The following is a 288358-nucleotide window of genomic DNA, read 5'->3' on the forward strand; positions in this document are numbered from 1 at the left end:
CTTTAAGATGGATTACATCCGTCTCCAATTCCCTCTTCCCTCTGCCAAGGTGACCATCAATGGTTCAGAGAGCAACTGCTTCATTTTTATGTGTTTCTGGTAAGCATAATGATGAACATGTAACAAGAATGAAAACTATGTTTAATCCTATTATCTATCTTTATCAAAGGAGAAGAAAATGTGTTGCAATATTACTCATTCCATTCATTTATATTCATACTGAAATACATTTTTATACTGAAATAAAACATTCCTACCAATTGTTGTAACAAAGTACTTGTGTCAGGACTTATGATTAAAGTGATATATTTGTACGTTCATGAAACAAAATCTCATTTATATTTATAACATGAAGGATAATAGATGACTTCAGTTACCCAGACCTTATAATTTGATTAAAGCTTAAAATGCACAAAATATTTATTCATTGATTCACTGGTTCAAAGTATCATTAATTTTAAATACACTAATATACGTGAAGTACTTACAACAGGACCTAGTACATATTAAAAACTATGAAAATGTTAGCTGTTATTATTTTTTATTTGACAAATACTTGTTGAGCTCAATTTAATGTCAAATATTATTTTAGGCAACAGAAATATAGCACAGAACAAAAAAATAGAAAAAAATGTTTTCCTTCATACAACTTATATTCCTTGAGAACCAGACAGACAATTCAGACAGAAATGCCTTAGTTAAAATTATTATGAATCAAAATGAAGCAGGTAGGAGGACTGAGGAGTCTATAGTATAAAAGATGGCATTCAGTTTTAAGTAGTATAAAAGAGATGGTTTCACTGACAAAGTAAAATTTGTACAGAATCTTAGAGAGTGGTCAAGTTAAGTAGGTCTCTGAGGAAAGAGCTTTCTAAGCATGTGAGCTCATAAGACTGAAGTCCATTATGTCGGAACATACCCAGTGATGCTGGGACAAACAAGGTGCCCAGCACAACTGGCTTCTAGTGAGCAAGAGAGAAAATAGTGGTACAAGAATTAAAGATGAAACCCGAGGCTACTGTGGGTCAGTGCCTAGAGGGAATCCTAGGTTGTTTTAAAAATTTAGATTTAAATCTCTATGAGACAGGAAGTCTTTAGGGGGTTGGAGCTGGGGAGTGTACCTCCGTGTCTTACATTTTGAAAATATCACTCTAATTGTTTGTGTTGAGTAGAAGAGAATGGGGTAAAGGCCTAAGAGGAAGATGGGATTGAAGATTATTACAGTAGCCTGGACAAGGTGGTAACTATGGAGGTGGTGAGAAGTGGTCAAGTTTTGGTATATTTTGAAGATACATCCAACAGTAATTGCTGATGGGTTAAATGTAGAACGTGAAAAAAAACAAAAGGAATCAAAGATAAAGTATCATTGGCTAAAAAGACTATGAGAGGAAAACATTTGACAGAGAAATATCAGCTTGTCCTAACTGCTCTGTTTGATACCTTAATTATAGATGCGGTTTCACTGCCTGGATGAACAGAGCACGTTGTCTTGGCTAAAATGAACTTAGGCAAGATCAGAAACAGGAAGCTACCGTGAACAATCTTCCTGATATGACACTCCCCTATCTCTCCAAGGTATCACCAGCCACCCGGGACAAGGCCATATCTGCTTGATCTCATTGCTAATCATCCACTTTTTATGTTGATTCATCTCCTGCTGACATTAGATACCACTTCCAAGTAGGAAACTTTCTTGAAGAGTTCTTTTTAAATTCATCTTCCACCTGGTTATTCAACTATAGTCTATTTTCCCCCCTCCTTATAATAAAATAAATCCCAGATACATCAAATATTTAACATAGGTGAATAAAACTACAGTTATTTTGAAAATAAATATAAAAGAATATTTTTATTAGCTCTGAATGTGGAAAGTATAGCAACATATAAAGGAAAAGAGAGGTAACATTGCATACAAAATTTCCTTAAAAAAAAATCTTTGTAACCTAAATGTCTGCTAGCCCAGGAGTCCCTCCAGCATAAGAACAGGTCTCTGCTCACTTCTGTGGTTAGTTATGGGATCTCCAAAGGGTCAAAACTGTACTCTGTGAACTGCAGTTTTATTTCATAGCTATTTATCCCTATCTACTTTCTAAAACACACTGAATGGATTATTTGACTGCCAAAACCCATTATTAGAATGATATTTATGCAATGGTTAGAATTTCTGATTGATCCCAAGTTTCTTTGAATCCTAGAGAAGGTAGTATTTGCCACACTCTCAGCCACACATCTCTAATGCCCCTCTGGACATTTCTTATGCCCAGTTTTACTAAGAATCTTTGGAACTGTTCTGTCATATTTGATTCTAATTCCCCTATCTTTAGATGCTTCACTTCATTTTAAGGGAATTTGTGGGTGAGAAGAGTCATTTAAGACACTTCATTATTATTTTAGGTTGATGTTATTGAATAAAGTTGATTTACAATATTATACTAGTTTCAGGTGTACAGCATAGTGATTCAATATTGTTATAGACTATACATCTCTATCCTAATACATTCCAAAACACTTCCCATCTTCCAATGCTAAATATAAACAGATAAATAAGCTTCCTTGTTTATTAATTGAGGCAAACATATTTGCATGTGCAGTTTGCTTTTATACTGTAAGAGACATCCATAACTACCTGGATATAATGTCTTAGTGATTATTGTTAGTACTCTTATTTTGTACCTATCAATCCTATTGTATTATTATGGAAGTGGCATGTGTTATATTCAAAACTACGTATTAACTAACTGAGCTGGGATTTGAACTGATAACTCTCTAATACCAAAACATATGCACTTCAATTATAGCATGCTGCCAAACACAAACAAAAAGAAACAATGAAATATCAACCTATTAATGAAATTGTAGAAGCAATTCACATACACAAAGGAGAAACTACAGAAGTTCAATAAATATAAACAAAGGGTGTAGTTCTGTAGAATCCAAATGAATAGCTATGAAGATGCTCATAGAGGATATTTGCCCATTATCAAATTAGCTAATATTAACACCAAATTTTAGCAATATTGTGATGGAACAGGAGTTCCAATACAGTGCAGAACAGAATGCAAAATAGTATTGATGTTTTAAGACAACTTAGTAATTTTTATTAAAAGCCTTAAAATATTTTATGTTATTTGATCCAACAGTTCTACAGTTCCTGTTTTAGGAGTTTGATCTGTGGAAATAATTAGAAAGATATCTACATAGGTATGTAAAGACATGCCAATAAACACTTTGCAATAATATAAAAATAGGATTGATCAATGAAATGAAATCTAATTATATATATGATTTTTTTTAATGGGAAGCCAAAAATGCTTAGTCATGCACATGTGATATTATGGTAACTGAGTCCCATAGGTATAACATCTACTTTTGTTTTAAATCTGAGCCACAGCAGCTCTCCAAGTTGCCCGGCTTGCTGTATATTTGAGCAAAATTCTTTTGAGTTAAGGAGATAATACTGCTTTCTTTTTTGGCTGCCAAGAAAATCACCAAACTTCAGTATTTTGGGGACTCATATGTATGTATTACATATTTTAGAAATAAATCCTTACTGGATATTGTCTTGAACAAGAAAATTATTCCACATTCCAAAAGAACTTAGGAAAAATTGACTTGCTCTTCATGAGGAGATCAACTACTTCTTGACTTTTTTTTAAAACTCTGCTCTCTATAATAAATTGTTTCTAAAATAAGACAAAAACCAAGGTTAAGTGCATTCCTTTTTCTCCTGATATGAATTAGAGAAATCTCCTGAAAACTATTTTTAGCAATCTTTAATTGCTTTTGCTCTTCTTTGCTGCCTGCAAGGTATCTAGTGATAACTTTTTACTGAATTAGCAGTTGCATTTTTAGCACTGTCATTGACACTGCTGATTAAAACCACAAAGAATAGCCGTCACTTATTTCTGTAACTCACAGACACTTGCCTCTGATGATTTTAACTTACAATGGACTGGTAGTTTTTTTTTTTTTAATTTATTTTTTTGCGGTATGTGGGCCTCTCATCGTTGTGGCCTCTCCCGTTGCGTAGCACAGGCTCCGGATGTGCAGGCTCAGCAGTCATGGCTCACGGGTCCAGCCGCTCCGTGGCATGTGGGATCTTCCTGGACCGGGGCACGAACTCGTGTCTCCTGCATCGACAGGCGGACTCTCAACCACTGCCCCACCAGGGAAGCCCCCCGGACTGGTAGTTTTAAATTGAAGACATGCTGTTTAAGGAATCCAATATTTGTAAAAAGAATAGCATTTTTTACTGATAATGGTTTCTGAAAATATATTGAATAATCAATGAGCAAAAGATAAACTAGCAAGATAGCGAATATTGTTTCTGAAGAATAAAAATGCATTTAAATAAAAAGATAAACTTTTAAATTAAATATTGCAAAATTCATAGACTACACAGATGTCCGTGTGTTTGTCTATACATCTTAACAATTCCTATGTTAATTTACTTTGTAGATAACATAGGAGAAGTTTTCAGAATACTTGTTCTGGTATCACATTCACCTAGATTTCAGTGTTGGCTTCTCTACTATCTAGCTGATCTTGGATGACTTATTTAAACACTCAAAGCTTCGGTTTTCTGATCTAAAATGTTCATATAATAAGACAACCTACATCAAATAGAGTTTCTCAGGAACAAATTAGATAATTCCTATGTAGAGTATAGCAAACTTCCAAAAAATTTGCAGTGACTCATATGATCCAGCAATCTCACTCCTGGACATATATCAGAACAAAACTATAATTCAAAAAGATACAGGTGCCCCTATGTTCATAGCAGCACTATTCACAATAGCCAAGACATGGAAACAACCTAAATTGCCATTGATAGATGAAAGGATAAAGAAGATAGGTACATACATGCAATGGACTACTCAGCCATAAAAAGAATGAAATAATGCCATTTACAGCAACATGGATTCAACTACAGATTATCATACTAAGTGAAATAAGTCAAAAAGAAAGAAAAATACCATATGATATCACTTATATGTGAAGTCTAAAACATGGCACAAATGAACTTATCTACAAAACAGAAACAGACTCACAGACATAGAGAACAGACTTGTTGTTACCAAGGGGGAGGGGAGTAAGGGAGGGGTGGACAGGGAGTTTGGGGTTAGAAGATGAAAACTATTACATTTAGAATGGATAAACAGCAAGGTCCTACTGTATAGCACAGGGTACTATATCCAATCTCCACTATAGAAAAGAATGTATGCATGTGTATAACTGAGTCACTTTGTTGTACAGAAGAAATTAACACAACACTGTTAAACAACTATACTTCAATAAAAAAAACTTTGCAATGGCTCAACACTTTGGAGCTATGATGATGAAGATCAGTGATGATCATAAAGACTGGGAGGGGAAGAAGAAACATCAGGGGTTTACACAAGTATAAAAATCCTAACCTGCGCTGAATAATACACACAAAGGTCCTAGAAAAAGGCCTTTCATAACAAAGCCTCTGTTAGAGATCTTTTATTCACATGTTTTTAAACACATAATTTGTTGCAAAAATATTATGTAGTAATTGGTGGAATAGGAAAGAAATAAGATAATTTTTTTTCAAGGGAATTTCAAGAGTACACATAAAATTAATTATTAAAAAACAGCTTTATTGAGATATAATTCATATACCATAAAGTCCATCTTTTAAAGTGAGCAATTTAGTGTTTTCTCGTATACTCACAAGGTTATACGTCCATCACCATTGTCTAATTCCAAGATATTTTGCTTACCACAGAAAGACTAGATATGAACCGTTATAATGTCCCACCCATTGTAAGTCACTCCCAATATCTGCCTCCTGTCCCCTCAAGCCCCTCACAAACATTAACCTACTTCTGTCTCTACAGATTTGTCTATTCTGGACACTTCATGTAAATGGTATTATACAATACATGACATCTTGTGTCTGGCTTCTTTTGTTTGACACAATGTTTTCAAGATTCATCCTTATCGTATCAATATCAATACTATATTTTCTATTGTGGCTTAATAATATTCCATTGTTGGGCTTCCCTGGTGGCACAGTTGTTAAGAATCTGCCTGCCAGTGCAGAGGACATGGGTTTGAGCCCTGGTCCAGGAAGATCCCACATGCCACGGAGCAACTAAGCCCATGCACCACAACTACTGAGCCTGCTCTCTAGAGCCCATGAGCCACAACTACTGAGCCTGCGTGCCACAACTACTGAAGCCCGTGCACCTAGAGCCCATGCTCCACAACAAGAGAAGCCACCACAATGAGAAGCCCATGCACTGCAAAGAAGAGTAGCCCCCACTCGCTGCAACTAGAGAAAGCCCATGAACAGTAACGAAGACCCAGCACAGCCAAAAATAAAATAAATAAACTTACAAAACAAATATTCGATTGTATAGTTATACCACCTATTGTTTATCCATTCATTAGTTGATGGACAACTGAATTGTGTCTATTATTTGTCTATTATGAATAATGCTTCTATAAACATTTGTGTACATGTTTTCCTGTGGACATACATTTTCATTTCTCTTGGGTGTATACCTAGCAGTGGAATTGCTTGTTTATAGAGCAAATGTACATTGTAAGACATACTACCAATTCTAATTCAAATATCTAACCCCATATCTACTAATATTTTCTGAATTAATTTACTTAATAAATAAAAAAAATATAGCCTATAATATCAACTACTACAATAACAGGAATCAAAACTACTACTATGAATGGGAAAAGATATGTGTTCTTGAGGAGCTTGAAGTCCTATGTGTTGTAGAAGGACAGATGGTGAGGAGAAAAGTCCTTCAATAAAATAGTTTCTCTTTCCATAAAACAAAAATATTTCCTGTTCTAAAAATACCTTCAGATCTCTAAAAAATGCATATTAATTTAGAGAATTTTTCCTTAGATTACAGAAGAAAAATGGATATATATTCATGATTCATATAAAAGTTACCACCATCACCATTGCTTTACAATTTGAAAAATGTTATTCATCAAAATCAAATAATGCAAAAGAAGTACAGAATTTCATAACACATATTGGAGAAACAAAGTTAAAGATGCTTTGGAATATCAAACCCCTCATATGGGGGTTCCACATGGCCTCAAATTCAAGAATATTCTACATGTAGTCTCTCTATTCTTTTTTTTTTTTCCTCTGAGGTGGTGGTCATCTATTCCCAGATATTTCCTGACTTATCAGTCTTCATCACCCAATTCTGAAGGATACTTAAGGATTTTCTTACTTGCTTGTCACTTAAACCTTTCTTTAACCTTAGATGTGGAGTGCTGATGGACATAATCATAGTTAATAGCTCTGGGCACAGTATTATCTATGGTCCTACAGGACCCTTCTCTGATCTGTCTCTCTGCTTTTTATTTTATTTATCCTCTTTGCCCTCATTTTAAAAAAATATTTATTTATTTATTTATTTATTTTGGCTGTGCCAGGTCTTAGTTGCAGCGTGCAGGATCTTTAGTTGAGGCATGCGGGCTTCTTAGTTGCGGCATGCACGCAGGATCTAATTCCCCAGCCAGAGATCGAACCTGGGCCCCCTGCATTGGGAGCATGGAGTCTTACTCACTGGACCACCAGGGAAGTCCCTTTGTCCTCATTTATTACCTCATTAACTCCTCCCCATGGGCGATTATTTTGATGTGTTTAATGTTCATCTTTTTGACTGTATTTTTCTTGACATTGTTTTTTGCTTTTTTGTGTATGTGTATTCTTAACTTTGCAGAAACGGTTTCTCTTACATATTTTATTCTGTTTCTTACTTTCTTTTCAATAAGCATTACGACTTATAAAGAATTCATGTTGCTATTGTACATTTAGCCCATTGCTTCTAATTACTGCATAGCACTTACATAGATGACATACATCTACCATCTCTTACCTGCTAATTTTCTTCCTTTTTGCAGATACACTAACTCTTTATCAACACAATATACACACACAACAGTATACACACACAACAGTAATGGCAACATACATTTCACCTTCCAGACAAGTGTGACAATTTCTCTGGGATATATAGCTAGTCATGGAATATCCTGATTATGGCTTATACAGATATTTAATTTACCTAAGCAGTGCCAGATTACAAATGAAAATGGCTACACATCAGTCTAGCCTCAACCAGCAATCCATGAAAGATACTAGATAACCCAAACCCCATTCCCCACCAATTGACCTCATTCAGTTTTCTAATTTTTTTTTCAGTCTAAGTGGTGTAAAGGGAAATCTCATTGTTTTTATGTGTATTTTTCTGGTAATTGGTACATATTTGCATTTGTTTATTGCCTTTTGGGTTTTCTGCTACCTAAAATGCCTATTCATATTCTTATCAACAATAGTTTCTATATTCTTAAAAAGAAAAAGTTATACTACAAAGTCAGAACTGTTTATTCTTGTTTGTATTGATATCCAGAGGGATTCCTATACCACACTAGGATTGACCGTATTCCTTAGAAGTATTTAAGCCTGAGTCAGTTTAGTTCTGGCTCTGACTTTTCAAATAAAATTTATATTAACATAATCAGAAGATAGTACCATAATCTATTAAGTGATCACAGCTAGATACCTCAGTTTGGATTAAAATGAGCTTGGAGATTTTTACTGAGGAATTGAATTGAGTCCATTTCCCCCTTATCATTTTATATGGAAACCTTGCTGAAAATAGTTATTACAAACTGATTCTGGAGACTGAAGTATATTAAAAATATTAGTATCAGAAAAAAGAAAAACATACTTCATCTGTTCTCCATTACTATAATTTTAACTTACTCCATGTATAGGACTATATTAATTTTAAAACTGTCTGTAATACAGTCCTGTATGCTATAGCCAATTTTGTTTAAAATGCAGATAAATGTTAAAGGGAATAATGAGCTTCTCTCATCTAATCCAATTCCCTTGCCCTCTATTACCAAAGAAATTTGTATTGTTTTGTAATAATCTTTAAAAAATATAGAAATAAAAAAGTTTATCACTCATACACGTACAATGAGTTATCATAAATGGAAGACATTTTGAAGTCAGAAGTCTGAAATCAAGATGTTCTCAGGGCTGTAATCCCTCAGAAGTCTAGGAGAGATTATTCCTTGCCTCTTCCAGCTTGGTGGCCCCTGGCATTCCTTTACTTGTGGCTGCTAACTCCAATCTCTGCCTTCCTCTTCACATGTCTTTTCCTCTGTGTTTCTTCTCAGTGTGTCGCTTATATGGATGCTTGTCTTTGGATTTAGGACCCATATGGATCATTGAGGATGATCTCATCTTGAGATCTTAATTTAACTATATCTTAAAGATCATTTTTCACATTAAAGTTGCATTCACAGATTGCAAGCATTAGGTAGTGGATATATATATATATATATATATATAGAGAGAGAGAGAGAGAGAGAGAGAGAGAGAGAGAGAGAGACACCATGTCACTCACTACAATCACTATATTAATCTCTAAGACTATGGATTTGTTTTATCTTTTAAAAAATGTTATATAAATGGAATCACACTTTAGGTACTCTTTTGTGAATGACTTTTTTCACTAGATTTTATATGCACAAGTTTTTATCATGTTGCTTCATAGAGAATAAGCGTATTTGTTTTCATTGTTATGCAATGTTCAATTTTATGAAAATATCACAAATAATATATATACTGTTTTCTTAACAGACACTTGAGTTGTGTCCAGATTTAGGGATATTATAAACATTATAGAAATGACCATTATCATTTTCTGAAACATATAATCACAGTTGTTTTTTTCTTCCAAAACCATATACGTCAATTCTTAAATTTTGGAATACTATGAGTTTGTTTATATTATCTACTGTTTCATTTGGCTTTCACTCATTTGTTACTGCTTGATACTATGTTTAGTAGTTTTTGATTGAAAGACAGATATATTATAGGTAAAGTTTTAAACGTAACTTGAGGCTACGTAATCTTTTTCCAGAGTTGGTTACATTTGATTCTTGATGGTAGGTAGGATAAATTATTCCAATGAGATATTGAGCTAATTCAAGTCTAAGAATTTTTTGTTTCTTTTCTTTACTGTAAGTTTTAATATTTAGGTGTACCAGCTTTAAGTTGAGGTGTTTACCAGACCATGTCTCCTTAGTGGACCTCGAAGACTAATATTAATTCTGCAATACACAAAATAACTCTGGGAATCTGCTCAGTTTCTCAATCTCTTGTCTGCTGTATTCTTCACAGCTGCACTGTCTCCCTAGTGCTTCATAGGGAAAGAAATGCATAATGTCCCATTCACTCATATTTCTCACTTCTCTAAAATCTTGTCTCCTCAATTTAGTCCTGCCTTAGTAGGCCTTCAGTGAATTTATATATGTCTGATTTTCAAGTTTTTTGTAAGTGGTTTGGTGGTTGACATTTTCATAACTAGAAGTCAGAAAACTTCCAGCAACTTTAAATCATAAAGCCGTCCCAATTCAGTAATTAGAATGTTCAAACCAAGATATTATTCAAAACTCTGAACTTGATTTATCGTAAACTATTCTCCTTCTGAACAGCTTACACCTGCTTCAGGCTGGAAGCCTGCTATGATTCGATGAGCTTGATCTCTCTGTTCTCCTCTTTCTTCCTGCTCGTGGTATCCCTTGCTTGCTTGCTGCTGTTTAGATTCTGGCCAGAGAAGGGAGAGGTCGTAAAGGTAAATGTACACAGTTTGTTTATTTTCCATCGAGGAGTGGAGATGATGATTGTATTCCTTGACAACAAGAAATAACATAAAAATGAAGAAGAAAATAAGAAATACAAATCCCAAACTACTGGGAAATAAAAATTAGAAAAAAAAAGCCATCTTTAAAAACACAATTTATACTATTAGTGATATTAATATCTTAGCAAACATGATATTTAAGAAAAATTTTACCCAATTCTTTTTTTTCCAGTGTTAGAGAAATAAGCGACATATATCACCATATAAATTTATGGTGTACAGCATGAGGGTTTGATTTACATATATTGTGAAGTGATTACAATAGGTTGAGTTAACATCCATCATCTCATATAGATACAAGAAAAAAAAATTCTCCTTGTGATGAGAACTCTCAGGATCTACTCTCTTAACAACTTTCTTATATATCACAGAGCAGTGTTAATAGTCATCATATTGTACATTACATCCCTCATACTTATTTATCTTATAACTGGAACTTTTTCCCTTTTGACAAAAGCACGCTATTGATGTATCCATATGCAATGCTCAATTCTAAGTGCATACTGCTTTCCTAAGGGACCTTGTAAAATCTGCAACTGTGGCATCCAAAAGAGAGGTTTCCTGGGATCTTGTAGAGATAGATTTACAAATGTAGCCAAAAGACCTTCTATTAGAGGGGAGAGAGAGAGAGAGAGAGAGAGAGAGAGCGAACAAGGAGAAACATTACTTGTCATTGTTATCTCTTTGAGATGGGAAGAAAAATGCTACTTTTCTCATTTTTTTAAACAACCAACAATACACACACAACCACAAAAACAAAGAATATTCTTAAATTTCATAGCTTGTGGAACACAACTTAGATGTGAATTAAAATAGAAAATAGAAAAAATTAAGTAGTTGAATGCATGATTTAACAGAACCTGTGGAAGAGACTTTTTTCTCTCCGCCAAAAATCTGTGCTCACTCTTTCATAATAGAGACATGTTTCTTAAAAGGGGCTGTACAATCACAGGCTGTATTCCCATCCCTCTAGCGTATAGTGTGGTGCTGCAGTTACTTCTCAGCCTTAGAAGACAAGACACATTGATGAGCATGATTTCTAGGAGAAAGCTTTAGGAAAGCAGTGTTCCTACTCCATACACTTCACTCCATTGCACCAGCTGGTAATCAAAAGAACTAAGGGTTGACCAATCCACAGCAAGAAACCTGGACTCCAGAAGCCTAATACGACAGAAAGGTGACTGCTTAGTTACAGCAGCCTTGAAATGTTATGTTGACAGAGATAAAGTTCTTGTTTATAAACTGTTGATACTGAGAAGTTATTTGTTATAGAAGCATGCATTACAGTAGCTAGCACAATATATAAAGTCTATTTGCTATGTAAATGTAATATTTTATTTTTATATATGTACGGAATATCTTACCTGATCCTAACAGACAAATAAATATGTTTTGGGCTTCAGAACTTTTTAGATTTTGGAAGATTGTGTATTCTCTATAATAAGCAGCATTTACAAGGAAATCTGTGGAAGCATACTCAAATCAAAAACAATTGCTCTAGTAAAATATGTGAATATTCACACTAAGTAAAATAAAGATTACAGTTTTATCATGTTCATATCAAATTTTCCTACAAAGTGTGCTTTGGCTTCAAACTTACATAGATGTGGGGTTTTGGAATTTCAGTACAGGGAGTTGACCTTGGGTTCAATATTTTAATGAATGGTAATATCAATATATTGTATCATTTTTTGAGTTTAAATATTATGTTAAAGGTAACTGTGGTAATTTTGGAGGGTAAATTTGTACAATTGACATAACTCGATTTTCCAAAGTGCTTATGCATTAGCAAAATGTCAAGATCTATAAAAACTAAAACCCACAACCCTTTGAAAAATCATTGAATCTATGAGTTATAAGATTTAGGACCTTTTGATGACTTCTTAGAAGCCAACCAGGAATGATTTAGCAAATCACAGTCCAGCAAAAACAAGCTCACCCTCTTACAAACACTGAGATGTTTCTCACCATATGTCACTTACGTTTGGATTTAAAAGTTTGTAAGAATATATTTATTTATGTTTATATTCTTCTGCTACCAACATTATTTTTAATGACATGGTAATAGAGGTTATACAATATAAGGTGCAAAATCCAGAGACTGAAAAACAACAAATGATTTCCCCTTAGTCAGAATTTATGTATGATAGGAAGGAGTAGAAATGATTAAAAAATTACGTTCTAAGTACTTTTGCCTAATGGAAAGATCAAGCTAAGTAACGTGCTTTGTATTATGAGTTTGAGGTATCAAAGCTTGACAATGCTAAAACGTTTACATAACTCAATTGTTGTTGAATATATATTGTTAAACTTGGATAAAATCATTTAAATATCATGTAATTACAGGCAATGCTTGAAATAGTTCGAAAAGCATTTTTTTTTAATCTTCATATAGTTAAATGATTGAACATTGAAAAAGTATGGTAAGGAAAAATCCAACGGCATTAGAAAAAATATCTTTTTATAGTTACACAATTAATCCTTAATTCATTCTATGAATTTGAATATAACAAAGTGTTAACTTTAAGCATTTTGCTAATAGAAAGACTAAGCATTATCAGCAATACATATTAAAAGCCATGAATAAGCATGAGACTATTTCATTACATAACAAACTGGGACTAATATAGCACAGGACAAAAATAAAACAAGTTCTAGTTTATGGCCAGTGAAAGAAGAAAATCCAGAAATAAGCTTTCTAAATTTACTTAAGACCATTTTAAAACAGGAATTACCAATCTATTCCTACATTATATCTCCTATATTTTAAATATCTTTCTGTTCTAACAAGTTTCAACTTATTCTCCACATATTTTTGCTAAATGTCATTGCTTTTGAGAAACTAATTTTGGTCCCTACCATTGCTATTCTGATCCTGTCACCAGATCGAATTCCTTTCAACTTTCCAGATAATAACTAAGTTGGATTATACTTTTATATCATTCCTGGATGCTTGGCAGTTTGAGCATTTGAAATATAATTCAGACAATCACTGCCTAATACTGGATATGGATGGATGGAGTATTAATACCTAGGCCTTTAATTTCTAGTCTTTTAAATATATCTCAAAATGGTATTAGATATTTTCTGCCTGATACTACTCTATATACTCATAGTTAAGACTGCCATAATCTTCAAACAGTCAGAATTTTTAAATAAAATAAAATTTTATGTAACTGCTAGTTGCTAGGTATATCATGATTTTGTAGGCCCTGCAACCTATTAGGAATATTTATATAATTACCAAATTATTAGGAATATTTTTATTGTGGTATACTTATTTCAAAAATTATACTATATCACTGAACATAAGCAACATCATTTGTCTTATTAACAGACACAAGTGGTAGGAGCATATCTGAATACTTGTTTTACTGTAGACAAATTAAGAAATTACATAGAAGTGTACTGATTTTTAAGAAATCATTTATATATGCATATTGATAATAAGTTATAAAATATATTTTTATATTTAACATTTATTTAGATATTCACCAACCAAAAATTAACCTAATCAGAAGCATACTTTCCTTTTTGGTTGGTGTTATCCGTATGGGTTCTACATACTAATATACTGTTGAATATATTATGAGTATTACTTTTCCATCTCAATTTAAAAAAAAATTAATTTCTGACCTCTAATTATAGATATATTTTAGTCTAATTAAAATTTCTCTTTAAAACTGTAGTGATCTCCAACTATATAAGCAGATTTTCAAAACTTACTTGAGTTTTATGAATAGTTAATGTGAGAAACAAAAGGAAGTCCTTAATTTTGATTTAAATACTATATATACATATATGTTTAATTACTAACCTTACCTTACTTATATTGTAATACAAATATGACCAGCCCTTTCAAAGGCTGCTCTTCAGCTGTTTGGACAAGAAAGGTCCTTTTGCTTACATCTGCTACCTATTCTCTTATGTGGACATGCTGTCCTGATTCGTAAACAGATCAACATTCCTATTTTTATCTAAATATCTTAAACTTTTTAACATGCTATTCGGCCCTCACAGTTTTCTTTTCAGTGTAACACTGCAATTTTTATTTCTTTTTCTTTTTACAAAGACTTTATGTTTTAATTATAAACAAAGAAAAAAATGTATCTGTTTGGTATCAGAAGCTAGCTGGCCTACTTCAATGCTTTGAGAACAAAAGTTTCATGAACTCATATACAAATCATTATATTGAAGAAAACCAAGCTGAACATCTGAGAGCTATTTCTAAAAGCTATTGGTTTTGAACTATTAGAGCCCATAATATTAAAGTTTTAGTTAAATGTAAATGATTAAGAAATATTCATTTTAATTTAATCTGCTTTTCAAGTTTAGTAGGGTACATTTATTTTTAAATGAAAATGTTGAATGAACTTGTTCATAGCAACATTACTCATAATCACAATAAAAGCTAGTTCTTATATTATGCATCAAAGCTAACTCTTATATTGTACAGGATCCTTCCTAGGAAGTCAAAGATTATAGAGGTAATACTTTCGATTCTTTCTAGGTTTTTTTTTTTTTTTTTTGCGGTACGCGGGCCTCTCACCGTTGTGGCCTCTCCTGTTGTGCGGAGCACAGGCTCCAGACGCGCAGGCTCAGCGGCCATGGCTCACGGGCCTAGCCGCTCCGCGGCATGTGGCATCTTCCCGGACCGGGGCACGAACCCGTGTCCCCTGCATCAGCAGGCGGACTCTCAACCACTACGCCACCAGGGAAGCCCCTTTCTAGGTTTTTAATTAAGTTAAAACAGGCTACAGATTTAAGCAAAATTAGAAACACAATTTCTGGACTTAATGATGAGAAACACAAAATCTATAACATTTTGACAAAGTCTCTTTAATCTCTTAAATCAGGGGTCCCCCACCCCGGTCCATGGACTGGTACTGCTCCTCAGCTTGTTAGGAACGGGGCCGTACAGCAGGAGGTGAGAGGCAGGCGAGCGAGTGAAGCTTCATCTGCCGCTCCCAATGGCTCCCCATCACTTATATTACCACCTGAACCACTGCCCCCGTCGCTCACATTACCACCTGAACAAACCCCACCCTACCCACCTCGCCCACTCCATCCGTGGAAAAATTGTCTTCCACGAAACTGGTCCCTAGTGCCAAAAATGTTGGGGACCGCTGTCTTAAATAGCTTTTTATTTCATTACCTTTTCTTTTACCTCTTTTGTCTATCACTTGGTTTTCAAAACACAAAGGTAGGAGGAGATAGGTAAAGCTAAAAGTCATTTTTTCCCCTTTCCAAGAGTTTTTATTCCTTCTGACTCCATCATTCCTTATCCTCATTTTAATCACTTTTTGTGGATGTTGTGTGGGATGTTCCCACATTATAAAGACAGATGTTGAGGACTCAGTAGTTGGCTTAAATCATTACAGAATGCAAGTCTGGAGTGTAAAAGTGTTTAGATCTGTAAAATACTTGTCATTTTCTTTCTGTTAATCTATTTTCTCTTCAGTTGACAAAAATACTTCCTAGATAATTTATATATGAAAAATAGATATTTTTTTCTACAACACATAGGATAATATAAGAATTTAGTGAGTCAAGGAACTTAAACAGGCAATATCCCCCAAACAGAGAAATAATTCCTTTTTATTGGCTGGAATCACTTTATTTCTTAAAAATAAGTATGTGAGTATCTATTTAAATAGTTTATAATTTCAGTTTTAGGTATTTAGTGTGAGTCATTCAATATACATATACAGTTTCAATTTCTAAGAACCTAAATCAACTATCTCAAATACAACCAGAAATATTAGTAAATTAATAAAAAGCATTCACCAAGAACCTTCATCTCATTCAATGGTTTCTTAGACTTATGTAAGTGTTGTCTAGTTTTGTTTCCCACCAGTATTTCGGCTAATTAACAGTACTGTTTCCTGACAATCTTGGCATGTATCCTAATGCATCTGATATCTCCTTCTTCATTCTGTAGTGTGGAAGACAACAACTTCTAGAACTTTAGAAAAGTGATAAGATTATAATCCTTATGGTGTTAAAAGGGACAACACACATGCACTATGATATGAGGTTTCCTAAATGCCCCCAGTATCTCCATTTTTTGGCTGTGGAGCTGTAATTTTCAAACATTTAAGTGCTGTGAGCAATCTGTTATACTTTTGTGGAGATGACAAAGTCCCTGATGGAAAGACCATTAATAATTAGGTTTTATTTGTCAGATTGAGGGACAACAGCCGTCAAAGTAGAGGGAAACTAAGATAGAACATCAGAAAATTACACATGAAGGGCTTCCCTGGTGGCGCAGTGGTTGAGAGTCCGCCTGCCGATGCAGGGGACACGGGTTCGTGCCCCAGTCCGGGAAGATCCCACATGCCGCGGAGAGGCTAGGCCCGTGAGCCATGGCCGCTGAGCCTGCACGTCTGGAGCCTGTGCTCCACAACGGGAGAGGCCACAACAGTGAAAGGACCGCGTACCACAAAAAAAAAAAAAAAAAAAGAAAAAAGAAAATTACACATAAAGACACCCAAAGTAAAAAGTGCACTAAGAAGTGAGAGAACATTAATGAGAAAATAGTAAAGATGCAGAAGACTAATGTTATTCATATCACAATTTTTTGTGGTGTGGTCATAAATAAGTCTTATCATCTGTTCCTTCTAAATTACTTCAGTTTGTAGAAAAATTAAACTATGATGTTCTTCATTGTAGTCACTAACTAAAGCAGAGATTCCATACAAAATTGTCCTTTCTAATAATCATAGGCATTAACCAGCAGCAGTGATTACTAATAGATTTTCTGAAACAAAATACAGTGCCTATTTCCCCAATATTCTCTTCATAAATATGTATGAATGAATATGGACATGTATAAAACTGCCAAATTTAGATTAGCTAACTCTACATTTTAGAGAAAGAATAATTTATAATTTTATTATTTTACATACTCACTCATACATTCACTAAAATATTGATTACCTACTCTCCTTCAGGCTATAAACAAGTAAACCAATAAATATATGACATTATTTGATTGTGGTAAGCAATATAAAACTGTCTTTTTTTTTAGATGAAAGAGAGTGAATGGGAAAGGGGAGCAATATTATAAATGAAGACTAGAAGAAACCTCTCTTAAGAAATGACATCTTCTCCTTTAATTTCTTGGGTTTTGGCTATCACCCCTTTACTACCCATACTAACCAACTTCCCAGGCATAGACAATTATGAATCTGTTTTGTGTCTCTAGAGATTTGCTTATTTTGGGCATATGAGATCAGTGCAATGATAGAATACATTGTCTTTTATTATTGGCTCTTTTTTCTTAGCATAAGTTTAAAAGGGTCATGCATGTTGCAGCATGTATTGGTATTTCATTCATTTTTTATTGCCAAATGATACTCTGTATGGTTATACAACATTTTATGTACTCATTCATCAGTTGATGGGCATTTGGATTTTCACTATTATCAATAGTGCTGTTATAAACATTTGCATGCAAGTTTTTATATCCCTTGAATTGGAATTATTTCATATGGTATATTTATATTTAAAATTTAGAGGAACTGACAGACTGTTTTTCAAGGTTACTGCACCATTTTACATTCTCACCATCAGTGTGAGGGCTCCACTTTCTCCACATCCTTATCAACACTTGTTATTTTCAATGTTTCTGCTTATGGACATCCTAATGGGTGTGAAGGGGTATCTCACTGTGGTTTTGATACACATTACCCTAATCACTAGTGATACTGAACGTCTTTTCATGTATTTATTATCCATTTGTATCTTTTTGAGAAATGTATTTTCACTTTCCTGATGGTGTCCTTTTTAGCACAAAAGTTTTTCATTTTGATTAAGTCTAATTAATCTTTTTATTTTATTTTTTGTGTTTTTGGTGTCATGTCTAAGAAACCATTGTATAATTTGAGATCCATGCATATGTTTTTTCCCTAAGAGTTCTTTTATTGGCTCTTACATTTATGCCTTAGGACATATTTGAGTTACTTTTGGTATATGATGGCAGGAGGGGTCCAATTTCATTCATCTGCATATTCAGTACTAATTTTTCCTGATGCTATTTTTTCCCATTTATCTTGGCAATCAAGTCATTATATTGAAATTTTAATTTATTTAAATCTTAGCTGATTTGCAGAACTTGATTATCATTAAAAAGTTAGCATATAAATACTGGATCCATCCATTCTTCTAAAATGGCTTGTTATTTTCTCAGCTAGAGATGTAGAAGGTGACAGTCATAAACTTTATGTTATTGTATTTAGTAAACCATTCTCTAATACAAAAACTCTGACAAGCCAAATCTATATTGAAAAGCTAAAATATTTTAATATCTGGTGAGATGTTTACCAAGAACAGGAGCAGAGAAAAAATCAGCAGAGGCAATAAAAAAATCTAAAAACCAATTGCATGTGACCATTGTTTCTTTCACACCTTGACTATTTTTTGTTGACCAGACATTGATATGGTCCATCTATTAATTTTTTTTATCGTTTAAAGCTAAATTGTTAGATCTAGCTAGATACTATAGTACCATAATGGAAAGGAGGGGCTGTGATAACTAAATATAGAATTCTAAAAATAATTTTATTTTCACATACTTTTTTTCAAAAGTACTTCAAGATAAACTACATTTTTCAGGATTTAATGTGTTATGCAAAATTTAGAAATCTTATAAATCCTTTAAAGAGTACACTAAGTAACAGTGGCTTTTTTTGAGTAAAGACTGTAAGTAGCCTTGAGAAAGTGGGCATTTGAAATATACATCTAGAGTGGCAATCCTTTCTCATTCTTTGAAGTGATATTTTTGTGCTCAAAATCAAATATTAATAATGTCTACAATCTGCCCCATAATAAGTTTCTGTTATAATAAGTTAATGAATAACTTGGTAGTATTTTTCAAGTCTGTCAGATAAGAATCAGGTGGTTGGCTAATTAAATAGTCATACTTCAGACATTGTGAGTCAGGATCTCTAGAGGAAAAGTCTGGAAACATGAAGTTTAAATTAAAAACCAAATTCTTCTAATGATCTCTGCCAACAAAGTCAGAGATATAATACTAAAATTATAAAATAATCTTCACTCTCAAAGCAAATAGGAATTATTATCCAATCCAGCCTATGAAGACTATGTCTTTGTTAAATAAGTGGGAAACTCTTTTTACTAATGAGATTAAAAAATAAAATTAACACATCACTGAGGAAAAGACTTTAGAAAGATCAGTAAAGCCTGTCAGTACACAGGCTTGGAAGATTCTGAAGATTATGTCTGCTACTTCCACAACATGCTAAAAAGTATAATTAGGAACAGTTTGCATAGGGGATACCTCTTTGTTTTTCAGGTAAACCATGATAGAGATACTACACATTTGCAAATTGGCCATGGACAGCCTTTAAATGAGCCAGTGGGCCCAGGAAAAATAATAGAAATAAATATTCAAAGTTCTTAAATTATCAGATAAGTTCCTTCTGAGTGAAAACAAACAGACCTAGAACAAAAATATATTTATTTCTTTAAATTAAAATTAATAAAATTAACATTGTAATTAATCTTTTTCAGCTTAAATTGCTAAAAATACATTCTTTAACAGTTAATTATGTTGCTTCTTGCTTCTTTATGTTGTTTTTGGTTCACTTTAATGATCTTAAAGGCATTATTCAGAACCATTTACTACTATATTCAATTTTATGGCTCACTCTGTAGAAAATGTATGCAAACATTTTAATTAAAGTTAAAACTAATCTAAGTGAATTTTTAAATTACATTGGCTTGAATGAAATAAAAGGATAATAAATGCACCTCCTTATGATTTCATCTGTATTATCAATGTCCTGTAGAAAATACACAGAAAGGTTAATTTCTGTATTTGTTTATGTGATCATTTATATACCCATTACATAAAGTGTTATTTTTAAAAATTATACATCTTATTCATAAATGCCATTTATGTTATCTGTATTCTGTATCTCAGAATAATTACATCAATACTTATACTGCACACATTTTAATAAAGAATTATTTACAAAGGAGGGTTGAAATGGAGCCATAAATCATGGCATGTGTTTGTAACAATTCACAAGAAGCCATACAATAGAAGCAAAGGAATGTGATTCCTTGACTGGACTGAGCTGAATTGTTCTTGCCTGAGGTTTTTCACATGGTTACAGTACAGCTGAACTATAATAATCCTACAGTGCCACTAGGCTGGGCCAAGGTGGTTAAGTCACAAGACGGGCAGCGTTTGACTGTTGCCTGGGACCTCACTTGGGTTGTTTACCAGAGCACCTACTTCTGACTTCTGCATTTAATTTATGTTTGTCAAAGCATAGTAGCTATGTCCTGGGAAGTAGTATCAAAAGACAAAAAGCAACCCTAACAAGAAATTTAGGCAGATGCTGCAAGACTTTTTATGATCTAGCCTCAGATACTACACTGATCGCCTGTATTCCATTCTATTTTTCAAAAGTCATGACCAGGTCAAAGTCAACTGAAATTGATTACATGAAGAAGTAAATGCCTGGATGCTTGACTCATTAGCGGTTCCTGCTTAGAAACTAACTTAGGAGAGGAGAGGAGAGCAGGTCTAGAAAGAGCTTCCCTGAGCCTGGAAAATTCTGAGTGTGGAGGCCATGACAATTTTCGCTCAGTATGTCCATGGTCTTAAGACACTGGTGAAGAATGCCTTATTGAGACTATGAATAATAGAGAAGATGTTTTCTAGATATATTTTTCCAGACTCAGAAGTAGTTTTGTTATTGTTTGTTTTGCTTTGCTTTTAACACATAAAATCACAATGAAGATGACATATTAACATGATTATCCTTAATTATCTGGCACCAAGTTTCTTTTAGGGCCCAAGAGAAAAAGAATGGTTTTCATAAACAAAATCCAATTAAGCTTGACTGTGTGACATCTCTGAGAGGTTGGTAAAGGTATATTTACTTCAATGTAATTCTGAAAACAGGACAATGTGAAACGCTGTACTTTTCTTCACCACAGCCTGTTGTCAGTAGATTGACTTTGCTGCTCATCTGGTGAGCAGACCCAAGTTCGGTTCAGTAAAAAAGTATGCATACTATTAAATTGCTTTAAAGTATTAAATTGATTTAATGTTTTCATAAAAATATAGATAAATCTTGAAAAGACTGAGCAAAAACTAAGATACAAGAATATTAACATGGTTCTACATTTTTTTTTTTTGGCTGCTTTGGGTCTTCATTGCTGTGCGTGGGCTTTTCTCTAGTTGCAGCAATCAAGGGGCTACTCTTCATTGCAGTGCATGGGCTTCTCACTGTGGTGGCTTCTCTTGTTGTGGAGCATGGGCTCTAGGCACACAGACTTCAGTAGTTTTGGTGTCCAGGCCCTAGAGCATGTAGGTTTCAGTAGTTGTGGCACACAGGCTCAGTAGTTGTGGCTCACAGGCTCTAGAGTGCAGGCTCAGTAGTTGTGGCACATGGGCTTAGTTGCTCCGCGGCATGTGGGATCTTCCTGGACCAGGGGTTGAACCCATGTCCCTTGCATTGGCAGGCGGATTCTTAACCACTGAGCCACCAGGGAAGTCCCTGCTACTACTTATGTATGTGGTAAAGTTCACTAATAACTATTTTTTAAATAGGTAAGAGAAGGTAAAATCATCAGCTCATATTTGGAGTGGTGTGGGTAAAAGTTTAAAAAGACCTCAAATAGCTGTTTCAGACAGCAGATAATTAAACTATCTGGGAAATTAGAGAAAAAAGAAAGCTTGGTAATACATACAGAAAAGCAATTTAATATTCAAACTATGAAAAATATAAAACAATAAGCATCACATTTCTATGTAATGACCAGTAAGGAGGCCTAAAGAGAAGCAATCAGACAGAGGCATGAGATTTAGGGGAGGGTGGAGATGTGGGGGCCAGGTGGAAAACAAGTTTTCAAGAGGAGAGGTAAAAGGTATGGGATGCCACAGTTAGACAGCAAAGGTACTTAATGACAATGATGTAGCATTTTGACAGAATGATGAAGTTCAAAGGGCATTTAAAGCAACACAGGAGGAGATATTTTAAGATGGCAAATATCAATTCTGTTTAGGTTTATGAGAAAGGCAAAGAATGGGATATTACAGGAAGGAAAAGGGGTTGAAAACTTGCTTTTCTTTTTATTTTTACTTTTTTAGGATGTGAGATAAAACTTAATGTTTGCATGTTATATAAAGGAGTAACAAGTCACTGAGAAATGTAAAGTAAATGAAATAAATGTCCAAATTTAAATGTATGCCAGAGATTATCAACAGACTAAATTAAAAATACCACACACAATTAGTTTTGAAGAAATTTGAATAATAGCATATTTATTTAAATACATTATTGAATTTAAAATTATATGTATATATACAAATATATACACACATATACATACATTTTTTCAATCAAAATAGTGAAGCTTTTATTTTCAGGAAATATAAGATCAAAAGAGATACCCATATTTTAACCATATATATAAATTAATAAATTACTTATTTAACTGTATTCTCACCTATTACTTAAAGAGATCTTAAGATTATCATGTAGAAATAGCCTTAGGTTTTAAAAAGTTATCTTGGCATATTCCATTGCTTTTTATACTTGTCAGTTTAACCCAGTCAGCTATATTGGTAACTTTAAGATGATTAAAAACTTTCTATTTTTCTTTTTTTCAAAATGCATTTGTATTATTAGGCAGACTTTGAGTATGACCAAGGTCTTCTGCAATTGCGTAAATGAGAACTTGTTTTTGCTTCATATTTTTAGTACATGTTACCACATCTTGTTCATTTTTAATCAAAATAAATGTGATTGAAAATATCTGCAGTGTACCAAGGCCAAAGTTCTTTTGCAATATGGTTTTATTCTTCTATTTTTACCTATTCTGATTCTGAGAAAACTCTATGTATTTGCAATAGAAATGATACAAATTTGTTGTATACATTAATTGAAAGAAGTGCTGGAGATAACTATTAGAAACAATTTGAAGACGACAAGATCTTCTTAAGTGCCAAGTGACTCCTCAATTGTAGGTTGTGAATATACTATTCAATTTTATGCTATTTCATTTCTCAAAGAAGACACTGAATGACTTTTGAAAAAGGTAAAAGTGCTTTACCCTATCAGTCCAACAATTTTCAGAAGCTGTTCCATACTACCGAGTCAACATTCAGTGTATTGGTATAACTAGATGGCTCTTTCCCTCTTCATATCATCATCAGGGAAGTGAGGATGAGGGTTCACTGAAGTATTCTACTAACTAGCGTATAAAAAACAATTGCAGCACATAATGTATTGCTAGAGAACTGTTCTTTACACCAAGCCATTCAACAGGAATGTGTTGGATACTTTTATTTGTATATTATAAATTTGGGAAAGGTGAGCTTTATAAAAATATCTAAATTTAAAAATTATCTTTTCAGAAACGTAATAGTCATTGATGTTTATTCAGAGAGAGTTGCTGACTTACTATACCAATCAATATATTAATTACTGTGAACTAAGAATGCTGCCTGCCATATCAGTAAATAAAGGATCAAGCCACCACATTACAGCCTCCCGGATGGTAAAGGCTGAGGGAACTCAGGAAGGAAATAAAGAATGCCTGCTACCTAGCAGTCACCAGACTGCAGCCACCCCCGACGGTGCAGCCTGAGGAAACACAGGATGAGAAAATACAGGATACTGGCCTCAGATAGCTGAGGTGCATATCAATGGAATGATTTCAGTGACCCCAGACTCTTGCATCTTCCCATACATAGAAAAGCGCTAAATTCCTTAACATGAGATATCTGGTTTTCTTTTATTAACAGTAATCTTTTGATATTCTGACTACCTGGTTTTGTTCAAAAACTCCTATATATCCTGGCTTCCCCCCTTCCTCTTCAGAAGTTTCTCAGAATTATCTGAAATGCTACGTCCCAGGCTTAAGTCCTCAGATTTGTCCACCGAATAAAACATAACTCTCAACTTTCAGGTTTTGCATTTTTTCTTTTTTCAGTAGACATTACTTACAGTTAAGCTATCCACATAAATCCATATCAATACAATTTTTTTTCATAACTTGTTATTGTAATGATGATGGTGAACATTTAAGACCTGGCAAAAGAGGTATAGTGGGAAAGGATGGAGAAGGTACAGCATTCAAGACATTCTAAAACCATTTACAGCCTTTTCTGTCTGTGCTTCCCTTATTCAAAGACTCTTTACCCCAAAGTTCAAATTTTAGAATCAAACAAATAAATTCACAATTTTTTGAATGCTTCATCTTCTCTACACACCTAATCTGTTTCTTTATTTTCATATCTCCCATATTGCCTTGTATGGTGGTGCCACATTGCCTCAATAAATATTTCATTAAATAAGAAGTAATAGAGCAATGCCACTATGGTAATAAATTAACACATTCTTTTAAGTCAGAAAGAAAACATGCATTAATTCCAGGAGAATTTCCTCAAGATAATTAAGTATACATTTGTGGATAGTGCATGCATTTATTTGAAAAGCATATATATATATATATATATATACACATATATATATATATATATATATATACTAACCAATAACTATGGAAAATAGTTTCACTTCACTTCCTTAATACATTAATTTTTCTATTAGTTAAAATATTTTTCAACTTTTCTCCTCTAACATCTGTGACACCTCCTATTTCCTTTTCCCTTTAGCCCACGACCTTGATAAATACTTCACAAAGGAGTACCCTGAGCCCCTTGCCTTCAGGGAAGGAGGAAGGCGGGTTTGAGATTTGTTCTCCTGCTCCCTGTTGGACTGCCTTGTGAGTAAAACCTCTCTTAGCTGCAAACCTCGGTGTCTCAGCGCATAGACTTGACAGGTCTCACATGGATAGAAACACCCATTGCTGGTCAATCGGCAGACTTGAATTTGAGTCAGCTCTGCAGTAAACTACATAACCAGACTGCAGTGTGCTGACAGGGTCTTGGTGCTCCGGCCAGGTGTCAGGCCTGAGCCTCTGAGGTGGGAGTGCAGAGTTCAGGACAGTGGACTACCAGAGACCTCCTGGCGCCATGTAATATCAATCAGCAAGAGCTCTCCCAGAGATCTCCATCTCAATGCTAAGACCCAGCTCCACTCAATGATCAGCAAGCTACAGTGCTGGACATACCATGCCAAACAACTAGCAAGACAGGAACACAACCCCACCCAATAGCAGAGAGGCTGCTTATAAACATAACAGGTTCACAGACACCCCAAAACACACCCCCAGATATGGTCCTGCCCACCAGAAAGACAAGATCCAGCCTCATCCACCAGAACACAGGCACCAGTCCCCTCCACCAGGAAGCCTACAGAACCCACTGAACCAACCTCACCCACTGGGGGCAGACACCAAAAACAATGGGAACTATGAACCTGCAGCCTGCGAAAAGGAGACCCCAAACACAGTAAGTTAGCGAAACAAGAAGACAAAGAAATACGCAGCAGATGAAGGAGCAAAGTAAAAACCCACCAGACCAAACAAATGAAGAGGAAATAGGCAGTTTACCTGAACAAGAATTCAGAAGAATGAGAGTAAAGATCCAAAATCTTGGAAATAGAATGGAGAAAATACAAGAAACAGTTAACAAGGAACTAGAAGAACTAGAGAGCACACAAACAATGATGAACAAAACAATAAATGAAATTAAAAATTCTCTAGAAGGGATCAATAGCAGAATAATGGAGGCAGAAGAACGGATAAGTGACCTGGAAGATAAACTAGTGGAAATAACTACTGCAGAGCAGAATAAAGAAAAAAGAATGAAAAGAATTGAGGACAGTCTCAGAGACATCTGGGACAACATTAAACACACCAATGTTCGAATTACAGGGGTCCCGGAAGAGGAAAAGAAAGGGACTGAGAAAATATTTGAAGAGATTATAGCTGAAAACTTCCCTAATATGGGAAAGGAAATAGTCGAGTCCAGGAAGTGCAGAGTCCCATACAGGATAAATCCAAGGGGAAACACATGAAGACACATAGTAATCAAACTATCAAAAATGAAATACAATGAAAAAATATTAAAAGCAGCAAGGGAAAAGCAACAAACAAAATACAAGGGAATCCCCATGAGGTTAAAAGCTGATCTTTCAGCAGAAGCTCTGCAAGCCAGAAGGGAGTGTTAGGACATATTTAAAGTGATGAAAGGGAAGGACCTACAAGCAAGATTACTCTACCCAGCAAGGATCACATACAGATTCGACAGAGAAATTAAAACCCTTACAAATAAGCAAAAGTTAAGAGAATTCAGCACCACCAAACTAGCTTTACAAAAAATGCTAAAGGAACTTCTCTAGGCAGGAAATACAGAGAAGAAAAAGACCTACAATAACAAACCCAAAACAATCAAGAAAATGGTAATAGGAACATACATATCGATAATTACCTTAAATGTAAATGGATTAAATGCTCCAACCAAAAGACATAGACTGGCTGAATGGATACAAAAAGAAGACCCATATATATATGCTGTCTACAAGAGACCCACTTCAGACCTAGGGACACATAGAGACTGAAAGTGAGGGGATGAAAAAAGATATTCCATGCAAATGGAAATCAAAAGAAAGCTGGAGTAGCAATTCTCATATCGGGCAAAATAGACTTTAAAATAAAGACTATTACAAGAGACAAAGAAGGACACTACATAATGATCAAGGGATCAATCCAAGAAGAAGATATAGCAATTGTAAATATTTATGCACCCAACACAGGAGTACCTCAATATATAAGGCAAATGCTAACAACCATAAAAGGGGAAATCGACTGTAACACAGTAATACTAGGGGACTTTAACACCCCACTTTCACCAATGGACAGATCAACCAAAATGAACATAAAGAAGGAAACACAAGCTTTAAATAATACATTAAACAAGATGGACTTAATTGATATTTATAGGACATTCCATCCAAAAACAACAGAATACACTTTTTTTTCAAGTGCTCATGGAACATTCTCCAGGATAGACCATATTGTGAGTCACAAATCAAGCCTTGGTAAATTTAAGAAAATTGAAATCATATCAAGTATCTTTTCTGACCACAACACTATGAGACTAGATATCAATTACAGGATAAAAAATCTCTAAAAAATGCAAACACATGGAGGCTAAACAATATGCTACTAAATAAACAAGAGATCACTGAAGAAATCAGAGGAAATCAAGAAACACCTAGAAACAAATGACAATGAAAACACGATGGCCCAAAACGGATGGGATGCAGCAAAAGCAGTTCTAAGAGGGAAGTTTATAGCAATACCATCCTACCTCAAGAAACAAGAAAAAATCTCAAATAAACAACCTAAGCTTATACCTAAAGCAAATAGAGAAAGAAGAATGAAAAAAAACTCAAAGTTAGCCGAAGGAAAGAAATCATAAAGATCAGATCAGAAATAAATGGAAAAGAAATGAAGGAAACGATCACCAAGATCAATAAAACTAAAAGCTGGTTCTTTGAGAAGATAAACAAAATTGATAAACCATTAGCCAGACTTATCAAGAAAAAAAGGGAGAAGACTCAAATCAATAGAATTAGAAATGAAAAAGCAGAAGTAACAACTGACACTGAAGAAATACAAAGGATCATGAGAGATTACTACAAGCAACTATATGCCTATAAAATGGACAACTTGGAAGAAATGACAAATTCATACAAAAGCACAACTTTCCAATACTGAACCAGGAAGAAACAGAAAATATAAACAGACCAATCACAAGCACTGATATTGAGACTGTGATTAAAATCTTCCAACAAACAAAACACTGAAGATGTGTCTAGTGAATTCAAGCATAAAAAGAAAAAAAAAAGGATGTTGGTTGACTCACAAAATTGTTGGGATCCCTGGAGGATCATTCTTAGAAGATACACAACCTGAGAGCATGCCCAAAATCCCTCCACAAAACTGGTTTAGCAGAGAAACAGTGGCCACCTTGTCAGAACTCTAGATATTCCAGCCTGAACTACTGTCAGTGTGCTACAAGCACAATTAACCCTTTTATCCTAGAAGCTGCTGCTAACACTACTTCTACTGTTGCAACTTAATACAGCTGCAACTGCGGCCAGAGAGGACAATTTACCATTGCTGTTTATTCTTTTGCATAATTTCTTATGTCAATATCTAGGGCATGTGCCCCTGATTGCAAGAGCATTAGTTTAGTGCCCATGCTATTGGTACAAGTTACCTGAGGAAATTGATTATTTGGCACTTGTATATTTTATAGTAGGAGATGTGCATTGTATTGCCTAAGACCCAAACATGAAAAGATGATTTTGATATCATACAGTCAAAATAATGTCAATATCATCGACATCATATTATTATCAATATACAGACCGCCCTAGAAAAAATACTACTTAACAGTAAATAGATCATAAGCTACCCTTTACTCAGACCAAAAATCTTAGACTTATCTGTGATGCATCTTGCCCTTACATTCTACACCCACTTCACCAGAGAGTCCTCTCAAATCTATTTCCAAAGAGATCTAAACCTCATTACTTATGCCACTATGAACCTTCTTCAAGACACCAATATCCAGATTCCAGATACAATCTCCTGTCAGGGCTCCATGCCTCACTTCTTGGTACCCTGCAAACCATGTACTACACAACAGCCTGAATGATCTCTCACAGGCTCAAATAACGTCAAGCTGTTGCCCTACCTAAAACTCCCCGTCGCAAACAGAAAACCTTTCTAACTTCTTATCATGTCTACCAATTTTTACATGATCTTCTCTCTGCCTTGTTACTTGCCCTCATTTACTACAAACTCTGCTTCCCTACATTACTTTTTGTTTCTGAGGTCCTTTGTATTTCTTCTCTTTTTGAGAAAAAAAAATTTTTTTCTCAAAGACCTCTTTTCCTCTGGGAAATTCACTGCATAGATTTTTACTTGGCTTTCTCTTTGTCATATCAATGAGAGATCAAATATCAGTTGCAGAGGGATATATTTCTCAACTACCTTTGCTAAAAAAAATATCTACAGTTATTTCTATCCCCATTTTACATTCTTGAAAGCCTTAATGAAGAGGCAAGGACTCTCTCTCATTCTCATTGATGTAACCATTATGTCTATTAATAGTGCTTTTATAGAGTAGGTATTCAATAAACACGTTTGACTGGTAAGTCTAAATCCTATGTTTTAACCACAGTATAATCTATTACCCCAAATAAAAGCTGGCAACCATAAACGTTAGTACTGTCACGGAAGCTAATTTTTAGTAGCTCCATAAGGAGTTTTACCTCTTGTTGCTTGTTCTATATTGCTTATATTTTAGGGAAGTAGAGAATATATATATATAGACTTCTTAAAAATATTTTGAGGCATCTCCATATATCAAAGTTGATTAGAAATTCCATATGCTCTTTTAATAATCTGAATTAAATGTACTAATGCCTTGTTTATCAGACAGAGACATGAGAACTAAATAACAAAAGCTATCTACTTATGTTTTTAGCCTGCACTCATTTTCTTAGCATCTTGGGTGATTCTGAGTTGACTTGTAAAAATCTTTCTTTGTCATGTTCTAAACTACTTTCAGTTCTTTGAAATTAGATAAAAAGTATTTAGTTACAAAACTTTTAAATGACAGCTGGTTTAAAATTAAATATAATAAATAATACAAACTAGTTAAATTGGCATCAAGGTGGAAGAAGATTATCTTGACTCTGGCAAGATTAAATTTAGTAGGTGAGGAAAAAAAAAAAAGAAACTTGCTCAATTTGAATCTATACCATTGAGGTAAATATACTTTAAAGGGGAAAAGGAGTCTTTGTGTTAATAAAACTTTTTGTGTAAGCTATTGACAACAGCATTATCAGAAATAACAGTGGCCTGAACACAACTAAGATACATTTTCAAAATGAAAACAATTCATTTTAGAATAAACTTTGACTAAATAAAATATCTAGAAGAGGCCAAAAACACTGGGAGGAATCTTAATGGCACATGAAGAATGGTTGAACTAATAACACACCTGGTTCAGAGAAAATTAAGAGGAGATGTCATATTCTAGGAATAGTTTTAAGGGGGCATCATCAGAAAATCTACAAACAACAAATGCTGGGAGGGTGTGGAGAAAAGGGAACCCTCTTGCACCGTTGGTGGGAGTGTAAATTGATACAGCCACTATGGAGAACAGTATGGAGGTTCCTTAAAAAATTAAAAATAGAATTACCATTAGCAATCCCATTACTGGGCATGTACCTTGAGAAAACCATAATTCAAAAAGACAATGCACCCCAATGTTCATTGCAGCACTATTTACAATAGCCAGGTCATGGAAGCAACCTAAAAGCCCATCAACAAATGAATGGATAAAGAAGATGTGGTACATACATACAATGGAATATTACTCAGCCATAAAAAGGAACAATACTGGGTCATTTGTAGAGATGTGGATGAACCTAGAGACTGTCATACAGAGTGAAGTAAGTCAGAAAGAGAAAAACAAATATCGTATATTAATGCATATATGTGGAATCTAGAAAAATGGTACAGATGAACTGGTTTGCAAGGCAGAAATAGAGACACAGATGTAGAGAACAAACGTATGGACACCAAGAGGGGAAAGTGGGGTTGGGGGGGGGTGGTGGTGGGATGAATTGGGAGACTAGGATTGACATATATACACTAATATGTATAAAATAGATAACTAATAAGAAACTGCTGTACATAAAAAAATAAAATAAAATATAGATAGAGCAGTATGATCCTTGGAGCTTTAGATAAAGATTTGAACTTTGAAATATCAGGTTCCATTCTGAATAGAACCTTTCACTAACTAGATTAGAGCTGGAGAATCTCATTATTTAATTGTGTGTAGGAGGGTGGAGACAGGCTTCTAAGTGGAAATATACATCTGCCCAAGAAGACAGAGCACATAAAAATGTGACAGCTTATGTAGTTTATCACAGTGTGTGGGTGAGGGTTACAATACTGGCATGAAAGCTGAAATGAAATAAATTGATCATTTCCTTCAATTAATAACTGGAATTCTGTGAGGTAATGCTCACTTGAAAGTGAGACATCATTAATTTATAAATAAGGTTAGTAAAAAGTAAGTTTTAATGCTGCATTTTATGTTACTTTAAAAAAGCAGAGCATCAGTTCGAAAGGCAAGAATTTCCTTATCTAAGTTGGGATGTTTGCAAAGAGTTAACATACTCTTCTCACTTCGTATTCCAAATTACTTTTGGAAGTAATATCCATATTGTATCTTGCAGGAAGGCCTACGCAGTAAACTTTAACGGCTGCCTGAGTTGGCAATCATTTCATAGAGACAAGACACTGCACTGGAAATTGCCCTATAAATAAGATCCCTTACAGAAAAATTAAAATGGAATTCATATTATTGATGTTCACTAGCAGCCATAAGAAACGCAAGGGAACCAGCAAGTGGCACTTGTTTCAAATTGCTCTCGGAGGCACCTGAAGGACACCCTCAAAGTCAGTTTTGATGAATGGTGATAAGTAGTTTATCCAGCATTTGGAGTGGGCTGTAATATATTTGGAAACCTTGAGGAATTTGTCTACCGAATAGAAATGATCCAGACATTAGCTGCCCCACAGCAGTTTTTTCTCTGCACTGGCCATTAATTCACTAGTACCCAGATTTCCTGCAGAATCAAGTCTCTTTTCCTTCCTTGCCAGTCCTCTGCCTCCTCACCCCTGCTCCCATTTGCTCATTTTTGCATCTTAGTTCACTTTCAGTCCTTATATTGCCTGAGAGTTTTTTGGGTTTAGGATTGAAGAAAGAGAGACCTACAACTCTGTTGCTACGTCTAGTTATATAACCCTCTTGGCTAGATGTCTATTTTGAAGTGAGATCTGAGACATATAACCACAATCTCTAGATTGTACTGTGTTTCTATAAGTCATGAATGCTTATTGTAATGTCCAGTATTATAGTATATTAAGTTGTCCACACTGAAAAGGAAATATTCATGTAAAAAGTAAAAAGGTAAATGTTTAACCTGTAAGTCCAACCATACAGAGAAAATGAAGGGGAGAGCCAAGAGGTGAGAGCAGGGACATGAAAGTGACAGCAAGAGTTAGACTGAGAGAGATATAAAAAGACCAGAGAATAAATTGGAATGACAAAGCAACTGAAAAAGGTAACAACACTAGAAATGTACCAACCTACAAGAAAATTGTCTTCTGTGCCAGATATCAAATTTATATAGGGATTATGTGCCCTGAATTATAAATAGCAACATAAAGAACAAACATGTTAATAGAAATTGATTTTGATTATTTTAGTAGAACTGAAAAAGTTTTCCCTTTTCTATAGCAAAGAAAAATATAATCACTGGAAAATGAAAATTAATGTGAAATAGAAAAAGACTACAGATACTAGAGTTCAACCCAATTCTACCTTTTTTGAACTGTTGGTCCTCTGAAGAAGGCATTGGTTCCTTTACCTGTGAAAATCTAATTCCAGGGTAAATGTACAAATTGTAGATATTGTGTATAAATTACTCAATACAAGTCTTTATGTGATAACATCTCAAAACAATTGTCATAATTATTAATAATATGGTATTAATTTCAATATGTGATATTTTTGTGACTCAACTCAATTTTAAAAAGTAGGAAATATGAGTTAAGATTATAATAGATTGAGCTTATGGCAGAAATGTAGTCCAATACTGAATCTAGAGTTCTTAGCTCTGTGACTTTTTGACATGATACATAATTTCTCTGGGATTCAGATAGTTTGTATAATAAAAATGATAGTATTGTCAGTGCATGCAGGTATAAATAAATGCCAACAGATCATAGAATATAGAATGATACAACCAGTTGATTTTAAAGCAAAATAGCCCAAGCTTGCCAGGATAATTTATAAATTGCCTTCTTAAAAAATACATAAGGCTTCCCTGGTGGCGCAGTGGTTGAGAGTCCACCTGCCGATGCAGGGGACACAGGTTCGTGCCCCAGTCTGGGAAGATCCCACATGCCGTGGAGCGGCTGGGCCCTTGAGCTATGGCCGCTGAGCCTGAGCATCCAGAGCCTGTGCTCCGCAACGGGAGAGGCCACAACAGTGAGAGGCCTGCGTACCGCAAAAAAAAAAAAAAAAAAAAATATATATATATAAATGAGTCCAATGTTGTAAAAACTAAAGTTTAGTATTAATAATCATAAAGGCACCAAGTAGAGATTGTGAAAGAATGTACATGTGTGAGACAAAATTAGACAAGCAACAATGTTTCATAGCCTAATTCTTTCCAGGTACACTTTCTTCTGTATTTAGATGGATGGAATTGGATAAAAGACTTTTTAACTGATAAGTTCTCAAGTGTGTGTGTGTGTGTGTGTGTGTGTGTGTGTGTTCTGAGCTGTTGACTTACTATGGCAATATGTCTTACAAGTGAATATATGCTCAACATATAAAAAATATTAAGAAAACTCTGGCCAATAGGTGTCAGTTGACTGTACATAAAGAAGGAGTGAAAATGTCTAAATGCCTTTGTTGGAAAACATGAAAAGTACCAGGAAATTTATCACTAATAACTGAACAAGTTAATAATTTTTGACTTCTGTGATATCAAGAAGCATAGAGTGAAAGAGGTAAACCAATGTGTCAATTAAGGTAGGAGGACGAGGAGGATGCTTTTCTTCCCTTTCCCAACAACAAGTAAATTTAAGGTCCTAACAATGCCAATGTTCTGGAGTGTTTCTGAAAGAAGTAACCTCCCATAAACCTACGAGATTCTTATTTTGAAGAAGTCTTTAACATTTATTCTTTTAATTATGAGATTAATCTTATTCCTCGATGGGCATCAGAAAATCTACAAACAACAAATGCTGGAGAGGGTGTGGAGAAAAGGGAACCCTCTTGCACTGTTGGTGGGAGTGTAAATTGATACAGCCAGCATGGAGAACAGTATGGAGGTTCCTTAAAAAACTAAGAATTACCATATGACCCAGCAATCCCACTACTGGGAAACCATATACCCAGAGAAAACCATAATTCGAAAAGACACACGCACCCCAACGTTCATTGCGGCACTATTTACAATAGCCAGGTCATGGAAGCAACCTAAATGCCCACTGAGAGAAGGATGGATAAAGAAGATGTGGTACATATATACAATGGAATATTATTCAGCCATAAAAAGGAAGAAAACTAGGTCATTTGTAGAGACATGGATGGACACAGAGACTGTCATACAGAATGAGGTAAGTCAAAAAGAGAAAAACAAATATTGTATATTAACACATATATGTGGAATCTAGAAAAATTGTACAGATGAACCGGTTTGCAAGGCAGAAATAGAGACACAGATGTAGAGAACAAATGTATGGACACCAAGTGGGGAAAGCAGTGGGGGGAGTGTGGGGGGATGAATTGGGAGTTTGGAACTGACATATATACACTAATATGTATAAAATAGATAACTAAGAAGACCTGCTATATAAAAAAAAATAAAATTCAAAAAAAAATCTTATTCCTTATACTTAATTGTAGTGTAATGTAGTGCTGAAGACTCTAAAATATTTCCCACTTGGTCACTGCATTTCAATAAGCCCCTTAAAGTTTCTCTCATGTGTTTAATTGTATCAGCTCACCTTAAGTTGAAAAATTAAATATGATGTGCGAGTAATTTTTTTCTATGACAAAACCCCCAAAAGGACCATTTTACTACTAAGAAACACTTAATAATCATCTGAAGTCAACATTAGCATAAGGCAGAACTCATCTGCTCTAAGTGGTCTAATGATAACATTGTTCAGACTACTACCAGATAAAGAATGTGGATCTATTTGATTGGGATTGAAAGGATTGAAGGAAAAGTTAAAAACTAAGCTTAACTCTGTGTGTGTGTGTGTGTGTGTGTGTGTGTGTGTGTGTGTGTGTGACACACACACCTTGTTCTCATAGGAGATTTCCAATAGAAGTAACACTATTGGGTATAACTTCAAGTTCCTTGCTTAGTCCTGTGTGGTTTTAGGGATTTTCAATGATCACCAGCATTTGTGTACCTGACGTATTGTCCAGGAAAGGAATCCATTCCTAAGAAAATTCCAAGATTATCTGTAAAGTTAGTCTTGGCTCTCGAGGACAGAATCAATCCTGTGTCATCACCATGCAAGTCAGAGGAGTTTGTATGTAAAGAAGAGCAGTGTTCCTGGTGAAGACAAGTTAAAATATGGGCATTTATATACAGCAGTGACACTGTCCACAAATCCCTGAAGTGAGGAGAAAAAGCATGTTTAAGAGAATGTAAGAATTTCATGTGCTAAGACACAGCATTTCACAGCGCATTCTCTTATAATGCTTATATTGAGTACTGATATAAGGTGTTACTTGAATAACAATTATGTGGTCAAATATATTTAGAAAATATTTAGCTCACAGCATTCAGATTTTTTACTGAAGAACTTCCTATAGACTATCAATATCTATTCTGCATTTCCAGAAGCATATAAAGAAATCAGAATTTTCCATTCTTACTTAAACAAAATAATAATTTAAAAAGAGCATCTTTATTTTATATTGTTATAAAATTTGGAGAATGGATTGGTTAAAATAAAGACAATGCACTGCAGAATGTGAAATCTGAGGGTAGAGATATAAGTAGTGGTGAGCTTATGAAAGCTTTCACTTACCACAGCAAGAAATCTGGGTTATAAACTGACAATTTTATCAAGTAGAAATGGGCTTAGCTACATGTAACAGAAAACCTAACAAAAGGTTAAGCAAAGGGATACATTTTTCTGATGCAACTAAACATTCAGAAATAGATACACATATTTATTGTATGTATATATGTACATTATATATGTTCTACATTATATATGTTCTACATTATATATTATAAATAGTTGACATTTTTAACATTCTGTCTGGTAAATCTTTAGCCAAATCCACTAATTTATTTTTATGTTCTCTTTTTCCACTTTATTATAGGCAACAGTGTTGTCAAATTTCCATTACTATATAACAGCAATTGCAACAATTTTCTCTATATTGTTTTATTGTATTATTCCAGCTCAGATTCATTGGAAAGAGAGCCACATAATGGTATTAATTCCAGGATGTTCAGTTCATTGAGGGACCATATTAGGACAAGAGGAGTTACTTTATGCCTTTTGGAAGCATGCATACTATGCAGGAAAGGCAGGCAGAGTTGAAGCCAATAAAAGCCTTGATTTCCTGGAAGACAATATAAAGAACAAAGTAGATAAATTTGAAGCAGCTAAAAGGAAACCTAAAAAACTCTTTTAACAAACTTTGCTTATTTTAGAATATTACTTCCTTTTAGACTTGGCATTTTAAAACCAAAATATAGTCTCTTCATTGAGTTCTTGCTGCTGCTATAATTTTATCACGATCATCTTTTATAAATATAAACTGGGAATAGCTACATATGTGGCTTCTATTAAAGGTGCAAAAATGCAAAAGGCATATTCTAATGATGCTTATAATGGAAAAATGAAGACATAAAACAATATAATTAGTTTTTTTCCAGAAAGTTTTATACAGGTTATAGAGTCTGAAAAAATATTGTAATATTGAGAATATGTGAGATGAGACAGCTCTTAAAATGTTTTATATATAAAATGCATAGTTAGTTTAAATAAAATTTAGATAAATTTGTTTGACTAAAATTCTATTTCCATGTTCATATATGCTACAATATTGAACATTTAGAAATGCAAATGAATGACTGAAAAGTTATAGATAAATTATTTGAAACTTTCATTTTGAACATTTTCATTAAAATCATTTAAATAGAAATTTATGGCATTTAACCTCCTCCTCATTCTCAGGTTTTATCTATCTCTAAAGTGTAGGCACTTGAAAGAATGAATCTAATGCCTGCATTGTAACTAGGATGGTAATTTTCTGAATAGTCTTGCTACCAGTAAACATAAAGGGGACTATTGATCTAATGCTATCCAGATTTAACTCAGAAAAGGCTTTACTTTTTTTTAATGCTTCTTTCTAGGATTCCTATAGTGCATATTAGATGAGTGATGCTTATTTTCTAGGTTACCCATTTTTTTTTTATCGTATAATTATTCAGTTTTCCTCTGTATAGCATTTTTATCCTGTACTTCACCACTATTATTGTCAGTTAAACAGATATAATTTTCTTCAGAGGTAGGCACAATGCCTGAATTTGCCATGGATTTTTTTCACTGATCCTAAATTTATAATGTAGTATTCTTATATTTTCTTTCACAGATACTTTCAGATGGTAAGTAAGATTGCAAGCAACATCTGTAGAGGGTATCCTGTAAGATTTACTTTATTTTTAGAGCTCATTCTTGTCTTGATAAAGTTCCATTTAGATGAGTGCCCTTGAAAGAAATCAAAGCAAGGATAAGTGACATTGCAAAAGTACACACAGTCAGATATATACTGATACTTCCTAATTTCTTATAAATGGAATTTTTTTCAATATTTCCTAAGGAGTCATTAAGTGAGTCTTCATGGGAGATACGTATGCCAAATCTGTGGTGAAGATGCTTACGTTCTTTTCTAAGTAGGATGTCTTTCTATGATATTTAATAGTATTTGTGATCTACAAAGAAAGGGACTAAAACATTAATTATTCTTGATTAATTATGTGAACTATGAACTATTAGCATTTTCAAAATTGTATTGTTTCCATCCCATGTCTATCTTTATTAAATTTCTGAAATCTAGAATATATGCATCTTTGTGCTATTTGTAACAACAATTCTATGTATCAAGCAGTGTCCAAATCTCATTGTCATACAACAATTAGTATTTCTTTAGGTCATATTTCCATCTGGTCTAGGTTCAGCCCAACCTGCTTCGGGTAGGATGGACTTGTTCATCACCTATCCATTGGTAGGGATTTGGCTGACCTAGATTGGCCTCTGTAATTCAGCTGTACAAGGGTAGCTCACTTTCTATTGGATCAGTGAGTTAGTTTGGAGATGTTCTTTTCATCGTGATAGCAAAGGTGTGAGAGAACAAACAGACAAAATGTACTACCTCTTATGCTTTGCTTCAGAAGTAGCATGTTATCACTTTCACCTTATTCAATTGTTCAAAGCAAGTCACACGGCAAAACCCAAATCCAAGGGGTGCGAAAATATTCACTCCATCCCTCCCCACTCCACACATCTCTTTAGTGGAAGGAACCAAAAAGTCATATAACAATGGGCATGTACCCAGGAGGGATGAGCAATGAGGGCCAATAGTGTGATCAACCTCAGGGTTAGTCTCTGGAAATGTGTATCATAAATATATTAAGACAGTTGTGTTTTTATATAAAGAAAACTATACTTCACATGGAATAAACTAGCTCTCTTAAAATAGAACTGATTCACGAATTCATTAACATTTTGATGGTGATTTAAATTGATAACTTTCAGTTTTCAAGAATTTAATAGGAAGCAGTTTTACTGTTTCATAGTTGAACAATTTTAACCAGGTATAATTTGTATGAATTCCAATTTTAAACCTTATATTTCATAGTAATTTTCAGATATCTATAATGTGCTTAAGCAAGTGCAATGAAGGATTAAATTCTTAAAATAATAGTTACAATATAAATTGACAAATACAGTAATTTCACTCTGGATTGAAATTAAAAATGGAGTAAAACTACTAACAAAGAAAAAGTTTATCTCATTATAAGGTTTTAATAGAACTTAATGTTATATTTACATGATTCATATTAAGACTTTACTAAAGCAAGTAAAGTAGATGCTATCTATACACTTTATATCAAAACTTTTCAGGATTAGGAACTTTAATCATTTTCAATCTGCTTGGATATGATTTTACTTATCAATATGATCAGGGCAACCAATAACTTTGGTCTTTATTTCAGTCAAAGTCTATTGTAAAGTAAGTAATATTAAAATTTCCCAGATTGTTTTATAGATAAAACGATATGGCCTGGGAAAAATGCTACCTCTTACTCACTTTGTATATCATTTTCCTTTATATCTGATACTTTCCATACTTAAGCAATTTCCAATTAGTCATATTCAGGAATAGCACTGTTTTCAAAATTGCAGAGTAAGGTATCTTCTGGAGTTATTTTGTTATTGTTGTCTCAATCATACACCTTGCAAAGCTGTCATTTCATACACATGAAATGGGACAAGCTATCTCAGCAAGGCCTTTGGACAGTATTAAAGAATACTGCCATCCACAGCATTTCTTCAATTTTTTTTTTTATTTGCTCTTCTGAGTCAAGAGTAGAATCACTACCTTAAGACATTCAGAGGTGAACTACTTTTATGCTGTAACTTTGCTCTGAAAATGGCTTAAGGCAGCATTGTTTGAAATACACTTTGATTTGCTTCAGTGAATAAGAGGAAAGGTCAAAGAATTGCTCTACAATTAGTTGGCCACCCAAAAATATGTTTACTTCAGACTCAAGTTTTTAAGGTTGTTCAGCACTCATACAAACTAATCAACATGCACAAAGAAAACAAAGCTCTGAGGACTAGTACATGGTACAGAAAGGCTTAATGACCTCTCAACAGACTCTCAAAAACACAGATGTGTGAGTTGTGATTTAGACTCAAACCCTACGAAGAGCATAAAATAATATCAAAGGGAGATTTAGAACATGTATTTCCCCAAGGTAAGTGATCAGATTACCATTAGAGCTATGTAGAAAGGTACTTTCACTTATCTCTAGACAGTATAATTTAAAATGCCCATTTCAGTTCACTTCATCACATTTATAATATTTCAGAAGCACTGCCTTTTTTATGATCTCTCATGTGACAACATGCAGGATAATATATAAAGGTTGAAAACATAAAAATACAGTATATTCACTAAAGCTGAAAGACAAAACAATGCAACACAGAAAGGCTTATTCTATTAATTTTTCTTTTGCACATACCCTTATTTCTGGCCCATATTTATAGAAGGCAGGCTATTCTAAGTTACACTATGTGGCATATAACACAAATCACCCTCACTCCCTCCACTTTAGTGGATGTTATTACCTCTATAGCTATGTGGAACTGGAAAGGATTTTGGTGTGAAAGGTGACACACAACAAGAACAAACTCTCACAATAAAACTTGGGAACAAAAAAACCCCAAAGCTAGCAGAAGGAAAGAAATCATAAAAATCAGATCAGAAATAAATGAAAAAGAAATGAAGGAAACAATAGCAAAGATCAATAAAACTAAAAGCTGGTTCTTTGAGAAGATAAACAAAATAGATAAACCACTAGCCAGACTCATCAAGAAAAAAAGGGAGAAGACTCAAATCAATAGAATTAGAAATGAAAAAGGAGAGGTAACAACTGACACTGCAGAAATAAAAGAGATCATGAGAGATTACTACAAGCAACTCTATGCCAATAAAATGGACAATCTGGAAGAAATGGACAAATTCTTAGAAATGCACAACCTGCCAAGACTGAATCAGGAAGAAATAGAAAATATGAACAGACCAATCACAAGCACTGAAATTGAAACTGTGATTAAAAATCTTCCAACAAAGAAAAGCCCAGGACCAGATGGCTTCACAGGCGAATTCTATCAAACATTTAGAGAAGAGCTAACACCTATCCTTCTCAAACTCTTCCAAAATATAGCAGAGGGAGGAACACTCCCAAACTCCTTCTACGAGGCCACCATCACCTTGATACCAAAACCAGACAAGGATATCACAAAGAAAGAAAACTACAGGCCAATATCACTGATGAACATAGATGCAAAAATCCTCAACAAAATACTAGCAAACAGAATCCAACAGCACATTAAAAGGATCATACACCATGATCAAGTGGGGTTTATTCCAGGAATGCAAGGATTCTTCAATATACGCAAATCTATCAATGTGATAAACCATATTAACAAACTGAAGGAGAAAAACCATATGATCATCTCAATAGATGCAGAGAAAGCTTTTGACAAAATTCAACACCCATTTATGATAAAAACCCTGCAGAAAGTAGGCATAGAGGGAACTTTCCTCAACATAATAAAGGCCATATATGACAAGCCCACAGCAAACATCATCCTCAATGGTGAAAAACTGAAAGCATTTCCACTAAGATCAGGAACAAGACAAGGGTGCCCACTCTCACCACTCTTATTCAACATAGTTTTGGAAGTTTTAGCCACAGCAATCAGAGAAGAAAAGGAAATAAAAGGAATCCAAATCGGAAAAGAAGAAGTAAAGCTGTCACTGTTTGCAGATGACATGATCCTATACATAGAGAACCCTAAAGATGCTACCAGAAAACTACTAGAGCTAATCAATGAATTTGGTAAAGTGGCAGGATACAAAATTAATGCACAGAAATCTCTGGCATTCCTATATACTAATGATGAAAAATCTGAAAGTGAAATCAAGAAAACACTCCCATTTACCATTGCAACAAAAAGAATAAAATATCTAGGAATAAACCTACCTAAGGAGACAAAAGATCTGTATGCAGAAAATTATAAGACACTGATGAAAGGAATTAAAGATGATACAAATAGATGGAGAGATATACCATGTTCTTGGATTGGAAGAATCAACATTGTGAAAATGACTCTACTACCCAAAGCAATCTATAGATTCAATGCAATCCCTATCAAACTACCACTGGCATTTTTCACAGAACTAGAACAAAAAATTTTGCAATTTGTATGGAAACACAAAAGACCCCGAATAGCCAAAGCAATCTTGAGAACGAAAGAAGGAACTGGAGGAATCAGGCTCCCAGACTTCAGACTATACTACAAAGCTACAGTTATCAAGACGGTATGGTACTGGCACAAAAACAGAAAGATAGATCAATGGAACAGGATAGAAAGCCCAGAGATAAACCCACGCACATATGGTCACCTTATCTATGACAAAGGAGGCAGAAATGTACAGTGGAGAAAGGACAGCCTATTCAATAAGTGGTGCTGGGAAAACTGGACAGCTACATGTAAAAGTATGAAGTTAGATCACTCCCTAACACCATACACAAAAATAAGCTCAAAATGGATTAAAGACCTAAATGTAAGGCCAGAAACTATCAAACTCTTAGAGGAAAACATAGGCAGAACACTCTATGACATAAATCACAGCAAGGTCCTTTTTGATCCACCTCCTAGAGAAATGGAAATAAAAACAAAAGTAAACAAATGGGACCTAATGAAACTTCAAAGCTTTTGCGCAGCAAAGGAAACCATAAAGAAGACCAAAAGCCAACCCTCAGAATGGGAGAAAATATTTGCAAATGAAGCAACTGACAAAGGATTAATCTCCAAAGTTTACAAGCAGCTCATGCATCTCAATATCAAAAAAACAAACAACCCAATCCAAAAATGGGCAGAAGACCAAAATAGACATTTCTCCAAAGAAGATATACAGATTGCCAACAAACACATGAAAGAATGCTCAACATCATTAATCAGTAGAGAAATGCAAATCAAAACTACAATGAGATATCATCTCACACCAGTCAGAATGGCCATCATCAAAAAATCTACAAACAATAAATACTGGAGAGGGTGTGGAGAAAAGGGAACCCTCTTGCACTGTTGGTGGGAATGTAAATTGATACAGCCACTATGGAGAACAGTATGGAGGTTCCTTAAAAAACTAAAAATAGAACTACCATAAGACCCAGAAGTCCCACTACTGGGCATATACCCTGAGAAAACCATAATTCAAAAGGAGTCATGTACCAAAATATCCATTGCAGCTCTATTTACAATAGCCAGGACATGGAAGCAACCTAAGTCTGTGTTTTTAAGTGTATCTTTTTTCTATATTTAAATATAGCATATTGCTCCTGAGTCCGCCATAGTAACCCATCTTATGTGTACATTACACTCATTCATTTTCTTATTGATAAATACCTAGAATGCTACAACTAATATCATATAAATATCCACGTGCCAGTCTCTTTGTGAGCAATTGCATGACAATAAGGACTCAAATAAGTACAAAATAAGTACTCAAATCTATTCTCTAGTCATAGAATATGTGCACATTTAATTAATAAAAATTACCAGAATACTTCCAGAATGGCTGAGCAAGTGTAAAGTCCAATGCTAAATGCAAAAGTCTTCCTGTTTTCACTTATCCTCACCAACACTTGATTGTATTGCATTTTAAAATTTTTACCAACAAAATGTGTAAATTTAAATCTCATTTTAATTAGTTTTAATATTTCTGTATCATTAAAATGGCTTCATAAATCAATGATTGAAGATTGATTTTTTTCAAATTCCATTGATATTCATAGACAAAGCAAGCATATTGGTCACAAACTGAGAGAAGCTATTTGCAATGTCTAATACTGGCAAGAGATTACTACCTAATATATACTAAGACCTTGGAATCAATAAGAAGTAAATTGTGAATCCAACAAAAGTTGAGAATGGGAATTCCCTGGTGGTCCAGTGGTTAGGACTCACTTTTACTGACATGGCCCAGGTTCAATACTTGACCAGGGAACTAAGATCCCACAAGCCATGTGGTGTGGCTAAAAAAATAAAAATAAAAATGTGAGCAAAGAATATGTATAGGGAATTGATGGAAAGAGAAAGCAGAAGAGCTAAACAATATACAAACAGATGCTCAACCTCACTGGTAGATAGCAACATGCAAATTAAACCAAAAATTAAAACCCAATTTGTTTATAGAAAAGGATGGAGAATTCTCTTGCCATAAAATTAAAAACAGAGTTAAGAAATCAATAATATAATAATGCTTTTATATGTTCTTAGATTTTTTTGCAAAATTATTATCTGGGAATAATTACTCCCAAGATTTCTACTCTTGGTATAATATAAAATAATTTTTTAAAGTTTATTATTGTTCAATTCAGAAGTTATACCAAGGTCTCTGCTTTTTTTTTCTTTATTATATATAAAACTTGCCTTGTTTTTACCTTCCAATACATTAAAGACGTTTGAGTATATAGGTTCACTGATAAGTACACAAAGTTACTCTTCAAAGTCACTTTATTTGGAAAGTGTATATAAAAACAGTGATGTACATATTTTTACATTCCTTCTGAGAATATTTTCCTACTTATTGTCATAAAATTACTCTATAATAATTGACCACGGATTCAGCAGCTTTCTCAGTTACTGCTATTAACTACAACCTGCAATCATGGTGGCCAGATTTAGAATTTCTAAAATCTGACAATGAAACCGTGTTGAAACATGCTTCTAGGGTAATATTTTGTTTCATTTAGTCAATTATAAATGTTAGCTTTTTTGGGGTTTGTTGTACTTTAAAAACTAATACTTATTATGGAAAAAGCTCAGACATTATAGAAAAGACATTAACAATTGGTTTTGTATTATCCAAATAATGTTTTATTATATACTGAGGCAGGCACTACTATGTATTACCAAACTCTTTAATTATTGCCATATATGTGGAAGATAGCATCTAACTTAATCAGAATAGGCCGACCCTCAACTTGGAGCACGAGCGCATGTTTTATCCTGCCTAATAACTCTCTGTGCCAGCTTTAAAAATTCAAGCCTCTCAGTCACCCATCCTGGACTCTCAACCCTATGTCCTTCTCCACATCCACTTCATTCGAAAAACTGCCACTACTGTTACCTTTATACACAAATTGCTTTATAAATACTTCTCTATTATCTCAAATCACTCACGACTTCAACTCAGAAAATTTCTTTAACCTCCTTGTGTCACCAGCAAAGACCCCTGGAGTCTCCAGGAAAAATAAGATGGAATTTAGGTGATAAGATGAGGACTAACCTCTTCTTTGGGATTTAGTCTAGTTTCACTTGCCCATAGGGAGCCATGTGAAGAAACCTTGAACCTAACACATTGGATTAGAGTTTGCAGCACAGACCGACACCCTAAGTTGGCGGGCCATGCGCAGAAGCTCTGCGTATGACACCTCAATTCAAGACAGCAATGGTGTACCATGTGCAGAGAGGCCGCGACCAGCACTTCAATCTGAAGTGCCCTGAGCAACACGACTACAAGAACTCTGCATCTCCCTACGCAGATGAGAGGAGGGGTAACGAAGATCAGCCAAAAACATATAAGGGAAAGTTGCGCAAGCAGGGGAAAATGATGGGTGGAGTCTGAAGGGAACGGTGTCTCCCTGTGGTCAGCCAGTGCCCAGGATGAGCTTTCAGCTCTTGCTCAGACTTGGGGAAAGTTAAAATTCAGGAGCTTGCAGAGAGGAGAGAAGCCTGACTAACCTTTGTTCAAGACAAAGCAGAGTGCATGAACGGGCAACTGAGAACATTCCGTCAGTGGGGATGAAAACCTCTACTCCAGGAAACGTGGTTCCTCTGTTCAGAACTGGACCATGATGGACAAGGGCTAATTGGTTTGTGGACCAAACCTAATTCTACTAACACCAGCTCCTCCAGTAATCCCACCCTTTCCCTATGGTGAAACACTCCCTTTGGAACATCGGCACAGGCAAAGCCCATTAACATTTCCCGAGAAATGAAAACAGAATCTGGGTAATAAAATAAAATCTAACCTTATTTTTTTCCTTTGTGCTCACTGCCTCACTCGCTCATAGGATGCTGCGTGCAGAGGCCTTGCACCTGGCACTTCAGACCAGAGTTCCTAGTGCCAAAGGACCACGCCGGACACCGCAGCTCTGGGACACTCAATTCAAGATGGCGGCAGCAGATTGTGTGCAGAGACGCGCCGCCAGGCACTGCGGAAAGGGAGCCTGAGCAGCACAGCTGCTCCTGCCCTGAGAGAGCTCCACCCCTACCCCTCCTTAAGGGAAAGAGACCTATAAAGCAGCCCCGCCCACTGCCTGCTGAGAGAGTCTGGGCTCTAGAGTGCGAGCTTGCATCTCTTCATCCTTTGATCAGAGAATAAAGCTTTCCTAAGCTTCTGAATCAAACTAGGTCACCCTCTATTGGTGTAAGCTACACTGGGCAGGAGGACCCTTCTTCGGGCCTGACTCAAAAGTGCCAGTAACACTTGTTTTGATTAAAAGCTTCGTACCCCCTGAGAAGTTTACTCCCTATACTGGACACCTGAGTGATTTTTTTTTTTTTTTTTTTTTTTTTTGCCAAATACAGCAAATTATCATAGAAAAACCATGATCTTTCAGAAATATCTATTATTGCAGTCATTCAATCTGTAGCTTACTGTGTGACTGATCAAATTTCAAGCATCTAAACTAAAATACAAGGCTCACAGCTTTTTTTAATGAAGTGCAAATATATATTACTAGCCTTTATAACGATGATGTATCCAACTTAATGAGGTACCTATTTTATAGCATGAATGCTCATTAATATAAAATTGTGGTTAATTTTACAGTACTATTTGTACTCATAACCAGTGAATATTTTCACAATTTTTATCTATGTAGATATGTGTGATCTTTATTGAAAATATTGCCATTGCTGATATTATTGATTTCTATTTTAAAATATGTTTCCCTTACCAGAAAAAAATCAAGATAATTTTAAATACTGATAAGTTGAAATTTATTTCAAGGTTATTTGAAAGAAGAAGAAGTGAGGAAGATGGAAGAAAGTGTGATGAAATTTGAAGGAGGCACAAGACAGGAGGGAGGATGTTAGGATAGTACTCCCACATCCAGCAGCTGTGTTGGCCCATCTTTCTGACATTCATTCCCTTTGGACTAATGAATTTTGTGAGGTGTTTTCTGTTTTGTTTTATTTTGCGCAATATTGCCCTATTTTGTTTTGTTTTAAAGAGAGATTTTGTTTTGATATATTGTTGTTTTGCAATATCTGAAAATAAATTTATAGCTCAGAGAGAAAATTTATAACTCTGAGAGGAATATCAAAGGCTTAAAAGGTTACAGACAATATTTGCTATCAGAGGGCAATGGGAATTTTAGAACAAACACTGTAGTCTCTATTTATAAAGCACACACAGGGAATCTGCTCTCAGCCAGGTCCTTCAGTGATGGAGGGGGAGATGCCCTGAGCTAGGATGAGCTGCAGCTGGAGGTTTGGTTGTGGACAGAGCTGGCCTAATGGAAGCAGCAGGTCCTAGGCTTATGTAACAGCATCTGTTTCCTGGATAACAGGTTTCCTCTTGATTCTTGAATTTTAAGCCTGAGGGGCAGGCAGGAGGGGTTACTTCAACTTTTTCCCATTCCAGTCTAACCTAGCCACCTTCTCCATTTCTTTACCTTTATTTCCCATGAAAAACACCTGCTGTCCTCTTTGCAACACACTCAATGATTTCCTGCTTTGGTTAAGGCAGGAAAAATGCTCTACTGTTTTCAAAAGTCAAGAGAAGAAAATTAGGAGAAAAAACAAAGTATATTTTGTTATTCCATCTCCTTTACAAAAGAAAACCAAACAGCTAATTATGTTCTCTGAGAAAGAGACGATGCTATATTAGACAGTGCTATAAAGTTTGTTAAATTCAATCCTAAGTCCCACATACCCTTCATTGTCTGACACGGAAAAGCCAAAAGGGTACCAAAGGACTTTGCCCTAAAAATAGCAACACAGGGGACATCAAGAGAGGGTCAGCAGCGTGGCTTCATTCAGTAATATTTATGTTCTCCAGTGCTGCTTCTGTCAGTAGAATAAGATGCCTCTAGATGTTTGAGATGTTCTCTTAGTTGCTCAGCATTAAACTGAGTCATTACACTCCAGTGCCTGACTCTGCAGATGGCAGCTCTTTTGGTTTTACGGTACAAGTACAGCAACTTTTTCTTTCATTCTCTCTTGAGGATGACCTAGCTTCCTGTATTGCAGCTATACTGGAGAACTTTGGAATGGCTAATTTTTCATAAAAAGCATCTTTAGCCTTCCACTATTCTTTCAAACTAGGTCACTATCAATCATTTTGAAGGTTAAATACCTCTGAATCATGTAGCTGAGAGTGAAAAAATTCAGCTTTTTTTTTTTTTTTCCTTTTTCCTGCATGGAAATGAACTGAAAATGAGACCTAACTGTATAAGCTATGGTAAAACAACTTTTGTGGCTTGACCTAAAGTAATATTTCAAGAGTTCTTATATTGCTATTCCATATACTGAGCTATTCAATAGAACAGAAACCTACCTCTAGGTATATAATTAATATGCAGAGTCCTTGTTTATGACTTTAACCTTCAGATTTCTCTTTCTTCTGCTGCTTTACTTTCCCAAAGTAAAGAGACTCAATCATGATTACCACACACTCTCCACATCTTTCTCCCAGCAGTCTATATATGTTGAATGGTAGCCTAACCTGAGTGAAAAGCATGGTGGGTAAAAGAAAGTCTTAAAAGTGACTCTGAAGAAGACCCTGATAAATATGCAAAGCACCATGCACTCAGTCCCCTGTTGGGATGTTTATTAGAAGTAATGAAAAAGGAAAGGAATGAGCTTACTAATTTAGCACAGATGTATTAGATTCAAAAAATATAAATGTATGTTATTTTACTTTAAAAAAGTATTATTTTCATCATTGTTATTAATATAGGATTTTTTATCAGTAACCAACTAATGCAAATTCACTGATACATTTTTGTACAGCACTATGGAAATGATAAAAATATCACAGATGCTACTAAAGTTGTCCAAAGTGAGAAGGTATAAAAGAGTACAAGTTTCTCTATTATTTACCATTAATTATAAGGCATAGAAGCAGAATCACCACATATGAATGTTCCTAATATTATGATAATAAAACAATTAAAATATTAATAGGAACAAATTTCTAAATGGAGCTGTGGTTTATTTGAATTACTACCATAGTATAAGATTTGGTTTCTTTATTTAGTGTTTAACAGCCTAATAGAAATCCACAAATTGGAACTTTCAATCACCATAACAACTGGAGGAGTTAGATAATGCCCAAGCACATTTCTATAAAAATCATTCAATGAAGAATTTAAAATAGGTTAATGTGTAAAAATTTATAGTAATAATTTCCTCTCCATGTATGTCTCTCCTGTTCCTAGCACTAGACACAAATATATGTAATATATAATTCTAAAAAGCCCTTTTTTAAAAATGGTGGTGACAATGTTTGCCATTTACTTGTGACAGAAGACAGTTTATACATTTAAGTCTATGTTCTACATACACTTTAAACCTATAACTCACAAGATAGTCCTGAAAACATCTTTATTGCGTTTTAAGATATAGAATAACTAGATTGTGTCCATTTCTTTGCTTAACATATTTTAACCTATTGTAACACTTCTTGATGGGGAACAAACTTCCAATTATTTTGCAATTGTTAAGGCTTGTAGAAGGAGACATAATTACTCCCCATCTTCTATCTCTATACTTCAGCCTAAGAAAAAATGTTAGATTTTCCAAATTTTTTTACACTATACTTTTTCCAATTTCTGAGTGCTCTTCTATTTTATAAATGTTTCCCCACATTTAGATGTTGCTTTAGATGGGGAGCTTTTACTATACGTATTTAAAGATGAACACAGTAACTAGGAAATAAATCTGAAATAATGCAATTACAATAAGCTTGACATACAATAAAGAAAATAGGGGAGGAAAGGTGAAGTCTTGTATGCATGTTCATGTGTGTGTGTATGTGCATATTTGATTCTTTGATTTTGAGGCAAAAGGCTATTCCATTGTCTTTCCATGCCAGAACTGCCACATTTCATTGTATCTGTTCTACATGTTTCCATTGGTGGTCTTGTTTAATGTCTGTAGCTCCGTAATGTTATCCTTTTTTAGCTGATTAAGGATAAAGAAGAAGCAGGGCAAATTCTAGCTAAGATTTCAACTTTTATAATTCAGGTGTACCACTCACTAGCAGAAGATTTAAAAGAACACACTAGTGCATCCTAGAACTTCAGAACTAAGTAAATAAAAAAATTGGGTCAGTCTATCTGTAACTTTCCAACATGAGAAATAAATTGTAAACTTACAGCTGTTGTATTTACCAAGATATTTTTGGTTTGTGTAACCAAAATAGAAGTTAAGGTTTATTTTCATATCTAAAACTATGACACCAAGCTTACTTAACATACTGAAGGAAAAGATCTAGAGAAAGTCATGACTGCAATTCTTAAGTAAAAGGGAAGCAGTTAAAAAATGTAGTCAGTGTATCACTTGACCTTTTTTCATAATGTATACTTACTGATATATACCTATAATGTAGTCACTTTACCAAGATCACTTTTTTCTGTTGTATAAGAAGAACAAAGGGCATTGCTCACCACCCATTTCCACAAGGATTAAGTTGTAACCCACTGCAGTTGCTGATGGACAGTGCACTCTGAAAGGAAATTAAGAAGATGACAGAATGAGGCACTCAGCACTTTGGACAGAGAAAATTAAGATAATAGCAGGATGAGATACTCTGTGCTTTAGACAAGCAAGCCCCTTAGATAGTTAGATGTATATCTCAGGAAGAATTTTAATGAACCAAGAGTCTTACGTCTTTTCCCATACATAGAAAACACTAAAATCATTAACTTGAGATATTTGCTCCTTGTGAATGGCAGTAATCTTTTACCAAGATGTGTGTTTGATTGCATGTATTCCCCAGACAAAAATCATTTATAAACTGGTTCCTCCCCTACATCTTTGGAGCAGTTTCCACAGAGCTACTGAGGGGCTGTTTCCTGGGTTATAGTCCTCAGTCAGACCCTGAATAAAACTTAAACTCTCAACTCATGTAATTAGCACTGTAATTAAATTTAAGTTCACTGTCAAAGAAAAATAAAGCTGGACACTAGTTACAGCTATAAGAACAGATTTTATTCAGTAATAACCATTGCAATAGGGGAGAGAGTCCAGTGTGAACTGAACTCAGTTTCACCAAAACAAAAGACAGGAAAGTTTTTAAAGGTTAGGGTTGCTAAGAGAAAGACACCAATGGTGAATAGAGGGGTTTGGTCCATGTGACAGACCATCCAGGTTTGCTAACTGGCACTTATCTGGAGGAGAAACAAACTTGCAGTGGTACAAGTTGGAGCATGACATCCCCCAGTTAGGCCCTTATCCTCTTACAGGGCTATGAGTGAGAATTATCTCCTGAATGTTTCCATTTCAAAGAGACAACTCTTAGGTCATTGAGGAAACAGTTCTCTGTGATAACTTTACATTTCAAAGGTCAAAGGATTGCTATCTAAATAAACTGCTCTAAGGGAGCTCAGGGGCCTGCTTATCACCAGGTTTTGGCTGGAACAAATAGTAAATTCTCCTTGAGGCCTTGAACATTTTCAGGCAGGCAAGTTAGGGAGGGGGTCTGGATTATTTTAGGAATATGGATTTAAGCTTGTAGAAGCCATGCAAGAGTTTGGCTAAGTCCCTTAGTGAAGGGGTTTGGTTGGAACTGTTATCTGCTGAGAGTTCTGCAGTTCTCATAACTATTTTTGGATTTTCATTTAGATTCCAATGTATATTACTGTCGACTTAAGAAAAAGGGCACACAACATAAGAGTTGTGAGTTTAAGTTTTATTCGGGGTCTTACTGAGGACTAAAGCCTGAGAGACAGTCTCTCAGTTACTGCTGAGAAAACTGCTCTGAAGAGGTAGGGGAGAAGCCAGTTTACGTATAATTTTCGGCTAGGAAATACTTGCAGTCAAGGATACATTTTGGTACATAATTTCAAATGCTTGTGACAAAAGAAAAAGATTACTGCTAATCATAAAGAACAGATGTCTCAAGTTAATATTTTTCATGTTTTTCTATATATGGGAAGATGCAAGAATCTGAGGTCATTAAAATTCTTCCTGAGTTACATATCTAACTATCTATGAGGTATGCCTATTCATGTGCATCCAAAGTGTAGAGTGCCTCATTTTATTTTTGCCCTAAATTCCTCTCAGAGTATAACTGTCAGTCAGTAACTGCAGTGGGTTATGACTGAACCCTTGTAGAACTGGGTTGGTGAGTAATGCTCTTGTCTTAGTCATCCTAATTTTTCTGCATCCACATTACCCTGGGAAGATAATGTGCTAGTCAAAAGGTTTAAATATTTGGTTATTTGGGCAGATTGATTTCTAGATTATATTACTCAATTGATTGTCAAAAATTTCTGTTTTAAATGATATTTGATAACAAACCCCTTGTATGGATTGGTTTACATCTTACATGAAAATACTCAGGTAAACTATTAAAAAATTCTACCAGGTGAAATTAAGATGAAATTCCAAGACCTGCCCAAGCTGAGGAAATTAAATTGATAAGCACAATCATAGGCCTATTCTTGATCATCTGCCTAGAGTGAGGAAGATCATTTGTCCTTCAACATGTTTACTTTTCCTAATACAGCAAGAATCTTTACCAGCTAGAAAACTGATGCTATCTGTTGAAGTTTCCAGAAAAACCACTGGGCAAAAATAAAATGTTTTGGTAGTTGAGCTTTCCTCTTGAGATGTAAAATGCCCACAGGCTCTGGAGGCTGAGATGTAACAGTCCTGCTAGCAGAAGGCACTTAGGGGTCCAGTTTTCATGTGCTTCACCTGGAGACTAAGTATAATCTTATCTCAAGTCCCTTCAGGCCCTTCAGATAAAACAGTGTAACACACCAAAAGTGGGCAAAGAGTGATGCAATTACCCTGCACTCCAGCTATAGGTGTTGAGGAAGAGATTGACATAATCCTAAAGACAAAGAATAACCTGAACTTCAATGCCCCTTAAAACCCTGATCCAGACAGAAGTTTCTCATGTCAGCATAAATTAAAGAATTAAAGAAGGGAACAAAGAAAGGTGGAAGGAGGGAAGGGAGGGAGGAATAGAGGGACAAAGTGATGGAGGGATGGAGGGACAGAGAGAAAGAAATAAAACAATATTATGGGTAAACAAAAATAAACAACAAACTTGAAGATTCAGAAGACTCACTTTGAAAATGTGCTTTATAAAAACTAGGGAAAATTTTTTGTAAGGAAGACTTCCAGAAAATACAGAATAGATTGAAAAAAAAAAGACAACAGAACAAGATAAAAATAGAAATGAATAGGATGCAAAAAATATTGCATAAAAAACAAAAAGAGCAAAAGTAAAATAATACTGTAAACAATATAGAAGAGAATTTACAGTGCAAAACAATGTAGCAATGTGGAGGGAAAATCTGAGAAGCCATTCTACTTTTGAGAAAATAAAGAACTAGAGATAGGGTATGTGAAATAGATGTTAGACAATAATGTTTACTTAACATATACATTAGAAAAAATAAACAGGATCTTTAGTCAAATAAATAATGGAGGAAATTTTTGAGCTTGTAAAAAGTTAAGCATGCAAAATTAAGCCTAATTAAAAAAAACGGTAATATGTATTTTAAAGGTCTTTCAGGAAAGGTTAATGAAAATAAATCCATTTTTTCCTGGAATGCCAGGAAAGGAAGTGCAGTCTGTAAGGCCAACTGGCCCGAGGCAGGGAAACACAATCAGATTCACAGGTTGCATCAGACCGAAATTCTCCGGACCACCCAGTTCCAGAAACTGCTCTGGAGACATTCTGGACCACCCAGTTCCAGGAACTGACCTGGGGACTTTGAACCCAGCCCAGCCTTCCCGCCTTTCGAGAGGCGGGACTAACGGTCCCCCAGGATACCCGAAAAGACCACCAAATAAGGAATACCCTGCGCCCTTCCAGATTCACCACACCCCTTTCCCTTCTTCCCCTATAAAATCTTGCCCAACCCTCGCCCGGGTGCGACTTCTCTGGCCCCCTTTCTCTCGGACCAGTGAACCTCACCCGGGAGCACTCCCTAGTAAAGCTCACTTGAAGCTTTCCTCTGTTTCGTGGTGCCGTTTGTTAAGATCCGACCTTACACAGTCTTCCTTTCCTTTCCAATAAATTGTACCCTAAAGTCCTAAGGTCTCCAGAGTCATTTAATTATTTTTTATTTAAAAAATAGCCTTAAAAATTTTTTTCTTTAAGCAGTATAGTAGAAGTTGTGCTTCTTATTCAGTTTGAATAACAATGGAGGAGGTGTTTGAGGGTGGTCATTAGGGACTCTGAGGGGTATAATTGCTGTATATAAGACATTTCATGTAATTCCACTGTTTGGTCTCATTCCATTCCTGCCCAGGATTTTAGAACTTTAGATTGTTGTCATGCTTCTTGCTTTTTCTTCAGTTTCAAATTCCATATATTCTTGGTTGCCGATGACTTGTTTCTATTTGAGCTGTCAACAGGGTTTCATTTACATTTTCTCTTGAAAATAACATTGAACCTTCTTCACTAGTAAGGCATTTAGTTCTATCTTTCTAATGGGGTCTTGCAAGGAAATGGAGACAAGCTAAATGTTTAGTTTATTATCTCAAAATTTTCTTGAATTGTTAAAAATAGCACACAAATATAATTGAGGGATAAAGTGTAAATAACACTTTATTTACATAAATCTTTATAATATGGCAGGAATAAATCTTTATAAATCTTTATAATATGGCAGGAAAAAATAAATCTTTATAAATCTTTATAATATGGCAGGAAAAAATAAGAGCAAGAGAGCACATGAGAAAGAAAAGAGAGAGAGTGGTGGAGAGATGTATAAATGTGCTAGTTGCTTGATCTAACAGTGCTAATCACGAGATGTTTAAAGTCATTTACAAAGAAATAGACTTTTAATTATATGTAAGGAGAAAATTCTTCTTGTGTGTTTTGCATATCTTCTGAAAAAAGGCATTAACAGCATTTTTGCTCTGGATAATCTTTTCAAGGTTGTTTGTATAGTAAGCAACCTTAGAAGATAGAGAATGTCTCCCTCTGAGCAGATTTAACTATCTAGGATAATAAGATAATAACTCTCACAGGAATAAAGATTGGCAGGTTTGCTAGTAGCCCCTTACACAAGATGGGGCTTCCTAATGTCAGGGTTCATCTATAATGCACCTCCACTGCATGTGAAAGCATCATCTGGCCTTCATTGTGTTGCGCTGTAGGAATTGGGGCTCAGGGAATGGACAAGAATAATGTGTCTGGGGCTACTGTTATTACATTGACCAATACATTTTCCTTCGTCTCTGGCAAAGTTACCTATAAATTTGTTGCTAGTGAATTTATGAATTCACAAGTAAACTAAAATCTTAGACCCTTCAAAGTTCCTGACGACATATTATTTAAAAATGCAACAATCATCAATAGAACTTAATCACATATCAAAAAATTTGAATTGTTGACAGGAAGGTGTAGGTAAGAATCTAAATTATTATATCCCTTAAGGGTAGTCAGCAAATAATGCCTCATCAACACCTAGTATTGTAATCATGCTATGTAGAGTTAGGGAGGTAACAACAGTAACAACAACAAAAAAGACTAAAGGAAGTAATTCAAAAATATTTGCCTGTGAGAAGTCTTAGAATGGGAAAGTAAGAGAGAACATTGTCACTTCTCATGAGAAGAATATTTTTACCTTTTTAAAAAATGAATTATATGATAATTAAAGCTGGAAATATAGTCCTTTAAGTATTCTGGTAGAATAATTAAAAAGTTACTTAAAAAAAATAAACATAGTATGATGTAGGTTTTTTCCTCTACTATATTAAGTGCCAGAAGACAATTGGAGTAACTTCCGTAGAGTACAAGGAAAATTATGAAACCCAAGAATACATAATTAGGACATTTTTTTCTTTCATGAATTTAAGCAACAGAAAATCATTCTCAGATATGAGGAATTATGTAGCTATACCACACATAAAGCTTTCTTAAAAGTATTTATTAGATACCTAGTAAAAGTTAATCAAAACAAAAAAGTTCAAAGGTGGGGAATATGTAGTATAAAAAATCTGGTAGATCACCATAAGAGACTATCAACACACATAATTTGTAACATGTTTCAAGACTTTTTTCAGACAGTCGTTTGCACGGAAAACCATTATTAGTCTGCACACACAAATGATCATGTAAAGAAAGGTACATGATAATAGTGTCATTTCATAAAGGCAAATGAATTAAATCTTAACAAGAAAAGGTTCATTACTATTTAATATTCCTTAAATAAATAGGGATAAATAAATAGAGGAGAATGGAAAATCTCTCCTCAAAGAGTTTGAGAACTCTAATTAAATAAGATTGTACTGTTTTAAAGCAAAATTACACTTTATTAAATACTGGAACTCAATATCTCAATGTGTTAAAGTGATTACTAACATTTTAGAGTGTGTGAGTGATTTAGACTTTATAACTAAATGTCATAAATACATTCTTTCAAAATCTCTGTATTTTCAGTGTTTAAAGCATCACACATACATCAATTTAATTAAATATGGTACAACAAATGAGATCTTTCTGGTTTATAAATTCCATTTTCTTATGGATCATCTTAGGTTAAGCCAGATCCTTAGGTCTTAAGCATCCTTTGTATCTGGCAACATCAATTATCTGCAAGTGCAATATGGAAGTCCTTCACATAACCACCACAAATCTTAAAACACTTGATAAGAATTACAGTGTCTTCGTGTTAAAAACAAACTAGTTGTTGTAAAGTTCTCTTCAACTAAAGAGTTTAGCTAGTAAATAAAATTCATGTTGAAATGGAATATAAGTTTCACATAGAAGACATTTCAATTCCAGAAAAAGAGCAGAGAACACTTTCTTCACCTCATTTTACTTTCAAAGATCACCAGAGAGATAATCAAGTTATTCATGTCTCCAATTTCTTCCAGTTTGGTGGGAAAAGAAAATATGATTTATTAAATTTGATTTGTGGAAAAATTTAGAATGATGATTGTGCTCTAGGACATGGTCTTATATTTGTGGAAATTTAAAATTTATAAAAAATTTAAGGGACATTTTGCTTAAGGGGAAAAATAAATCACATACTGTCTTTTATTGAACAGTTCATACTTATAAATTAGGTCACATACATGAGGGAATATTTTCCAAAAATACTTTCGTACCTGGATTCCAGGGCCTATTGCTGTGGCAGGAACCATGAGTGAGAAGGTAAACCCTTTATGTGTCTGTATGCCCTAATAATTTCCTTAGGGTTCTTGCTCTCCATACCAAGGTAGTATGCTAACAGCAGATGTCCTAATTTCTGATGTATACTTCTAAAATTAGTTGATTATTAAAATTTTTAAGTGCATTAAGAAAACACCAAGGTTATATATATATATATATATATATATATATATATACACACACATACACACACACACACACACACACACACACACACACACACACATATATATGATTTCAGACTGTTGGGATAAATATTTTGTATTACAAATGTGATTATACCCATACAGGATTAAATCTTTCACACTTTATATTGTGATGGCTTATAAACACTTTTAAAACTGGCATACTATATAAAAAAACTCATTTTTTGTATAGTGAGTTTTAAAACAAAATGTTACTTTTAATAATTTCTCTTCAAAGTCAGCAATCATAAAGTTAGAATTTGAAAGACTGGTGCTCCACATAGAACTTTTATTATATTCCATTGTCTATTTATAGATACTAATAACACCATATGGTCCATTGATGCAAAAACCTGTCACCCAGCCAAATATTGATTAAATCACTTGGAATTACCTGAGGTACATGGGGAGTTAATGGAGATTTGATTACACATTTATATATCTTTGATTAAAAACTGTCCTTTAATCTAGTAGAACTTAAATGAAGCAAATATTAAAACAGGGAGTTTCTTCTCACAGGAAAAAGTGTTTCTCATGCCTCTGCATTTATTTACTGAATTTCTTAATAATTTAGACATATATGCAAGACATATGACTTCATCTTGTCTATTTGAATACTTTTATATATTCAAATATAATCTTGCTACTCTTCACACTTGGTAATTTTAATTGGCAGCAGGAAGATGCTTTTCCACAGAAGTAAAGACTTCTTGCATATAGCCTTGGAAAAAATGCCAAGATTTATTTAAATTGTCCCAATTTCCAACAACTTCCAAGTAAATATCATTGGTTTATAGATGCCTACAGGTTAGCTTACACAAAATTGTTGTATATTTCATAATTCATTGGTCTACTTACTAAAGTAGTATTTTTATATTTGTCATGTATTTTAATGAAACAAAAATATTCAAGTGCTCTAATGTTCAACTGGAAGTTTGAAAAGTAAAAACGTTAACTTAAAGTTACCAAACTTGATAAGGCTCAAATCTTACCTATAATCTATCTTTATGTAATTCATGAATAATGATGCATATTGTATAATATATGGTATATATTACGTGATTTCTGCTGGCATTAACCTGAAAATAACAAAGAAAAGTAGATTATTATATATTTTTCTGACCACAAATCCAACTATTTACTAATGATCACCAGACATAATCATAAATGCTTGCTATTGCTACTATAATGTGAACCTAAGTACGATAACATAAGTGTAAGAGTTTTTAAAGCAATATACATATTACATTTCTAGTGAACTCATAGCCTGCAGTGACATTCAGCCAATAACATGACTTTAAATAATTTTCAGGATATTATTGGCTCATAATTAATAATAATAGGAAAAAAACCTTTGCATCTAAATATGATTTAAAAGGGAATATAAAACAGTTGTAATTACCAAGTGGTTTTTCAACATTTAACAGTGATACTCTAAAAGACAATTGATTAAGATCTTAGGTATTCTCTTGATGGCAATGTTGAAGATAAATTTATTAGGAAAAAATAGAATACGGTAATATTTTTTGACAGATCGTTACTAGGCATAAGTTTTAGAATTAGGGGAAGAATGTGGTAAATTGTGTTTCTGAGAATAGGAATATGTGTGCACAGTTTTATTATTTTTAATAAATATTGATAAGGTTTTTTGTGCTTACCCTTGCCCCCAAATATCTTATTTCTCATAAGGCTCTAAGTATTTTCTGAATAATACTTTAAAAGAAAATAATTTTATGAACTAGTAATTTTAGAAGACAGTTGTTAAATACTTCAATGTAAAACAGTAGCCTCTAGGAAAAAAAAACCATGTTCCTAACTGCTTCAAATTCTAGTCTCTTTATGTTTATTTAGAGTTGCAATAAATATTATCTTACATAAAAAGAACTTTGTCAGTGAAATATTATACTGTGACACTTCCTGCTTGTCATATATTCACTACTTTATTTTTCTTTAAAATAAATGACCCATCAATTGCAATAAGCATGGTCCTCAGATCTTCATCATCATAATCCAAATCTGCTATATCATATGCTGCCCTTTTAAAAAATCAACATTCACCTGACCTGTGCTCTACTAAACTGTTTAGTTAACTAAACGTATCATGAATATCAGGTTAAAAGAGGTTGGACATAATCAGTACTTTTTGAAAACACATTTGAATAATCTTTGTTAATTTAAACTTAGTCAAGGACATACAATTTAAATATCTCTCACATAAGAAGTACACCATTTGCATTTTCAGATTCAAGTTTAATTTACATTATATGATGACCATCCATGAACCAAACACCATGCTTAAAATACTTAAATTAAAACTTTAAAAAGTTTTAAAGTCAAACAAAGGAACTCTTTTAGTCCATTCAGGCCACTACAATAAAAATGTCATAGACTGGATAACTTAAACTACAAACATATGATCCTCACAGTTTTGGGGATGTGAAGTCTCAAAATCAAGTAACTGGCATATTCGATGTCTGGTGCGAGCATGCTTCCTTGTTTATAGACAGCCATCTTCTGGCTGTGTCCTAACTTGGTAGAAAGGGCCAGGGAGCTCTCTGGGTGCTCTTTTAAAAGGTCACCAATCCCTTTCATACGGGCCACCTTCATGACCTAATCACCTCCCAAAAGCCTCACCTCCTAATGTCATCACACTGAGAGTTAGGATTTCAACATATGAATTTTGGGGAAACACAAACATTTAGTCCATAGCAGGAGTGAAGTTATATTTGACTTTTAAAATATATTTATCTAGGTGTGTAAATTTTTATGTAAATCCCAAATGTAAATCCCAAAACTATTCTTGAATGATAACTCTGATACTGTTAGAAAGTTTTCTGAACCCTAGGACACAAATGTCAATTTATGTTCTTGAGATATTTCTTGCAAACTTCATCTATGTTCAAAAATAACTGACGTTTTGGTTTCAAAAAGAATGAAATAATTCATAGAACCTTACGTGGTTGAAAAATTAGTGTGAAACACAGCCTGTAGGACAGAAGTTTTAAAGATATTTGAGCAAATTCAAAGCATGTTCTTGATTTAGGATCATCTGCAGAAGCTTGTCAACTTCTACACAAGGAGTCACAAGCTGGACTTGGTTCACAATGTCCCATGAAAGCTGCCTGTCAAGAGTCTGACATTATTTTGATGTTTCACTGGTGACAGTTTTCAAGCCTCACCCATAACCCTTCCTCTTCTGCCCCACAGCTGATTAAAATAAAAGTCTGGGTGCACCCTTCTTTGGCACTGAAAAGACATTCAAATAATAAAAGCCCTGGACTGTGTAAGGGAATTGTCATCCTATCCCCAATTCCTAATCACAGAAAAATGAAGCTAATCTTTCCCTAATCTCTGAAGCCAGTTTCATGTCTGCTTGGGAACCTACCCTACTTTTCCCAGAAAGCCTCATTATGTAATAAATAAATGCCTCCATACCCTCTAGGTATGTGTGTGTATGTGTATGTGTCATCAGTATGTAGGTGTATGTGTATGTGTCTTCAGTAGTCTTAATACCTGAACCAAACTTTGGCTGAAAGTCTTCAGAACTTATGTGAGGCAGTTGTAAAATAGAAGCAATATTAAAAATAAAATTATATAAGCTTAAATAAACAATGTTTACAACTAAAATAACAAAGACTCAAATTCATCATTTTCTAATAATGTATTACATTTTGATATTACCTAAGTGATTGAGATTGTATATATCTATTGTACCTACCTGGCAGAAATGACAGAAAATGCTGTGTTACTGAGCATAACTTCCCAACTTCATGGTCAGTGATATCACATTGGTAGCTTGAAATCAGCCAGAATGGGCAAATGCCATGGGGAAAATTAGCAAATGGTACAAATCATGACTTGATTTGTTATTACAGTTGATTTTCTATGCTTAAGTGGTGAAGAAAATGTTAATAATGGAGGCTAAATTTAGATTAGGTTAAGATAAAAATGTCTCATTTATATTTGTTACATTCTAAATAGCACAAAAACAATTGTGGAAATATTCGAGTATTTTAAACTTATTGTCCAATTCAATAATAAGTCATTGATGAATTCATGAGGATCTGACATATACCTTTGTTGTTTTAGTTTTGTCTATTTGTCAAAATAACCAAAACATAAATGAAAATATCAACTAAAATTATGAGAACAAACATTGTAAATATTTGTTTCTCATATTACACCCAACAAAAAGCATCAGTTGAAGACATGAGTCTAATAACAGTGTATCTGTTTTGTAAATGTCAGCCAGTCTCTCTTATGGTCATTCCAATGTTTCCTTCCCCAAAGCTTCCATTAGCAGTGTGACCATGTTAACAGGTGGGCACTGATCACTCTCTCCAAGTCTAATCAAATTGTTACCACTGCTGAACTCTCAAACTTCCAGAGAATAGGTTGATGTTGAACACTCAATATGACATTTCCCAAGAAATCATCTATCTATCTGGCAACCTCCATTATCTCGGAGGCAGCAAGTTCTTTCTCCTTCCAAGAATCAATACATACTCTATGTGTGGTTTGCCTTTCCTCTCGGGTATTAGTTTTCTATTACAGCTTTAGCAAATTATCAACACGCTAGTGGTTGAAAACAGTACAAATTTACCATCTTACAGTTCTGTAGCTCAGAAGTGTGAAGCAGTGCTTTAGTCTGCACCAGGTTAAAATCAAGGTGTAGCAGGGCTCCATTCCTTCTTCAGGCTCTAGAGAAGGGCCGGGTTCCTTGCTCATTCAGGTTGTTGGCAGAATCCTGTCCTTTGTGGTGGTCACACTGAAATCTCTGGTTTTTTTTGCAGGCTGTGACCTTAGGACTATTTCCAGCTTCTAGAGGTCACACACATTTCTGGAGCTCCTCTCTCCATCTTCAAAGCCAGGAACAACAGATTAAGCCCCTGTCAAACTTTGAATCTCTACTCCCTCTTTTATCTCATCTTTTGGACCTAGGCAGGAACAATTGTCCAATTTTAGGATATCAAATAACCTATAATAATAACCCCACCTCAAGTTCCTTAATCTTAATCACATCTGCAAACTTCCATTAGTCTTGCAGGAAAAGATATTTACACGTTCTGGGTAGTAGGGCATGGACATCTTTGGGGAGGAGTATGAATCTTCCTCCCACATACCTCACCAGCATCTCCACACATGTGCTTACAGAATTCATGAACTATCACATAGTAGCACATGGAAAATACCTTAGGACAAAAAACACCACCTCCATGGCAATGCAGACATGCCAATGGCATTAATATCATGAGATTTCCTAGTTTTATAGCATGTCCTATTGTCAATCCATTTAGACTGCTATAATACAAAATCACAGCCTTGGTGCTTTAAACATTAGAAATTTATTTTTCACATTTATGGAGGCTGAAGTCTGAGGATCGGGATGCCAGCATTGTCAGGTGAGGGCCCTCTTCTTGGTTATTGTATCTTCATGGAGTGGAAGGGATGAGCTAGCTCTTTGGGGCCTCTTTTATAAAGGCACTAATCCCATTCATAAAAGCACCACTCTCGTGACCTAATCATCGCCCAAAATCTTTATCTCCTAATACCATCACCTTAAGCATTAGCTTTTCAACATATTAATTTTTTGGTGGGGTGAGGTCACAAGTATTCACCTATATTCTGTAAGCAATGTTTTTATGCTGTCTTCCAGGATAACATTACATACTAAGTTTACACCTTCATATATGGTGATGTGTCTCCCATAACTAGAATATATGAACCTAGGGATATACATATATCCTGTATATTCAGCTTTGCAGACTTCCATATATTTTTTTTTAATTAATTTTTATTGGAGTATAGTTGCTTTACAATGTTGTATTAGTTTCTGCTGTACAGCAAAGTGAATCAGCTATATCCCCTCTTTGGATTTCCCTCCCATTTAGGTCACCACAGCACACTGAGTAGCATTCCCTGTGCTATACAGTAGGTTCTTATTAGTTATCTATTTTACACACAGTAGTGTATATATGTCAATCCCAATCTCTCAATTCATCCCCCCCCCGTATCCATACATCCATTCTCTACCTCTGTGTCTTTATTTCCACTTTACAAATAAGTTCAACTGTATCATTTTTCTAGATTCCACATAAAAACGATATTATACAATACTTGTTTTCCTCTTTCTGACTTACTTCACTCTGTATGACAGACTCTAGGTCCATCCATGTCTCTGCAAATTGCAGAATTTCATTCCTTTTTATGGCTGAGTAATATTCCATTGTATATATGTACCACATCTTCTTTATCCATTCCTCTGTTGATAGACATTTAGGTTTCTTCCATGTCCTGGCTATTGTAAATTGTGCTGCAATGAACATTGGGGTTTATATGTCTTTTTGAATTATGGTTTTCTCAGGGTATATGCCCAGGAGTGGGATTGCAGGGGCATATGGTAGTTCCATTTGTAGTTTTTTAAGGAACCTCCATACTGTTCTCCATAGTGGCTGTATCAGTTTACATTCGAACCAACAGTGCAAGAGGGTTCCCTTTTCTCCACACCCTCTCCAGCATTTATTTTTTGTAGATTTTTTAATGATGGCCATTCTGACAGGTGTGAGGTGATACCTCATTGTAGTTTTGATTTTCATTTCTCTAATAATTAGTGATGTTGAGTATGTCTTCATGTATTTATTGGCCATCTGTATATCTTCTTTGGAGAAATGTCTATTTAGATCTTCTGCCCATTTTTTGATTGAGTTGTTTGTTTGTTTTGATATTGAGCTGCATGAGCTGTTTGTATATTTTGGAGATTACTCCCTTGTCAGTTGCTTCATTTGCAAATATTTTCTCCCATTCTGAGGGTTGTCTTTTCATCTTGTTTATGGTTTCCTTTGATGTGCAACAGCTTTTAAGTTTCATTAGGTCCCATTTGTTTATTTTTGTTTTTATTTTCATTACTCTAAGAGGTGGGTCAAAAAAACTCTTGCTGCGATTTATGTCAGAGAGTGTTCTATGTTTTCCTCTAAGAATTTTATAGTGTCTGGCTTTACATTTATGTCTTTAACCCATTTGGAGTTTATTTTTGTGTATGGTGTTAGGAAGTGTTCTAATTTCATTCTTTTACATGTAGCTGTCCAGTTTTCCCAGCACCACTTATTGAAGAGACTTTCTTTGCTCCACTGTATATTCTTGCCTTCTTTGTCATAGATTAGGTGACCATATATATTACAGACTTCCATATTTTTAAAGTAAGTGATTCAAACTTGACAAATAAGATGACATTTAGTGAGCCTAGAGACAAAAATGTTATAAGATTCCCACCTGTCTCTCTGGATCATGAACCAATGCCAAGAAGAAAACTAAGAAATTACTATTGTAAAAAACTAAAACAAAAATGAACAAACAAGCAAAGACAGGCTTAATTAGATTGTTGGTGGAGAAATCTAGAATGGACTGTATCCTTTAAAGACTTCCTTAAGTGGCTGTCCCAATCATGGAAAGCCTAGATCCAAATCTAATCACATGGGGGAAATGGGCTCCTAATTAATACCACTATTGTTGGATATTTGTTATATGAGTCTCAACACCATTGTAACTGATATAGAACTGTTGAAGATATTAAAATTCAGTGTTCTCCTTTGACTGTTAGACACAATTGAATGCATTATTTTAATGCTTTTTATAACAAAATTACCACTTATGGAATACTTACTCTGGGCTAGACACTGGGTTTGTCATAGATATTTTTTTACATAGGAATTGTGGGTTATAAAAACTAAGTAGTTTAACCAATTAAGATTATACAACTGAAAAGTTTCAAGCAGGAAGTCTGCTAATAGATATTTATCTCAAAAATTCTGTCATTATTTTAATTGCAGACAAGAATTTTTTTAAACAGTAATTGATATGTGATATTTTCATATTAGTGTGATAATAAACTATGTCTTTCAAATCATGAGAGCATAGCAAACATAAATTTACGAAAATCCAAAAATATTATTTTTAAATTAATAACTAATTTTAATTCAAATCTTTTAATTTAATCAATTTTTTTTAACACAGCATTAAAAACCAGACCTGATTTAAAAAATAAAATAAAAGACATACTACTTATGTTTTATGTGTAGTTAATATTCTATCATTATTACTTACATCTGTAAATCAGTGGAGTTAATACTACATTATCAGTTCAGGTAGGAGAAGATATACTTTTGTGATTGTTTAAGAAGTAAAATTCTGATATTTCATTTTATTATTTCTAATCTGCTGAAACTCTTCTTATCTGTGATTAACATGTGACCATGTGTAATTTAAGCATTTCTACTTTAATGATTTAGCTCAAATGGGCATTTACTAAAAGCTTTACAACTGAGAGGAAAGACAACTAATCAGATTTTATAAGCTTAGAAGAATGGGGTATGGTTGAGCTTCACCAAAAAGATAAACAACAGATGTATCAGTGAAGTCTAGATAAAAAAGGTGAGCCAAACTTATAAAATACAAAACAAGTGTTCAAACTTGCTGGCTTTATGAGCCAACAAATATGACCTATTTTATGCAATAGATAATTGCTATTCCCAGTGAAATGAGAACAATCAAATCAGCAGCTCATGTATTTTATTTTATGTGTATGGGTTCCTAAGGGGCTGGCCATATGATTTTATTTGTGTATTGTAAATGTATTTGTTTTATTTTATAAATATAATCTCATTGAATTTATCCCAATAACTGGAGCAATCAGGGTCAATATAAAATATGAAGGTCCAATGTATGTTTAATTTGTTTTCACACTGGACTAGGTGATGGGACTGCCAAGCTTTGATAATAAATGTCATATATAATACATTCATTTTCCAAAATAGTCTAGATTTGCAGAATTCTTTTATGATTATTTTATCCCACTTGTATGTTTTCATTCTAGTGTTGTTTATCCTTGGCTAACTTTTTACATTTTGTTTTGTCTTTTTTTCCATGAATTTTTCAGAATTGCATCTATTTTGTTAGTCCATTTAGGGAATAAGTCTTTGGCTGAGGAAGATCTTATTTATTAACAGATTAAAAGCTTTTATTTATTTTCTGCTTGTATCTTTGTTTCCCCAAATATATGAAATAAATACCTTTGTCCTAAAGAGTATTATCCAGTCAGGAGACAGAATGCAATTATAATGACAAAAAGTGTATACCAAGTGCCAAGTCAGTACTTCAGACATTGTAACTATTGGTGAGATTGTACCTTCAGCATAAATTTTGCTAATACAGGCCTTGCTTGATGCAGCAAAACTGACAGAAAAATCGCTAAAAACAAATTGTAGGAAATGCCATGTTTGAGACAAATTCTTGTTTATGTTTCACAGTAAGGACTCATTTTAGAAAAAAGCAGTCAGAGTAGAAGACCTATAGGAGCTGTGACTAGACAGATGGCCTACTGAGGAGTTTTGTTGTTTTGTAAAAAAAAAAAGAAAGAAAGAAGAAAAAAGACCAGGGTGACAGAAGAGGGCTGTTTGTAAGGAAGAAGAGATGGAAACTAAATTTGGTGATGAAAGAGTCAAGGAGAGAAAGATAGAGATGGAGTTTAAACAGTTGACCAGGGTCAGATGAGATTCTAGAGAGTATCAGATACTGCAACAAACTAGGGGACATATAATTCTTCCAGATGTTAAAGCTGTCACTCAACTTCATGTAAGGCAAGCTATGTGGTAGTGATAGCCTGATACTGCCAATTATTTTAATTTTCAATTGGTTTTTTGATATGTCATATTCCATTAAAATATGGTGGGAGTCTAACTAAACATATCTATAAACATTTTGTGCACCCCAAATTCTCTTATGAAAGTCTTACATATCCAGTGTTCACTTTCATTTGAAATAAAACATTAAAATTTTATTACTGTGTATTTGAATTTGAGATACAGGGTGGTATCTTATATTGTCAATAAAGAAAGATAATGTTAACAAAATGAATATGTTTCCTCTGTTTTTTCACAAAAATATTTTGATTACCTGTCTTTTATCTGAAAGCCAGAGCTTAAACTAAATATATTTTTCCACTTGAATATATTACCAGTTAAACAGAAACTTTATTCCTGTTTATAATACATATTTCATATTTTTTAGATATCTAAAAGATCACAGATACAATTTATTGACTCTAACTGTATTTTAGTTATTTTCAATAAACTCATTGCACATTAGACAGTTTGTTTATTCTTCTCAGGTTGTTTGAATCATTCATTCACAGATATACTCTGAGTTTCTACTGCATGAAAGGAATGGGGATATAATAGTAAACAAAACAGACAATAGCTCACCTCTAATGGAACTTATATTCTAGTAGAATAAACTGTTACTAAACACAACAGATAAAATATAAAGCAGGTTACATTGTGGTGTGTGTGTGTGTGTGTATGTGTGTGTGTATTAGGGAAAGAGGAATTTAATTGTTGGAAGGTAGAAAGTGTGGAGACTTGAGTAAGTTTTGAAACTTGAGCTACAGTGGTCAGGGAAGAGCCCACTGAGGAGGTGATTCTGAATAAAAAGTGAGGTAACATATCTTAAGATCTCTGGTGGAAGAATATTCTAGACTAATGTTTCTCAAAAAATTTTTAATATCATTAGGAGCCTTTGAGACATTCTTTAATTGCCCCTTTATAAGAAATTCAATCCTGAGAACAAGATTTTGACCAGTAGTGTTGAACTTTGGAGGACCAAAACCAATTTTAATATCTAAAGCTATTTTTGTTGCCCAAGAATTCATTTTTGCTCTCTTGGGGGAAAAATTGACCAGGTTAAAAATGTGTTTTCTAGATTTAGAAACAAATGCAAAAAGTAAAAGCCCTTGTATAAGAATATGTGTGTGCATAGGAACATCTAGAAGGTTAGTGCCTGAGACAGAGAGAGCTATATAGAAAGACAACAGTAGAAGAATAAGAGGGATAAGAGGGTAGAAAAATTATATACGAACTTATTAGTCAAAATCTCAACTTTGACACAGAGGACTTTAAGCAAAGGAGCAATATGATCTAACTTAAGTTTTGACAGATCATCTTGGCTGTCCTGCCATGTCTAGTGGGAATAAGAGCAGAAGCAAGGAAGCCATTTAGACAATCTTTGCAATCAGGTCTGGTTACATAATTTGAGAGCCCAGGGCAAAATGAAAATGTTGGGTTACAATTTAAAAAATTATCAAGAATTTCAAGAAACCAAGAGCAGAACATTAAACCAAGAGCAGAGTCCTTCTATTCACAGGGACCTACTGCATAGGTGACTCACATGTGAAGTTGGTCCTGTTTGCAACAATTCTTAGATCTGGGTGGTGACATTGTCGGTGCTGAAAAGTTTAAAAGTTGGATATTGAATGCTTAACAGACAAGGTTTGTTCATAATGTGAAGGGTTGTGATAGAAAGAGAGGAGACAAGCATAAACTTAGGTTTTGTCTTAAGCAATTAAAAGAATAAAGTAGACCTGAACTGAGGTAAAGAGAACAGCAAAGAAATTGGCTCAAGAGCTTTATTTGTATTACTGACCTCATTCTTGCAATTTAATATAAGATGTCATTTCTGAATTATAACTTATTTCACATTCTTTATCTGTATTATCATTATTAATGTATTTTGAGTTACTTTAATTTTAAAAATGATGCCAGAAATAATGCACTTACTTGAATAATAAAACTCTTTTTCTATATTTTGCAAACTACTTCTTTTTGGAGTTTAAGTCAGTTTCAATAGTAATTAAAGAAAATATATTTGTAATAGTCATGTAAATATGTACATGAGATTTCACATGTATGCTTGCATTTGATTCCATTTTGACTGTCTGTAAGATTCACATTTACCTTATCCACTTGAAAAACTTATTGATAAATCAAACTAAATATTGATGCTCAAGTAAAATAATTTGTATCTAAATTTTTAAATATTAGACTTATGATTAAATGACATAGGTCTCCTTTTCACCTTCATTCTTACTTACAAAGTGATTACAAAATGATCAAGTTCTGGATTAAAAAAATAGTTCAGAAACAGCATAACATATTTTGTGACAAAAATGGATAAGACCACCCACATAGTAAGCTTATTATTTTTTAAAGGCCACATCTGTTAGTGTCTATTAAGCTTTAAAGTGTACAATTCTATGAACCAGCAAGTGAATCTCTCCATAGCTACCCCTATTTCTTAATAGCATTCCTTCCTTATGTTGACTTTTTGTTCTCTAATTTAAACTGCTCTAAGGACACAAATGTCAAGTAAATTGCTTATAATTGCATTTATACTTGTTATTAAATTAAATTAATAAGTATACTCTAAATATATATGAAAATGAAAGTATGCATTCAGGCTTTAATTTTCATACTAATCTTTTGCTTATTTTCTAATCAATGATGAAAAAAGCCTTAAGATGCTCTTCAGCTTCGACTCTGGAGGTCAACAAGGGCAGCAAGAGCAGAGAGCTGATAAAATGGAGGCTACAGGCAGAGAGAGCCACTGTGATTATTTCCTCAGTGTCTGTTTTGCAGAAAGATCTTGTTATCTCAAAACTCAAGCAGATTATAAAGGTTATTTTTCAAGGTAGAAGATGTGTCAAAAACACAGCTCAGTTGTGCTGTCAAAGATTTGTGTAGCTGAAATTAGAATTTATATTAGAAAAGGTATTTCTCTTCTATATTGGATAAAACAGAGAATTCAAATTGATAGTTAAATCTGTGTTTCTTAAATTTGATGAAGTCAAACAACTGAGGAATCTAAAACACCGTTTTGACCAAGATGTGTAATTATTTTCTGAAGTAAGAATGGACATACCACATCACAGAAACTGTAATAGAATGGAGAATTAATTTCATGTTTTGTATTCATTTCTAATTAATTATTAATGTTAGGACTCTACCACAGATACATATTTCTAGATATGAAATATACACTTACTACTATGTAGTATGTATTTGGACCTCTCTCTCCAAATAATAAAAGATATTAAAAATATTTGGGGATTTTTACAGTGCAGTAGTGTGTGTGTGTGTGTGTGTGTGTGTGTGTGTGTGTGTGTGTATTTTAAAAAAGAAAAACATAAAAAATGTTGACATATCAGGAGCTTTGTAAGCAACTCTTTGAATTTCAAATAAGGGCTTCTCATATTACATTTTCAAGTAATAATTCAAAATTTATTTGCAGTTTTTTTTTAAGATTCTACTTCATGATTCCAAACTGCTGAGAAAAAAAGACCTTAAGGAGCAATTAATTTATTGATGGATTTTAATAGTGAAAAATATGAAAATAAAAAGCAAAGCACTTAACCTTTATCTTCTATTATTTTTGTAATAAAATAAAACATTTACTGATTGAGCTATCTATAAACAATTCTTCTTTGAAAGAATAACTGTGTACCATATGCAACATTAGAGATGCTGATTGCACATATGGATTAAAATATTTTAAAGGAGCACAAGAAGTGACAACTACCATTTGAAAATATTTGTAATTCATTTTGATTAAAATATACTAAAAGAGTGCAGTTATTAACAATTACCATTTGACAGTATTTGTAATTCATATATGTTCATATTTAACCAATAATTTCAGGCAATAAAAAAATTTTATAATAAAGTGAAACTATACAGATTTCATAATTATGTGCAAACACAAAGTCCATAAAATCAATAAAGATACCCAAAATGGTAATTTGAAAATAAAAGATGTCCCAAGATTATTTGATAAAATAATTACTGATATTAATGTCTTCATTTATCTCTGATATTTCTATATTTTTGCATCCATACTCAATTTAGATTTGTGAGAGTTATATTACATTTATTGTGGATAGGTAGAACTATCTCAGTTCTTCAATTTATATAATTTTCTGTTATTATGTTCTAGAAGTCTAAAATGAGTTTCACTAATGTAAAGATCCAAAAATAGTATATTGGATAATCACTTCTATAATATGGGTACACAAGGAAAGAAACTATTTTTTCTGTAACAATTTTATCTGGATTTTTCTTGTTTTTACACCAAACACTAGCTGGATATTTAGCAATGAATAATTTATTTATCAAATATTTAGCAGAATTACATGCCATATACTGTGCTAGATACTGAATAAGACACATAAGGTTGTTTCTCTTTTGAAGTTTGTATTCTTGCAGGGAATTCAAACTTGGAAAAAAATGTTTACAAGTGTGCTGAATGTTACCTAAGAGAAGAATACCGCAAGTTGAATTAAGAAAACCCTGAGGAATGGATCCTCAATGTGCTTTAAAGACTGTACTTCTCAGTTTGCCTGGAACAGGTCAATTTATGCCCATTAACCAGATGTAATTGTCAGTAATGGCCCATTTTACTCTCAAAATTGTCACTATATAAACAATATATATAAACAATAAACATGATATAGTTTCCCTACTTACAACTATCTTAATTATCACTTTCCCTCAATTGCATTTTGGCTTCTGTTAAATAACAAATATTCAAAAACTGGGCTTTTCAGGAATTCACCACAATGTACCTCCGTTGACTGAAGAGACTAGCATTTTTTTTTTTTCTTATCAGACTGTAATTAGGAGACAAGGCTGAGGTGATCTTATGGAACTTACCATAAACTCACCCGGATGGTCCATCAACTTCCGTTTACATGAAATGTCCTTAGGGAGTATGCAGAAAAAAACTAAATTATCCTGTAAGCTAAATTGTAGATCTTTTTAATAAAATATTTAGATACTTAGTTGTGATTTACAACTGTGCCATGCCAGGAGGAATGAAAATAATATCAATCTGGTAAGTTATTTAGCAACAGGTTATAGTTAAAATTGACTAAAATATAGAATATTTATAAATGTATTTGAGCTTTTGTTTCTATTTTATGGAAATTTCCAATGTCATTAAAGAAATCCAACATCTTAAACTTCGAATTTCCTTCATAGAAGTGGCCTCTTATTCACACAAAGACACTTTTCATGAGAACTACTTTCCAGAGAATTTGTTGAGATGTTTCTCTATTGTATGCCACGTATAGCCAGATATCCATCTCCTGCTTTTCACTCCTTTTAATGCTACAAATTCAGGTGTCCAGTTCCAGGTTTTCCTCATTTTCTTGAAGGTCTATTGCTTCCACTCAGTTCAGATACTGTCACATTGTTACTTATTAGTTGCAAGCATTAGAAACTACGTTTGATTAGGCAAGATAGGTGTATCAAAGAGTTTGTAGAATCAATGGGAAAGCAGAAGCACTAGACCTGGACAATAATTAAGAAAGACAAGGCACAACCGAAATCTTTCCACAGAAACAATCAGCTTAAGCTAGCATTGCTTCTGCCATTGATACTTAACAGCCCCCATGCTCATTGCCTCAGGACTCTGGCTGGCAGGCAGTTCCACTATGCCACTTCCGTTTATTTGCTGTCCTGACTCCCCTGTATCCCACTGAATGCTATTTATTTATGCCTTTGAAAGACTTGGCAAATCAATAAGAACCAACGAAGAGGCTAAGAAAAGGCAGTTAAAATAGTACAGTGAGGACATGGGGAGAGCATGACATTGGAAAAATGAAGTGAAGACATTGAGGTAGAGTTTATGTCAATAGTAGCCGAAGAATTATTTTTTAAAAAATCATCTACCTAGTCGTTCAGATGCCATATATAATAGTCCATGACCCTTTGAAATCTTTATCAAATTGGTTGTATGGTTCTATTTTTTTCATCTCTTACATTTTTCCCTTTAAATGTGTCTTCTTTAATTATATTATATTATGATACTTTTTATTCACCCATAATGGTTATATTAAGGTACATTATGCAGTATAGAATATTATTTTCACATGGGTAAAAGCATATTTCATGTTATAATTTATTTTGTTTGTAAATTATAAATTGATGATGTGGTATGTCCATAATATCACTGTGGGTTGTTTATTGCTCCTTAACAAACCACCTCAAAATATAGTGCTTCAAACAATGCCACCTTAATTGCTCATGCAATTAGGAAGGCTTTTAATTTTATAAACACCCAGAAAATACATCTAGAAAATGTCCAGGATAATAACATGGAAAAAAATTCCAACCTAAAAAACCCCAAACAGTTGTTTGCCTTCCAAGGCCTAAGTCTTTAGCGTTCACAAGCACGTTTGCAAACAACAGGAGCATATAGGGGCCCATGCCCTCTCCCTAAGGGCCCCCCAACCCGAGCATGTGGAGATGCCTACAGCCTCTGCCAGACCAACCTCCAATCAATTCTTCTTCAAAACAAGAGGCGGGGCTTCCCTGGTGACGCAGTGGTTGAGAGTCCGCCTGCCGATGCACGGGACACGGGTTCGTGCCCCGGTCTGGGAAGATCCCACATGCCGCGGAGCGGCTGGGCCCGTGAGCCATGGCCGCTGAGCTTGCGCATCCGGAGCCTGTGCTCCGCAACGGGAGAGGTCACAGCAGTGAGAGGCCCGCGTACCACACAAAAAAAAACCCTACTAAAATCATTCGGTCATCTCTACTATCTTTAGATCTTCTAGACTATCAGAGTGTGTTCAAACCAATCATTATAAATCCACCTATATTTTATTATTGCCTAGAATCCACTACAAAAGTCCGTGGCTTTAAACAACAATAATATATTATTGCTCAGGCATCTGTAGGTCAGCTTGATATAAGCTGTTTCACACTGGGCTACGCTAAGCAGTCTGCTCTTCTTGGGCAGAATTGCTCATGACTCTACCAGTAAGCCAGGGAAAAACTGACATGTTACACTGGATCTCATTTTCCTGAGATCACAGACCTAAGTGGAATATGTTTCACATGGAGATGGAAGAGCTGCAAGAGGGAAACAGAAATTGGTTAGGGGTTTTTTAGGCCTAAACTCAAAATCAGTACACTGTTACTTCCATCACCTTGGACAGTCACCACTTGGCCAAGTCCAAAGTTAAGGTTCAGATATACATGTTGGCTCTTAGCAAGAGGGACTGCAAAATTACACGCTAAGAAGCATGGATATCTGGAAGGGTGAAAAATTATTTAAATATATTTGAAACAATTTGCCTGTGAACCCTACTGGCTAGAACCTTATTTGTTAAGAGAGATAATTCTACATTAATTATATGAACTATATTGATGTTTTCTAAAATTTTTGTATCTTCTAATATAAGGATATTTTGTACTGGTTTTAGATATATATGTATTATACATATAAATATTTATATATACCATACATATATATGTACAAAATCAAAATAAACCATTTATTATCAGTTTTGAAATTTATTTTTAAAGGTGTTTTGCAGTATGCTGTATTATGATTATTTCAAATTCTTGATATAGGAAAAATATTGGTCAAATATCAGGAGATAAACAGTTTTCAGTGCCAGGCTACAGCTAATAGATCTATCAGGTTTTTTTAAATGAATAAAAAGTTCAAACTCTAAATGTAAACATCAGTCAAATGAGTCTGTTTTTTAAATAGTACTTTTATATGTTACAACATATATCAAATGAATATACATAATATCAAAATATTGCTCAGCCTTTTAAACATAAAACATTGTGATAGTTAATTTTGTGTCAACTTGACTGTATCATTGATGTCCAAATACCCGGTTAAACACTATTCTGGGTGTATTTGGGATAATGATTCCAAAAGAGATTAGCATTTGATTTGGTAGACTGAGTTAACTAAATTGCCCTCCACATGTGAATGGGCATCATAAAAACTTTTTAGGGCCTGAATATAACAAAAATTTGGAGAAAGGAATAATTTGTTTGCTCTCTCTCTCTGCATGAGTGGTTGATCTGAACAGTGATTTTTTTTTTTTTTTTTTGCGGTACACGGGCCTCTCACTGTCGTGGCCTCTCCTGTTGCGGAGCATGGGCTCTGGACGCACAGGCTCAGCAGCCATGGCTCAAGGGCCTAGCCGCTCCGCGGCATGTGGGATCTTCCCGGATCGGGTCACAAACCCGTGTCCCCTGCATCAGCAGGCGGACTCTCAACCACTGCACCACCAGGGAAGCCCTGAACAGTGATTTTTCTCTTGCCCTTGGTGCTCCTGGACCTTAGGCTTTCAGACATAGACTTGGAGAAATATGCCATCAGCTCTCTGATTCTTATGCCTTTGAACTAAATCACCAGCATTCCTTGGTTTCCAGCTTACAGAAGGCAGATTGTGGGACTTCTCAACCTCCATAATCATGTCATCCAAACTTATAATAAATCTCTTTCTATATATACATATATATATATATATATCTTCTTAATTGTGTTTCTCTGAGAAACTATGGCTAATATATATCTCTACCTTATATCTTTCAAATATTTGAATGGAAATAGAAATTCTCCAAGTTCTTCCTGCTTGAATGGATGGACAGAGATACTCCAATATTTGAACTCCTTGTATAAGCACCTGGTTACTAATATTCTCTCTGAATGTGTTATGCCTCCCTCTTTTGTACCTATGAAGATATAAAAATAGAAATATCCAATTACAAATTTTATTTTTCTCATTTGTAATCTTAATAATCTAGTTACCGTTATTCTCTAATTTAGGGTTATAGATTAGCAAGCTTGTAACAGTCCTCATAACATAGTCCAATATATAAATAACACTTAGACATTAGTTATGGCTATTTATTTAATATTCATCCATCCTACAAAATCCTTTTTAATTCTTTTTTAAATTAGGAGGATATAAAAGTCCATATGAAATGACCTGGAAAATATGTGTGGGGAAGTAAAAAGGAACATAACTATAGACACCTCTTTTAGGTTACTATTTTTGCAATGAACAGCAGTGAATTAGAAAATTCCTAGAGGGAAATGCTGGGTCAAGGGAATTTTTTCCTACATGGATTTTTAAGGTAAAACTCTATAAATTTTATATATATATATATATATATATATATATATATATATATAAAACTCTTGATGATAAAGGGTGAGAGAGAAAAATTGCACTATTAAAATTCTTGAGTTGATGGAGGGATATGGCAGTCAGATTACAAATGACAGACTGTTTTTGAACCCAAGCTCATGTGCCTGGCACACTGTGAGGACACTCAACCCCAAACACTGGAATTTGGAACAGAGAAAGGTTTATTGCATGAACCATGCAAGGAGAATGGGTGGCTTGTGCTCAAAAACCCAAACTCCCAGATGAGTTTCAGGGAAGCAATTTTAAACGCAAGGTGAGGGAAGACAGTTGCAGGGTATGTGGTTAAGCTTATGCACAGTTCTCTGATTGGTTGATGGTGAGGTAACAGGGCTATGTCACAGGGGTTAACATTAACAATCCTCAGGCTCCAGTAGGTCTGGGGGCTACATGCTAATGGTCATCATGCAGTTAACTTCTTCCATTTGGTGGAGGTTTAGCATATGTAAAACAACTCAGGAAATGTTCATCAGATACTCTTATCCAGGTACTTCAGGGAAGAACTAAAGATTCTGTGACCATCATATAGTTGATTTACTCTTTAAATTCTTACCAGTTCTCCTAGCTCAACTGCTATTTTTGTTACTAAATGTTTACTTGTTTTCAACCATTAATCCGTAAGTCAAGATTTTGTGACTCAGGAGATGCCTCGAAGACCACAGCTTTTCTACAAACAAGAGGCAAGCAGAGGACACGGTTGGGGATGTTTTGTCCCAGGAAGGCCCCATAGGGTCCTGCTAAGTTACAAGACCTTAGATGGAAGTAAGGTATTCCTTAATTTGTAATATGAGTGAAGTCAGAACATATGTGTTCAAAAGAAGGAGCATTGTTAAATCTGGGAATAGAAGTATGACTTTTTATCTTCCAATTGCTTTCATTTTTCAAACAAAACTTTAGGAAAAGTTTTCTGCTGAGTGTGCAGGGGCAAGTAGATGGGATATAAACTAGCTATATCAGAGAATGGGAATGTGCAGTTAATAGTGCCCATAGTGCTCAAATAGTGCCCATTTGAGATTTGTGTACATAAATAAGGTGGGACTATGTAACATTGTTATATTATTTTTGTAGTGTTATTCAGACACTTAAGTGTGAACTCAGAATAGATCAATAACTGGGGTGAGGTTTGTCTACTTGCATAGGTCAGATGGGGAGAATAGCATAAGAATTTAGGGGATGATATTGTTCATAAAGGAAATGAAGAAACAAATTGATTGCTGCATAGTGAAAACTTGTGGCATCAACTGGTTGGAGTTCTCAGGGCAATCAAAAGACTGTTGGAGTATAGCACTTAGTGTAAGAAAACTTGGTGGGAAAAGACATGATATTCGCAAGACAGGATTCCTTTTTTTTTTTTTAATAGTGGCTTTTTTTTCTACTTTTGACTCTGCCACAAGTTGGTTTTTATTTTTATCTTTTATTTATTTATTTATTTTTGGCAGTGCTGCTTGGCTTGTGGGATTTTAGTTCTCCAACTAGGGATCAAACCTGGGCCACCCAGCAGTGGAAGCACAGAGTCCTAACAACTGGACAGCCAGGGAATTCCCAACAGGATTCTTAAAATACGCATTTCAGAGAAAAGGCAGTTACTAGTGCTGGTGGTTAATCTTAAGTGTGACCATGTGTGCAGTTAGCTAAGATAAAGGAAAACAACCACTGTAATTTTGATTTTATATCTGCATGATAGGTTGGCTGGTTTTCCTTCATTGCCCTACAGAAATCATTCTTGAAGACTTTCTGCTGAATACTCCTCAGGAGAGATTTGAAACCATCCTGATTTCACCCCTTTAACTTACTTGAATTTTACCCATCCCTGGGGTGCTTCAAATAGCCATAACATAATATATCAAGTGTTGATTGTACCTTAATCAATTAATTATTGACAAATGATTTTTCTTTCACTTTTCTGCTTCATTTCTTTAATTTCAATAAATTTATACTCTACAATATTTTAAAATATTTTTTCTCTTCCATATTTTGTGCTTTATACTTCAGGTGAATCAATTATCCATTTCTTAATATTCTTGTAATATGTGCTTCATAATTATCTTGCTTCAAGTTGATGTTATTTAATTTCCCCTCTGATTTCTCAGTTATTATCCCAAGTGTATCTTCCAGTCTATTTGTTTAGGTACTGATAAAATGGAATTCTGCTGCTACAATTTTATCTTACTAATGTTTGTTTCTATAATAATTTTACTTTTGTCCCCAGCATTATCTATTTATCTTAACATTGTATTTTAAATATAACTTTTTTCATTGATATTAAAATTTTTTTATTATCTTAAGAGTAAAATGTATGTTTGTCTTTAACTTTGGTAAGTCATACTTCCTTCTTTTCCTCCTTTTTAAAATTTTCTCCATAATTTTTGCCATATTTCTTTCAATCTTACAAATTTATAACATGGACAGCCTTACCTAAATTAGATACTTCCCAGGTAACATATCTAATCATTCTCCCTGGCTTCATATGAACTTTGTCTGAGACTGGTTTTTCTCTCCTTAGAGATTAGACCTGAGGGCGGGGTTTGCAGAATTCTAGTCTCTATGCTTTGCATTTGCCTGTTGGTAGATTTAGTCTTTGATCTTTTAAAATGTGTTTAGGTTAAAAGTCCTCAAATCACTTCAGATTTGAGGCATATTTTATTCTTATCCAGCATATTTTAAGCTTTTGAACAGCTTTTTCCACTTCAGGCTGATCCCAGGAACTTTGCTCTTCAGAGACAGTCAGCTCTAAAGAGTTTCCTCCTCTTTCCAGTCTCCTTAGCAGATCCCTTGTTCCCACAGCATGGAGAAATATATAGTGAAAGTTCCAAGTGTTGTTCAAAGAATTATTAATCTAGAGTAAAGGAGGAAAACTTCAAAGGGGGCATAAAGTTTATATAATTTTTTTCATCCAGGAGCCACTGACCACCTCAGTTTTCTTTTTCTATATTATTTCCTGTTCAATTTCCCCTTTCTAGTAATACCTTTAATATTAAAGAATAAGGTGGTCTCAGCATTAATCAGTCTCTTTCCAACTGTCACACAGGGATAAAAAAAAAGGAAATATGCTTTTTTATTTTTTTTGGTGTTATGAAGATTACATTAGGTATTGCAAGTTGGTTTCTCCCAGGAGGACTCTGAGGTGGAAATTTACATGCAGAAATTTTATGATAAATATTCTCAGAATTAACATATCTAAGGAAGTAAAGAAGCAGGTTTAGGTAATAGTGGAAGTTGAACTGTAACACAGATCCCATCCAAAGGGAGCACTAGAGCTGGAATTGTCCCTCAGAGTTGTACCAAATTGGAGCAAAGGATCTGGGCCTTCATACTGCCAAGTCAACTAGTTATTGCAAGTGGGTTGCCCCAAGGAAGGAGTAATGACATTGGGCAAGCATCTCTCTTCAGCCCCTGACAAGATTTGGAAGTAACTTAGTGGAGAGCTTTTGTATGCCCACATTCCATGCTTCAAGCACTGGAGAATGAATGTTTCAGGCCAGAAGTCAGGGAGACTTTGAGGAATCTAAAGAGTAGGAGAATATTTACTATAGTTTGGAAAGACTTTTGGTCTTAGAGTTATTTGGTGTTTTTCTGTATGATTCCTAAATCCCCTCAGCCTGCTTCTCTTAAATGGATGAAATTTTTCATATTGCTTTTCTACCACCATCCCTATGACTATTGAAAAACATGTGATCTACCTAGTATATATTTTTAATTGTGTTGGTAAAAGAGCAGCATATTGATTCTGATGTATATTTTTGGAATATAAATTTATGGAAAATTTCTGAAGCATAATTTGGCAATATATTTTCAAAGTGCATAAAATATGTATTTTGAGATAATCAACAACTTGAAACTTATTTTTTCTAAGGAAGCAAGTATTACCAGTAATTTCCAAAGTTATATTCAAAAACTGCAATTTAGAAACAGTAAGAGATTAGCCAAGTAAAATATGGGGCTTAATATAATAGAATCATATACCTAGTTCTTAAAATCAAGGGAAACGCAGGTTACCCAAGTATGGCAACTTCATGATTTCACTGAATGTGAATATAAATATAAAATAATCTGGAAGGAAACATAATAACAATATTATTGTCTGGAATTGAATTATAGATTATATTTAGACTTTTCTCCCCTGCCAGTTTTTCCAGCATTACCATGTATTATTTCATAATCAAAATAAATACATTACTTTTGAAAGCCACTATGTAACCTCTTTATATTATATGTGACTATTGATAGTGAAGGTTTTCTCTTCTACATGGTGTATTTAGCCCCGTGATATAACAGGTTAATTAGGGGAAAAAAATTAAAAACAATTAAATAAGGAAGCAAAAAAAATTTTAAAATGTATTAGTAATTTAGATACTAGAAAGTCAGATCCAAGCTTGAAACAATATTATCAACATGTTTATTATTTTTATTACATTTACTGAATTTTCCTATTACATACATAAAATAAAAATGTATGTATAAATATAAATGTATATGTAAACAATATATATATAATCAGCAAAATCATATTTCCTTGTATTATGCACATCAGAAAATGTATAATGACTAAATTTTTACTCATAAAAATTTGATTATGATTAACCAGAATCTCTGTGGTCTGAAGCAGAAAATCTAAAGATTCTAAACAATAATTTATTACATCAAGAAAAATTGCCTACACATTGGGTAGATGTATTAAACATGAACTGTAATTACCTTAGACAGCTAGCAGCACAAAAGACATGTATTTCTTCCATATATTTTAATACCCAATATGTATATTTATATTGTAGGAAAAATATATGAGATTTGAAGGACGAGGGGAAGATGGCGGAAGAGTAAGACGTGGAGATCACCTTCCTCCCCACAGATACACCAGAAATACATCTACACGTGGAACAACGCCTACAGAACACCTACTGAACGCTGGCAGAAGACCTCAGACCTCCCAAAAGGCAAGAAACCCCCCACGTACCTGGGTAGGGCAAAAGAAAAAAGAATAAACAGAGACAAAAGGATAGGGACGGGACCTGCACCAGTGGGAGGGAGGTGTGAAGGAGGAAAAGTGTCCACACACTAGGAAGCCCCTTCGTGGGTGGAGACTGCGGGTGGCGGAGTGGGAAGCTTCGGAGCCACGGAGGAGAGCCCAGCAACAGGGGTGCGGAGGGCAAAGTGGAGAGATTCCCGCACAGAGGATCAGGGCCGACCAGGACTCACCAGCCCGAGAGGGTTGTCTGCTCACCCACCGGGGTGGGCGGGGCTGGGAGCTGAGGCTCGGGCCTGGTCGGAGCGCAGGGAGAGGACAGGCGGTGTGAACACAGCCTGCAGGGGGTTAGTGCACCACGGCTATCCAGGAGGGAGTCCGGGAAAAGTCTGGACCTGCCGAAGAGGCAAGAGACTTTTTCTTCCCTCTTTGTTTCCTGGTGCGCAAGGAGAGGGGATTAAGATTGCTGCTTAAAGGAGCTCCAGAGACGGGCGCGAGCCGCGGCTAAAAGCGCGGACCCCAGAGACAGGCATTAGACGCTAAGGCTGCTGATGCCGCCACCAAGAAGCCTGTGTGCGAGAACAGGTCACTCTCCACACTCCCCTTCCGGGGAGCCTGTGCAGCCCGCCACTGCCAGGGTCCCATGATCCAGGGACAACTTTCCCGGGAGGACGCAGCACGGCGCGCCTCAGGCTGGTGCAATGTCACGCCGGCCTCTGCCGCCGCAGGCTCGCCCCGCACTCCGCACCCCTCCCTCCCCCCAGCCAGAGTGAGGCAGAGGCCCCGAAGCAGCTGCTCCTTTAACCCCGTCCTGTCTGAGCGAAGAACAGACGCCCTCCGGCGACCTACACGGAGAGGTGGGGCCAAATCCAAAGTTGAGCCCCGGGAGCTGTGAAAACAAAGAAAAGAAAGGGAAATCTCTCCCAGCAGCCTCAGAAGCAGTGGATTAAAGCTCCACAATCAACTTGATGTACCCTGCACCTGTGGAATATATGAATAGACAACGAATCATCCCAAATTGAGGAGGTGGACTTTGAGAGCAAGATTTATGATTTTTTCCCCTTTTCCCCTTTTTGCGAGTGTGTATGTGTATGCTTCTCTGTGAGATTTTTGTCTGCATAGCTTTGCTTGCACCATTTTTCCTAGGGTTCTATCCGTCTGTTTTTTTTTGTTGTTGGTTTCTTTAAAAAAATTTCTTTTCTTAATAATTATTTTAATAACTTTATTTTATTTTATCTTCTTTCTTTCTTTCCTTCCTTCCCTCCTTCCTTCCTTTCCTCCCTCCCTCCCTCCTTTCTTTCTCTCTCTTTCTTTCTTTCTTTCTCCTTTCTTTCTTCTTTCCTTCTTTCTTTCTTCCTTCCTTCCTTCCTTCTTTTCTTTCTTTCTTTCTTTCTTTCTTTCTTCTACTTTTTCTCCCTCTTATTCTGAGCCATGTGGATGAAAGGCTCTTGGTGCTCCAGGAGTCAGGGCTCTGCCTCTGAGGTGGGAGAGCCAACTTCAGGACACTGGTCCACAAGAGACCTCCCAGCTCCACATAATATCAAATGGTGAAAATCTCCCAGAGATCTCCATCTCAACACCAGCACCCAGCTTCACTCAACGACGAGCAAGCTACAGTGCTGGACATCCTATGCCAAACAATTAGCAAGACAGAAACACAACCCCACCCATTAGCAGAGAGGCTGCCCCAAATCATAATAAGTCGACAGACACCCCAAAACACACCACCAGACGTGGACCTGCCCACCAGAAAGACAAGATCCAGCCTCATCCAACAGAACACAGGCACTAGTTCCCTCCACCAGGAAGCCTACACAACACACTGAACAAACCTTAGCCACTGGGGACAGAACCAAAAACAACAGGAACTACGAACCTGCAGCCTGCAAAAAGGAGACCCCAAACACAGTAAGATAAGCAAATGAGAAGACAGAAAAACACACAGCAGATGAAGGAGCAAGATAAAAACCCACCAACCCTAACAAATGAAGAGGAAATAGGCAGTCTACCTGAAAAAGAATTCAGAATAATGATAGTAAAGATGATCCAAAATCTTGGAAATAGAATAGACAAAATGCAAGAAACATTTAACAAGGACCTAGAAGAACTAAAGATGAAACAAACAATGATGAACAACACAATAAATGAAATTAAAAATACTCTAGATGGGATCATTAGCAGAATAATGGCGGCAGAAGAATGGATAAGTGACCTGGAAGATAAAATAGTGGAAATAACTACTGCAGAGCAGAATAAAGAAAAAAGAATGAAAAGAACTGAGGACAGTCTCAGAGACCTCTGGGACAACATTAAGTGCACCAACATTCGAATTATAGTGGTTCCAGAAGAAGAAAAGCAAAAGAAAGGGACTGAGAAAATATTTGAAGAGATTATAGTTGAAAACTTCCCTAATATGGGAAAGGAAATAGTTAATCAAGTCCAGGAAGCACAGAGAGTCCCATACAGGATAAATTCAAGGAGAAATACGCCAAGACACATATTAATCAAACTATCAAAAATTAAATACAAAGAAAGCATATTAAAAGCAGCAAGGGAAAAACAACAAATAACACACAAGGGAATCCCCATAAGGTTAACAGCTGATCTTTCAGCAGAAACTCTGCAAGCCAGAAGGGACTGGCAGGACATATTGAAAGTGATGAAGGAGGAAAACTTGCAACCAAGATTACTCTACCCAGAAAGGATCTCATTCAGATTTGATGGAGAAATTAAAACCTTTACAGACAAGCAAAAGCTGAGAGAGTTCAGCACCACCACAGCAGCTCTACAACAACCACTAAAGGAACTTCTCTAGGCAAGAAACACAAGAGAAGGAAAAGACCTACAATAACGAACCCAAAACAATTAAGAAAATGGGAATAGGAACATACATATCAATAATTACCTTAAATGTAACTGGATTAAATGCTCCCACCAAAAGACACAGATTGGCTGAATAGATACAAAAGCAAGACCCAGATATTTGCTGTGTACAAGAGACCCACTTCAGACCTAGAGACACATAGAGACTGAAAGTAAGGGGATGGAAAAAGATATTTCATGCTAATGGAAACCAAAAGAAAGCTGGAGTAGCAATTCTCATATCAGACAAAAGAGACTTTAAAATAAAGACTATTAGAAGAGTCAAAGAAGGACACTACATAATGATCAAGGGATCAATCCAAGAAGAAGATATAACAATTGTAAATATTTATGCACCCAACATAGGATCACCTCAATACAGAAGGCAAATACTAACTGCCATAAAAGGGGAAATTGACAGTAACACATTCATAGTAGGGGACTTTAACACCTCACTTTCACCAATGGACAGATCATCCAAAATGAAAATAAATAAGGAAACACAAGCTTTAAATGATACATTCAACAAGATGGACTTAATTGATATTTATAGGACACTCCATCCAAAAACAACAGAATACACATTTTTCTCTAGTGCTCCTGGAACATTCTCCAGGATAGATCATATCTTGGGTCACAAATCAAGCCTTGGTAAATTTAAGAAAATTGAAATTGTATCAAGTATCTTTTCCGACCACAACGCTATGAGACTAGATATCAAATATAGGAAAAGATCTGTAAAAAATACAAAGCCATGGAGGCTAAACAATACACTATTTAATAATGAAGTGATTACTCTAGAAATCAAAGAGGAAATTAAAAAAATACCTAGAAACAAATCACAGTGGAGACACAATGACCCAAAATCTATGGGATGCAGCAAAAGCAGTTCTAAGAGGGAAGTTTATAGCAATACAATCCTACCTTAAGAAACAGGAAACATCTCGAATAAACAACCTAACTTGCACCTAAAGCAATTAGGGAGAGAAGAAAAAAAAACCCAAAGTTATCAGAAGGAAAGAAATCATAAAAGTCAGATCAGAAATAAATGAAAAAGAAATGATAGCAAAGATCAATAAAACTGAAAGCTGGTTCTTCAAGAAGATAAACAAAATTGATAAACCATTAGCCAGACTCATCAAGAAAAAAAGGAGGAAGACTCAAATCAATAGAATTAGAAATGAAAAAGGAGAAGTAACAACTGACACTGCAGAAATACAAAAGATCATGAGAGATTACTACAAGCAACACTATGCCAGTAAAATGGATAACCTGGAAGAAATGGACAAGTTCTTAGAAATGCATAACCTGCCAAGAGTGAATCAGGAAGTAATAGAACATATGAACAGACCAATCACAAGCACTGAAATTGACACTGTGATTAAAAATCTTCCAACAAAAGAATGCCCAGGACCAGATGGCTTCACAGGCGAATTCTATCAAATATTTAGAGAAGAGCTAACACCTATCCTCTCAAACTCTTCCAAAATATAGCAGAGGGAGGAACACTCCGCAACTCATTCTACAAGGCCACCATCACCCTGATACCAAAACCAGACAAAGATGTCACAAAGAAAGAAAACTACAGGCCAATATCACTGATGAACATAGATGCAAAAATCCTCAACAAAATACTAGCAAACAGAATCCAACAGCACATTAAAAGGATCATACACCATGATCAAGTGGGGTTTATTCCAGGAATGCAAGGATTCTTCAATATACACAAATCAATCAACGTGATACACCATATTAACAAATTGAAGGAGAAAAACCATATGATCATCTCAATAGATTCAGAGAAAGCTTTTGACAAAATTCAACACCTATTTATGATAAAAACCCTGCAGAGAGTAGGCATAGAGGGAACTTTCCTCAACATAATAAAGGCCATACATGACAAGCCCACAGCCAACATTGTTCTCAATCGTGAAAAACTGAAAGCATTTCCACTAAGATCAGGAACAAGACAAGGTTGCCCACTCTCACCACTCTTATTCAACACAGTTTTGGAAGTTTTACCCACAGGAATCAGAGAAGAAAAGGAAATAAAAGGAATCCAAATCGGAAAAGAAGAAGTAAAGCTGTCACTGTTTGCAGATGACATGATACTATACGTAGAGAATCCTAAAGATGCTACCAGAAAACTACTAGAGCTAATCAATGAATTTGGTAAAGTAGCAGGATACAAAAATAATGAACAGAAACCTCTGGCATTCCTACACACCAAGGATGAAAAATCTGAAAGTGAAATCAAGAAAACACTCCCATTTACCATTGCAACAAAAATAATAAAATATCTAGGAATAAACCTACCTAAGGAGACAAAAGACTTGTATGCAGAAAATTGAAAGACACTGATGAAAGAAATTAAAGATGATACAAATAGATGGAGAGATATACCATGTTCTTGGATTGGAAGAATCAACATTGTGAAAATGACTCTACTACCCAAAACAATCTACAGATTCAGTACAATCCATATCAAACTACCACTGGCATTTTTCATAGAACTAGAACAAAAAATTTCACAATTTCTATGGAAACACAAAAGACACTGAATAGCCAAAGCAACCTTGAGAATGGTAAACAGAGCTGGAGGAATCAGGCTTCCTGACTTCAGACTATACTACAAAGCTACAGGAATCAAGACAGTATGGCACTGGCACAGAAACAGAAATATAGATCAATGGAACAGGATAGAAAGCCCAGAGATAAACCCACGCACATATGGTCACCTTATCTTTGATAAATGAGGCAGGAACGTACAGTGGAGAAAGGACAGCCTCTTCAATAAGTGGTGCTGGGAAAACTGGACAGGTATATGTAAAAGTATGAGATTAGATCACTCCCTAACACCATACACAAAAATAAGCTCAAAATGGATTAAAGACCTAAATGTAAGGCCAGACACTATCAAACTCTTAGAGGAAAACATAGTCAGGACACTCTATGACATAAATCACAGCAAGGTCCTTTTAGACCCACCTCCTAGAGAAATGGAAATTAAAAAAAAAATAAAGAAATGGGACCTAATGAAACTTCAAAGCTTTTGCACAGCAAAGGAAACCATAAACAAGACGAAAATACAACCCTCAGAATGGCAGAAAATATTTGCAAATGAAGCAACTGACAAAGGATTAATCTCCAAAATTTATAAGCAGCTCATGCAGCTTAATAACAAAAAATAAACAACCCAATCCAAAAATGGGCAGAAGACCTAAATAGACATTTCTCCAAAGAAGATATACAGACTGCCAACAAACACATGAAATTATGCTCAACATCACTAATCATTAGAGAAATGCAAATTAAAACTACAATGAGATATCATCTCACACCAGTCAGAATGGCCATCATCAAAAAATCTAGAAACAATAAATGCTGGAGAGGGTGTGGAGAAAAGGGAACACTCTTATACTGTTGGTGGGAATGTAAATTGATACAGCCACTATGGAGAACAGTATGAAGGTTCCTTAAAAAACTACAAATAGAACTACCATATGACCCAGCAATCCCACTACTGGGCATATACCCTGAGAAAACCATAGTTCAAAAAGAGTCATGTACCAAACTTTTCATTGCAGCTCTATTTACAATAGCCAGGAGATGGAAACAACGTAAATGTCCATCATCGGATGAATGGATAAAGAAGATGTGGCACATATATACAATGGAATATTACTCAGCCATAAAAAGAAACAAAATTGAGCTATTTGTAATGAGGTGGATAGACCTAGAGTCTGTCATACAGAGTGAAGCAAGTCAGAAAGAGTGAGACAAATACCGTATGCTACACATATATATGGAATTTAAGGAAAAAAAATATCATGAAGAACCTAGGGGTAAAACAGGTATAAAGACACACACTTACTAGAGAATGGACTTGAGGATATGGGGAGGGGGAAGGGTAAACTGTGACAAAGCGAGAGAGAGGCATGGACATATATACACTACCAAACGTAAGGTAGATAGATAGTGGGAAGCAGCCGCATCGCACAGGGAGATCAGCTCGGTGCTTTGTGACCGCCTGGAGGGGTGGGATAGGGAGGGTGGGAGGGAGGGACATGCAAGCAGGAAGAGATATGGGAACATATGTATATAAATAACTGATTCATTTTGTTGTGAATCAGAAACTAGCACACCATTGTAAAGCAATTATACTCCAATAAAGATGTTAAAAAAAAAAAAAAAAAGAGTCGTGTACCAAAATGTTCATTTCAGCTCTATTTACAATAGCCTGGGGATGGAAACAACCTAAGTGTCCATCATCGGATGAATGGAAAAAGAAGATTTGGCACATATATACCATGGAATATTACTCAGCCATAAAAAGAAATGAAATTGAGCTATTTGTAATGAGGTGGATGGACCTAGAGTCTGTCATACTGAGTGAAGTAAGTCAGAAAGAGAAAGACAAATACCGTATGCTAACACATATATATGGAATTTAAGAGAAAAAAATGTCATGAAAATCTAGGGGTAAAACAGGAATAAAGACACAGACCTACTAGAGAATGGACTTGAGGATATGGGGAGGGGGAAGGGTAAGCTGTGACAAAGTGAGACAGTGGCATGGACATAAATACACTACCAAACGTAAAATAGATAGCTGGTGGGAAGCAGCTGCATAGCACAGGGAGATCAGCTTGGTGCTTTGTGACCACCTAGAGGTGTGGGATAGGGAGGGTGGGAGGGAGACGCAAGAGGGAGGATATATGGGCATATATGTATATGTATAGCTGATGCACTTTGTTATAAAGCAGAAACTAACACACCATTGTAAAGCTATTATACTCCAATAAAGATGTAAATATATATATATGAGATTTATAAATATGACAACTTAAATTTATCTCTAGCTGTTCCCTTTTGTAGAATTGTGTAAGTTAGAAAACAAAAGCCTTCTTAAACTTATACTTAACTTTAGCAGTATGCATTAGACTTTCACTTTCACAAAACCAAAGTGAGGTATTGAAATATATTGAAGTAGTGAAATATTGAATGAGAATCAGAATCATTTTGTGTGAAAATATAGTTGAATGTAACCTCACATGGGACAATTAGTCTGAAGGCCATCATGGCATAAGATATGTCTTGAGAGATATTAGAAATATAAATACTGAGAAAAACTTTATTATAAAGGTGTTGGTTGTGATGGGGAATGTTCTTTTCACACATACTCTTTTAACTTTATTTGAAAAGAAGTTAAGTGATACAAATATGTGAAATCATGTAAAAGTGAAAATTATTTTGTTAGAACAGATCTGTTATAGATGGTCTTAGTTTTAAGTATTAAATTATCTTTCAATTTTTTTAAACTTCAAAATTAGAAACTGCTTAAATTTCATGAATGACTCAATCATAGGGTTGCATGAAGTTTAAATCAGGATGGGGAAAGGTATTTTTTCTTGAAATATACCCTGAAGGCATTTTAGAGGGAGCCACGGGAGCAATATCTGTCATTATCATTCACTGTGTTTTAGGAGAAAGGAGGAATGAGCACAAATCTATTCCTTAGGCAAAAGTAGGCTCTGACTTCTCTGGTCCAGAGAAACAAAGGAGCCATGGATCAATTTGCTAACTAACTGTGGTGCAAAGTCCTAGATGTCTCAGGAAAGATTCTCAGACTGCTTTAACTTTGTTTTAAAAAAATAAAGTCTGATACACCCTAAATTATCTGGAGGTTATAACTGTAAAAATCTTGTAATTTTTTATGGGTCATTTTTCTTGTGCCTGTTCTAAAGACTTGATAGTTCTTAGTTCCTTTCCCTATGGACTTAATTCCCAGATTGTATACAGTGTATTGGCTATATACATACATAACCAAAAAAGAAAAAAGAAAAAAAACCCAAGCAAAAAACCCACAAAAGCAAGCAAACAAACAAACAAAAACAGAAACAAAGAAAAGAAAAGAAAACATAAGGGCACATAGGGATTACGTAAAATGAATCAGATAAAGGTGCAGATTGTAAATGGTGTGCTTTTATCTACTTACTTTTCCACATAAACATTAGAAATATTTGGAGGCACCAAGCCAACCAGAAATATTCACATCAAATATGATAAAATTTTTAGACCTAAATAAATATAGAGATTAGAAGATGACATAAGTCAAAAAAGAAGAAGAATATATAAAATTGACTAGTGGAAAATATAATTCACAAAATATAAGCAACATACTTATAAAAAGATGAGCTAGCAATATGGAAGACTCTAGCCATTCATATTTAACCCCATAATAATCTAAATACAGAGTAAAAGATATAAATGCCACAGGGACACTCAGAAAAAAAAAACAAAAACAAAAACATTATCTCTATAAACCAGAAATCAAACAGCAATTCAAAGTAAAAAGTTCAGACTGATCTTGCTAGCATCCTGAACTACTGGTTGTGGAATGGACCATGCGGTGGGAATTTCATTCTGTAGAATAACTGAGGGGGAGTATCACTAGTCTAGCTAAGAACAAAAACTTTAAGATTTTTTAAAATTTAAGGATGAAGAAAATGCATTTGACAAAATTCAACATTCATTTATGATAAAATCCCTCAAGTAAGCAGGTTTAGAGGATATGTACCTTAACATAAGGAAGGCCATATATGACAAGCCTATAGCTAACATCATACTCAACAGTGAAAAGCTTTTTCCCTAAGATCAGGAACGAGACAAGAATGTCAAATCTTGACACTTCTATTCAACATAGTATTGGAAGTCCTAGCCAGAGCAATTAGGCAAGGGAAAAAAATAGAAGGCATCTAAACTGGAAAGAAACATGTAAAACTGTCATTATTTGCAGATGACATGATATTATATCAATATATAAAAACCCTAAAGACTCCATCACAAAACAGAATTGCAGGATATAAAATCAATACACAAAAACTTGTGTTTCTATATATTAATAACAAACTATTAGAGAGATATATTAAGAAAATAACTCCATTTACAATTGCATCAAACAGAATAAAATACCTAGTAGTAAGTTTAACCAAGGAGCTGAAAGACCTGTGTATTGTAAATTTTTAGACTTTTAAAAATTGGGATGTGACAACGCTATCTTACCCATACACTCTATGTGTGACCATAGTTTGTGTTAAGGCTACATAGTCAGGGTTTGAGAAGAAGTACACTCAGCCTCATAGTAAGCATCATATCCAAACAAGGTAGATCATTCAATGTTCAAAAGCCAACATAGTGAAGGAAGACGAAGACTGAGCTCTGACTATCTGAGCTGTGAAGTATTTGGGGGTCTCAGTGTCTGGGTGAAGCAATCACACAACCAAATACAAAGGGGCATGAATGGAGAGGGGGAGGGAGGGAAGAAGGGACAAAGGGAGAGAGAAAGGAGAGAAAGAGAGAGGGAGAGAATGAGAAGAGAGAATTTCTACTCAGAGACTCAGGGTAAACCTAAACTAGAAATCCAAAGTATGTGAAGAAAAATATATATATATATGAGTTTGCAGAAATGGCTAGACCAGTTAACTCTTATGTTTCTGTCCATGGTAGAGACCTGTTACTGTGACTACAAAGCAGTTGCTGGACTAGGTTCTACCTTCCCAGAGTCCCTTGTATCTATGTATGGCCATGTGACTTGTTTTCCCAATTCGAATATGAAGAGAAGAGATCGCTTTCATTTATAAGGTAAGATTCTAAACTTTAGATGTGCTTTTTACACATAATCCCTTTTTTCTTATGTCTTCTGGATGCAAAAAAAATGGTGAGGCTCTTACTGATAGAAGCATAGCAAGATGGAAGGGGCTAGGTTATCTACCAACAAGAACCACCATTTTTTACTGTTATAAGGCAAAAAAAAAAAAAAAAAAAAATCCATGGTGTCTTTGAACTGTCATAAATGAGGGTCTATTTATTAGAATAGCTAGTATTGTTATGAAGATACAATAATAATTTGTAGTAATAATTCCTAACAAACTTGAAAAGCAGAAGATTTATTCTATCCAGACAAAACAAATAAGTACAATAACTATGATTAATTACTTCAGATACAAGGAGAGTAATAGTACTCATATAACTCAGTAGAGTGTATAAAGTAAAAGTGGAAGATTAAATAAGAGGCATGTGTATTAAAAATAAACACACAGAAATTAAAATATGTAATTACTGGAGTAAAATCAAACTACATGTTAAAAATTACAGACTGGACAAATTCTTAGGGCATTTTAGTCAATTAGAATTTAGGACAAAGACCCCTTCACTCTTCACACAGAGAAGAAAACTATGAAAAAGCTATTAAGAAACATGTGTGTTATTTTAAGAGGCATCAATATATTCCTAATGATTATTTCAGATAAAGGTAATTAAGAACATAGTAGAGAAAAAAGAAGATCTAATAAAGTTTAAGGATTTGTTCTAACTCAAAGATATGAACCTTACCTTAAAAGTTGACACAAATGATAGGATAAGTAAAATAAATCCACACCAGATAGAACATAGTGAAACTGAAAATATCAGATATGAAGAGAAAATCTGAAAGGATACTTTAGTAGTGTAAGTTACCTGCAAAAGAATGGCAGTGAGACTGAGAGCCATTTTCTCAGCAATAATAGACAAAAGGTAAGATGGAGTAATCCCTTACAAGACCTAAGGAAAGGAAACTGTTCTGTGAGTCTATAATGGGGTAAACTATCATTTGAGATTTTTAGTGCAATAAGGCTATTCCATCAGTACAAGAACCGATATTTTACTACTCACTGAATTTCTCTTAAAAAATTACCAAACAGAAATTATGGAATAAATCCCAGTTATAAATATTACTAAAATATAGAGTTAACTATTTAAATATTATCTATAAAATTATAACTAATCATTATGATTTAAAAAGTGGAAATAACATTCTAGCCAATGATATTTAGGATGACTGAAACCAGATGCCTAATTAGTAGTTATGACTTACAAATATCTTTTTATTTTTAACAAAGGTATAAAAATATGGATGAATTATAATATACTTAATGAGAAATTTAATTTGTGCCAATTAAATTGTTAAAAATAATTTAAAGTCATTATAAAATTGGATATTGGTACATCATAGTAAACATCTCAAGGAATGCTGACAGTATTATAAATTCAGACTAACTTTAATTTAAAAAATTTTTTCCCTGAAAGATCCTGAAAATCAGCACGCAGATTTGATTCAGTAATCCTATAAAGCAGGAATATGCATTTTCCAGAATTTTAAAAAACTAATACATTGTGAAAAAAACTACTCTATTTTTAGAAAATAACTTTATTATTAAGAGAATATTCTTTTCAAAGAAATTGGGACAATCTGGTCTATATTATAATATTGAAATACTGTTTTAAAGTTAATATGGGGCTTCCCTGGTGGCGCAGTGGTTGAGAGTCCGCCTGCCAATACAGAGGATACGGGCTCCTGCCCCGGCCTGGGAAGATCCCATATGCCGCAGAGCGGCTAGGCCCGTGAGCCATGGCCACTGACCCTGTGCATCTGGAGCCTGTGCTCCGCAACAGTAGAGGCCACAACAGTGAGAGGCCCACGTACAGCAAAAAAAAAAAAAAAAAAAAAAAAAAGTCAATATGATTTCTGGAAGATAAATCATGCAGTGAAAACAGAAAAGTAGCTTAATTTGAACCAATCCCCTTCTCTCTCAATATTCTAACTAGCTGCATATACATATACAGTTTGAATTGTTTAAATTGTTTGGGGAATATAGGTATTGCAGGTTAAATTTTTAAGTATACTATGTCTCTGTAAGTCAATATACCTTTGATTAATGAGGAAAAAAATCAAATACAATTGATTTTTATTGGCCTTTTCTTACCTTTTGCCCTGACAGTGATATAGTACTGCTACTAAATCATTAATAAGGCTCCATCCCTGCTTATAAATCATAGGCCAGTGTTTGGTAAATACACCATACCACTTTTCCTAAAATCACCAGTTTCTTAAATAAATATTCATCACATCTTTGGAAACATATTTAAAGGCTAATGAATTCTATCACAAATACAAGCAAATCACTTGTACCAGAATTTTATAAATCAATAAATATTTCATATGCTGGCTTGAATATTCACCTGCCTTTCAATTTGAAAATATTACTTGTAAAGAGTTATTTCTTTTAAAATTTCCAGAAATGCTTGCTATTATGTTTAAGTGTTTGTCTGTATGTGTTTAGTACATAAATATCTTAACGCATTACTATTTTAGCAAAATATCAACTTCTACCCTATTTTTATTTCTATCTTGATATGTAACATGTATAAAATATCTTACTGTTTCCTTCCTTCACCATTCAGAAATGTACCTTCTTGCTTCTTTGTTTTCTCTCTGTTCAAAAACATAATTATATCAATTTCAAAAAATCTATCGAGTAATTTTTAATACATTCAGCTGATTTTAGGGGGTTTCTTCATCATTAGAGAATACCCAATCAAACTACTAGTCCACATTTACAAAGATGCAGATGTCCTTAAAGAAATACTTGCCTGCTCAATAGTTAGCTCTGTTAAACACTACATAACAGTGTGTTAAACTGCTTCAAAATGTTAGAAATCCACTGTTTCTTTAATAACAAAACATTCTAAGTAATGATTATGTTCACATTTCATATTTAAATATTCAAAATATTTGTTATATGTATATACCAAGGAGATTTCATTCATTCTTTATCAATATCCTAAGGTTTTTTTTTTAACACAATAAAAAAATTAACAGTAATTTAAAATTCATCCCTAATGCTAAATATTGGAATTTATGGGGGTTAATGGATCTGTTCTTTTACTCACTAAATAAAATGTGTCCCCTTAGATGATGGTTACCATCTCTTAATTAAGAGTGCACTAAAATGCCATCTAAATGTACATAATTTATTCCTTTTATATTACTGGACTGGGAATTTTGCCAATGAATAAAATATCTTATTCTGAGGCAAAATGAAAACTAATATTTTAAAGCTTGGTGAAGAAATATCTTTTCTTTGAAAGAAATCATTTCTTTAACCTGTTAAATAATAAATCTATATTATAATGAAGAGCAAATCAGGATAGTACCTAATCTGACTTTCAGTAAGGGCACGAGCTAACCTAAAATGATTGCTTCTAAATGAAAGTATAGAACCCTTAGTGACAGAGGAAAAATATGTATATGTATATATATATATATATATATATATATATGTGTGTGTGTGTGTGTGTGTGTATAGTATGTGTATATATGTATTATTTTTGTTGCTTATTATTCTTTTCTTATATTAAATAACTGTTCTTGCTCCTAGCCATACTTGTCATAACAGACTGTATACACATTAACTTTGGTTTTTTTAAATGACAAAAGATGTCAGGAGCTTTATAAGGGAAGAGTTTTTAAATGAGTCAGTAAGAACCAGATGGCAATACTTTGTAGAGGTTAACATAACAACGACCAAAAAATGGTTCAATGTTTTAAATTTGTGTTTCTTTGTTTGATTCATAAAAGTTTCCTTTGAAAGGAATTAAGAAGTGTTTGGAAAGTCCCCCAGAAGAAACAACACTGAAATTTTCAGTAAATGTGATCGCCAGAACTACTTAGCAGACATATACAGAAATGATGCCTGTCTTAACTTTGCCTAGTTCCTGAGCTATGGTTAGTCTCCAGATCATTTAAGCCACTTCCATACACTATTTTTATACATATTATTGGACTAATGATAATTTTAATGTACCTGGTATGGCATTGTTCTATTAAAATCACATTTAAATCATTGTTATATTTATGAGAAGTTGTTAATTAACTTGAGAGCTTAATTTAGCTCAAAAAATAATCCTTTATTCTGTGGAAGAGTTAAGATTTATGACAAATTTGGTGCACATCCTTTCTTGCCACATGTCCAAAAATAATAACTTAAATATACTATTAACAAATACACTAGAGACATATAGAATATAAAAATAAAGACCATAACATTTTGAAAATTCAATTGAAGATGTGCGATTGGCAACTTTTATTCATATTATAATTTAGATAGAGGTTCTTCGTTGGGAAGGTAATTTTTATTATTACAACATTCAAGACCAATGTAAAGATGAATTTAAATCATCTGGAATAACTTAGTCACTTTGTTTAGATTAATCACCTAACTAAAAATTACTTACTTAGAACTATAGCATCCATGTCATAGTTAAAATATCTATTTATTTGCTCCCACTCTTCACCAATAATCCACAAGTGACTTTTGCATAAATAAATTTGACTTACCAACTTGAGATTTCAGTCATGGCTGTTTTCCATTGTTTGCTGCTGAGTGATCACCAAAGATGGCAGAATATAATTTTTAATTTCTTGTTTCTAAAATTTTAGACATAATTTTCAGAATCTATGAACTCACATGTCTGAAGAATGTTGCCTAAGAACGTTGTTAGATATAGGAGAAATTTATGAGACTTATTTCATCTTGTCTCAGTTTTGTACTTGCAGACTGCAAAAAATTTCAGACATTGCAATACATGCATTCATGTTGAATTATTAATACAGGGATAGAAAAAGCAGTGGGATAAATACAAAAGCACAAGTGGTAAGACTTTTCTACTATTTGCATTTGCCAATGAACAAGTGACCATCATTTTGAATTCCTGCAATAGCAGTCCTATTTTAGCAGTCTCTTAGAAAACCCAACTCATAGCAGTAACATATTTCCTATCCCCTTTTATATTGATTCTACTGTGCTAGATATATGTGTGCAAAGAGAAAAAGTAGGGAATGTAATGCAGAAATATGATTTCTTTGTAGCATCCGAGAAACTATATGAGTAAGTATTACCTGAAATCGAAGGTTAAACTAGAGTCCTAACATCCCAGAAAATAGCATTTTTTGACAACAGACTGATGAGATTAAAAGAACTAATATTGATTTTTCTATTAAAATTTGTTCATTCCCATCTTAAAGTTCATGTTTCAAATGATTTTCATAAAATTAGGGTACAAAAGCATGCTTAAGAAATTAATTAAATTACACCAAACATACTGGCTACAAAAGTAGTAGAATTTTATAACAGAGAAAATGTCACATTTTACATAACAGCAAACTATTTTTAAACAAATTGCCTGTCATTTTAGATTTTTTTCCTAAAATCATTCTTCTAAAAGCACCACATCCAATTTTTAATTAAAAATACCATGTACTTTTCTTTATGAATTAGGCAGGATGTCTTATTACAAATCCTTATTACAAATCCTATCATGAGGAGGGGTACCCATCAGTGTAACACTTCAGGTCTATCTACTCCCTCACTGCTTCCTCCTCTAGGCAGAAGGAATTACTTGCCTTATGAGAGTATTTAGGAGAGAAAGTGGGGAGTGCATTCCCCCCCTCACATCTATCTGGAGTTACGCTATCCTCTGGAGCACACATTCTTTGTTACTCCGTGATGTAACTTACAAAGATAGGCTCTGTCTAGAAGGACATTAAGGTCCAGCACAGCCTCTTACCAAGAGGGTAAGTCTGTCCAGTTCTGGAGTGTGGTATCAAAGCCCTATTGTCAAACACCTAAAGCATATTATCCAATGTCAGCCATATCAACCATATTGTTATTTCTCCATCTGCTTTTGCCTTTTCCTTCATTTGATTCAGAATTTGCATGGCGAAAGATGCTAATTTGGGGGCACCTTAAAATTCTCGAAGTATGTAACCCTAGTTTTATCACAATATTAAAGCATTAGATTACTAGCACTTACTTGTTTGCAAGTGAATTCCAGCTAGCTTAGGCAGAAAAAAGTTGAATTCAGTAACTTTTGTTAAAAGTCAACAGAAAGATCAGAAATGTATATAGCCTAAGAAATGACTAGAATTATAGAGTCGAGCAGCATCTCTCCTCTCTGATCTCTCTCCATTTTCCTTTCCCTTTTCTTTTTGTTTTCACTTCATTCTCTAATACCAGTTCTCTCTACATAGTGAGAGCTATGGTTGCAAACAGATATGTGCTTCTATTTTTAAGAGTGTCATAAAGAGAAAGGAAAAAAATGAGCTCTTTCTTATCTGCATTTGTAGAAAACAAAAACAAGAATAAACATTGGAGAAATATACCTCAAAAAGTTTTCTCATTGGTCTGGCTTAAGATTTATAAGTATTCCTTGAACAATCCTGTTGGCATGGATGGCAAATAGGACTGACTTGGCTGGCATCAACAAACCAACCAACCAAGGTAGAATAGGTGTAGTTCATGAGATTCAATATCCTGTAAAACAAAAACAAAACATGTTGAATGCTTCTATAGAAAATATATATGTTGGGGGCAATGGAATACAAAAATGGATGTGATGTACCTCCTAACACTTAAGAACATATGTGGGAATACATAAGGTACGTATTTATTTCAATATTGGGATATTTAACAAGTACTCTTTCTTCCCTCTCTCAATAAGGTAAAAATAGCATTTGGGCATATGATGTATGCAGATGATAGAAAATGGATAAATGAATAGCATAGCCATGTCAAATCATGTATTCAAATTTCAGGTTTTTCAGGGTAGCACAAGTAAGCTTTTGGACAGATGTGTCTTCTAGGGCAGCTGTCCATGTGACTAAATGTATTAGTTTCTTTATATACAAATGTGCATGATAAATTTGTCTGCCTTAATTATCTGTATTGTAAGAGTAATATGGCTTCAGTAAATTATAAAAAAGTAAATATTTTATATTTCCTATTCTTAATGAAGCAGGGCATGCATGAGATTATGCTTCCTGTGGGGGTGAGGGAGGTGAGGCATTATAAATCTTGGACTCAGAAGATTATAGATTTAGTTGGATCAAGAGAAGCAATGAAAAGTTCTTGGATATGATAATAATACCTGGCACAGTTCACGTTCATACTGAGATGGCTAAGGAACATATTGGATATTAATTTTATTTTTGTATTTTGAAACACTTAAATAAGCAATGTTTAGGGTTACTACAGAAAAAAATATTCATCTAGAAGAGTCTTATTTAAAATAAATGTGATTTGAATAAAATATAAAATCTGGTTTTGCTTTCCGATATGAAAAAAATTAGTAAATTAACATTTTAAACCAGAATTACAAGAAGAATGCTTAACTTACTTAAGAGGAAAAGTTGCATTTAGAAACACCAAATTATATGTAAGTGGCTTATTAATATATGTCATTTACCCATTTTTAAAGCTCTATTTGGCAAGAAATTATTAATTTGTTCATAGCAATGTGCACTTTTAAATTGAACTGCAGAAACTGTTAATATGATACATAAATGATATATTTTTTATGTGTTTAAATAAAAATTTATTCCAGATAGATTGAATTAGTAGAGGTTGGCTGTTGATGTGGGATTATAATTTGCCTTAAAACATTTAACAGTTTATGAAATATAGAAGATACTCTGTTTTCTCTCTGTTGAGGCTAGATTTGGAAAGCGTGTAAACATTTTCCTCAATTATCACAATCATCTGTTTAGAGTTAAATCACCCATATGATTACAGAAATTCTGGTCCTGCCTGCCAAAGAATGGAAGATTTCTGAGGAGGGTTGAAGGAAGAGATGAAAGGAATATCACAAAAAAGGACTGAAAAAAGAGTTTTCCAATTAAATTTTGTGCCAGCTTTTATATAAGAACACTAATTTTTCAAACAACCCAAAAATATATCACCATTTTACAGCTGTAGAAACTGAGGCATAGCCAAATTAAATGATTTTTTCCAGTAAAGTCATAACACAAAACTAGGGTTATTGGTTTCCTATTGTGTGGTATTGTTAGGTCGACTTATGCATTCCAGGAAAAGTTTCCGGGCATGGTTAGCCAGTCCGGTCATTTCAGGCAAGAAATAGAAACATAGAATATGGAAAGACAACAGGTAAGTGTTTGACCCATAATTACTTCTGGAGAGGAAGCAAGACGAAGTGGAGTCAGAGCTCAGGAATAAAACTGATTTGGGGGAACACGGACTGAACTACAGCTCTTAAATCAGTAGTATTTCTAATTAATTATTTTATTTTTAATAAATAATCAATGCATGCTGGAAATGTATGAAATAACATTAAATATTTGTCACACTATTCTGTGTTAAGGCAATAGATCAATGAAAGGCAATTATATGTAAAGATTTACACTGATAGTAAACTAGCAGGGTTACAAATGCTGCAGTTAGAACATTTCTGATCTTTGTGATGATTTATATTCTGCCATTTTTTTGCCAAAATTAATTTTCTTAATTTCATAATTAGCAACTTATTACACAAGTTCAAGACTCATTCCAAAAAACCCCATTTTTGAGAATGTAACATATTGTTACAACTACCAAACTTCAAAACATTAGGTTTATGGGTCAAAGAGGCCACTGGTGGGATTTCATTCTGCTTAGGAATTTGTTGAAGGGACTATCAAGCAAGAAAAATACATTAATGACATAATTTGTCTAGAGAAGCCTGTAGAGGATAAAGTATTATTTGTGTGATTATAGAATACATTTAAGAAAATCTAAAAGTAGCTTAGAATGATCTCAAGAATTTAAAATGTAAACTATATTAAAAGCTATGATAGACAATTTATCCATTGCAAAATATACTCAAAAATAATTATTACTTTTACATCATGTGAAGTAATTTCACATTTAGTTTGAACATAATTTTTATGAGGAAAATATGAAAGGCAAGTCTATAAGCAAATAATACAATTTACACTTTAATGGTAATTGATTGCCTAAAGATCTGTAACAATATCCACATGGACTCAGTAGGCTTGTTTTATTTTAGTTTTTGAAAGTGTATTATGTGCCAGGCAAAATTCCAAGTCCTTTTAGCACTAAGTCAAAGAACAAACTCTCTGTCTTTATAAAAAAAGTAAAGCCCTTGGAATTGTTAATATAGATTAAATGCATCCTATCATAATTTTATTTCTTTATAAAAGAAGAAAAGAACAATGTAATATGCTCTCTTGTACATCTTTTCATTCCAGCAATTAACCATGTGTAGGAGGAAATTAAGAAATCATTAAATTCTGATAGTAGGAGAGAGAGAGGATGCCGAAGAGAGAGAAAGGGAGGGAGGAGGGGAAATCCTAGGTGGTATTTATGCTATTATATGTTTTATACTTAATGCTATTATATTTATGCTATCATTAAAAGATTAAGAAACAGATTTTTGGAAAATGCATAGATAGTAAATTATCTCTGATTATGCAAGTGATTAAAACATTTTAATCTTGACCAAAATATTTTGATAGGTATTATTTTTATATTAATGACACTTTTGTTGCTATACAAAAGAATAAGCAAATAAATTCTGTGACACTAAACTAAACTAAATATGTGACTCTGTAACACCCTTGTGTTTCTGGGTATAAGAACTGTGGATGATGCAAAATTCATTTCTCATTTTGGGTAAAACTGTAACTGTACAGGTTGTTCTCATATGTCACCAGTACAAAAGAAAAACCAAACAAAAACACAAAAAAAACAGAACACTGTTTATGTCTAATTCTAATTTTTTGTAAAGGTAATTTTATGTTTAATTTCTTGTAAAGGTTAATCACTATTAGTCACCCTACAGTAAAAGGGCAACAGGTCAACCCGCTGGAAGGAAAACTTCAAATTTGTACAGCTGTGCACCTATGGAAACCCATGTATATGTGAGGATTCATTTTCTCATTTCTAATATGCATACGGTTACAGATTGCTTTTCATATAAATCTGTGAAATGTTGTGTGGCATGTGAATATTTGCCCATCTGGAGGACTGGTCATAAAACTCATTTTCTATGATTTAATGAAACTAGAAATCCATGAGCAAGAACAGTTTTAGCTTTGTATTCAGACATTGGAAGGTGTTACAATCACTTGTATGTTCCGTAATATGTTCCTGATTTTATAAATGATTAATTTATGTTTCAAAGATAATAAACCTGGTGGTATGACCATTGTATATAAATTCATGGCAACATATATCAAAGAAATATGTGTTTTAATATTTTTCAAACCTCTTCCCCAATGTCTTTCCTGCTCTTCCTCAAATCCCACTTCTCAGAAAAGCTGAATGCCTTAGTAAACACTGTTATGTAGTTTAGTGGAAGCTGTTGCTGGCACTGCATAAAATGAAGCATAGATTATATGATTCAAATGTACCAAAACAAATGATAGTTTTGGAATTAAATTAGAATTTTATTGCTTTCTCTGATGATTTTGGAGACTATTCTGTAATAAAAGATTATTACCATCCATGTATGCGCTGTGGAATCTCTCAAAAGCAGACATCAAATCAGAAATTGCCCACCACCAGCCTCTCAGAAAAAATAAAATATTTTCTGGAAAATATTAATGATAACTTGAGAAAACAAATATCTTTTGTTGTAAATAATCTAAGTCTACTCTACTCCAGTCAATCTTATAAGTGTCCTTGAGATAAAGAAATGAATATAATACGGTCCATGATCCCTAAAATTGTACAGTATTTTCTAGTACTATGTGGTCTAGAAACTTCTTAGCAAAAAAAATCTATGAGAGACTTGATGTAAGCTGCTAATATGTGACTGCAATTTAATTTTCTCTTTACAGCCTGCTTCATTTAATTAAATAAACAATATTAACAGAAAATCTAAACTGCAATACATCTAGATTTATAAATAAAGAGTACTTTGTGAGAACTACCAATATACCCTAATTTTAATAAAGATACGTAATATGGAAGAGAATAAAATGCAAAAGTTTTATACATCTTGACATTAATTAGAATGTTCTTTCTTTTGATTTATGTTTTTCCTTATCAAGTATTTTACAAATATTATCTAGGTTATATTAAAGGAATATACTTAATTTATTGATTACCGTACTCACTTGTTAGTTATAAAGATAATATTAAAATTGAATTAGAACTGTGCTTTCGAATATGATGGCTGTTAGCCACACATAGCTAACGAGAAGGTGAAATGTGGCTAGTCTGAATTGAGATGTTTTGTTAAGTATAATACACATATCATATTTTGAAGACTTAGTGTGAAAAAATATGCAGTGTAACTCATGAATTCTTTTAAGAAGATTCAATCTTCTTTATAAATCATTATTATCATGAGTGGAAAAATAGACAGGTGTTTTGTTTTCTAATCAGTTCTTATGTATAACGATGTGAAATCTGGACAGCTTAGTCTATTTTGCTGTGTTTTGAAGATCAGCTGAAATTACGGGAAAGCAAAGAAAAGAATAAGTCAAACTGTGTACAGGTCTATATGTGTCTGTACTTCTTCGTTTTCTGGGTGTGCTTATTTTTGTTGATGTAAAATATATTTAAAAAGAGATTTGGGGTTTTATTGAAATACATGGCTTCATATATGAGGTGGTGCGACTGAATGAGGAAAAGATAAATACAATTTACTTCTTGCAAATGGCAGATTCATTTATCATAGACCAATAGATTCGGAGGAAATAATTAAAAATAACTAGAAAAGTGGGGCTCAATTAACAACAACAACAAAAACATGTTTGAAGGCATATTAAAGCTACCAAGTAATCCAGGGCTTAAGGGGCCAAAATCCCAGAAAGAAGGAAAATTCAGTGAGGTTAGCTAAAACTCATGTAACAATGCTTCCTGTCTTGAGGTGTTTTGCAGTTTATAAGTGGCTCATGGAGAAAGGCTAATAAACAGAAGCTAAGAAACTAAGAAGCCAAACAGAGTTTGGTTATTGTGGTCTCTGGGATTTGGGAACACAAAAAATGAAGTTCATAGACTGCCAAGGAGGAAAGGTAAAATCTTAAGGTTTCAATATGATCCACGAAGTGCTATGTTCTAGAAAATAACAATAGGCCATTCTTCACAAAAACTTAATCCTAGCCTTGAATATTCTCAGTCTCTGTCTGAATTGAGACGATCTGGCCTTAAACTAACTGCCTAACAGAAGGAATTGTAAGCCTCACTTGGAGAAAAAAAAATTGTTGCTGAGAAGTTGACGTTGTATAAACAATGACCAGCATTCAAATGAATAACAAATAAATTAATAAACACACAAACAATAAGCATGCCAAAAGACAAGACCAAATTCCTACAAACAGAAAACACAATTTTAATATCAGAGTTAGACAACATAGACTTTTCAAAGCCACTGATATACCAATATGATAGCATGACTTTGCACCATGATTAACTGTCACTATCTTAGAAAGACTGACAAAATCCTTTGTTCAGAAAACTATGAGCATTTACCTAATTGAGAATGATTTTAAATGAGTGTTCATGTGAAGATTCAGAAAAATACTCAAAACAAATAACAATTACCACTACTTAGAGACAAGTTGTATATGCAAAAATGGATTATGATTAATATGCACTATAATAGAATTATTGTCACAGGGTTATTCAGTGGTTAAAACAATATAATTATATGTTTGAAGTCAGAAGCAAAAAGTGAACTAGATTTTAATAGAAAAGTCATATTTGTACAATGCATTGAGAATATTCTCAAGGAAAACAGTCACTTTGCTTTTCTCTAATATAATTAATTAATAACTTGTATTTAATTCCATTTCTGTAATAACCATTGCTATCTCCTTTGAAAACTAAAATGACCATAAAACTATTTCTGTGTTTTCACATATTACTCTACAAATTGAAGGAGCATATTGAATGAAAAATTATAAGATTTAAGTATTATTCATGTTATATAGATAGGGAATTTAATTGCCTTAAGACATTTTCTTACATAATTCTATTTTCCAATGAAATAATACACAATTAAGACTCAAAATCAAATACAATGTTTAACATACAATATATTTTGATAAATAAATTCTGAAATTTGTAGACACTGATTGCAAAAGCAGCATGTTGTTTTGATTAGAGCTATTGTTTAGAATATCAAAGGAGTTGTGTTCTTTGGGCACACATCTGCCTAGAGTTATTGCCCTGTGCTCCACCATCTTCACATCCAAGCTCCTCTATAGTTGCCTTCATATAAAGCCACTATTTTGTTACATCCTGGTCCACCTTTAACCTATTCCAGCCTGGCATCTGCATCTCTACTACCACTCAGCCAAAAATCTTCTTGCAGTCACCATTCCATTATACTAAAGCCGAGGGAAACTTTATACTTTTCACTTGACCATACTTTACTAGTCTTATTGCCAGCATTTATTTCTTTCCTTCAGTAACATTATTTTTTCCCTGTATATTGTAAAACCACATCCCCTTTCTCTTTTCTCCTTTATTCAGTTCTTGTCTCTCTCTCCTCTCTCCCTTCCCAATTGTACTAAGATATTTCTTTTTTTCTCAGTGTTCTTTACCACCTTCTCCTCCTTGAAATAGACATCTGATTTTGATGCCACTTGGGACTCAAGCTATTCCCATTCTTTCTCTAGGTAGCACCATGCAGTACTGCAATTATATTTCAAGTGCTTGACACTTACTAAGCACTCTGTGTTTATGAAATAATTTTAAAAACAGGTAATCTTATCCTTTAACCCTGGTTTGAAAGAGTATCACTATGGAAAAAGAATAGCTACTTCATTCCAGAGCTTTATACGTACTTCACCTTTCTTATTGTCTTTTAGACATTTCTTTGATGTCTCACAAGCATCTCTAGTGTACCCTTTCCAAAACTGAAGCTTTGGTTGGTTTCTTCCCTTCCTCTACACACCTTGCGCTTTGTTTGTTTGTTTCCCTTTACAAGCCCTGACATGCAACAGGCTTCAACTGATCATAAAGACTAAATTACCCATGTAATCTCTTTTTGAGCAGAGTTTGGTATTTTTTTCCATCATAGTAATTCCGTCATTTGTAATCATACACACATATGCACACATTTGCAAATACACACATACATGTATGTATATGTGTAGTTTTCAAATGAACCATAACCATCATTAATAAAATAATTGTATCTGCGCTATTCACTCTTTTATTATCACCTCCTTACAAACTATGTGAAGTATATTTGGCAATCAGTATGTACTTGGGAATAACTGAATTAATGAACTTAAGCTCTTTGAGACTAACATTTTCTTTTATTGGTTAATCATAAGTACATTCCATTTTCTTTAAAATTCATAACATCCTAGTTTGTTTTATAATTTTTTCTGTGCATGATTTATCATCTGTAATGAATTTTAAAACTTTAAGTATGGGTACTTCCCCAGCGGTCCAGTGGTTAAGACTTTGCCTTCTAACATAGGGATTGTGGGTTCAATCCCTGGTCGGGGAGCTAGGATTCCACATGTCTTGCAGCCAAAAAACCAAAACATAAAACAAAAGCAATATTGTAACAAATTCAATAAAGACTTTAAAAATTAAAAAAAAAACAAAAAAACAGGGCTTCCCTGGTGGCGCAGTGGTTAAGAGTCCGCCTGCCGATGCAGGGGACATCGGTTCGTGCCCTGGTCTGGGAAGATCCCACATGCCGCGGAGTGGCTAGGCCCGTGAGCCATGGCTGCTAAGCCTGTGCATCCAGAGCCTGTGCTCCACAATGGGAGAGGCCACAACAGTGTGAGGCCCGCATACCGCCAAAAAAAGAAACAAAAACAAAAACAACAACTTTAAATATGGAATATAACAAAATAGTAGATATTAGTACTATTTTTTGAATTAGTGAATAAATGATTAAATATTAAGAAATGAATACATATATCTTTTAATGTCTTAAATGATATCTCATTATTTGCCTATACATTAGGTATGCAATTTGTTCATCTAATGAAAGGCAATTTTCCTAATAAATCATAATTCTCTAACTCGTTCTTGTGTTTGGTTATATAAAATACTTTCAGATAATTTCTTAGACATATAAATAATCTATATATTAAAATGAAGCATTATAATTTAAATTGTTCAAATATTCCTATTAATATTATAAATATGTACATTTTTGAAATCTATTTCTGTCACAAGGACTATATTTTTAATAAAGGATAGAACATTGATTTTGAAAAAGATTTCTTGCCAGTGCCTATCCTGCATCTGAGTCTCTCTATTAAACAGCATAAACTTGCTTAAGAATAAAACTTTTTAATTTTAGAAATAAAAATTCATGCCTGCATGTCACGGACACCAAAACTCAAGAGCTAAGCATGTTTGTATTTTCCCTAAGCTCTGAACACTTGTGAAAGTTTGCTAAATATAGATCCTCTTGCTTATTTGGTTTTCTCACATTTACACTCAATACTACTATTTCATCTTATCCTCCTCTTTCCATGTGCTCCAGAGAGAAAAAGGAGGATGATCCTTAGCCCATGGCACCATTTGGATTCCTATTGTCCAAGCTATATTTTACATCTTTCTCATCATGTGACTAGGAAAGTGAAAAGGGTTTTTGAAACAGTGGAGTGGAAGCTGGTGAACAATGATAAAAGAAATAGTACACAAAAGCAAACTCAATTAAAAATGAGTACATACATCTAGGTATGTACTCTAATTGAAATATATATATACATATATCAAAAACAATTTGACAAAAATAAACTGGCTTGTTATTCATTTTACTGAAATTACCAATTTATGTAAAACATACAGCAAGTATCATTTATTTGCTGAAATATTAGTTATCTTTTAAAAATCTATTTGATGTTTGTATTAATTGATTTTTATTTTGTTTATTTTGTTTACTTTGGTAATATCACTTGACCTATTGAAGGTAACATTTAATTGAGGAAACTTTATATGTCTATATCTATATCTACCTATCTTATCTATCATCTATTTATCCATCTGACAACTTATACTAATTTAATTTTTATTGCATATCAACAATTTTTATAATTTGATTTGTTCATATATATTATATAATTTGATCTTCATCAAACTTCTTTTAGATATACAGCCCTGTTCTTTTTACTGTTGTTTTAAAGAACAAAAGTTTGAATGTCAGAAATCTACATTCATTAGCTAAAAATAATTGCAAATAACATGGGAAGGGACCTACAGTTCCACTTAGGAACTGACTATTAGTGTCCCATGAAGAAAAATGACTGTGATTTAAGAGTTTATTTTCAATATTCAAGTCTTTCTTTTGAGTTGGGTGACATGCAACAATAGCATTATCCTTCTTGGTTATGGCTTTGTTCCCGGGATTATAAGCATTTCTTCTTCTTTGTATTCTGTTATGAGTCAGGTGCTATAAAAACTGAATGGTTTCAAATTTTCTAAAAAAACATTTATTCATGGGGGAGACTTCAATGTCTATCATTCCTTAACTGCCTGTCTTCCTGCCCAACACACAACAAGAGTAGATCAAGACTTTTTATTTCACTCCACGCCAAACTGGAGAATAATCTCGTAAATATCAAGGACACTGTTGGAGCCTTATTTTCTAGGAAAATGCTCTGCTTCTTTCCTAGAATTAGTACTCTTGGGAAACTACCAGCCATGACATTAGAGATATTTTTTAAATTTTATCTCTTCCTTTTGTCAAGGTAAATAGAATGATGTGGCTTCAAAGGAAAAGAATATGCTAACTTTTCCTATAGTTTCCTGTCAAGAAAAGATTAAAATACTTTGCTCTAGGCATGTAGGCACATATTTACTTGATCCATTGTCTCAGACCTTCGATATGATTGAGACCTATCTTAGTCCATTCAGGTTGCTATAACAAAGTACCATAAACTGGGTGGCTTATAAACTATAGAATTTTATTTCTGTTCTGGAGACTAGGAAGTCCAAGAACAGGGTGTCTATGTGATTGGTTCTGGTGAGGTCCTTCGTAAGTGTAGACTGCCAATTTCTGGTTATATCTTCTCGGGGCAGAAAGAGGGCTGGAGAACTCTTTGGGGTCCTATATATAAGGGCACTAATCCCATTCTTGAGGGCTTCCTCCTCGTGAACTAATTATCTCTCCCAAACCCTATCTCTTAATACCATCACACTGGGGACCAGGATTTCAACATATGGATTTGGGGTGGAGGGACACAAACATTCAGTCCATTGTGGGACACCTGAACTGGAATTGCTACAGTGTAGCATAAATGAAAAATAGTGTTTATGTGATCCAGACCAGATTTCCCCATCCTGCAGTAGGACTTTGTGGCAATTGCTTGTTCAGAATACTATGTCCCTTTCTGAGAATTTTCTTCTGTGAAAGATCTTTTCCTCCGATATTTCATGAAGAGTGCTGGATAAAAGAAACACTCAATTATTTTAAAATTTGTCCCTAATGGCCATGATCAAAAAACTTACAAACAATAAATGCTGGAGAGGGTGTGGAGAACAGGGAACCCTCTTGCACTGTAAACTGATACAGCCACTATGGAGAACAGCATGAGGGTTCCTTAAAAAACTAAAAATAGAACTACCATATGACCCAGCAATCCCACTACTGGGCATATAGTCTGAAAAAACCATAATTCAAAAAGAGTCATGTACCACAATGTTCATTGCAGCACTATTTACAATAGCCAGGACATGGAAGCAACCTAAGTGTCCATCAACAGTTGAATGAAAAAGAAGATGTGGCACATATATACAATGGAATATTACTCAGCCATAAAAAGAAACAAAACAGAGTTATTTGTAGTGAGGTGGATGGACCTAGAATCTGTCATACAGAGTGAAGTTAAGTCAGAAAGAGAAAAACAAATACAGTATGCTAACACATATATATGGAATCTAAAAAAAAAATGGTTCCGAAGAACTTAGGGGCAGGACAGGAATAAAGGCACAGACGTAGAGAATGGACTTGAGGACACTAGTAGGGGGAAAGGTAAGCTGGGACGAAGTGAGATAGTGGCATGGACATATATACACTACCAGATGTAAAATAGTTAGCTAGTGGGAAGCAGCCACATAGCACAGGGAGATCAGCTTGGTGCTTTGTGACCACCTAGAAGGGTGGGATGAGGAGGATGGAAGGGAGACACAAGAGGGAGGAGATATGGGGATTTATGTATACATATAGCTGATTCACTTTGTTATACAGCAGCAACTAACACAACAATGTAAAGCAATTATACTCCAATAAAGTTGTTAAAAATTAAATTTGTCCCTTTGTGAGAGGCATGGTAATATCTTCTAGGTTCATGTATTTATAACTCACTACCTAACCCAGACCCCAACAATCATATATATCATCAAAGCCATCAATATTTTGATTCATATCAGTTTCACTGTTCCTTATCTCCTAACGTCCTTGTCAACCTCCTTTACCCATCTTGAATTCCATAGTCAAGTACATACACTTAATTTCTGTGCCCCCACCTCATGCTTCCTCATACTCAATTGGAAAAACCACGCTCTGATTAAATCCAACACTTCAGCTGCTATTTTTCTGCATCCTTAAAGATTAACATGAATGGAGATAAATACACAACTACATTGACTGATCTCACTTTAAATTTATGACTTGAACCTCAAGTGAAATCTTAATGCGATTTGCAATCATACGATGCTTCCCTAGGACATTCATTCTTCCAGCCCATTATTACCCATCCTCTCCTCTCTCCATATCTCCACATCTCTTATTCCTCATCCGCAGCTGAGGAACTTGTGTCTTACATCATTAGAGGCAATTAGACACAAACTTTCCAACTTCCATTACCAATTCTACCCACTTAACAGCATCTGCACCATTTCCTCTAACTGCCTTTTAATCACTGTAGAGCAGGTACTAAACTGGGTGCCAGCATCCCCTAAATTTCCCATGGATGGAAATTAGGGGGCCCATGAATTTGTAGGAAAAAAAGTTATATTCTTATTTTTAATAATTCCTAACTGACATTTTATATTTCTTTAAAAGATGAATATAGGCAAACACTGAATTGCAATATCTGTAACTCATCATTGTTTGAAAGCACAGATAATTTTCATATTGCACTGCAATAGTGTAAGTATCCTTTACACTAATCACAACTTTGAAAACACTGGCAAACATACCACTTGAACTTGTTATTTAAACTGTTAATAGAGAAATACAGTTTACTATAATAAAATTTTATGTTTTTAATATTATAAAAACACATGCATTTACATGTGATTGGTTTTGTTTGAAGTCCTAAAATATTACTTTGACTAGGAATCAGTAGGCTTCTCCAGCATGCCGAAAAGGTTCATGGTATAACAATTTTAAGAACTCCTCTAAAGAATTGACCATACCTTAACTATAGAGATTCCCTTTACATGTATACTAGATTATTTCCCTTTTACGCATTCAACGACATCATCCCAGTAATTTTTCCTGCTTACTTCCATATTAGTCAGGGTTCTCCAGAGAAATGGGACCAATCAGAGTAGGATCGGGAGAGAGAAGGAGAGAGAAAGAGAGAGGGACAGAGAAAGAGAGAGAGAGAGAGAAAGACAGGTCTGAAGGCAAAATTCTTTTCTCCTAGGGAGATTTCAGCATTTTTTCTTTTAAGACCTTCAACTGATTTGATGAGGTCCACCTACGCTTTACTCAAAGTCTACCAATTTAAACAGCATTTGACCAAGTAACTGGGCAAAATAGACTACTCAAGCTAACACCTAAAATTAACCATTATACGAGACTTTTGTCATCAGCATAAAAATTTCTTAAATTTCTCTCATTTAAAAATATGATTTCTTGTGATCTGATCCTATTTTCCTTACCAAATACAAATCCACTCCTCTGCTTCCCTTTTCAGGTCAGCTCCCTGAAATCCATATTGTTTCCCAATTCTCTCCACATATTGTCTTGGAGCCACAATGATCATGCATTATGCCAGTTCTAGCAGAAGTGCTCTTGTTGATATAATCAGTGATCTTTACCTTGCTAAATCCAATATGTGATTCTCATTCTTTATCTAACATGACCCATCAGCAGCATAAAATTCTGCTGCTCTTTATATCTTTCTTGATAAACTTTCCTCATTTTGCCTCCAGGGCACTGTTTTTCTTCTTTGTTCTCCTAATTCTTGTCTTCTTTTTCTTCTTTTTCTCTGACTTCATAATGTTGACTTAGACTTTCAGACCTCTTCTACACTTCTTTATTACAGTGGTTATCTCAAGCAGCCTCATGGTTTGTGTGCCAATGACACCCAAATATAATTTCTAGTCCTTTTCACCTGAAACCCAGATTCATTAGTCCAGCTGCCTACTAAACATTTCAACTAGTGTCTAATAGACATTTAAAATCCTACATATCTAATAGTGTACCCTTCATATTCCCCCTCCAAATCTACTCTGCCTGCAAACTTCTCTGTCTCAGTTGATGACAACTTCATTTTACATATTTTTAGGCATCATTCTTCAAATACTTGTCATTCTTCAGTGTATTTTTCCTTCATACTAGACATTTGGAAACATTTCTGGCTCCCCTTTTAAAATATAAACAGGATCCAACTACCTCCCACTATATCACTAATATCTCACCAATTATCACTCTGATCCAAGCCATCCTCTTTGATAATCTATATTACTGCATTGACTTCCTACCTGTACTATACCTTTGCCCTCATTCAGCCTATTCTTAGCAAAGAAGCCAAAGTGGTTCTTTCATGGTATGTGAAATCATATCACTCCTCTGCTCAAAATCCTGCAACAGGTTCCCATTTAACTGTAAGTAAGCACATAATGTCCTGAAATGGGCTACAAGCACCTCCATGTGATTTGACACCTGTTTCCTCTCTAACTTCATCTTCTGCTCTCCCGAGAGCTCATTCTCTTCAAATCATATGGGGATGGGGGTGGGGGTGGTGGGAGTGATAGTCTTGCTGTTCCTGGAACATGCCAGTCATACCTCTGCTTAGGACATTTGCCCTGGTAGTCCATCTGCCTAGAAAATATGTCCTCAGATTTCCTTATGACTCTTACCTCCAATCACTGGCTCGGATCGGCCCTTCTTTGCGAGGCCCACCACAACCTCCCTTTGGAAATTATAACCCACACTTCAATCCCTATGCAAAACATAACCTTCTGACAAAGCACTTATCACCCTCTAGCATAATAAATGGTACTTATTTAGTGTATCAACAGTGTAGTATAGATTTCCCACTGACATAGTTCAAGCTCCACAAAAGTAAAGAGGAAGTGTCTTGTCTTTCTTTTCTTTATTTCCCTTTTCATTTTCTTCCTCTTCCTCTTTCTCTTCTTTTTCCACTTTCTCCTCCTCCACTACTATTTCTCCTTCTCCCCACCCCTTCTTCTTCTTCTCCTTCTTCATCTTCTTCTTCTTCCCCTTCCTCTCCCCCTCCCCCTCCTCTTCCTCCTCCACCACCTTCTTCTTCTCAAAGTTTTCTTCACTGAAGTATTTCAAGCATTTGGAACACACTCTGGTATAGATAGTCAACAAATATCTGTTGAATAAAGGGAGCCGGTCAACACATTGCATCTTTCTAAGAAATTATTTAGAACAAACTTCCCAGTTTAGTTAAAGAAGAACTTAGTATTACCTGAGACAGAAAAAAAAAAAAAAAGAAAAGAAAAAGAAAACTGGATTTGGCCTTAAACCTTCCATGTTTTATAAGCATTTGTTTCATTATTGTATGATGGTGATTTTAGCCATCCTACTCAATTTTTCAACATTCCTATTCTAAAATCAGATTGGTTTCATCTGACCCAGTGAAAATGATTAAGCTCTAATCAAAATAACTATTAACAAAAATGCTCCCAACACTTTTTTTTTAAAGGAATATTGACTTATGTGTAAGTAATCAAATTTAGTAAGATACAAAACATAGTAAACATTCTTTTATTCTTTATCTCTCAACTGCTTCTTTCCTATTTTTTTTATGTTCTCATCTCAACTCTAAATATTAGGTGCATTTTCTTAACTAGAGGCAAACTCTTTGTTTGATTCATCCATCTTTATGATTTTCTTATTACAAAAAGTTTAGAAGGTACTTTTGGAGACAAATAGCATTGGTTCAGATCTTTGATGTGGCACAAATTTACTGCTTGGGAATTTTACATGATTACTCCATGCTTCAATTTCCTCATTTTCAAATTAAGAAAATAAGAGTATTTTAGAGTTTTTGAAGAAATTAAATTATTTTACACATCCAATGTTTATAAAACTATGTTTTGCACATGCTAAAACTTCAGTTTTAGTCCACTTTACTTCCTCCAGTCATAGTTCTAGAGGATATTAATAGAAGTTCTCAGTACATGGAAAATATATTAAAGTTAGTATTTGGACAATTAAAATACAGTGACAACACAGAAAACTCATTTTCTTCTGTATTTGTTCAGATAAAAAAATCATTATATTAGATAGTTAAGGTCATCTCTTGGGTAAAATGTACTATATTTTACCATGAGTTGTCAGTTCAGAAGTTCATATTGATCCAGTACACACACACAAAAAAAAACCTAACATTTTTTCTGTACATTTCTTTCTAATCTATGTGTTCTGTAAAGAGAATATAAACTTTCTTTTACTGATCTTGGCTTTTACATTTCTTCAGATTCATTTTTCTCCTTTCCGTCACCTTTGGATTACAAAGTTATCCTATGTGACCTTGAAAGTTGAAATTTCTTATTGAGTTTTTCTTTTATTATTATGCTTTTTTTTTTCATTAAAGAACTGTGCTTTGAAAAAGGACATTTTCTTTTTGAAACTAAATTCACTTTGGAAGGTATTTGAAAACATCCATTATTTGTTGAGAGTTCATCAGAGACAACATGTGATGAAGAAATATCTCACCTCCAAGCTCAGAGAACACAATCAGCTTCAACTGCCTCATTTCATCTTCCAATTTGAAGGGGGCTAAATATCAGTTGAAACTACTCATGCATTTGGAAAGACTTTTGAACTACTAAGATTTATTACGTATCAATGACATCTAGCATGTTACAGGGTTCTTTCCCAACTTGCCGGTGTGCTGTCCAGAAGGAAAGAGCATTCACAAATATGTTGGCACCTGCTTTCTAGTTGCAACAAGCAGGGAATTAACATCTGCAAGAAGGCGATTACATTCACATCATATTGAGATTTTTCACACACTTCTGTTATTGCTTCAAAAATACCTCCCTTGTGACATATTCCATGAAGGAGCTAATAAATCTGCAGGCAGAAGACAACCTTGAAACACTGCCACTGCTGTTGAAAAGTAATTAATGATAATTTCTTCTCCTCACCACTATACCTGCCATATTTTTTTTAGCTCTTGACTAGGACACTCATGTATTATTTTTTAAAAATTGGAAGTTTCCATTCATATTTTCCCCCAAACCATCTTATTCTGTGTTATTACTCCAAAACACCTTAGATTGTCAAATTAGAAAGTGTTTGTATATATTAAGAAAAAAGAAACTAAGTATTTTATTGGTGTGTAAATAACATTTATACTTGAGCTTTCCCTTTATTGGTTTCATGTATTTTTTAAACAATTTTTAAATTTCTTTGTGAGTCTTCACCTGATAGTTGTTTATTTTGGGGGATGCTGAGTTTTAGTTGTGTGTGTGTGTGTGTGTGTGTGTGTGTGTGTGTGAAAGTAAATTCATATTAAGATAATCTGGTAATTTCCTGATTCCTTCAATGGATTCTCTATATTATACAGAAACTATATTTTAGAATCATTTGCCTTATGGTGAAAAATAAACAAACATTTTGCTCCCTACAGTATATCAGGAAGGTGATGTATATTTTAATTTTTATAGGTAAACCTCTTTCATAGGGCTCAAAAGTTCAACTCCCTGGATGATCATAGATGGTAGAGTGAACTAGACATGTCTCTGACATTTATGACAGGTCTTGTAGGTATATCTCTATTTACCTAATGTAAATGTGTTAAGTTCATTTTAAATATCAAATACAAAATGGGTTATTAACACCTATTAGCATTATTATGAGATAGCTAACTTTCATTGGGTGTTATTAGGTGTCAGGCACTATGCCACGCATTTTACATATGTAAGCTCATGCGATTTTTACATCAACCTTAGAAGGTGAGTCCCATAATTATTCCTTTTTTATAGTGCAAGGAACTAAAGTTCAGAGAGGTTAAATAAATTGCCCAGAGTCATAAAGAAAAGCAGCAGCAGGGCCTGGATTCAATTCCAGGAAATTTACTGAAATTTCATCACCTATTCTAATTGTCATATTTCTTTTAAGTTCTTTTTTCAAGCAGTAATAATAACCATAAAAATGCACCTAGTAATTTCCCTCATAGATAAAAATGATAGAAATTCTTAATCTTCTTTTCTTGTCTCAGTGTAATCTTTTTAAGTCCCTTAATTATCCTAGCATGTAGATTTGCTAAGAATTTTTTAACTTGTTCAATTCATTGTGTCTTTGTTTTTGTTAATCAGTGTAATTAAAATATACTGTATTTATAAAGGAGGGGAAAGGTCAATACAGATAGCAAAATTATTTATTTTTAGATTCATTTTATATAGAGGTTTATGATTGTACAAATGGTAATTTAATAAGAAATCAACGGTATTTAAATTTAAAGTAACTTACATAAAATATATTATCAGTCTCTATTCCACAGAAGAAAAGCCCTACACTGTGAACAAGAATTACTGATATATTTAGTCTTCCTGAGTTTTCGAATTCAAGGACACTTAGAGAAAACAAAATTTAAAAGTAAAATGAGTAAAAAAAAATGATACAAATGAACTTACTTACAAAACAGAAATAGAGTCACAGACATAGAAAACAAATTTATGGTTACCAAAGGGGGAAAGTGGTGGTGGGAGGGATAAATTAGGAGTTTGGGATTAACAGATACACACCAATGTGTATATAAAATAAATAAACAAGGACTAACTATACAGCACGGGGAACTATATTCAATATCTTGTAATAATCTATGATGGAAAGGAATGTGAAAAGGAATATATATATATATTATTTTTTTCAAAGTGAATCACTTTGCTGTACATTTGAAACTAACACAACTTTGTAAATCAACTATGTTTCAATTTAAAAAAGTAAAAAGATTTTGACTCTGGAAATTAATTTTACATTGTTTCCTCCTGATACTGATTCTAAATACAAGCATGAATTATTCAGACTCAGTAATTTTACCCCATGATCTGACAATCTGCTAAACTTATTGCATAAATGTAATGCAAGTTCCCTTATGTTGTAACTGCTATAAACTCAATCTTTGTGTATTTTACTTTCTCATAAAAAAGCAGGTCTCTGATGAATTTTATTAGCACAATCTATACTATTCAACAGGTTAAATTAAATGAACAATTGATCCACAAATTGTATTGGTTTGCTCAGGCTGCCATAAAAATATAATGCAGACTGAATGGCTTAAACAAGAGAAATTTGTTTTCTGCAAAATTTGGAGGCTGGAAGTCCAATATCAGGATGTCAACAGTGTTAGCGCTGGTGAGGATTCTCTTCCTGACTTGGAGATGGCACCTTCTGTTTGTGTCACATAGCCTTGCAGAGAGAAAGAGAGCACAGGCGAGTTCTGGGGTCTTTTCTTCTTATAAGGACACCAATCCTATTGGACTGAATGTTCTGTAAGGCTCTAGGCCCTGAAGATTCAGAGGGAAACAAGATTTACTGCCTCCAAGATGCTCACATTCTAGTATGAGAAACAGAGCGTAAATAAGTGACTTGTTTCTATAATAAAATTATGGCAAATTAGAATGCTAACTAAGTAGGAAGGACGGTTATAACCTTTATGGAGAAAATGATTTAAAAAATCACAAATGTCACAGTAATGGGTCATACAGGTGAGCTAGAATTCAAAGGCAGATGAATGATTAGAGTTCATGTCCAGTATTACAATTTGCACAAATTTGCATATAAATGCAAATAGTTCAGTATGGCTAGAACAATGAAGGGGATAGGTGAGACAAGGGAATAGTAAATGCCACATTTAGGTGCTTGTACTTAATACTAGGAATCAATGAAAGGGTTTTCAACAGAGTGACATTTTAAGCCTTTTATACATTTAAAATAACACACATGGTATTATTTAAAGAGATGTTAAGGAATAAAGATACTGGAGGTTTGGAGCCCAGAGGATCTTGCAGTAGTTTGTGTCAGCAATTAAGAACCTAAATTAATATAATTATATCTCTAACAGGGAACAGAGGAGAGAATCAAATAATATCTTAAGTTCCATTAAGTGGGTCATGTAAAGACCTGGATTCTAACTTTTACTTAATAATTCACGTGAGCTGAGTCTATTGTCTGTGCGTGGTAGTAGTTACTGTTGTGTGTGTACATGTTTGGAGTCAGAGGATGGTTGTTTGTTAGCAGTTATCCAAAATGGTGTACACTGAGTTATCTGATACATCTAATACATACACTATTTAAAGGAAGAAGTCTGGTTGGTAGTATATGTGCATATGGGTATGGAACTCAGAGGTGAGGTATGGGTATGGTTTTGGGAAGAGGTAACATGAGGTGGGTGATTATGTAAGAGATTGCTTAAGGAGTGATTGTTGTATTATTCAATACATGAGATCTGCTGAACAAAACTTAGAGCCAAATAATGTTTCAGAAGGAAACAGAGAAATAGTTGGCTAACTCAATGCCCATTCCCAAATGACTTCTTCCTTGCCAACTTCACAGTCTTCACTGTCTCCATTGGCAGGTAAAACAATTTTTACCATAGAAAACAAAACAAAACTCCTGGGAAGCTTCTGGGGAAGCTTTTATTTTCCTGATGCAAGGAAGTGATTTTGCTGGTGCCATCTCTTTCTCCCTTCCTCCTGTGTTGAATATAAATAGGATGACTGAAGTTGCAGGATAGACATTGTGAATAAAATCACTCTGAATCACTTAGTTATGCAAGATGAATAAATTCTGAAGATCTGCTGTACAACACAGTGTCTATGTTATAGTTAATATTGTAGGTGCATTTTAAAAATTGTAAAGAATGTAGGTCTCATGTTAAGTGTTCTTTCCCGTCCCAACCCTCTCAAAAAAGGTGGGGGGGTGGGTGCATTAGGAATCTTTTGGAGAAGATGGATAGGCTTATTGCCTTGGTAGTGGTGATGTTTCATGGATGTATGCATACATCTAAGTCATGAATTTTTTTACAGTAAATAAGTATAGTTTTTGAATCTCAATTATATCTCAGTAAAGTTATTTTTTAACTATACACCTCAAATATTTTGTTTTACTGAGAAAATATAACACTTCTTTTCAAGCCACTTAGTAAAGCTCTCAATCTCTTGAAGAAGGATGTATCCTATCTACTACCAAGAAGTAGTAAGGCAAAGAAGGAAAACTCAGAAACAGTCAAAAAGTTAATATCCATTGTCAACTTTATACCAAGAAGAAATTAAGACACAGAAACTCCAAATTATTAATGTAAATAAGAAGCAAAACATAATTTAATTTGTAAAAAATTGACTTTATCTTAAAATTTAAAAAATATCCACACATGGATCTAAATTTATGATAGACACCTCATATTATTACATGATGCTTTCCAACCACTTTAAAAAGTAGTACTAAGATCAATTTTGAACAGATCAATAATTCAATAAACATTATTTTCAAAACTAAAAGATGTTCACTTTATTTTTCTTCCAAATTGGAAATAGACTTGTTAAGTTATAAAACTAATGTATGCTCATCAGAAAAAAGAAAAAAAAAAAAAACCAAACAGATCATACAGTTAAGTGTAAACAAAATGGTAAAATATACCTAGAATTCCCACTACCAATTAAAAAAACCCTGTTCATGTTTTGATACCTAAACTTCCAGATTTTTTCCTTTGGTTAACACACAATTTAATATGTGTGACAAAGATATGGTATGCAGAAGTTAATGTAATACATGTATAATAAAATTTTATAGAGATATTTTTGTTATATAGGCAGCTCAGAGGAGTAATATCTTAGCTTTATTTTTTTCCTTTCATCTCTTCCTTTTAAAATATATCTTATTTCCATTAATATATTTTGGAAATAAGAGTCCTTATATTTTTAGTTCATATTATTAAAGAAGGTAGGTATATTCAAGCATATTTAGTGAGGATTAGATAACATTAAGTTAAATAATCAAACAAACAAAAAATCCTGGCAGCTATGGATAGATTGACTTTGTTTTGTAGAAGAAATACTGCAATCTCAAAGCTAAAAAAAGTGTGATTTTTGTTCCTTTCTTCCTTTTGCTTGCCATTGACTTGACTTAATACGTATTTATCTTAGAAATTGGGTTATTTAAATTGTTTTTTCACTTCACTATGGTTCAAAAGGAATTATGGTTTTATTAATATGATAAATAATTTTGAAATCTAAAAATTACATAAGGAGTATACTAAAGAATTTGAAATATAATGGGGTTTGATCTTTTATTTCATAATTTTTCTCTGGTCTTGTTTTTTTTCCCCATAAATTTGGAACCATATAATGTTTATATGCACTTAATATGTTTGCATCTCTGTATTTCCCACTTTACTGTGGTCATGGAACAATAAACTTGGATCCAAGTTGTCAGCTCTTATGACTATTTAATGTTGCATTTTATAGACATATCAATTTAAATAAGTAAAGTTTACTGCTCAATTAACACGAAACTTTATACACCTTGTAAAGAGATGAGATATGCATTTTAGTTTCTTTAATTTTTTGAAGATTACTGGTATAGTTTATTTTACAAATGATATATTTTGTTAACATACCCTTTTATTACATTGCTTTTTAATGTTAGAGGCATATCTTTTTTCTTCAATAAAATAAGTAAATAAGAATGATCATTTTGTAATTTCACTCAGTTTAAGAATTCCAGTATCAACTTCTCCATTTTTTCTTCATGTATTTTTGCTTATAGTTTGATTTAGAAAATTACTGACAGAAAGTTCTACTTTATGAAGTTCTGTGAGTAAAGAGAAAGATTTGTCTATAAAGACCTACATGGTTTTAAATTTTGGACTTGCTCTATTAAGTACTATTAGAAATTAGACACAACGTATTAATTTTTTAGAACCATCTCATTTACCAAAAAAAAAAAGAACCTACTTTAATTTCATGGAGACTACTAGACAAATCGCAGGTGGAAAATAAAAATTCAGACTAGAATATAGTAAGTAATAATATTTCATTAAAATATGTATTTTCATATACACAGCAGTTAGCAGGTTAATAAAAATAGAGTAGACAAACATTTAGAAACAATCAAATTACGAGGGTATTTAACTAAATAAATTAGTCAAAGTAGAGCATCTGGTTACTTTTGCTTAGAAACATTATGCAGAGTTAATGCCTTTCCATTTCTAATACACATATTTAAGTTGCAAGTCTATTTATTATCAAAAGAAGTCCTCTTGCCCTAGCTGTGGTGCTGGATGTCTTGTCTCTGCTATCTCTACTGCTGTATTTACAGACAATATATTGACACATACACCAAGGCCAGATCTTAAAGCAGGCAATAGGACTTTAGTAAGTCTAGGTGAGAGCACTTGGATTTTATCATTATAAGAAATGGATTTCTTTTACTGGCTTAGGAAAAAACTGCACTGATTGTAGTCCAGATCTTGGAGACACTAAACGGCAAAAAACACCAGAAAGGATAGATGCCAAAAGAAAAAGTAGGTATTTTAACAACATCTGTCTAGATTCTTCTGGCCATTCATTTACATGTTGCAGTTAAGGCAGCTGACAACATGTGAGTGTCCATCAGGTTTCAGAGAGCCAAGAAAGATTTGGTTGCTGATTTAAGGCAAAACATCCCCCTGTGGCTTGACATTTATTTCTGGGCTCTAAAGGCCATTTTAAAATATTCAAACAGCTAAATTACAGAAATTAGGGCATTATATTTAAACTCTAAAAGACTTTGCTCAAATTTCAGGCTATGAAAGGGCTACACATTAAAGAAATCAAACAAATATGATGGAAATGAGGAGACAGGCTCTGCCACTAACTATTTGAATATAAACTTGAAAAATCCACTAATATTCTCCGTGCCTTAGTTTCTGTACCTAAAAGATGAAATTGTGAAACCAGACAACTTATAATGCCCCTTCCAGTACCAGTATATATTCCTGTATGATTTATTTGTATTTCCACTGGAATTATTATTCCTATTGGTTTAGATGACTTGTTGAAAATAAAAACAATTAATTTTTTGAATTAACATTTCTCAGCTATCCTCCATTTTTTTTTTTTTTTTTTTTTTTTTTGCGATACGCGGGCCTCTCACTGTTGTGGCCTCTCCCGTTGCGGAGCACAGGCTCCAGACGCACAGGCTCAGCGGCCATGGCTCACGGGCCTAGCCGCTCCGCGGCATCTTCCCGGACCGGGTCATGAACCTGTGTCCCCTGCATTGGCAGCCGGACTCTCAACCACTGCACCACCAGGGGAGCCCTATCTTCCATTTTTATGACTGTCAAAATAAAGTTTCTCTAAGCTTTGAACAAGACTATATTTTTAACCAAAATATAGTTTTTCTATTTGTGTAACATATATAAATCTTGGTATATTGTAAATGCATAATGTAATCAAAGAGGTATACAAAATAAAGCAGTCATGAATATAATTATTATTAAAACAATTTAATTTTTACCTGGGAGGGATGAAGCTGTACTTTGTTGAAAGTTTTACTGTTCACTATTTGATCTATCCTCTGAACTATCTTTTGAAGACAAAGATATATGAGCTGTCCTATTGGTGTTGATACCTACATTGTACCTGCAATGCACTTATTATTATTAGATTTTATACTCATTTTTTTAGCCAATTATATTGTGTGTTTCTTCTTTCTCCCAAAATGTTTGTAAAGATTTGTAAAATAGCTGAATTTTTATACAGCTTTCTAGCTTAATTTCTTGGTTATTTCATCAGCTAATGAATAATGATGTTATATTGAGAGATCCAATTTAGTAAATAATAGAGGATTCAGAGTGTATAAATCAAAGCAACCAAAGCTCAAGAAAGCATTTGTGTATAGGTAGGAGGTTTAAATTATATTTAGATTATTTTTCCAAATGTTGTTTTTCTACACATCTATTTTAGTTTTTTCTTTTTTCAATATATCACACTAGCATTGAACAGTTTCATAAATTCCTAAATTGCTGCCTCTACCGAGTGGAAACCTCAGGAAATTAAAATGTCTGTTTCACTATAGTTACTAAGCAAAAGTTTTCTGAATTATCCAGGAGACACTGCCAATAGCACTAATGGAAGTTAAAGAGGTTAACTAGCATTTTTGCTCACAGGCCCTTTCCATATCACAGTGAAGAGGAAGTTGGAAAAAAAAGCAAATACTTTGTGTAATTAGCATCTAGTTAGTCTGCTTTTCCTAGAGTCTTGACCTCTCTATACAATTATAGCTTAGGTTTCCTTTTGTTCAGACTCTATGACTGTCATATACATATATATGTATATATATATATATATAAATTAATATATATATTTAATTATGTATTTTTTAAAAATTTAAACTAATATAACAAATTGTGTTTGAAAAATTCCTGTTGAGCTTTTTGGGAAAAATATAGTTAAAAAACAGAGGGATGGTTTGTACAGCCAAAGTAGTACTCTGAATTCACCTATTGATAATCATTTTTGTTGCAAATACATTACAATGATGGATAGTGTGTAAAATAAAAGCTTCAAAATCAGGCTCATAAAAAAGATGAATATCTACAACTAAAAAAAAAAGAATAGTAGAAAAAATAGTGAGCACACTTAAGCTATTGTCTAAAGGGGCTTTAGTCCCATATGCAATGGTGGTCAGAAATTTGGCATCTACAGCGTAACAGGTGCTAAAACACACTCCATACGTAGATGAGAAACTGGATCCAGCCTCACAGGTTGAATTTGAGAGAGAACCAGAAAGGTAGAGAGAGAGAGAAAGAGAGAGGGAGAGAGAGAAGAGAAAAGAAAAGAGAATGCAAAGGAGATAGAAATCTAAAATAATAAGAAAATAAAAATCTAAAAATAAGAGAGAAACCTAATTATAAAAAGGTAACAAATGTTATAATTAAAATATAAATTCACAACAGGAAATAATAATGCTACTTAACAACTTAAAAAGGATATTAAGAATACTGAAGATGTTCACAGAGACAAAATTAGGATATTTGTCTTAAAAATGTATAAACAAATTATTAAACAAAAATATATACAGATATTATGTCAGCACTAAGTAAACACATTTTGAAAAAGTAGAAATCTTGTATAAAATTTAAGTTATGCATACTCTTAAGGATTTGAGAAACAATAGACTACACACAAAGCACATTAGTGAGTCACAATACAATCTGAAGAATTTCATCACAAATGAAGCAGAGAAAAAGTCCTTGTTCCACTATTATGTAGGTAGTCACAAGAGAACTATGAATTCTTTGTACTAATGAAAACAAGCTAGAAAATTAATGGAACTATTATTTAAGCATATAAGAGAGCTCATGTCACAAAGAAGACCAATGAACTAACAACCAGTTTGATGAATATCTCTTGAGAACAAAGAGGCCCATGGCCTCTTTTATCTTTGGTGGAGCAATAGGAGGAAGAAGGAAAGAGAAGAAAGCAGACAAGAGTTTTAATGACTCTTTTAAAGGCAAAGTGCAGAATAGCCTAAGAGTATAAATTCTCTAGAGTAACAGATGTAAAGACAGACTTTAACAATCAGACAGTTCTTTCCACCAGTCTTTACTAAGTGCTCGTAGGAAGGATGGAGGCAAAGAGAGACCTGAGAGTATCAGGACAAGGTAGGAAAACTGATATAACCACTATAGACACTTCAGGCTTTAACTGGATTTAAGGCAGCAGCCCTCTACAATTGGGGAAGTAGCAGGAGAGGTGACAGAGACTGCTAAATTACAGTCTTGGGACACACTGAGAAAAAGTCTCTGAATCTTATAGGGAGTATTAAACACCGTATATATGCATTTGGAAGAGGGACAGGAGAACTGAGAAAGAGAGAGATCTCTTCTGGTTTGCAACTGCCCAGGACTATGAGGCTTAACGCAGAGGAATCTCATTGAGATCTGCCTTCCTGCAAAATAGAAGCTTATGGCTCTGAACTCAAATAATTTGAAGTATGCAGTGAACTGAATCTAACAAAGACAAGAAGATTAAAATAATAATAATAATAATACCAGCTATTCCAACACAGACTTGATTGCTTCAAAAATGATTCAGCTTGACAGAAGAGAAAGCCTGCAGTTTTCTGTATATAAATATTACACAAATTTCTAATGATAGTTGACCAAAATGCCTGACATAGTAGTGAAAACAAAATTACAAAGCATAAAAGAAGCAAGACAATATGGTATGTTATCAAGAAAGGAAAAAGTCAATAAACAGGATAGAGAGATAACATAGATTTTGGAATTATCATATATGTACTTAAATTAACTAAGATAAATACATTAAGGAATCTAACAAAAAAGGGGAACAGCATTCCTGACATGACAGAGATGAAAGTGAAATAAAATAAATAAATAAATAAATAAAAGAACAATGGAAATGCTTCAAATCAAAAGTGTTATATAACAAAATTTTTTGGTTTATCCAGAGAAAAAATTCAATGGATTTGAATACAGGTCAAAAATACAAATACAGTTGAAATTACATTACAGAAAAATAGAATTAAAAAAGGAGAAAGAAATGATAATCTGAAATTTATAGGAAAATATCATATAGTCTTATCATACCTATCATTGAAATTCCAGAAAAAAATATGAGAAATAATGAATTAGGCATTAAAAATATATGAGGGATGATCATTTAGAATTTTTAAAATTGATTAAAGACATCAACTCAAATATTCATAGGGCTCAGCACATGTCAAGCAGAATATATCCAGAGAAAAGTATACCTATGCACATTATAGTCAAGCTGCACAAAAATATAATATTTTAAAAGCCATCAGATGGGGAAAAGGAAATATAAAAAGAAGGGAAACAGAATGAAATCTCACTGCATCAAATAAACAATGGAATTCAGTAAACAATGATACTACATATTAAAAATTATGAGAGAAAAAGTACTGTTAATCTAGAATTGTAAAATCAGTAAAAATGTTCTTCATAAATAAAGTCAAAATAAATACATTTTTTAGGCAGGCAAGAGCTGGATGAATTTTTCTTGAACAGACCTCCAGCATAAGAAATGAAAGAGTACAGGTCTTAAGCCTCCTTAGGTAGATTTATTCCTAGGCATTTTATTTTTATTGTTGCGATGGTAAATGTGATTGTTTCCTTAATTTCTCTTCTGATCTTTTGTTATTAGTGTATAGAAATGCAGCAGGTTTCTGTGTATTAATTTTGTATCCTGAAACTTTACTAAATTCATTGATGAGCTCTAGTAGTTTTCTGGTAGCATCTTTCAGATTTTCTATGTATAGTATCATGTCATCTGCAAACAGTGACAGTTTTACTTCTTTTCTAATTTGGGTCACTTTTACTTCTTTTTCTCCTCTGATTGCTGTGGCTAGGACTTCCAAAACTATGTGGAATAAAAGTGGCAAGAGCAGACATTCCTGTTTTCTTCCTGATCTCAGAGGAAATGCTTTCAGCTTTTCACCATCAAATATGATGTTAACTGTGGGTTTGTCATATATGGCCTTTATTAAATATGTCTCTATGCTCATTTTCTGGAGAGTTTTTATCATAAATGAATGTTGAATTTTATCAAAAGCTTTTTCTGCATCTATTGAGATAATCATATAGTTTTCATTCTTCAATTTGTTAATGTGATGTATCATGTTGACTGAACTACAGGAAACTGATAAAAGAAATCAAAGATGACACAAACAGATGGAAAGATATACCATGTTCTTGGGCTGGAACAAGCAATATTCTTAAAATGACTGTACTACCCAAGGCAATCTACAGAGTCAATGCAAGCTTATCAAACTACTAATGGCATTTTTAACAAAACAAGAGCAAAAAAATTTTTAATTTGTATGGAAACATAAAAGACCTCTAATAGCCAAAGCAATCTTGAAAAAGAAAAACAGAACTGGGGGAATCCGTCTCCCTGGCTTCAAACTATACTACAAAGCTACAGTAATCAAAACAGTATGGTACTGGCACAAAAACAGAAATATTGAACAATGGAACAAGATAGAAAGTCCAGAAATAAACCCATGCACCTATGTTCAATTAATCTATGACAAAGGAGGCAAGAATATACAATGGATAAAAGACTGTCTCTTGCATAAGTGGTGCTGGGAAATCTGGATAACTACATGTAAAAGATTGAATTTAGAACATTCTCTAACACCACACACAAAATTGAACTCAAAATGGATTAAAGTCCTAAATGTGAGACTGGATACTATAAAACTGTTACAGGAAAACAGGCAGCACACTCTTTGATGTAAATCACAGCAATATCTTTTTGGATTTGTCTCCTAAAGTAATGTAAATAAAAACAAAATAAACAAATGGGACCTAATTAAATGTAAAAGCTTTTGCACAGCAAAGGAAACCATAAACAAAATGAAAAGACAACTTACAGAATGGGAGAAAATATTTGCAAATGATGCGACCAACAGGGGATTAATCTCCAAGGTATACAAACAGCTCATACAGCTCAATATGAAAATAACAAAAAAAAAATTAAAAAAAGGGCAGAAGATCTAAATAGACATTTCTCCAAAGAAGACATACAGATGGCCAAAAGGCACATGAAATGATGTTCAACATTGCTAATTATTAGAGAAATACAAATCAAAACTACAATGAGATATCACTTAACACTGGTCAGAATGGCCATCATCAAAAAGTCTACAAATAATAAATGCTGGAGAGGGTGTGAAGAAAAAAGAACCTTCCTACACTGTTGGTAGGAATGCAAATTGGCTCAGCCACTATGGAGAGCAGTATGGAGGTTCCTTAAAAAAAATGAAAAATAGAACTACCATATGATCCTGTAATCACACTTCTGAGCATATATCTGTAGAAAACCGTAATTTGAAAAGATACACGCACCCCAATGTTCATTCAGCACTATTTACAATAGCCAAGACATGGAAGCAACCTAAATGTCCATCAACAGATGAATGGATAAAGATGTGGTATATTTATACAAACATTACTGTTAATATAGTATATAATAGTATAATATATTACTCAGCCATAAAAAAATATGAAATAATGTAATTTGCAGCAACGTGGATGGATCTAGAGATTATCATACTAAGAGAAATAAGCCAGACAAAGAAAGAAAAATATCCTATGATACCACTTATATGTGGAATCTAAAAAAATTTTTTACAAATGAACTTATATGCAAAACAGAAATAGACCCACAGATGTAGAAAAAAAACTTTTGGTTTCCAAAGGTGAAAGGGTCTGGGGGAGAGATAAATTAGGAGTTTGGGATGAACAGATACACACTACTATATATAAAATAAATAACCAACAAGGACCTACTGTGTAACACAGGGAACTATACTCAATATTTTGTAATAACTTATAAGGGAAAAGGATCTGAAAAAATACATACATATATATATATGGGAAAAGGATCTGAAAAAATACATACATATATATATGGGAAAAGGATCTGAAAAAATACATATATATATATATATATATATATATATGTATAACTGAATTACTTTGCTGTACACCTGAAACTAACACAACATTGTAAATCAACTGTACTTAAATTTAAAAAAAAAAGGAATGAGAGAAAGCAAAACGTGTTTTTTTTCTTTCTTTTTTTAAGCCAAAGAAAAACAGGCTTCTACAAAAAGAATGATAAAAAGTAGGTATGATCATGATGCAGATTAACAATAAAACATGTTTTTTCTTATCAAGGAAAGGTTTAGAAAAAGCCTCCAAATGTATGATGTTTAACTGAACATCATTTCATTAGACCTGTATGGCCCTAGGCGAACTTTGCTTGACCAATGAGAAATTCTGTGCCCTGAACATGGAGTCATCACAACAAGCAACCATAACAACATCAATCATTTGGGTTATGATTTTCACTCAGACACATCTGGGTTTAATCCATGCTCCAGCACTTGCTTTGTGAACAAGTAAATTGTAATGACTGTACAAGAAGTTTTATACTCCTCATCTGTATAATAGGAACCATCATAAATCCTTACAAGAATGTTGCAAGAATGAGAAATGAATAAACAAAATCATCAAGCACAGTGCTTGACAGCTTAGACCCTCTCAATGCTTCTACTGTCAAATTTTTGTTCCATGGGCAGGATAAGACAACATGGCATGATTCATTTTAGAGTGGAAAGTGATGAACGGAGCAAAATGAAGGAAGAGAAGAGAAAGTAAGAACATCATTTGCATGACAGATTTGCAAGAACATCATCTGCATGACAGAGAATGGATATGCTGACAATCCCACTGGGAATCTTGCTTGTGTTCAGAAGTTAAGTGAGAGAACCACCCAAATGAATATCAATGATATCAATGGTTATTTGGCAAGGACATATGGTAAAATTATAGCAATCAAAATAAATAACCTAGATGTAGCAACACAAATAATGAAAACTCAAAAGAAGATAATTTAGCTAACAAGTTATCTATAGTATGAGAAAGTTTAAATGTTTTATATCAATATTACACAGATAATATAAATTTTTATTTTTTATAATGAAATATTTAAAATATATTAAAAGTTACAGTGAAAACAACAAAGGCCAGAGTATCCACCACCCAGCACCATCAAAATAAATGATATTGTCATCATTACATTAATTGTTTAAAAGAATTAATATAGTACATTTATATTTGAAGGCCTACCTCGCTCCCCACTTTATTTTCCACATTCTTGATCATTTTCTCTCCCCAGAGGGAACCACTACACTAAACTTGATATACATTATTACCCTGTGTTTTCAGCACATTTAGTATAATACTGAAGGGATTCAGGACACTACCCTAAAATATGGCACCTTGGTATACTGGATATTTTAACCAGGAGTATGAGAAGACAGCAGAAGCAAGAAGGTCACTCTGACCTCCTGCCCTTTTCTTCTGAAACAGGTCATAAAACCATCAAGCGAGCCCTCACAATATCCAGAAGAAAGGAGCAACCTTATCTCCAAAGACACAGGGACATGGGTAGAATTCGAACAAACAGACCTTGCTAAGATTCCCCCAGCTTAATACATTTACCTCACATTTCTACACAACTGCCCACTCTTCATCAAACCTATCATAAAAATACTCAGGTCTAACTGTTTCTTTGGGTCCTCATTTCCTTATGAAGTCTTCCATGTCATACAATTAAGATTAAATAAATTTTCAGACCCAGCCAGGCACCCTAAGAGGATCAGGAAAACTTTTCTTTTCTTACTATATTATCTATAAACAATATATAAACAATGTTATTATTCTGTATTTTAATTCTTTATATACTTTAAAGGTCATGTTGAAACTGCTGTTTAAGAATAATACATCTCGTGATTTACCACTTTTGGTACATTTCACTCTGGTTCATGAAATTTAACTACATTACATATTCCACAATCTGAAAAAAAAGAAGTTTTAAAAATACTTTCCAATATCTGGGATTTATATTACATGTAGAAATCAAATGAGTGACTAAAAAAGTATGGAGATGCAGGTAAAAGTTATTGAAAGTATGCCAATTTTAAGGATCTTATCTTATTGGTTAAGAGTTAGAATATTTTTTGAAAATAGACTGAAACATTAAACATGTGTATTTTGGTATAGACAGTGACCACATAAAAATTCAGTATAGATGATAAAATGGAATACTAAAATGTATCAATTTACCCCTTTTTCAGAAAAATAAGTTGGAAAGAAAGAAAGGGAAAAGAAAGAGCAGACTAAAACATATGAAAAATGAAAAGTGGAAATTTAAACTCAAGCATACTAATAATTGCACTAAATATAAATGGAAAAAGCACTCCTAATAAAACACAGATATTTTCAACCATATTTTTTTTCCATTCATCCAATCATTTTTATATTTATTTATTTTTTTGAATTATATTTTATTTTTATACAGCAGGTTCTTATTAGTTATCCATTTTATACATATTAGTGTATAAATGTCAATCCCAATCTCCCAATTCATCACACCACCACCCCCCTGCCACTCCCAGTTAGTGTCCATATGTTTGTTCTCCACATCTGTGTTTCTATCTCTGCCCTGCAAACCAGTTCATCTGTACCATTTTTCTAGGTTCCACATATATGCGTTAATATATGATATTTGTTTTTCTCTTTCTGACTTACTTCACTCTGTATGACAGTCTCTAGATCCATCCACGTCTCTACAAATGACCTAATTTTGTTCCTTTTTTGGGGCCGAGTAATATTCCATTCTATATATATGTGCCACATCTTCTTTATCCATTCATCTGTCTATGGGTATTTAGGTTGCTTCCATGATCTGGCTATTGTAAATGGTGCTGCAGTGAATACTGGGGTGCATGCGTCTTTTTGAATTATGGTTTCTCTGGGTATATGCCCAGTAGTGGGATTGCTGGGTCATATGGTAATTCTTTTTTTAGGTTTCTAAGGAACCTCCATACTGTTCTGCAGAGTGGCTGTATCAATTTATATTCCCACCAGAGGTGCACGAGGGATCCCTTTTCTCCACACCCTCTCCAGCATTTGTTTGTACATTTTCTGATGATGCCCATTCTAACTGGTGTGAGGTGATACCTCATTGAAGTTTTGATTTGCATTTCTCTAATATTAAGTGATGTTGAGCAGCTTTTCATGTGCTTCTTGGCCATCTGTATGTCTTCTTTGGAGAAATGTCTATTTAGGTTTTCTGTCCGTTTTTTGATTAGGTTGTTTGTTTTTTTAATACTGAGCTGCATGAGCTGTTTATATATTTTGGAGATTAATCCTTTGTCTGTTGATGCATTTGCAAATATTTTCTCCCATTCTGAGGATTGTTTTTCCTCTTGTTTATGGTTTCCTTTGCTGTGCAAAAGCTTTTAAGTTTAATTAGGTCCCATTTGTTTATTTTAGTTCTTAATTCCATTACTCTAGGAGGTGGATCAAAAAAGATCTTGCTGTGATTTATGTCAAAGAGTGTTCTTCCTAAGTTTTCCTCTAAGAGTTTTATGGTGTCCAGTCTTACATTTAGGTCTCTAATCCATTTTGAGTTTAGTTTTGTGTATGGTGTTAGGGAGTATTCTAATTTCATTCTTTTACATGTAGCTGTCCAGTTTTCCCAGCACCACTTATTGAAGAGATTGTCTTTTCTCCATTGTATATCCTTGCCTCCTTTGTCTTATTAGTTGACCATAGGTGAGTGGGTTAATCTCTGGGCTTTCTATTCTGTTCCATTGATCTATATTTCTGTTTTTGTACCAGTACCATATTGTCTTGATTACTATAGTATATAGTAATATATTTGTAGGATAGTAGTAACTATTTGTAGTAACTATTTGTAGTATAGTCTGAAGACAGGGAGTCTGATTCCTCCAGCTTCGTTTTTTATCCCTCAAGACCACTTTGGCTATTCAGGGTCTTTTGTGTCTCCATACAAATTTTAAGATTTTTTGTTCTAGTTCTGTAAAAATTGTCATTGGTAATTTGTTAGGGATTGCATTGAATCTGTACATTGCTTTGGGTAGTACAGTCATTTTCACAATGTTGATTCTTCCAATCCAAGAACATGGTATATCTCTCCAGCTGTTTGTATCATCTTTAATTTCTTTCATCAGTTTCTTATAGTTTTCTGCATACAGGTCTTTTGTCTCCCTAGGTAGGTTTATTCCTAGGTATTTTATTCTTTTTGTAGCAATGGTAAATGGGAGTGTTTCTTTGATTTCTCTTTCAGATTTTTCTTCTTTGTGTATAGGAATGCAAGAGATTTTTGTGCATTAATCTGGTATCCTGCAACTTTACCAAATTCATTGATTAGCTCTAGGAGTTTTCTGGTGGCACCTTTAGGCTTCTCTATGTATAGTATCATGTCATCTGCAAACAGTGACAGTTTTACTTCTTTTCCAATTTGGATTCTTTTTATTTCTTTTTCTTCTCTGATTGCCATGGCTAGGACTTCCAAAACTATGTTGAATAATAGTGTCGAGAGTGGACTTCCTTGTTTTTTTCCTGATCTTAGAGGAAATGGTTTCAGTTTTTCACCACTGAGAATTATGTTTGCTGTGGATTTGTCGTATATGGCCTTTATTATGTTGAAGTAGGTTCCCTCTATGCCCACTTTCTGGAGAGTTTTTATCATAAATGGGTGTTGAATTTTGTCAAAAGCTTTTTCTGCATTTATTGAGATGATCATATGGTTTTTATTTTTCAGTTTGTTAATACAGTGTATCACATTGATTGATTTGCATATATTGAAGAATCCTTGCATCCCCAGGATAAATCCCACTTGATCATGGTGTATGATCCTTTAATGTGTTATTTGATTCTGTTTGCTATTATTTTGTTGAGGATTTTTCCATCTATATTCATCAGTGATATTGGTCTGTAATTTTCTTTTTTTGTAGTATCTTTGTGTGGTTTTGGTATCTGGGTGATCTGGGCCTCATAGAATGAGTTTGAGAGTGTTCCTTTATCTGCAATTTTTTGGAAGAGTTTGATAAGAATGGGTGTTAGGTCTTCTCTAAATGTTTGATAGAATTCACCTGTGAAGCCATCTGGTCCTGGACGTCTGTTTGTTGGAAGATTTTTAATCACATTTTCAGTTTCATTACTTGTGATTGGTCTGTTCACATTTTCTATTTCTTCCTGGTTCAGTCTTGGAAAGTTATATCTTTCTAAGGATTTGTCCTTTTTTTCCAGGTTGTCCATTTTATTGGCATAGAGTTACTTGTAGTACTCTCGTAGGATGCTTTGTGTTTCTGTGGTGTCTGTTGTAACTTTTCCTTTTTCATTTCTAATTTTATTGATTTGAGTCCTCTCCCTCTTTTTCTTGAGGAGTCTGGCTAATGGTTTACCAATTTTGTTTATCTTCTCAAAGAACCAGCCTTTAGTTTTATTGATCTTTGCTATTGTTTTCTTTGTTTCTATTTCATTTATTTCTGCTCTGATCTTTATGATTCCTTTCCTTCTATTATCTTTGGGTTTTGTTTGTTGTTCTTTCTCTAGTTCCTTTAGGTATAAGGTTAGATTGTTTATTTGAGATGTTTGTTGTTTCTTTTTTTTTTTTTGCAGTACGCGGGCCTCTCACTGTTGTGGCTTCTCCCGTTGTGGAGCACAGGCTCCAGACGCACAGGCTCAGTGGCCATGGCTCATGGGCCCAGCCGCTCCACGGCATGTGGGGTCTTCCTGGACTGGGGCACGAACCCATGTAGCCTGCATCAGCAGGCGGACCCTCAACCACTGCGCCACCAGGGAAGCCCAGAGATGTTTGTTGTTTCTTGAGGTAGGGTTGTATTGCTATAAAGTTCCCTCTTAGAACTGCTTTTGCTGTATCCCATAGATTTTGAATCGTCATGTTTTCATTGTCATTTGTCTCTAGGTATTTTTGATTTCCTCTTTGTTTTCCTTAGTGATCTCTTGGTTATTTAGTAATGTATTGTTTAGCCTACATGTGTTTGTGTTTTTTATGCTTTTTTCCTGTAATTGATTTCTAATCTCATAGTGTTGTGGTCAGAAAAGATGCTTGATATTATTTCAATATTCTTAAATGTACTGAGGGTTGATTTGTGACCCAAGAAGTGATCTATCCTGGAGAATGTTCCATGTGCATTTGAGAAGAAAGTGTAACCTGCTATTTTTGGATGAAATATCTTATAAATATCAACTAAATCTATTGAGTCATTTAAAGCTTGTGCTTCCTTATTAATTTTCTGTTTGGATGATCTGTCCATTGGTGTAAGTGAGGTGTTAAAGTCCCCCACTATTATTGTGTTACTGTTGATTTGTTTTTATAGCTGTCAGCAGTTGCCTTATGTATTGAGGTGCTCCTATGTTGGGTGCATATATATTTATAATTGTTATATCTTCTTCTTGGATTGATCCCTTGATCATTATGTAGTGTCCTTCCTTGTCTCTTTTAACATTCTTTATTTTAAAGTTTATTTTATCTGATATGAGAATTACTACTCCAGCTTTCTTTTGACTTCCATTTGCATGGAATATCTTTTTCCATCCCCTAACTTTCAGTCTGTTGTGTCCCTAGGTCTGAAGTGGGTCTCTTGTAGACAGCATATATATGGGTCTTGTTTTTGTATCCATTCAGCGAGACAGTGTCGTTTGGTTGGAGCAATTAATCCTTTTACATTTAAGGTAATTATCAATATGTATGTTCCTAATACCATTTTCTTAATTGTTATGGGTTTGTTTTTGTAGGTCCTTTTCTTCTTTTGTGTTTCCCACTTAGAGAAGTTCCTTTAGCATTTGTTGTAGAGCTGGTTTGGTGGTGCTGAATTCTCTTAGCTTTTGCTTGTCTGTAAAGCTTTTGATTTCTGCATCGAATCTGAATGAGATCCTTGCCAGGTAGAGTAATCTTGGCTGTAGGTTCTTCCCTTTCATCACTTTAAATATATCATGCCACTCCCTTCTGGCTTTTAGAGTTTCTGCTGAGAAATCAGCTGTTAACCTTATGGGAGTTCCCTTGCATGTAATTTTTCATTTTTCCTTTGTTGCTTTCAGTAGTTTTATTTTGTCTTTAAGTTTTGTCACTTTGATTACTGTGTGTCTCGGCATGTTTCTCCTAGGGCTTATTCTGCTTGGGACTCTCTGCACCTCCTAGACGTGGGTGGCTATTTTGTTTCCCATGTTAGAGAAGTTTTCTACTATAACCTCTTCAAATATATTCTCAGGTCCTTTTTCTCTCTCTTCTCCTTCTGGGACCCCTATAATGTGAATGTTGTTGCGTTTAATGTTGTTCCAGAGGTCTCTTAGGCTGTCTTCATTTCTTTTCATTTTTTTTTCTTTATTCTGTTCTGTGGCAGTGAATTCCACCATTCTGTCTTCCAGGTCACTTATCCGGTCTTCTGTCCCAGTTATTCTGCTATTGATTCCTTCTAGTGTAGTTTTCATTTCAGTTCTTGTATTGTTTATCTCTGTTTGTTCTTTAATTCTTCTAGGTGTTTGTTCTTTAATTCTTCTAGGTCTTTGTTAGACATTTCTTGCATCTTCTTGATCTTTGCCTCCTTTCTTTTTCCGAGGTCCTGGATCATCTTCACTATCATTATTCTGAATTCTTTTCCTGGATGGTTGCCTATGTCCACTTCATTTAGTTGTTCTTCTGTGGTTTTATCTTGCTCCTTCTTTTGGTACATAGTCCTCTGCCTTTTCATCTTGTCTTTCTGTGAATGTGGTTTTTGCTTTACAGGCTGCAGGATTGTAGTTCTTCTTGCTTCTGCTGTCTGCCCCCTGGTGGATCTCAATCATATTTTTAAATATAGACTTCAGGACAAGGAATTTATCCAGAGACAAATATGGACATTTCTTAATGATAAAAGAGTCAATTCATGAAGAACTTCTAGCAATCTTAAATATGTAGCCATCTAATAACAAAGCAGGTAATTACCTAAAGAAAATAATGTGGGGAAATAGGGAGAGAGAGAGACATATCTAAAATCATAGTTGAAGATATTAACCCTCTTCTCTATAATTGAAAGAACAAGTAGGTAAAAAAAATGTAAGGATCTGGAAGATTTAAATACTACTACAAATAATTGACCTAATGGAACTTTATAGACTATTACATCAATCACAACAAAATATACATTCTCTTCAACATCAAGATGGACCAGTGTGGGTTAACTACAAGTCTCAGTAAATTTCAAAGGATCCAAACAGGCAGAGTATATTTTCTGACCATATTCCAATCAAAATTATATTTGAAATCATTAACCATAAAATTTCTAGAGAATTTTTCACTAATATTTCAAAATTAAACAACAATTCTACATACTGCCTGAGTTAAGAAGGCATCAAGGAGATGAAGAAATGTCATCACCAAAGCCTGATAAAGAGCAAACAGTAGATAAAAAAGGAATCTGGAAATATGTGAAATCTAATAAAGTTTTTCAAGAAGATGGGAATGATTAACTGTTAATTGTTCTTCTAGACCAACTAAAATGAGGACTGGGAACAGATCACTGGACGTAGCAAAAAAAATAAAAAAAAAAGTAGAGTAGATTTACAAGATAATAGGACCAGTGAAATTGGAGATTGTAAGACTGGGTACAATTTAGGCTAGTGTTTTATAGAAAAGCAGGGAAATGAGGTCATAGCAGGACATTAGTGTGGAATCAAAATATTTGCTTATAGATACAGGCAATAATGTAACATGAATTTATACTAATGAGAAAGATACAACAAAGGAAAGAAAAACTGATGATTCTGGAGAGGCAAGAATTGCTGGGACCAAACATATTTTCATAGGTAAAAAGAGTAAGATACATGTAAAAGGAAGTGACTTTGGTTTTAGACAGAATAAACAGTTCATCTATGGTATAACAGAAAGAATGTTGCATCATAGATTTATGTTTTTCTTGGACATTGTGGGAATTCTATTCTGATTGCTTTAAAATTTCCAGTGCACAACATAAGAACATATATGTAGACCAATGGAACAGAAAAGCCCAGAAATAGCCCCCTGCATATACAGTCAACTAATATTTGGCAGGGGAGCCAAGAATACCTAATGGAGAAAAGGTAGTCATTTCAATAAATGCATCTTGGAAAACTGGATATTCACATGTAAAAGAATGAAACTGGATCCCTATAGCACTCACAAAATTATACCACTCACAAAAATTAACACAAAATGGATTAAAGACAAATATAAGACCTGAAAATGTAAAACTCCTAGAGGAAAATGAAGAGAAAAAGATCCCTGATATTAATTTTGGCAATGACTTTTTTGGATATGACACCAAATGAACAAGAAACAAAGCAAAAGTAAACAAAGGGGACTACAGCAAACTAAAAAGCTTCTGCACAACAAAAGAAACAATCAACAGAATGAAGAGACAACCTATGAAATGGGAGAATATATTTGAAAATCATATATGATAAGGGGTCAATCTTCAAAATATACCAAGAACTCATACAACTGAATAGAAAAAAAAAATAAGCCAGTTAAAAAATGGACAGAGGACCGGAATAAAGATTTTTCCAAAGAAGACACAAAAATGGCCAACAAGTGTATGAAAGGGTGTTTAATATCACTAATCATCAAGGAAAGGGAAATCAAAATTACAATGAAGGGTTTCCCTGGTGGCGCAGTGGTTGAGAATCTGCCTGCTAATGCAGGGGACACGGGTTCAAGCCCTGGTCTGGGAGGATCCCATATGCCACGGAGCAACTAGGCCCGTGAGCCACAACTACTGAGCCTGCGCATCTGGAGCCTGTGCTCCGCAACAAGAGAGGCCACGATAGTGAGAGGCCCACACACCACGATGAAGAGTGGCCCCCGCTTGCCACAACTAGAGAAAGCCCTCGCACAGAAACGAAGACACAACACAGCAAAAATAAATAAATTAATTAATAAACTCCTACCCCCAACATCTTAAAAAGAAAAAGAGCTCTATGTAGATGCTTAAAAAAAAAAAACCACACAATGAAATACCATCTCCCACCTGTTAGTGTGTATATTATGAAAAAGGCAAGAGATAACAAGTGTTGGAGAGGATGTGGAGAAAAGGGAACCCTAGTGCACTATTGGTGGGAATGTACATTGGTGTGGCCACTATAGAAAACAGCATCGAGGCCCCTCAAGAAATTAAAAATAGAACTACCATATGACCCAACAATCCCACTCTTGAGTATGTATCCAAAGGAAATGAAATCACTCTTTCAAAGAGATATCTGGACCACCATGTTCATTGCAGCATTATTCACTATCACCAATACATGGAATCAACTTAATTATTCATGAACAGATAAATGGTAAGGAAAATGTGGTAAATATATACAGTGGAACATTATTCAGCCATAAGAAAGAAGGAAATCCTGCCATTTGTGTCAACATGAATGGACTTTGAGGTCATTGTGCTAAGTGAAATAAGTTAAGACAGAGAACAACAAATATCAATACTTTAAATCTCAGTTATATGTGGAATCTAAAAAAAAAAAAAAGTTAAACTCATAGAAACAGAGAGTGGAATAGTATTTGCCAGGGGCCATAAGGTGGGGGAAAGGAGGAAATAAAAGAAATATATATCCCAATGCAATAGTAAACAGTGTGATTAGCTGAGACAGGAGGTGAAGGAGAATGTATTAGAGATTTGAGGAGAAAAGGAAGTATATGGAACAGTCAGCTAGGATTGAAGAATGTTCTATGAATTCTGCACAGTAAGATCTCCTTTGAGGTTCATTGTCAAAAATTTTGTGTGGGAACAGTTAGCAAAATATATTTTTCCTCCAGTTTCCTTCAGTTGCATCAGAGTGCAATACATGGTATTAAACAGATGGAGGGGAAAGGAATTAAGCATGTGTGCAGGGGAATACTTGTTGTGATTACACATAAAATTAGACTAAGGAACGAAGAAAAAAGGGCTTGAGCTGGATGAAGTTCAGCAAAAGGTGGTCAAACCAATGGGTGTTGTTTCTGGTGGCATCAAAGTATCAATGAAGTTGTGAATTTTAGAGACTAATGTGGAAATCTAAGGGGTGTTGGTTGTAGACTGGGGTGCTTCAAATTAAGTAGTTACATAGTAAATGTTTTAAATCAAAAGTTATACTCAGAGATTCTGCAATTAAGATATTATAGCAATACTGGAACATCATTTGAGCAGGTGACATTATGCTCAGGATAGGCCATGTAATGGTGAAGATAAGTCCTTTACATTTTCCTCTATGACATAAAGCAGAACAACACTTATTGAAATGAAGTTTAGGCATCTCATCCAGCACCACATGGTAGGAAATGTACATAGTAGTGTTCTGTAGTTCATCTGGAACTTAGCTCTTTGCAGTCTAAATTTCAGTCTTCAGACCTTCCTGAACAACTAGGCTAAATTTGCAATATTTATTTCTAATCTTCAATATATAAAATGCTCTTATTATGAGAACCCATTTTCCTCTATATAAGTCCTTGCTCCTACTGTGCCAACTTAGTAAAAATAAATTTGCTAAAGTGGTCATGGTCAGCTGCGAAGACCATCATAGCTTTAGTTACTAGGGATTTTAGGTGGCCTGTTAAATATCAGTCTCCTCACTCTATACAATGAAGCCTATTATTGAGATAAAATACTGGTGACCTTCAGTGACCTGCTACTGTAAAAATCCTGCCCAGCCTATATTTATCAAAATTAAAATCTAAAGCCACCTACTTGGGCTGCTTCACATCACTCCATGTATAAATCGTTTTTAAGGTTTCAGGCCAATTCACTAAAAAGTTAAAGTTTTAAGGCATCCATCTGTTAGGTACCTAAAATTTTTCCCCTGTTGAGGTTGAAGCAAATTGAGAAATAAAACAGAAGAAAGACATCTGAATTAAAATTATGATGGAAGTTTTACTATTAATAAACCCAGCTATATAATATGAATTTAGATTTGTGGCCAAAAGACTAAGAGTTTATGACGTGCCATTTTTACTGCCTAGACTATTGGATTCCCAACTTAGGAAAAATTGGGGAAAACAGAGCAGCCTTAACTACCTAGGATTACTGCTCCATATCAGTTTGGGATAGAGTGGAGAAAAAAAAAAAAGAGAATCTCTAGTTCTTTCAGCCCTTTTATAGGTTAATACCTCACAATCAAGAAACATGGGCCAATGGATGTCACACGCTTATCAATTAACATCAGCCCCCTAAGGAAGGATGAGTAAAGGTGAGGGAAAAATTTTCATGATAATTTACTGTCATGGAAGATGCTCCCTGTGGAACCTTAAACACAGGAGAAATATTAAATTTCTAGTAAATTAAAATGATATGATATTTAGATTTGAAACACATTGATGCACATCAGAACCCGTGACAGGCACAGGCAGTAAACCAATAAGTATTTAGTGTAATTTTATAAACTTTAAAGCACTTATTTAGAATAGACAAAAACAGTTGTTCAAAACAGCATCAACCAAAAGAAAGTGTAAAGGAAAAAATAATAAACATATGAATAGGAATATCAACCAGAGAACAGAAAAAGGAGAGAGAGAGAAAGAGATATTAACAAACAAGTTAGAAGCTGAAGTTTTTTGGGGGAAAGGTCAGCAAAGTATAAACATTTCTTAAAAGCTCTACCTTAACAAAAGCATTAAATTAGGGCATAAATGACAAATCAACAAACTTAGAACTAAGAAAATTATATAAGCAAATATAGATTCAAAGGGCATTAAATTGTGAGAGTAAAGATTGAAATAATCCTTAGAGGATAGAGTAGGAACAAAGTTATACTAATATATTGAAAACTTAAGAGAATGAATGTGCCTCTGAAAAATAAAAAGTGGATTTTACACTTCAGGAAGATCTAGAAAACAACAAAAATCAATTACCATAAAAATAAATTGGTAATTTAAAGTATCAGGCATAAAAAGAAACTAGGACCAGAGAGTCCTTCAGATTTGTCAAGACTGACGTTTAAGAAACACGTAATTCCCACTTTATATCACTTTTTCAAGAAATTAAAATGAAAGAAATCTATCCAATGTATTCTAGAAGAATATAATTGCATACACACACACACACACAAATCTAAGAATAAAAGGAAAAACTTGTGTTTAGCAGGACTGCTACCTAGATACCAACTTCCACCTCCAGGACAGGGTTGTCAAATGTCTAATGCAGCATTTATAAAGTGCAGAAACTGATTCTCAGTTACACTTCCCAAAACAGGGCCTTGTGTGTGTGGTAACAGAAAAGAAAAAAAAACTTTACTCTCTGACCTCACAGAACTTTTTATCTAGTAGAAGAGATAATATTTGTAATAATGTAGATGTAATAAAAGACAGAATGTGAAAAATGATGTAATAAAATTTCTCAAATCTGTAAAAGTAAATAAATAATTTAGTGGAAAGAGAGGCTAAGGAGAAGGGTGAGTATGTATATAGAAATAGTCAAGAATACTGTCCGTGCTATACAGTAAATCCTTGTTATTTATCTATTTTACATATAGTAGTTTGTGTCTATTAATCCCATATTCCTAATTCGTCCCTCCCTCCCTCCCTCTCCCTTTGGTAACCATAAGTCTGCTTTCTATGTCTGTGAATCTGTTTTGTATGTAGATTCACTTGTATTATTTTTAAATTCCACATATAAATGATATCACAGGGAATTATATTCAATATCTTATAGTAATTTATAATGGAAAAAAAATCTCAAAAAAATAACTGGAACACTTTGCTGTGCACCTGAAACTAACACAATATTATAAATCAATTATACTTCAATAAAATTTTTTTAAAAGATAAATAAAAATCAATTACTGCCTAAGTTAAGGCAACCACGTGACTGGACTCTAAGGCTCATTTAAAGACTTACCATAAAATTCCAATAACACAGCCTTTCATTTTCTAGACTGTTCTGCCTCCAGTTAATTGAAAGTAATCTGGAAATTCAAAACAGCCTTCCTCTGGATATTTACTCACTTACAATGCAAGCACATTTTTATGATGTGGTTAGTTAGAGGATTAGTGAAGTGGGTATGTCAGAAAGATTCAGCTTGCTAATTAGCGTTTTTAATGAGTTTTTGCTATGTCACTACTTAGTAGTCTGTTTACCATTTTCCGTACTGTAGCTTGGAAGCCAAAATCCTAGTGGGTTTTAATTAACTCAAAGTATTTCTACTAAAATCACACCAGTCATAATATTTAATGACTTCAATCAATAGAAGAGATAGTAATAATAATGCAAGGTATAAGATCAAATATATAAATATTCATATAAATAGATAACAGATACAAACATTAAAATAAAATAAAAAAGAAATGCGTTCAGGTAGAATTCAATGAAGAATTACCTATATTATACAGCACAGCTTATATATGTATATATATATATGCAATGATATTTATTTAAATGAAGTTTTAATGAACTTGCAGTTAAATTCAAACCATCTTAGTTTTACTGGCTGAATACTCTGTGATAGATTATTTCATTTGCAAATTCTGTGGCATTGGTGAATACACCATAACTTATAAGCTGTACCTGTATATCAACTACATTGATATATTAGTATACTGCTATCTATTACTATACTTTTATAGTAAATCCTATATTGGTTTGGCACATGTAATAGCAAAATGAAGAAATACATGTCTATCCATTGAGTGACAGTCTATAGTCCAGAACAATTCCCAATTAAGGAAATCTTAACTGTGCTATACATTATCTGGTTTCCATTGTATTGTAACTTCACACTGGATAGGGAATTTAAAGTCAGAATTCAGATTTGGTGAATGCTAAGCTTTGTATAAAGCTGAGATTGTTTAACTCTGTCCAAGGTGTGAAACTTCTTTTAACTTTCCTGAATATTTTTATGGAAGATGCAACATATATAAATAATTTACAACAAAATCTATTTCCTTTTCCATGTTATACAGCTCTCATTGGGAAGTGGCTTCTCAGCTAGAGACGACATTCCATAGACTCCTTACATGGTGGTCATATGAGTTGTCTCCAGTGAAATGTGAGCAGAATGATATGTGTCATTCTAGATAAAGTCAATTAAGGGTCAGGGGAATCTTCCCTTTACTCTTACTTTTCCCTTTTGAGGACCGAGAGCAGAGGATTCTTTAAGTTTCTGGGGGACAGCAGAACCATAGTCCAGAGCAACTTGGTCCCTGAATCAGCAGATAGAGAAAACATTCCCACATCAGACAGGAATACCCACATTAGCTAGCTAAATGAGTCAGAAGTAAACTTCTTTTATGTTAAGTCACTGAAATTCAAGGTTTTATTTTTTACTTTATGGAGAGCTACCCTAATTACAGAAGAAACTCAGCATTCTTCTATACACATGAATACCCTTTTTTAAAAATTGCAGTATCTCAGTGATTATGTGAATGTTTATTAGATACAGTTATAAATTGGTCTCCTAATAATGACCTATTAAACGAAATCCAGCATATATATATATATATATATATATATATATACACACACACACACACACACACACACACACACACACACACATCAGTCATCCATACTTCAGCAGTGGGATAAAGTCAAAGTCCAAAGGTTAATATTTAGAAAACTGCCTGAAAAACAAAGCACACGTGCTTACATTTTTATTCATCCAACCTATCAACACACTGTGGAATAAAAAGGCAAGTAGGAAATATGTTTTCTTTCTCTAGGGATTACTTCACCTCCTCTTTTCTCTTTATTTTATCATGTTGTGACATTGTTATGGGGATATGGGAGGCCTATTATTAAAACAATCCTTAATCCTAAGGGAAAGAAACAAGCTGGTTATGCATATGGGATCTAAGTGAAAAGAATAAGTTATAAAAAAGTTCAGTGAAATCATATTACAGGAAGAATATACAGAACACTGTTTTCCCCATAGAAATCTATGATTATATGAAATTAACTTTAAATTCCCTTTGTTTGTTATTACTAATTGATAGAAGAAACATAGCTAAAATATGAAAAGAAGAAAAATCCAGTTAACTACTTGACTCTACTTTTAATAAAAAATATTTTATTTACTTATTATATAATTATATTAATAAAATTTCCATACATAACTGCCAGAAATTCACTGAAGGGTGAATATGAGTCTGGCTTTAAACACTCCATGGTAGGATCAGAATCCTTTGTTTGCAGAGACTCTCCACTTTATTTGTTCAGTCACACCTAACTGGACAAGGAACAGGTACCTCACTTAGCAAGAATAATTAGAATTTCATCCCAAGGAATTTTTAATTGGTGATGTTAGAAATCATTTTCTCATGGCACTTGGATGTTTAACTTGTAATCTCATGAGCTCTAAATAGGCTCTTTTGCCATATGGACTCAGTTTCTTCTGGAAAAGGAATAACGTTGCATGTGACCAGCAAGATAAAGAAGGAGAAACATTGTGGATCAGCTTCTGAGGGATGCTTATAAGCCTTTCCAATCATTAGCTCTCCTGTGTCCAGCTTAGGAAGGGACCCTGTATCATATCGCTTAATCTAACTTCATTCATTAATGGGCTATCACTTGAAAACCCCCCAAAATTTTAAAAAAAATAAAAGCTATAACTAATATAAATATATAAAATAATGTTGGAAGAGGAAATGAATTTCTTATTCTGGTAGTTCCTTGAATCATTTATGCTTTTTGACCTGCCGGAGAACTGCTTCAGCAAATTTCACAGCGTCAATGGCCTATATTAGGACTAGAGGAGAGACACTATGCCTCAGTTTTCTGAACTCTAGAACGTATTCTGTCTTTGAAATCTGTGAAATTTTTTCTCTTCTGTGTCTTATAGTTTAACCTCTCATAGTTCATCCTGCAGCAGTTAAGGACAAAACCTCTTTCTATTTAAAGTGGTCCCATTCTCCATCTCTTTTGGTGAAGCATAACCCAATTAACATAGTTGTTTTACTTTCTTTTCTGATAAATTATGAAATTTTATTGAAAGTAAAATTGATCATTTGATGATTTTAAAGCTCCTGTAATTTACTTCATTAATAGTAAAATGTTGGGTGAAATATAAGACTATAGACAGTAAGGTTAGATCCTCAGGTGATATGCAGTTGAGGCTAAGAAAAATTGGCTAGTATCCTGTGCATTTTGTTTGAAGCTGTTACTATCATTCATTCAATAACAGAAGTAAGCAACATTTAATACATTTTTGATAAGTATTGCTGTTGCTAGAGAAAAATTGATAAGAACACTTTATTTCTTTTCCCTTGTAAGCCTTTTTATTTTGAATGGAACATACAAGGTTCAGTTTATTCTATTTATTGTACAGTAGGTATCACAGTGCCCTGAAGGATACAGGATGGGTCAAGAATGAGTATCAGGGATATTGGTGTGATGACGAGTGAATGGACTATGGCTCAAAAAACCAGGTAGAGTAAAGAGATGGTGATTCAGAGACTCTGATTCTGACCCTTCAGTTGGGGTCTGCATATGAAAACCACACACAGGCTTCCCAGCATCTTTTGCCCTTGCTTGGCTGCAAATGTTGCACGTGGTACTGATGCACTTGGACACAGAATCAGCGCCCAGGCCAGCGAGTGCTCAGAACATAATTTTCACACAAACTATTCAGCACCCACATTGCAGAGGCATCACTCAAAGACCTGGAAACCGGAGCACTACAACTATAAATATTTTTACAATTAACTTTTAGAATCACATTCACATTTAAGCACGTTTTTATGAAGAGACAGGGCACACAGGGGCATGCATATATATTTTATTACCACAGTAAGTTTAGTGAACATCCATCATCTCCTATAGATACAAAATAAAAGAAAAAGAAACAAAAATATTTTTTCCTTGGGATGAAAACTCAGGATTTACTCTCTTAGACACTTTCATATACATACAGCAATGTTAATTATATTTATCATGTTGTACACTACATCTCTAGTACTTATTTATCTTATAACTGGAAGTTTGCACCTTTTGACTGCCTTCATCCAATCCTCCCACCCCTCGTAACCACAAATCTGATCTCTTTTTCTATGTGATTGTTTCTTTGTCTTTGAAGTATAATTGAACTACAATACCACGTTAGGTCCTGTTACACAACATACTGACTTGATATTTCTATACATTTCAAAATGATCACCACGATAAGTCTAATCACCATGAAAGTCTATATTTTGCCACTCCCAATCCCTCCTTCCTTGGGGTACACATAACTCTATTCATAGAGACAGTTCTGTCAGTTAACTGCAAACCAAACCAACCAAGGATTTGAATAAAACAGACATCTGGAATATTTCACATGTACACACCCAAGGAAGAGATAAACATGTTAAATTCCAAAGTTCACAGGAGGCTACCCCAGGATCCATCTGTCCTGGCGTGCCAAATGTTTTATGTTTTTGTTTTCGGTTTGTTTTCTTGCGTTTGTTTTTAACTGGCTCACACTGAGAGCAGCCAGGCTGGTCTATAGAACCTCCCACCCAATTCTTCCCCAGAGAAGGTGGAGAACTGCCCCACCTAGAGGAAACCAGGAAAGTAGCAGGGAGAGCAATAAAGGACTCCTGCACCATGGGGATGCCCCATCACGTCAGGGAGAACATTGGAGACAGAGAGGGCAGTGTGGAAGTTGTCCACCCAGTGAGACATGGTGGGAGCTGAGCTTCACTGGTCTAAACATGACCTTTGCCCCAGTCTGGTCCACTGCTCACTTAATGTCAACAGGTATACAGAGGTAAGAAAGCCTGGGCCTGTATTTTTTTCCTACCTCCAGAACTTCTCCCAACCCTTTGGTCTCCAGGTCACATGTGATAAAGCCTCGCTCCACAGTGAGGCTGTAGTGCTGCACAGATGAAGCTAATGCTCAACCCAAGAGCCATCACACAGAGAACTCTGCAAATCCCTTGGGTAGGTCTCCCCTCTCCCCCCACTGAGGTTAGAAGGGACAAGGGTGGCAGGCCACCCCGTGAGCCCTCTTAACACCTCAACAGTCAAATCAAGCATAAAATCACATTAGTGGCTGTCTAGCCAGCTGACAGACTAGGATAGGGTGGGAGTTTCACAAAAGTGTACTGTTCTTTTCTGTTTATTTTGAAGAGTTAAAGTGAAGGGAAATGGTCAAAACCATTTCCCTGTGCTTCGAAATCCATCTTAAGGATTATAATAGGCAGATAGAGCCAAACTGTGCTGTAAACCTTCAAGGATGGGTGTATCAAGGAACATTCCTGTAGTCCTCTCTTATGCACAGTATGTTTCTTTTTTTGACTGTTTTTTCAGCTTTACTGAGGTATGACTGACAAATAAAATATAATACATTTAAAGTGCACAAGGTGCTTTGATATATGTATACATTGTGAAAAGATTCCCACAATCGAGTTAATTAACACATTCATTACTTAACATATTAGCCTTTCTTTTTTTTTTTTTTTGGTGAGAATACTTAAGTTCTACTTTCAACAAACTTCAATTATACAATATAGTTTTATCAACTATAGTTACCGTGCTATACATTAGATCCTCAGAATTTATCTTAAAAATGCTGCTCAGATGGAGACTATCACCACTTTTGTGAGGAGGTCCCAACGTAAACCTGAGTGCTGACTGGGAGGTAGGGGAGAAGAAGGCAGGTGGGGGACTTCCCTGGTGGACCAGTGATTAAGACTCCATGCTTCCATTGCAGGGAGCATGGATTCAATCGCTGGTCAGGGAACTAAGATCCCACATGCTGCAAGGTGCAGCCAAAAAAGCAAATAAATAAATAAATAGCCTCCTGAGGCTGCTGCTTTAAAAAAAAAAAAGGCGGCAGGTTGGCAGTAGGAAGTGCTGAGGAGCACAGCCGCCAAGAGGCTTGACTCTTCTGTCAGGTCAGTGAGTCCACGTAATGAAAAATGGCTCTCAGAGCACAGCTAGTCTCAACATTGTCAGTTTTCTGAATCAGCTTCAGCACTTTGTTCCCCAGAAACCTGAATTCTTGCAGCAGCAAACTGACAAAGGTGAGACAAGTGCATACATATGAAAGGGTTGTTCTGTGGGTGGTTTTCCATTGTCCAACACACATACTTGGCTGCAATCTCAAAAGTCTCCACCCATAACACTGCCTCCTTTCTCTGTATCCATGAGGACAAAATTTGCTGCAAAGTCATGATGCTAAAAAAATGCATAAAAATTCAAATTCTTCACTTCTTCCATTTTGTGCACTTTATTCTAAAGGATTTCTGCCACTCTGCTGGCACACAGTTCACGGAGGCCAAATGCCTTCTGTCCCAATATGCTATATATTATTTCAACATGATCCCACTCTTCTTGGAACCTGGGACACAGACAAGGGCTGACCAACTCCTTTGCATCTTTAGCAGCTTTTCTCTCCTATTCAAAGGTACTTTATCACTTCATTTTGCTGTTGTTTGCAAAGCCTTTTCACAGGATTTAGTGGTAGCATAGGCACTTCCAGATTTCTTTACATAAATGGTTGTTCAAGTCTCTGTTTCTTCCCATGAATCCTGTATGCCCTCCTTTGTCCCATCCATGGATGCAGGTGTCATTCCACCAGAGCAGGTAGGTGAAAGCTGCTTCTAGTTCTTCTGCCATCTCCCCTAGAAACGCTTAAATTTATTATTACTACTATTATTTTTTAACATCTTTATTGGAGTATAATTGCTTTACAATGGTGTGTTAGCTCCTGCTTTATAACAAAGTGAATCAGCTATACATACACATATATCCCCATATCTCCTCCCTCTTGTGTCTCCTTCTCTCCCTCCCTCCCCATACCACCCCTTGAGGTGGTCACAAAGTACTGAGCTGAGCTGATCTCCCTGTGCTATGTGGCTGCTTCCCACTAGCTATCTATTTTACATTTGGTAGTGTATATATGTCAGTGCCACTCTATCACTTCATCCCAGCTTACCCTTCTTCCCTCCCCGTGTCCTCAAGTCCACTCTCTACGTCTGCGTCTTTATTCCTGTCCTGACCCTAGCTTTTTAAGAATCTTTTTTTTTTTTTTTTGATTCCATATATATGTGTTAGCATACTGTATTTGTTTTTCTCTTTCTGACTTACTTCTTCAATTTGTATGACAGTCTTACTTCACTGTGTATGACAGACTCTAGGTCCATCCACCTCACTACAAATAACTCAATTTCATTTCTTTTTATGGCTGAGTAATATTCCATAGTATATATGTGCCACATCTTCTTTATCCATTCATCTGTCGATGGACACTTAGGTTGCTTCCATGTCCTGGCTATTGTAAATAGAGCTGCAGTGAACATTTTGGTACATGACTCTTTTTGAATTATGGTTTTCTCAGGGTATATGCCCAGTAGTGGGATTGCTGGGTCATATGGTAGTTCTAATTTTAGTTTTTTAAGTTACCTCTATACTGTTCTCCATAGTGGCTGTATCAATATACATTCCCACCAACAGTGCAAGAGTGTTCCCTTTTCTCCACACCCTCTCCGGCATTTATTGTTTGTAGATTTTTTGATGATGGCCATTCTGACTGGTGTGAGGTGATACGTCATTGAAGTTTTGATTTCCATTTCTCTAATGATTAGTGATGTTGAGCATCCTTTCATGTGTTTGTTGGCAATCTGTATATCTTCTTTGGAGAAATGTCTATTTAGATCTTCTGCCCATTTTTTGATTGGGTTTTTGTTTTTTTGATATTGAGCTGCATGAGCTGCTTGTAAATTTTGGAGGTTAATCCTTTGTCAGTTGCTTCATTTGCAAATATTTTCTCCCATTCTGAGGGTTGTCTTTTGGTCTCGTTTATGGTTTCCTTTGCTGTGCAAAAGCTTTTAAGTTTCATTAGGTCCCATTTGTTGATTTTTGTTTTTATTTCCATTTCTCTAGGAGGTGGGTCAAAAAGGATCTTGCTGTGATTTATGTCATAGAATGTTCTGCCTATGTTTTCCTCTAAGAGTTTTATAGTGTCTGGCCTTACATTTAGGTCTTTAATCCATTTTGAGTTTATTTTTGTGTATGGTGTAAGGGAGTATTCTAATATGATTCTTTTACATGTAACTGTCCAGTTTTCCCAGCAACACTTATTGAAGAGACTGTCTTTTCTCCATTGTATATTCTTGCATCCATTATCAAAAATAAGATGACCATAGGTGTGTGGGTTTCTCTCTGGGCTTTCTATCCTGTTCCATTGATCTGTATTTCTGTTTTTGTTCCAGTACCATACTGTCTTGATTACTGTAGCTTTGTAGTATAGTCTGAAGTCAGGGAGCCTGATTCCTCCAGTCCATTTTTCTTTCTCAAGATTGTTTTGGCTATTCAGTGTCTTTTGTGTTTCCATACAAATTGTGAAATGTTTTGTTCTAGTTCTGTAATTTTATTATTATTATTTTTAAATAACTTCTGTCAGTTATTTCAAGATTTCAAAAGGAAGAAACAAGGGGAGCACCCAACAACCTGAAGCTAGAGTATTCTTTACTTCTGTTCTTAAACAGTTTTCAAGGGTCTCTTTTTTTATATTGAGGTATAATTGACATATAACATTATTTTAGTTTCAGTCATAAAACTGATTAAATATTTGTATATATTGTGAAGTGATTACCACAGTAAGTCTAATTAACGTCATCACCATACATAATTACAGATTCTTTTCTTGTGGAGAAAACTTTTAAGATCTACTCTTAGCAACTTTCAAATATGCACTACAGTATTATTAACTATAGTCACCAGGCAGTACATTACAATCCCATGACATATTTATTTTATAACTGGAAGATTGTGCCTTTTGAGCCCCTTCACCCATTTACCCACCCCTTACCCCTGAATCTGGAGACCATCCATCTGTTCTCTATATCTATGGGCTCGTGGGGTTTTTTTTTTTAAATTCCATGCATAAATGAGATTACATTTGTCCTTCTCTGTCTGACTTATTTCACTTAGCATAATGCCCTCAAAGTCCATCCATGTCGTTGCAGATGTCAAGATTTCCTTCCTTTCTATGGGTGAATACTGTTCATATATAAATATCTCACAATTTCCTTACCTATTTATCCATCAATGGATACTTATGTTATTTCCATATCCAATAATACTGCAATGAACATTGTGGTGCATATATCTTTTTGAGTTAGTGTTTTCATTTTATTTGGATAAATAATCAAAAATGAAATTTCTGGCTTATATAGTAGTTCTACTTCTTGTTTTTTGAGGAAGCTTCACACTAATTAATTGGATTGTTTGTATTTTTGCTATTGAATTGTGTGAGTTCTTTACATGTTTTAAATATTAGCCCTTTACCAGATACATGATTTGCAAATATTTTCTCCCATTCAGTAGATTGTCTTTTCATTTTGTTGATGGTTTCCTTTGCTGTACAGAAGCTTTTTAGTTTGATGTAGTCCCATTTGTTTATTTTTGCTTTCGTTGCCTTTGCTTTTGGTGTTAAATCCAAGAAATCATCATCAATATTGATATCAAGAAGGTTACCACTTATATTTACTTCTAGGAGTTTTACCCTTCCAGGTATTATGAAGATCACAATTTTAAATGAAGCAAATTAAATTAATTTTAAATTAAAGATAAATTGCTACAAAAACACTTAGGCTTCAACACTTGGAAATATTAGAACCTAATATACACATTTTTGTCTATGATGTTAATATAATTGTAATATTTAAACACTACACATAAACTCGTATTATATTATATTTGAATATCCTTAAATATCTCACAATATTTTATTGGTATAGTTTTAAATTGAAAGTAAAATCATATATTTAAATACTTTGCTCTGATTACTCCAACTAATCAGAGTTAGGCCAGAATTTCTAGGTTAAGGGAGTGGTCCTCCAGAAGACTGCCCTCATTGCAGACTAGCCACAAGTTTTGGGGTCCCCAGGCCACCCTCACTTCTGACCAGCTTGCTATAAATTTGAGGGTTCTCAACACTGCTTCAGATTTGATAATTTACCAGAATAACCCAAAGAACTCAGAAAGAGCTATGCTTATGATTACAGCCTGATTATAGCAAATAGGTACAAATCAGAACCAGCCAAAGAGAGAGACACATAGAGCAAACTCTAGGAGGATTCCAAGCACAAATCCTCTGTTGTCCTCTCCCTGTGGAATCAGGAAGCATCAACCTCCCAGTATATGTATGATACTACACAGAGAGAGTTGCTAACCAAGAAAGGTCACCCAAGTTTTAGTATCTGAAAGTTTTGGTTGAGGTTTCATTCTTTCTTTCTTCTGGCCATGCCACGCAGCTTGGGATCTTAGTTCCCAGACCAGGGACTGAATACGGGCCCTCAACAATGAATGCATGGAGTCCTAACCACTGGACAACCAGGGAATTCCTGGGGTTTCATTCTATAAGGATGCTTGGTTGGATCATTGGTCATGTTATTGAACTCAATTTCCAGCTTCACTCATCTCTCCAGAGGGCTGGTTTATATCATGTTGCTTTTATTTTTTTAATGTATTTTAATTTTGAAATAGCTTTTAAAATATATTTAACTATTTTATTTCATGGCTGTACCACGTGGCATGTGGGATCTTACTTCCTTGACCAGGGATCGAACCTGCACACTCTACATTGGAAGCATGGAGTCTTAACCACTAGACCTCCAGGGAAATCTGGATATCATGTTGCTTTAAATGCTAATCCTCACATGGTTGGTCCATGGCCAGCCTCTATCCTGAGTCATCTCTTTCACACAAATTATCTAGGGGCCCACCCTAAGCCACCTCAATATAAACCATCAAGTGTAGTCAGAACCCACCATGAATACAATGACACTTCTGTCGCTAAGGAAGATCCAAGAGTTTAGAGGTGACTTCCCAGGAACTGGGGAAAAAGGCCAACAAAATTCATTATTAGACAAATGCTTAATCATAATCAAAAATGAGTTAAAGAGTATTTCTGTAGTGCAGGCAAGTTTCTTCTATAAACCTGAGAAACAAAATCGGTGTTCTCAGATAGTAAGCTACCTAAACATTACAGAAGAGTTGGCCCTAATGTTCTCTGTTGGCAAAGCAAGAATTGACCTCTGGAAATATTTTCAGATATATTTTAGCATATGGGAAAAGAAAAAAAAAATAGGATAGTTTCCCCCAGAGTTCTATATCATAGCAGGTATCTGAAACAGTGATGGTTTGAAATGTATTCTTAACCATTAATTAAGACTATGTTGCTTGTTGGTAGAAGAGATGTACTCAGGAATGACCACACAGGCCAGCAAATTCCAGAGAATTATTTCTACCTATGTCTACAGAACAAAATAGGAATAAAATCACTCCTTAGATACTTGAGGAGCTTACATGAATGTATAAGGTTGTATTATCTGTAACCCAGATGCAAACAAATTATGTTCAGATACTGTGCAAACCAATGTAACAAAGTGTTTTAAAATGCATTCCCTGAGTCCCTCCCATCAGGAAACTTGCACAATACTCTTAGATAGAATCATCCACCAGAGGGCAGACAGCAGAAGAAAGAAGAAATACAATTCTGCAGCCTGTGGAACAAAAACCACATTCACAGAAAGAGACAAGATGAAAAGGCAGAGTGCTATGTACCAGATGAAGGAACAAGATAAAACCAAAGAAAAACAACTAAATGAAGTGGAGATAGGCAACCTTCCAGAAAAAGAATTCAGAATAATGATAGTGAAGATGATCCAGGACCTCAGACAAAGAATAGAGGCAAAGATTGAGAAGATGCAAGAAATGTTTAACAAAGACCTAGAAGAAATAAAGAAAAAACAAAAGAGATGAACAATAACTGAAATGAAAATACACTAGAAGGAATCAATAGCAGAAGGGCTGATGCAGAAGAATGGATAAGTGACCTTGAAGACAGAATGGTGGAATTCACTGCCACAGAACAGAATAAAGAAAAAGAAGGAAAAGAAATGAAGACAGCCTAAGAGACCTCTGGGACAACATTAAATGCAACAACATTTGCATTATAGGGGTCCCAGAGGAGAAGAGAGAGAGGAAGGACCTGAGAAAATATTTGAAGAGATTATAGTAGAAAAATTCCCTAACATGGGAAAGGAAATAGCCACCCAAGTCCAGGAAGCACAGCGAGTCCCATACAGGAAAAACTCAAGGAGAAACACGCCGTAACACATAGTAATCAAATTGGAAAAAATTAAAGACAAAGAAAAATTATTGAAAGCAGCAAGGGAAAAACAACAAATAACATACAAGGGAACTCCCATAAGGTTAACAGCTGATTTCTGAGCAGAAACTCTACAAGCCAGAAGGGAGTGGTATGATATATTTAAAGTGATGAAAGGGAAGAACCTACAGCCAAGATTACTCTACCTGGCAAGGATCTCATTCAGATTCGATGGAGAAATTAAAAGCTTCACAGACAAGCAAAAGCTAAGAGAATTCAGCACCAGCAAACCAGCTCTACAACAAATGTAAAGGAACTTCTCTAAGTGGGAAACACAAGAGAAGAAAAGGACCTACAAAAGCAAACCCAAAACAATTAAGAAAATGTGATAGGAACATACATATAGATAATTACCTTAAACGTGAATGGATTAAATGCTCCAACAAGTTCGCTGAATGGATACAAAAACAAGACCCATATATATGCTGCCTACAAGATACCCACTTCAGACTTAGGGACACGTACAGACTGAAAGTGAGGGGATGGAAAAAGATATTCCATGCAAATGGAAATCAAAAGAAAGCTGGAGTAGCAATTCTCATATCGGGCAAAATAGACTTTAAAATAAAGAATATTACAAGACACAAAGAAGAACACTACATAATGATCAAGGGATGAATCCAGGAAGAAGATAAAACAATTATAAATATATATGCACCCAACATAGGAGCACCTCAATACATAAGGCTTAGGTTAACAGCTATAAAAGAGGAAATCAACAGTAACACAATAATAGTGGGGGAGTTTAACACCTCACTTACACCAATGGACAGATCATCCAAACATAAAATTAATAAGGAAACACAAGTATTAAATGACACAATAGACCAGATAGATTTAACTGATATTTATAGGACACTCTATCCAAAAACAGCAGATTACACTTTCCTCTCAAGTGCACATGGAACATTCTCCAGGATAGATCACTTCTTGGGTCACAAATCAAACCTCAGTAAATTTAAGAAAATTGAAATCATATCCAGCATCTCTTCTGATCACAACACTATGAGATTAGAAAGCAATTACAGGGAAAAAAATATAAAAAACACAAACACATGGAGGCTAAACAATACATTACTAAATAACCAAGAGATCACTGAAGAAAACAAAGAGGAAATCAAAAAATACCTACAGAAAAATGGCAATGAAAACATGATGATTCAAAATCTATGGGATGCAGCAAAAGCAGTTCCAAGAGGGAACTTTATAGCAATACAACCCTACCTCAAGAAACAACAAACATCTCAAATAAACAATCTAACCTTACACCTCACGGAACTAGAGAAAGAAGAAAAAACAAAATCCAAAGTTAATAGAAGGAAAGAAATCATGAAAATCAGAGCAGAAATAAATTAAATAGAAACAAAGAAAACAAAAGCAAAGATCAATAAAACTAAAAGCTGGTTCTTTAAGAAGATAAACAAAATTGGTAAACCATTAGCCAGACTCCTCAAGAAAAAGAGGGAGAGGACTCAAATCAATAAAATTAGAAATGAAAAAGGAGAAGTTACAACAGACACCACAGAAATACAAAGCAACCTAAGAGAGTACTACAAGCAACTCTATGCCAATAAAATGGACAAGCTGGAAGAAAAGGACAAATTCTTAGAAAGGTATAACCTTCCAAGACTGAACAAGGAAGAAATGGAAAATATGAACAGACCAATCACAAGTAATGAAATTGAAACTGTGATTAAAAATCTTCCAACAAACAGACGTCCAGGACCAGATGGCTTCACAGGTGAATTCTATCAAACATTCAGAGAAGAGCTAACACCCATCCTTGTCAAACTCCTCCATAAATTGCAGATGAAGGAACACTCCCAAACTCATTCTATGAGTCCACCATCACCCTGAAACCAAAACCATACAAAGATACTACCAAAAAAAAAAAAGAAAATTACAGACCAATATACTGATGAATATACATGCAAAATCCTCAACAAAATACTAGCAAACAGAATCAAACAACACATTAAAAGGATCATACACCATGATCAAGTGGGATTTATTCCAGGGATGCAAGGATCTTCAATATACGCAAATCAATCAACGGGATACACCATATTAACAAATTAAAGAAGAAAAATCATAGATCATCTCAATACATGCAGAAAAAGCTTTTGACAAAATTCAACACCCATTTATGATAAAAACCCTGCAGAAAGTAGGCATTGAGGGAAGTTTCCTCAACATAATAAAGGCCATATATGACAAACCCACAGCAAACATCATTCTCGATGGTGAAAAACTGAAACCATTTCCTCTAAGATCAGGAACAAGACAAGGATGTCCACTCCTGCCACTATTATTCAACATAGTTTTGGGAGTCCTAGCAACATCAATCAGAGAAGGAAAAGAAATAAAAGGAATACAAACTGGAAAAGAAGTAAAACTGTCACTGTTTGCAGATGATGTGATACTATACATAGAGAATCTTAAAGATGCCACCAGAAAACTACTAGAGGTAATCAATGAATTTGGTAAAGTTGCAGGATACAAAATTAATGCACAGAAATCTCTTGCATTCCTATGCACTAATGATGAAAAATCTGGAGAAGAAATTAAAGAAACACTCCCATTTACCATTACAACAAAAAGAATAAAATACTTAGGAATAAACCTACCTAGGGAGACAAAAGACCTGTATACAGAAAACTATAAGACACTGATGAAAGAAATTAAAGATGATACAAACAGATGGAGAGATACACCATGTTCTTGGGTTGGAAGAATCAACATTGTGAAAATGACTATACTACCCAAAGCAATGTACAGATTCAATGCAATCCCTAACAAATTACCAATGGCATTTTTTACAGAACTAGAACAAAAAATCTTAAAATTTGTATGGAGACACAAAAGACCCCAAATAGCCAAAGCAGTCTTAAGGGAAAAAAATGGAGCTGGAGGAATCAGACTCCCTGTCTTTAGACTATACTACAAAGCTACACTAATCAAGACAATATGGTACTGGCACAAAAACAGAAATATAGATCAATGGAACAGGATAGAAAGCCCAGAGATTAACCCATGCACCTATAGTCAACTAATCTATGACAAAGGAGGCAAGGATATACAATGGGGAAAAGACAGTCTCTTCAATAAGTGGTGCTGGGAAAACTGGACAGCTACATGTAAAAGAATGAAATTAGAACACTCCCTAACACCATACACAATAAACTCAATATGGATTAGAGACCTAAATGTAAGACTGGACACTATAAAACTCTTAGAGGAAAAGTTAGGAAGAACACTCTTTGACATAAATCACAGCAAGATCTTTTTTGATCCACTCCTAGAGAATTGGAAATAAAAATAAAAATAAACAAATGGGACCTAATGAAACTTAAAAGCTCTTGCACAGCAAAGGAAACTATAAACAAGATGAAAAGACAACCCTCAGAGAGAAAATATTTTCAAACGAATCAATGGACAAAGGATTAATCTCCAAAATATATAAATAGATCATGCAGCTCAGTATTAAAAAAACAAACAACCCTATCCAAAAATGGGCAGAAGACCTAAATAGACATTTTTCCAAAGAAGACATACAGATGACCAAGAAGCACATGAAAAGCTGCTCAACATCACTAATTATTAGAGAAATGCAAATCAAAACTACAATGAGGTATTACCTCACACCAGTTAGAATGGGCATCATCAGAAAATCTACAAACAACAAATGCCGGAGAGTGTGTGGAGAAAAGGGGTCCCTCGTGCACCTCTGGTGGGAATGTAAATTGATACAGCCACCCTGGAGAACAGTATGGAGGTTCCTTAGAAAACTAAAAATAGAATTACCATATGACCTAGCAATCCCACTACTGGGCACATACCCAGAGAAAATCATAATTCAAAAAGACACATGCACCCAATGTTCTTTGCAGCACTATTTACAATAGCCAGGACATGGAAGCAACATAAATGCCTATTGACAGACGAAAGGATAAAGAAGATGTGGCACATATATACAATGGAATATTACTCAGCCATAAAAGGAACGAAATTAGGTCATTTGTAGAGACATGGATGGATCTAGAGACTGTCATACAGAGTGAAGTAAGTCAGAAAGCGAAAAACAAATATCGTATATTAACACATATATGTTGAACCTAGAAAAATGGTACAGATGAACGGGTTTGCAGGGCAGAAATTGAGACACAGATGTAGAGAACAAACGTATGGACACCAAGGGGGGAAAGTGGCGGGGGGTGGGCTGGTGTGAAGAATTGGGAGATTTGGACTGACATGTATACCCTAATATATATAAAGTGGATAACTAATAAGAACCTGCTGTATAAAAAAATAAATAAAAATAAACAATAAAAAAAATAAAATGCATTCCCTGAAGGTAGCCTGCCTGGGTGCAAATACTTATTCAGCTGTGTGCCTCGGGGAAAGTCAATTAAATTACCGTGTTGATATTAATAATACTCTCGCAGAAAACTCTTAAAATTTATCTGAATTCAGCTGAAGTTAAGCAATATCTGACTCACTTCAAATATTTAATAAATGGGAACTAAATAGTAATAGTAGTGGTAGTACTGATGTCACTGGCAAAGCTCATTAACAATTACTGGGAAATAAAAATTAAAGTGGGTAATAAAATAATGTCTAACCTTTTCCTTTTCCTTTGTGCTTAGTCTAGTCTCATGTGCTCATAGGCTGTCGTGTGCAGAGGCCTTGGCCCTGGCACCTCAGACCAGAGTTCCCAGTGCGAAAAGGCTGTGTCGACACCTCAGCTCCCTACGGTGGGCAGAAGCGCTGTCCACGACACTCAGCTCAAGATGGTGGAGGCGGGCTGTGTGCAGAGTCGCTGCACCAGGCACTGCTCTCTGGAGCCTGAGCAGCACAGCTGCGCCCACCAGGCAGGAACTCTGTCCACTTCCCTTCCCTATGACAGAGCCCTAGAACGCAGCCCCGCCCGTCACCTGAGGGGACAGTGTCAACTCTAGAGTGAGAGCTCGCATGTCTCCATGCTCTGATGGAAGAATAAAGCTTTCCTAAAACTTTCCTTTGCTTCTGAATCCAACTCAGTCTCGTTCTATTGACACAAGCAACACTGGGCAGAAGGACCCTTGTCAGGGACCAACTCGGAGGGTTGATAACAGTAGTAGTAGTAACACTGGTCTCAGAACATTTAGCATATTTCCTTCCATCTGAAATGTAAATTATTTTTACTCAAAATTAGAAAATCTAAAAATATGCCTTTTAAAAGTCTTAATTAGAAGACTTTAAAAATTATGTTTGTGAAGAATATAGCTTCAGCTTATGCCCTTGGTGAGTAATTTTTGATAGTTCAGAAATTGTCCTATAGAGAGCAATGAGAAAGGAGACAGAGCTCATGCCTGATGGTGAGGTTGAGAAAGGGATATTCCTTTTTCTTCTCTTTGCATTGCTTGAGTGTCTCTATGACTGCTCATCTAATGTAGTTAAGAGACTACTTCTAGGTACTGAATAAAGGCAATCACTTGTTTGTTCCTGGCTGCTACTGAATTTGTAAGGGTTTTGTTTTGATAAATATCCATTTGTCCCACTTTGAAATGCCATCTCCATATCAGTGCCCAGAGTAGAGTTCCTTCCATTCCCTAGTTGTCTAAGGCCAGTCTTTCTGACTATATATCCAGTTTGTTAACTACTGTCTAAGAAGCTGTATAAATCTATACTTTACCATTGTTGTTGTTATATAGTTTTTCTGATGAAATAAAAGTACTTTTTTTTTTTGTGGTATGCGGGCCTCTCACTGTTGTGGCGTCTCCCGTTGTGGAGCACAGGCTCCGGACGTGCAGGCTCAGCGGCCATGGCTCACGGGCGCAGCCGCTCCGCGGCATGTGGGATCTTCCCGGACCGGGGCACGAACCTGTGTCCCCTGCATCGGCAGGCGGACTCTCAACCCCTGCGCCACCAGGGAAGACCCAAAAGTACGACTTTTAATTCTGCTAAATTAGAGGATATATATTTTCCTTCTTCAGTGAAATGCAGCTGTCAGGTCACAATGCAGCTGTCTTCCAGATTAAATGTTGGTTCTCCACCCTGAGCCATGATGCTTGTTGGGAGCCTCTAGTAACTGATTGTAGGGAGAGCTATTTAACCCCTTTTAAGTATGAGGGTAGGTAACTTCTAAGAGCGATTTAATGTAGAGCCCAAAGATATTTCATCTACCTGTTCACATATATGATCAGTACCACAAGTGGTCACCGCTGATGTATATTCTTAAAGCATTACAGGGGAATAAATAATTCTAAAGTTTCCTTATAGCATACCTAACTAAAACAGCATAAAGGAGCCAATTTGGATAACATCCTTTCCCTCAGTATTTGAGGAGGGAAAGTGTACTACATTTAGATATCACATATTTCAAACAACATATTCTGGTAGAGCTTTGGCAGCATCACTGCTCATCTTAGTACACTCCTATCCTTAGAAAACTAATCTATTAGGTTGGTACAATATGTGGAATTAAAAAGGTTGCCATATTCAAATAAACATATATTTAAAAGGTAAAAAAAGACTTTATAGTTTATCTGGTCTAATCTGATTTTCAATTAAAAAAACCATTATAAATTTCATAATAAATATTAACACATATTACATTTAATAAAAATAGACATTATAAAGACTAACAAATTCCTCTGAATTAACATATTTACAACTGTATTAAATAAACGATAAGATTTATAATCTGATTTTCTCAACACTCAAGCTCAAGAACATCCTTATGCTCATACTGGTAGTAGTCAATGATTTTTTTCTCTATTTACAGAATGCCCTCCACTCATCAATTTTATGTGCTAATGAAAAAAAATAGATCACTTAACATGAGTAATACTTTAAACATTCTGTTGTATTTGGTTTGGGAAAGCAATATTATATTTTTCATATCATTTTAGTTTAGGCCTCATTATCTTGTTTATTCTCAATCAGATACAGTTTCTAACCATTTCTGACCAGTTTTTCTAACCACACTATATCCACTAGTTTTAATAAACTAGTTTTGCACCATTTTAAGTGAACAGGTAAAACAGTTTTTCATCTGTATTAACAAACATTATTGACAAAACTTAACAAATTTCTATATGGGCTACCATTAATACAACTTTTCTACTAAATTCAATGTAAATATCTTTTATTTTCTTTACGTTTTCAAAGCTAAAGCTAATAACTGTACATACCAATGTTTATGAAAAAATATGACAATCTATTACAATGTTACTGGAGACCATTTCATGTCTCAGGAAGATATTTCTGCCTACTGATTACTGAGACAAGTTGGTACTGTATTTGTGAAGACAACTTTGTAACATTAAAATGAGAATAAATTTGAGTTTCTGGATGTATCAATATTATCAATGGCCAATTTTCTACTTTTGTGTAATAAAAAACTTATCTGGTATCTCCAACATTTGAGATATTAACATAAACCCATTTAAAAGTACATTGAAATTACCCAAATGAATAAAATTCTTTGTGTATGCTCATCCATATCAATCCTTTAACTATTTTCAAATGGTGACTCTGTCATGAACATGAATAAAAATTAGTCCATGAAACCATTCATGCATTCTAGAATTATTGTAGTTATACAATATCACATTATATTAGAATTGTTTTTTATAAATAAGTGACATACATTAAGCCTGGCTTGCATCAAAAGTCAACATTTTTCAGTATTTCATTATATGATAAATGTGGTAACTAATATGGGAAACATGCCCAAATATGGGCACTTGAGTAGTTCATTGTGGCAGCTGCTGGCTTGACAAAATCATTATGTCTTATACTAATATTTTTTTTCCTGTATCTAACTTGCTATAACTAAACTTCATTAACACTTTAGGAAATATGAGCCTTTCTCCATCTGGCACATGGTTTTTTACAACGCGTTTGCTGTAATTTAGAAAATCTGTAAACAGCTGGCAAAAAATATATTTTTATTAAGATCTTCAGCACCATATTTGAAAGATCTGTAGCTTTGCATACATTTCTGCAACTCAGAATATTTTCTTTCAACTCTATAATCTCCACAATCTCTCTAAATTTTAAGAGACTAAGTGGCTTGGTCTCTAATTATGAACCTGTATGTAAATCTATCATATTTAAAGTTTATATGTGGATAATTCAACTGATATTTGGCCTTAAAATTATTAAAAGCATGAGACTCCCTTTTGACTGTTTGTTTATTTTAACAACAAAGATTTCAGACAGTGCTTCTCAATTCATACAAGATCATTGAATGAATATTTTGTATGTTTCTGTTTTTAGGCTTCCTTTTTATGTATAGTACATACCATATGTGTTTTTTCTATTGTTAAAAATTAGCTCATATCCATAGTCATCTTATATCTTTCTGATTTCCTCACACCTTTCATATTAAACAGTAATATCAGTAATTTATAAAGATTTAAGGATGTCACTAGAAAGTACAAGTAGTAGAATATGTATATTTTATATAAACATAAATGATCTCATAAGCACATGACTGACAAAAGTTAGGAAAAATTATAATAAGATATTCAAGAAAAGCTGGTAGTAATAACTTTAAACTAAATAAAATTGAGTCTTGTTTATATTAAAATAGGTGGCTAAGTATCCAGAAAACAACTGAAAAGGCAGCAGTTAGGAGTATTTAAACAATTTATCAAAATATTCCTAAAATCATTAAAGAGCTAAAATATCTAAATGAAGGTGGGAACCCAGTAGCAGAGACAATTTTGTTCTGGCTACATTTCTACAAAAATGATGAACTTGACAAGCTTTGGTTCTCCAGGACTCAATGTACACCAAGGGATGAGGACACAGTCTCAACACCTGCTAAAGTTGAATTCAAGACCATTTTTTTTTATAAAACTACAATTCCACAGGGTTATAATTTCTGTGAAAGTAAGAATCAAGTCTAATTTTCATCTTAAGATTGAAATAAAAGTTGCTCATTGTAGAGCAGGAGGTCTGTGGAGTGAAGATTTCCCTGAAAAGTTGTAATCAGAAGCAAATCCTAACATGGATCTGAAAACAAAGATCACATCACATTTTTAGTCCAAAAGACAGTTCTCCTAAATGTTTACTATAAATAAAGACACATCATCTTTGGAGTAGTTCTCCTTAATAATTTCATAAATTATTTTAAGAGACAGTGAGCAAATCATGATCTAACAAGACCAAATGGATGAACAGATATCCTATGTTTATAGATTAGAAGACCTAAAAGTGAAAAGATGTCAATTATCTCCAAATTGAGCTATAGATTCAAGAATATATAAATTAAAATGCCATTAATTTTTTTTTCCTTTGTTGATGTTACCTAACAAAGTTTTTCTAAAACGTATTTGGAAAAACAAACAGTCAAGAATAGTCAAGGTACTATTAAAGAAAATTCACAGAGTTAGTGGATTTTTCTTCACCACAGGGTTTATTGCAAAGCTACGGTAATTAAGACAGAATTACATCAGCGAAACAACAGGAAAATATATAAATGGAACAGAAAAGAGAGCTCAGAAATAGATCCATATTATATAAACAGAATATTTAATTGAGATTGAATTGCATGCAGATCAGTGAACAAAGGATAGATGTTTAAAATAGATGGTGCTAGGTGATTGGTTATCTAACTAAAAGAGGTTGGATTATAGTCATTAAGGACGCAAACCTGGAGCCAGATGTATACATCCAAATCTCAGAAATGCACCTACCAGATTTGTAATCTTGAGCAGTTAATGTCTAGGTGTCTCAGTTTCCTCCTCTGTAAAGTAGGGACACTAATTATATGCTTCCTTCGGAGGGTTCTTGGGGGATTAATTAAATTAATATATGTAATGTATTAAGATAACTGACAACTAGCAAACGTAACATGTATGGGTTATTATCCATGATTATTATAATTACCTTCAGCATTATTAAATAATCACCATCATGATGTGGGAAAACAAATTTGTAATCCTACCTTGTGACATACGTAAAATAATTTCCAGGTAGACTAAAGACTAGAATGAGAAAGGCAAATTAAAGACGTTTTATTTCTATGTTTAAGGGAGTTAGGTGGTTTTGTTGGACATAGAGATGGAAGCTATTTTTATTGTGTTGTCTGAGAGTTGAAAAAAGGTTTAATATTTCCCAACCAGTTTTCATGTTCAACAATGTTATCACTGAATTGGCAGATAATTATTTTAATGTATATTTACGTTTCAGAAATTCTACAAATTCCTAAAAATCTACCCTATTCCTTCTTCTAGGCTTACCTAAATAACTATCATCTTTCATAGAGAAAATGCTGCTTTCTATTCTACATGAAAACTTTCTAGCTCATCCAAAATCAGAGTTATGTCTTTTATATATTCAGTACTGTTCACAGCACTCATTTAGCACTCATCACTTTCTCCACTTTGAATCTGTCCAATGGCTAAATATTCTGAGTTTAGAGTAAGACATATCTAAGTTTGAGAACAAATTCTAGCACTTATTAATTGAAGGTCTGGATAAATGACAACATTTCTAAACCTCAGTTTTCATATTTATAATATAGGAACAATAATATTTGACCTATGAGATTTGATAGGCTTTAATATAAACAATATGCCTATCATAGCAGGTCTGATTACTTTGTCATTTTCAATTTTACTGTAAACATATCAGCAGAAAATGTTGTGCTATATTATTTATATATATTTTTATTAATATATATTTATATATTATTTATTTAATTTAATTTATTAAATTAAATAAATTATTAAATTTAATTATTAAATTTAATTAAATTTAATTAAATAAATAAATTTAATTAAATTTAATTAAATTATTGAATTTATTATAATAAATTTATTTATTAAATAAAATTTATTTATTTATTAAATTAAATTAATTTAATTTAAATATTTTATTTAATTTATATTAATATATATTTATATATTATTTATATTCCCCTGAGTGCTACTCAAAATATCTTGTACAAAGAATTATTTAATAAGTGTTTACTGTTTGTTATGGGAGCTGGCTGCATAAGTTAAAGTTCAATCTCTCCATACTACTGTACGGTGTCTTTTGAAAGCCCTGAGCACCAAATATATTCTTCTTCTGCTATTTTCATGCATTTTGTTCTACACAAAGACGTCCACTTCTACAGTTACTGAGGAAGGAGTCTTTTTCATTCTATTGTTCCATATAATTATAAAACAAATTTGAAGGAGAAAGAATCAAGGGAGTAATAGAAGTTTGCTCTTGTGTGTGAAAATTTTACTACCAATGGTCCTGGGTACTCTAGAGTGTTTTCATTAAATGTCATTACCTTACCTTACCTAAATAACACCTCTTTTTCTAATTGTTATTATATTATTTGACTTTCTAAACTCCTAATGTGCTTGAAACACTTTAGTCTTTCAAAAAACAAAACAAAACAAAAAACACTCCAGAAGAGCTGCTTTTCAAAATTAGTTTCCAGCTGATCACTGAGACTCCAGAGCATGTTTAATTATACAAGAGACACTAAAAAGTCACCAATCACCACCTTGTTAATGCAGAATGCTTTCTCTCTCCCTCTCTGTCACTCTGTCTCTTTCTCTGTTTGTCTTTCTCTCTGGGGAGGTGGAGCATAATTTTATTTGTATTGTGCCATAAGTGGGGGAGAGATACAATCTTTATTTGCCATTATCTGATAAGCAATATATTCAGGTTATCTGGATAAGCTGTTATGCACAGATCTTTCTGGCAATTTATGTAATTGCTTTTTTTTCTCCTGAACTTACCCAGTATCTTTTAAGAGGCAATGTGGCTTTGCTTTGAGTGAATATTTATTTTCATGGAATCCATTTTAAATGTTAAGGTAGAGCCAGTCAATTCCACATAGACTTACTGAACAGCAGAATTAGAAGAGCTCTTTGTATGTACTCCTTGAGACTTTAAACTTCACCACTGAGGAGTTGCTATCCGGTCTCTGTTTCAAAACATCTAAACATAGAAATAGCTACTTCTCAATGAGGTTCATCCATCTTTGGTCTGTATATAACTTCAGGAAATGTTCTTTTATACTAAACCCAAAGTTTTCTTCTTAAAATTTCCACCCAAAGAAGTTTATCCTTAATTTTGAAGTCACATAAAATAAGCCTTCTACTTTTTTCTTCATTAGAGACCGTTAAAGAACATAAATTGGGGGGCAACAATTTTCTCACAACAAAAATCATTTGTACTCTCCTAGGCACTTTGTACAAATTTGAGCATTCAGTTTTCACAAAAGTTATTTTGGGTTGGTATTTTGTGTGTGTGTGTGTTACGCGGGCCTCTCACTGTTGTGGCCTCTCCCGTTGCGGAGCACAGGCTCCGGACACGCAGGCTCAGTGGCCATGGCTCACGGGCCTAGCCGCTCCGCAGCATGTGGGATATTCCCGGATCGGGGCACGAACCCGTGTCCCCTGCATCGGCAGGCGGACTCTCAACCACTGCGCCACCAGGGAAACCCCACCTCTTTCTTAGTATCCCAGTTTGTATCCATTAGGCATCCTCTGATTTTCTTTATTTTTCATAAATTCTTTTTGTTTGTTTTTATTTTTAAATACCTTTGCTGAGAAGGAAAAAAAATAAGGAAGGGAGGAAGGAAGAAAAGAAAAAGAGAAAAGAAGGAAAAAGAGTAGAAAGAAAATGTATTCAGATGCGACCTCTAACCTCGTGTTCTACACTGAAGAAAAAGGTCTCCCTTGTCACTATCTGTAATTTTTTTTGTAATTATAATTTGGAACTTTAAGTCTCCAAGTTTGTAATAAAATATTTTTGATGCACTCATGGCTCCTGGCTTCTAAGTGTGTAATTATCTATAATATGCTTCGAAGTATGGTGTGAGAAAAGAAAATAGTTATATTCCTAAAATTGTCATCCATGAAGCTAAGTATCAGAACATGGCAGAAAATACATTTTTAAATTCTGTAGTCATTAAAAACTAACGTAAGATAGTTTTAAGTCATTTTATTCTATAAGTTGAAATAAAATTATAATCCTATTTAATACTATTATACTTTATACTGTCTTTCCAATGCTATTTGATATTATATTAACACATTTGAATCACAGATACAGACATATTGCTTGTACTGCTAAACACTGATTCTCACATTTCAACAGCTCTTACTCTTATCACTTTGTTCAGATAATTTTACATACTTAGGTAATATATCAATGTTTATTGCCCAATAATAACTGAGAAATATTGACTAGAATAAACCCTAACATTTTACCTGTATTAACTCATTTAATCCTCATAAAAAACCTTATGTGACTGTATACTACTATTCTTCCCCTTTTAGAGGAAGATGCTGGAGCCACAGAGAAGTTTCATGAAATGACCAAAGTTACAAAGTTTGGTAATGGCAGAACCTGGGTTGGAATCCAAGCAATTTGGCTCTAAAGTCCATGTTCTTAATCACCATCGCTAATGTAAGTCTTCATTATTTTAAATATCCCTAATTCTTATAAATCCAGGTTATATTAATTTGTCTTAGAACTCATGGCTTACAACACAGTGTATCATGATTGTTGAATTATATAAAATAGCACCCAATTAGCGAATGGCTACACCATTGTCACACACATGTACAAACACAAGCAAACTCACACACACACAGAATTATTCCTAGAAAATATCTTTGAGGTCCAGTCCACGCTCAGATTTCTTAACTTTAGGAAGCAAATGCTGGGATGACAGATGGCTCAGCAGTGAGTGTTATACACAGACTTGAGGGTAAGTGTATGATTATGTCACTTACCATAATTTTCTGATTCCTTCACAGGAATCCCTGGTAACAGTATTTTCAAAATCACTTATTCTACAATTTGTTACTTACTAGACTCAAGGTATTCTGTTTTCCCCGACAGATTATGATGTGAACACCTGCATCAGCAACATACCCTGGAAAATTCTTTGTAATGCAGAATCTTAGGACTCAACCCAGATCTGCCAAATCAAAATCTTTTACCAAGATTCCAGGTGATTCATATGCACATTGAAGTTTAATAAGCATTGCATTAAAGTATCCAATAGGTTTTGCCTTCTAGTAGCTTACGATCTTTGCTGCACAATATGGTACTGACATGTGGCATTTACGTTTAAGTGTAAATTATTTAAAATGAAATAACATTACAAATTCAGTTCTTCAGTAACACTAACCACAAATTCAGTTCTTCAGTAACACTAACCACATTTCAAGTGTTCAGTAATTACTCATGTGGCTAGTGAATACCATATTGGAATTATTGGATATATATTGGGTAATACTATATTGAAAAGTGTCCATTTAGAGAATTTCCATCATTGCTGAAAGTTCTATTGAAGGCATTTCTCTGTATCCAGAATAGACTATATTTGTTGTTGTTATTGGTCAAGAAGTAAATATTTTAGGCTTTGTGGTCTATGTACAGTCTCTGTTGCATGATCTTTTCTTTTTAAAAAACAACTCTTAAAAAAAAAAAGTAAAAGCAAAAAAAAAAGTAAAAGCAATTCTTAGCCCATGGTAATGTGAAAATAGACCACGTGCTAGGTTTGACCTGTAGACCATAGTTTGTAGATCCATGCTCAATATGACAACTTAGGAGATAAATGTGTAGATAAGAATATTTAGAGGAAGATGTGCAAAGTACTGTGTGTTGACTCAAAAAGACCAGAAGTCAAAAGTAAAACACACAAAGCTTCTAGATTTCATTCTCATTTAAGGCATCCCTTGATTTTAATCTGATTTCTTTTCCTATTAAAAGATTTTAAGGAAGGACAAAGGTGGTCCAACAAATATCCTGAATTCTACCCAGTGCTACAGCAGCCCTGCAATCAAGCACAGCTACACTAAGAAGGGACTGACTGAACAGCAATCTAAATTGACAAAAAGTTGATACCTGTAACTATAACAGAATAGCATTGCAAGAAACAATAATGACGAAATCAAATTAGTCAAAACAACATTAGTCCACTTTATCTATGACACCTCTTTCTCACAAGAACCTCAGGATCCTATAAAGCTTTACAGTTGCTTCTGTGAGAGTCTTGAAATATTTCAGTTGCACTTTGAACAAAAAGCAAGCTAATCAACACCCCTTATTTACTACCTTTGTGGATGAAAATTCTGTTTTCTTCTGTAATCATAGCTGTGAGCCCTCAAAAACCACTTCACAGTGAACCCTTCTTGAGAGTCCACTATTATAATGTTTCCCAGGGAATGAGATAGGATGTCTCAACATAACTTATGTTTTCTTATACTTTATATAAGCCCTAATCTGACCTCAAACTATCAGAAAATTAAAGGAAAAAATTATCCAGTGGCAGACACTGGACTGTAATCAGAATTCCTCTTTTGGAAACAGAAGAGTTACTGAATCTAGTTCTTAAGGTCTAGTCTAATTTTCCCTTTGAATGAGTTTCCTTCTAGGAGGGGCCACTTCTCCTCTACAAAAAGACTTCTATTGAGCCTATATGTTCTATTTTCAAAGTTCCCAGACATGTCTGGACTCTAGCACTGATAATAGCACATAACACATAAGTAGAGAAGGAATCAAAATAATTTAAAATTTTTTGATTTTTTTGGTAACTCCCCAAAGGAAAAGTATAGTAACTTTTTAAAGGTATTTCTAATTACTAAGTTAAATACAGTTGACCCTTGAACAACATGGGTTTGAACTACTTGAGTCCACTTATAAGCACATTTGTTTTTCACTAAATACTTACTACAGTACGACACTCCCCAGTTGGTTGAATCTGAAGATAAGGGTATGGAGGGCCCACTGTAAAGTTATAAGCAGATTTTCAAATTCAACGAGGGCTGGCACCCCCAACCCCAGCATTGTTCAAGGGTCAACTGTATTATATTATTTTATGATAAATATCAAATACATTAAAGGTCAAATTGTAAAGCCATAAAAACATTTCATTTTACCTTTGTTGACAATCATTTATAATAGTAAAAAAAAAAAAGTATACCTTAATGATAAAAATTATTTTTCTACTTTATTTGGGTTAAACATCTCTTCTGGTTTGTGACACTTAAACTATTCCCTGTATTTAAACTTAGACATTACTTCTACTTGTGAACAGTCCTTTATTTATATAGGAAAAAACTCTTCTATCTGAACCTCATTAAATTATTTGTCTGATTATGTAAATTATAAACATTTTAATAATGGAGTTACTTGAAATACATAATGCTACTGATAGCTAATTATATTGTAAATTGCATTATAGCATGTTTGCTATTTCAATTTTATTCCTCAGCCGGGAGGTATAAAATTTGTAGTTAAGTATTCAAAGTATAATTACTTTAATAAATGTGCCACATCTTGCATATATTTTCAATCTCCTATTTATTAAAAGAATTGTAACTATGCTCCAACAACAATGAAAAACTTGATTCTCCCATATCAAAAGATAATTGAATTTTAAAACTATAGCATTTAAATAGTAGAGTGTTAAGAGCCTTGAAAGCATACTGATATACTTACTGACAACACAGGTGTAAGTTAACTAAACTCTATTTTCACATTGTATGTAGTTTACTCTAAAACTTCATTAAGTAATTTCTTATCAAAAAGATAAGCTAAAGAATATGGGAAACAATATTATACAAATATATATAGTAGCTCTTCAGGCAGAGAATTTGAAAAAGAATTAGATTATTCATGAAGATGACTATAGATATCAACCACTCAGGGCACAGAAGGAAGCAGGGTGAAAACCTCTATTTTACACATTCACTGTTATTATCAAGGACATCATGCCTTGGCAATAAAGGAGATCTGTTGTTCCTAGGAGACCCTCATCAACTGACGCAGCACTCACACTGTACAACTCAGGTCAGTAGAAAATGTTCAACAAGTTGATAACGCAGCTAAAAATGCCCAAAACTTAGATAGAAAAAATATTGTATACTACACTCTATTTGAGGATTGATTTTGTTTTTCCTGTGTTGCAACAACTCTTCTAGAGGACAGCCTATTAGCTGTATGTTATCCAAGTACAAAATTGGGAAACAAATTTTGCTAAAGCCTTGCTACAGAATCTTGTGATCTCAAAGTGGTGAAGTAGTCTATGTGAACTTCAGTGTATAGTGTGCAGAAAAGATACATGCACCCCAGTGTTCATAGCAGCACTATTTACAGTAGTCAAAACATGAAAGCAACCTATGTGTCCATCAAGAGATGAATGGATAAAGAAGATGCGGTACATGTATACAATGAAATATTACTCAGCCATAAAAAAAGAACAAAATAATGCCATTTGCAGCAATGTGGATGGACCTAGAGATTAGTATACTGAGTAAAGTAAATCAGACAGTAGAAGACAAATATCATATGATATAACTCATATGTGGAATCAAAAAACACGATGCAAATAAACTTATTTACAAAACAGAAACAGACTCACAGACTTAGAAAACTAACTTATGGTTACCAAAGGGGAAAGGTGGAGGGGAGGGATTAATTAGGAGTTTGGGATTAACGTATACACACTACCATATATAAAATAGATAATAAACAAGGACCTACTGTATAGTGCAGGGAACTCTACTCAATACTTTGTAATAACCTATACGGGAAAAGGATATGCGAAAGAAGAGATATATGTATATGCATAGCTAAATCACTTTGCTGTACACCTGAAACTAACACAACATTATAAATCAACTATGCTCCATATAAAAAAAATAAATAAAAATAAATAAGTTAATTAACTTTAAAAAAGAAGAGTTAACATTGCAGGCCCAAGACTCGATCCTAAGAAAGGGCTTACTTGTCAAGCTGCCTCTTGGCTAGTGGTTGGGAACCTGGTGGAATTACTTTCCTACATTAGTATAAAACTTTCCTCAATGATAAAACTAGCTTACTGTGCTAAAACTGTAGTTAATCCTGCACATCTGCTTTCATTCTAGGAGTCTAGTAGGGTGTCATAAATTGTCTAACTCCAAATGTTGATGTTTGACTGCAGATATTAAATTTTAAGCCTTGTCCTTCCTTCTTACGCTTCTAGCTCACATCTGGGCAAGCTAATAAGAAAGCAGGGGACTTGCTCCCTTCTTTGGTGCTGACAAGAGATTCAAACTGTGTGACCTTCATCGCAGCCCAATCATCTAAACACCATAAAAACCCCCAGCCAGTCTTCTTTCCAAGACCTACTTCGGTGCCACATGCTCCCACTCTTTTACCAGCAAGTCTCAATATATGAGTATAAACCTCTTCATACATAGATCTCCTCATTTATGTCACATCCCTATTCTGGTAGTACTTGGCTAGATTCACTAATGCAATTGATCTAGATACCATGTCTGCTCTATCTATAGAATCTCACGATCAGTTGTTTCAGTAATGTAAGCAGGAACAAAGATTAGGTTTTCTACAGTCTTTTCCACACTAACCAAATGATTTCTGATAATAAATTATCATTGTGAGAAATAACAACATGATTTGTCATATCACTATAAATAAATGGTGTTAAATATATTTCCTAATAAATGTAAATATTAGAGAAAAGCTAAATATAGATTTAGAGAAATAATGTTGTAGTCTTCCAAAAGCAAATCTTGAAGTAAAAGTATATATGGTATATTTAGTAGGCTTTTGAATACATAAAATAATTGCATTTATACAATTATAAATATGCTTTAGAAAATTAAATTAGTTTTGAGATTGATCCTAACAAAATTATGGGTTCCTGTTTCAATTTGAAAGATTGTTCACATTATGAAAGCAATTCATGTTCATCTTAACCATGTAAATTGCAGGAACAATCTTTAAGGACAAAATGATAGGCACTTGTATTCTCATTATCCTGTGATAACTTTGTTATGATTTAAGTGTGTGTACTTTGCATGTGTATGCCTTAATCTATTTTCCTCTCTCTCTATGTACAAATTATCTAATTAGTAAAAATTTTGAAACATTTTAAAATTGTTTTCACTTTAAAATGTTATAACATTTTATTTTTTATTTCTTTTTCCAAAATATGATTTTTATGATCTCACATCATAGTTTTAATATTAATATTTTTATTAGTCTGGAAAAAGTCTGTACAGATAGTCAAGAGAGAAAGGATATTAAGAATAACCTTGGGCTTCCCTGGTGGCGCAGTGGTTGAGGGTCTGCCTGCCAATGCAGGGGACACGGGTTCGTGCCCCGGTCCGGGAAGATCCCACATGCCGCAGAGCGGCTGGGCCCGTGAGCCATGGCCGCTGAGCCTGCGCGTCCGGAGCCTGTGCTCCGCAACGGGAGAGGCCACAACAGTGAGAGGTCCGCGTACTGCAAAAAAAAAAAAAAAAAAAGAATAACCTTATGCCAATAAAATTTGACAATTTGCATGAAAGTAGTAACATTTTAAAAACACCATGTGTCTAAAAATAAAGGAAGCAATAGGTAATCTGAAAGTCTGGTGCCTATTAAAGAAAAAAATATAAAAATTCCTACAAGTCACAATCCACAAGCTCAGAGCCATGTGTCTTCCTTAGAATTCTTCCAAATATATAAGAAAGAAATGATAGCAACCTTACACAAAATACTCCATGTAATGGAAAAAGAGGAACACAAAGCAATTAATTTTATGAGGCTTCAGTAACTTTGATACTGTTACTGACCAGGGTTCTTGGCCTCCTTAATCAATGGAATTTGAGGCCTCTGCTGCAGAAAGGGGGAGCGAGAACAACATCAGTTTTCCTTGTTTGCTTGCTCTCTGAGGGAGGGTGAGCTTGTTCCTTATATAGGGTGAGGGTAAGGGTGTGTCCAGGTGTCGGGTTGGAGGCATGGCTTAGGTGGTGGTGTGTGCAGGGGGCATGCGCAGTACTCTGCTTTTGCTCCCGACCCCCTGGTTTTGCTCCAGGCTCTTCAAAAGTGGCTGTTGGGTTTTTTGGTCTCTTTGTATCTTTTGCCCAGAATTTGCCCCAACTGTGCATGCATGCAGTTATTTTTAGTCCTATAAAATTTCTTTGCATTTTGTTGCTTGAGGAGAGGTGTGTCCAGGTGCAAGCACTGCAGCACTGCAGCAAAGGGTCCCAATACCAACTTCAGAAAAGTGTATTAGAAGGAAAAAAAATGCAGACACCTCACTTTCATGAGCATAGACTTAATAATTATAAACAAAACATTAGCGAAAGAAATCAGGCAAGCAAAGGGATAAATACATCCAATAAAGTATGTTAATTCTTTGAATACATAAGTAATTTAGCATCCACAATACATTCAATGTAATTCATAGCAGTAACAGAAATAAAAGACCCTAGTATTTCTACAGATACAGAAAATTAGGTTGATGAAATAATCAATCCATTCATGATACAAACTTTTAGTAAGCTAGAAATAGAGGGTAAACTTTTCATTTAAATAAAGATTACTATCCCCCCAAACCTACAACTATGATCAATAATTCTGAAATATAAACCCTAAGTTCTGTATGAGGCAAGGATGCCTGACGTTGCTAGTACTAATAAAACATGGTATAAGAGTGGGTCACACAGGAACAATAAGGCCAAAAACCAAAAATAAAAAAACAATGCAATGTAAGATAATATATAATATCATAAAAATATTTTAAAAATAAAAAACATATGGTTTGGAAATGATGAGATAATTGCCATTATTTGCAGATGACGCAATGCCCCCACCAGAATGACTAACATGTCAAAAAGAGACAAAGCAAAATGTTAGGAAGGTCTTGAACTACTTGAAATATCATCTGATGTTGGGAGTGAAAATAAGTAGACAAACTTTAGAGAAGTGAACACATGCATGCCCTATGACTAAGCAATTTCACTCCCAGATAAATAATCTAACAGCAATATTTTAATACTTTTATAAAAGACATGTACAAGAATGTTCATGAAGACACTACTTGTTACAACCTAAAACTGGAAAGTAGCCAAATGTCTATCAACATCAGAATGAAGTTTAGTTACATTATATGATAAAATATTATTCAATAATTAGAATGAACAAACCTCAACTACATACAAAAATATGGAAGAGTCTCACAGTATAATGTTGACACAAGAGCCAAACCTAAGGGTATTTTCTGTATTGATCAAGTTCAAGACAAGAAATATTCATCTTTGGTGTTGGAAATCAAGATAGGGCTTTTCTTGGGGTAGGTGGGGTTAATGATAGGAAAGAGGCACAAAGAAGCCTTTTAATAATTTTATGATTATTGAGTGACTTGCACATTTTCTATTTCTATGTAATATTCAATGAAGAGTTTAAATACTTTCTTTGTACTCTATTTTACTGTAATTTTCCCTAAAAGTACATCTTAATTTATTCTTGAAAATTTTTATACTTATTACCTTAGAGTATCATACAATAAAATATATACATAACTTGAAGTTTATTTCTTAAAATATCCTGTTGCTCTAGGTCTCTAATTTTTATAATTGAGTTTTTAGTAACATTTTATAAAGTTATTATCAGAGTTTTTAATATAAAATTATTTTATATCAGTATGTGATTATCAAAACAACACATATATAAATATACCTTACATTTGATAAATATTAAAAATAAAATCTTCTGGTTTATGCATGTCTTAATTTGAAAGAAGAGACCTATTTAAAATCATTAAATTCACAGACAGATACTAACATTTCCTGAAATGAAACCGTGTCCAACAGTCTTCCTTTTTATAGCTATAGACTCTGAGAAAATTTGTTCACATAAAAAGTATAGAAGTGGCAATGTATTTTATAGTGATGTCACTCAACTTCTTGTACACCTCCTTACATGACAAAAATTTCATAGTGATTTACATTAAAAATTATTTTTAATGATCTTCAATAATATGAGAACTGAATTTTTTTTCATCCAATATGTTTAGAACAAAAACAAAAATAAACAGAGTGGTTTAAAAGGATTTGTTACTCAGGAATTGGCATTTCCGATTTTTTCAATAACTTTACCAGTTAAGCACTATATTTTTAAACATCCCTTTGTTTGTTATATGGAAATTTTTTTTACTCCCAGGATATTCTTCTCTGGTAAGATTCCAAATATATGAGAAATACGTGAGAAGGGACAATTTTGAAAGTGTAAATAAGAAAGATTGGCAGATGAATTCTTATTAAGATCAGTTTTAAGGAAGATTGTAAAAGAGTATGAGGATCTGATAATTATCTTAAGATTCTTTGAAGTATCATGAACTTTGGAAAGTGTCATGTTTCCTGAGATAGCCATACATCATTATAAAGACTGCTACACTGTTCTGCCTTTCAACTTGATCACTGTCCACATATCCAACTGTAAGAACATTCTACAGCAGGCCCACATGGCTGAATAAAGAGGCTGACTTGAATTGCAGAGGGTTGAGGGAATGGTGAGGTAGAAAGCATAAGTAGTGTGACTTTTTAGAGGAATAGCAATTCAAGTGCAAGAGTAAGTGGCTTCTGTAGGACCACCCATAAACTGCTTAACTCTTCTGTGGTCCTAAATAAGAGAGAAGATAGAGACAGACAGAGACAGAGAGAGACACACACACAGAGAGAGAAAGAGATTTAACAAATTACTTATAAAATATATTAAGTGACTGTTCATATATTTTATTTGAAAGAAAATTATGATTTAATTTGAACATAGCAGGGCACTTGATACAGCAGTGGGAGAAAATAATTAAATGGCAAACATTTCAAGATTGTTTTTCATTAACACAAACTACATTCTTAATGTAGAGACAGTCTTCAACTGTAGATAATCACTTCAATTATTGTTTTCTTCATATTTCATTATAAAATGTTACTGATGTTGAGAGAAGAATCATGAAATATACATACATAACAAAGCTGTTATTTCTACATATGGTTTGATGAGAACAAATTAATTAACCTTTTGTTCCATAGTGAAAGAAAATTCAATTTATATAAAGTGATATATTAAGATTCTTTAGAAATACTTTATAAAAATGTAAGAAAATGCGCTTTTTTTGGCCATAATGAATTATCTTTTCATGTTTCTATTGAACTTGACACTTTGGTTCCTTTGAATAACATTTTAATTGAAGGCCATGAACCTGAAAGTTTATACTTATTTACTGACAGCAGGGAAATTCTCTGAACTTTTTTTTCATGTCATCATTCTGTAATAGCAAAGAACAAATCTGACTCCATATTGGATCTGTTTCTTTACTTTAAACTTTGTACTCTATTGCTTTTGCTACAAGTTAAGAATGTTGCCTGTAGCCTGAAATATACAGGATAGTTCATTTTCAAGGCTCTGACCTTCAAAGATATAACACTTTTCTCTTCATATAGAGATAAAAAGTTGCAGAACAGAGACTAACATTTGCCTTGTTGAAGGTTTACAGGAACATCATGATCTGACCTATGGGGACAACTGCAAGAACAAAGGATTCTGACACCTGAGAATTTGTAACAACCAACCACACCGCCTCCTCTTTTAGTATGAAAGAAGCCTGAATTCTAACTCAGGTATGATCGTTCTTTGGGAAACTAGTCCACCATCTTCTCAGTCTGCTGGCTTTCTGAATAAAGTTGCTATTCTTTGCCTCAATAACTTGTCTCTCAATTTATTGGCCTGTCATGTGGCAAGCAGTATGAACTTGGAGTCAGGCTGTTGTTTCAGCAGTAGTTTTCCTTGACTGGGAAACATTTGTCTTCTCTCAAATAGTAAAATTTACTCGTATGTTTCATTCTCCTGAACAGCTCTTCCAATTTATTTTCCTTTTCTTTCCTGTTTTTAGTCATGTCCTAGACTTGAGCAAGAAAAGATTGATGACTAAAGTTGTCTAGTGACTTACTAGACCATCCACTCCATTCATTGTGGAAAATTTCATTCCTTTATTAATGTTATTATTTACTAAGCTGCAGATGCCAAGTGTTGTAGCTGAAACTACTTTCCCAAATTAATCCTTTAAAAACCTTTATTTTCCCAAATTAATCCTTTAAAAACCTTTATTTTTAGTGTTAAATAACATAAAATTGGTTTCAAGTGAAGCTATGCTAAATGTCTAAAATTGGTTTGTAAAATAATTGACCACTGTAGCTGCAAGTTCAAACCTAGATTAATATTCATTTGGCATCTTCCCAAACCAATTACTTCAGATTTAAAATTTTATCTTGGGGGCTACTCTTTGTTGTAGTGCATGGACTTCTCATTGCGGTGGCTTCTCTTGTTGCGGAGCACGGGCTCTAGGCACGTGAGCTTCAGTAGTTGTGGTGTGTGGACTCAGTAGCTGTGGCACTCAGGCTCTAGATCGCAGGCTCAGTAGTTGTGGTGCACAGGATTTGTTGCTCCGCAGCATGTGGGATCTTCCTGGACCAGGGCTCGAACCCGTATCCCCTGCATTGGCAGGCCGATTCTTAACCACTGCACCACCAGGGAAGCCCCTCTCTGTCCCTTTTTAACTTACTTTTAGTCATCACTATTCTTCTCCTTGAAAATGTGAATGTTGGGTTAAAAAAACAAAACTAAACTGACAAATGCAAAACTGAATACTTAATTGTGAGAATTAAGATAATAAAAAGCAATGATTAATGTTGTGAACATTTACAAAGTTTATATGCATTTACTTTGTAATATTAACACAGATGTTGCTGTAAATAAAGAATATAAGCGATGGAATGGTCAGCCCTATAAGTCAAGATCAGAGATGCATAATCTTTTTTGTTTCTATAAGGAGAAAAATTTAGTTATTTAATATTTTATCAACTGATTTTGTGTATATATTATTATTATTGGTTTTAAATGACTTTGGCTTTAATCATAAACTAAAATAATTTTATTATATTTATTACAAGGATTAAAATGGCCTGCCCCGTGTCTTCTGTTGTTGTCAATGAACTGTACAGAAGAACTATCCAAAATTTGAAAATAAGTCAAAAGAATATACAGTAGGATTTCAATGTCATACTGGGTATTGTTTAACAAGATTCCTGTGAACTTAGGATTATTTAATTATCTAGGGGAATGTTCCTGTGTGCTGACTTTGCTATTTACTATTTGATTAAAGCCTAGACGATCTAAAATGCATGCTAACATGCAGGTTTCTGTCCGATAGAGAAGATAACCCCCAAATTTATGGTTTTATTACCCTATAGGAATTTCCTAGTTTTATATCTAATTTAACTACCTTATTCTAATATCTTTTTTAATGACTATCAATGCCCAATTTTCAAAAAATTTTTTGAATCAGCTTTATCATTTTACTGATTTCCTCATTAATGAGTGAATAAATCTTTGACACATGTTCATATCATACTTGTAGAAGAGGTATGCTTTTAACTTTTTAAAAATTATACTTTGTCAGCATAAAATACAGTTTATTCCCCTATGTGTTTCCTATGTTTCACTATTGAGTTAAATTTTATATATTCAGCTACCATAACTGAAGTTAAGTCAAAGAGCCAGTTCAAGTTTAAAATCTTTACTTGATTAAAAATGTTTACCTTTCTGTGATTGACCAAAAAAGAAGTTTTTTAGATAAATGTTGATTCCCATATGATTTTACAGCCGACAAAAATCGTGCAAATTAATGTCAAATCTTCTGTAACTGTTCACTTTGATCTCAATGCCATTTAGCTCTAGACTGTGCACAGCTCAACAACCATTTTAAGGGGCAGATTTGTTCACTGGTTCATGTGTCTTTCCTTCCTTTTTAAAGTGCATAAACCCTGAACTCATTTTATCCCCTCCCTCTGGCTTAGCTTTTTATACTAAGTGGAATTAATTTCTTCTGCTCTCTTCTGTCTTACGCTAGTTTGCCCACAGAAATCTATAGGAAAGTGCATTTTCCTTCTATTTTTACAATTCAACTTAGTTTATAAGAAGGATTTAGATATGAGCTTCTCTTCTCTGTCAGGAGCCAAAATATTCCTCATCACATTTCTTACTGAAACTATGCACACATGTTTAACTCAAAGGCAACAATAAATGAAAATTTAAATATTTTTTTATCATTTACAAAGTATAGTAAGCAGAGTATGTTTCTTATAAAGCCTCTTCTATTGAAACATGTGCAAAAGTTTCAGGGAATAGATGGGTAAATTTTACTTGGATTGAGGAATCAGTGTCAGGAAATGATGTCATCTGCATGATGTAAGTATTCATAGCTTTTAAAGTCAAAGTTGATAAAATAGCAAAATACCTCCTTTTACTCTACTGAGCATATTGCATTTCTACTGGGGGGAAGGTAGTTTACAAAACTACAGAGAAAATTATGTTGGAATTTTCAAAGTATCCAACTTGATGTGTTGATGTGTTTCTTCACACATGTCTTGGCAGCTCTGAGGTTTGCCAATCAGAAGTGCATGAGTTGTTGCTAATGAAAGGCATTGCCATATCACAACAAATTTGTCTTGCTAAAGCACCATCGATGTAAACCAGAGGATCTTATTTTCCACTATTAAAGAATATAAAATAACATGTAAACCAACATAAATCATATTTTTCTTCATGCAAATCATCTTATTGGAATATTTTCTCTGTTCACTTAAGTGCTAGTGCAAACACTAGAAAGACATCTCCATATTCTCTTTGCAAAGTAAATTGTACTTCCTCACAAACTACATGTAATTGTTAGTTGACAACATTATTTTTAACATTCTCATTTACATATTATCCTTTTCCCCTATGTAAATTGAGGAAATCAACCTACTTTAGATCTTTCTACTGAACTCTTTCTCATGTATGCTTTCTCTTTGTTTCTTCTGGGAATTACAATAGAGGTTATTATTTTCAAATAAACCATTATTATATTCTTTATATTTAGGACCAATAACATTGCCATTCTGTTTTAGGAAAGTATATTTTTCAGGGTTTGGTCAAAGAAGCAGAGCCACTATGAGGAATAAAAGGAATTTATTATGCTAAATGATCTTATATAATTGTGAAACTAAGTTAGGCCCACTACATAAGTCTGTTACCCTGGCATCTGGCATTGGTCCTGAAGTCAGCAGGTCTGGCTATTAGGGAGGAAAGATGAATGTGAAAAAGGGGTATCCAGGCAAACTGGTCCTATCAGGGATGAACTGAAATCCATTGAAATTAATCCATGCTTTTCTCTGATCACTTCTATCCTCCAATCTCAAAGTAACTTGCAGAAAAACTGGTACACTACATCATAGAACTCCACATGAACCACGCCTAGGAATTGAGGAAACTAAACAAAGGGATCAGGTGGAAGCTGAAGGAATTAAAGCCCAGCTGCTGCACTAAAGCGATGGAGACTCCGGAGGAGCTGAGGGCCCTGAAACCACCAGTCACCAACAGAGTGACCCAGCTGAGACTGACAACGTGCTTGAGTTGAAGCAGCTCCTAAACTTCTACGCTATTTCTATGCTTCACTTCTCCCTGCTAAATCCTGTGCAAATTTATCTTGTAGCCTAAGAAGCATGCCATCTCACTGTCTTTTTAAGTTTAAATTTCCCAATTTGCCATTATTTTTATTCATCTCTAACTTGTCCATATAGGGACTAATACATTTTTCAGGAAATTAATATGCATAGAGAATTTTCTATTTGTTGAGCATCTAGGAAGCTTTGATTTCTTTTCAAAATTCTGAGCTATTGAACAACTTTTTGTTATTGTTTGTAGTGGTAGTGCTATTTTTGCTGCTGTCGTTGTGTTATGTTGCTACTCTTATTATTGGTTTGAGACCTCTAAGAGCACAGCTTCATTTATGCTTTCCTTTGTATCTTCTGTTTTTTTCCTCATAAAGATAATCATAGAGGATTACATCGATCTTTGAAATTCAGCCTTTTCAGTGGTATAGATCTCCTTTCCCATTAATTTTCACTGTAGTAAATGAGCTATTTTCATTCACAGATTCATGTCTATTTCACCTCAGGATTTTTTTTTCCAGAGTAAATAATTAAAGTGTCTTTTTGTTAGTGTCTACATGCTGTTCTTGTTGTTGTTTTGATTTTTAGGAGTCAATTTTTTGTATGTTGAGTGCTAGCCATTTTCAGTCCCACTCTCAGCTGCTAATTAAAAAAATATTTTTTTGCAATTTTCATCACTGTTATTATCTATTAAGTTAAGGAGAATATCTTAGGTTTCAAAGGCTTTTTCACCATATTAATAGCTAGATATTTTTCCTGGTTGAGTTTGTACTTTTCTGCTTTAATGATAGTCTAAATTTATCTCTGGAATTATTTGCATTATTATTTTTTTCATAAATCTGATGACACCTTTATATTCATATACATATTTTCCACACTTTTTACACCTTTCCTGATCATATAATCCCTTGCCACACTTGGCTCCAACTTCTATGAATTTTTATTTTTATGATTTCCAAGTTGTCCAATTTTTCTTTATAGCCAGGACTTCTGTTCTTTATTCATCAATGGAAACTAAAATTTAAAACCTATAAACAGTATTTATTCTGTCTTGACTTTCTATATATTTATCTATACTGAGAAATATAATGTGATAGAATTGCATTTCATTTTATATGAATCCTGTGTGAGGACCCCTGGTTGAATAGATATTGAATGTTGTTTTTAAGCATTAGCCATATTCTCTGATAACTGCGTAAAAACATACCAGTTAGGAAATTTATTTTGACCCTTTTATTATGGATATCATTTTTTCTTTTCTTTAATTCTCTTTTGAGTTTCAAAATGTCTTTCTTGTTTTTACTATATTTGTGTTAGAGATATATACTCAATATAATTCAAATATTGAGTAGGTTCACTTTCTGGTTTTCAGAAATGATTCTCCCAGATTTCTCCAAATTTCTTCTTTGAGAATGGGAAAGCGAACCCCTAACACTCAGGGAATGTACAGAAATCACCCATTTTGTTTGTTGTTGGTTTGTTGGTTGGTTTTTCATTTTCTCCATTATCTGGGACTTCAGCCTCCGAGCAAACTTGTAGCTGTGGCAGTGTTTGCAATTAGAGGTGCAGGGACCCAAATTAAGAGGGTCTGGTAACTTTTCCAAAATTTGGAATTGTGGTTGCAAGAGGATGGGACCATTCCTGCTGCTTTTCTTTTCTCACTGATTTCCCATCACTTAATCCTGGATGTAGTTTTAGTTGCTGAGGTTCAGGGCAGAGCGAACTTACTAAAGCAACTCCATGGTTGGGAGAATAAAAAATGGAACCATAGGGAACCAAAAATTACTGGAGAGATCAAAGAAAGGGGAGAGCTCAAGAAAGCAACCTCACAAAATTTTTATGAATTCCTGAGCTCACCACCGATTTGAAGAAGAGTTTCGAATCAAAAGTGAAACCTTCCTTTCACTTTCAAAAAAGCCTCCCCAAAATGAGCAAAAGAAAGCAAAGAAAGCAAAAGAAAGGACATAATAGTTATGTGCTAAATCAACATAATTGAAAGCAGAATTATAATAAAGGAAACAAAATAACCAATAATGTTTATTTGAAGTGATCAATAAAACTGATAACTGTTTAGCAAGATTGACCACAAAAACAGCAACAAAAAATAGAATACACATATTACCAATATCAGGAATGAAAGATGGAATATAACTAAAGACACCATAGAAATCAAGAGAATGAGAGAATATTATGAAGAAACCTACACACATAAATTTGATAGCATAGATGAAATAGACCAATACCTTGAAATCTACAAATTACTAAAACCTACTTAAGATGAAATGGCTAATCCCTATAACTAGTCCTATAACTATTAAGAAATTGAAATTGTAATTAAAAACACTTCACATTAGAAAACTTTAGGCCCTAATGGTTTTACTGGCAAAGTCTACCAACATTTAAAGAAGAAATAACACTGATTGTACAAAATCCCTCTTGGAAGATAGAACACAAGAGAACATTTTGCAACTCACTTAATGAATCAGGCATTATCCTCATTCAAAAATCAGAGAAAGACAGTACAAGAGGAAAATAGAAGTTTAATATTCCTCATGTACTACATGCAAAATTCCTCAACAAAATATAAGCAAGTTTAATTTAACAATATAAAAATGAATACATCAAAACCAAGTGTGGTTTATTCCAGGAATGTAAGTCGGGTTCAATAATAGAAAATTAATCAGCTTAGTTCACTATATTGTGAGTCTCAAGAAGAGAAAAAAAAATATGTATATCAATTGACACAGAAAAGGCATTTTGCAAAAATACAACATCCATTCACAATGAAAACTGTCACTAAACAAGGAATAGAAGGGAATATATTTGACTATAAAAAGAATCTATAAAAAGCTTACATCTAACATCATGCCAAATGATGAATGACTGAAGATTTTCACTGTAAGACTGAAAAGAAAGGCAAACATAGCTACACTTACACTCCTACACTTGTACACGCCTACACTCCTATTCAGTATTGTACTCAAAGGAAGAAAGGCAGGGGCAGGAAGGGTTATATGCATACAATAATTTTTTTAAGTTGGTTAGCCATCTAGAAATAAATAAAACAACTAACATCACTTTCAATTTGAGTTTTTCTGAGAATGCAAGTTTGGCTTGGAATTTAAAAGTGAATTACTAAAACTTATTATATTATTGATTTCAAAGGCTATGTCATATACTTAATACAATAGATGTAGAAAAAAATTAATTTTTATAAATCCTAGTACTCATTACAGGAAAGAAGAAAAATAACAAATTAAGAATAAAAGCTAACTTTTGTAAACTAATGAAGATATGTACAATAAAGCTATGTAACATTGAAAGCATTCCCTCAAATATCGAGAACAAAACAAGGATATTCCATATCACCAATTTTATTCAACGTTGCATTGGATGTCCTAGTCAGCGCATTAATATGTAGACAAAGTATGTCAACTGGAAAATAAGATTAAAAAAAACATTTTACGTTCAGATTATGTGATTATATAACAAGAAAATCCAAAAGAATCTTTTACATGAAATTATTGTAATTGAAAAGAGTTCACCATATTGCTGGATACTAATTCAATATTAAAAAATAAAGTGCAAATTACAACATGATCCAGCTATTTCACTTATGGGTATATATCCAAAATAATTGAAACAAGGGTCTCAAAGAGCTATTTGTACACTCATATTCATAGCAGCATTAATCACAATAGCCAGTGGAATAGTATTCAACCTTAAAAACAGGGCATTCTGACATATGCTCGCAATATGGATGAAACTTGAAGACATTATGCTAAGTGAAAATAAATGGTCACAGAAAGACAAATACTGTATGATTCCACTTACATGATATACCTAGAATAGTCAAATTCATAGAGACAGAAAGAAAAATAGTGGTTGTTAAACACTGGGGGCATAGGAGGTGAAGAGTTGTTGCTTAATGAATACAGGGGTTCAGCTTTGTAAGGCAAAAAGAGTTCTGGAGACTAGTTTTACCTCACTATGAACATGCTTAACACTACTGAAGTTAAAAATAATTAAGATGGTAAATTTTGTTATGTTTATTTAACCACAACTTTAAAAATTAAGGGCATTTATACATATCTGTGTTAGTATTCTTTTTCCTTCTCTTTGCCTTGTAAAATCCACTGTCAATTATACTAACGTTTCCCTACTCATTTTCCTTAGGTAATACATCTTCTTTTTACTTATCCATCCTGTAAATATACATAGAAGTTTATTAATTTATTTATTCAAGTCACATCTATTAAGTGCCAAAAGAATCTAGGCACTGGTGTATGTACTAAGGAAACAGTGGTCAATAGACAAAAAAATGCCTTGTCTTGACCACCAAAAAACAGTATATATATAATGGTATACATATATATATATATATATATATGTGTGTGTGTGTGTGTGTGTGTGTATAATTTTTAATTCAAATTGTGTAGATACTATTTAAATAAATGAATAGAAGGTAATAAAGGTGAGGTGCTCAGAGAAAGCTTTGCCTAGGAGGACATTTAGGCATAGATATGGATTGCAACTAGAAGCCTGCTTTATAAATAACTGTGGACAGCTTTCATGGGACATGGAAGAAAAATTATAAAAACCCAGGAAACTAGTACATGTATAGGGTTTTCAATGGCCATAATAAGACTAATACGAGTGGAATAATTAATAAGGAATATGAGGATCAGGAGATTTGATGGTAGGGATAGGAGAGGCCAATCATGCAGGGAGTTTGTAAACCATAATAAAAACTTCAGATTTATTTTTAGCTAACAATGGAAGACATTAGAAAGTATAATCAAGAAAATGATACAATATATGAAATTGTATATATATTTTTAATATAGACAATAGGTTGAATGGTTATACAGTAGTATTGGAGATAATTGAAGAAGCCAAAGTCCTAGAGTAGATGAGAAAAGATAGAACATATCTTCCATAAGATGAGTTTAGATGAGAGCAGAGCTGTTTCTTCCAATGTACCAGGAGGAAATAGAAGCAGAAAAAAGTTTTACTAGGAAGCTAATGAAGATTAATCTTCAAGACCACTCTCTTGTCTTAGTCCATGAGGAACATTAATAATGTATTCATGGGGCAAGTGTTTTTTGCAAAGTTTGTAAAATAACATATTTTATCTGCAATTAGGTAGCATTGCTATTTCTTACTGTCAATGTTTCCCCTATAGTCACAATTCCCTGGTGTCAAATGGTGTTGCAATGGCCACTGTTAATCTATATAAAGGGAAAATGGCTAAAAGACACATTGAGTTTGACTTTAGTGTTTTATGTCTATGTAGTTCACATTCATTTCTGGCTTCCAGGAATACTTGCACCTACTATACTGATCTTCTTGTTACAAAAATGATTTTACTCAACTAATGTAGAGTAATGGAAATCATTTGTAACTTTGACATTTATTCTAAACACCGTGTGTGCTAGGAAGACATACTTAGTTGATCTGAAAAAAAGTAGAGGAAATGTTGAATGTTGTGCCATTGGAAGGATAAAAGCTGAAACGTGTATAAGAAAGACTAAAGTGACATAGTATGCACGAGTGAAGTGGAAATGAATTAGTATTATTAGATTTTTAGAAATTCAATTTGGATAAGAAATTAGGACTTCCCCCTATTAGAACAAAGAAAGAAGGGTACAGAGGGTAGAGATTTACTAAATTATATAAACACTTCAACATGTTATTTAACAAATTGTGTCATTAAATAATTATAGGACAGTCCCTGTTGTATCACCCTTTCTTTAAAGATAAATCTATATGAAAAATATAGCTATAGCCAAATTCTTACCTTTGGATTCCCTTAAAAGGTAGTGCTATACAGGCACTTAACTGATCCTACTAAAATTTCCCCCAACCTCACCAATCATAGTTATATTGGTATAGCATCATAAACTACGAAGAGGTGCAGAATGTTGTGTCCCTTCTCTGTTTCCAAAAATTATAATCTTTTGACTTCTCCAGTAATTCTTAGGGCTATAGAAGTGAAAGAAAAAAAGTAGTCAGTAGCTATTGATCACTATATGTGAAATCTCATGAAGCTATGGGATTCTTTTCTTTTAATGATGGATTACTGTCTGTAGCCTACAAATTAGACCAAGTGCCACTTATATATTTCCTAAAAGGCAGTGATGACAGAATGATTTTTGTTGTTTGGAAAGAGAAGTGATTCTACATTTTGTAAAGCAGAGTGATGAAGTGGAAAGAGAACATAACCTAGATTCATGAGCTCATATTTTCAGTTAGCAACTAGCTATTGCCACTCTGGACAAAATAATTCATCTTTGAGAACCTCAGTTTACAAATCTGTGTAGTACTATAGTTAGATTCATATCCTCTAAGTTTGTAGATAGTACAAAATTATACCTTATTATTCTGAGCAGCTGGAGATACAAAGAGTCATTACAGTTTATAAATAGGATTTCAATAAACTAAATAGACATTATTTTTTGTAAATTTACTTTGGAAATAATAGAAAGATTAGATATAGTACTATAAAATCAATTCTTAAACTCTTAAATAAAATAACTCAATAACAAATAATATTGTGCTTATTTCTCAGAAACTAAGGTATCTTCACATCAATGTTTTGTACATTCACTGGGGATCATTCGTATCCTTCATCCTAGGATACACTTCTGTAGAATTACACTTATTTCTTCACAAAGTACTAAAGAGGAAAGTTGAGAGTCAACACAAGAAGATAAGAACCATTTTCTAGGTGAGTCATTTTCTAACACGCCATCTGGTGCACAATTGACAGATTACCTGCAATTTTGGATGCAGCGATAAAAAAAAGTGAAATCTAGTTTTACTGGAAGTTTGAAAATCAACAAATGCCCTTCACTTAAGTAAAATGTTTCAACACATTTTTAAATCTTATGAAAGCTTCACAACTACTTCTAGAATGATGGCATTAAGATCTTTGTAGACACACTTTCAAGTTAAACAACTATAATTGGTGAAAATTATGAATTACCACAATTTTTAAGTTTCTCAAAATTGTCCTAAGGAAATACAATAAATGAGGAAACATTTATTCAAATAAATCTACCAAATCTTGGTAAGAACAGTAAAAATCTGTGACATTTGAGCTGTGACGCTCTCCCTTTACCTACAAGCTCAGCATGACAGAAACTTCTACTCCTGCATGTGCAGGTAAGATCACAGGGCTTCCTATTCATCAAGCAACCAATCAAAAAATAGAGTATTGCCCCAGGAGGGACAGGCTACCAGCATGTTTCATGCATCCCTGCTTCAAACTGCAGAAGCTCTGTGCCAGGCAAGAACAGCTAAGAAGTTTGGGGGTCTATTCTACCTAGTCCCACTCCTTGGATTGAGGTTCCACCTCACCTACAACTAGCCAAGAGTATGGCAGCCCCAACTGCACTCACTGCAGCTCAATAATAAGGTTGAGCTTTCATGGGTGGAGAGGCAAACCCAAAAGACCATAAGCTATTGTCCTTGCTGAGTACTCCCACTCTTACAGAAGAAGTGTCATTCCCAGAGAAGTGGGCACTGTATCCATGCCCAGGTATAGAGCAGTGGCACAGGAGTTTTGCCTAGGGGGAATCGCTGAAGCAATCCCCAAAGAACTGACTTTATTTGCAACAGAGTTTGGGGAAGATCAAGCTTAAGAGCACTTTAGAACACAACAGAGATTTTGGTGTTAAGGAATTAGGAGTAGGCTGGTATTTCCATGAGTCAATAAGCTAAACTCTACATAAACTACAAGTTTACCAGAGAGAACCAGAGAAAGACATTGCCAATAATAGCTCTCCTTGGGTTAGAACAAACCTCAAAGACTGGCCTGAAAGAATACCCTTGAAGAAGGAGCTTAAATTTAATTTGATCAGACTATGGAACAATATATACCTGAGGTCATTGTCAAAAACAATAGAGAGATCAGCTGTCAATTAGTGGAAACTGAAAGCTGGATGTGATCTCAACAGAAGTACACAGAATAACAAACATATCAGAGATGAAGACATTCAAATGCTACATTGTGAAAACAAATATTGTCCCAGGGAGACTGTGTGCAAGCCCAAGGCTGTTCCCTCTGGAGAATGAAACCAGAGTAAGCATCCTGCTGGGAAAATAACAGGAAGTATAATAGTACACCCAAGGTACTAAACAGATCAACAGACTATGTCAGCAAGCTCTCAGAGGGGCATGAGGGGTCATGGTGGGTCATAGTGGTGGTGGTGGTATCAGAATCCAAAATTATTACAATATATTATCTAAAATATTCCATCTCTAATGAGAAGTTATAAGATAATAAACAAGCAAATAAACAAAAAGGAGTGATGCATAGAAAGGAAATAAAGTAGAAATTGCTCATGACGGGGCCCACAGCTTGGACATAGCAGACAAAGACTACAAAATAGCTATTGCAAATTTTCAAAGAACTAAGCAAAAACCATGCTTAAAGAAGTTAAGGGAGAGGGCTTCCCTGGTGGCGCAGTTGTTGAGGGTCCCCGTGCCGATGCAGGGGACACGGGTTTGTGCCCTGGCCCGGGAAGATCCCACATGCCGTGGAGCGGCTGGGCCTGTGAGCCATGGCCGCTGAGCCTGCGTGTACAGAGCCTGTGCTCCACAACGGGAGAGGCCACAACAGTGAGAGGCCCGCGTACCACAAAAAAAAAAAAAAGACAAGTTAAGGGAAGCATGATGGCAATACCTAATCAAAAAAACTATATCAATAAAAATTATTGATATAGTAATTATAAAAATTATAGAAATTAGAATTGAATGAACATTCTGGAGTTGAAAAGCATACTAATTGACATGAAAAATCAGCTACAGGGACTCAACTGGCAGATGTGAACTGGCAGAAAAAGAAAAAGCAAAAGAATAAGAAAACATGTAGATAGATCAATAGAAATTATGCAATCTGAAGAAGAAAGAAAAAAGAATAAAGATAAATGAACAAAGCATTGGAAAAATATGGGACACTTACTTGTACCAACATACAAATACTGAAAGCACAAAGGAGAGGAAAGAGATAGAGGAGGAGAAGTAGTTGAGGAAATGATAGGTGAAAATTTTCCAAATTATGATAAACATATTAATTTGTACACTCAAGAAACTCAATAAGTGCTAACTAGGATTAATTTAAAATTTTCTTAGTCACATCACAGTAAACATACTGAAAGATTAAGACAGTGAGAATGTTGTGAAGGCAGCAAGGAAAAATAACTTCATGTATATGGAAAACCCCAATAATATTAACAGCTAACTTCTCATCAGAAAAAATGAGGTCCAGAACAGAAGTCAGTACGATTATATAGGCACAGTGCTGAAAGAAAGAAAAAAGTATATCCAATCAAGAATGTTATCTCCTGGGACTTCCCTGGTGGCACAGTGGTTAAGAATATGCCTGCCAATGCAGGGGACACGGGTTCGAGCCCTGGTCCAGGAAGATCCCACGTGCCACGGAGCAACTAAGTCAGTGTGCCACAAGTACTGAGCCTGCACTCTAGAGCCCAAGAGCCACAACTACTGAGTCTGTGTGCCTAGAGCTGGTGCTCTGCAACAAGAGAAGCCACCACAATGAGAAGCCCGCGCACAGCAACAAAGAGTAGTCCCCTCTCGCCACAACTAGAGAAAGTCCATGTGCAGCAATGAAAACCCAATGCAGACAAAAATAAATAAATAAAAGTAAATAAATCTATTAAAAATTTTTTAAAAAAAGAGTGTTATCTTCAGAATGTTTTGAATGTAAACTCTCTTTCAAAAATAAAAGTTAAAAAAATACTGCCCCAGAGAAACAAAAGAGAGTTTTATTGCTATAAGATTGGCTTTACAAGAATTAGTAAAATAATAATTTAATCTGAAATTAAGTGGCTCAAGACAGTAATTCATATACACGCACAAAACAAAGAACATGTTAATTACATAATTATGAAAGACAATGTAAATGCATATGCATTCTCTTTCCTTACTTTAGCTGATACAAAAATCAATTCCATAAAACAATAGGTATATAATTGTGCTGTTTGGCCTGTCACATATAGAAATGTAATATATTTGACATAGGACAATGCAGAGGTTGGACCCCAAACTGTACTGGAAAAAGGAAATGACACATGATAGTAACTCACACTTACGGGAAGAAATGAGGTGAACCAGAAATGATTAATAAGTTAATGTAACAAACTATAAATATATACTTGCTCTCCTTTATTTTTTCAGTTTCTTTAGAAGACATAAAAATGCATAAAATAATAATTAAAGCAATTTATTTTGGAATTTATAACATAAATTTGATGCAACATGTATACCAATAATAGTGCAAAAAAGAGGAATAAGGAGTTGAGCTATATAGGAGGAAGATTTCTATATCTTACAGGAATTAAGTTAGTATAAATTTGAAGGTGATTATGATGTTAAGATGTTTATGGTAAGCTCCAGATCAGCTACTAAGAAAATAACTCAGAAAAACATAGTGAAAAAAGTAATTAAATGAATTAAAAATGTTTCACTATAAAAATATTCATTTAATGAAAAAGAAAGGAATGGAGGAAAAAAGGAGCGAATAAGACATGAAACATTTTGAAAATGAAAATAAAATTGCATACAATATAAATCAAAATACATCAATAACGGTACTTATGAATGAATTAAACAAACCAATCAAAGAGAGGTTGACACACTGACTAATAAAAACAGTATTGAAGTCTGTTTTCTACTGGAAACACACAATTCTATGATACAAATAAGTTAAAAGTATTGATAGAAGGATGAAAAATCTCCATCATGCAAACAGCAGAAATAAGGAAGCTGGAGTGACTATAACAACATCTTACAAAAGAAACTTTAAAATAAATAATGTTACTAGAGATAAGATATTACTGAACCATAAAAATGAATGAAGTACTGATATGCTACAGCACGAATGACGCTTGAAAATGATACGTTAAGTGAAAGAAGTCAGCCCCTCCCCACAAAAAACCCTACATATTGTACAATTCCACTTGTGGGACTTAACTGATTGTGAAAGAATTGTCTTTAGGCCATTACGTATGCATTTCAGAACAGGAGCTACAAATATAGCTTCGTCATAGAACACCCACTCATCAATTTAATCAGTACCATGTTAGCTGTATAAAAATGCTACTCATGCAGAAGAATAGCCATGCACCAAACTACAAATACTTATCTAAAGTATTGTAAGAAATCGTAATATCAAATTAAAACAAAAAAATCAAAAAGGCATTCTTTTGTATCTTTGCCTAGTACTTTGAAATCTTTTCTAATTAAAAAATAATAAACTTCTAATAACTTAAAGTTTAAAGATACTTACATAGATTCTGCTCTACATTAGTTGAACACCAGAGCTTGCTCTAAAAGCACCACATGATGAGTTGCCAAAGCCTTTCAATTAATTAAGTCACTATATTTGGCTCTGTCTCTGGTGGGTTTACTGCTTATCCCAAGCAGGTGTTGATGGATTAGGACATTTCTTTCTGGCTGATTCCTGATTAAATTTGGACAAAGAATCCAACAGCTGTCATATCTGTTTCCCAGAACTCTTTCCTCAAATCAGAAAGCACTCAGCCTACCACATGAGAATAGTGTGTAGAGCTATCTTGTGCAGATAACTCTAAAGTTAGCAAAAGGTATGAAAAAACACATTATTTTAATCTTAATCATCTCTTACTCAGCCATAAGGTCCATTTAAATTGAACAAGCAGGAACTTTGAAAAGTCTAATTTATTGTGTGCAGTTAAAACTAAGAAAGTGGTGTGCATTTTCCATTATCCCTATTTTATCCTATTAACAGTGCAAAATATTCTCACAGTCTCAGATTCTCTCTCTCAAGACAAATATGAGTAAGGGTCAGAAATTGTGACTTGGCTGCACTAGATTCCTTCTAAGGCCTTTTTGTCCAGGGAACCATGAAGAAGATAAGTTGGATTTTAGATCATCATCAACACAGAAAGTTGATTGGTCTTCTATCTCTTTATAGTATTCAAATTATTTAAACTCATTTTGTTTTTGTAAAGGAAATTTATTTCAGAATAAAATTTTTATATAATCTTTACATTCCTTACAGATCTGTTTCTTCTTTTTTAATGGACATGCATGAAACAAATTATTGTTAAATTTATTAATAATACCTTATATAGTAATTGCATCTGCTTGTTGCTTTTGTTTTCTGGAAATTGATAGTATACCTTCTTTGCAGCAAGAATAATAGAAGTCTATTCATCCATCCCTCTCTCCCTTATATTTCCTCTGGGCAGAAAAATACAGAGTAGAACTGTTTTTGAAACACATGAGACAAATTGTATTGTACATATAATCTTCCTTTCCTTAGTTTCACTCAACTCAGGTGTCTCCTGCTTCGTTGTGGCTTTCTCTTTATCTATTCCAAATCACTGGATTATTTTCCCTTAGCCTAAGATGTACTAAATTACCACCCATAAACAAAACAAAAATACTCCATGTCTCTCTTCACTAACAATTTAATATAGTTTATTTTAAAGTCAAGCTTCTACAGTCTGAAAATATTATTGTCATTTTTCTGACCTCATGTTAACTCCTCAATGTACCATAAAAGAGCTTCTACACTTTGTATTTCTAATAAAACTGTTTTCCTCAGTTCACAAATTACCTCTTAGTTTCAAACTATGATGAATCCTTTTCAGTTCTTGTCTCACTTGACCTTGCTGCACCACTTAATTTGTGCTCCATTAATTTATTCTTGAAAGTGGCCTTCTTAGTTTCCATGACACTATTCTATACTAGTTTTCTCTCACATCCGCTGGGAATTCAAGCCTAATAGCGAATTTCAATTTCTTTGACTTTGTCTATTTTGTTTAAGAGTGTTCCTGCCCTAGGCCTTCTTCTTTTTTAATATACTAGTCCTATTCCTGGAATTATTTCCTGTCCTGCATATGGGCATCCCTCCACCATGCCCATACTACCCATGTATTTCCTCACTGCTTCAGATCCTCAGTTTTGGACATTTTCCTCTACATATTTAGTGCCTCTGTAGTATGAGGTCCTGTTGGCAAGAGCAGAGTTTTAATCCAGTTGGTATTAATAATTTCTAACTTAGTTTTGAACATATTCTAAGCACTTAATAAATGAATTTAAATGTAATCTGAATTAAATTATGTAATTAATGGGTGACATTACCCACTCCCATTGGCATACACCCCCTACCACGTCTGATGACTTCCATATGTGTATTTCAGGCTCTTTCCTAAAGAAGTCTCATGTCATTACTCACAATGGAGCCAGAGTTATCACTGTAAAATGAGCTCAAATCTTGACAATTTTCTTGCTTAAAATTTTTCTGTATCTCCTCATTTTGTACAGGATACAACCTACACTCCTTAGCAGGGAATATAAATTTCTTCACTTTCTGACCTCTGCCAACAAACTAACTGTAATTTTTCTTTGTCATCATGACGGTTATTTTGGTGCATCAGCTTGTCTAGACTACAATCCCCAGTTGTTCAGATACTAACTTGGTGTTTCTGTGAAGGTATTTTGTAGATGTGTTTAAATTCCATAATCAGTGAATTATAATCAGCTTAAGTAAGGAATATTATCCTAGAAAATATGGGTGAAACTGGTTCAATCAGTTCAAAGGTCTTAAAAGTAGAGTCGAGGCTTTCCATAAAAGAAAACCCTGACTATGGGTAGTAGTTTTAGCCTGTGTCCCTGAGTACAGGTATGCTCTACCTGATGGCCCACCTTATGGATTTTGAATTGCCTACTTGGCTTCCACAACTGTATAAGCCAATTTCTTGCAATAAATATCTTAGTATATATCTCTTATTCATTCTGCTTCTCTGGAGAACCTTTACTAAAACAGATTTTGGTACTGAGAGTGGTTCTAGAGGAACAGAATCTTAAGAATGTGTTTTCTGAATTGGTTTTGTGTGACATACAATTGGTTTTCTAATTTGATCAGATTTAGAGACACTCAATTATTCTAGTTTTAGTGGTAGAGAGAGTACTGATACCTCATGGCATAATATGGCAATAAGGATACACAAAATATCATCACTGAATACTTGTAACCAAGTACTTATATGAGACAAGATTCTGGGTGACCATGTATTTAATACCTTTGAACATTTTTGTCAAAATAATGAGTATAATGAGCTGGTTGCTCCTAATTGAGCTGGACAAAGTAGAGAAAGAAAAAGATGAGCTCAGGGGTTCAAATTCCCAGCTCAAGCTCTGCATACATGATATAAAACTTCTATATTGCCCTAAAAGAAACCTTTATATCCTATAGTCATAGGGCTGAGATTTCTGAAAACTAAACTTAGAGTCTAATCCTTTAAGTGACTGAATTAAAATACAAATTGTATTCCCGACTTTACAAGTATTTTCTGTTAAAGCAAGAGCATTGATTGGGAAGGAATATGATCCTAAAACTTGTAATTGGGACACATGGGCAGATCTTGATGAAGCTGAGAACATTGAACCCCCATATTCTGACAAGTCTTTGCCAGCTGAAGCAGACTCCTCACCCCTGCCAGGGGATGTTAGCCATTATTTTCCTGTTGAATCTGTTATTGTTTCCCCTGAAGTAATTGTCTTTCAAGGCCCTGCTGATTTTCCTCAGGGTCTACGCCTGCCACAACTCTTTTCTTCTAGACCTATAAGTATACCCAAGTACAGACAAATCCCCAAAGAGTGAGGTACAAAGTGACCCACATAGAGGTGTAATACATACCAACAGGTTTACATGGTTTTCCAATGATGCTTGGAGTGGCAGTGGCAGATAGAGTTGCTGTTTGTAGCACATGGCAGGTACAGATAATTGGATCACAGTGAAAGCCCTTGAAATCTGGGGGCAAAGCCCTTGAAATCTGGGGGCAAAGCCCTAGCAGCCTCTGTAGATAACTGCTTTACTTTTGTTTTTTTTGTTTTTTTTTTTTTTGCGGTACACCGGCCTCTCACTGTTGTGGCCTCTCCCGTTGCGGAGCACAGGCTCCGGACGCGCAGGCTCAGCGGCCATGGCTCACGGGCCCAGCCGCTCCGCGGCATGTGGGATCTTCCCGGACCGGGGCATGAACCCGTGTCCCCTGCATCGGCAGGCGGACTCTCAACCACTGTGCCACCAGGGAAGCTCTGCTTTACTTTTGAGAACAGGTTTTAGCTTGCTATCTGGCCTCAATTTCAGAGTCTGAAAGCTGAGTTGCTCATCACGAACAACATATTTTCTGATAAACCAAGCCATAAATATGAGCACGCACAGCAACACTCCATTGTCAAATGGCAATGATAGATATGAGATAAGGCTCCATCTGGTCCTTACACACAGTAACTTGTGTTTAGAAGTGGGAAAAATACCAATGCCCCCTACTTCTAGTGAATTATCATTTCTCTCCCTGCCTGTACCTATGACTTCATTAGGAATTTCCTATGATCAGTAGACTGAGGACAGAAAACTTGAGCCTGGTTTACAGTTAGTTTGTACGGCACGCAGGCACTCTCTGGAAGGGGGCAGCCTCTTAATGAAGTATCCCTGAAGGACACTGGTGAAGAGATATTCTCTCAGTAAGCAATACCACTTGTGTGACTCTGAGGAAATCTGTAATGCCACCTCAGGCAAGTTTCCTCATCTGTGAGATGCATAAAAATAATACTATTGAATGAACATTTTGGAAGATTATTTGAGATAATACATATAAAGCATTTAGGACAGGTATTCCATTACAAGCATATAATGTGTTTGCTATTATTATCTATTATTATTCCACAGCGTTCCTTGATTCTTCTCAAATAATGTGTGCTAACATTTTCAAAAACCTCTGTTTAAGAACTGCTTAGATATTGACAAAAGGAACTTGAGAATTGGTAGACAGAACTGACCATTCAAATTTCACACTAAAGACTGCTAAATTGTAAGTTACCTAAAAGTTAGCCAGACATATATGATTCATAAAATTGAATAACATAATTAAATGAGAAATCCAGTGATATAAGTTCACTTAAAAATTAAATATACAGAGTCTTATTTTGAAAGATTGGATATTTATAATAATAAATACTTCACCAACTTTTTTTGTTTTGTTTTGGATGCACCAAACATATCATCTATATTAGCAAAAAGTGTCATACAAAAGAAGAGAAAAACAAATATAAAAAAGAAGTTCTTGAGGATTTGAATTAAATCAACAAAGGATAACTTAAGACTGACATCTTTTTAAAATACCATTATGAAACAAGAATTCACAACAGGAGTTAGAAATGTCAACTGCAAAGAATGAATTTCTTTGCTCTTGTCAATGTAACAAAAGGCCTAAAATATTGTTTTGAGTACATTCAATCTTTTCATATTTAAAAATATCTCAATGGTTGAAAAATTACTGTTATCCTAATTTAAAAGCATATTACACATATACCTTTTATGTGCTCATATTATGGATAACCCACAGGCATTTTGCATATCTCTGTAGGTTTTTGACAGGCATTGTTAATAGTTGAAATAATCTGCTGGGGTGTGGGCAATTTCTTAAAAAGTCTTCTCTGAAAAAGGGATGTGTGAAAAAAACATGTTCTCTTCTCCTATGAATTTAAATTTTCTTGTGTGGAGATTTAATTGTTAAAATAGCCTTGTCCATTTTATAAATATGAGAGGCTAAACAAGAGGCAGCACGCTGAGGATGGCAGAGGGGACAAATTGATATAATCTGTTCCTTGATGATACTGTTGAGCTCCTTAATTAACCCTAAAGTTGCCATCTCTTTTAAATTTTCTGTTAATTTTAATAATAAATTTGCCTCATTTTAATATATTTCTACTTATTTTTGCTTTCCTATAGCTTGACCAAAAGCATCCTAAATGACACATACTTCAAGAGACATCCAAATCTGGATATTCTAACTCACCTTCAAGCTGTTATTTTTGTTATCTAGAAATCATGGTCATACATAAGCTACACCCTAAAGACAGAATTGCACCAGTACCTGCAATCTGAGAAAATATTGTGGGACACTGCCAGCAATCTTAGGGTAGTCAGGTAAGGAAAAAGAGCAATAATTTTGTGTGGTATCTATAATACCAGATTCCATGGAACATGGGGAGATTTGGTGGCTTGGTCTTCCAGAATTTTAATTCCAGAGATATAACGAGAGACCAATGAGACAAAAGCTGATGGATCTTGCTTATTCTAAAATTATGATGTCCGAGGAAGGAAGTACAGTTATGAACTAGGCAAGGCTAACTTTGTTCTCTAGAAAACAATGTCATGGCTAGCCTAATCAGACATCTCTATCTTGGTATCCTATTCATAGATACCAAGTCATAGATACCAAAACTTATAATAGATATATGGCCTAAATGTCAGCCAAATGGCCCAAAAGTCAGCTATGAGACAATTTGATGTTAGCCTATATGGATCTCTTGTCTCAGGTATAGTATTTTTTAGGCAATAGTTTATTTGATCTCAAAATTACTGTCCCTGTGAATCTCCTTAGCATATATTTACATATTTGATTCTTTTGCTAGAATATAGAAATTCAATTATATTTTGTGTATTGACTTTTTGTTATGTAAGTTTGCTAAATTCACTTATTCCTTCTAGAAGTTGTTTATTGAATTCAGGGGAAAATATATGTACTATCTCCTGACACCTAACAGTGCTACAAAAAAATAATTAAAGAAGGCCTTATTTTCTTTATTGAATGCTACAGGTGTAGTTCATTACAGCTGATAGTCATTATAGTTTTACTAGTCTAGACTCATGGTCAATTTTTTTGCAGCATTTTTTTTCCGAAAAAATGGTGATCCAATGTTCAGATAAAGTATTCCATTATTTTCTCTCAATTCTTCTACTAACTCTTCCAATCACCTTTTCCCATCATTCGTGTATTTTATTGTATATATTTCCAGTTTCATAGTAAGGAAATCAAATATAACAAAATCAACTTGAGAACATATTATAATTCAATAAAATTGAATTAATACAATATTATAATATTGTATATTATACAATTATAATATTGTATAATAATGTACTATTTTGCTTAATAGTATATTTTTCACTAAAAAAATCAAACAATTCACCTTGAACTAAAATGAATTCCCCTAGTCAGGTGCTATGTTTTAAATTTATTCTCTGTGCTGATAAGAAACTTATAGGATATGCTTCATGCAGCTAAACAAGAATCCTATTTTTTAAATAATTAAGTAGAGGTAAAGGACTCAAGAAATTTAAATCTGACTATACTATTTTCTTTACCATGAGTAAGAGAGGCTTTATTGAACTTGTGGCATTCAGTTATAACGAACTCTGGATCATGTCAAATAATTTTGTGACATAGTCCATCTTTACCAATATGAAATGTTAACCTGTATCTTATATAGATGATAGCGTTCCTTAACATATTTGTAGGAAGTCATAAAAAATGATTGATGATATTTCATAGATTTTACATATTGTTAATCATTTCAGATTTATCTGAATTTAAATTTAACATGTTGAGTTTTTCTGTTTATTTCTCCCAACTCAGTGTTTTTATTACACACAGTAAAATTCAGTACAATTTTTGTTATTTGAGACAACTCACAGTTTTTCTCCTGTAGCGTTTTACAGAAGGACTGAGTCAAATTAAAAGTACTTCTGTCAGTTTCTAAATCTAGAACACAGCATGAAGCTTTGTTTCTTTCACTATACTTCCAGTATTTGCTTCAGTTTCCTTGAAAGTATAAGGGATTTTTTCTTTCATTTTTTCCCTGAATATCGTATACAATTCTGCACTCTCTAGCATGCTGCTTTTCTGACCAACTACATAAAGTTAACATGTTTCTTTTTTGTGGGTTGATTCATCTCTTTGGCTTATTCACCTTTAGCACAGACAGTCCTATCCAGCTTTGCAACTGTGAAGTAGTAACATGAAAAAAGTTTTTTCCTAGGCTCTTTTTCTTATTTACTTTGGCAATATTTCCTCCTAAAATTCAAAATGTATATAATGTGCTAAAATTTTTTTGGTGTGTATTCTTTTCTCTCTTCTGATTTTTTGCCTCACATGGCAAGACCAGATGATATATCCAAATCCTTCTAGCACAGCTGTAAATAATAGAGCCTTTCAAAACTCTTCCTTGAATTCTACACCATGTTAAACATTGAAAGTAATATGTTTCTATGTCATCTTTCAATTTCGTTCAAACAAGTCTGTCTAAAATATCGTGTTCATTTATATGATATGAGGTGGTTGCTAGTCCCAATCTCCATGTAGTAGGATATTTGCTTTTGTTTTGGGGGTGTGTTTCAGAAAAGGGTATTTAACAAATTTTCATTGTTATCTTATCTTAATGAAAATATCTTTTGATGTAAACATATAAAGGTCTAACTTCTTGAAGATTCATTGTGACATTTTCTGCAAGATAGGACTGTATCCTTTATTGATCTGTGCATATATAAATAATATTTGTAAATGTATAGTATGTATCTGGTATAACTGTATCCTAAATATAGACACAATATAATTTTGGATATAATATCCTTGTATTGCATACTTAACCCAACATACTGTCAGAAAGACAATCCTACTGTATATTTTCTGAAGTGATAAATTAGATTCAGCATACCAAACATTTAAAGCACATATTCTGTGAAAGTTACTGTTTGGTGCAGAATATCTACACATAACAAATGATTTTGATTTAAATGCTTAATTGATGTGAGGTCAACATGTGATTACAGTTGACCCTTGAACAAGGCAAGGGTTAGGGGCCCCTACCCTCTGCACAGTTGAAAATCCGAGTATAATTTTTAGTCAGTCCTTCACACATGAGGATCCTCTGTATGTGGCTCCTCCACATCCCTAGTTCCACATCCAGGGCTTCAACCAACCGCCAATCCTGTGGTACTGCAAAATTTACTATTGAAAAACTGCCATCTATAAGTGGACACATGCAATTTAAAACCCATGTTGTTCAAGAGTCAACTGCATAAATAGGATGCATAATTACAAGCAGAAATTATTGTTTGACAAGATTATTACAGAAGAATAATAAACCTATCTTATTTGAGAATTCATTCCATTTTGCCTGCACAATTATTTGAAAAACAGAAATGTCAATGTGTCAATGTTAATAGACTATCTCTACAAGCAATTATGTATAATGCAAATATATAATCATACAAATTAATAGTCTTTTTTGAAATTATAAATCTCAATTTGTATTTTAATTCAATATGTTATATATGAGAAAGAGAGATGAAGAGTAAATAACATAATTTTATCCACTGAGTTATGACTGTGTATGTAGTAGTATTTGATAATTGTTTGAAAATGTCTAATTCTCTAGAGTCATATGGCCTCCAGAATTAAAATTTAATAGTATCCACCATTGCGCATGGTAATAATTTCCAATTTTTCCATAAAAAAACTCTAATCTTTGGCTAAATTATGAGGTAGGAAAAAATTATGGCACTCCCTAGCCAAGGAGATGGCAATGGCAGGGTTACTCCATGAAGAAGAGAGGGGAGAGAAAGAGTAAATTTTCTGATATACATTGTTTCAGTAATCTTGTCCTCTATATTGCAGTGAACTCTATAAATAAATAATGTATCTTCAAACAATACACACACACACACACACACACACATTTCTACCCAGAAACTGGTTTTCAAAATCAGTTTCTTACTGAATCAAACTCACTCAAATCTGTTCATTTAAATAAAACTATTTCATCTGTTAAATATATAGAGATTTCAATATACCAAAAAATACAAATTACTAAATTCATTTCTCTGTGCCTTTGAAAGTAATTTGAAGATTTTAATTTCTTCAGTGATGAGATATATATTTCAGTGAGTTCAATGAGAACTATACAGTGATTCATTTATTATTCAATAACTAAAAGAATCATAATTAATATGTGCAATAATGACCACTTAAGTATTATAGGTAATAAATTGTGCATGCTAATTTATTATTTTGCTTTCCTAATAGTAGAAATACATAGCATAGCAAAAAATTATTCCTGCAATTTGCTTTTGCTAGAAACAAATATTTATACAACACCTATTCACAATTCATCCCTTTTACCAGAGCAAAATGTTTCACTGAATAAGCCTATTATATTAAACTAATATACTAAGCATCTAAATAATTATGTCCAACAGGTATATTAACACAATGCTTTCTGAATGGATTCTCTGTGTTTTACTAAAATGTATACATATATTCAAAACATTTTATTGTATTCTTTAAAAGTAGTTATTTATATTTCTCTAGCAAATATTTTCTTAATTTTAATGGTTCCATTTATACATGAGATTATTTGATCAAATGGACTTATGATCTGCAACAACTATTTTCCTTTTCTAGTCTTGTGAATATTATTATATTGTATTCCTTCCTCCCAGCCTTTCATGCCACAAAAAATGGTAATAATTCTTGTGCCTCATTCTCCTTCACCAACCATCATTCAACTCCCAAATACTGCCAGTTCTATCTCCAAAATTATCTTTAATACTTTTACTTTTCTCCAACTCCCCTACTATTATGCTAGTTAGAGAAACCATCATCTCTTACCTGGGTAAATATAAAGCCCACTTTTCTCAATTCTTGTTATCATCCAATCTATTAGTAGACTTTATATCTTTAAGTCAAAATCCAGTATGGCTTCCCAGTCATATCTAGTCCTTCTTAGGGCTTCAATCTTCTCTGTAATAAATCCACCCAATAACACAGTATTTCAGGGATCTCAGTATGTTGCCTCCCTAACTAGAGCCAGCCAAATATTTTTCTGCTCCTTTGCCTTCAAGAATTATGTTCTCCTTGCTTAGAAGATTATTTCCCTCTGCTCTCTACCTGGCTAATTCTCAATGACCTTTCCAGACTTAGGTAAAATGTTGAATGGCTACTCAGTACATCACAGATCTCAGAATTTTGTCTTTATAGGGCTTAACGAAGTTTGTTTATATGAGTAATTATTTGCATACATCATATCACACATTGGTTTATAAGTTTTATAAGAGTAACCTGTTCAGTTTTATGCCATATTATTTTAATCTACAGAAATCAATAAACATGTTTTAGTGAAGGAATATATGTTTAGAAGTTAGAACTTCTAAATTTTAAGTAAAGATAAGAAGATGAAAGATGTCTTGATGAGTCTACATGACTCTTTATCTGGAGACATATATTGTTTCACCAATCCTTTGAAAAGGACATATTTGCTCCTTGTTTAAATGTGTTACTTGCTTTTTTTGAGTGCTCAGTAGTTTAACAGTAGATCTGATTCATTTCCATGTTTATGTGCATTTTTATTTATGTAATAAGTATTATTTTTGTGCCCCCTTTTTATGCTAGGCACTTTATTAATCATTCTATATGCATCACATAATTTAATCATTTTCTAATTGTCTTCATTCATTTTTTCTCATCTGGATACATATACTCCATCTTCCCTCTGATTAATTTGGAAGTGCTTTTCTAAAAATCTTGAAATCATCCATGACAAATATCTTAAATTCAACAAGTAACCTGTTAGGAAATCCTCAAACATCTTTCTTTCTTTCTCAAAGCCAAAATTTGTACAATGCCCCAGCAGACATTATGTAATAGGTTCTTTTGCCCCTGTTCTTACAATTCTGATCTTGCCTCCTATAATTTGTGAAATCCTTGCTTACTGCACCCAGAGATTAATCAATTGATTGATATTAGTGTCACCTTATTGGAATCTATTTTATCCTATTTAAACCTTTTGTCTGAGGTTATCCTTTTTCCAATTTCATATATTTTTCTTTTTAACACTCATAACTATCTCTCATATCTTTTTCTTTTTCATTTATTTGTCTCTTTCCCTTTGAAAAATTCTAACCTAGATAAAAAGAAACATTTTATTATTTTTTTAATGCTATTTATTTAAAACGTAGAACAATGCCTAACACATAGTAGGTCCTCAATATTTGCTGAATTGATAAAGTGACCTTTTCCAAAACTATAAAATATAATAAAAGAGGATGCTAAGACTTGCACATGTCATCTTAACCACAAAATATTTTCTTCATATTTTCTTGCATATTTTAATTCCTACCTATTAGGTTCTGTATGATAATGTAACTATGAGAAACAAGTCACTTTAATGTTGTTAATATTTACTTATATTCTGTGAGACAGTAGGTTTTACCATACTGAAAGTAGTTTGTACATATGATAGAGTAAAATAGGCTAAAATAAATCTACTGTTGCATAATGCTCAAGGATTTTAAAGACATGATATTCTAGTTATACACTGGTATGATGAACAAAAATTAAAATCCAATTACCACAAAGTGTACTACAAAGAAAAATTAAGGATGAATAAGTGCATTTTCATGGTGGTTCAAATCAGACTTTGAATAATGATGGTAAGTTGAAAAGAAGCATCTAGTTTCCCCCCTTTCATAAAAACGCTAACAGTAGAATTCACCATGAATCTAGTTAATCTTAAACTTTAGAGCATCGATATTACATGGACTGCTTCCAAGTTCTGTGTCTAATTTTGCATTTTATTCATGTTTGCATATTATCTTTCTTAAAGAAAACCCTGTTACATTATATAATCTTCATTAATCCCCCAAACTATACCTGCTTTTGAGAGTAAAGGTTATTCTTTAAGGTAAAACCCTCAAAAGCAAGGAAAAAAATATAAAACAATACCAATCAAATGTTGAAGAATGGAAAGCAAATAAATGAGTGGTAACTAAATTAGTAAACCATAAAAAGGGAAATTCTAAACTGGCAGTAGGGATAGCTGATTATCAACTTTACATTTAATACATAATATTTAAATGATTTATGAATTGACAGCATCTGATACCTCTGCAAGTAGTGATAAGACTGGGTTTATAAAATGTATTAAAGAATGAGTAGGACCCTGAATTCCTTCTAATATTTCAGTTACATAACTAACAGTCTCTCAAACTAGCAATAAATTGTTCCCTGGAGATGGTAAAAAGCCTATTAATTAGGGGAATTTAGATACAGTTTCAAGCACAGGTACAATAACAAAAGCAGAAATCATAATTATGTATGCAAACCGAAAGCTGATAGCCCACCTCCAACTTAATCCTCTGTTCTAGCTTCACACAAAGTCTTTCCAGGAGTAATCCCTAGGAAAAATGACCAGCCCAAGAGGAAATATTAAAGAAAGTGACACTGAAATCTTTCGCTAATATGCACCAATCCTATCAACATTCACTGGAGCTCCTAGTACAAACTGCTCTTTGGAAATAATAAGAGAAAATAGAAAGTAAATTATGAAGCCTGAATGAAAAAGACTAAAACCAACAGATAATAAGAAACATAGGGAATATGCCAAAATTTTAAAAAATTATATATTTGTATGTATATTTATAAAAATATAAATTTCAGTGATATTCTCAGATTAGTGAAGATACTGATTTTGTGGTACAAAAGTAGGATACCATAAAAATTCAGAGAAAACACTAAAAACCTAAGATAACAGAAATTTAAAAAAATATTTTAAGCTATTTGAATGTTTGCAAAATAAAGTTGAAGAAATAACTTAGAAAGTCAAAGATATGGAGAATAGGAGAAAAAAGGAATGATCAACTAGATTGAGCATAAATGTATAGATTATTCACCCAAAGGAAAAAAGGGTAGGAACTCTTAAATAAATTAATAAAAATACATCAGGACTAAAGAACATTTTCCAAATTCAGAGTCCACTGAGGCCCTGGCACAATGCATGAATGTAGACTTTTAAAAGGCAGGATGTCAAGAAATTTTAGAACACTGGCAAGAAAAAGGAGAGAGAAAAAGAGAATGGATCACATACAAACATAAGGAATCAAAATGACTTCATATTTATGAAGAGCAAAACAGGAAGCCAAATATAACAGAGATAGTGGAGTAATATGGTCAACATTGTGAAGAGAAATTGTTTTTTCACCTGAGTTTTATAGTAATTGAGGTATTAATCACATATAATAATAAAAATATTTTCAGACATGCAATGTATCAAATGTTTATAACTCCATGTATCCTTTTTCAGAAAGAGGGCCTATACTGAGAAGATGATAACTGCTGAAGGAAACCAAAAACCCAGCAGGGAAAAGAGGCAGACCATGCCTTTAGGAGGAGAAAATATGACATCTAGATATGGACATAGACACCAAATATAAAGGGAAAGCAATGCAGGCTCAAGCAGATCAAAAGACTTTATGAAAATTTTATTTAAGAATAAAGTTATTAATAAATTGAAGTAAATCCACACCAAACAAGAAGATTTAGCTAACAGCAAAAAAGCATGTGTATGATGTGGCTCATTTGTGAATACCATTCATTAACCAAACGTTCAATACTGACCTCATCAATATAATGATATATCCATTTTTGGAGGATGGTAGATGGGAAATGTGTGTGTATGTGTTGGGGCTTGGGGAAGGAAAGAAAGTTAAGTCTTCAACTTCTCTTGTGGGAAGTCAATAGAAAAGGCCTGAAGGATCAATCAAGTGTAATACATTCTCTGGAGATATGGAAATAAATCACAAAGGCCCAGCTAACATATTTGAAAACAGTTACCTGAGGAAGGGGAAATGAGGAAGGGTAACGAAGGGGGCTTGTAGACTACCTTTGCTCTTAACAAATCTTATAAAACTGGTTGTCTCTTTATATGGGTGTCTCTTTACATTATATTTGGTAAATTAAATAATTATAATAATTCAAATCAGAAGGTGCAGAAAATAATATCACCCTCTGTATGTAAAAACATATATATCATTTTTCAGTGCAGATGTGCCATAGTCAATCAAAGTAACAATTATCAGGACAGTAATTGTAATAAAAGGCTAATAAACTTTAAATTGCAAGTAATTCATATGTATAATGAAAAAAAGATTATTCAGTGAGAAAATTCAGTTGATAAATCAGAGAGCACTGAATATGCTTGTAAACTCTTTGATGATACATGTGTATTGTATTTGGCCTGAAGTGGTGTTAATAAGACCACTAGAGAAATGTGGTGCGTAGAATTTCCTTATAAGTATCAAGTGAATTAACATTTAATCTTTTTGATTTAGTCAATTCTCTCCTTTGTTCTTTTCACAAAATAAATCAATTTGTCTCAAATAAAGCTTCAGTATTTTTATAGAGTGCAGGTTGGTCTTTGGAATATGTGTTTCTCCAGCTCTGTCCTTTAAAATACATTAGAGGGAAATTTTCATTTTACACTGTTTCTAACATCAAAGAGTGTATACTAAAGCATTTGGGGAGCTCCACGTTAATCATAAATTTAATAAAAGTATGTTAATATTGTTTCATTGGATGCAAAACTGGTTAAAGTCTCACAGAGCAATAAATATGGAAGATTATACTTTTGACCAGATATATTGGGTTGGCCAAAAATTCGTTCGGGTTTTCCATAGCATCTTACAGAGAAACCGAATGAAATTTTTTGGCCAACCCAATAAATAATTTGCATTTCTACAAGACAAAAATATACAAAGCACCATATGCTTTCCCTAAATTAAAGTCCTGTAATCAATTGTTTTATCATCATTGAGTCAAGTTTCTACTATTGAAGGAGTTTTGACATCTGATGCCTTGCCTCTTCTGTTCACATGTATTTCTGCTTACCATTAGAAAACTTGTTCATATCCACCTTAGACTGGGTGCCTCTCCTATATGCCATATTCTGATTTATCTATGTTCTACAGTTAAAGGATATAGAAAAATCCTTTTCAGATCAAGAAGGCCTTATTTCCCAGAATATGATGGCTCAATAATTTCATTTACATCTTTTCTTCTTTCTGCACTTTCATAGTCCTAATCTCCCTTTAGGCAAAATGAAAGTGTCACATTCAGTAGGAAAAAGGATGCATATGAGAACATATAAAAACCAGTATTATAGTTAAGTATTAAATTTGTTACATAGTTTTAGTCCCATATCTTTAATTCTTGGTATCACTATTAGTTAAAAATTACTATTCCCATATCACACAGGAGAAAACATGGGATAATGAAGTTGAAATAATTGGTCCAAGTCATAAAGAAAATAAATGTATAGCAAGGATTTCAAAAATATTTCTAACACAAAGACCCTTCTTTCAATAACCTACACTGATTCTCAAAGGACCTGTTGATTAAGATAGTAAATGTGACACGCAGTTGACAGAGGAACTGTCTAGTCTCCTTTTAATTTTCTGATCAATTCTGTCTGATATAGGAGAAATGTATGCTTTAATAAAAAATAAATCAACAATTAAATCAACCAAAGCAACAACAACGAAGTAATAAAAACTCCACAGAGAGTAGGAAACCTTACAGCCATTATCATTTCTTTCTGAGTGTTTAAATTTTAATAAGATATTCAATAGTCATATTCCCACCCAATAGCTTTGTTAATGTTTTTAGAAGATTACAAAGGTAAATTCATTGACTTGTTTTCATTATTTGAATTAATCATATGGATTAGTTAAATTGAAATGTTTTTCAGATCATAATGAAAATACCGGAATTTGTTATTTAAGTCCTTGATCAATAATTTAATATGTATATGAAACAAATCACAGATTTAAAAAGTTTATTTAAAAAACACTGTAATGAAACAAGAAAAATCTTACATTAACAATCTAACCTTACATCTAAAGCAATAAGAGAAAGATGAACAAACAAAACCCAAAGTTAGTAGAAGGAAAGAATTTATAAAAATCAGAGCAGAAATAAATGAAATAGAGGCTAAAAAACAGCAGGAAAGATCAATGAAACTAAAGCTGGTTCTTTGAAAAGATAAGCAAAATTGATAAAGCTTCAGCCAGACTCATAAAGAAAAAAAAGGAAAGGGCTCAAATTAATAAAATCAGAAATGAAAAAGGAGAAGTCAAAACTGACACCACAGAAATACAAAGGATTATAAGGAACTGCTACAAACAACTATATGCCAATAAAATGGACAACCTAGAAGACATGGTCAAATTCTTAGAAAGGTATAATCTCCCATGACTGAACCAGGAAGAAATAGAATATATGAACAGACTAATAACCAGTAATGAAATTGAATCAGTAATTTAAAAACTCTCAACAAACAAAAGTCCAGGACTAGAGGGCTTCACACGTGAATTCTACCAAACATTTAGAGAAAAGTTAAGACTTATTGTTTTCAAACTATTCCAAAAAATTGCAGAGGAAGGAACAATTCCAAAATCATTCTATGAGGCTAGAATCACCCTGATACCAAAACGAGACAAAGATATCACAGAAAAGAAAATTACAGGCCAATGTCAATGATGAGCATAGGTCAAAAATCCTTAGCAAAATATTAGCAAACCAAACCCAACAATGCACTAAAAGAATCATACACCATGATAAAGTGGGATTTATTCTAGGGATGCAAGGATTTTTCAATATCTGTAAATCAATGTGATACATCATGTTAACAAATTGAAGAATAAAAAAAATCATACGATCATCTCAATAGATGCAGAAAAAAAGTTTTGATAAAATTCAATATCCATTTATGATAAAAACTCTCCAGAAAGTGAACATAGAGGGAACATACCTTAACTCAACTTAGTAAAGGCCATATATAATGAACCCACAGCAAACTCACACTCAATGGTGAAAAGCTGAACACATTTCCTCTAAAATCAGGAACAAGACAAGGATGCCCACTCCCACCACTTTATTCAACACAGTTTTGGAACTCCTAGCCACAGCAATCAGAGAAGAAAAAGGAATAAAAGGAATCCAAATTGGAAAGAAATAAGTAGAACTGTCACTGTTTGCAGATAACATGGTACAATACATAGAAAATCCTAAAATGCCACTAGAAAACTACTAGAGATCATCAATGAATTTGGTAAAGTTTCAGGATACAAAATTTATATATAGAAATCTGTTGCATTTTCATGTACTAACAATGAAATATCAGAAAGAGAAATTAAGGAAACAATCCCACTTACCATCACATCAAAAAAAATAAAATATCTAGGGATAAACCTACCTAAAGAGGTAAAGTTCCCATACCTGGAAAACTATAAGACACTGAGGAAAGAAATAGAAAATGACACAAACAGATGGAAAGATATACCATGTTCTTGGGTTGGAAGAATTAATATTGTTAAAATGACTATACTACCCAAGGCAATCTACAGATTCAATGAAATCTCTATCAAAATACCAATGGCATATTTCAGAGAACTAGAACAAATAATTTTAAAATTTGTATGGAAACATAAAAGAACCACAACAGCCAAATCAATCTTGAGAAAGACGTACAGAGTTGGAGGAGTCATGCTGATTTCAGACTATACAACAAAGCTACAGTCAATAAGACAGTAGGGAACTAAAAAACAAACAAACAAAAAACAACAGTATGGTACTGGCACAAACTGACACATAGATCGATGGAACAGAATAAATAGTCCAGAAATAATCCCACACACTTAGTCAATTAATTTATGACAAAGCAGGCAAGAATATACAATGGAGAAAAGACAGCTCTTCAATAAGTGGTGCTGGGAAACCTGGACAGTTACATGTAAAACAATGAAATTAGAACATTCTCTAACACCATATACAAAAATAAGTTCAAAATGGATTAAAGACCTAAATGAAAGACTGGTTACTATAAAACTCCTAGAGGAAAACAGGAAGAACACTTTTTGACATAAATCACAGCAATATTTTTTTTGGATCTGTCTCCTAAAGCAAAGGAAATAAAAGCAAAAATAAACAAATGGGACCTAATTATACTTAAAAGTTTTGGCACATCAACAAAATGAAAAGGCAACCTACTGGTTTGCAAATGATATGACTGATAAGGGGTTAATGTCCAACATATATAAATAGCTCATACAACTCAACATCACAAAAACAAACAACCCAATTAAAAAATAGGCAGAAGAACTGAAAAGACATTTTTTCTGAAGAAGAAATGCAGATGACCAACAGACACAATAAAAAATGCTCATCATCACTAATTATCAGGGAAATGCAAATCAAAACTACAGTGAGATATCACCTCACACCTGTCAGAATGGCTATTATCATAAAGAACCCAAATAACAAATGTTGGTGAGGATGTGGAGAAAAGGGAACCCTTATACACTGTGGGTGGGAATGTAAATTGGTGTAGCCACTGTGGAAAACAGTATGGAGGTTCCTCAAAAAACTAAAAATAGAACTACCATATGACCCAACAATTCCACTCCTGGGTATATATCCAAAAAAAACCCCAAAACACTGATGTGAAAAGATACATGCACCCCAATGTTCATAGCAGCATTATTTACAATTGCCAAAGTACAGAAGTGACCTACATGTCCATGAAAAGATGAATGGATAAATAAGATGTGGTATATGTATTTATAATGGAATACTACTCAGTCACAAAAATAATGAAATTTTGTCATTTGCAGCAACATGGATGGACTTAGAGGGGATTATGCCAAGTGAAATGTCAGACAGAGGAAGACAAATACTGTGATCTCACTTATATGTAGAATCTAAAAAGTACAAAAAACTAGTGAATAAAACAAAAAGAAGCAGACCCACAGATATAAAGAATATGCTAGTGGTTGCCAGTGGGGAGAGGCAAGGAGAGTGGTAATATAGAAGTGGGGGGGGTAAAAAAGAGGTTATTATTGGGTTATATGAAGTCATATGTGTGAAACTTCTGAAAATTGTAAAGCACTATAAAATTTAAATAATCTGCCATTCAATTTAAAAAATAAATTAAAAATGTAATGTGTATATTGACAATTTGATGGTTAATTTATGTTACAAAACTCTAGTATAATAAATTCATTTTAACAGTGTTTTAATATTATTTTAATGTTATTAATGTTACTGAAGTCTCTGAGGGGTGGGGTTCTCTAATTAACAGAACCCCTCTTTTGCATCTGGTTTCTAAATAATTGAGAAAGCAAATAAATGGCAAACAGAAGCCTTCACTTCAGTTTTGGAAAGCATAGTGTAGTATGGAAACCAAATGAGCCAGCTAAATGAACTCCAGATTTGGCAGATAGGCCCCATTCCTAGACAGTATTTAGACTTATCTCTTGTATAGAAAACTTCAAAGAATGGAAGGGTGAAGGAAGACACATACTAATTGTAGGTAAACCAATTCCCACACTTCCAAATTTACCAATAAATTCTGTCTACGTATTCCCAAAGGCATCTCCTAGAAGGCTCACAGTAGGCTTGGGAAAGATTTCTTTTAATGGAAGGAAATCAGGATTTATGAATGTGCATTTCCCTTTAACACATTAATTATTGATTTAGATTATATTAAACATCATTATCAGCATGCCATACTCCTTAATAAGACTGGGGGTTGAAAATTCTCTGGTAAGAAATGTAAGCAAACCCAACGTTTACTTAAAAATTAATTGAAGGTAAACCAATGAATGAAGCCGTTTCCCCTCAAATTAAGTTAAATTGCAAAGAACATTGAATTAGGATACTATCCTAGTGTCCCTTGCTATGGATCTGACTTATAAAAGAAATCTTTGCTTGAGATATTTTGTTCAAATGGATTGAAGATTAGGTGTAGAAGAATCATATTTTAAATGAATGGATTAATATGTTTAACAGAACTGTCAGGAAGTTCTAAAATAATCTCTACAAAAATTACTCAAATATTTTTTAATAAAGAGAAGTATACTGAAGAACCATTGTTACTTATTTTTTTCATTTCTGACATATTTCTCTAATTTGATATTAGTTATTCCATTTCCATAGAGATTCCTTTTATTTCACTGAACACAAGTAATCCAGTGTTAGTATAATATTCTAGTCATGACTTCCAAAGCTTAAATATTAATATGTTTTCTGATTTTACAGAGTGAATTTAAATTTACATGTAAACTAATAAGTACTACATTTAAATCACCTGGTTATGAATTTCAAGGGGGTATTATTTTATCACCACTTACTACCAAGGTTATTGACCGGGAACTTTCTTTGTCATTTTCTGGGGTTGGGATAGATCCATCTACTGAGTGGTTAGAAATTTTGGATTCCAGCTTTTTATGGGCTACCTCTAACTGAGTTTGCCATCTTGGTGGATATGGGGTTTTTATCAACTGCACCTGTGTTCCTCAAGGTCAAGAAAACTGAAGCTCAAGCACATCTCATTTGCAAATGCCCTTAACAAAAATGTCAGATTTGGGATTCTTAATTTCGCTGGTTTTAACAGGTAAATATTTCTTACTATTTTACCATTTCATTAATTACATTTAAAGCAATTTTAAAGATATTCTCATCACTCATTTTTTGATATTTTTGTCTTGTTCTTCCAGTGAGATCACCAATGAAGGTACTCAGCCTGTTTGCTGGATAGAAAAGCCTGAGTTTTAAAAATTATAATCACACATTTTCTAAATATAATTTTAGACATCACAGCCTATAGTAAAATCTTTCCTCCATATCAATGATGTTTAAGTGTAATTATTAAATGCCTATTTTGTATTACAGTGAAAGGAAAAAATTTGTTCTATGCTACTTTAAATTTCTCTCCACAAATAAAGGAAATACACATTTGTCTCATACTTTCAGCCCAGAGTTGTAGATATCATATTCTGATTCACTATTATTTAGATGATTCCAAATGATTTATACCTCCCAGTTTTCATGCTCTTGGGAAGTCACCTTACACTTTGACAATGGGCTTGTTCATGTGACTGGCAAGCATAAGGGAAGGAGAAGCTCACCAGCGTCTCCCATTAGGGCTTCTCCTCTGAAAGTGTTCTTTCTTGGAACCCAACTGCTTGATGTAATAAGGAAGATTAAGCTATCCCATGGAGAGACATCACGTGCAGATATCTAAGGCTTGTGGTCAATGGCTCCAGCTAAGCTCTCAGCTAACAGCCAGCATCAACTTGCCAACAAAGTGAGTGAGCTATCGTGAAAGTGTATCTTCCAGCCTAAATCACGTTTGCCAGCTGAAGCTTAAGTAGAGCAGAGATGAACTATTCCCACCAAACTCAGTCTGACTTACAAAACCCTAAATCATTAAGATTTAGAATGAGTTTATATGGCAATAGATAACTGATAGTATCAGTGCTAGCTAAACCAACAATATGACCTTTGCAGATAAATCACTGCATATTAACAAAGAGAATTAATACCTCAAGGAACTTCGTAGTTGAGACAAAGGGTCATGAAGATTTGTATCAGAAGATGTACTCTTTTGATAGCATATTGTTTCCTTTGTTACATGTGACAATTCACTTAATTTGTCTTAATTTCACTTCTAGCATCTGTAAAATGGAAAATAATAATGCTAACAATTAACCTACATGAAAATTGTGAGGATTAAATGAAACAGCCTTTGAGAAAATGAACCTATCCCAATCTTGGCACATATATACTAGTTAATAAATAACAGCGATGATGATGATGATGATGACATTGGTGATGATATTACATCCAGAAATACAATTTTGGTGTAATGAGTATATCTATTGTCCTCCATACATTTTCTTAGTCCATATCTTAGAACTTCTGTAATACTACATAGTATTCAGAAGTAGTACTTATTACACTGAGCAGAGCAGAGATACACTACTTCATCAGGAATAAATATTGTAAATTAAAATGTCTCCTTTTATTATTATTGATCCATTCTTATATTTTCTTTAACCTTCATTCCAACATTCTACAGCACATCTGTATAGAAAATAATAAATAGATTGGTGCTTCATTGGGAGACAAATTTTATATTTCCTTTGTCTTACCACTTATCATTGAGCACTATAGTTTATTTTTTCCCTTTTTATCTACTCATATAAACCATATCAGAATTCCCTATCAAATATAATATTTAATGCTTACAATGCTATATACTCTGACATCACAGCATTCAGTTAAACCATAAATTTGGCACATTAACAAAGATAAGTATTTTGTCATATATTTCTATTGCTGAAAATAGTTGATTTTGTTTTGTTTTAAATGATATACATCTGTGGCTAACTTCAATAACTCTCATGGAAGATTTTACTGGGAGCCATTTGAGTTTTTTCTATCAGGTGGCAAAAGATGTATGAACAGTGTCAAAACACCCAATTTGTGGTAGTACATTGTTGAGGAACAAACACATCTCTTAATTGGAAATTGACAGCTTTGGCACTCAGTTGAACTAATCATTACTCACATTCACACAAGCTCCCATTTCCTCAAGCCCTATTAAGTCATTAAAAATGCCATGACAATCTTCTCCACAGGTGTGGAAAGCCAAATCCTTGCCTGTGGCAGACTTAATTAAGATAACAGCTGGATCCTTACACTTAAAAAGGAGAAATCCAAGACATGATAATGTTTCTCAAAGTGCCCCAAATGAGAAGTCGAGGAGTGGCCTAGTTTGTTGTTATCTTATTCCAATTTTGCTGCATGGGAATTATCTATTTTATAGATGCTTGCTAAATCTGTAACCAAATTATGATTAAAAGTAGTTAGTCATAACTTCTAAATGACATATGCATTTAGGTTATATTTAAATAATTTTAAACTTGAAGTTTCTAATTTTACTGATAGCTCTTCCTAGACTGCAAAAATGTACATTTGCTATTGCTTTGTTTTCTTCCAGTAAATGGTGTACTTTTCTCTGTTACTCCCATGGTTTGACACAACCATTCCCTGAACAAAGTGTTTTGGACTTTCTGGCACTGGGAGAGGAAGAACAACTATGTTATATAAATTGTGTTGTGATAGTGTAGGGGAGCAAAATTTCCCACACCAAAATGTTTGTTTGACATGTGGATTATTTCAAGATGAAAACAATCAAAACCCAAAAGACTCAGGAAGAAACTTTGATTTTCCCCTAACTGCCTAAAAGAACTTAGAGAGTGCCTATTCCTGGAATAGAGCAATCACCAGATATATCTGCAAAGAATGTGGACCAAGTGTGGTGAGGGAAACCCAGCAGGGCCTAGAGATCAGAGTGCACTCTGTGTCCCACTGTCTCTGCAAGGGCCAGCAAATATTTGTTTACCAGACATTTGCTTTCCATCTCCCTGTGAGTTGCCTTTCTCCCCTTTGAAGTAACAAACGCACCTACTTGCAACATCTTCTTTGTCTTTAGCTGAAGGTGGTATTTAAGGTAGGAGCTCCAGCCATTTTGGTGAGTTACTCAGTTTTCCTGGGTCTCTTCCATATATACAGGTTATTAAACTTTTGTTTAATTTTCTCCTGTTAATCTGTGTCAGGTCAACTTAATTTTTAGACCAGCCAGAAGAACCTAGAAAGGCAGAGAAAAATTTATTCCTCCCAGACAACGGTGAAGTTTTCACTGGTTTATAATGGCTTTTGTGATTCACAATACCATCTCTCTCTTCAGGAAGGTATTGCCCTGACATTTTCTTGAATAGCAAGATATGATAGAGATTTTTTTAAATCTATGAGATACAAGAAATCTGATCTCTTAAAATTTGACTTTCTTGGTTTGAATCTAGAGTTAGTCTTGGGGGTAGACTATTCTTGATTTATAATCTCAACTTAAATATGACCTTATTAAAACTCCTCCTTTCTATTATATATGGAATACTTTTGACTTTTTCCAAAATACTTGTAGACAAAATTCAACACAATTAGAAAATAATATTTTTTTCAAATATTTTCAAAACTTGCAACTTTTTCTAACCAGTTCCTCCCTGTGAATCAGAATTAGGTTCTGAGCTACCTAGTCAGTAAGTCTGCCTTCTGGGAAACTGTTAACAAATCTATATGGGAATTTTAGATATGCCCTGTTTCAGAATGAAACTTTCATCAGGTATTTGAATATCTTGTTTTTCTCCTAATAAATAATAGATATAGTGCTCATCTTATTATGTTTTTACATTTACCATTTTTACTACTAAATTATTTTTGAGTTTTCATGTCTTTTTTATAACTAGGTCCCCAGGAACTAACATGTTGAATGAATGTATTAAAAGTACATCATTTCCCTATAGTTACTCAGTAGAAAAGTGTCATAAATATAGGGCTACATAACAAATTGCCCCAAGAAACTGCTTTTGATTAGATCACCCTAGGTCTTTCTCAAGCATAGCTTAAGATAATTGTTGTTTGAGACTGCCACCTGTTCTTTAGGCACAGGCACACTTTTTCTGACATAGTTCTAGAACAAATGAGAAATCTAAGCAGCCTCAGGACATTGTCTAAGAGTCTTTAATGGATTTTACTAAGATAGCATAAGAGTATCTTCCAAATTCCAAATATATTAAGCATGAATTGAATGCTTTACCATAGTAAAAAATCTGCTTTCCACTCAACCCAAACCCAAATATTTACAAGCAAGATTAGTGGAAATAACTCGGGCTTCAGAATTAAGGATATCCTTCACTTATATGTGGAATCTAAAATATGACACAAATGAACCTAAGTATGAAACAGAAACGACTCACAGACATAGAGACATATATTATTGAGTATATACACACGATACAATCTAACTCATTTATTTGGTGTTGATGCTAATATTTGAAGGAGAATATCCATATATGCATTCTTTTTATTATTTTATTATACATAAAAGCATTCTTCATATTGTTTATATAAAAATACTCTGTAAGTGTATAAGGGCATGGGTAGTTTTAAGTCAATTAATACCAGGTACATAACTTTATATGTAGTTTTTTCCAGAATTGAATTGTCTGAGAAATGCCCAGGGCAATGAAAATTCTTCTTTCCTCACTCTTCATTTCCTAGAAAGCATATCTCTATTCAACCAGAATCTTATCTGTTATTCAAGTGAAGTAAACTTCTGCAGATAATCAAGTAAATGCAATTCTAAATACCATGTTTGTATAGAGAAAGTCGATTATATCAGTGACTAGATAAAAATCATTTTGTAAATCAAATTATTTCAAAAAGTTTATCTCCCCAAAAATTGAAATATGATTTAATGTTCTTATCTGTTATTATCTATTTTTAAACAACACATTTGGTTATACGCAAAAATTGATTTTCATTTGGAATACAACTCAAAACTATAGCCATCTACTTATTTAAGATTTCCTAGTTCTTAATTCTATATACAAAATCTAAAGGTATAGCCTTGCTGAATGCTGTCAGATTATAGAAATAAACAAAATTTTTGCACAGAAATATAAAGATTTTATATTTTAAGCAATTTTTAAAAATTGTTTTCATCTCATTGAGATGAATTATCAATACATCTCAATATATTTGTATACTTATGAATACAAAATTAAATTTTAATTTATATCTATTCATCTCTCCATATCTACATCTCTATGTATCTATCCATTAACCAGCTAAGTTCCCTCAAAAATTCATATGTTGAAGTTTTAACCACTAGTACCTCAGAATATGACTGTATTTAGAGACTATATTAAATAGGTAATTAAGTTAAAATGAGGTAACTTATATGACTTATGTCTTTATAAGGAGAGAAAATTTGGACACAAATGTACACAGGGAATTCTACCTCCAGACTGTCTTCAGACTCAACCTGCATGATTAATTTCTTTGGGTCTTCTCTGGGTCTCCAACCTGCTGATCTACCCTGCAGATTCTGGACTTGCTGGCCTCCATAATTGCAGGGCCAATTTCTTAAAATACAACCTCTCTCTCTCTACACACACACACACACACACACACACACACACACACACACACACACACACGCACACACGTCCTATTCTGTTTCTCTGGAGAAACCCAACTAATACACTATTTATATAGGAAGAGAGGGAAGAAAAATGAATTTTTGTTAAAAAAATTATAAGTTGAACTTTCAAATATATAAGTATTAAAATGGGTTTTATTAGGAAAAAATTCTGTAAAGGAAGTTAAGTGGAAATATTACTTCCATGAAGAAAAATAAAATATATTAACTGCCCATAGCTCAAAGAATAGGCTCAAAATAGACAGATATGGAGGCAGAAAATGACAGTGAGTATCAAATTGTTATAGTAATTTGTACTGGTAATTAAGAGAGTTATATATCTATTTTTTAAATAACCTCAAAAATCACAAAACTCAGACAATTGTGTCATTTGGACTGTCTAACCTCACATAGAAAGCAAATTAAAACATGTGAAAGGGTACATAGATGTCTCTGCCCCTCCCCCCAAAAATTAGGGAATAGTAAAACTAAAATGTTTGTGGGCTTTTTTTCACATAGTTAATACACAGTAGTTTAAAATGTCAATTTTTTTACATAGTTAATATATAGTGGTTTAAAATGTCAATTTAATATAAAATAGACAAGCAACAAGGACCTACTGTATAGTAAAGGGAACTATAGTCAATATTTTATAATGACCTATATGGGAAAACAATCTGGAAAAGAATATATATATACATATACATATATATATATATATATTTATGTATAATCACTTTGCTGTACACCTGAAACTAACACAACATTGTAAATCAACTATACGTCAATAAAAAATAAATTTTAAAAAATCATGTCGATTTAAAATGAAAGTATATCCTTAAAATTTTAACAGCTAGGTTTCTTCTGTGACAAAAACTCTGTTAATTTACATTTATGAATAAATGTATTAATACTTCATATACTTATATTATGGTAAACTTATCCAATGTATTCCTTTTGATAAATCCAGTGCCATTGAAAAATTATTACTTTAGAACAAATGGTAACATTTGGCAATGTGGGGAAAATGCTAGATGAAAGAAGGACTTTTGATTTGTCTTCAATAATACAGTTTAATTATCTTAAGTATGTTTTAAAGTGTAAAAGGAAATTCTGAAATACCCTTAAAAATAATCACAGATAGGGCCTGGGAGGAAAAATTAGTAAACTATTCTTTCCCTCAAAGAGCTCACCTATGTTAATCATACATTAAAATATAGTGTACTGTGACGTTTGCTAGATAATACAGGTAACACACAGGATGCTAAAGCAGAGAGAGGATATCCAGAAACAGTTTCCAGGGAAGATGTCTTAAACATAAAGAAAAATTAAGCAAATAAAAACAGAGAGAAGAGATTGGTTTAAACAGGTCTTGGAGACAAATAGAGATTTTTGAACTGATATACCTTCGGTGGAGGGTATATATGATAAATAGCTGAAGCCTAGAATTTAACATATACCAGGGTAGTATTATATGGACTAGTGCCAAATAGTCTAAGAATTTTTTCCTTGATAGCTGTTGAGTGTTTTTCAATAATTTTATGACATTATCAGATCTAAGTTTTAGGAAATTCTCTCTAGACCTGATTTGGAGGATGTATTAGTAATATTAAAACTTCAATAATGGGGCTTCCCTGGTGGCGCAATGGTTGAGAGTCCGCCTGCCGATGCAGGGGACACGGGTTCGTGCCCCGGTCCGGGAAGATCCCACATGCTGCGGAGCGGCTGGGCCTGTGAGCCATGGCCACTGAGCCTGCGTGTCTGGAGCCTGTGCTCCGCAACGGGAGAGGCCACAACAGTGAGAGGCCTGCGTACCGCAAAAAAAAAAAAAAAAAAAAAAAAAAAAAACACAAAAAACTTCAATAACGACATCACTTTCAAGCAATTACTATTTAGGAGGTCAAATAAATTAGCCTGAAAGGCATTTTGATCACATTCTCTTAAAGAAACATTTAAAACAGAGTAGTTGTGTAGAATACACAATCTATTGATATTTGAAAAACACATGATGGGCATATTTTTATTTTAGAAGCCCTAAATCATCCTATCTCACTTTGAGGACTTTAATATGATTGGGATTATATTGTAAACATTATTGGGAATTATAACTTCAAAACTTTAATATGATTTTCATGAAAATTTCTATTTATTCTATGATGTTACTCTCAGTTCTGCAGTTGAAAACACATTAGTTAGTACTGGAAGTCTAAGTATAACCTTTCTGCAGGTGTAGTTCAACCACAGTAGGTGATTAAAAGCATCAGTTAGAGATATGTAATTATAAAGTATGCGGCAATATAATTATACCGATGAATTTCTCTTTGTGTTTTTGTAATATTGATAGCTATTTAATACACAATTATCTTAAAAAATAATATAAAATCATTCTTTAAGAATGTCTCCTTTTATTTCTGAAAACCAATATTATCATCAGCTAAAATTTTCAATAGAAGCATTTCATTTCATTTTTTTTTTTTTAGTTCTTTTATTCTGATTCTTTCCATTCGTTTATAGGGAATACTGAATCTTTTAAACATCTTATGCAAAACATAAAAGGCTATATTGATTTCATGTCATTTTTTTGAGAACTGGCTCTAAATATTTGTTTTGAAAAATAATTTAATGTTTGACACTCATTATAGTGAGATCGAGAATTCAGTGAAAACTATTTTTAGTAATAAAGGTTTTTAGTAATATAGACTTGTAGTGTTTTTCAGTACTTAGCTTTATAGATATATGTTTCAGGTGACATACACTGTCATTTTTTATGTCCTGAAAAGAGTTTTTTTAAGTGTTCTAGTAATACTAAAATACTTAGATTTTATGTTATCAAACATTTGATAAATGTTACTTCTCATGTCTAAATTAGCTATATTCAAAAATAGTCAAAACGCATATAAATTTTTTTTTATTTAGCAAAACTAAAATGCAAGAAATTGCTAAATGCATGAAAATAGACATTTCAGAATAAAGAGATTCACACTATTCCAATTTTGTTTTCATAAGATTGTCTAATTTAGAGAAATGTAATGGCAATTTCACGTTGCCTTTTTATGTGTGTATGTGTACGTATACACATACACACAAATAGACAGAAAACAATAAAATTAAAGCCCCAAATAAGTCTGATCTACATGCATTCATATATTAATAAAATAATCAAGAATCCTATAAAATTTTACTATTTGCTTCATCACTATTTGAATCCTTATATGTAATAACTTAGTGTGCTTATCTTATAAAGTATAAAGGTCTGTACTTAAATTGACATGTTTTAAATTTGCTACATAATGGTAAGTGTATTAGAAATATTAATACTTGTTTTTCTTGTACAGAGAAAACATGTTATTAATAGACCTGTTTAATTTGTAAATAAATTAGGAGTATGGGATTAACAGATACCAACTACTATATACAAAATAGATAAGCAAAAAGGATTTACTGTATAGCACAGGGAATTACAATTCAATATCTTGTAATAACATATAATGGAATGTAATCTGAAAAAAATATAACTGAATCACTTTGCTGTACATCTGAAACTAACACAATATTATAAATCAACTCTACTTCAAAAAGAAAAATCAGAAAAATGTTTAAAGTAAAGATATATTCATGAGTCTTAATTTTTTTCTTCTTATGTAGAATAACATTAGTCACTTTCATGTGACTAGACATAGAATGTTGCAATTCTATGTTGACTAGAATAACACTTAGAGGACATGACTTAGAGCAAGCATTGGCTCCAACACCAAATATGGAATATATGTTCCCAGAGTTTTTTTGTGCTATATAGAAATGTGGGTCTTTTCCATTCTTGCTTTATATACTGGTTCAGAAATAAAAACAATTCTACATGCCTTGGGAAGAGCTCCTGAAAAATATGATAATCCAAAACATAAATGAAAGTAAGGTTATGTTAATGTATGAGAAAGGAGTGTGATTGTCAGTTAAGTATTAACAGTGTCTGCAATATATCTGAAGACATCCTTGCCACTCTTCTGTATCGCTTTTCGCTTGATGCTTTCTTGGAAATTTATCTGGGACCCTTAGTTAATATCCAGTTACACAATGCACAATATATTTTCCTCCTTGAGGTCATTGAACTTGGCTTATAGTATTGAAATAGGAAATATGCAGAGTTAGCACATCATTCTTAAGCTTTGGATACTCATTAAAAAATTGAATACATTCTCAAATTTTGAGGTCATTTAAATAATGTTAGGATCAGCTTCTTCAGTCTTGGTCTCTTTCCCCCATGTTTTCAAAATTTGTATACTTTTTTCCCCCATAATAAATTGCCTTAACAATAATTAGTGCTGTCTTTGGCAACATGTTACTGAGTAGTTAAGTTAGCTCTTTTAATTAGACTATCAATGAGATTTAAGTCAAGAGTTCAATTGCATAGCAAATCATTTAACTTAATCATGTTCCTCCTTATTCTAGAAAACTCTCCTGAAAATCTATTTATTCATTATAAGAAAGTTGATAAGAATAAAATAATGGGCTTAATATATCAGTTCAAACTAGTTAATAAATTCAAAGCACATGTTCTAATAACTCCAGGTGAATAGTATTATTTTCGGATACACTTTTGCACAAAGATATTGTATAACAAGGAAAATCAGGGCAGAGAAAGGATCCATTCCCTCAGAGAATAGCTATGGAAAATTAAACATGATGTTATATACAGTCTGAGACAGAAAGCAATGAATATAAAATCTGTCCCTAAATGTAAGGTAGAGAGAAATTATCTATTTCTTTGTCTGTCTATCGATCTATCTATTCTTCTTTCTTTCTACCTACCTATCTATCATCAATCTATCTATCTACTCATTTAGTAGAAGAATAGAATTATAAAAGATCTTCTTTTTCTACCATACTACTCTTTCCTCTTCTTTATCTGGGCCTCATTAAAGGTATTAAAATAATTTTTTAAAGCTTACAAAGTCTCGGAGTACTTCACATGTTTGTAGTGAGGGAAGACATTTATTTTTAATTATGTGTGTGAAATTACAAATTGTGTGAAAGATGTTTTCATTTAAAGAAGGTAATATTAATGAATGTCCATTAGCATACCTGTGCTAACTACTTATAACTAATAGTTATTAGTTTATAATTACTCTACATAAGGGTGCCTAATTCATCATAATATAATCATATAATGTCTCACTACATTCAAACTGATGCTATTGCTATTGTTTCTGATATTTTTCTACTCCAATTTTACTGCTATATATTTGCTCCCTTAAGACTTATGATTTATTTACTTTTAGTGATTAATATACAACACCCCTTTTACAATAAGACTTCAATATTTCTGTCTACATGGAAATATCATTAATACCTAGCTAAGGATTCTGATTATCTTGAAACTCTATTGGTTTTCTCATAAAAATGTAAACCTGTACTCAACAAGCGTTGTGCTGTGGGATGTTTTCAAAAGCACCTCTAATCTCCACTCATCTTGCATTCTCTCCAACAGAAATTCAAGCAGCCTATCACTTTATAAAATTCTGATTGAAGTCATATCTATCTTACAAGGCTTAATATGTTAAAATATGCTAAGAGTTTGGAAACTTCTGATCAAAGTAGCTATCAAAATGCAAAATATTACTGTCATTGTTCTCAAAAGGTAAATAGCAATCATTCATGGGCTTTGTACATTGCCCTCCAGTCACTGTGATCTAATCTGCTCCATGAAACTAGTTTTCCATTGATTAAATGTTCTTATCTCTGTTGCCACGTTAATCTTGTGTGGCATCCAAGCTTTTATTTTATCTTCTTTACACAGTCTCCTTCAGGCTCTACAAATGTGAGTAAACTTTAAAGGAATTACAAAGCAATAGTCATCCTTTTGTTCTCAATAAGTTGTTTTTCATAAAACATTCTGTAAGTCGCTAAGTTTCCCTTAGTTTTCTTTAGATTACCTTTTCTTTAAGAACTGAAAATAGCTTTAATAGAAGATTTTGCTGTCCTCCGAAGAATTACTGTTACATGTAAATAATCAGTCAAGTCATTTATGTGATAGGCTATGGTCCTCATATAGAATGAGGGAGTGGGAAGAAGAGGAAGAGTAGAGGAGTTCAACTGCTGGCCATGAATTAGGATAAATTGTGTTACTTAATAACACATTTGGTGAGCAGTATTGTTTTCATTGTAACATTAGTTCATTAGTTATGAACTATAATATGAACTATTATTATATATAATAAAAATTATCTATATTATATATAGATAATATCTATATATTATTCAGCTAATGCTCATTTATCACAACTATGTAATACATTAAAAGTCAAACATTTTCTCACAGGATGACTTTTGACTTTGACAAAATCTAATATTCTACAATGTAAGTCGTGCAGAAGTTATAGTTTGCTGTAATAAATTCAAGATAATATAGCCTCAGCTCTGGATACAAGTGTCAGGCTGAAGCAGTTCAAGGAACTTGATTTCTTGAGTCTACCAAGTTATTATGTATAGGATATATGTTTTGGTTGTACTCTATTATATATGGGATATGTGTTTTGGCAATCTCTCTATTCTGGTTGAGGTCCTGACAGTTTGTTTGAAACACCAGATAGGTTTGACTATGTCTCACACACGAAAAAATATATTCTAAATATCCAGCATAATCTCCTAATAATGCCTAAAACAGTATTTATTAAGACACATCACCCGATTCTAATTTCAAGACCCTGGGGAGAAAATGTCCTTTAAGTGACCAGTTGCCTCTATAGTAGGCAGCAGAGAGAGAACAAGGAACAACTGCCACAAGCTAAAGAATGAAAATTTTATGTTAGATATTAGAATTAGCTTTCCACACAAACGGCAATTGGGTTTGAATTATACTTCCTAAAAGCTATGCCAAGGGCTATACCACTTTATATATTCAAAACCTAGAAATATTACAAAGAACCACATAATAGATTGCAAGTGGCGAATGTCAGAGTGAATGGTTTTTGTGTCTCTAAACTATAGGGATGAGATATCTACCTAAGAGTCTGCAAAATCCACGCTGTGGTATATAAGGTGATAAGATGCTGTCTGAAATTATTATATAATACTATATTATATTATATTATATTGTATATTTAGATTTACATTTTCCCAAAAGTCTTCCTGTAATAAAAAATATTTACAAGACACTGTGCTCTACAGAATACCATGAGGTTGGTACATTTTAAAATTGTCCTTAAAACAAATATTTTACTAATCATATTTTGATCACATAAAGATGGTAAATAAATTATTCTGTCTATCATTTATCTACTTATTCATCAGAGTTGAAGCACTACATGACTTGGAAATAATTCAAAAACGTGGAATAACTTTTTTTATCTACTATCTATCCATCCACCTCAGTCATGGATATCCATATTTGCCCAACAGTAAAGGAAACCACCTGCATGATTCATGGCTTATCTTTAGCTTAGTGTTTGATCCTTTTTTATGTTTTGGTGGCAGAATAAAGTTTGGTGTTTGTTTTGTTTTGTTTTCCATGTACCCTGACTTAGAATGCCATTTTCTGTTCTTAAAATTATTACAACTGAAAATAAGTTTGGTTACATGTGATTTTCTCAGCTAATCCCCTTTATTCTCTATATTTCAATGTGTCCAGACAAACAAGTACAAAGAGAATTCCTCTCAGCCCTTAAATGTGATATTAGGGGCATCTATGTTCACTTACAGTGGAGGATCAGAAGGAATCACAAATCACCTGGTTATTGCTTTTGTGATTCAGTCTGCAAAATCAGTTCTGGAAACTCTAGTCTACCATTCCTAACAACTCTAGCCCAATTTTCTGAACTTCAGAAACAGTTATTGTGCATATAACCATATTAGAGAGTATAATATACCATCTTATATAATCTGGTATTATATATAGGAGTCAAATAAAAGAGGCATATATGTGATTACACTTTCCTTGAAAAACTGGAATTGAAAATAATTTGTTAAGCATTTCAGGCAAATAAGTGGATCTTTGTTGCTGTTGTTTAGCTTAATTTTTTTTTATTGTGTTTTTTAGCACAAGTATTTGCCAGCAATTTCTAACCAAAAATCTACTGGATTTTGAGTTGCTTTTTTGGTAATAAGGCAACCCAAAATAAATCTCTGGTTTTGATGACAATATTATGTAAATATATCATTATGGACTGAATTGTTTTCCACCAAAGTTCATTTGTGGAAGCCCTAAATCCAATGTGGCTGTATTAGAGGTAGGGATTTTAAAGAGGTAATTAAGGTCAAAGGAGGTCAAAAGGGTGGGGCCCTAATCCAATAGAACTGGTGTTCTTATAAGAGGAGGAGACACCAGGGGTGAGTTTGCACAGAGCAAAAGCCATATAAGGACACAGAGAGAAGGTGGCCATCTGCAAGCCAAGGAGTGAGGACTTAGGAGAAATCAAACCTGCTGACACTTTGATCTTGGATTTCCAGGCCCCTGAAATATGAGAAAATAAATTTCTGTTGTTTAAGCCAACCATTCTGTGGCATTTTGTTATGACAGCCCTAGCCGACTAATACAAACCCCATAAGCAAATCAGACTCTGGGTTCAAAGGAGAGTTGTGTTCTTACTATCAGAACATATCTTCAACACACACAATGGTGTGCAGCACAATTCAGTCGACTGAATTCAAGATCCATGTAAATTGCCAGCCATCCTATCCACCACCTGACTAGGATAAAAACAAATGAGTAAGTAATACAATTTTCAGGTTCCTTGATTGGATGCAACAAACAGGCTACTGTTTAAAAGTTGACAGGTATTTAATTATTTAGAACCCTATGCTGAGAGTTTGAGTATGAGCACAATCTACTCTGATATCATAAAATTTCTCTACTAGAATTGGGGTTGTATTTGTCATTGCCACAGGAGAGCAGAATACTTTTGGCTGACCAAGGACAAAGGACAGAAGGGATTCTGGAACTTCCAGACATACTTGCATTAATCCATTATCCTCTGTGCAAAGACTAGGACAATATTTGAATTTGGTGAAAGAATAATTGTGGTTTTCTTCTGGACTATATCTACTGTACTGCCTGTGTCTGGAATGTTTATGAGGTCCTCAGAGTCAAGAATGACTCTTTTACTGAAAAATTTCTAGGCACATCCATGACAACAATCATTTTTGTTATTTTAGGTATAAATATATTGGTTTTCCTGTTAGGTTTTCATCATCTGGAAATCAAAGACCATGTCTGATATGTTACTTTAACACTTACAAATGTGAAGTATACTTTTATTCAGAAGTCTTTAATTGATACATTTATTTTACTTTTTTTCACCAGGAAATATTCCTGCTTCTGATTATCTGACTAAAAAGGAAGTTAGGAGAAAGGACACTTGCAGAATGAAAGGGTTTGTTCTTAGTGAAAGATTTGAAATATGGCCTTACTCTTGAATGTACTTAGGACGTATATGAGTTATTCTCTTTTTAGGATAAGTGATCAGATAGGTGAGGGCCTAGTTAAATAATATACACTTGCTACTTCATGAAAATATTCAATATCAGATACCCCACACCTTCCTAACCTACACTGAGAAAATAGTAATGATAAATAGGGGATAAAATGATATGTTTCAATATCTGTGACAGAGGGAAAAATACTTTGAAATCTTCAAATTACTTTTAGTCAGTTTAGGCAACAACAGAAAATCTATAACAGAGACATATTCAGCTCATGCTTTTCCCACCACACAACTTAAGAATGTGCCTAGGAAGATTTAAAAAAAAAAAAAAGAAAAGAACTGTTCATATTAAATTAAAATTATGTTTATTACTCAAAGATTAAGACCATAAAAATAAAAAAAAGAAAACTAAGATATTGAACATTCTTAATACCCTGCTTTCAAAATCAAAAGAAAACAAAATTCGTAATATAAGCAGTTAAAAAAGAAACATTTCACCTACCTATTTAGTAAATACAGTGCCTGAAATATTTGCAAGGAAGAATAGTGGATAAAAGCCTTGTTTCTATATAACTGATACTATTGATACTTACTAATCTGTCTTGTGAAATAAAAGTGAATTTTTAAGACTGAGAAATAGACTATTTGTATTTATTTGGTAATTAAACTGATTTATAATTACAGAAAAATGTTGGCAAAGTGATCATTGACATTAAAACTTTCCATATATTTTATTCCCTTTGCAATATCAACATTTTTCATGATCCAGACTTAATTAGATGCTTTTACTGGAGTCAGAATAATTATAGCATTTTAAAAATAATATAATACAAAGTATAATATAACTTCAGATGCTAGAGATGCTACCAATTTTTATGCTTTCATCTAAATATATACACATATAAAAGACGGTAACAAATAGTTTTGCTCCATTACTTGTTGTCTAGGTAAAATATGGATAATTGGGGTAACTATATTATATTTTGAAAATTCAGGTAGATTCACATTTACCACTGTTTTATACTGTATCTAAGAGATTTAAAATTACTTTTTGTTTATTTTATAAAGACTATTTTCTTAAATATATTGTAATATCAATGTATTGCACTATTTTCTGAGAAATTTGAGGCTCTCTTGAATGAGACCCCTGGACACACTGACCTAATAGCTCTAATCTACCTTTTCTGGAAGACAATTTCAGAGCTTCCAGCTGTGTCTCTGAAGAACAGTATCTCTGCCTTTCTTGGAGGTTAATCCTACCATCTTTGCTCAAACCTCTATTCCACGTCCTCTCTCAGGCCTTCTTTTCCCTGCATCTTTCACTTCTACTTATTTCTATTAGCAAATTTTCCTCAAAGTAAATGTATGTTCAAATCTCTTCTACTTTAAAATAAATCAGATATGATATAATTCTCCCTCACCACCAAATATCTTGAATGACAGTTCCTTATTCACTGTTTTTACTTCCTTACATGCAATCCCCCTTCAATCTGCCTCAAATACACATATCCACATTATTAGCTATTCCGACAAATCTGTGTCATCCTGCAGTACCTCTCATACCATCAACTACCCATTTACAGGAAACAGAAACATGAGTTAAATTAGTTTCCTTGATTTTCCCAAGGGTTTACATCCAATTATTTTTCTATCAAGATTTGTTGCTCATACATTATTATCACCATTCAAGTCTCTCTTTCGTTTCTGATACAGTGTCGGGGAGGAAGAAAACTTTCCTTTGCCCTTCTAGGTTCTTCTGTCTGGTCTAAGAATTAAATCGCCATAAGGCAGATAAACAGGAGAACATCAAATTTAATTCTGTACATATGGGAACCCCACATACATGACAGGTTAAGACAGAAAGGTAAAGTAAGGTATATAGGCCATATACCTAAGGAATGGGACAGAGGCCTGGGGCATCCAAGGATCGGAGGATTATTCACAGGGCAGCAAGAAGAAGAGCAGATGGTTAATAATTAGATGTTTGCCCTGCCACATAGATGGGGTCATTTAGATAAAATTTGTCTCTGGTAGTAACTCTTTTTCAGGAAAAAATCTCCAATTTAAATTCTTCAAGGTAGTTAAGGCAGGGACAATTGTTTCCCTTGAACCCAAAGGGTCTCCTTTAGCTCAAAAAAATCCACATGCCAAAGTGGCACATTTTGAAGAGGGCTGTTCTGAACCCCTAACAACATTCCCTACATTATTTAAAATATTTATAATTTTTCATCTGACTATGGAAAGAGTTCTTTCTGTTGTTTTCCTCCCCCAAACTTGTTTCATTTCAGACTTTCAATGAGAGACATTGTTAAAATGTGTGTTTCATCATGTTTTCCCTGCAAACACTTTAGTGTCGCTTTTGGCATTAATTAAATTGTTACATCAATTTTATAAGAATTAAAATTAGGATGCTATAAAGTGATATTTTGGTTTGTAATATTATTTGAATTTTTATAAATTGTTTACAGCTGTTCTTATCAGCTACATCTAACATATCCCTTAATTTACAGAAGCTTAAGTAAATTTTATTATTTACCTATTTAAATTATTTGCAAATTGATTTTATAATTAAATGCATTAAATCATCATTATTTTTGCAGTATTATTTCCTTCTGATAATATTTATAAGCAATTTGTATATGATATTTAAAAATATAAATTTGATATTCTTCTAGAAAGCTTACCTGAATTTAACTAAAATATTCAGATATTATTAGTAAATCAGAATGTCACGCCATGTTATTATGTTGATCAGACCTGATGATACTCTACAAAGTTAGTGGATCATTGATCATGCCACAAATACAAGGATGCTGGAAATGACATTGATGTAGCAGGTAGGTATTTGATTTTCAAAATTCAAACCTGGAGAAAAGCTAAATAGTTGATTTTTTTAGTGAACAGCTGGGCAAAATCTAAATTTAACCCTATTTGTGTTTGTATGTAATATTAAAATTTAATAATTAGTATTTTATGTAATATATTCTGACATATTTTTTTTGGCCCAAATTATTTCACTTAAAAATTATGTTGCCTACTCATTAAATTGATTTTATTTTTCATTTATTAGCTTCCAGTCTGCCACTCAAAGATGTTAAAATGAAGTATAAATTATTGGTAATATATATTACTGAGACATCAGGTTTTAATACCAAAAGAGAGTTCCTTGGTACCAGGATACTTTTAAGAAGAGATTGGAACTTTCCATCATGGGAGAGGGCCATTTGGACAGCTGTGAATGAGACTGAGAATTTTGAATATTGATGTTCCTCTGAACAACTTTAGCTGAGGAGACAGCTTTAGTTTACCACATCTGAGGGAACAAGCCTTCTATTTGCTATATAACATATTTTCAATAACTGCTTTATCAAAAATCTGATATTGATTCTCCTCCAGGTTCTTCTCCCATTCACCACCACATCTTATTGCTCTCAAGTACAAAATGAGTTAGATTCCAACATAGTCTTGAATATAAATATTGAAGATTTATTCTAGAAAGAGATAGCCTATACACTGAAAGGGCAAGCCTACAGTAATTTATATTATTAGGATTTTAAAGAGATTATGTGGGAGGTGATTTCAAGAGTGCTAAACCAAGTAAGAACAAATAATAGGCTTAGAAAAGCCAATCTCTTTACTATGGATATAGTCACCTAGAAGTTCAGATTTAGTATGTTGATTCATGAACATGGGCATGGAGTTATGGTTGCGGTATTTCAACAATGGTCACCTGGACTAATGAATGACCAACAGTTAATATCCTTCAGTTTTACCTTTCAGAGTCCTGACCAGGAGTTAGAAATAATGTCTATTTCTTCTTTACTATCCTTTCTTTTTTCCCTTACTGTGAAAAATAACAGTGTACCCCAAGTCATACACTGGACCCATTGCCTGCTTGAACAAGGCTGTGGGTTTCTTGGCTACAAGAAAGTGTTGGTACTCAATGCAGTTTAGATGTGTTTTAAAATTTTAAAAATGAGTATGAAAGTTTTAAAAAGGTCAAAAAGTGGGATCTTTGGCATGCTGCAGAGAAACCTCTTTCATTACCAGAGATTTAGAAAAGGCACTAGTGAAGGAAGCACCACTATTCTTGAAGTAATCTCTCTTGAGTGTCTTGTTTTGGTTGGAGGTAACCAAATCTTACTGCCATCAAACTGTGCCATTTCATTATTTTTTTAAGATTTGTATCATTTTCCAAAGTTGTGTTTTTTATTTGTTTTGATTTTCATTGTATTTTTACCCACTAAGACACCATTTTCATGGTGAATGAGAGCAAGAACCATGGTGCTTGCTCATGCTATATCATCCCTAGCCTTATTTATAACAGTTCATGACCCAAACCTGGTGGTCTATAAATAAAAATGGATAGGTAAATGAAGGGATGGATGAATGATACATTAACAGAATGAGACAAGATAATTCAATATGTGCTGATCCCCAAGGACCTACTGTTGATAAATGGCTTTGAATTTGAAGGATATTAGGATTTATTGAAGAATTTGAGAAGTAACATGATCTACCTGTGTTTTTAGAAAGAGTACTTTGACAACTGAGGAAAATCTGTCCCAAAGGAGGAGGGCAAGGTAGGAGCAATACAGAATAGATAGAATCCTAAACTAAATTCTATGTGAGATGCAGAGAAGAAAATGATGATTATTGAGAGGGTAAAATCTATCAAACCTAATAAAAATGAATATTGAAGATAATGGGCAAGGTAGAGAAAATGATATTAAGTATATTACAGATTTCTTTGCTTATTATCTTACTTATAAGGCACCTGAGATTTTGTTTTCCTGTTATTTGTTTCCATAGAAATGGTTAAGTACTTATTCAGTGTAATGACATCTCTCGCATTTAACAGTTCTAAGAGAATGAATACATATAAAGAGCTTAAAGTACTTTTTAAGAGTTATATAATCTTGCACATTATAGCAGTTTATATTTCCATTTTCAAATTTCTTTGAAAATATTTTTGATGGGTTGGAAAAATGTTCTTCTAAATATACAATTTTTATCTAAACTGCCTAAACTTCAAGTAGTACCTATTGGAGACTAATAATTACTTTAAATAGTAATATTTTAAATGAACTGTTTTTCTCTAGCTTAATTATAAAATTTTGTTTTATAAACTACTATGTAATTGGCACAGTCATCTGGGATTTAAATATATTTAGGTTATACTTCAATAATTCAATTATCTGAAAAGTCTTTCAGGTTAAGATATTTTGAATGCCTTATTATGCAGTGTTTTCAGTTACAAAGAAGAAATTTTAAAAATTATTCTATGTGGATGTAACTCAGGGTTCATGAGAGGTCTAGGTCTCTTTCTATTTTTGAACCTCCTAGTCTTGGGCAAACAGAAACCCTAGCACATGGGACCCTGGCTTTTAAGTGTCTTTCTCAAAATGTTCTAAGTCCACCTAGACGGTGGAACCAGGCAAAGCTAGCAGAGCTTTTTTTTTTTTTTTTAGCACTTAGTTTTAATTAAAATTGGTAGTTTAGATTAAGAACAGGACTAAAATAGTGTTTACAATCAACTTCTGAAAAATCACATTTATATAAAGGAAATAAAACAGGCCAGCAGAAGTCCAAAAAAGGTGCAGCTTCTAGTACTGCACTTGGATGAAATATGCTGTTCAGGGTAGCATAATACTTAGGCCACACAAGGCCAGGAGGAGGAGACAAACACAGAGGACAAACCCCCAGGTAGTATTTATTCTGGATACTCCAGTGAGCTCAAAAATATGTAGGCGGGGCAACTCAAGCTCAGACCTGGATCCATTTGGCTCTAAATTCATCTTTCTCCATTTTGGAGCTCTTACTAACACCACTGTCAGTAGCAGGTTTGATTTCTTTGCCATCCCATGGAATTATTCAAACAAGTAATCACATCTTCCTGCGGAACCAGGGGTCACCCCTCACCCCAATGGCTCCTAAATGCAACTCCTTGTGGCTTTGTGTGGCTTGCTTTGCCATCCTCCCCTGGGTTATATGTGATTAATAAATTGCTGTTGATTTCATCTGTCTGGTGTTAGGTATCATGTATTTGGCCATTCCCTACAACTCTAGGTGGAAATCCCTTCCTCACTGTGAAACAGCCAGTAAGGAAATTTTATTGTGGCTACTTAGAAGTCAGTAACAATTCTTAAAATTTATTATTATTTCAACATGAAAGAGCTATTTCTGCTCATAATTGTCTTCATGTACATTAATTTGACTATATTTGTCAAAGTTTGTATTGCAAATTGTGAAAAAGAAGAGCTTTAAAAAAACCATTTCAAAGGTTTTTTACTATTTGTAGATGCATTTTCATACAAAGAAAAACATACACAGAAACAACAACAAATGTGGTAGATTAAAGGAATAGCTGAGATGCTTAAAAGATTATAAGGATGGATGGTCTGTCAGTTAGATGGGTGATTCTTATTCTCTAGAATGAATTCTTAATCTCTTTAAAATCATAAAAAAACACTTGAGGATTTTAATAGAAATGCTTTACTCTCCAGAGAACACTATAAATTACATCATGCACAAAATAGTTTAGTCTCAGACAAGGTTTGGGATGAGAAATTTCTCTCATACACTCTAGATTGCATTCAATATAGGCACACATTTTAAAATTGGATATTATTTGTTCTGAATTTTCCACTCGTGCTATTTACTTATCTCCAATCTATATGCAAAGACCTCATATTCACAACTGGACCAGGTACAAACCATAGACAATTTTGATTATGGTATTGCCAGGTAGCAGCATTGATTCAGCACCATTTTTTTCCCCTGCCACAGAAAATCTACATTTTTGTCTTTCAGGTTTTCTTTTTACCAAGAGGTTTATATTCTGACTACTTCATCTAAATATGAATGAAGGAAAGAATGATGAGCAGGGAATTTGTGAAAAAATGAACCTAAATTTTTACACTATTCCGAAAGGAAAATATTTACAAAACTGCTTGATTCCACTGAGAGAATCTGCATGTATTTATTACTGTTTCTGATATAAACAATTTTGACATCCTGAGAATATCTGTGTTTTCCAAAGTGAATATGATTAATAGAAAGTACTTATGAAATTTTGAAAATTATGTATTACAAAATTCAAGTCTTATGTTTAAGATTTATTCAGTTAACATTTTTATATTCATCAGTTAAATGTTTCAGTTACTACAGTATTACCTGAGCCATATGGTATGCTAGAAAAATACAAGAAAGTGTTTTAAGAAAAAATATCAGTAGGAAAAATACTAAAAATAATATCTGAGATGGTATCTCTCATCAGAGTGCTACTGGCATTTGGTTAGGGACAACTTTTCTTTGTGCTGGATAGTCCCATGCATTGCAGCATGTGTAGCATCCCTGGTCCTTTGTCACTAAATTACAGTAGTAACTCCCAATCATTCTGGCTTCAAATAATTCTGTCACCCAATTATAATTGCACCTGGTTGGTATCACTCCTGGTGAATATAGTTTGTTTGAACTTCTATATGATCTATTCTGTACCACAACATCTAGCAGAGTTCTTTTTAATATTGCTGAGTGTCCAAACTATTTCTATATTTTTCCTTCAGTCCCACCAAAAAGTCATGATCCTTTTTAAAAGACTTGAATTTCTCTCTTCCCCCGCCACCCCGCTCCTGCTGTTCCTATCCTCCGAGAACAACATTCAGCAAGGTGCCACATTTCATGGACTTCAGGAAAATTCTTAGCTACTTGTATTTCAATTTAACACACTGCCCCAATATACTGACAATACTCTGACATTATTTCCTTCTTCACAAGCTTCCCCTCCCCCTCCTCTGTTTCTAGGCAGGGAAACAGAAACCACATTGGTTATTTTAACAAAGTTCAAATAAAGAATTATTTGAACAGGTAGTAGAGGACTGAAAGGGCAAAAAAAAAAGGGAGGTGGGCACCAAGGATTCAGAGAGACAGTAACTTCAGGAAACAGCTTCTACCTGTAGAGTTGGAAGGAACAAATGGATGAAGTTAAGACTATAGATTTTGAAAATTATATTAAAGACACTGAAGAGCAGAGACTCAGAACTAGGAGACAAGGCACTGCCAAACTGGCACTAGAGCCAGTGTCTAGTAGAGCACTGAGATGTTCTCTTAAAAGTTCAGCCAAATCACTAAGTAGGGTATAAGATATGTGTTGTTGGAGTAGTATGTTAGACATGACATGGTATAGATGTTGAATCAATTGTCATTTTATCTTGCTGAGATGTCAATAGATAGAAGACTTGCATCCAGAAATCAAGGTATGATAATAGGACTGACTTGTATTATCATCACTGTCAGGGACCGATTGATGAATTTGTATTCCCCATCCTTTAGAGTATATGAGGGATTACGGATCCTGATCTCTATGAGGTGGGGGAAGTGAATCACTTCCATGAATTAAAGTTATGAATGCTATCAGTTTATTTTGGGCTCTCAGTGCAGATGGATCAGTAAGCAAGGTAAGGCCTTACTCTACTGGTGGGTGAACTACCTGGTAGATAATGGGTGCTAGACTTATTGCTACATAATGGGGACAAGGAAGAGGAAGTCTGGAACTCAGAAAATTCACTGGTGACAAAATCACTGGCAATGCATTTACTGTGGCCTGAAAAGGGCTAGGTAAGCAGGTGGTTATAACCATCAGACTTCCATGTCTGCACCACTCTCCTGAACAAGAAACACAAACAACTGACTTTCTAATCCAGGGCAACGGTTGCTAGAGAAAGGGGATGAGCATCATATACCATCTTGGGAGCAGTTGCTGCAGCAGGGACTACAGCTTGTTCCACTTAGCACCTGGTGTCACATCATTTTTAGATATTTTTAGCCCTAAATTTAAAGCATCGATAACAGAAGGGACTCAGCATAGGGCATAGGCAGATCTGAATGATGCAATGGATGGACTTGGGAAGTGAATGTGGATGCACTGCCTCGTATCTTCTTGGTCACTTCTGAATCCAGTAGAAGCCCCCAAAGACATTTTCCATGCACACTGACAGCAACCCACCTCAAGCTCTCCTGTCACTCTGCTTGTCTGATGGAGGGCTTTCTAAAGTGCCACAGGAACTAGCTAGATCTATTTAGTCTAAGATTCAAACCTTGGGACCGAGACACCCACCAGCTGGTGTTGGAGGCTCTGGGGAGGTGTAGAATCAGTTCTAACTGGAATCCACTAATGGAGTCATTGCTGAATTGGTGCTGACACAATCAAGCAGGAGAACAGTAAAGAGCAGGTGGTTTATTCATCCTCCAGCTTGTCAATCTTCCCCTGGTGTTCCTATTGGAAGAGCTAAACTGGTAGCCAGCTAACAAAGGAAAGACGTGCTGGCAGAGTCCCCAGCTTAGCAGCACAAAATGAATAGAGAAGGATGACAATATCTTCAAATTAGCATATTCTTTGAATGTTCTCCTGATTTGTTTCTTAGGACTCTGATTTTATTTTTTTACACTAAAATAGTCTGTTAACCTATGGTAAATTATTAGCTGGTGAGAATGCCTTTGAGAAACATGTGTGTTTTCCTGAAAGATAAAATACTGTTTTCGTCTTCTAAGGTTTTTAACAACCAAGTAATATAGACTAGGAGCTTAAGCCATCTTCTGACTCTATCTTTACATGACAAAGAGAGGAAGCTCTGGTGTCTCTTCCTCTTCCTATAAGGCCACTAATTCCATCATGGGAACTCCACACTGGTGATCTCACCTAAGCCTAATTATTCCCCAAATCCCATCTCTAAATACCATTATATTGGTTGGGGGTTAGGGTTTCAACATATGAATTTGGGGGGAACATAAACATTTAGTTCATAACAAATACCATAGAGATAATTGTTGGGATTTTTTACATTGTAGAATGGGGACATGACAGATACCATGCCATATGGACTTATCTACTCTCCCTGAAAATGGACTTTCCTTGTTCTCTTTGCCAGGCATAACACTGACACCCAGTAAGACTTTTCAATTCAAATTCGTGGAGAGTTAGCTATAAATCTGTTTTCCTCACCTATTTGTATAGTTGTAAGTATTTTCTAATCAATTCATTTCAGAAGAAAGTCTCTCTAGGTTCTGTCTTAAATTGATGTATAGAATCCTTCAAATACTGTGTTAACAAATATAGGGTTACTAACAGTTTACGTTTCAATCCACTGAAGTAGATGGTGGCAGGGGACACCTTGTGGTCAAAGCAGCAAGCGAATTTCTTTGAACAAAATTCAGAAATATCAGAACATGATCATTTTATATGTAGAAGAAAATGGAGGAAAGATAAATGTAAGACACAAAAGACAGAGAACTAAAAAGAAGCAATATAATTATTACCTACAAAAATCTCTATCAGAATTGACCTACACAATCCAGAAGTGAAAAAAACAATTACAAAAAATGATAGCAACAAAGCCTTTTCATTTAAATATCCCACTTTTTGGTCAATGTAAAATTATTCAAGGGTACCAGTATCTACTATCTAAGTTCTCATTTCCAATCATCATTAAACCTGGTTGCGTCTTCTCATATTTCCTTCCAACACTGTACTTTAAGAATAAAAATAGTAAGAAAAGTTTAAAAAAAAGAGAATTATTATGACTCCTGATTCACAGCATAGGTTAAACATTTTTTTGTTATATAATATTTGCTTCTATCCATTTATATCTATCTGTATCTTTTATTTATTTTGTAATTATATTGCTGAACCATTTCACATTTTCTGCACGTTGTATATATCGTAAAACTTCACTCTAGTTATGTATCTTCTAAGTATATTTTCTACGAAAAAGGGATGTCATTATTACATGTAAAACATTTAAAAACTGTATAATTTAAATCTCGTTTAACATTTACATGTTCCCAACATTACCATAATTATCTTTATAGTTGTTTTGTTTATAAATCTGGGTTCTGTCAAAAATGAAAGTATTATAAGTGTTTGTTTTGTTCTTTAGCTTACATTTTTTCTTCTTTTTTATGGCCTTTAAAAATCTTTCTTCACAACATTTGTTATGAAAATTTTCAAATGTATAGAAGTATTAAAAGCATCTTAAAATAAATATTCTTATACTTACCACTGATATTTTATCATTAATAGTTTACTTTATTTTATCACATATCTATTCATCACTTCATCCATACGTCTTTCCTTCTACCACAATTAGCATTGGCCAACTATTTTACCTTTGACAATTGCTCAAAAGTCTGCAAAATGTGCAGATGAGGTTGATGGTTGGCCAGAGCATCCAGTGCTAAAATGACTGCCTGAAGTGTAATTAATTGTGATGACCCTTGGGTCCCATTTTATATTAGGATTTCCTGGTTAATGTATTGAAAACAGCCACTTCCTGCTGTGCTCCGTCATGTTCATTGATGGTGATGCCATCTGTAAATTATATGAACCTTATTCTCTGTTTACTCAGTTAATCATAGGAAGTTCCTTAGGTGGTCAAGAGGTCTGGGAAAGGAGTGACCTCCTACAGCAACATGACATCTGTCAAAGAAACTGCAGGTGTAATATACAAGAAGGTCCATGTTTACCGCCATCCTGTAGCAAGGAGGCCTCAATAGCTGTGCTGAATTTGTGGTTGCTGCTTCAATGATCTGAAGCACAATAGGTAGTTTAGCATGAAGGATAAGGAATTGTCACTATAATGGCATGTACTGTAGGGCCAAGAGTGGCAGTTTCTTGCATCAGAAACTCATGGGCAATTTCTGGCATCAAAATTGCAGGCTAAACTCTAAGAATTAAGAGATGAAGTTTCTAAAGCCTCTACAATCAAGGAGTTTTTTTCTGGCACTAATGGAAGTGCCTGCATGAATTGCTATATGTACAGATACTAGCACTTTTGTTGAAGGGAGTCTCATTCAAGATGGGCTGATTTGCTAGTAATAGAATAAATTGTCTTAAGTAAAATTTGTAAATAATAAATATTTTTCCTCCAGGACCACCCAAAAGATCCTATTTGTCTTGTTTTAACATCATGGGTACTGAGAGGGTCAATAGCTGCTTTTTATAGTTTTGTTTTGTGTTTTGTTGTGGTTTTTTTCCTACAATGTCAGGGATAGGGTATCCCTCAGTTGACAACATAGTTTACAGAAATTTAAATGCAGTGATGGGATTTGCTATGTGTAGGGCAATGCCCATCCCTTTTTGTGAGCCCTTCTGTGAGTATCTTTATATCCTGAAGGAGTCAAATGAAATTCCTCAGAGGAGGATGCCATCAGTGCAAGTTTATTCCTGTACTCTTGAATAGAATTGGATGTGGTTAAGATCATGCCTACAAAGATTGTGTGAACTATCAGAGCTACTGGGGTAGCCCATGGATACCCAGGTAAAAGTACATAATGTATCTTCATCTGAGATGTTGAAATAGACACTGAAGAGAATATATTAGCCTGCACTAATAAGAGCAAAATATTTACCAGTTGCTGATTGGATAGTCAGTAGTCTCAATAATATTGGTTATGGGACTCTCAATGAATGGGACCATGGCACCGTGGCATTAAGTGGCATTAGCTGTGATAATCCATGTGAGCTGCCATTCATCTTTTCCAAGTTTAAGACCAGCTTGGACTGTAAATAGAGAATTAGTAGAAGTAATCACTCCTTTTTTGAATAAATCTTGTACAGTGAGTTTCAATCCTTGAGAGAATTTACACTGGGCCATATTAAGTATTTTATATGTGGGGGAAGGGCCAAGGGGTCTTACTTGTCAAGCCAATTTGCAAGTGCCAAATTAAATTTAATTTTAATTTATCATTCATTGGATCCATGAGTGTCCATGTGCACCATGGGATATTTTAGAACATTGGGTGCTATGACCTTGGAAAATTTAGGCAAGGTAATAGTTACAATAGTTAAGGTGAGGCATAGCTATTTGTCCTCTATTTTTTGTTCAGTAACTTCTCTAAGATTATAGTGGCACCTCATTTAAATTTAGTGGGATCTCCAGGTATAAATGAAATTTGAGTCCCTGTATTGCTTAAGGCCATGAATGATTGCCAATTGTGCATTTTGGTAGATGTTTAAGTTAAATCAGAGACTATGTTTTAGAGGTGCAAAACCAAATCTGTGCCTTGTTATTTGCTGTATAAATTATTTTAGTAAACCCTGTATTTTTAGTTGGTCTCATTTCTTTCTTTCTTGTTTTTGCTATTGTCACCCAGCTCATATTTATGTTTCTTCCTCCAGAGAGCCTCAAATCAGTACCATCAGGGTTAAACACCTCTCCCTTAGAAATGGTTGAATTAATTCCTTGGCTCTGGTGCCATGTATTCTTTTCCTTATAACCTTAGGATCAGTTTCTTTTTTGGTGACAGAGATATAGGTAGCAGTGGCAATACAAGTTATTTTGTAGGGTCCTAGTGAGCCACCTGCTTTTCCAAATGTGGACCTCAGTAAACCAAATAGCGATACTTTCCTCCACAAAAGCAATTATCTGATGGGCCTATATATCTGACATGGTATACTTTTTTCATGTGCGTGTTCTGTAGGATGGCAGCCAACACCAGGTTGAGACACACACTCAAAGGTCATAGGGTAGAAATTGCTCCTCTGAGTCTGATGTCAATCATGTGTATGCTGGAATTGAGATGCACAATTTCATCCAAGACATACTGATAGCTCACATGACCCAGGGCCACTTTAAGGAGGGCCTCAGTCCTCATGTCCCAAATGCCAATTATCAAAACTTCTGACTTAGGTTAAGTAATATCCATAACAGAGGCTGTATAGAACTCAGGAAATACAGCACAACACACCACAGCTTAAAGTGTAAGCTAGCCAACAAGCAGCAGCTCAAAGTACATGCTTTGATTAGGCAACAGAGTCAGTTAGCAAGCTAAACAAGAGAAGAAAGATTCCAGGCAGTGGTGATAATATCTAAACACCCTGATTACATTAAGATATTGAACTATTTTATTAAACTAATAAAAAGGCTAATATTAAGTTAGGCAATATGTCATTGTATGCAATATGTATGTGGGGCACAAGGGAAGGAGAGAGAGGAGACCTTAAAATACGGCAGCAGTAAAACACCAAAAAATATAATCAGGCTATTTATGACAACTGTGCCTGGAAAGCAGACAATACTAAAATGTTCTAGGAAGTACCCAGAGTTACCAGTGATTTTTAATTTTATTATCATTTCTAAAAAGTGCAACATATTCTGCACAGGTAATATTAGTTTAAAGCAGGGAACCAAATTGGTACCTTCTTGTGATATAAGAAAATAAGTAAATATACTTCTATGATACTCTCAGCATATATATGCAGAGCTCATATTTTTCTCAAAATTAAATCTGCCTCTCTGAATATATATACAGATAAATACTACATAGGAGTATTATCAATATTATTAAATTTTATTCAATCTTTATGCTTTTTGAAACCATAGATTAAAGTGATTTAGTTATTATCTCATTAATTAACATTTTGCAAGCACTTTTCAGGAGTGTTTAAGTGATTTACTTAATGCTACCAAATAGGAGTTAGAATATAAAATTCTCAGTATATTGCTCTTCTAATATTATGTTCTGGAGAGTGATTATGACTTTACCCCACTAGGATAGTCAATTCATTCATATTTGTGATGCATATAATAAGGTGCATCTATGTATTTTGGATTTATAATAGAAAAAAATCATTCTATAGTAATATCTTACTGAATGGATTAATTATATTAAAGTATATGCAAAATTATATATCTATACATGACATATATGGAAAGAAAAATACTTTTATACTAAACATATTTAGGAGATTTTAACATTTACATTTAGATATAAAACTCACTAGCTCATTTTAATCAGCAATGTCACCATTTTAACTTGTAATACATGTATTCTAACTCTAAAGTACTCAATATTAAATTATTCATTCACTTCCCCTAAGCATACAATGACATATTGCCTAACTTAATATTAGCCTTTTTATTAGTTTAATAAAATAGTTCAATATCTTAACGTGTTCAATTAAGAAACAGTTGGCATTCATTCACAAAAGTACATTAAGTTTTACTGTGAATTCAAACCCCACTGATCCTCCAACCACAAAACATAAAAGTAAAATCTACAGGCATACAGTACATATTTAATATCAATTAATTGATTCTTTAGTATTCAAATCTGCTGATGAAATACATCAGAAAATAATGAAACCTAAACTGACTCAGTCAAATAATCTTTGTATTTTCAGAGCTCAGGTCATTTTTATATTTAAGAAGAGATCAGCTTTCACTCTATATTTTAATCCCCATTGTAATTCAAAGTTGTTACCTTAAATCACATGAAACTATGATGTCCATTATGTCAATCATTAGCCACATGTGGTCCTTTAAATCTCTCTTTCAATTAATTTTAAACTGTCAATGCTTCAGTCACACTAGCCACATGTCAAAGGCTCACAAATGGCTAGTAACTACAACATTGGACAGAGTAGAAAAAGAACAGAAATTTGAACATATCAGAAAGGTTATAAGAGATGCAAGATGTAAAATGGGGACAAAGTACAAGGAATACAGAGTGTTTTACTGTAAAATAGGAGAACAGTTGCTGGATATGCTGGAGCCATATACTATGCATGTAGATTAGAGATTTTCAATTATATGTATACAGAAATTGTTAAAAGTATATCACAGGCTGTTTGCAGTTTATACACACATCTGACATATTTTTAAATAGTATTTTGAATATTTCATTGATTAATTTTCATTCATTAAAAAAATTCAGAAAACATAGAAATCTACAAAGAAATAATTCACAAAGTCTCAGTAATGGAAATAGTCAATATTAATTTGCTGTAGTATTTTTTTCTAGAACTTTGTTTTTTCTAGACATAATTTTAAAATAATTACTAATTTATCTCTTACTGAATGCAAAGTTTCAAATATTATGTTTACACAACTATATATAAATCTCAAGTTACCACACATTTTCTTAAGAAAAGGTTATTACCTGTTTTACATAGCTGCAGTCACAATGTATAAATAAAAGCTCTATACATAATTTTTACTTATAATTCTAATATAATAATTTTCTATCAAAATTAGATTTTTGTAATTCCTCATTTAAGCTATTGTCATTTCTCTGATTATAAATAGTAGAATATTAGAAAACACTAACATTTACACTGAGAAAAATCATTCATAGTCTTATTATATCTGTTCGTGTATCCTTAGAGGGATGCTTATTCAAAGCAATCAACTTCCCTCTTTAAATCTGTTCTGCTTACGAGAGATTAGTTCCTGGTCTTAGTATGTGATTTTCTATTCCTCTTTAAGAATGTGCTAAAAGTTAAAAGCAGCAACTTTAACATTATGTCTGAAAAGCAAGGGGGATTACTACTTTTATATGAAAGGATGAAATGTTACAGCAGGATTACTCTGCCCATTAGTGAGAGATAAATTCCAGAAGTGGTTGAATAGGACTTTGAATAATCTTTCACTGATTAACTATCTTGGGGAGAACTGACATGTGAATTACGGAGAAAAATACAAAATTGTGTACCAACATCATGTTTATGAGGTAATATACAGATATATATTTCTAGAACTGAAACCAACATCATAATGCAGGCTTGTTATATTTTCTACAAAACTAGAGACATGTCAGTTTGATTTTCCCCAGAAACAGTCCTGAAACAAAGACAATATTACAGGTAGATTTTGGGGAAGTGATCCATATAGTACAAGTGAAGGTGTAGAAAAGAGTGACAGAGGAAAGAGAATAGCCAATAAAGTGTGATTTTATGAGTAAGTTATGAGATGGGCAATTTAAGCTCAATCTTCTTGGAAATAACAGAGAAACTATGTAGAATGTCCTCAGAATTGTTCTAAGGAAGTATGAGAAGATACGGATATTTAACCTCTGGCTTTTGTCCTTCATGAATTGAGCGTTGACTATGACCACCTTAAATCTCAGGCATTCCAGCACTACCCAACTGGTGAACCTAGCTAGCTCCCATGGTGCTGTAAGAAGCCCTCAGTCAAAGAAGCAGAGACACATGTGTCTGAGTTAGAAAGCTGTCAGTGTTGAGGGAAAATATCTTCTGCAGATTTACCTGGACTCAGAGGTGGCTAAGACAGTATAAAGCACTGCATCTACACTGACTTTTATAGTTCACCCATTGCAGCATTCAAATCTGCCCATGACCTACACTGATTTCTTTCTGTTATGGAAACTTTACAGTAATGGCTAGCCATAGTCTTGAAAAATGACGTTAACACTGGAAGGTAAGTCCACAGGCTAGAATCCCTGTGCTGCAACTACACCGAAGACTGTAGTTAATATTTAGTTTCTTCTTAATCAACTGTAACCCTCATCTTTGGCTAGCACTTCAGCTGGTTGATTTTTGTTACTATGTTCAGAAACTTGTAAAGGCACTCCAGTGAATCCTCTGTGTTCTAGATTTATTCTTCCTTTTCGCTTTTATATAGGAACATCCATAGAACTTTGTTACACAGGCAATTCATCTACCAATAGAGTAATGCCCTCTTTTGTTTTATTTTATCTTATTGATTGATTGATTAATTGATTGATTGCTGGAGACCATTTGGAGACCAAAATGACCTGAAAGTATCCTTAAATTTAGTTCACTGGAAGGGATTTTCTCCCCTTACCCAAGCTCCACATTGGTACACATATATAACATCACATCTACTACACTGCTTCATCCACACAATTCCCATTTTGATGGTTTAGATGAAATTTTAAGCAAATAAACCAATGCTCTATTGGCTAGTAGTTGATGTAGTTTGTAGTAGGACCAAAGGGTCCCTTTTAGACCAATTTAATCTTCACCCTAAAATAGATCCTTTGTCCTAAGGGGATGTTATATGTGATTTTACACTGTTATATCAGGCAGTTTATCATCTCTCGGATAGTAGTTTCGCAGAAGCACCAAGAACAAAATTATCAAGAGCAGAAAAAACAATTCCATACCCAAAATAAATGTCAATCCAAGGGAGGAAAATTTGTTACCTCCTCTAAGATGGAAGTTATCTCATGTAAACAACTTGACAAGTGATTGGTCTTCTAAAAGAATTATATCACATTTATAATTCAGTGCTGGTCTTTGAAGCTGACAGACTAAACATTAACAGCTGCCATCTGTAAGATAAGCCATAGTGAGAGAGAACCCATGTGGTTGAACCTGTCTAGTTTACATTCATATCACCATGGTTACACTATGCATGGGACTATTTTTTTTAAACACTAGAGTAGCTTAAGATAAAAACTGATTAACATCCACCAGATGAATTATGCTGTTTTTTAGCAGCACTACTGCAGTGGGTACATTTTGTTGGGTATGGCCATTATAGTAAAGATTCTCACAGTTTGTACCTACACCTATCCTTTCATACATATGCTTCTTTCCCAGGCTCACTGATCAGATCATTCAATTTTGCACTGTGAAGTCACTACCACCAGTCAAACCACTGGCCATCCATTCAATTTTGCTCTTTAAAGCCACCACTACTTGTCAAACAATTGGCCATTGCCTAAGTATCTATGTAAGCCTTACAGAACACTTCTCCTGCTCTGTAAAGTTGATGACTAAGTGGACTGTTCATAGCATTAAGATTTTCCCTCAACCTGTCATTCAGAACCATCCCTGAAATGTGCTTCAGGGTGACAGCAGTTCATTTCCAGCTTTTAATAACATATCAAGCCAACTAATTTGCAAATTAAATCTGAGTTCTTCCCCGCTGTATCTGCTTGAGCCACATACTAAATTGTATCATTTCCATTTCATGAAGGATCACTGCCTGTCTAATATATATGTCTTGTAAAATCTTACAATAGCCAATTCATGATGGGCATATCTGATTTTGTAGTTACTTGGTGCTCCATACTCAAGACCTCAGATTCTAGAAGCACCAAGAGCTTCTTTTCCAGCATTGGGTAGTTCTTTTTTGCAGAAGGCATGATCTTATTCTGGAAACATAAGGGTCTGCACCATGACTCTCCTATAGGTTATTGCCTCACAGATATCCTTATCTACATTGAGTACCCATAGCATAATTTTGCCCTCTGGGTCATGTGGCCTAAGTGGAATGACAGGTTACACCAGACCCTGACTTTGCTGCAAAGTCTTCTTTTATTGAGACCTATTTAAATATGAAATCCTTCCAAGTGACTTGTTAAATTGGATAGGGCCATATTTCCAAGTATGCTATATACTGCTTTTATAATTTGCAGATGCCACCAATTATGAGTCTCTTTCTTAGCGGTAAGATGTACAAGGTAGAATATTTTCAAGGTACATATCACTGGACTCTGAAAATCTTTACCAATATAGCAGACTGCCAAAACTTTGTGGATTTCATCTCACATGATCTTGCATGCTTGTGTCTAAATAGGACGATACTTCCCACTTTCTGTTTATCATGCTTAATTAGCAACACAAATTTAATAATATGGACTTCCATACTGTTTTACAGAATATCAAGATGGCCATGGTCCCTCCAGATTATATACTGAAATGGAGATTATGGGAAATAACTTCAGCCAGAGCCAAGAAAGTGGATGTATACTATTATTTTTCCTTTGTGAATGTGAGTGACCTTTCTTTTGATTGATTTTTCTGATGGAGATGGAAAAGAAGAAAATTACCACATAAATATCCAATTACCAAATGCTAGAGCCTGTGTTAATCTATTAAAAATACAATATTTGATATAATAGCTACAATTGGGGCTAGTAATTAGATAAATCCAACTGAATATTAATATCATGTAGACTATCACGGTGTCTTTTAAATATTCGAGAGTAGCAATTCCTACTATCTCACTTAGTATATGGCTGAGTGAGGTGATTTCAGGAACTTTTAATTAAACTTCTTACCATACTGACACTTATTCCACAATTAGAGAACTAATGTGATAGTGCTATGATTTACTGCTAATTATGGCTCCACTCAGAAGACACACAAATGACCATAGAATTAATCCATGAATCCACTGTAATCTTTGTGAGATGGCTGTGAGATAGGATGTTTTTTTACTCAAAATTATTTAGTAAGCCCCTACTATAAATGAAAATAATAGCATTTCAGGTTCTTTTGATACTAAGCCAGGTCATAACTTATATTTAACATACATTGACATATATGGGTATTTATTTTCTTACTGTACAGTTGCTCTGGTAAATATTCTTGTATCTCTTTAAGGAAAAGATTAGGGTAATATTTATTATATGAACATGTGATAGTGTCACAGGGTCCTTCCTGAAAAGAAACAGGTCTCTTCAATTGTTTTTCAGATCATGATTTTCCATTATGTCAGCTGACATCTGCCTTGTAGTCTCCAGCTTTGCTAATTTTTGGTTCCGTAATAAGCAGAACCCATGTTGCCAACTCATTAACACTGACTTTTTAAAATAACATGGTCTATTTACCCTTACAATAGATTCTTTTTTTTTTTACTTTTTCCCCCTTTTATTTTTTTTTTAATTTTTATTGGAGTGTAGTTGATTTACAATGTTGTGTTAGTTTCATGTGTACAGCAAAGTGAGTCAGTTATACATATACATATATTCACTCTTTTTTAGATTCTTTTCCCATATAGGTCATTACAGAGAACTGAGCAGAGTTCCTTGTGCTATACAGTAGGTCCTTATTAGTCACCTATTTTATATATAGTGGTGTGTACACGTAGATTCTTATGTAGCAAAGCTCCCTTAGCTTTCAAATACTGGATATAGTGAATAAGCCAATGCATCCTATTTTTCTTGTACTTTATCCCAATCTACTACAGGTAGGAGATTCAGTAATTGTTATTCCAGAAACCCATAGACTATCACCAAACCACTTAACAATAGTGGGATTCTTATTGCTATCTGTATGTGGACTGATTCAATTTCTGAATGTCATTCTGAAAATCTAAAGTTACTTCTGGTACCCAGTCCCTTGGCTTTGGTTCCTTTAAGAGCAGAACCTGAGACAAGGAAGTAAGTTTAGGCAGTTTATTTGAGAGATAAATTTATGAAGCTCAAGTACGGGAGAGGAAGAAGTTTGACAGGCAAACAGGAATTCCATTTATTTATACCTTAAATGAAAAGTTTGCTGACATCGGCAATTGTGGCTTAATTCATTGGGAGCCCTATGAGGAGCCATGAAGAATGAACCTCAGGATTGTTTCAATAATAGGTTAATTGGAAAATAGATAAAATAGGAATTTTTATCTCTTACTTCTCATCCTCCAGTTGTTGATGATTCTGGTTTTGTTTAGTCACAGGATTCAGAAGCAGAGCAGACGTCATAGAGGAAAAAGTTGAGATGTTTATTTGCCTCACTATCTCACAGCTCTTTTATGGGTTTGTCATGCCTGTCTTCCCCTTCCTCAGGCCACAACATGGGTCAGATAGCACCTCCCCAAAATCTATAGCTGTAGCAATTAGGAAAAAGCTCCTTTTTCCTCACTCCCAATTAGTCAGGATTCTCCAGAGAAACAGAAACAATAGCGTCACCGGCAAAGCCTATTAACAATTCCCAGGAAATAAAAATAGAATACGGGTAATAAGGTCTAACCTTTTTCTTTTCCTTTGTGCTTAGTCTAGTCTCACTTGCTCATAGGGTGCTGCATGCAGAGGCCTTGGCCCAGGCACCTCAGACCAGAGTTCCTAGTGCGAAGTGGCTGCGGTGACACCTCAGCTCCCGGATGGTAGGCAGAAGTGCTACACGCGGCACTGAACTCAAGATGGCGGCACTGGGCCGTGTGCAGAAATGCTGCGCCCGGCACTGCGCTCTGGAGCCTGAGCGGCACAGCTGCGCCCGCCTGTGAGAACTCTGCCCTCTCCCTCCCCGCCGACAGAGCCCTAGAAAGCAGCCCCGCCCACTGCCTGTCTGGGAGAGTGTGGGCTTGGATCTCTCCCGTTGCGGAGCACAGGCTCTGGACGCGCAGGCTCAGCGGCCATGGCTCACGGGCCCAGCCGCTCCGCGGCATGTGGGATCTTCCCGGACCGGGGCAAGTGAACCCGCGTCGCCTGCATTGGCAGGCGGACTCTCAACCCCTGCGCCACCAGGGAAGCCCCCGGATCTTCGTTCCTTGATAAAAAATAAAGCTCTCTTTTGCTTCTGAGTGGTTCCCGGTCTCTTTCTAGTGACACCAAGCAGGAGGACTCTTGTTGGGTCCCAGATAGTCAGTAACACTTGTTTTTATTAAAAGCTTGCTGCCTCCTGAGAAGCTTACTCTCTATACAGAACACTTCAGTGATTAAAGAAATCCAGCAAATTATCATAGAAAGATCATGATCTTTCAGAAATATCTATCGCAATCATTCAGTTTGTAGCTCATTGTGTGCTGATCCAACTTCAAGCATGTAAACTAAAATACAAGGATCACATCTTTTTTTGTTGTTGTTTGCTTCTTTTTTTTAATGCCACATTGGGGATGGCAGTTTGCTTTACTCAGCCCAGCCATTCAAATGCTAATCTCTACCAGAAACACCCTCACAGACACACCCTGAAATAATGTTTAACCAGCTATCTGGGCATCCAATAGCCCAGTCAAGTTAAAACATAAAATTAAGCCTCACACTCCTCTTGCCACTTAAGTTCTTGGAGTAGCAGTGACTTCATACTCTGGCTAGTTAGTGCTTAATAACTTCCTTCTCAAAATTTGTAAACAATCCCTTTTTTAAACTCTTTTTATTAATTTCTTAGAGTATTTCAACTACTTATATTCAGACAGTAATAATCGATCATATGAATGATCTGCTTAAGATGTTATAGGTGACATTGCAACTAGACATTTGCTAGGACACCTTTGGAAGAAATTCTAAACGATGAGGTTTTTCATCATTACCTTAAAATTCACAGATTCAAATGGAGACAACTGAATGGATATAACTAAGTCAATAGTCAAGATCTATCCATCAGAGTATGTGTGGAGGCATTAACTAACCTCTCCCACTACTTACACATTTCAAGAAACATTACCTTTCCCCAAATGAAACAGAAGTGGTATTCAGTTGCCGGTAAAACTTTTGGCAAAATGGGCTTTGGAGCATAAGACATTATAACTGGCATGAAAGCTATCAATCCATTCTAATTTAATAGACATTTGAGTTGTTTCCTCTTTATTTTTGACTGATATGAACTTTAAAAAATTTTTCCATTTTTTCCCATTTTTAAAATTTATAAATAGCAAGCTGTTGTGAACATTCTTTTTCAAGTCTTCTGATGTAAATAAACACTCAGATAAATGCAGAAAAAGTGACTAATCAATGAATGGTGCTGCAAAATTACTTATTGTTATCATTCCGTGCCCAGTAAAAAGATAGAAACAATACAGGAAATTTGAACAGAAAAAGTTTAACATAAATAATTATTAATATAGCAGAAGATTAAAATACTGAGGGAATTGGCTGGTAAGAAGTAAAGTGAACTCTGAAGAATGTAGGAACAGCAGATAGAGCAGTGACTGCTCCAATGAAAAGCCTCATTTGTTGAGATAAGATTCAGACTTTTTGGAGACGGCACACCTGTGGCTCTGAGATGACAATAAGTTTCTGTGGTGCTATAACAACAGAATTCGCTGGAATTTTTCTCTCTGAAACTTGCCAGAAATCTGCCCTCAATGTGTCAAGGAAAGCTGTTCATGAGAGGTTTCTGGGGAGGCATTCTGCTACAAAACTGTCCAAATTGAGGTGCCAGGGGAGCTGCTGAGCAATGGGTTCTGTTGGCCGCCATGTAGTGTAAGAGCCAAGCACCGGAGAAGCTGTGAGCACTGCAGGAGCTGGCTGGAGGAACTCTGCTACAAAACTGCCCCAATCAGGGTAACTGCTGGTCCCTGGGTACTGCCTGCCACAATGCATTGCAGGAGCTGTAGGCACAGGGGAACCAGGTCCAGGAGGAAGCTATACACACTGCAGAAACTTGCCAAGTGAGCACACCAGAACCAGGAAGCAAAATTCTTTCCTTCTACACTTCTCTATCTCACCAGCACTCTCCACTGACACAGCTTCACTGTCAGCTGGCAAAGAAAAAATATTTAAAGAGCTAACTTCATTTTAACAGAGGCAAAAAGAGTACTTTTGGAGCTTAAAGGCAATAAGTTGATAACCAACACACTTATCTATATAAAAAATGAAATTAGATATTTTTGAAATGTTTTATGTTAGCATAGATCATCCTTACTAAAGGATGTGTCTTCCTTTAATATGGTCCTTCCTAAAACCTAAAACTTTTTAATGTATTGTAAAAGTTGTGACTAATTTTATGCATCTAAAATAAGAAGAAAAAAATGCCAGAAATGAAATGAAATATCTTTTTCAGATAGGACAATGGTAGTATTTAATTTTAAGATGTATTAATGAATTCCATCTAAAGATTTACTCCCACTTCTTTTAAAATTGAACAAGTGAAGGTAATTTGTTATATAACTTCAAGAACTCATCTCCTTAACCATTACATTCTTAGTCCTTGACAGAAGTTTTATATTTGAAAAGATTGATATATTTTGACAACCTTCAAATATTTTAAGACGTTTACTAAATATAATGTGGCAAAGGGTACTGTCACAATTACAATTATTCCTGAGTTAAATCAGGAGCACTGACTCTCCTTCAATCATATGATTAGATTACCAAAGGCTACTAGGTGTAATTGTTAGCAAATCAAATGATCTCTATGGCTATGATCACTGGCAGACAATTTCTATAAGGGCAGAGCAGAAAGTACTGACAAACATTTCTATGGGAGGGATGTTAGGGTTAGCTTTGTTTTGTTTTGCATTGTTTTATTTTTTTTATCTATAAAAGATAATAAGTTGAAAGTTCATATAGAATGGTGTTGAAATTTATGACCATTTTGTAAATGAGTCTGGGTCTTAAATCACTACATGTTTTAATAACACACACCAAGCACAATATTATTTTATATTCACTAAAATGCATGCCAATTCTACAGTATTCTCAGAAATTTTATTGTAGACATTTAAAATTTCTATTAAAACCTACCTCTTTATGAAATAAACAGTGACTCATAAATTTGGCATTCACCACAGATTAATGCATGCTTCAGAAGGTGACAAAGTTATTTTTTTAAGAAATAGAAATTAACAAAAATTTTTTAACAAATAGAAATTAACAAAATAAAGATGTTAAAATATATCTTTGTAGATGTTTTCCCCTGAGTTACAGACTCATATATTTTGAAAGGGAGCTTACATGTAATTGCAAACAACTTTGCTGGCACTTTCCTTACCTGAACAAATTCAACATTTGACTTCAGCAACTATCTTAGCCTGAAAATGCTTTAAGTTGTACAAAATATTTCTCATATTATCTAAAAAGTTAAAATAATATTATGATATGAATGAATGACCATAAAACAGATTGCCCAAATGGCCTTTTTTTTTTTTTTTAGTGAATGGGGACATTTTTATTAATTTAATTTTGACACTAAGTATAAGTTGAGACTTCCTTGGACATACTAGACAATCACCCTGGCTCTCAACTCTCTTGATATGTACGTGTTTTGGTTTTTATTTGTCTATTTGTTTTGCTATTTGTAGTTTTTTAAAATTAGCTTTGTTGCATTTTAGATTCAAGGTAATTTGAGGGTTAAAATAAAACTTCTAGATTTTTTTATGACTAGATTGTAGAAAATGTATTCATTATTAAAGTTTAAAATTTTCTAGCTGGCTGCTAAAAAAAGACAATTACTTTAATAGAAGGTACAGACATTATTTTGTTTGTTTGTTTGTTTTTGGTTTTTGTCAATTTGTAACTGAGTCTGCTGCTGAATTGGTCAAAATCCTGGAAGGAAATAGATGGCGCATGCAAATTGGTAACTGAATAACGTTTATTGAGGACATGATCACAAAAGTGGGTAGAGCTAAGGGAACCACAAAAAGATGGTGAAACTCCCAAGATCTAGCAATATTGAGAAATTGTTACTATCTTTAGGTCTGAAGAGGAAGAGGGAAGGAGCAGCAAGAATAAATACCACAAGTTACCTTTCCTCATTTCTTCTCATCTCTTCTTGATGTTATCCATTGACCAACATGAACTAGAAGCAAATAGCAAGGCAGCCCAGATGATACATTATGGCTATATCAGTCTCATAGAAAATGGTGGAATTTATATTTGGAAGACAAAACAGAAAATATTCAACACCCCTGCTAAACCTGGGCACCATGATCTCAAAAAACAGACAAAAGAACAAAATACCCTGGATCTACATTTCTTGATTCAGATTTACAAGCTATAATAATCCCTCAACCTAAAATATCAAAATTATGTATATATTTTCTAGTGTTTTTAGGCTGGCATGTAAAATGAACTCCTGTGCATATTTTTACTAATTTTACTTTATTCTATAACACATCACAGTTTTTCTTCAGTAGTTGCAACAGTAAGGCTTCATCAGAAAATGATTACCCATGAAACAGGATAATTGATTAAAGTTAAATAACTGGACTACTTTCAAAGTTGTAGATGAGGATAGCAACAAAAGATAGCAAAGGACCTGGTGCTAGCAACAGCAGGGACCAGAGGGAGGTGAAGGGAGTGGTCACATGAGATGGAGAGGGTAGTGCTGTCTGACAAGAGATGTTACTTCAGATAGAGTGACATAGAAACCCACGGCAGCAAGTAGGGAGGTGTTCTGGACGTCCTGGCTTTACTCTTTCATTCTCTAATCTACTGGTTGTTCCAACTAACTAAATCTAATGAGAGACAAAGAGCAGAAAGCTCAATGATGCCTTGCAGAAAGTTCAGTGGTCCAGGTCACTGGGAAGATGAAGAAGGGTAAAGAGGGGATCAGGAAAGAAAAACAGAAACTATCCAGCACATCAGGGTAATATGTATTATAACTCCTAAGTTCTATTTCAGAATTTCTATTAATAAAGAGATGTTGAAATCTGGAGATTTTCTTTAAAAATGTCTTAACTTTCCAGAGAAAGAAATCTGCTGGGGAGGCTAATAATACTCTCATATTCGACCATGACAAAACCATGTGCTCTCAAAAATAGAAGGGAGTGATGTGGAAACATTGGAAGTTGGAGACAAAGAATAAATTAAAGAAGCTATCCAAATTCATTTTAATAAATACCCATTATTATGACAGGTAATTTCAAGTCATGTCTCTTGTGAAAATTTGATGGACACTCAACGTTATCAGAGTTAGTTTCAACTATGTTCAAGAATGAAATTCTAGACCTTGACAAAGTTAAATGACCTCTAACTTTTTGCCTAAGAAAATTTGTTTTTAAAATCATAAGAAAATCTTATGCCATTTTTGTACTTTAAATTTGGGGTTCTTCTTTATTTATCTGATTAAATGTTTTAAAAGGATTTAGTAATTTAATTAATTATTTTCTTTCAAGTATATTTTCTTTATTAACGAGGAACTTAATATCCATCTTATTTTACAAGCAACATCAGTATACACTTTAAAATTTTTATTATTGAATATAAAGAGACCAAAAGAGAAATTTATGTTACATTTAATATGAAGTGAAGACAAATATCCAAATATCAGGAAAATATTACTTTAATCATACTGGGTTTAGCCAAAGCATTAACCTCATAAAAATACTACCAGTACTTGGAAACTATAGTTAAAAGTCTGAAATTAGAATGACACAGAGGATACTTTATTTTATTCCATTATATTCTCTCTACTATTCTGTTGAATTAACATCTGGATTTACACATTTTGTTATATGTTTTATACAAAATTTGTGACATTTATATATTTGTATATCCTATTAAAAACAACTACTTGATATAGATATTATAGCCCTGAAAGGACTGACTTATTTCATTAGTACATTTTAAAGTTCAAAATTATTCACCATCCTATGGGGGGAAAAAAACCCAAGAAACATTCAACAAATATAATGATAAGAAGACAATATTTTAGTTTTTAAATTTTTTCAAAAATACACATCTTTTAAATTAAGTTTGTATAAATAAAAATAGACTAAACATTTTTAAACAATATTTTCTCCACAGATAACTATAATCACAGTTGATCTGGGGAAACTTCCATAATTGAAACTTTCTGATATGACATTTCAATATCCCATTAATATCAAGATTAAATATTTCTATTTTTAAATATCAGGATTTTTTTTTTATATTAGAATTCAGGTGATTGAAAATATTTACCTGGCCTCAGCTTGATTAATCTGATCTGGAAAGAAACTAATGCCTAGCAATGAGACAGATTAGAAATATAATTAAAATACAAACAAAATAAGGTATTATAGTTGTATTTTTTTCAAATTGCAAAAAGTACAAGTTAGTATACCTTTTTCAAATGCTTTAATTTCTAATATTCTACTAAATGCAGTGGAATGATTCATTAAGCTGAGTATTCTTGTTCCATCGAGAATACACGTAAGGGCTTCCCTGGTGTTGCATTGGTTGAGAGTCTGCCTGCCGAAGCAGGGGAAAAGGATTCGTGCCCTGGTCCGGGAAGATCCCACATGCCATGGAGCGGCTGGTCCCGTGAGCCATGGCCGCTGAGCCAGTGTGTCTGGAGCCTGTGCTCTGCAACGGGAGAGGCCGCAACAGTGAGAGGCCCGCGTACCGCAAAAAAAAAGAAAAAAAAAATACATGTAATATTTTCATTCCATTAGACGCTAATTGTAATTATAAAATATGACAAGATAGAGAGTTTAGAAAACTTAAAGGGATAAAATCACCCATAATTTATCTAAAAGCTACTAAATTTGGGTGTGTTTGTTTTGTCGTTATTTCCAACAACATATTTTAAAGTGTAATCACAAATATGTGCATAGATTTGGCTCATGGTGAAATTTTTGATTTATAGTAACTTTTATCTCTAGTCCATGCATCCTATTGATTTGAATTTTTAATAAATTTATTTCAACTATAAGCTATAAAGCTGTTTAATTAATAAGGTTCCTGTACCCTTTTGACATGATTTCAACATTCTTTGCCTGTTTATATATGTTCTGGCACAATATGTGGCAGGATCACCTTATAGTTCCCCTTTTCTAGATGTGGAATTAACCATTTACCAAAATTTCCTGTTCCTTTTTGAGGGAATATTGTTTAGAAATAAACATCTGAGTTCTTGGAGTGATAAACTACTGGAGTTTCATTGCATTCAGTTGCACAGTTACACGCATGTTTCACTGAGTAGGGCAGGGAATAAATTTTAAAAAATAGATGAATTTATACTCCCAATTCAAATAATTAATCTTCAGAGGGTATCCCTAGTTTCTTTGACTTTTATATTTGTATATTTTTTCTCTATTCTGAAAAGTGTGATTTCTAATGTTAGTATTACTGCTTGTTAGGTTCTTTAATAAATATAAAATATTTTCTCTGGGTAGTTATATATTATCGATTTGACATAAAGTTAAGTTAATCTGTTGTAATTTTTTTTTCAATTTTTGGACTTCCTTTTCTCTCTAGTTAAATTTTATTTTGAATATATAATCATTTACATGTACAAAAATCAAGACTATATAAAAATAAAGTATAACTTTTTTCCCAAGTCCCTCCACAATTTTCTCTCCTTCTCCCCTGATTTGTAATAAATTTTTATAGTTTGCATTTATCTTTTTAATATTCTTTTGGCAATAATAAGCAAATATGTGTCCTTAGGTATACATATTTAACTATATACTCTTGTGTGGCTTGCTGCCTCTCACCCTAGGCAATATTTCTAATAATTTATATGATAATTGCCTTACTTTAACTTACCATTTTATTTATTTCTCCTGACATTGGAATATGATTAAGTTCATTAAAAGGGGAGCTGAGTTTATTAATGTTGTCCTATATTGTTTGGAGCTCTAATAATCATTGTCTTTTTTATTCTTTTTGAGTCAACATCTTATCAAAGCAAAAGCACTTTTTGTAAACTGTGTTCCAAGCCTCCTCTCAACCAATTTAATACCCTATGTAATCAATTACTCAAGAAAAGCATTACTCAGATCAGAATAGTAGACCAGAATTATGGGGAGAAAAAGAAAAGATAACCTATCTCAAAAGGGTAATGAACTGTACTTACTGCATTTTTCATTTGCCTTTCCTTTCTCTCAAGTTAAGTATATGTACATAGAAAAACTGATAGCATATATAGTAATCCAAATAATAATAGCTAATATCTGTATAGCAACCCCAGTTCTAGTCAGAGTTCTAAACCCTTTAAATATATATATGTAATTTATATATATACAGTAAATACTAAATATATATTTTAATGCTTAGAACTACGAGTGGACCTATGAGTGCTGTATAAATATTAACTTATTATTATTTTGATTAAAAATCCATTGACTTTTCATAACAAAACTATGATATTGACATTATGTCCCATTTAGCAATCGCAAAACTAAAGCCCAAGGTCAAAGTAGTGAATGTTGTACCTGAAATCTAACCAAAGTAGCCTATATCCAAAATCCTTGGTCACACAAGCTGTACTGAACTTTCAAAATCCCCTTCCCAATAAAATCATGGGCAATTCACAAATATATTAAGAATAGGTTGTCTATCAGTATGAAATTCCTCTTTGGAAAAGATAGTACTGCCATTTGTCTGAATGCTATTATATTATTTTATTTTATTTATTTTATTTTATTTTATAGTAAGAGTGCAGACAAATGCCCAACTTAAAACCTAGGCTCCTTAATTGAACAGTCTGCTTTCATGACACATATGTTCCTGATGGTCTGTCAATTTCATAGTCTTTGTTTAATAAATAGAGCACGATAGGACTATGTCTTAATTCATTGATGCAGTTTACCCAATCAGTCTCTATGGAAGTTAGTGCATTATTAGTTGCCACCTGTTAACACTCCCTAAATCAGTCATCAAAATTATGTTTTCCTATATCTCAAAACATAAGTCATCTGGAATGATTTTGGAAGAACTACAAGCTAATGGTATCAAAGGTTCCTATCAATATGCATTAATGTGCTTAACTGGAACCCTTATCCCCCAATAATACATATGGAGTTTAAAAGATTGTCTTTGCAGTAGTAATTTCAGGTTCAGTGGCACCCTGATGAGAAAAACATTTTGCACCAGAAATTACTTTTTAGTTTCTCTGCTTCTCCATCTACTCAAAAATAAAATATTAAAATTTTGAGTCCAACAGTTATTTATAGAAATCACTCTAAGAGGCTGTAACCTCCTCTTCAAACTCAGAAGAGTTGAAAATAGAATTATTTCTCCTTTGTTGAGTTTTCTTTGGTGGCAAGATTGCATTTGAGTAATGAGAGGACAGCACTGGTGCCCATGTGGCTATGGGGAGAAATATGTACTTCAACTAGAATGGCTAACTGTATTAATGAAGACATTATTACAATGTTATCACTAATAAAATCTGTTAAAATTGGGTTCAAGACATTATATAAAGAGCATTCTCTAATACATCAAAAACTAATTGGAAATCATTTAATCTAAGATATAATTAAGTGTTCATTACAAGGAAGTGAAAATTAGAGTAGCTATGCCCTGCAATTATTAGATTTTCAGATAAATGATAATTGTACTTTTTTTTCACTTTGCAATGGATATTGGAAGAAAGCAGTGCTATAACAGTGTACAGAAAAGTAAGCTTAAGTTACTTAAATATATATATATATATATATATACACACACACACAAATACATTTAAAAGGAGCTTAAATTGAGCTGTTTTACATGGAGCTTAAATTGAGGACTCTCATTTGCATCTTCTTACCTCACAGTCCGAAGAATGACTTTACTCTGTTAGATGCTAATTAATAGATGAGAAAAATTAGGTTTAACACATATTTAGTAACTTAAGTTTCCCCAGTAGCGAAGTATGCAACTGGTGCTTTTGAAAGAACTTTACCTCAGTAAACTTGATTCCAAGTTTGTGTGCTTGATATCAAGTTTTATTCTTACTTAGAGTTCAGGATTTCTAACCTGTTTCTCTCCCAAATATATAATTATTTGCTAGTCTGTAACCCCTTTATAAATTGTGACTTTCTCTGAATTATTTTTCTTTTCTTTTTTTTTAAGAATGCTTGCAACTTTGCCTAATTTTCTGCTCTTACCGATTCTGCACATATCAGATTTTCCCTGTAACATGTCATGTTTCATCCCAGCTGACAATTAGAAATTTATGAATGCAGTTTCAAAAACTGCCATTTTTAATTTGACTCTTCAGATCAATTTTCAACCTTTCTCCACTCTGCTCTCCACCCTGGTAAGTTGACCTATATGGACTATATCAGTGGTCTCCCTTGATTTCTGCTTCTGGTAAAGTGTTGCCAAAAAGGGAACCAAGGTTAGAAGGAAATAGGAGAATGAGATAAGGGTATTGACCCCTTGGCTTCCTCTCTGCAGTTATTGGGGCTCCATTGTTCCAGGTCCATTGTCACTACAACTGCTCTCAGCCCTATTCTACAGTCTCTTTGGGCTTAGATACCCAGATCCTGCTACCTCACTATTATGTCTTCTTGTTTTCCTCACCAACTGCCAATTGTATGAATGGTCATTTAAAAAAAATTCTTTTAATTGTCCTAAAACATGTTTTCCACTTATTTCCTACTGGCACCATGACTCATACACAGTCTGTTATTTGACCAAAATAATTATAAACAGTGGCATGATTCTCAGTTTAAACCATCAATAAGTCATTAAAGCACATACTATTCCAAATGAACCAATAATTGTTTCTTATATGGGAGATAGTTTATTAATGGTAGAAAAATATCAAGCAGGAAAAATGGAGCATTGGCACATAGAATTCATTTGAATAAATGAATAGAAACCATTTAGCTACCCATGTAAAATGTATTATTAATAATTAGACATTCACTTTCCTACAGATTTTCTTTGCCACTGTCCTGGCTTTTCTCAGAATTAGTTCCTAAACTGTAATCCCAAGAATGTGGAGCACATGAAAGTAAAGGAAGATTAATCAGAAACCAATTTATGTGCATAATTACCCAGAAATTCAAATGATGACTGAAGGATCTCTGCTGCACAATGAAATGCTTAGTCTTTTGAAAGCATTGTTTAAGGATTTGTTAAAATTAACATCTGATATTTTACAACTATAAATATAAAGTAATATCAAACTAGCATTTGTCAAAAATTAAACAAATAAGTGTAAGTGTGATCTTTTTTTCCTTTGTGTTAACTGTATTTACAAGAGCTAAATGTAGATGGGCTACTTTGGGACACTAAATATAACTGATTCACTCCTTATGTTCTACCTGAAGCACAGTTGTGAGGCTCTCTGACTGACATGTTGACTTCCTCTCAGTAAGGGTGATATAATTAATGTGACCTTTTGATAAGGTGGGAGATATAGGGTGAGACAAGTGCTCTCCAGAGAGCTATTAGCAGCTTCTGAGCAATTTGCTAATAGTAGAGCTACCTGTATTAAAATCATACTGTTAAGAAGATAATTGACAACAATAATAATGAGTATGTACAGGGAAGGGAGAGAATATAAAGTGAAATAAAACTGTTAATTACTTTAAAAATGAACTTTCAGTGTTAAGTAAACTTTGATCTGGGAACTCTGGCTTTGTAAACACAATGAATAATTTTAATAAGCCTGCAATAAATTGTTGACCTGTCCTGTTGGAAAATTATGTGGCTTTATTTCTACTACAGATAGCAGTTTTACTAAAGTTTTTTTTTTAATTTCTGTAAACAGCCAACCCCAGATATACTAATGTGCATATGTAATGGAGGCAAGAAAAGTTCATGCTAAGGCATGAGCTCTCTTTACATTCTAAGTTTAAAAAGACCTTGATATACTCTAGATTATAAAACCTGCCCCATGATATACCTGTAAGTTAATCTATCATGATTAACAAAGACTCATGAAACCACGAGTGTGCTTGAAGAATATTTTTCCCAAATTAAAATGATGTGACATAGATTACTGATGCTTTTTCAAGCTATCAGAATTCACCAGTGTGCTTACTGGATCATCAGAAGCTCTCTGTTCATACAGACTCCTGTGTTTAGCTGTTATTTTCAATTAACTGTGGTTAACTAACAAGGTCAATTTATACTTGTAAACTGCAAGATTGTAATGAGAAAAGGATGTTTTAGAAAAATGCGAAGCTGGAGAAGAGAGGAAGATAGAGTGAAACATTATTACTATTATGTTTATTTTTCTTCAAATGTACTTCTAATCAAATTTTATATTTTGGCAGTTCTGGAGAACAAAATAGCCACATTTTCATTTGTTAAGAATAACAACAGTACTAAAGTAACCTGTGTTATCTGATCATGTGGCTGAATATTATTATTTTTTATAACACATGCAGAGCTGGTCATCTATGTATGAATAGAGATACCATGTTGTTAGGGAAAGATCACTGGCTTTGGAGTCAGAAGCCTATCTGATGCTGATGCTGGGTAAGTTTATTTTTTTCCATTATAGTTTATTACAAGATATTGAATGTAGTTTCCTGTGCTATACAGTAGGACCCTGTTGTTTATCTATTTTAAATATAGTAGTTTGTATCTGCTAATCCCAAACTCTTAATTTATCCCTTCACCTCTTTTCCTCTTTAGTAACCATAAGTTTATTTTCTATGTTTCTGAGTCCATTTCTGTTTTGTAAATAAGTTCCTTTGTATCATTTTCTTTTTAGATTCTACATGTAAGTGATATCATATGATATTTATCTTTGTCTGTCTTACTTCACTTAGTATGATAATCTCTAGGTTCATCCATGTTGTTGAAAATGGCATTTTTTCATTCTTTTTATGGCTGAGTAATATTCCATTGTGTATATATACAACATCTTTATCCATTCATCTGTTGATGGTCACTTAGGTTGCTTCCATGTCTTAGCTGCTGTAAGTAGTGCTGCTGTGAACATTGGGGTGCATGTATCTTTTCCAATTAGAGTTTTCTCCGGATATATGCCCAGGAGTGGAATTACTGGATCATACAGTAACCCTATTTTCAGTTTTTTAAAGAACCTCCATACTGTTCTCCATATTGGCTGTACCAATTTACATTCCCACCAACAGTGTAGGGGGGTTCCTTTTTCTCCACAGCCTCTCCAGCATTTTATTTGTAGACTTTTTGATGATGGCCATTCTGACCGGTGTGAGGGGTACCTCACTGAAGTTTTGATTTGCATTTCTCTAATAATTAGGGACGTTGAGCATCTTTTCATGTGCCTATTGGCCATCTGTCTGTCTTCTTTGGAGAAATGTCTATTTCTTCTGCCCATTTTTTGATTGAGTTGTTTGTTTTTTTATTGAGTTGTATGAGCTGTTTGTATATTTTGGAAAACAAGCTCTTGTTGGTCCCATGATTTGCAAATATTTTCTCCCAGCCCATAGGTTGTCTTTTCATTTTGTTTATGATTCCCTTTGCTGTGCAAAGGCTTATAAGTTTGATTAGGTCCCATTTGTTTATTTTTGCTTTTATTTCTATTGTCTTGGGAGACTGACCTAAGAAAACATTGCTCTGATTTATGTCAGAGAATGTTTTACTTATGTTCTCTTCTAGGAGTTTTATAGTATCATATCTTGTGTTTAAGTCTTTGAGCCACTTTGAGTTTATTTTTGTGCATGGAGTGAGGGTGTATTCTAACTTCATTGATTTACCTGTGGTTGTACAGCTTTCCATATACTGCTTACTGAAGAGACTAACTTTTCTGCATTGTATATTCTTGCCTCCTTTGTCAAAGAGTAATTGATTGTAGGTGTGTGGATTTATTTCTGGGCTCTCTATTGATCGATATGTCTGTTTCTGTGTTAATACCATGCTGTTTTGATTACTGTAGCTTTGTAATATTGTCTGAAGTCTGGAAGGGTTATGCCTCCAGCTTTGTTCTTTTTCTCTCAGGATAGCTTTGGCAATTCTGGGTCTTTTATATTATTTTATATAAATTTTAGGGTTATTTGTTCTAGTTCTGTGAAAAATGTCATGGGTAATTTGATTGGGATTGCATTATCCTGTAGAATGCTTTGGGTAATATGGCCATTTTAATTATATTAATTCTTCCAATCCAAGAGCATGAGTTATCTTTCCATTTATTTCAATCATTTTCAATTTCCTTTATCAATGCTTTATAGTTCTCAGTATATAAGACTTTCACCTCCTTGGTCAGGTTTATTCCTCAGTATTTTAAATTTTTTAATGTGATTTTAAAAGAGTTTTTTTTTTTTACTTTCCCTTTCTTATGTTTCATTGTTAATGTAAAGAAATGCAACAGATTTCTGTATGTTAATATTTATCCTGCTACCTTGCTGAATTCATTTATCAGTTCTAGTAGTTTTGGAGTGGAGTCTTTAGGGTTTTATATATAGAGTATCATGTCATCTGCATATAATGACAATTTTACCTCTTCCCTTCCAATTTGGGTAACTCTTATTTCTTTTTCTTATCTGATTGCTGTGGCTAGGACTTCCAATACTATGTTGAATAGAAATGCTGAGAAGGGCATCCTTGTCCTGTTCCAGATTTTAGTGGGAAGTCTTTCAGTTTTTGACCATTGAGTGTTATGTTAACTGTGGGTTTGTCATAAAAAGCTGTATTATGCTGAGGTATGTTCCCTCTATACCCACTTTGGTAAGAATTTTTACATTGAATGGATGTTGAATTTTATCAAATGCTTTTTCTGCATCTTTTCTGTGCTTTTTCTGTTGAGATGATCATGTGGTTTTTGTCTTTTGTTGATATGGTATATCAATTGATTGATTTGACTATTCATTTTGAATGATTATCCTTAGCAGCCCAACATATTTCTGATTCTTAAGCATATGCACTGTGAATGTTTGTCTGAGACTTTGATTCATTTTTATGTGTATATATGTTCTTATGGGGTTTCCAGGTAATTGAGTGACTAACTTTACTTGAACTATTAATCCCTTTTATGTTGTACAGTAAAAAGTCACCTGATAATGTTCACCAATGTTACTTTGGACAGAAACTAATGATTATTTCTGAATTATTATTTTATATGCTCTAAAAGGTAACAAATATATGATTATATTTCACAAGTGAAGAAATAGTATATGCTTTTTGTAGGGTTCCAGACTATAGAATTTAGCAAACTGAATGAATGGATTTAAATTTGAGAATAAACCTAGGGATGGTGCCATAAAAAAACAGAATTAAGACTGTTTGAGGAATTCACTATTTCATAGTCATGGGTTGTTCCAATACCACAGGAGCACCAGATTATTAGAAAGTGATATGTAATTGACATAACTGAAACATAGAAATAATATTGCTTAATTTACATCTTCCAGAATGTTAAATTACAAAGTTGAGGAAGTTCCAGAACCACTTTAACTTCAAATATCCTATAACTTAGCATGGCTTAGGTATGCTATAGAATTAAGGATATATATCACAAAGTTACTTTGGTGTCACATTCTACATTATTTATGTTTCTTTTAGGCAATGTTTCCTTACTCAGTAAGTTTAAAATTACATCTAGGGCAGAACGTATGTGATACACCATTTTATATAATTTAAAAAATATTTTTCCATATATTTTCTTATCTTTTTATGGAGTAAGGGAAAGGGAGTATGTTATAAATACACTAATATAAAAATAAATGCAATTTAATAGTGCTATTTTATAAAGTAGTTTAGGATATATAAAAACTACTCATTTAAGCAAATAGCTTTCTTATACCATTTACAAGTTATTTCAGAAATACTGTGACTGCAAACTTATTTTAGAGTTTTCTATAATTATTCTGTTTATCATATAATTTCAAGAGTTTTCTATAATTATTCTTATGGTTTATCATATAATTTCAAAGTGCCTCAGTTGTTCTAATTTGTTCTATTCTTTTGATTCAGTCTGAACTCACCAAAGCTAGATCTTATTACTATTGCAATGTACAAAAATTAGGCCACCTAACAATTTTCTTTAAAGAAGCTCTGGTCAGAAATGGATGATTGCTATACCTGAAACATTTGATTCTCCTTACGTATGCACATATTTTTATTATCAAGAAGAGCAAAAAAGAGAGAAGTAAAAATTAGTTTGCCTTCCTGTGAAATTCACATTTCGTCCCCTACTACATGCTTAAAACAAATTATGATTTCTCAAGTACATCATATTCTATGTGGAATTAACACCCTGGTGAATTGTAACATTTTAATATTTTCATCAAGTTGTTGATTCATCCAAAACGTAATTTATTTTTATCTGATAAATAATTATAGGTTTCCATATAAAACAATAAGAACCGTATACTAAAGGGTCAACATGATCTGCTTCCTACAGATATTGGTGCAAAAAAAAACCAAACAAAGAAAATTCCGTAATTTCTAAAGCTAAACTCAGCACAAAATTATATTTTATTTAAACATGGAAACTTCTGTAAACACTACACTCAAATAACTTGAAATAGAGCTAAAAAGTTATTTAAAGCAGCACCTACTGAATAGCCAAGATATACATTCATATGCGCCAAGAATGAAGAAAGCCAACAGTATAAAAATACTTATTCATGTAGCATCTGTTACCAGTCAATGCTTCAAGTACTAAAGATGCATGATAATTAAGACTGATTTTCTAATCAAGAGGAGGTGAACAGTTTATTGGGATAGGTATATTTAAACAAATACAGGGATATGATGTGTTAAAGATAATAATAGATGAGGAAAGTACAATTTCATTGATAATGGAGATTAGGAAACTGAAGAAATTTAATGATTATTATCATTTTTTAGGAGAGAGCATTAGAATCTTAGTCTCGTATTATTACCCCATCATACTAAAATTCTTGTTTGGTGGAAAGGGAAAATGCCTTGATTTAATATATTCCAATATGAAACAGTAAGATTGAGAAGCCAATAGAAAATGGAGATTGAGAGCAATGAAACTAAATGTTGTTAGTTTTAAAAGGATTACAATGGATATTGAAGTCATTGAGGAATTGTTTTAAGAAATTACATAAAGTAAGCATATTTGATCTGTGGTTGATTAATACCTTTTAACAGTCATGGTACAACAAAGGCAGAGAGTTATAGTGTCTTTAAATGAGTGGATTAAGATAGATGACTTATACAGTGTTTATAGGAAAACAAAGTTCTGCTATTTGAGACAAAGATAGATGACTTATTTTGTCCTATCTGCTACTGAGTACTTCTCTCCTGATTCTGCAACTTTCCCTACAGATGAAGAGAAAAAACCTTCCACTAGAGAGAAATCAGGTTCCTTTGTATACTATGGGGTATCTGTGTTCTAAATAATGAGAACAGATAATAAAATTATAAACAAGAAATAAATCCTGAATAAACAAATATTTTTAGAGTTTGGAATGCATCTTCTCTATGTCATAGCAGGATTTATAATTGAGGAGTAGAGAAAGGTCAGCAAAAAAGCAATGGAATGAGTGTTCCCAATTTCCAATAATGGTCTATGAGATCATAAAACCAACTTTTCCACAGTAAACAAATAAAACTAAAATAGTTTGGTAAAAGGTTCAAAATATTTTAAAGACACTGATAAACTAAAGAGATAGAGAGGAAGTGTCAAACTGTACTATAGTAACTTATGTAGAATATGGAAGCCATTTTGATTGCAGGAGTTTATTAAACTTGTCATTAAAAAAATTATTTTATATTGGAGTATAGTTGATTTACAATGTTGTGTTAGTTTCAGGTGTACAGCAAAGTGATTCAGTTATACATACACATATATCTATTGTTTTTCAGATTCTTTTCCATATAGGTTATTACAGAGTACTGAGTAGAGTTCCCTGTGCTATATAGTAGGTCCTTGTTGATTATCTATTTTATATATAGTAGTTTGTATATGTTAATTCCAAACCGCTAATTTATCCTTCCACCCACATTTCCCCCTTGGTAACCATAAGTTTGTTTTCTAAGTCTGTGAATCTGTTCTTTTTGAATTATTAAAACAAATGAAACTTGAAGCCAAACACTCCCACAAGATAGTCTAATAGAAGACATCATCTATAATGGGCTCAAAAGAGGTAAATTCTAGATAATCCAGCCTTCACACATATTTGCTGGTTTGTATTATTATTGATTGGGTGGTGCAGGGATAAAAGTATTGAAGTTGATTTAAGTTGGTCTTCTCATAGTTTTTCCAGGCATTTGACAGGAAAGTCAATTCCTCTATGCAGTTCAGTCCCTTTATCCTAAGTTTAAAATTATCCTGTTTTTCTCAAGTGCTTTAAGCATCAGTATATCAGAGATGACCAGACACATAAGGAAGAAATGGCATCATGAACAAAGCCAGCAGATGCAAAAGACAATCATATTCAAACTCACAAAACTAAAAACATTATAATTACCCAAGAAACAACATAAAACAAATATCCTTACTGTACTAGTTTGCTACGACTGCCATAACATAATATCATAGGCTGGGTGTCTTAAACAACAGAAACTTATTTTCTTACAGTTCTGGAGGCTGGAAGTCCAAGTAAAGGTGCCAGTAGGGTTGGTGACCTCTGAGGTCTCTCTCCTTGGCTTGCAGTTGGCCACCTTCTTGCTTGTCCTCACATGTTTTTTTTTCCTCAGTGTGTGCACACCTCTGGTATCAATCTGTGTGTCTTAACGCCCTCTTCTTAAGAGGACACCAGCCAGATCAGATTAGAGTCTACCTTACATCAAGACAATAATCTTGAAGACAAGGCATAAGGCCTGACAAAAACTGGGAATCTGACAAACCCAGAGAAGAATAGGTATAAGTTTGGAAGAAAGCCAGTCTTCCCATAAACGTTTAGTTTGGTTTCACATTTTATTGAATTTTCAAGAAAATTAAAACCTGTACACTTTTACTTTTTTTTAAATTTTATTTATTTATGGCTGTGTTGGGTCTTCGTTTCTGTGCGAGGGCTTTCTCTAGTTGCGGCAAGTGGGGGCCACTCTTCATCATGGTGCACGGGCCTCTCACTATCGCGGCCTCTCCCGTTGTGGAGCACAGGCTCCAGACGCGCAGGCTCAGTAATTGTGGCTCACGGGCCTAGCTGCTCCGCGGCATGTGGGATATTCCCAGACCAGGGCTCGAACCCATGTCCCCTGCATTGGCAGGGAGACTTTCAACCACTGTGCCACCAGGGAAGCCCAAAGCCTGTACACTTTTTAAGAAGCCTACTCACACACCAGTAGCCCTGCAAGGAACTTGGGAAAAACAAACACCATACCCCTGCAAAAAAATCTTTATATCAGGAAGATATATTTATCTTAGTTCAAAAATAATTCTCTCAAAAACATTTTAATGTATCATGTCCTGAACACTGACTAACAATAAACACACACACACACACACACACACACACACACACACACACACTAATCAAGACTAAACAGAAATAAAAGACAACAGAACTAAATCAAAAGATCCATGGTTAAAAATATATATATATATTCTGTGTAAGATAATTCCAATTAGTTACTATATTCAAAATGTAAAATAATTGTTAAAGTATTTCTCAGAGAACTAAAATTTCCAGACTCAGTTATATCAGATTAAACACACACAGGAGTAATTAAGAACTGAAATTTATAGTACAACACTTTGGAATTCAAAGGCAAATACTGAAAGCAAGTTAGATATAAATGAAAAGAGAACTAATGAACTAAAAGATACTTCAGATGCAATTCTACAGAATGAAGTATGGGACACAAGAGAGAAAATATAGAAGAGTATATAAGAGAAATAGAGATTATAGTACTACATCTAACATAAATTTAATTGGAGACATAGAGAATGGAGAAGAGATAATAATTGTAAATATAAGAGTGGGTATTTTGTGAGAAATAATCCAAGACATCAATATATACACTTAAAAAAAAGTGAAGATGAAACTTTGGGGTTGGAAGAGTGAAATGTCTGAATATCTGTTGTTTCACAAAAGCAATGAAAGCACTGGCAATCAACTTTTTAGGAATTACCCAAAGGCTTGTAAAAACTCTGAGTAGCCTTTTTATAAAAGCAGCAGCCCAACTACCACCAACAAAACAGCTGAATCTGTTTTGGTACAACAGGCTATGTTGTAAGTTGACCTACTCTCAGTTGCCTCTCCCCATATAATAGCCTTAGAAAATCAGCAGCCTCTTGACCATGGAAATGGTGAAAACGAGCAGCCTCGCAGACACCACAGGAGAAAGAGCAAGTTTTGAGCTACTCAAAAGCCCATTATTAGAGCATTGATAGTAATTGGCTCGTATCACAGCTCCCTGGGAAAACAAAAACAAAGCAATTCACCAGGCGTTGTCATTATTTGACTTGACTTGGTGCTCACTCAGCAGGAAAATCCTTATCTCTCTAGGATGTTTCACAAAATATAATCAGCCATTTTTATCATCTCAGTTGTATGAAGCTATAATATCAGTGGAGACAATCAACTGACTTGCCAAAACATAACGAAGGCATTTGTAGAGGTCATTGTGAGCTTTAAAAAGTTCTGACATATTCTAAGTGATCTAAGAAGGCCATAATCACATATGGTAATGTGTATATGCCCCAGTCAATACCCATAAGGTCTTAATCGCTCATGTCTGGCTGATCTTGAGGCATTGAACAAGCAAGAAGTGAAGGCAAAAGCAGAGTTGCAAACTGCTGGAGTTTGAAAATATTCCATCAATATAAACATAAAGCTTTTGACCAATGTTGAAAAAATTATGGGGTCAAGGCATTTGGGAAAATCTCTGTCCAATCATTATCCCATCATAAACCTAACTGAGCAGAGGCTACACACAACAATGTATACAGACCTTAAAGTATTAGCCAGAGGGTCACTAAACAAACAAATACTAACAGAAGCAACTGAAACAACAGCAACACAAAACCAGAAACAACAATAAATCCAAGTTGAGGGGAGCTGATTTCCAGAGTTGTCACATTGTATTATTTAACATAAATACTTTTCAACAAAATACTGTGATACATGCAATGAAGCAGGAATGTATAGACCATTGATAGGAAAAAAAGTCAACAGAAACTGTCCCTGAAGAGACCCAAATGTCAGAATTAACAAATATTTTAAATCAGCCATTATAAATATGTTCTAAACTGACAGACAATGATGTCTAAAGAATTAAAGGTAAGTCAGGCAATGATGTCTCATCAAATAAAGAATATAAATAAGGAGAATTTATAATAAAAAAAGAGCCAAAAAAATGTTGGAGGTTGAAAAGTAAAATACCTGAAATGAAAAACCAGACATGGCTCAACAACCAACTTGATCTGGCAGAAGAAAGAATCAACAAGCTTGAAGATAGGTCAATTGAAATTATTCAATTTGCAGAACAAAAATTTTAAAATAACAAAGAAAAATAAACAGAGTCTCAGAGATCTACCAGACTTCATGAAGAATATCAACATATGCTGGGACAGGACAGAAAGAAAGGAGCAGAACAAGTATTTCAGAAAAAAACCCAAATTTGATTAAAAATATTAATCTCCCTATCCAAGAAGCTCAGTGATCTCCAGGTAATGTAAACAGATCCAGACCTGGATATATCATAGTCAAACTTGAAAATGAAAGACAGATATCTTAAAAGAAGCATGAGAAAAATGATTCATCTTATACAAGGGATTCTCAACAAGAGTAACAGATTACATTTTATAAGAAATCATGTAGGCCAGAGACAGTAGGATGCAGTATTCAAAATATGGAAGAAAAGGATGGATAACCAAGAAGCCTATATCCATCAAAACTATCCTTCAGAAATGAAGGAAAAATTAAGATGATCCTGGACTACTGGAAACAGAAAATATTTGTCACACTTAACCACTCTTATAATAAATATTAAGTGAGGTTTTCAGGATGAAATGAAAGACACTAGACAGTAACTTATAACCACATAAATAAAGAACACCAACATGTATAATTACATCTGAAATTAAAATATAGGATAAATATATTTTCATAACTTTTTCTTCTATCTAGTTTAAAAACATCAGCATACAGGAATAATTATATCATTGTCTTGATGGGCTTCTATTGTATAAGTATGTAATTTTTATGGCAATAACAGCACAAAGGTGGAGATGGAGTAATAATGGAGCACTTTGTGTATACTATTGAAATTAACTTAAAATTAATCCAAACCAGGTAGTTTAAAATTAAGATGTTAATTGCAATCCCCAGGGCAACCACTAAGATATTTCTCACAAAGATTGCATTCATTTTCTTCTTTTCATAGAACATATAAGCTAAATAATAGGTGTAATTATATCTACAAATTCAGTTAGTATTTTAACATTTTGCCAAGAAGTAGTTCAAACCATTCTCCTTCATGCCTTTGCTATGAACAAAGTACAGAATGATTTTTGTTGTTTTCAGCAATTCTTCACCCACCTAAACCATTTACAAGTTTTAACTTTTGTGATGTTAGATATATAGTCTATTAATACTCATGGATAATTCAAAATTTTCTTGGTTATATTTTCTTGGAAATATTTAATTAATTTGAAGTCTATGTAATCTCATTGCTGGTTTATTTGTTTGTTTTATATGTTTTTACTTTTTTTTCTTTTTTACCACTGTATTTCATTGACTTAGTAAGTTGGTTTATAATAAAATCTCTCCTTTTCCCATAAGTAGTTCCTCACATGAAGGTTTTCAATTAATGTTTATGAGCCATTTTTGAAATATATTTTTTGAAATTCCAGGATACAAATTTGATTATTTTAAACATTGCTTTTCATTGCTACTCAAAATTCTGTTTATTCTAGATCATCTTTCAGATATATTTTGTTAATCGAATTAAAACTACATTAAAATCATACTTCATATGCTTTTGCTATGTAATGTCACTGATTTTAGCAGAATTAAACCTCAAGAATATAAGTGAAATTACTTCAGCCGACATGTGTGGAATAAATCTGAAATTTTTCTTATTTATTTTTTATTATAAAAGGGAGTCAGTTTATTTTGTACAAGAATATCCTATGGTTTTAGAAAATGTAGTATTTCTCTTAACATCAATGATTTGAATATTAATGTTATCTTGGAAAATATACAGATAGTAACAAATAATATATTTTGTTTACTTTTTGCAAAATATCTAAGAAAATATTTTATCTTTTTCTGTAAGCTTTATTTTATAGCCACTTTTTATCATTTAAAATTTTGTTTTGGGGGCTTCCCTGGTGGCGCAGTGGTTGAGAGTCCGCCTGCCGATGCAGGGGACACAGGTTCGTGCCCGGGTCCGGGAAGATCCCATGTGCTGCAGAGCGGCTGGGCCCGTGGGCCATGGCCGCTGAGCCTGCGCATCCGGAGCCTGTGCTCCACAACAGGAGAGGCCACAACAGTGAGAGGCCTACATACCGCAAAAAAAAAACCCAAAAAAACCCCAAAAAAACTACAATGAAATACCACTTAACACACATTCAGATGCTATTAAAAAACAAAACAAAATAAAATTTTGTTTTGGAAAATAAGTCACATCAAACTCTAAAGGATTTTACTTTAAGAAACAGTTTTCTTTCAATGAGATACAAATCTTAATGAAGAGAGTCAAAATGTCTCAGTCTTTATAAGAGGTCTATGGCTGATTTATCAGTTCATTAACTTCCTAAATTCCCCATTTATAAATCTGAAACATCTGATTAACTCTATGGTTTTATTTCAAGTATCACCCATGTATGATGTATCAAATGTATTGAGGGCATATTAAGATTATTTGGCTGCTTTAATAAATGGTATCAGTGTGTTCCACCCTGCTGAAGAAAATGAAGAAAAACAGTAGAACCCAGGAAGTGAAAGCTTTATAGTAAGAAACAAGTTATACTTTGTCTCTTCTTTGTCTCTTCCTGTTTTGCTGTAATGGTAATTTTCCCCACCCAGGGAAATATGAAATATTTTATATTTAAGAATTATAACATAATTACTTATGTGACTCCATAGAACTCAATTAAAATTAATAGCTAAGAAGTATTTGGTTTTAAGTTATTCAGTAAGTGTGTATGTATACAGTATTATCCTAAGAATTGCAGAAAGAATTATGTAAGGCACTATGTCTGTCTTTATTGAGAACATAATCTTGTTAGACAGATAAATTTACTCAAGAACAATACTTAAATAAGCAGACAAGGCATTACCCAGTTTTCAATGAAAGACTCTAAGTAATGTGAAATATCAGATGAAAATGAAGTCAAAGTAAATTCTTTCATTTATTTCATACCCTTCACTCAATCAGTTATGCATTAATCAATTCATCTAGTGAATATCAGAATTTTAGTTATTCAAAATAAAACTTGTTGAGCCAATACCAGAAATATCTGCGTTCATCCATTCTTCAACCAATGATTCAGCATTATATGTCAGTAACTGTGCTAGGCACTGATAGAACAAGGATAATTTTAATCCAGCTCCATCACTTCAGATCATTAGAGCCCAAACAAATACATAATTTATAGCGATGCAAAAGTAAGTATCAGGATAGCTTAGAGGAAAATTGAATTTGTGTGTGTGTGTGTGTGTGTGTGTGTTGGTCAGAGATCCAAGTTTGAAAACTGTCCCATAAAGTGCTAAGATTGAAAATGAAATCCCTGTTAAGTGGCCATTAGAATCTGAAGTCTAGTATAGTCCACCTACTTAGGACACTTAGAGTAAATATTTGGGATGTTGGTGTGATTCTATGTAAGACCATGGAGTCTGCCTAGCAGAAGGAGGAAGAGAACCCTTAAGAAGAGAATCCAAAGTTATAAAAAAGGAGCCAGGAGAGAAGGGTGTCATTAATATCATGAAAAGAAAGGGTTTCAACAATGGAATTTGCAACCATGTCAAATGAACAAAATTCCAATAAAAAGAATATTTAAAAGGTGTCATTTGTTGTTTTTTAACTTGACAATTAGTTTAGATTTAGTTTTGAACTGTCTAACCAGACTGTAATTGGTTAAATATAAATGATAGGTAAAGAAGTAGAGGCAGGTAGCATATTTTATTTTATTTATTTTTAGAGGATGTGGCTGCATCTGCATAGAGAAATACAGGCAGTATAGGGAGATACAGAGACTATTATGTGCAATAAAAATACTTTTTATTTTTATATTTTGTTCATTTAATGTTCTCCTTGTTACTGTTGTTATTTAGAGTATGTCACTGGCTTAACCATGTTTATGGTTTAAGGGATATAGTCCAAAAAAAGAGAAGCACTGAGCATACAAGAGTTAAGGACAGAAAATTAATGGATGAAGATGTTAATAAAGATAGGAAGAGATAATATCTGAAGAATGGATAGAGGAAATATATTGTTTCTATTGTGTAAGACACATTCCCAACCTAATTAGCTGCAGAAAAGGGCTTTAGTTAGGACTCTGGAATACTGTTATTTGTTATAATGAAAGTGTAAGTAGAAGATTTAGATGGATGAATACTATTGAGATATATAGGGATAAAGATGTCTGGGTTTATGCAAAGGAGAAAATCATAAACAAGATGTGAAAGTGAGACTGAGCATAATATAATGAAATACTCAAAATGAGCATTTACGTGGGAGAATAACAAGATAAGTTTGAATGCTATATTTGAGATGCTTGGATTGTCATGTTAAGGACTTTGAACATTTGCTATAAACAATGTGTACATACACTTATTTAATATGCAGATGTAGAAAGCAAGTGACTAGTTACATATTTATTGCAATAATACAATTAAATTCTGATTAAGTTTTTCAGCCATCATTTTAGTGATATCAGTAAATAATTGTCATATGTAAAAACATTGCCAAAAAAGATTTAACAAGAATTATTGAATAATAGATTTGATGAAAAGTGTCAAGAATGATTTTAAGTAATATTGCAAGCATTTAATATTTTCACCATCTGAAGAGGTCACATGCTGAAACAAGAGAACAAAGGATAGACAAAAATTATAATAGATAAAATGTTAATGAGAAAAAGTAAAAAAAAAAATAGAACAAAGTGAAATCCACAGAAATGTATTTAAATATGTATATGCCATTTGAGGCTACTTCTGGGCAACAGAGTCTAGTTTTACTAATTTACTTCACTTTGTTAGGAGAGTGGTGTAGCACATTGCCAGTGTTACCATTTAATCATATGAATAATTTATTATTTTAAATGACATGTTTATTTATGATGTATAATATTTAAAAATTTATAAATAATTGGCCTACATGAATTGAGATCCAATTACTTTAAAAATGACTTTCCTAAATGCTGTCTAAGGCATTCTTAATGTATTACTAGTCAATAATTTTAAGTAAAAAGCTTTATAATTTTATTTGGTAATGAAAGTTCATATTTCAATTTTATATCTAATCTGTTTACTAATATAAAGAAATAAGTTATTCAGGAATATTGATATGCTGTCTCAAATATTTATATAAATGAACCACAACAAAAATTTTTCCCAAGTACTGTAAAGTTTCAATTAGATTTTGATTAAAGACAGTCTAAAACAGATATTAAATAAAGGTACAATTGTTATATTAAGATTTGATTAGTTATACTTAAATTGAAATTCTGTGGCTTTCTGAAGAAAATGAACTGTACTATTACTTTCCATAAATTTCTGTACACTTTACATATCAGATATATGTTTTTACAAAGTAAAGTCAAAAGAGTGCACACATTTTTAATATTCTGAAGAATTAAAATACAAATACAAGTTGTTATGATTAAAAGGCTGAAAAAGGAAAAAATATCAGCCTCATTTCAACTGTATACCTGAAAATGTCTTTTTCAATATTTGTCACTCAATCATATTTCTACAGATACCAATGAATTGAAATGTCAAACAGGTAAAATAATAAGACAAATATAAAGGAAAATGAACAAATTCAATAGAGTCAATGAAATGGAAATAAAGTATGTTTTATAAATCATGATTTAATCTCCTCTCTGGAATAAAGCTGTCAATTGTTACTTCTTCACGAAATTTTTTCCCCACAAATTCATCCTAGATGGTGCCTAAGTTATTTTTTCACATTTAAACTTCATTATGTTACAATATCTAGCATAAATATTTCATTATGTTACAATAAATATTTTCTATCATGAAATGTCTAATGTATAGGTATATAGTATATACCATGTATGCATACATGTAAGTATATTCACATACCCAAATTATACTTGTTTATATTCATATATTTATATTTTTATAGGGAACAAGCAAATGTTCACAATATAGGTTTTTGTTTAATCATATTGGCATTTATCTTCTTTAAAGCCAAAATGCAGAGCAAACAAACAAGATATCTGTCTAGTGTATCAAGAATTGAAAACATCATAACAGATTTATATATCATTTTATAAAAATGCAAGTTTCATATTGATTTGCTTTTAGGTTGCAATATGTGCAGCAAAGAACTGAGCTTTGGTATGTTACCAACTTTGCTTTTCTAATTGAAAATAGAGGAGAAAATGAATAGTTTCTTAGTTTTAATGAATTTTATTCTTTTAGGAAAATGGATTGAGGGAAAATGGATTCAATGCTCCTTCACTTTTCTCAATCTCATAGCCTATTCTAAGGACTGAGAACTATGAAGAAACACACTTCTTATTCATTCTATTTAAATCATAATTATTAAACAAACCAAATTGGTGTGCAAACTAATGGTTTGGTAATAGTGAGTACTGTTATGTTTCAGAAAAGAACTCAGATTAAAGTAATTGTTTATCAAAATGACTGGATTACTGGGATCTAGACTGGGAAGAATAAGAAAATGTCCACATATTCCATAAGTTATGCTCTTTACATAATTAGTGCTTTTTGTTAGGATCATAAACCCAACATTAAAAAGTAAGTTAATCAAAAAGGACAAATTTGGGCATCACTTCTCCGTAGTTTTGAAACCAAGCAGGACCCTATGGGGCCTTGAGGGGCAGGGTCCTGGTCCCCCCTGCAAAGGATATTCATAACAATATCTTTGAGCTCTTCTGCAGAACTAAAACCCTCACCAAATGGAAGATGTTAATTATTTGATGAAGCACTCTTCATTCAAGAGAAGATCACAGTTCACCCATCACTACCTGATGCCAGATGACATCTGGATTGAAGGACTGCATGCCATGCAGGCACCCTGATCCTTATCAGCAACCCCACCCCTGGGCTATAAGACTCCTCACAGCCTCCGCTGCTCCACCCCGGGTTGGAACACACAGTTCTGAGGGCATTAGCCCCATGTGGCCCCCTTTGCCTGGCAAAGCAATAAAGCTATTCCGTTCTACTTCACCCAAAACTCTGTCCTGCGAGATATAATTTGGTGTTGGGGTGTACACAGGCTGGATTTGGCTTCAGTTTCATACAGAGAATGTTTCAAATGATTAATTCAAAAAAATTTTCCATAACAATTTGTTGTGAAGTAAACAGTCATGTTGGTGTTTTGTAAGACTCCAAATTACTGTTCAATTTTCTTTTTGAGTTCTTAAACCTATTAGTTTTTAATCTATCAGACCTCATCAAAATGGAAAGACTACAGTTAAAATCTAATGTATGAGATAACCTGTTTTTAAAACAAATTATTTTCTATGTTGTCAATAAAATCAGGTGGATGAATTTTGGTTAATAATAATTTGTATGTAAACAAATGTTTATTTCCTTTAAATAGGACTTTTCTAGGAAATCATGCGTGTTATTAAATATTCATAATTCAGAATTTAAAAAATTCTTGTATAAGGGTAATGATAATTTGATATTATAATGTGACATTACGATTATATATTTATCATATATAAGGATGCATGAATGACTTAATACTACAAGGTAGTATAATTATAATCTACAGTTTAAAAATTCTAATAATAGTGAACAGGCTATATGAAGAAAATATTTCTCTTAAAGTGAACACTCGATTCATGTTAAATGTATCTGTCAGAAATAGATTGACTCATAGGTATAAAAATAGCTTTTTACTTTATGAGCTACCTAATGGATCACTTATTAAGATATGAAATAAAATTTTCTGAATCTCTTGTAAGAGCTTACCTTAAAGAGCATTTATGATTCACGCATTTATATGGAGTTAAAGCTGAATTTTTAATTCCCATATCAATGCTCTTACATATAGACTGCTGTTTTGTCCTTATGGGTCAAGAAACCCATTCCTCTGAACAGTGAAAGTACACGCACACACACACACACACACACACACACACACACACACACAAACGTACGCATTTTAAACTCTCAGCTTTTTCCAGGTTCTACTTTCCAATCAATGCACCTTCTCATTGACTCCCTTTCAACAGGATATAGAAGAGGACTTTCTGTATTTTGCAAGTTTTATAAATCTTGGATAAAATGTGTGAAAAGAGGCTATACCTTTTAAAAAGTTTAGGCAATCTGTGCAAGACTTACCCAAATAGCAAAATCAGCCTACACCTGTCCCGCAGAATAGCCTATGTAAGGGAAGACTCTTTGAGAATAAACTGAGGAGATTCTTTGAAGGGATTCATCTAGGCAAAGAGAGGATGCTGTCATCCTCCTACCTCCATGGGACAGGGAAATACAGGCTAAAGGAAGGTCAAAAAAATTCTACAGAGAAAAGAGGGATAACTCTCAGAAGGGGAAGCTCACACCCCACTCTGTGTTTCTATGGGAGGGAAACAAGTGAGAATATTCATTGTACCTGTTTTTGCTTTTTGAATAGAAAACGCTTAAGGTGAGAGGCTAATTAGAATCACTCGTGATATTGAGCAAAGAGAAAGGGCAGGAATCAGTTAACTTTCACTTGCATTAGCAAGGATTTATGATGCTACTTTTGGACCCCACTGAGATTTGTAAATGAAAACTCATCTTTAAAAGATCTTTCCCTGACAATATCTGCTTTGGTGAAGAAAATTTAGAAGAAAAAAAGCTTCAGATGCACTATTTTGGGGGGCATAACAGAAGTAGTAGTAGTTGAGTTCAGTCACATCGGTGAATTGGACAGAGAAAGAGCATCTTTAGGCTTACCATCACAAAGTGGTACTGATGGCCAGACCACAACAGCACTGGTATTTAAGAATTAGGATGGTTTTCTCTAATTCCACTTCCTCCAATCAATTGCCTTGGAAGATCTAGCTACAGGACGGGGATGGAGAATAAAAGAAGCAGGTAGAAAAGTGCAAGATAAAACCAAGTACAGGTTTTCAATCCAAAAGCTAAACGGAGGAACTTGAATGGAACTTGGAATTGCATGTGAGGATTTTGAATTAGACAGGAGTTTGGCCAAGTTTTTGTTTGCTTGTTTGCTTGTTTATAGAATCTTGAAGTAACAAAATAGCTACCGGATCTCCCTGACAATTCCAATATACTATATTTGAAAGTGCTGAAAAGAGAAAAAATAATTTCCTGACCACACTGCAATATATTCTGCTAATTTGATGAAATGGCTTTACTTTGTTAGAATTACATTAATTAATAAGTGTTTCAATGCATATCTTCTGGTGTTTCTGAATCTCCCATTTTTCTATGTGGTTATTCCTTTATGATATACAATAACCTGATAACTTATAATTAATACAATTCATTGATAAATAGCTAATTTCCCTCCATGGAATAAAATAAGCCACAGGGAATATGGAAACATACAAATGTCCAAAATGTAAGGTACATTCAGATAGATATCTCAGCACTGTCACTGTATTTTCAAAATTAAATCACTATGATAATTTTAAAAATGATTTTAATCCTTATCAACCACCGCATTGTATACTCACAGAATTACACAAATCTTGGAAATTATGTGGTTTTGGTCATTTACTCACGTCTATGGCCTCTTTCTGATAAGTTTCTTGCCCACACATTACCATACTTTTATCAGGTCTTTGATAAAGTCAACAAGAACCAGGATGATTTAAGATAAAGAAGAATTATTCACATTTGTTAGGAAACACAAGGGGAGAAGCACATTTCCCAATGGGGTACATATGATCAATGCTGACTAGCTCACCTGATCAGAGAGCAGAGGCCAAAACACACAAAACTACAAGGAAATGAGTAGTAGAAGCCCTATATAAACAAGGGCCCTGAGTGGTCCAAAAAGATTGTAGAATGAGACAAAAAAATAAAATCTTTCACTTGATTACGGATGAGGGGAAAGAAGGATGCATTCCACAGCATTACTGGTCATGAGAGCTGCTCTCAAACAGCTATTTCTACATTTATAACCAGCATATTGATGCATTATATCTCATTTTGTTTCCATGGGGAAAAGAGAAACACATAGTGAGACATTAGAAAAAGTATTATTTTGACACAGTTAAGCCAATTATTTCAAAGGAGTAAACTATTAGAAAGAAAATGCAGTATTTGAAATGCAGTCATATAGAAAATTGTCCCCAGATTGAATAAATAAAGTATAAGCTGTTTGTTGGAATTTACTCTTCAATTTGTTTTCTTATGTTTCATGCTAGAAAGGAAATGCTATCAAAGTTAGACTAACCTCAATTTTACACTTTCTCCATCTTCCTTCCATTTTCTTCACAAACACATTTCTCCTAAGATTGTACTACCAGAGATGACAATTTATTTTGTGGGTTACTCCAGCACAAATGATGTCTTTAGTAAATTTCATTTGCCCACAGCAAATGGGGGAGACAATGATCAGATTAATAGAAATGTTTCTTTCTTTGTAAGAGTGAATAAGTGGATAATATAGTATACAGGTAGAAGGCCTTTTAAAATCAGAAATTCTTGATGTAAAATGTCCTGTTCTATAAAACACACATTTTTTTTTGTACTTTCTACTTGCTGTAGTTATAGTAGCCAAAGTTGGAGCAGAAAAAGACAGAGCCTCTGATCTGATGTGATGACTATCATATAACTATACGATAATCATGGTTTTCGATTTATTAAATTGAACCATAGAAAATCGACATTATGTTAAAAAATTTCCCAAACCAGCCATTTCTTATGGTTCAATATAAAAGGATGCCTTGGCTCAATGGCCCAGGTGCAGAGGTATGAGACAGGGGTTGGTAAGTCACAGAGGGCGACTTTCTTTCCTGTCTAGGTTCACAATTAGGACTCCCTTTGTCAAATTTGATATCTATCTTGATATATATATATATATATATGCTGTAGTGTAAACCATTACATTTGACTCTTTTTGTAATGCAAGTGCCTGACTTAAGCTTGATAGCCTAAGCATCCACTTCAAAGATGGCTATAGATAAAGAATAAACACATTGCCTGCCGGGCTGCCCATCCTTCCTTTGTTTTAGAGATCTTGATTGATTTTCATAACTGACCATTTGGGCCATTTGATTTTTATCTTCCTGTGCTTTAATCTTCCTGCCCTGGTGTCTTAAATTCACTAACAAAAAATGAGACCAAGAATCTCTGGGTCCCCACCTCAACCCCAATAAAACCCCAATAAAATATATGCTCCAGAACTTTTAAGTAATAAACCTCCTTATTTTTTCAGTTTCCTGATGGTTATTACTGAGGTTGTCTTGTAATCATAGTAACCACAAGAGCCAGTCCAGCTGCAGCACTGGTTATCAGTAGGATGAGACTGGCACACTATATATATTCCTCTATAAATAAAATGGTTTGATAAAATGTGTTGTAGTAATGAAAAGATTTAACACTTGATTTCAAGTTTCACCAGTTACACTTGTCCTATAGTTAGTACTGTCCACATTATTTGGGTAATTGTAGTTTCTTTGTTAGGCCAAAAAAATAAAGGCATGAGATAAATATATTCTACAGAGAAGTAGTTAATGAGAAGAAAAAGCCATATATCCCTGTCCTATCCCATTCATAGATCAGAGCTGAAATTCTAAGCTGAGGTTCTTAGCCAGTACTAAATGAAATATAGACATTTAAAATTGCAACTAAAAACTTTAGATTTGCTTTCTAAAATGAATCACTTTACTTTGCTAGCCAAATATCACTACATGCTGACAAGTTAATTAGCTACTCCTAGAATCCATGAGATACTGAAGTGCACATTAAATTAATAAGAAGGGAGATAGATAGGAATCCAAGAATTAGGCAACGATGTCCTAATTTTTAGGTTCCATTTTCCAAGAAGCCTATTATAAAAAGTATTTCTTGAGAAAAAAATAATTCATTCCTCCTGAATTGACCTGTCTCCTCACCTCTAATTATTTTGTACAATAATTGTGTTCTCCATTACAATTGATTGAAGCTGAAATCAAATGTTAAAAATTTTTATCAATAGCACACATTTTAGCATTTTATCAATAGCACACATACACATATATCTCTATCTATCTGTCTATCTATCTGTAGAGAGAGAGAGATTAGAGCATATTTGCTATCAATAGCACACATACATATATATCTCTATCTATATAGAGAGAGAGATTAGAGAATATTCGAGAATTAATTGTGAGTTAAACAGTTTTGCTTTAGATTTGCACACAAACTTTTTAATTAGTACTTAAGCCATATGGATGTAAATACTACCTGTTACTGAAATTAGAAGTATAGCACTTATTTGTAATCAATGTGAAATTAAATTAAGTGACACCATAAGACAGACATGGACATAGACATTCAGTAACTTTTGCGTTACAATATGTTCACTGATGTTTTGAAGAACATGAACAATCAGTATGCAAAAATTACTGGGCCTGATCATGTCAACTTCTTTAAGGAACAGATGTGCTGTTTTTATGGTTCACTCAAGTAGCAAGCCCATTATTGTTTCTAGAGTGCATACATTGAAACAATTATAAAGATGTCAGAATTGTGTTCCATCTTTTTCCAATAGGTGTGGTGGAAATTTGTCATGATTTTAGTCACGCAGCAAGTTTTGAATGCCTCCTATTTACATTTAAGTGAATTCTCATACCATTGTTATTTCTCACCAAGGTGCATGTCAGAAATTTGCTTTCCTAGCTTCTCTTACAGCTAGGATGTTTCACAATGGGTCCATCTTGTCAATTCTAAATATGAGACTTTCATCCAGAAAAGAGGAATGAAGGCAGCAAACACCATACATGATCCAAGTACGGCAAGAATGATGGCCAAATCACGTGGACTTCAGGGACAAAAGTGCAAAAAGTTTCTGGCATCCAGTACCCACATCAACAGTGTAAAATGGCAGTTGTGGGGTCTTCGATGGAACGTTCCCATGTTATGACTTGTGGTTATGTAGTAAGTAATCTCTAGGCCTGACTTTTTAACCCACCTAAAGATCCAAATATCTTTCAGTAAATTCCATTTATATTTTAATTGGCTAGTTTCTTGTTTTCTTTTCCTTTTTTTTTTTCTATCTAAAAATACTCACTATATCAGAAATTGATGGAAAACATGATTACAGGCAATGGAACCTCAAGGAAACAAAAATCTATCTCTGGTTATCTGCCCTGATTGTATTAGCAATCAGGGAGGATCCAGCTGATATTGAAAGGTAACACTTTGCCAGACAGTAGCAAAAGAGTTACTTAAATTTTCAACCATGGTTACTGATATAAACTACCTACACTTAATGTTTCTAGTGACATGATGTGGGCATGAAAAATACAAGGTCTATAGGATAGGCTGATTACTTCTAACTTTACTGTAGCCTTAGAGAAAGATAATAACTCTTTCCCCCAACTTCTCAACTTGGGGAATGATCAGATAAATAGGAGTTGTCTATGGTCATGCTGAAAGAATTTATCTCAATGTCACTGCAGAACTAAAGTAACCAAAAGTCAAATTCAAAGATGGCAGAAATTTATTTTCATTTGAATCGTCAGCTTTGCTACGGTTTTTATTAAAATTTCAGTGAATCATTGTAAAAGTGTGAGACTCTGAGAACCGTAATGGAGCAATATGGGAGGTATAGATCATTCAGCAAATTCCCAAACCCTACAGAATTTCCATTGCCAACAATAGCTTCTCCTCTTTCACTCTCTCATGTGTCTGTTTCTGTTTTGCTTAAATGTTCTACAATAATCTGTTTCAGTCAGGTGCCTTGCTGAGGATGTAGATGTTCCTCCACCCTCACTCTGGCCTCACTTCATTGCCTTCAATTTTATATTCAAGTCAATTCCTGTTTGCTTAAGAGTGGATGACTAATAAGAACCTGCTGTATAAAAAATAAATAAAATTAAAAATTCAAAAATTCAAAAAAAATAAAAGCAAAAAAAAAAAAGAGTGGATGAGGTTGGGCAAACCTGGAATAAATTTTTACAGCAAAATAATTTCAAGATTTTGCTAGAAGATATTACCAGAAATGTAGATAATGTATGTAGGAATGGATTCTGATGATTTTAGGTCTTTAAGAGCTTAACATAAGAACTAATAAACATATACATACCAGAGAGTCCAAATTCAATGCACTAGTTAAATGGTGGAAAACTTTCTCTGTAAAAAGCCAGATAGTAATTATTTTAAGCTTTTACAGACTACATTATTAAGATTTATCTGGTTTTTGTTTAGAAATTAGACTTGTAGGAGTGTACTAGCAGCAGTGGAGGACCAATTAGGATAAGGTTCGGGGACACAATGCAGAGTCGATGATTGCTTAGGTTAGATTGGTAATGGTGGTGGTAGTGGGCTAGGGTGGCAGTGGTGATCATAGTAATAGTAGTACTGAATAGGGTTGTTGTGAATACCTTCATGGTAGTAGTGATAGTGGTGGTGGTAATGATGGTGGTGGTAGTGGTGGTGGTGGTCTAGGGTGGTAGCAGTGGTAGCAGTGGGAATAATGATGGTTGTCTCTATTTCCTCCTCTATAAGATGAAGTTATGTGACTCCTAGAGTGGCTATAAGAATTAAATTAACTGAAACATTGGAAGAATGAGAAATGTGCTAAACAAAGTAAGCACACAGTAAATGCTGACTGAATATATTATCTTGTTTCCATAACCACTAACCTGACTAACTGTTCCACTTTCTAACTCTGTGTGGCATACCCAGTGAGGTTCTCTTCTCTAGTAACATTGAACATGCTGTATATTGTTTTTTTGAACATCATACTTTAAATGAGTAATTCACCTTGCCAGGACATTCTACTTCCTCATCTTCAACTATTTGATCTTTATGTGTCTTTCAAAGTACAATAAAAAATGATCACTTTTAAAGCTTTCTACATCCTTCAAAATAAAAAAGAATATTTTCTATAAATAAGTGCCTGCCCAATAGACTTCTTCAGTCACTTAGCATTTGATCATTTTCTAAATTATGAAAATAAATAACCAAAATATATTGAAAAATACATCAATAAATGCATGCACAATATAATATAGGGCACTTATAATGTCCATATTCACCAGTGATAAATTAAAAAGTCAAAAAATTTTACTATGCCATAGTCAATAATATTACAAAAAAAAATTCTTACAGGTATTTTTTTTCTTTAGGGATTTTCAAAATGCTTACAATATTTAAGGCACAGTTATTTTTACTTCTTATAGTTTTTTAGACCAAAGCTATAAAAGGGAAAATAGAATAGGAGCACCAATTACTTGTGTAAAATTTAAAATATTTCCATTATTTTAGTCATGGGGAAACAATTACAGGAATAATCATTACATGTGTAATGTGTCTTTGTTAGGATAAATACAACTTTACTATTTGTGTGTTATTAATATCAAGGACAAATGCACTAATATAAATTTTCTCCTTATTGAAAGAACATCATGAGATTCATTCATTTTGACAGGTAGAAATTTCTGGAATAAATAGACAAAGTAGACATATAAGTCAAGTTCATCGCAAGTAAATTTAAAGTCGAAAAAATTAATCAATAATGAGGTGATGGAATTTTAGATGAGCTGCAGGATTATTTGGGTTTTGTCATGTTAATATCATCATGTATAACTGGGAACATCTGCCATCTGCTTTATTCTGTATGGTAATGCAAAATTTCATATATCTATGTAATAACGTAGTAAGTCTTATTACTCAAAAGATCTTAACCACAGTCAGGTGAATACTCTGAGACAGCGAGTGATTGGCGAGCCTTAGTTATTCTCTGTGATACGATTTATAAACCACCTAGCATTGTTAGACACAGTATTCCTAGGACTGTAACATGGAAAGAATATAGTAATATAACATCAAGTTTTTGGTACATTTCCTGACTTGATGTAGATATTTTTAAAGTATTACTCCCCCTTTTTTTAAAAAAAAATATGATTTCAAGTATATTGTAACCCTTCAGTAATGAAATAGTTTCTCATAGAAAATGCCAATCTAATCGGAGGTTGAGGTGGACTAAACCAAACACATTATTTTAAGGACAAAACTTGTTTTATACAAACCTGAATTCAAACCCTGATTTAGCAAATTACCAAACTTTTGTCCTTGTATAAATTTATGATTTCAGATTAGTTTGCTCAATCAAAAGAGGTGTTGTAAGAAGAGGTGTTATTAAGAAGACATATGTAATCTGCTTTGTTTAGAAAACGTAGAAAATCAATCAATAAATTGAAACTACTGTCATTACTTAAATACTAAAAAATAAAGTTTTACTTCATAACTGAGTCAATTTTATGTGCTTTATCTAGGAACAAATAAAAAGATTTTTGCATAAAAAACATATTTATTTTCTTGTGAAATATTATAATCTAAATATCATCTACTCTTCAGGAATA

General features: G+C 33.8%; 1 pseudogene; it reads right to left on the reverse strand.

Annotated features, from left to right (window-relative positions):
* Nucleotides 1-10505: 10505 nt before the first annotated feature.
* On the reverse strand, nucleotides 10506-151133 carry LOC101290276 (ectonucleoside triphosphate diphosphohydrolase 6-like; annotated as a pseudogene).
* Nucleotides 151134-288358: the final 137225 nt, after the last annotated feature.

This window comes from Orcinus orca, chromosome 3 (genome assembly GCF_937001465.1).
Source record: "Orcinus orca chromosome 3, mOrcOrc1.1, whole genome shotgun sequence".
Taxonomy (NCBI): domain Eukaryota; kingdom Metazoa; phylum Chordata; class Mammalia; order Artiodactyla; family Delphinidae; genus Orcinus; species Orcinus orca.